Source organism: Geotrypetes seraphini, chromosome 15 (assembly GCF_902459505.1).
Source record: "Geotrypetes seraphini chromosome 15, aGeoSer1.1, whole genome shotgun sequence".
Taxonomy (NCBI): Eukaryota; Metazoa; Chordata; class Amphibia; order Gymnophiona; family Dermophiidae; genus Geotrypetes; species Geotrypetes seraphini.
The window spans coordinates 34,093,529-34,356,291 of NC_047098.1; the positions used below are offsets into that span (position 1 = coordinate 34,093,529).

Below are 262,763 nucleotides of genomic sequence, written 5' to 3' on the forward strand. Positions count from 1 at the left end.
GACACTGAACACTTTTTCACATACCACGGCACTTGTTTACAGTGGAGGTGTGTATATATATATACTGTATATATATTTAATTTATATATTTTATGAGTATTGCAGTATGATAAAAAGTCATGCTTAAATGAATGAAGTTTGAACTAAGTGCATGACCAATTGAAAGACACTGTACTCCGATAATATATTGAGAAAGAAATAAATGTAATATTTTACTTGCATGTTAAGCAACAGTAATGTTAATACATTAATAAATATACTAAATATGTGTTATTGTACTACTCTATCTGTAAAGAGGATTAACATTGGCCAAGGGTTCTTAAGCCCACAACAAATTCTGAAGAAAAAAAACAAACAATAATAATAATAACAGCTTATATACCGCAATACCGTGAAGTTCTATGCGGTTTACAAAGATTAAGCAAAGGTAGAAATTGAATGACTTTAAGAGGGGAGGAAAAAAGAGGGTTAATAGGACAGGAAATCCATTTTTGAGGAGAGAACGTTGCCAGATCTTTTCATGTCTGATCAGTTTATCCCCGATTGATCAGTTCCAACCACATGTATGTTCTTAACAGTGGTATTTACAAATACGATGACAAGTAATTGTATGTTTGCACTATGCTCAATGGTATTTCATGGATTTTAATGACATTTCTATCTGTACAGCTTGTCCACAAGGTGGCAGTGACCACAGTGTATAAGAAGCTGAGAGGTACAGAATTACCTTTCGAATCTTTGTGATATCTTTCCAAAACACCTAACAAAAACATTGCTACGGTACACGAGCTGTCAAGACGTTGCACGGCTCTTTTTCAAAAGTACCACATATTGTGCAGGAGTAGCTCTATCACCCTGCCAAGCTAGCTCTCCGAGTTTCCCATGGCAACAAAACCCCCAAACCGGCACCAGGAAGGCCTGCTTAGGCATCTTGGGAATCGTAGTCCCACCCTTTAAGACTGGGCTTCTAAGGAAGATCCACTGAAGGCTATGACTACAAAACATCGCAGCGCCTCCTCATAAAGTTCATGAGGAACAAGCAAAGAAAGCGACCCTATCATCCCCGTTGCACCTTTCACTCGCAAGAACGAAACGATATCTCGCGAGAACTCGGGTGTTAGCCGTGAAGTGTGGCATGCGCAAAACGCAGTGCATCTACGCGCGCGCGCGCGCTCCGACGTGCTGATTCGCGGGGTAAGGACGGCGCGCGCTCGCTGACTCGCGCGCAGTTTCGCGCGGGGAGAAGCTGCTGGCGGGCTGGCGCGCGCTCGTGGGCTCACCGTCTCGCGCAGAGGGCAAGGTAGCGCGTGCTCGCTGGTTCTCACTCTTGCGCGGGTGCACGCTGGCAGGCCGGCGCGCGGCCGACCGCTCGTTCGTTCGGACGGAACGCTGTGACTGACTGGGGTTGTGTGTGAGGAGGAGCAGGGAGGAGACGGAGAAACTGACGGAGCGAAGGACTGCATTGCCGCCTGGGACCGGGACTGCCAGTGCCTGTTTCTCTGTCTGGGTTGGAGCCGCGCGATCGGGATTTAATCTTATACCAGGGAGGCAAAAACTAAGGAAACACGTCCACACAGCCAGCGACCGCTGTCTTTCCGCCTCTGCCGGCGGGGACCGCCGGGGCCTGGGTGCGGCGGGGAAGGGGGGCCTTGCCTGGCCGGGGCCGGCCGAATCCCGGGCCTGCTCTCCTTCCCCTAAGTCCCGGCCCCTCTCTCCGCGCCATCTTGGCTGAGCCCGTGCTCCGAGGCACTTCCTCAGGGCCCCCGTCGCCGGCTTTGGCGCATTACTCTCCGGAGGTGGCTTTAGCTGGCCTTCACTCGTTTTATTTTGCGGAGCAGCTCCCTCCCTGAAACATCTCTTCCCGTATTCTCGAGAGTTTCTGTCCTAGCGGATCTCATTCCCCACGGGATCTTGGACTCGAGGGAAAGTGGCCTTTTACAAAAGGTGAGATTTGCTCTCCGAGCCGCTGTATTGTTATTTGCACTGCTGCAAGGGCGACATTTCTGTGGCTCTTTATAGATGCGATGTGTTTCTGTACAGCGTTATAAGGAGGGACTGGAGTATTGGGGATGGGAGGAGGCTTAATAAGAGGGTGGGTGGATGTATTTCCTGTGTGCCCCTCTCTCCTTGCGCGTTCACTGCTGCAGTGCTGCAGATCTTGGACGGACCCTGTGTGTGTTACTGTACACGGGAGGGAGGAGGGGGCAGTGGGAAGGTAATGAATGGATGCTTTTACGTCAGAAAGGTTGGCTAATTTTTCGAGGATATTTTTAATAACACTGCCCTGTCCAGATTAGTGATGTCATAGGCAATCAACGAATCCGTATAGAGAGCATTATATTTTTGTGTAAGATGTTTTCAGACGTAATGGATTAATAGATGCTGATGTACTAGTTTGTTTTGCTGTAAATATTCAGCTGACTTTACTTTTAAGTTGATTCCTGATTTATATTCAGCGGCCTTTAACAATGCCCTTTTAGTTTTGCTGTAAATGACCTAATCCCTGTACATTAAAAAAAAATGGTTTTATATTTATATTCATGAAACAAACGTTACAATCTAATTTGCTACAATGTATCTGCTAAACTTATTCTGTATTTCATTTGTTAAAATATACTGAATGTGGTATATAAGGAGTGTTTAGAATTGTCATGGTTTGTTGTCAAATCCTCCTCACTGTGCTCTCTCACAAGTCATTGAAGACTTTTCTTCAAGATATTATCTTGAAGGTATACGTCTATAAAGACTAGTTTTGTATATATATTTTTTTTCTTTAACGTGGTATCCTTGTTTTAAGAACAGGAGATATAAAATGTGTAACAATGTTTCTGGGCCGTCTGTCATAAAATATTTAATGTTTTGTTAAAGGGTCCTCTGTTTGCTGTCTGACTGACTGAGCTACAAATTGTTTTAGCTGGTTGGAAAAAAAATGATTGAACAAAAGAATGGATTTCTTCCATTTTAAAATAAGGCTCCTATGGCCCTGATATCACTTTCCCACAATTGTCAAAGCCAGATTAGAGAAAAGGCTGCGACAGCCATTACTTTTAGAAGTGGTTTGCTGCTGGTCATTCATTTACATTAATTTCACCTCATTTGAAGTTCAAGATAAATATACTCAAGATAGACATTTTATATATCTATGTTGTGATGACAAATGTTATTTTTCTCTTGCCATTTTAATGTGCAGTAATAATGTTTGAGGCATAAGTCTTTCTCTGTGATGAAAGTTTTGAAATTAGTTGTCTCATAAATATGTTTGTTTTCAAAGTGAAGCAGTTATTCACTGCATTGACTGACAGGGTTTCTCTTTACATTTGTAAATCATAATCTTTTTCCCTACAATTTAAGGAATCTTTTTATTATAAAATAAATTCTTGTAAAATAAGGCTGGTCATTTTGGTTCATTTTAATTTGTTTAGATTCACAAGCACTCACATGGCTGAATCTCTCTGGAGGCTATTAAGGGGATAATAGTGGATGTTTGTGCAGTGGCCATGCTAGACGTCTTGAGGGCAGGTATAGGAAAGGTGAGTGCTGAAGGAAGTCATGCTCTGTGGCTGTACAAACAATAACTGGGTAGACCGGATTGTCCAGATGGCCTTTTTTGGATGTTGTTTATTGTATGACCATTCTGTAGACATTAAAAAAAAATTATACAACATAATAAGAAACTAACAATTCTTTCAGTAATTACACATTTTTCAGGTTCAGATTCATTTTATTTTGTATACCACTTAGACAAACTGTGTGAAAATTTTCTCGTATGTAACAAAGCTGGAAAATTAGGTTTTTTTTGTAAAAAAAATGGTTTTTGGTGACTGGTTTCATAACTTAAAGCATTTTTCCCTTGTTGTAGTTAATGTATTAAAAAATGCGATCAATGTAAACTTTTTAGATAAGAACGTAAGAATAGCCTTACTGGATCAGACTAGTGGGCCATCTAGCCAAAAGCCTGTCTTCATGATGGCCAATCCAGGTCATTAGTACCTGGCAAAAACCCAAATAGTATCAACATTCCAGGGCACAACCTTTGGCAATATGTTCTAGAACATAACTATTCTCTGAGTGAAAAAATATTTCCTCCTATTGGTTTTACTTTGTAACATTTTATTGAAGAAATGCAATAAATACATAATAATATAACACAGTAAAATAGTCATTACATTTAAATTGACCATATTAACTTCTAATAAATGTTTATCATTCCTTCAAAATAAATTTTTAAACAGGACTTTATTTTCCTGTAACTTCGAGTGTCCTCTAGTCTATGTAATTTTTTATGGAGTAAAAAAAAAAAATCAATCCTCTTGTACCCGTTCTATATACCACTCAGGATTTTGTAAACAATTCATATCTCCCTCAGCCATCTCTTTTCCAAGCTGAAGAGCCCTAACCTCTTTCTTCATATGAAAGGAGAAATAATGTCTTTAAAGGTGCATAAGAGAGGAGTTCTATTCCCTTTTTCATCTTGATTGCTCTTCTTTGAACCTTTTCTAGTTCTGCTATACCTTTTTTGAGATAAGGCAACCAGAATTGAATGGAATACTCAAGGTGAGGTCACACCATCAAGTGATACAGAGGTGTTATAACCAGTGTTCCCGCTAAGGTGCGTTGGCCTGCGCGCGCGCACAAAATATTACATCGCAGCGCAAAGTTTCTCTTCACAGCGCACACACGCGTCGCAAAGGTAAGGGGAGGTAAGGTAAGGGGACGCATTGGGGGGATTGCACTTCCCCACAATTGCCATGCTTCGGTTCCTCTTCTTCCTTCCTTCCTCCCCCCCCCCCCGCGGGACCCTGCGGCACCATCAACTCTTACTCCCTCTAATGTCGGCCCTGCAGCTCCAGACTTCCTCGCACCTTCTCCCCTCCCCCTTTGGATCGCTATTATTTTAAATGTTATAGCCGCGGAGCTGTATCCATCAGTGGAGATGTCTAACCTCGGCCTGCCCCGGAACTCTTACTGCAACAGTGACTTCCTGTTCCTGCCTAGACGGGCGGCTGCTGCAGTAAGAGTTCCGGGGCAGGCCGAGGTTAGACATCTCCACTGATGGATACAGCTCCGCGGCTATAACATTTAAAATAATAGCGATCCAAAGGGGGAGGGGAGAAGGTGCGAGGAAGTCTGGAGCTGCAGGGCCGACATTAGAGGGAGTAAGAGTTGATGGTGCCGCAGGGTCCCGCGGGGGGGGGGGGGAGGAAGGAAGGAAGAAGAGGAACCGAAGCATGGCAATTGTGGGGAAGTGCAGAGCTGCAGGGAAGAGTGTTGCGGTACCCAGCTGGAGGGAGAAGGAAGATGAGGGAGGGAATTAAAGGAGATGCCAGGGCTTGGAGCGTAGGAGGAAGGTATGCCAGTCTAAGGGAAAAGGAAGGGGGAGATGTGAGAGCATGGAGGGGGAACGAAAGATGGAAGAAAAGGAAAGGAGAGAGATGCCAGAGAATCAGGGAAGGGGAGATACCAGACTATGAGGAGAGGTGTGGGAGAGGGAAGGCGAGGAGAGAGATGCCAGACCAATGGGGTGAAAGGAGAGATGGAAGGGGGAGGCATACAGTTTCTGGAAGGGGCATAGAAGGAGAGAAGATGCCATATAGGGGAAGAGAGATGGCAGACAGTGAATGGAAGGAAGAGAGTTACAAGAAGATGAGGAAAGGAGAAACCACAGAAGACAAAGGTAGAAAAAAATTTCTATTTATTTATTGCTTTAGGAGACATGTGTCACTGTTTCTGTGAAGCATTGTATGCAGAGTCCAGCTTCTTGCTGGTTCAATTTAACCTTTGTCTATGTATTTTTATTTTATCCCCCCTTTTACAAAACTGTGAAGCGTTTTTAGCACCAGCCTTGGTGGTAGCAGCTCTGATGCTCAGAATTTTATGAGCATCAGAGCTGTTACCTCCGTAGCTAAAATCCACACTACAGTTTTGTAAAAGAGGGAGGGGTTAGTTTGTGATTACATATTCCTTACTAGGCGAAGGTGTTTTCTGTGTTCTGTGTGTTCGAAAGACATGGTTTTCTGTTAGGATTGACGGTGTAGGATTGATCTGTGCTGGTCTGGCTTGTTTAGTTTTACAATGGGTGTATTGATGTACTGCTCACTGCAATATGTAAGATGCTGCCTTTTCCTAGGTACTCATGTGTGACGTGTGGTTTGTTACTAAAAATCATGTTTTTCTTACAGATGGGGGGGGGGGTGCCAAAAAATGATGGGCCCCGGATGTTACATATGCTAGGTACGCCACTGTATGTAAAGATACCAGAAAGCTGGCGTAGCAAAAACTTCTAAGTTTTGAGTATTTAACCCTCCCACAATCTCACGGGCACTCGTTTCAAGTTTATTGAGATTTTGATTTAAACGCAATATCAAATATTTTCAATGCGTATAACAAAAATAAATTTGGGGAAATAAATAAAACCATTTGAACCAGTGTTCCCGCTAAGCTGCGCTGGCGTGCGCTGGCGCACAAAATATTACATCGCAGCGCACACGTTTCTCGTCACAGCGCACGATCGGAAGAGGCGTACGGCAGATGGCAGGGCGGCGAGAGGAGAATCGGGCGAGTTGGCTCATAACTTGCTGGCGCCCGATATTTTTGGCTCACGGTGAAAAAAGTTTGCTCACAACACCCGCCCGCTTAGAGGGAACACTGGTTATAACATTCTTAGGCCTAGATTCACTAACCTCACGGATCCGATCCTATCCATGAGGCGTCCGGAGTCAAATTAGGCTGATCGGTGGCAAGCCCCTAACCGACCACATGGATCGCTGAAGAGCGATCGTGACACATGCGCAGACCATCTTCTTTGCTTGTAGATGGTCTGCGCATGCGATTTTTCTCCGTACTTTTTTTTTCTCCCGGTGCAATTTTTAAAAACTTTTTTACTTGCCAGCCCATAGTTTTAACCTGCGGGTTTAAAGCGGGGCTGCACTGCGACTTGTTCTGGAACTTAATAGAACATGCCATAATTCAGCCCCCGCTTTAAACCCATGGGTTAAAACCATGGAGTCTTGGTGGCAAAGGCAGGAGAGTTGGGGCAGAGAGCAGGGTGGCAAGAGCTGGAGAGTCAGGGCAGAGAGCAGGGTTTTTGCACAAGCGACTGGTCCTCAGCAGTCGCTTGTTTTTGGATCAGCCAGCTCAGTTGGTGTGCCTGAATTTGTTTAGTGAATTGAGGACCTTCCTACTTTGCATTCTGTTTCCCCTCATTTGCATGTGTGGATCGGATCAGGTGTGGATACACTCAGTAGGAAAGTTAGTGACTCGGGTCGGGACATGATTTTTTTTTTTTTTTTGGGGGGGGGGGTTAAAAAATATGTGCAAAGATCTGCAGTGCATCTTACCTCGCGGACCTCACAGATCTGAACTGCACATCCTTAAAAATCTGAGGTCCGCGCCACTTTTAGTCTCAGCATAGGTTAGGATCCATCAGAGCTAAATTGTCTTAGAGGTCTGTCAGAGCTAGAGACTACAAGTGGCATGGACCTCAGATTTTTAAGGATGTGTGGTTTTAGATCCACAAGGTCCGTGAGGTTCGCGTTTTACCCCTTCACTTTTCTAAAGTCGTCATACTTGCTGACATGACTACCCCTTCCTGGGAACTTGATACAATCATATAGCCTCCCAGTGCAAGCATACTCTGTTGGTTACTCATTTTGGTGCTGGTTAGATGATATGTGCAGTTCTATTCCTAAATTAAAATTGTGCCCCCATTTTTATAAAACCTTTGGAGACTATACTTACATTCAGGTACTTGCCTTGAATTGCTGCTGAAAAGATGTGAGCTAAATCCAATTGTCTGTATCCATACCTCTTCTTCTTGCTTGCCTTTACCATCATTCTGTACCTGTTCTAAGCTTGCTTGAACTCTGTCAATATTTTGATTAATAATATCTTTTGATGACAAGATATCCTGGACATCCACCACCAACTCAGAGAAATATTTCCTCATGTTTCTCCTGATCCTCCTTCATTGTACTTTCATATCTTGACTAGAGAGCTGGACGGGGATCCCGCGGGTTCCCCCTTTGGGTCACGGGGATCCCATGGGGACGCCCCTAGGGTCACGGGGATCCCGTGGGGACGCCCCCTAAGGTCACGGGGATCCCGTGGGGACGCCTCAGAGGGTTGCAGGGTTCCTGCGGGGTTGGATGGCACTCGAGCAGCGAGGCTAGTCTCCTTCTCCTTACCTGCCCTGCCGCAGCACACAGCCGAACGGAAGTTTTCCCGATGTCAGAACTGACGTCGGAGGGAGGGCTTAAGCAAAGCCCTCCCTTCCTCCGACGTCAGCGCTGACATCGGGAAGACTTCCTGTCGGCTGAGTGCGGCAGGGCAGGTAGGGAGAAGGCAATGGCATACCAAATGGTTGCAGCCATGGGGGGGAGTGTGCACAGCCGGTCAGGTCCCCTTACCTTTGTGGCGTTTCCCCCGACTGACCGAGAACAGGCCCGGCCGACAAACCTCCCTGCCCTTTAGCCACGAATCTAAATTACCTTCTTACAGCAGCTTCAATACTCCAGCTGCTGTAAGAAGGTAATTTTAGATTCGCGGCTACAGGGCAGGGAGGTTTGTCCGACCGGGCCTGTTCTGTTGTCAGTCGGGTGGGGATGCGCCACAAAGGTAAGGGGCAGGGAGGGAGAAAGGGAGGAAAGGTGGAGTGGAGAAGAAAAGATGCTTAAGGGAAATGAGTAAAACTGAGGAGGGAGAAGGCCGCTGAAAGCACTGGGGAAGACAAAGGGGTGGAGAAGGACGCTGAAAGGACATGGGGAAGACGGGAGGGGGGGAGAAGGACGCTGAAAGCATATGGGGAAGACAAAGGGGTGGAGAAGGACGCTGAAAGCACATGGGGAAGACAAAGGGGTGGAGAAGGATGCTGAAAGCACATGGGAAGACGGGGGGGGGGGGAGAAGGACGCTGAAAGAACATCGGGAAGACGGGGGGGAGAAGGATGCTGAAAGGACATGGGGAAGACAGAGGGGGGAGAAGGACACTGAAAGGACATGGGGAAGACAGAGGGGGGAGAAGGACACGGAAAGCACATGTGGAAGGCAGAGGGGGGAGAAGGATGCTGACAAGGACATGGGGAAGATGGGGGGAGAAGGATGCTGAAAGGAAATGGGGAAGAGAAAGTGGGGAGAAGACGCTGGCAGGGAAGAAGACAGAGATGCCAGACTATGGGGGGAGCGGAGGGAAGAAGATGGGTGCCAGACCAATTTGGGAGGGGGGAGAAAGGGAGAGGCACAGTAACAGAGCAAACGGAAGACGCAGAGAGAAGAGAGACAATGGATGGAAGGAATTGAATGAGAACATGAGGAAAGCAGAAACCAGGCAACAAAGGTAGGAAAAAAATTCTTTTTTTTTTTTTTGCTTCAGGATAAAGTAGTATATTAGTTGTGTCGATAAAAATTTATAAACATTTGAGGCTCTGGTAGAAACCCATTTACAAAGTATGTATTCTTCCCAATTAATATTTCCAAATTAATAAAGTCTTTTTGCTTATTTTTAAATGGGTTTCTACCAGAGCCTTTAATTCAGTAGCATAATTAAATGAAATAACTATTTCTGTAGTTTATAGGGACGGGCGGGGACGTAGGGGATTCCTCGCGGGGACGGGTAGGAGTCCTCACGGGGACGGGTGGGACTTTGGCGGGGACGGGTGGGATTTCTGTCCCCATGCAACTCTCTAATCTTGACTGCTTATGCTTTGCTTTTCCTATGGAAAATCCTGTATTCTTATTAATGGGGGATATGAGACCAGCACCCATCTGGCTGTTTACCCTTTATTAGATTACCGTATTTTTTGCTGTATAAGATGCACCACCTGTAGAGGAGGAAAAACCAAGAAAAAAAAATTCTGAACCAAATGGTGTACCCTGTCCCTCCTCTGGTAGTCTAGTGGTAGGCTGGGACAGGGTACAGGGCACGTCTAGTGGTAGGCACGTGTAGTGGCAGCCAGCCAGCCCCAGTACCTTTTTTTTATCCCGGCGGTCCAGCGCACTTTCTGCGCTCCTGCCTCGCTGGACGGCTGCCTCCCGCTCCCTTTCTCCGTTGGCATGCTCCCCTCCGCCGAGGAACCTTCATATCCATGCACTCGGGAAGGTCCTGTCGGCTCCACCCACTTTGACATGGTTGCGTCAGAGGGGTAGTACCAACATGGTCTCACGAGCAATAGATTCTAAGGCTCTGCATCAGTTAAGCTAGCACTAGTGCTGGGCCTTGTATAGACGGAGGGCTCTTCATTGCTGGAGTTAGCTTGGTGTTGCCCGGACTGTGGGGCCAGCCCGGATGACAAGGAGAAGCTCTTGAATTTTATGAGGAACTTTGATTTCTCTAAGATGGTGCAAATGCCAGCACATGAAAGGGGTAATATATTCCTATTTCTTAGACTGATCTTGATTGATCTTTGTCAACCTGGGGAGAGGAAGTAGGATGCATTCTCTTTTTCCCTTTGGATTAAGGAGATTACTGTTTTTTCTGATGTCTTAGCTTGCTTTCATCTAATAACCAGATTGTCATGTTGAAATGGCTTATGTAGTGATTTTCTTGGTAGGCCGGCCTTAGTGAAGGAAGTCCAAATTAACCCTCAATGCCAGGAAGTGGGTTGGTACCATGAGGGTTTGCTGTCCCTAAAGTCTTTTAGATGAATCCTCATTGTTCTATTCATTGTCGCTCCTCTTGTGCCTTGGTGTGTAGTCTTGTGAATTCAGCTGATACTTGTTGACTTAACTATTTGTCATCATCTCTGATTACAATTTTTTTTTGTAAACTACTGATATAAATTTAAAGGATTGTATAACAAATTAATCTCAATAAATAAAATAAATAAATAATGTCTTTAAAATTGCATATATCAAGTCACAAAGGAAGTTAATATAATTAGAGGTAGGAGTTGTTTCGATATGTGATCAATGCGGTAGGCTTTGGTAAGGAAAGATTGATGTCTGTATAATATTTGTTGTTATGCCTTTATTTTTATGTTCTATGACTATGTAGAACTTTTAATTGTTGTATGATTATTTTATTATGTATGTTATGTTGTGCTCCGCTTTGTGAAGGGCTGATGATTATAAAACAAACAAAGGTCTACTCAATTTTATATATTTCTCTCGTAGGTCTATATTCTAACAAATTAACAATGGAAACCCTCCTTATCTAAGATATATGTTAGAACCATTACTCTGTATAATACAAATTGTTCCATTCATAAAAACTGTACTGAAAAAATGTGTCATCTTCCTTAATCTCCATATAAAACAATCCTTTTTTTGTTCATATGGATACCAGTTGTATAGTAGCTAACCATCTTTGTCTTAATTTGAAGGCAACTAGAAAGTGTTGCTAGATTAAAATAAAACATGAATAATCCTTAATCTTTAAAAAAAAAAAAAACCCCTAAGACAATGAAGATCAATGATATTTTGTTTTATTCTTAATTACATAGTAGAAGAGATCACTAGAGTTAGATACTCCCACTAGTCATCTATGCCTGTTAATACAACATTCCTTTCTGAAAAACACATGTAGGGAAAAAAAGGGTGGAGCATACAATCACTCAATATGGAATGTAGAGGAATCTGAGTATAATGGTTTTAAACACAAGGAACCTTGACTGGATAACAGATACTTTCTTCAAAATAAGTATATCATTATTAGAAGGTGGTGATACATAGAAACAAGAGCCTTGAAATGAGTCTTGTGAGCAAAGAAAGTAAAGATTAGTATAGTGTTTGCTACTTTAATTTCTGAGAAGATATGGAAAACACATATATTGGACACATTGTAGCATCTGCAAAAATATTTTGATTTAGGATAAATTTGAAACTTGTAAACAGCACAGTCATCAGGCTCAAACCCTCATTACCAGCCAAGGAACCACCCCATAAACTAAAGCATTCTGCTCCCACATTTATGACCTTACTTGTTTTTAACTTGCAAATGTAACATTTTCTAAATGTGAATTTATCTATTTATTCAGATTTTGCTATATCACATTAACAGAATCAGTACCAAGGCGAAGATTATCATACATTAAAATAAGGTTGCAGATTTAAACAACAATAGAATAGACAAGCCATGACCTGTAAGTGTTCCCTACCTAAACTAAAACGTCCATACCCTGTTCGCTTAATGTTCTGTAAGGTAAACCTCTATCTGTACCCTGTTATCCCCTTCGCTTCCAGGAAGTCATCCAGTCCCTTTTTGAACCCCAGAGGTGATAAGACAGAGTACAATTCTGGGGTTCAAAAAGGGACTGGATGACTTCCTGGAAGCGAAGGGGATAACAGGGTACAGATAGAGGTTTACCTTATAGAACATTAAGCGAACAGGGTATGGACGTTTTGGGTTAGGTAGGGAACACTTACAGGTCATGGACTTGGGGGGCCGCCGCGGGAGCGGACTGCCAGGCTCGATGGACCCCTGGTCTGACCCGGCAGAGGCAATTCTTATGTTCTTATGTTCAAATACCACACAGGAAACACGGATGGCGCTCTAAATGCTGGCGTAAATACAAAGCTGAGACACAACAAGGATTATAGAAAGATTATAAAAGACTTTTTTTTAAACTAAACTTTGTAAATGAATCTTTAACAGGTGGCAATGAATACTTTTCAGTCAAGGAAACTGCCTTCAGTCAAAAATTATGTCACTTAGTATGTGCTGATCTCAGTGTCTCTTACTAAGGAAGTACAAAAGTATGTATCTTTTGAACGAGCAACACATTCTAAATTATGCACACTACCACGGATTAAGTACATAGAAGTGTTTATGATAAAACCAAGATACTTACCTCTAGCAGGTTTATTCTCTGTGGACATTCTTTTCCTCCTTGGCCACTGTATCAAACCACATCCCTAAAACTGCTGGTGGTTCAGGTGAGCTCCTACCCAGTCACTTGAGATACTATTTCTGTTTGATTGGGGTCTACCAGAACTAGGGAGATCCTGGATTCTCTACAAGGAAAATTGTTCTAGCAGTTAGTAATGAAACCATATGGGATGGGGCCATACTGGACTTAGTGTTTATGAATGGGGAAAGTGTTTCTGATATTATAGTGGTTATTTGGCATCCAGTGATCACCATATGGTGTGGTTTAATATTAAGACAGGTGTAGAAAGAGCTCATTCAAAAGCGAAGTTTCTAGTCTTTAAAAGAACTAACTTTGTTCAGATGGGGGATTACCTCAAGGAATTGTTTGGATGGGAACATCTGGAAGTAGTAGGAAAGCAGCAGAGAAAACTGAAATCAACTATTTTAAGGGCAACAAACCATTTTGTAAGGAAATTAAGTAAAGGTACGAGGAAAAGAAGGCTACTTTGGTTCTCAAATGTAGTACAAGGGTGGTTTGAAAAGCCTGGTAAAAAAGCAAGTTAAACAGCGTAGTTTCCATCGAAGGCTATACACTTAGGACCTGTTTTACAAAGCCGCGCTAGTGGCTGCTGTACGGTAATGGCCCCGAAGCACATAGAGATTTAAAAAGCTTCATGACTGTTGCCGCACGGCAGCTGCTAGCGCGGCTTTCTAAAACAGGCCCTTAATCCAGCGAGTTCCATTTTTTTTTTGTATCAGGAAAAATAGCTTACAAAAAAACTGGAAACTTGGTGGACTAAGTGTATAGCCCTTGATGGAGACTGTTTTTTTTTAACTTGCTTTTTACCAAACTTTTCAAACTACCTTCATAGCTGAGAAGGTAAGGAAAAAAAGATTAGCTTTCACAATCTACAAAAGATCACAGAAAGAAAAGACAGGCAAAAATATCTGGAAAAGTTAACAGAGGCTGGTCATGTAATCAGGAAAGCAAAAATACCTATGGAAGAAAAAAAAAAGCAAACATGGTAAAATGAGGGAGAGGGGACATTTTTAAATATATGTTAGTGATAGGAGGAAATACAAAGGTCGCACTGTAAGATTCAAAAGTGAAAGGGAGGAACATATAAAACCTGATAAAGATAAGACTGAAATGCTTAACAAATACTGTATTTCTGTTCTATGTTCACAGTAGAGAATAACACAGGGACAAGTGCCCACAGGGACAAACTCTGTTCCAGTGTCATTATCTAAAATCTTGAGACTAGTATCAATATGCAAAAATTTAACACATCTTAGACCACTGGCAATTGAATTCAATTATTTAAAAAAAATGTAGAAGCTGCTTTTGGATTTCATTGAACTACTGTTAAATCATTTGTGTCTTGTCTGCCGTCTGCAATGTCCTTCCATCATGTACCCAGTATCCCATCGGATCCATCTCTTCCACCGCTGTGATGCAGTTCTCCTCCAGAAGGACTTACTTTCACTAAATTTATCAGGCAGATGGGAAAACTTTGCCTATTAAACTGGAGTCAGACATTGAACCAAAAACAGAATTCCTGGAGGAATTAGATTTTGAAAGAACTTCTCAAATTGCTTCTTTATAATCTACTTAAGGAAGCCCTGTTTAAGAATTGGGAGACTCCTCTCACCCTTACCATTGCTACTAGAAAGATTGAGTCTCTACAGAATACAATCTTGTCCTGGCTTTGATAAGCCGCAGTTACCACATCAGTCTTTGCTGGTTGAATCCACTCTTAAAAAAATCCTCCAGAACAAGAGTATATGCTACTGCACCACCAAGACGTGAAGGCCGTACTACGGATAAGTTTGTGCGCCGCCTCTTCCAGAACTATGTTGACCAGCAGAGTTCTTGGTTACAACCTCTATATGTCTTAAATAACTCATAAAGAAGTTGGCTGATTTTGAACAATATATCCCATCTGAGCATTCAGAATTCTAGGAGACTATTCATGGCCTACTCCAGATCACAAAGTTTCTAGTCATATCAGCTTTCGATGCATTTGATGTGACATCCAGAGCATTGGCTGTGTCTATTGCTATGAGACATCTTGCATGGTTGTGAGTCTCTGACATGGATATCAATATTTAACATTGTCCAGTGAATATTCCCTGTCTTGGTGAAGAACTCTTTGGGGACAAAGTTGAGGATGCCACTCAAAGACTTATGTGACATGAATAAAGCTAGAAAACCTTAACGGGCTCCAAGACTAAGATTTAGCCCTCTAAGTCTTCCCAGAGACTTGCTTCCTCTTCCTATAAGAGGCACCACCTCGTCCTCTTCCACACCTCAACCACAGAAGAGGCAGAAATCGCAAAAGCCTGACTTCAGCTCCTCAAAAACCAGCTCAGTCTTTTTGACATGCTTCTAGAGAGCGTAGCCACAATACCCCTATCTCATCCACCTCTCCAGCCCATTGGAGGCTGACTTCTTTTATATCAACAATGTTGGACTCTCATTACCACAGACACCTGGGTTCTCAAAGTCATACAGGAGGGATATTCTCTTAATTTTATCACCATTCCTCCAAACAACCCTCCAAGAGAGTCCTCTTTGACATCTCAACAGACATCCCCCCTTCTTCAGGAAATCAAATCTCTTCTTCATCTAAATGCCATAGAGTCAGTGCCCTCTTCTCAGAAAAATCAGGGGTTCTGCTTTAGGTATTTCCTAATTTCAAAGGTCTTTGTCTCATTCTCGACCTCCGAGCTCTCAACAAATATTTAGTCAAAGAGAAGTTGAGATTGATACAGGGACAAATTTGTCTCCGTCCCTGCAGGAACTCAGTTTCTCTGTCCCTTCCCTGTGAGTTTTGTCGCTGTCACTGTCCCTGCCCCATTTCTGTAAGCTCTGCCTTAACCACACAAGCCTCGAACACTTATCATTTTAAATTGTTTGAGGTTTGTGCAGATGAGGATGGAGCTTGCTGTAATGGGGCAGGGACAGGAAAAGAACTCGTGGGGATGGGAAATTGTGTTCCCATGGGGATGGGGAAAAATTTGTCCACGTGTCATTTTCTACCTGGGGTCTCTATACCTACTTCTAGAACAAAATGATTGCCTGAAAGTATGATCTGAGTTTTTAGAATTTATCAAGCCCCACCTTAGAGAGCTGCATTCTGATCATTCTTCACCTCTGCCCCAAACGTCATGCTTGTACCCAAAACTGAAAACAAGATCTGCACTTCCTGTTTGGAACTCATTTTTTATTATTCTAAATGAATGAAATTCTAAAAAATGGAGGGCAGATCGTGTTGAAAGTTTCACTTAAAATCTATTAAAACTTTTGTGATACGATTTCTTATATTATGGGGAAATGGCTTGCACTGCCATGATATTATATTATTATCCTCAATTTGTGTATAAAATTAGAAATAAAGTATACTTTAAAAAACATACTTGAACCCTCATATCATTTCAGTGCTGAAAATCTAATTATTTAAGAGAATGTTCTTCTCTGTGCCTTAAGCATCCATTTAGATTATAAACACCATATACTCTGTTTGAATTTAGGGTGTCATAAGAATGCCAAAACAATGTTGCCAGTTGTACAAATTTGAGTGGAATAGCAGCATTGTCAACACAGCATTTTAAAGAGACTGGTATTTAACACTTTCAGACTTTCATTTCCTTCCAGTGTATCTATAGCTAGATAACAGTTTTTGTGTTCAAAAGCAACAAGCTTTGTGTAGCCTGATCGTTTGAAGGAGTTGTGTAAAATTAGCAACCCAAAAATAGATGTTAATGTGGTTGTCCTCTTTCAGTGTTTTATCCTTGTAGTTAATTCTGTGTGTAGTTTGCAGTTGACACATCATTACTGTTCATCTGTGGTTGCATGGAAGCAAACAAAATAAAAGTACTATAAATAAATAAAAAAATTTTATTCACTAAGGACTGGATTCTCTAAACATGCATTAGTCGGTCCTCGAGGGCGGCAATCCAGTTGGGTTTTCAGGATTTCCCCAATGAATATGCATGATATCTATTTGCATGCACTGCTTTCATTGTATGCTAATAGATCTCATGCATATTCATTGGGGAAATCCTGAAAATCCGTCGGGATTGTGGCCCTCGAGGACCGACTTTGACACCCCTACTCTAAACGGTGTTGTTATTGGCGACCACCAATTGCATGTGAAACAGCAATATTTAGAGAATCACTTCTCTGGAAAAGGTAGGCACCAGGAATGTATGCCAGGGTTTTCAAGGCCTACATTTCCAGTGCCTATGTTTGATGTGAATTGTGCCTAACGCCAGTTCCGGTGTTAGCCATACCTACAGTGGTGTTAAGCACTGGTAGGCACTTCTGGAGGCATGATTCCAGTGCCGTATGCTTAGGCACCAGTAGGCACCTTGAAATTTTAATTAAGTAGCATTTGAAATGGCATTTCCCTCTTAACCTAGGCGCAGGTAGGGTGCATACTTGTGCCTACGTTAAGGTGCCGTTTATAGAATTTTCCTCTAACTTAATATGTTTCTTGACTAGATTTCAGGAACTGTCACTTCCTCCTTTAGGTCAGAACAAAATTTCATAATAAATATTGAATAAGGTTTTCGTTCTCTGTGTTGGAAACCAACAAAGTTAGCATTGTATTTTAAGGGATGTTCTTTAAAATCTCCATACCAACTTGATTAAGAAATATGATGCCTATTTCAATGAGTTTGTGTACACTCATCACTCATAATGGAGTTACTGCCAGCATAACCTTATGAGTTAAAAACAAAACAACAATACTGCATGGTACAAATTGTAAATTTTACAGAAATGTTTAAAGCATGGTTTTTGTTTCCCATTATTTTGAGCTGAAACAAATGGAGGAAAGCACAGCTCACAGAATTCTTTCCAACCCATCTGTCTCCCCCCTCAAATGCAAGTAGCACGGGGGATTTTTTTCATATGGCTAGCCCAGGGCAACTTGGAGCCAACTTCATCGTCAGCAGGACCAGCATCTTGAATAGTGTTTAGGTCACAGCTGTGAGCTTTCATAGTAGTGTGGTCTACATGCCCGAAGAGATCCTAGAGGTGCATTTTGGAGGGAGTCCTCAGCAGACTGTGCTTAGCATTGTCCTGCTATCTCTGTTCAAATACCAACAGTGAAAAACCCCAGATCCTGATGTACCAGCTACCTTTTTGAGCACCTCCCCCCCCCCAAAAAAAAAGACATTAAGTGGTGCCTAGCAAACCCCCTAGATTACAGATATGAATGCTGGAAGAATGACCATCTTGTTCAGCCTTCTGAAGTAATAACGTTGGTCTCTGAATCTTTACTAGAGCAGACCAGCTGTCTACCTTTATTGCTTATTCTTAAAAGGGAGGTCATGTCAGTAGAATGGAGTCTCTCCATAATTTATTAGTAGAATATCTGGGAGCAGGGATTTCATTTCTCTTTATGGTTTGGGAAAGCTTTCTCAAGTACTTTCTATTTTAACATTTACTGTAGCATGTCCTGTTTCTCTTTCTTTTTGATGGCCTTGACCTGTTTTTGGCCACCGCGGGAGCGGACTGCTGGGCAGGATGGACCTGTGGTCTGACCCGGCAGAGGCACTGCTTATGTTCTTATGTTCTTAGTTGTTTATATAATGTTTCCCTGGCATCACCAGCAGACCAAATGGGTTGTGTCCATCTACCAGCAGGCAGAGATAGCACGGAGCTGTCTTCTGTGATAAAGGATGGTACACTCTGACTGCTCAGAATTCTTTATCTCTAGCAGGTGGATGGATGGGTATCTCCCGGGCTCTTGGCTTCATTCTGGTGGTGGCCTTCCTCCTGTCTTAGAATACTAATTTAGTTAGCCGAGGGTCCAAGTTTGAGGTTTCTGGCCTTGGGGTACTCCTGGTGGTGCTAGATCAATACCTGCCCCCCTCCCCAGGACCCTTTGAGGTAGCTGGGTCCTTTCTCTCTTTTTAAAAAAAACCCACACAGGAGAGATTCAGTGCCCTTGCTTAGGCTGCTAAACAAGGACTGAGAGCTAGAAGTGGATTGAGTTGCAGCAAACTCCAGGGGAGCCAGTATTTGCTTCTGTCAGCAGCCCTTACCTCAGAGTCTTGGGGACGGTGCCTGAAGCAGCCAGTGGGGTAAGTACAGTGGTGTAGTAAGGGGGCGAACTGCCTCGGGCACGGTCTTGGTGGGGGCGCTGATACCTCTCCTCCTCTCTGCCTCCCCTGATGCGCGTGCGCCTTCACTTCTCCTCCCCCCCCCACTGTACCTATAGCTCTTTGCCGGCTCAAGCAGCAGCTCCAATCTGCTGTTTGCACCTGCCTCGGTGCTCCCCTCTGACATTACTTTTGGGTTCCACGACTAGGAAGTGACATTAGAAGGAGATCCAGTGCGGGCAGCAAGTTGGAGATACTTCTCGCGCCAGGGAATCTAAACAGATATGGGGGAAGAGAAGGGGCGCGCAGGGAAGGAGCAAGTGTGGTGGAGAAGAGGGGGGTGCCTCCCACCTTCGCAACACCAGTGGGTAAGTACCTCAGCCTTGCTTTCTCTGTTTCTGTGTCAACTCTGTAGTTCCCTATCACCCTGTGGGTTGTAGCTTTGGTTGCCACTGTGGTTTCCCATGGGATGGTTGGCACTTCCTCAGGTTCACATATTGTAGCCAACTCCTAGAATAAAATAAAATAAAAACAAGAACCGCAATCTGGTATTGGGTCCACATCATTAACAAAAAATGGCACGAACTGTGTGGCTGGCAATCAAGTGGTAGTTTTAGCGGGAAATCTTAATTAATGGTGGCAGAGCCTGTAAAACACTTCCCACTGTGCGAAGCGGAGAGCAGCTTTGTGCACACTGGTATCGGGGACCTCTGGAATTTCCTAGTTCCTTTCAGAAGACTCTTAGGTCAGTGTGTGTGTGTGTGGGGGGGGGGGGAATTCCTTGGTTAGGGAGGAGTCTAGGAGGCCTGCACTCTCTCCTGGAGCTTCAGATGCCTCCTCATCTCACATGGTTCTTCAGACTAAGGGCCAACACAGTGTAGACCTCTCTATAGTGACAGGTTAAGAGTCCTTTGGGCAAGGGGCCACAGCTAATCCTGGCTCTGTGTCTCAAGTGGGTTCTGAGAGCGCCCAACACTTCTCCACAGAATTTGTGCTTCTGTTTCATCAGGCCTTTCTCTCAAGCAATCTAATTCTTCTATTGTGTTTTTTTTTCTATATAATCCGCTTGGGGGACCCAGCATCTGAGAGGCACAAGTTGGAGGGGGCCTTTACCTGCTTGCCAGTAAGACTCTCCCTTTTCTGAGACTGGTGTAGCCTATTTGGCTGATTCCCTCTATGACTTTGTTCGGATGTCCTCTAAGCAAATGGCTTTGGCCTTTACAGGACATTGGATTTTGTGGTTGCAGCACTGTGCTGCTGATCCTGTCTCCAAGTTGCATTTGATCAACCTTCCATTTCGGGGGCAACTTCTTTTCATGGAAGACCTGAAAAAGCTGGTCAAGGAGCTGGGGGACTCCAAAACCCAGTAACTTTCTGAGGACTGTCCCTGAGTGTCAGGGAAGTAGTCATAAGAGAGGATGTGCCTACGATATTCCAAGAGGTATCATCCTAGACACTTTCAGAATTTTCAGCGATTACGTTTTTCTCAGCACCAGTCCTTTCATTCGGACAAACGGGGCTCTTCTCAGTCCAGCCGTCCCAGTCCTGCCCCCCAGAGCTTCTCAATGATGGATTGCTAGCCCATTATCTGGACTCTCCACTCTATCCCTTTTTTTATGGAGAGTGGGTCTTAGAGATCATCAGAGATAGTTGCAAATTAGAACTCGCCTCTCTGGTCATCAATTCCTTTTTGATCTCCCCTTGTCATGCCCTATGAAAAAGGGATGCCATTCTAACCACTCTGGGAGGATTGCAATGCTTGGAAGCTCTCACTCCTGTTCTGTGGAACCAGTAGGGGTTGGGCAGGTAGTCCCTTTTATTTTGTGGCACCCAAGAATGAGGGCTTCTTTCTGCCATTCCTGGACCTCAAGGGGGACAACTGATTTTTGTCGGTGAAACAGTTTCATCTAGTGATGGTGGCAGTTCAGCCGGGGGAATTTTTAATAACTCTGGATCTCAAGTAAGCATACCTTCCTGTTTCAATCTGGTCCCCCCTCATCAGCGTTATTTATGCTTCGTAGTCCTGAGCCAACATTTGGGCCAAGCCATTTGACTTGGTGACAGCTTCCAGGACATTCTCCAAAATAATGGTGGTGGTGGCTGCCTTTCTCAGGAAGGAGGATATCAGGGTTCACCCATGTCTAGACAACTGGTTGATCTGGATGTCCTCAGTGGCAGAGAGTCAAGCTGCAATGTCCCAGATCATAGCACTTCTCTGGTCACTCAGCTGCGTGATCAATCTTTCCAAGAGCCATCTATTTCCCTCTCAGAGACTGAAGTATCTGGGAGTTCACTTCAACATGAGTCGGGGACAGTTTTTCTTCTGGAGCCTCGTCTCAAGTTGCAGTCCCAAATACACTCTTCGTTGTAGGATCCAAAGCCAAGAATTTGGGACTATGCTCAGGTTCCATGGTGGTGACCCTGGAGGTAGTATTGTGGGCCAAGGTACACATGAAGCCTCTACAACAATCTGTTCTGTCTCAGTGGTCTTCAATATCCCAGGATTACTCTCTTTATTTGAGATTACTCTCTTTATGGAGAAGCAGAGACTTAGAGGGGATATGATAGAGACTGAAGGGCATGAGATCATGAAGGGCATAGAGAAAGTGGAGAGGGACAGATTCGTCAAACTTTCGAAAACTACAAGAACGAGAGGACATTCGGAAAAATTAAAAGGGGACAGATTCAGAACCAATGCTAGGAAGTTCTTCTTCACCCAGAGGGTGGTGGATACCTGGAATGCGCTTCCAGAGGGCGTGATAGGACAGAGTACGGTTTTGGGGTTCAAGAAGGGATTGGATGATTTCCTGAAGAAAAAGGGGATAGAGGGGTATAGATAGAGGATTACTATACAGGTCCTGGACCTGAAGGGCCGCCGCGCAAGCAGACTGCTGGGCATGATGGATCTCTGGTCTGACCCATCAGAGGCATTACTTTTTTCTTATGAAAGCAGTCAAGGCCATCATGAGTTGGTAGCTTCATACAGCCAACTTCAGCCAGGAGATGCCTTTGGGTTGTCACAGTCACGAAAGCCAGTCCATTGGGCTGGGGTGCCCACTCTGAATCACAATACCCAAGGCTGTTGTACTCCTGTGGAGGTTCTTAGGTCGATCAACTGGCTAGAGCTCCGGATGATACACCTGGCACTGTTGGCATTTCAATCCCTGCTGACAGGCAAGCCAGCCAGGATTCTGTCAGACAATGTCACCACTGCGAAGTCTATCAACAGAGCTTATGCGAAGTGCACAGTGGGCGGAGAGCAATGTTTTTCTCCTGTCTACAGCTCATATCAAGGGGACTGTGAATGTCTTGGCATATTTTCTCAGCCACAACTCCCTGGACTCTGCGGAGTGGACTGCGGAGTGGGCATTGTCCTCTGCCTTTCATTTGGTGATACAGAAATGGGGGTATCTGATCCTGGATCTTGAGGCCTCTTACTACAATGCCAAAGTTCTGTGATTTTTCATCAGGGGAAGTGAGTCCGGGTCAAAGTGCCTGGATACTTTGTTGCAGATGATATTCTCTGTCTTTCCGCTGTGACAGCTCATCAACAGGGTGCTCCACAAAATCTGTTGGCACGGGAGACTGGTAGTCCTCAATGCGACAAATTGGCTTCATTGCCCATGGTAAACTGATCTCATGGTGGACGAACTCCTTCCCCTGCCTCTTTCAGAGGACCTTCTGTCTCAGGGTCTGATCAACATGAACAATCCATCCCACTTTGGTCTTACGACCTGGTTCTTGAAAGGGCATAGTTGAGAAAGAAGGGTTATGTGGAGGAGGTAATTACTACCTTACTCCTCAACAACAAGTGTTCTACTACTTTGGCTTATACAAGGATTTGGTGAACATTTGAGCTCACCTATGTCCTCATTCTTGGCTCAGATCCTGGCCTTCCTACAGGAGGGCTGTGCTAAGTATTTGACTCTTTCTTCGATCCAAATTCAGGTGGCAGCATTAGTCTGCTTTTGTGGTTGACTGCTGGACTCATCTCTGGCGGCTTATCCTGATGTTATGCATTTTATTAAGGACATAGTTTGATTTGATCTCCAGTTCGCGCTCCTTGCCCAACATGGAGCCTCAATCTAGTTCTCCAGTTGCTTCAGAAGGCTTTGTTTGAACCTCTGTATGCAGCCAAACTGAAGGATCTCACCCTGAAAGTGGTGTTTTTAGTGGCCATTACTTCAGCACGTAGGATTTCTTAGTTATAAGGGCTGTCCTGTATCTCAAGGAAGATGTAGCGGAACTTGAAGAGGTTCAAAGAAGAGAGACTCAAGATGATAAAGGTTAGGGCTCTTTAGCTTGGAAAAGAGACAGCTGAGGGAGATATAATTTGTCTACAAAATCCTGAGGGGTGTAAAATGGGTACAAGTGGATCAATATTTTTTTTTTTTATTCCGTCAAAAATTACAAAGACTAGGAGGGGACACTCGAAGTTACAGGGAAATACTTTTAAAACCAATAGGAGGAAATATTTTTTCATGCAAGAGAATAGTTAAGCTCTGGAGAGCAGTTAACATAGCTGGTTTTAAGAAAGGTTTGAATATTTTCCTAGAGGAAAAGTCCATAGTTTGCTATTAAGACAGACATGGGGAAAGCCACTGCCTGCCCTGAATCGGTAGCATGGAATGCTTTTGTTTGGGTTTTTGCCAGGTACTAGTGACCTGGATTGGCAACCATGAAAGCAGGCTACTGGGCTAGATTGGTCTGACTCAATAAGGCTATTCTTGTGATCCCTTACTCATGTTCTCAGAGGGGAGAGTTTCCATACGTATGGTGCCTTCCTTTTTGTCAAAGGTAGTATCTTCCTTTTACATTAAGCAGCCTCTGTTTCTGCCCTCCTTTCTGGAGGAGGATAATCCAGACCAGTTTCACCACCTCCTGTTCCTGGATGTTAGGAATGTGCTGCTGCAGTACCTACAGGAAACAAATGAGTTTTGCTGGTCAGACCATCTCTTCTTGCTTTTTGGTGGTCATGCTTGTGGTTCTGCTGCATCGAAGGCCACAATTACTAGGTGAATTAAGGAGGCCATTTTGTCAACTTATATCAGGGGTCTCAAAGTCCCTCCTTGAGGGCCGCAATCCAGTCGGGTTTTCAGGATTTCCCCAATGAATATGCATGAGATCTATGTGCATGCACTGCTTTCAATGCATATTCATTGGGGAAATCCTGAAAACCCAACTGGATTGCGGCCCTCGAGGAGGGACTTTGAGACCCTGCTATTGGGGAGGCGTTCTCTGATCTCCTTGAAAGCCCACTCGACCAGGACTTTGGCGACTTCATGGTCAGAGTCGACATTTGTGGTGCAGCTATGTGGTCCACTTTCACCAGGTACTATATGTGGATGTGGCAGTACGTGTCATGGCTTCCTTAGTTTAGGGCATCTGTTCCGTTGGAGTCGCTGGCTGATTCTCACCCTCATTGAATAGAGACTGCTTTACTACATCCTATTTGTCTGGATTCATCTGCTGGTAATGCTAGGGAAGGTAAAATTGTCTTACCTGATAATTTTTTCCCTTAGTCACAGCAGACAAATCCAGAGACCACTCTCTGTGGAGGGGCGCTGCCATTTGTTTTTATTGCTGATATTGCTTTCACTGGCTGTGTTATGCAGGCTGTTCTTTCTTCTTCCTTTGTATATAGTTTGAGTTTTCAGTGGTGTTACTGTGGAGGGAGAACTTGTGTTGTTAGGGCCGGATTAAAATGTAGGCCCAGTAGGCATGTGCCTGGGACTCGATGAGGTCAAGGGAGCCTGATGAGCTTGGCGCCCGCATGTCTTCCTCCCTCCTTCCTTCTCCCACATGTGCAGCAGCCACCATTTTGCTTTCCTCTCTTCCCCGCCCAGTTGAATAGCAGTAGCTCTATTCCCAGCCTCCAGACTAACAGTGGCTTCCTCCTCTCCCTTCATTAAAGCTCTGTGTTCTAACTTGCCTGCATTAGTGCCAGTAGCATCAGTGCATTGATTCACTTAGGCAGCCTTTGGGCCTTTGCTGGGTCATGGCCCCCCTCTGATGATGCAGCTTCATCTTTCTTCAAAGGCGGGTGCAACCCAGCAAAGGCCCCAAGGCTGCCGTTATGAATTGTTGTGCTGATGCTATTGACACTGCTGCAGGCAAGTTAAAACACTTGAGTTGCTGCAGCTAGTCCAGGTAAGGGAAGGTGCTGTTGCCACTGGTTTGAGGTGGAAAGGGGAGCTGTTGATGGTAGGGGTGAAAGGGGAAAGGAGAGTTAGAGCTGGTAGTGGGGAAAGGGAGCTGCTTTTACTTGCCGGGAGTGGGATAAAGAGATGCCATACTGGACTGTAAATAGAGGATGATGAAGGGAAAGCTACTGATGGTTAGGGGTGAAAGGAGAAGGTGAGCTAGAGCTGGTTGGGGGAAGGGGCACTGCATCTGCTGGTCAGGGGAGAAAGAGAGTTGCCACACTGGACTGGAAATGGAGGATGGTGAAGGGGGAGCTGCTGCTGGACAGGGGCAAAGAAAGAGAGAGCTGCTACTGGACCTGGAGGGAGGATGAATCAAGGTTGCAAGAAATGGAGAGCTGCTGCTGGACCTGGATGGATGATGAATCAAGTTTGCAGTACACTTTTGTATACGTATGGAAAAGGTTCAGAATTTAAGTCCTGGGCAAGTAGGTGGGAGGAAGAGGGATTTGTTCAGAGATGTTTGGGAGTTGTATAGAAGAAAAACTGTACACTGGCTCTGGTATGGTAATCTTTCTTTCAAATTTTAAAATAAAAATAAATAAATCAAGTGGAAATAAAGAAGTAAATAAGAAAACAGATAAAAACAATACAATCCATTTTGTATACCACCAATACCTCCATGAAGCTCAGAGCGGCTTATATAATTAAGGTGATACAAATTAAAAACAAGTATTACAATATTTAGGAATCATTCATAAAAAATTCTTGAAAAAGATAGGTCTTTTTTTGAAACATTTAAAATTAGATTGCTGGTTATTGTTAGCTGGTAAAGCTTTCCACAGTTTTGCTGCTTGATATGCCCATGTGGAGTTAAACGTTCTATTGTATCTAATGTTCCTAATAACTGGATACTGAAAATTGTCCTAGGACAAGCAGGCAGCATATTCTCACATGTGGGTGACATCATCCATGGAAACCAGTATGGACAGTGTAAAAATGCATTGGCACTTTAAGAGCTTAAAAGCTTTCAGACTTCCCATACTGTGCATGCGCAAGTGCCTTCCCACCCAACGAGGGCGTGAGTTACCTCAGTTCTTCATTTTCCATGGAGTGAAGAAGTTGTGTTTTCTAGTGCTGCGTTGCCTTCCTTCAGCATGTCTGCTTGTGAGATTTAATTTCACAACTATTTTCCTTCGGGTTTTTTAATTCTTTCTACAGTATTCGTGAGTTAAAAAAAAAAAGACTTAATTTTATTTTGTGTTGTCTCAGTCCTCTTTTGAGGTCTGGGGTCTTGATTTTGAGTTGGGCGGATTTTCTTTCTCTATAAAAATTGAGTTCGATTTTGCCGCTTAAATATTTCCCGTCCATGTCTTAGACTCTAAGCATGTTTAAATAGTTCTGTCGGTGTCAGTGCCATATTTCTATCACCTACTCACACAGCTAGTGTATCCAGTATTTGGAGCCTGAACATCAGCTGGACTCTTGCATTTGTTGTTCTAAAGGCCCGATGACTTCAGCAGGATTGATCCAGTTATGGAGGAAAAATCTTAATCCTCTGTATCTCTGTACCTACATCGACATCAGCATTGGACATCTCTGCATCTGGGAAGCCTGCTAAGAAGCTGATTACTTTGCATCTGGTGTCACAGGCCTCTTCAGCATCAAGTCTCTCGATGCAGGCCAAACATTGACACTGGCATTCTGCTTCTGTGCAGTCTGTATCTCCTACTGGGTGTGCATCTTCTTCAAGGTCTCCCACCCCTTGACACTCTGTTGCACCATTGATACCCACCCAGTCTCATGTATCGGTGCAGGATATTCAATCCAAGGTCAATGACTATCTGCAAATTGGAGATAGATTCAAACTAATCTCCATGCCAGTGTCTATACCGACTTCATTGGTACCAGCCCAGCTTGAGTATAGCTCTTACAGGCCGCAAGGTACCATCTGGGTATCTGCTCCTAAGCATCGCTATGCGAAGGCTATGCTTCACATCAACGTTCCTTAAGTTGACATCGACGCTTGTCCTTGGAGCATTCTTCTGCTTCCACAAGGCATTGACACTCTCAATCCCGGCGCCGGCAATCTTCTTCATCGGAGCATTGATCACATTACAAAAATCCAGTTTACTGATAACAAGACTTTGGATCACAGTCTGAAAATCTAAATCTAACATTGGTAGCATAGGTCTGACTCTTGACAGATCCCTCATTTGCATAAAAGCTTTATCAATTTTTTCTATACAGAATTAATTCCTGATTCCACAGGAAAGAAAAATCAGATATCATCTGCATAAATATGGTATTGAACATTCAGTTCCATCAAGACCTTTCCCAATGATGCAATGTACACATTAAACAGCAAAGCTGAAAGAGCTGAACCCTGTGGCACACCCATCTTTACTAGAAATGTTGCAGACGTCCTTCCACCATTCTTCACCACAAACCTATGATCTGTTAACAGTGATAGGAACCATTTTGACATTAATCCTCCAATACCACTCCTCTGCAATTTACTCAACAGGACCAAAGAATCAACTGTATCAAACGTTGAGGAGATGTCTAGTGAAACCACATAGAATGTTTTACCCCTATCTACACCTCTCCAGAGAGCATCAAAGGTCGACAATAATAAGGTTTCTACCCCATGGCCTTTCCTAAAACCATACTGATGGACATCCAGAATTCTATTTTCTTCTACAAATTCCTCCAATTTCTCCAATACAACCCTTTCAATAGTTTTTAATATAACCAGCATCATAGAAATAGGTCTATAATTTGCCATATTCTTTTGATCCATATTCTGCCTTTTAAAAACTGGTTTTATTGTTGCAGTCTTGCAACAATATGGTACTATTCCTAATTGCAAAGATTTATTAACAATCTTGGTCAACAGTATTGTCACTTCAATTACTATTTTTATCAATGCTGATGAATTGGATGTTGAATCAACTTAAATTGAAAAAGGATAAAACTAAATCATCCTAATATGGATTGTGAAACTAAAGTATTAACCATAAATAAGATGGATTATCCACTGGCTAAAATGATAAGAATATTAGGAGTTCATTTTGATCATAACCTTTCACTATTACTCAGGTCAACTTGTTAATAAAAAAGCCTTTTGGTCTTTTCTGGAAACTTAGAAGAATTAGAACGTACTTAGATAATCCAATTCCTCCTACTGGTACAATCTTTAGTTGTGTCTCAACTGGACTATTGCAATGTCACCTTTTTAGATTGCACTAAATTTATAATAAAAAAAATCTACAAACTACAGAATACATCTATTAGATTAATCTTCAGATTGAAGAAAAGTGATATGATTACACCTTATTTACGTGAATCACACTGGCTTCCTATAGAAGGGAAAATACTTTATAAATTTTATTGTATTCTATTAAAAATACGGTTTGAAGAAACTCCTGATTATATGCCATATCTCATTAAATTTTCTAATCCATCTTTGAACCTAAGAAACAATGATACAGCAGAGTTACTTACCATAGCAGGTGTTATCCGAAGACAGCAGGCAGATATTCTCACATGTGGGTGACGTCATCCACAGAGTCCGGTACGGACAGTGTAAAAGTGCACTGGCACTTTAAAAGATTAAAAGCTTTCAGACTGCCTGCACCGCACATGTGCAAGTGTCTTCCCACCTGACGAGGACTTGCGTTACCTCAGTTCAATAAGAAAGCTAAGAAGCCAACCAGGTGAGGTGGGTAGGGTGTGAGAATATCTGCCTGCTGTCTCCGGATAACACCTGTTAGGTAAAAAAAACTGCTTTATCCTAGGACAAGCAGGCAGCATATTCTCAAATGTGGGACTCCCTAGCTTACTGCAATGGGATGGAGAGAGAGTTATTTTATTTACTTGATTTTGTATGTTTTTATTGTAACACCTAAAATTCGAGATAGGGTGGGCTAAAAAATCTTAAATAGACAGACAGGAAGGGCTGTACAGCTCCTTTTAACCAGGAGCCAGTTACCTATTCTATCAAACCCGCGGAGGATCACGCGCTATGTGCTGTTAGCCTCATCCCTGAAGCTCTCATTAGCGATGTGAGCTTTGTCTGATACCTGTAAGGATGCTGTTGTTTTCCATGGGGCGGTAGATGCAGCATCTTGATTGAGTCTAGTACGTATTCACTTTAAAGGACATACGTATTTCGCTCATGTTGCATGGAGTTAGTACTGTTTTCATGGTTCCAGTATATTCCTCTTTACATTGTGAAACTTGATTTTTCCTAGGAGAATCTTCTTGTAGATCCTACAGTTCTCATCCTGCCATTCCCTGACCTTCTGCACTTCATTCTGAGGGGATCTTGACTTCTTCCACTGACTCTTCAAGCTTTCTCATGAGGGAGAAGACGCTATAATGTCAGGTCAGGGGGCTGTGAAGATTTTTCAGGATGCTTGCAACTTTGCATCCTCCTCTGGTTTCTGGTTCGTTCTTGGGGTCTCTATGTTTGGTGTTTCCCTTTTAAGTGTTACTGGTCCTCAGGGCAGTTCTTGTAGTTCTTCAGGACCTAAGGGACGTTGTTCCACTTACTGCATGGTGCCCAAGACAGGGGCATTGGGCAGGCTGGATCCCATTCTGCTGAATTATTTTCTCAGGGTTACACATTTCTGCAGAAAAACTGGGAGAATATTTACATTTTCACTATGGACTCCGAATCTGCATTAGGTTTGCTTGCCTGTCTTGGAGCAGCGCTTTCGGTTTTGGCACATGCCCTTTCGCCTGCCCAAGGCTTCACGAACATTTTAGAAACTGTGGGCAGTGGTACCGTTTTGGCGCTACCAGGCGATTCACCTAATTTCTTCTTGACTGACTGCTTGATTTGGATGTCTTCCAGTCAGGCCATTTGACTGACCCGAAAAGGGTGGTTTCTTTTCCTCAGTTCTTTGGACGTGAATCTTTGAATTTGCACAGCGCTCTTTTCTCCTGTACTATTTATAGGTATATCAGGGAGATGTTTTTATTCATATAGGAGAGAAATGTGTTTCTTCCCAGAGACTAGGGCGGTGGGTCACAGTCTCAGGTTTGCGTTCTTCTTCGGTCCCCTTGACCAAGACTATGGGATTCTGTACAGGTTCTAGGATCCATGTTGCTGACTCCACTGGCTTGCTTTCCCGTTATAACGCAACGGCAGTCGCTTTTGTTCTGGTGGTTGCCAGTATCTCAGGGCTCCAATTATTTGGTAGGCTCATCAAGCATCGCTCTGGGTGATTTGGTGGCTCAGTGAGATTTCTCTTTTCAAAGGCATGCCTCGGTCTTTGCTGGACTAGCTCATGGCCGCCAATAATCCCGGGCTGTCGGGTTGGGGGGCTCGGTGCCTTCCATCCTCAGCTCCAGGAGTCTGGTCTTAAGAGGCGACTCGGTACTTGTTCATTCTTCTACTCTTGAGCATGGTCAGGCTACCGTTTCTGGAGCTTCCGACCATTATTCAGGAATGACGCTGAAGATCTTTTCAGTCAGGATTATGACGGGGGTATTTCTCTTCAGCCTGGGCAGTAGGTGATGTACTCAGTTGGCAGGTAAAGTTGTGGTTCTACTTCAATGGGTGGACCCTCGTCTTCCTCTTCGGTTGGCAGATCATTTTATGGGTCAGGACAAGAGTTTTGGATAGACTTTCTCTCCGCGAATTCTGTGCATGGCCCATTTATTGTATGTTACAGTGTATGCTCTAGAAAGTGTAAAGGTTAGTGCTAGTGAAAACTTCTACATCCTGGATATTGAGAATTTTGGCTCAGGCGTTCCAGCTCGTTTTATGGACGTGAGATCTCCTGGAACTAGACCTCATGGCCTCGTCTCAATATTCTAGGCTTCCTAGCTTCTTCGGCGGACACAGGGAGTGTGAGTCTGAGGGGGAAGCAGCGTGGCTTCTTTCTCGTCTCTGGTTTCTCCTTTTTCAGTGTTTTCCCCTGGCTGATGATGGCTTGGATTTGCCATCTCAAGTTCACTTTCAGGGCACAGTATTTGTAGAATCTCTGGATTGGCTGTGCCATCCTTGCTATGCGAATCTGATGAGTCTTTCGACAGCCGGACTGTTGAGTTTCCTGGTATCTCAGGATTTGCTCGCCTGGGGTCCGATCAACATGGATATTCGTACTACTTTGGTCTTGCGAAGCAGGTTGTTTCTTCTCTTATCCAGGCGATACAGACGTTTTCACCTGTGGCTTCTGCTTCCTTTTGGAGGTTTTTTCCTTTCTTGGGTACTTCTCAACATTTGCACCCTTCCAAAGTTCTTTTTTGGCACAAGTGTATTGCCAAGGGCTTAGCGTTCAATCCCCTTCAGCTTCAAATGCCATTCTTAGCTTGTTACAAGGATTGGGTATCTTGCTCTTTGATTACTTCTCAGCTTCATGTAGTTCAGTTCTTAAACGGAGTATTGTATATTTGTTCGCCTCTTAGAAAGCCCTGTCCGGAGTACCGTCTTAAGTACTTCTTCACAGTTTATCGATGGCTTCATTTCATCCTTGGCGGGTGTGACTCTAGGGGGCTGTGCCGTTGAACACGGGGTTTCTTGTGGCCATGGCTTCAGCTTGGCGGTTTTCTGAGTTGCAGGCCTTGTTTGGTGGGGATTCCTAGTTCTGATTTACCAGCTCTGGGGCGTCAGTTCGGACGGTACCACAATTTCTTTCTAAGGAGGAATCATCCTTTCTTTTATGACTCTCTCTCTTTTCCTTCCTTCCTCCTGGGAGGAGGAATGGAGAGACGTGCTTTTATTCACTGCATTTTTTGAAAATGCGTAGCGTTCTCCACGATCTAGGTTTCTAACGACTTTTAGTTGTTTAGATCACCTTTTTGTATTCTTCACGGGACGCCTCAAACGTATGGCGGCGTCCAAAGACTCCGTCACTCGATGGGTCCAGGAGACATTCTTTACGCTTGCTTGCTGGCAGGGAAGCGGTTGCTGATAGAACTTCATGTCCATTCCGCCAGCCCAATGGCTACTTCTTGGACTCGGTCCTGGGGTTTTTTCCTTGGAGGAGTTTTGTCTCATGGCTACTTGGTCTTCTGAGAGTGCTTTCTCTCAGCATTACTGGATGGATGTGGGGGCGTATGCGGTAGATGCGTTTAGTGCTTCGGTTGTTGCGGAGGCGGCATTTGCTTCCCACCCAGATTGAGGATTGCTTTGCTACATCCCATTGGTCTCTGGATTCATCTGCTGCTGTTGCTAAGGAAGGAAAAATTATGTTCTTACCTGTTAATTTTCTTTCCTTTAGACGCAGCAGATGAATCCAGAGCCCCACCCTTTCTGGATATTGTCTTGTTGGTTTTTTCTTTTGCAACTTTCGAAGTTTGTTATTATTGATGATTGTATTCTCTATTATAGCGTTTTGAGATTTGTTATGGGAAAGAAGATTTTTACATGCTATGCCTATTGATGGTTACGGATGTTTGGGCAAGGAGCTATACTGGATATACAGAAGGAGTGCCAGCCAATAGGACCATCTGTTAATCAGTTTCTCTATCTCCGCCTGCTGGTAGATGTGGGCTATCCCATTGGTCTCTGGATTCATCTGCTGCGTCTAAAGGAAAGAAAATTAACAGGTAAGAACATAATTTTTCCATCCTTGTTCCTCTCTTGGCTGATAGTAAAACTATAGCCATCTCCCAGGTCTAAACTCAGCTCCCTGAGCCGGATGCTTTTTTATTGTCTACTACAGCAATATCTTGCAGTTAGCCCAGAACATAGTGGCTTAGTATGAGTGGAAGCCCTAGGCTTCTGGCATATGTTTTCTCACATAGCCTTTCTTGAGTTACTTATGAAACAACAGCCATGCTGCCAACAAGGTCCAGAATCCTCTCTCTGACAGTGGTCCAGCTGGGTCACAAATACTCAGCAAACCCCCAAATAAGGAGCTATATCTCACAGCTCATTTCCAGTGTTGAGAGTGATGGCTATCCCAACACTTCCTGGCTAATAATATTTCATGAGCTTTTCCTCCAGGATCTTGTCTAATCCTCTTTTGAATCCTGCTATGTTGGTCGCATTAGATACTTCTTCTGGTAACAAGAGATTCTACAGCTTAATAATGTGCTGGTCAAGGTTTCAACTTATCATCAACAATAACATCTAAATCCTTTTCCTGAAAGGTAATATGGAACCTTGCATGATATAACTGCAGTATGCATGATATAACTGGTATTCCACTTACCAAGTCTCATGACAACCACTCACTTCCTTAAATACAAGAACATAAGAATAGCCTTATTGGGTCAGACCAATGGTCCATCTAGCCCAGTAGCCTGTCCTCATAGTGACCAATCCAGGTCACTAGTACCTGGTAAAAACCCAAAGAGTACCAACATTCCATGCTATCGATCCAGGCATATAGAAGATAATGTGGCCTTTCTGTAGTTTTCTGCAGTTTGACTGCTTCAGGGCTTTCGTCTTCCTCTTCATGGAAGAACACTGAAGGTATACTCTTCCCATGAGCTTACTGCAATAATTTAAGTTAACAGATAAGAAGGTATGAGAAGCATTTTCTTCTACAGTATGTGCAGTGTTTATTGCCAGAATCTAAATTATTCAGGCAGAATTTGTTCCAGCACACACATTCTCAATCTGGATGAGTGACTCCTGTCTCTTGCTGCCATTGCACTCATAACAATTGGTTGAGCCTGTTTCATTTTAGATCCCAACAGCAAAGTTCTGCATTTTTACCCACTGGCAATAGATTGGTTCCAAAGGTCTAGAACTGTTTCTGCATCTTTGGCCGCATGGAAACTGCAATATGTATTCCCTTTGTCTCTGATGTTAGGATGAGTGCTCTAAAAGTTTCTCTCACTGTGTATATAGTTCAGGTTAGAGGTTAATTGTGGAATTTAATTATGCTGCATTGGCAAATGGGGTTTTGAGTTGACTCGCAGGATCTTGTGCTACTTTGAAAGTGGCGTACTAGAAAGTTCCAGCAGAGCACCAGCCTATATCCTGGAGATGTCTCTGAAAACTTCAGCTTTCTACCTCCATCTGCTGATAGGAAAGGGCACACAATCCCACTTATCCAAACTTGTGTGGCCGGACTAAAGGAAAAGAAATTAACAGATGTGCCTAAATGTCACCTAGAAAAATGTTTTAAGATCATGGAGTAAGATAGAAACCATTATCAGATGGCAATTCGCACATACTCACACATGTTTGAAATTGTAAACTGGAGATACAAACAATTTGTGTAGAAAATACAGTAGTTGGGATTTTTTTTTTCTTGATTCTGCCTTTATTATATAGGATCATTTAACTAAAATAATTGTACAGGTTTTCTTCAAGCTGAAAGTTGACTGGCACTTACTGTTCAACAACTTTCTTATGGTAGTGCAAAGCATTATAATACTCTACTTTGATTACTGTAGCAGCTTGCTGATAGTTATCCTCAAGTTGTATTTAAAATCTCTACAGTTTGCACAGAACACTATAGCATTTGGAGGACTATCAAGGTATGATCATATGAGTCAAATTCTGGCGTAATGGTTAGAGCTAAAGCCTCAGCACCCTGAGGTTGTGGGTTCAAATCCCTCGCTGCTCCTTGTGACCCTGTGCAAGTCACTTAATCCCCTCATTGCCACCAGGTACACTAGATAGAGTTTGAGCCCTTTGGGACAGATAGGGAAATATGATAACATAAGAACATAAGCAATGCCTCTGCCGGGTCAGACCAGGGGTCCATCGTGCCCAAATGTCCGCTCCCATGGCGGTCCCCAGGTTCGTGACCTATAAGTCCTTACCTAAATTCTTTATTCCCTATTCATTAGTACCTGTATAGTTACCCTCTATCTGTACCCTTCAATCCCCTTCTCCTTCAGGAAGTCATCCAATCCCTTTTTGAAGCCCAATATTGTACTCTGCCCTATCACCTCCACTGGGAGTGCATTCCAGGTGTCCACCACCCTCTGAGTGAAGAAGAACTTCCTAGCATTCGTTTTGAATCTGTCTCCCTTCAATTTTCTGATTGCCCTCTTGTTTTTGTTGGTCCTGTTAGCCTGAAGAATCTGTCCTTCTCTATGCCTTTCATGATTTTATAAGTCTCTATCATGTCCCCTCTCAGTCTAAAGTACCTGAATATAAGGATATAAGTGGTATATAAATAATAAAATAATAATAATAAAGTGTTGAATTCAAAAATCTTGATGCTTGTTTTTAAAGTTTTAGTTAGAAAACGTTCTCCAATGATCTCTTCTTTCCTTATTTGTCACACTACCTTTTTCTGCTGCTAATTTACTGGACACCTGCTCTTACTCTACCTCTTAAGATAAGACTGGAGAAATACAGCAGCTTCATATTTCACATTGCTAGTCCAAAACTATGGAATGAATTTCCACCTAATATGCACTCTTTGACAGACTTGCAAAGCTTGCCGCAGGATCTCACGGCAGTCATTTTTTCACTATAGAGACTGCCGGACAGGAGTGTATAGGGATCGCTCCTGCCCTGCCTCACCGCTGGACCACCAGGGACCTAAGGGGAGAGAAGGGGAAGAGGTGGGGGCAGACTGGTTACCATAGCTAGCTGTACAAAGTAATGGGAGGGAGGAATTGACACACACTGCCGGGCAGGAGCGTAGAGGGTTCGCTCCTGCCCCGCTTCTCCGCTGGACCACCAGGGACTTAAGGTAAGCCTGCAGGGGGACTGGGAGGGAAGAGAAGGGGAGGGCCGTTTACTGTCGCTAGTTGCTAGTGGTTTACATTCAAGTACTTTATCATATTTCCCTATCTGTCCCGAAGAGCTCAAACTCTATCTAGTGTACCTGGGGGCAATGAGGGGATTAAGTGACTTGCACAGGGTCATAAGGAGCAGCGAGGGATTTGAACCCACAACCTCAGGATGCTGCGGCTGTAGCTCTAACCACTGTGCCAGCATTTGACTCCGTCGCTAGTTGCACAAAGTTGCGGGAGGGAGGGATTGATGGCAGCTCCAGCTCCCTGCACCACTGGACCACGAGGGCAGTACTAGAGGCCTGCGGTGGGCCGGAAGGGGGATTGGCTCAAATATAAACCAAGATCCCCATTTTTGAGCCATTTGTTGGCCCCAAAATCTCAGTTTATATTCAAGTGTAAATGGTAACCCCTTAGAATTTTTTTTGCTGTTTTCTCAGTAAAGAGCCGAGCCTAAGTTTTGAGTAAAAGTAGAGTAAAATAAATGGTGAAAGCACATGTTTTCAGTTGATTCAGTCTCTGTGGCAGGCAGTCCCAGATCAACATCAGCGCTTCCCTGAGTTGGGCAATTGTATGGCAGCTTTACAGTGCAAACATTTTTGAATGCGTGAAAATTGCTAGATGGTCACACTAAAAACTGTAACTTTGCAGTATTCCACTTGGCACATAAACATAGATAGTAACAATAAATAAAGCTGTAAAATTTCACATTCAAATTCTACGTGATTGCTGAGAAAACAGCACTAAAACTCTAGGGGGTAGAGAGTTGCATGTGCTAGGCTGTAACTATTAGAGGGGATGTGTTTCTTACAAGAATTCTTTTATCTGATAAATTAGTGTGGTTGCTATATTGGTTTATCTGAAGGTATGGAAATAAAGGATGTTAAAACAAATATGACGTGACATCTCTTTATTGGACTAGCAATTGCCTTTCTTGATGAGCTATTGAGAGCTAAAATTGTCTTAATGTCAGACTGTAATAGATGGCCTTGACTTGTGCTTTTTTGCCACAGGAAAGAAATCATAGCAAAAGAGTGATACCAGCACTGATGGGTTTAACAATACACATAAAAAGGTTATGCTCGATATTACTTACAAATACAAACACCACATGACTGGTTTAATTACACCTCCCCTCGCCATACCAACAATTTCATTTGAGTCCCTTTTAGAAGAGGGCATATGTAATTTTTTTTTTTACTGCGTGGGCAGGTTCCAAGCCCAAACCAATATGTAAGAAGCAGTGTATTGTGGGATTGCAGCAGTTGCTTCTAAGCAACAATGTCCTGTTTGTAAGAATATGTTGATGCCACTTGAAAGACTGAACATGACATCATCAATGTTGATTTAGGGAACATTCCTTCAGCAGCATAGTGTGCTGTGATCATCAGTTCCATTTCACTGTCCCCTTTTCTCCCCCTTTTTTTTCTTTTCTGACTGATGTTATTGTCTATTGTTCTGTGCTGATGCTGGAAATGTGAAACAGCTGTCTTTTAGTGGTCATTCCTAATCAAGACTACTGTTAGAAGCAAATGGGGAAAGCATGCAGAGCATGGCTTATGAAATTCTTTCCAACCCCTCTGCTTGTTTGTATCTCTGTTTTTATGTTTATCCATTTTGTGCATTTGTGTACATCAGGAGTGTCAAACTCAATCACAAAAGGAGCTGAAATCTAAAACAGGCTAAGTCACGGGCCAAATTTTTTATTAAGATACTTAGGGGGGTCCTTTTATTAAGGTATACTAACTGATTTAGCGCGCATTAAATGCACACCTTAATAAAAGGATCCCTTAGTCTTAGTAGAAGTATAGGGTTACAACCTCTCCAACGCCACACATGACTTTTCCTCTCTCTTTTAGGTCCTAGTTCACGCTTGCTGTCTAACACCAGCTCAGGCAGGATACACGTTTCAAATCTGACATATTGTAATCACAAAGCAGAAAATAAAATTATTTATTCTACCTTTTGTTGTCGGATCATTATTCAAATCATGTTGTGGTCCCAGGCTATGATTATCTTCTGATAACTCGCTTGCCAGGGTCTTCTTCTTTCTTCCCTTCTGTTTCCCGTCCTTCCCCCGGAGGTCTGGCATCTTTCCTTTTGGCCCGAGATTTAGCCCTCTGTTCCTTCTCTTCCTCCATCCTGATGGCTTCCTGGTCTCACATTAAAGCAGCCTGCAGAGGATCGCTGGTTGGCTGTAGCGATCCTAGCAGGCTGCCGTTGGCCTCTGCAGCACGTTCCCTCTGCCGCGGTTCCGCCCCTCACGTCGATGTCTGCGCACTTCTGGATGCCCTCGAGCCACAGCTGCTGGTTTAGTGTGCCATGGCTTGCAAAGTTTGCAAGACACTGCCCTAGACACAGAAGGGAGTATTTGAGATCTATTGATTTTTATTGTTTTTTTAAATTTGAATGTCAATTTAAGGGGGGGGTTATTATTTTGGGGAAATTATTTCTTTAGAAAATCAACAAGAGAGTAAGCCCCTTCCTTAGTGCCAGCAGCAGATGAATCCAGAGACTAGTTGTTGTGCCCATCTGCCTTGAGGTGGAGATAGTACCAAGTTGAATTTGGTACTATCTCCTTTGACGTACGAGACCACGGCAGAGGGAACATGCTGTTGAGGCTAAGGCAGCCTGCTAGGATCGCTACAGTTGACCAGTGATCCCTCTGCAGGCTGCTTTAATGTGAGACCGGGAAGCTGCGTGAACCTAAAGCTGATGTGGCGCTTGTACCTGTCTGCTGGTGGGCCAGCTAAGTGAAATTTTGTAATTGTTTGACGAGCCAAATTTTATTACACGTGGGACAGAGTTTGACATGTCTGGTGTATGTGTTTATTTTTTCAAGGCTCATGTTTGTGTGTGTGAGAGAGAGAGTGGGCATTTTAGTGTGTGTGTATGTATGTTCTTATCTGTGTATGTTTTTTATATTTCTGTGATGATGAGATGAGAGGGGAGGACTGTTTCTGCTAATAAACATAAACAAAGCTGAGATTATTTAATTGCTATGTTACTGTGAATCAGTGTATGCTGCAGCTCTTAAGAGTTGCTTTTCCTATTCGGGAGACTCTTTGATTTATTTTCCATCTTCCACCACTTGCAGATACCACATGCTTACCACCCCTCTTTCTGTGACTAGAACTGCCTTTAAGTGCTTTGTCCCCTCAGCATTCTTACTGGCTAGATTCTGCTCACATGCTACCCTAGACCAGTGTATCGCAAACTGTATGCTGCTTGAGATTTCAAGGGCCAAGTTTATAATTAAATCTTAACTGTTATTAATAATTTTTTACCTAACCTATTGTTTTAGCCATTTATGTTTTGCCTATCCTATATCAATTGTAGTTCTTCCCCATCCGTCCCTTTGTTGCCGTATGTCTGTGCAAGTCACGTGTTTTCCCTGTTTTAATATACGTCTCAATATAACTGTTTCACTTGTTTTTATGTAATTTTATTATGTTAACCGCTTAGAAATTAGATTAAGCGGTCAAACAAATATTTTAATAAACTTGAAACTTAATAAACTAAGAACATAAGAATTGCCGCTGCTGGGTCAAACCAGTGGTCCATCATGCCCAGCGGCCCTCTGGTCAAAGCCCAGCACCCTAACCGAGACTAGCCCTATCAGCGCACGTTCTTGTTCAGCAGGAACTTGTCTAACTTTGTCTTGAATCCCTGGAGGGTGTTTTCCCCTATAAGAGTCTCCGGAAGAGCGTTCCAGCTTTCTACCACTCTTTGGGTGAAGAAGAACTTCCTTACGTTAGTATGGAATCTATCCCCTTTCAACTTTAGAGAGTGCCCTCTCGTTCTTCCTACCTTGGAGAGGGTAAACATCCTGTCCTTATCTACTAAGTCTATCCCCTTCAGTACCTTGAATGTTTCGATCATGTCCCCTCTCAATATCCTCTGTTCGAGGGAGAAGAGGCCCAGTTTCTCTAATCTTTCGCTGTACAGCAGCTCCTTCAACCCCTTAACCATCTTAGTTGCTCTTCTCTGGACCCTTTCGAGTAGTACCGTGTCCTTCTTCATGTACGGCAACCAGTGCTGGATGCAGTACTCCAGGTGAGGGCGCACCATGGCCCGGTACAGCGGCATGATAACTTTCTCCGATCTGTTTGTGATCCCCTTCTTTATCATTCCTAGCATTCTGTTTGCCCTTTTTGCCGCCGTCCCACATTGTGTGGACGGCTTCATAGACTTGGACGGCTTCATAGACTTGGACAGCTTCATCGACTTGTGCTGTGAGACGCCGGGGAGGAGGAGAGGCATCAGCGGCAGCTGACTGCCTACAGGATGTACCTCTCACGATGAGAAGCACAACTTGTAGGCAGTCAGCTGATGTCTTTCCTCTCAGCACATCTTCTTTTGCAGCACCCCCCACTGGTGGCTCAGGCCCATTTGGAGGGCCTCTGCGCATGCACAGACATCGACATGATGACATCATGTCGATGTCTGCGCACTTCTGGATGCCCTCGAGCCACAGCTGCTGGTTTAGTGTGCCATGGCTTGCAAAGTTTGCAAGACACTGCCCTAGACACAGAAGGGAGTATTTGAGATCTATTGAATTTTAGTGTTTTTTTAAATTTGAATGTCAATTTAGGGGGGGGTTATTATTTTGGGGAAATTATTTCTTTAGAAAATCAACAAGAGAGTAAGCCCCTTCCTTAGTGCCAGCAGCAGATGAATCCAGAGACTAGTTGTTGTACCCATCTGCCTTGAGGTGGAGATAGTACCAAGTTGAATTCTGTCTTATTGGATGGAAAGCCTCATGGCCACTATCTCCAGCTGGCAGATAGATTGGTGTCTTCTAGTTCCTGGTCTCTGCTTGCAAGCTCCTGAGCTAAGGGGTTGTCTGAGCAGTGCCAGCTTTGAGGGATATTCCTGGGCCCTCCCAGGACCCTTCCCCACCCTCCTTCCTATTTTGGGGGGTTTCTGTGCCATTATTTTTTCCTTTCCCATAAAGAAAAGAGAGAGGAACAATTTAATTCCAGGGCTTCTCTGGCTGTTGGCTCTGACAGGAACACACTTTCCTCTTCCCCTGGAGACTGGCTTGATCAGCTTTGGCCTCATTCACTTTCTGTCAGTTAATTGGGTGCATGGCATTTTAACCCTTTAATTGGCAGTTGATGAAACCTCTGCTTTACTTAACTTGATGTTGAATGAGAGCAACAGTGCCAAGTAACAGGCATTTGGAAATGCAGATCTCCCATAAGAGCCATAGAAGAAACATGTTGCTTCTGAGCAACAATGCCAAATAAAGGGTTAAATTTTTAATTACTGTCAGCTTTAGCGGTTTCACGATTTAGTTTGTGTATGGTGGCAGAGTGTGTTAAATGATGTTCATACTGGGAAGTGGTGAACACTGTCAGCGGTGTGCTTGGACACCTGTACAGGGGATAGCGCCAAGGCAGTGGATGCATCTTTGTTTTCCTGCACAGGGAAGGGCGGCGGCCTTTTTTTCTAGTTAGGATTCCTCCTCTGCGGCCAAAGAAATGGCAGGACAAGGAGTTAGTCAAGCCGCTTCGTCTTCAGTTGCTATCTTGGTGGCTCAATCATTGTGCAGGGGAAAAGGTACAGGACAAGCTTAGTCTGTGTTTACAACAGAGCCATTTTCCCCTGAGTTTATCCTGTTGCTTCATAAGGCCTGTTTGTTGAAGGTGTCTGTCCATGGATCTTCTGCCTGCTTTTATATGAGGGGGTTTCCTAGCAATCTGGTCCAGATCCTCCTCCTACCCCAGTGCCATAACAGGGGCAAAAGGTATTTAAGTGCAGGAGTTTACTTGCAGCTTCTGAGCTGGACTTTTTGTCTTCTCCTGCTCATTCTCAATCTGTTTCTGAACTTCCAGCATTACTCACATAATTTTTTGTCCTGGGTGAGTTGGAGAATGAGGAGATGCCGCTTGTTGAGTCAGATGATCCATCTTTTTGAAGGTGCTACCAGTGATGCATTAGTCACAATAAAAATTGAAGAAGACAGACAATTTTTAATCATGCAGAGGCAAGATGTTTTGTCACACAGCATAGCCAGCCATTGACACTGTACTTGCAAAGAAAGAGGATAGCAAAAGAGCATGGGAAGAATGATTTAGTAAGTTTGCAGCCAAAGTAGAAGCAGAAAATGTTCTAACCTCCCTCCTCCTCTTCTGACCTCTCCCCCCTAGACCCTACCGCCTCATGTAACATTGCTATTTGTAATGCCGCTGTATCGAACTTATAGCAAATGTAACTATGAACATATAACCTAGCTGCCAAAATAACTTCACCGTATATTTATTGTCGAGAATGTAAAGGTAACTTGACCAAATATGTATCGTCTAAAATGTAAATGTAACATTAACGAAATTGTAACTTCGCTGTAAATGTACAGTCTCTTCATCTGTTAACCACATAGAACTTCCATGGTAATGCGGTATACAAGAATAAAGTTATTATTATTATTAAAATGTCATTGTCAGTATTGCTATACAACCAACTGCTACTTCTCTCCTTCTGACTAGTGGATTATCTGATTCAAAGAATATTGCTGAAATTGTCTCTGACAGTTGTTCAAATTCAGAAGCTCATTTTGAAGTCAGCAGAACCCCTTGTTCTAGTTCTCAGTCAAAACGGCCAAAGGTGAACATCCTTGCACATCCTGAAGTTGCCAAAGTGATAGATCATGTTAATTTGTCAGACAGGGGTGTCATGTTTGTCACTGAGGTAAATGAAATGACATTGTCAAGAAGCTCACTCTAACATTCATGGTGCAAGAACCATGAGGAGGCAGCCACTCTGAAGAATAACTTCCCTGACGAAACAATAGACACTCCATTACTGCTGCATTGGATTGGCAAACTCCTAGACATTACTGGAAGTAAAGAAATGGTCAACAGAATTGCAGTATTTGTCACTGGCAATGGAGGTTACTCAGAATTCCAAAAATTAGCTGTAGAACAGCAAGCTGAAGCCTGTCTCACAGTACTGGATAAGTGGAGTCTTTGGAGACGAGTCTAATGTTTGATAGTACTATGTTTGATAGTACTGTGAGTAATATAGGCCTGAAGAATGGTGCATGCACGTTCATTGAATCACCAGTAAGATAAGAGTTAGCATGTCTCTACTGTTGACATCATATGATGGAACTGGTGCTTTGAAGTGTCTTCACTCTACTGTTTGGAGTTAGTGGAGGACTAAATGACGTGGTATTCAAAAGATTTCAGCAAAATTGGCCATACATGGACCAGGATTCATATGAGGCTGCTGCAGACGATATATTTGCTGCAGACTCATCAGTCCTTCAAAATGAAATTGCAACTTTCTGCAGAACAGCCTTGAATGCATCACATACAAGGGAAGACTGTTTAATTTTTCTTGGCAGATGCCCGAATACAGATAAAATGAAGCCATCGTTTCGAGCATGCACAGTGCAGCATGCACAGTGGATGGTGAAGGCCATCTACAGTATTAAGATATTTCTGTTCCAGCAGCAGTTCTCTCTTACTGCCAAAGACAGGGCATCAAAGAACTGGGTTTCTTTGTTAGCCTCATCTACATTCACTACTGGCATGAAGCACTTCTTCCTGTTAAAGCAGCACTAAAAGACTTGCTTATGCTATCAAAACTTCAGAAATATCTGAACAAGGCTGTTGCCAAGGCTGTGTTAACAACTTTCACCAGATATCTGTGGTACTTATCAGAGATTTTGGTTGGTCTGGCCTTTTTTATGATGGTCTAAGCAATGAAGTAAAGTCAAAGTTGATAACAAACCTTTAGCTTTCACAATCCACAAGTTCAGTAAAACATCTTGACTGCCCTCCCAAGTCATTTGGTCTCATTGACTTGCCATTATGTATACCAAAGAGAACTTATGTCTTTGATGTTCTTGACACAAATGGACAAGAAAAGGTTAAAGATCCTGCAAATTGGAGGGATTATCCAAACTACCAGTATTTGTAGCATTTAGCATCATCAATGACAGTGGTCAGTGACTCCGCTGAAAGAACAATTGCCTTAATGCAGCAGTAACATAGTAGATGACAGCAGATAAAGACCTGAATGGTTCATCTAGTCTGCCCAACCTGATTCAATCTAAAAATTTGTTGGGTTTTTTTTTTCTTATCTATTTCTGGGCTAGAATCTAAAGTTCTTAGGTTCTTAGGTACTGTTCTTAGGTTCAACTACTGAAGTCTCCGTCAAAGCTCACCCCAGTCCATCTACACACTCCCAGCCATTGAAGCCCTCCCCAGCCCATCTTCCACCAAATGGCCATATACAGATACAGACCGTGCAAGTCTGCCCAGTACTGGCCTTAGTTCTTCAATATTTACCATTATTTTCTGATTCTAGATCCTCTGTGTTCATCCCACGTTTTTTTAAACTCAGTCACCATTTTCATCTCCACCACCTCTCTCGGGAGAGCATTCCAGGCATCTACCACCCTCTTTGTAAAGAATAATTTCCTTACATTGCTCTTGAGTCTACCACTCCTCAAACTCAAATTATGTCTTCTAGTTTTACCATTTTGCTTTCTCTGGAAAAGATTTTGTTCTACATTAATACCTTTCAAGTATTTGAACGTCTGAATCATATCTCCCCTGCCCCTCCTTTCCTCAAAGGTATAAATATTCAGGGATTCCAGTCTCCCCTCATATGTCTTTTGACACAAACCTCCTATCATTTTTCTTGCCCTCCTCTGGACTACTTCAAGCCTTTTTGTGTCCTTCGCCAGATACTGTCTCCAAAATTGAACACAATACTCCAAGTGGGGTCTTGCCAACGACCTGTACAGGGGCATCAACATCTTCATTCTTCTACTGGTTACGCCTCTCTTTATACAGCATCCTTCTGGCAGCAGCCACCGCTTTGTCGCATTGTTTTTTCGCCTTTAGATCTTCGGACACTATCACCCCAAGGTCTCTCTCCCCATCTGTGCATATCAGCCTCTCACCTCCCAGGATATACAGCTCCTTCCGATTATTAATCCCCAAATGCATTACTCTGCATTTCTTTGCATTGAACTTTAGTTGCCAGATATTAGACCATTCCTCTAACTTTTGTAGATCCTTTTTCATGTTTTCCACTCCCTCCTCGGTGTCTACTCTGTTACAAATCTTGGTATCATCCGCAAAAAGGCAAATCTTTCCTTCTAACTCTTCAGCAATGTCACTTACAAACATATTGAACAGGATCAGCCCCAGCACCGAACTCCACTACTCACCTTTCCTTCCTTCGAGCGACTTCCATTAACCACCACCCTCTGGTGTCTGTCCGTCAACCAGTTTCTAATCCAGTTCTCCACTTTGGTTCCTAACTTCATCCCTTCAAGTATGTTCAAGAGCCTCCTATGAGGAACCGTGTCAAAGGCTTTGCTGAAATCTAAGTAAATTACATCTGGCATATGTCCTCGATCCAGCTCTCCAATCCAATCAAAAAATAAAATCAGGTTCATTTGACAAGATTTACCTTTAGTAAAGCCATGTTGCCTTAGATCCTGTAACCCATTAGATTCTAGGAAATTCACTATCCTTTCTTTCAGCAACACTTCTATTATTTTTTCACAACCAAAGTGAGGCTCACCGACCTGTAGTTTCCCGCTTCTTCCCTGTGACCACTTTTGTGAATAGGGACCACATCCGCTTTCCTCCAATCCCCAGGAACCACTCCTGTCTCCAGAGATTTGTTGAATAAGTCTTTAATAGGACCCGTCAGAACCTCTCTAAGCTCCCTCAGTATCCTGTCCGGTCCCATCGCTTTATCCACCTTCCATTTTTCAAGTTGTTCATAAACACTTTCCTCTGTGAACGGTGCACATTCTACTCTATTTTCCCGTGTAACTTTGCCAGACAGTCTTGGTCCTTCTCCAGGATTGTCTTCCGTGAACACAGAGAAGAAGTATTTGTTTAGCATGTTTGCTTTTTCCTCATCACTCTCCACATATCGGCTCCTAGCATCTTTTAGTTTAGCAATTCCATTTTTCATCTTCCTCCTTTCACTGATATATCTGAAATATTTGTCTCCCTTTTTTATATTTTTTGCCATTTGCTCTTCCACCTGCACTTTCGCCAGACGCATCTCCCTCTTGGCTTCCTTCAGTTTCACTCGGTAGTCCTTTCTGTACTCTTCTTCATGGGTTTTTTAATATTTCAGGAACGCCAACTCTTTGCCTTTATTTTCTCCACTACTAGTTTGGACAACTATGTCAATTTCCTTTTTCTCTTGTTTTTATTTATTTTCTTCACATAAAGTTCCGTAGTCATTTTTATAGCTCCTTTCAGCTTAGACCACCGTTTTTCCACTTCTCTTATGTCCTCCCATCCTAACAGTTCTTTCTTCAGGTACTCTCCCATTTTATTAAAGTCCGTACGTTTGAAATCTAGGACTTTTAGTATTGTGCGGCGCCCTCCATTTTAGCCGTTATATTAAACCAAACCGTTTGATGATCGCTACTTCCCAGTTGAGCACCCACTCGTACATTAGATATACACTCTCCATTTGTGAGGATCAGAACCAATATCGCTTTTTCCCTTGTGGGTTCCGTCACCATTTGTCTGAGCAGAGCCTCTTGAAAGGCATCCACAATCTCCCTACTTCTTTCCAATTCCGCAGATGGAACTTTCCAGTCCGCATCCAGCAGGTTGAAATCTACCAACAGCACCTCCTCTTTCTTTCCAAACTTCTGGATATCCACAATCAGATCTTTATCAATTTGCTGCGATTGAGTCGGAAGTCTATAGACTACACCCATGTAGATAGAAGTTCCATCTTCTCTTTTCAGAGCGATCCATATGGCTTCTTCCTCTCCCCAGGTCCCTTGCATTTCAGTCGCTTGGATATCGATCTTTACTTTGAGAGCTACTCCTCCACCTTTTTGACCATCTCTGTCCTTTCTAAAAAGATTATATCCCGGTATGTTTGCATTCCATCCATGGGATTCACTGAGCCATGTCTCTGTGATAGCAACAATATCCAGTCTCCCTCTAACATCAGGGCTTGCAGTTCATGAACGTTATTTCTTAGACTGCGAGCATTTGTGGTCATTGCTTTCCAGCTATTTTTCAGCAGTAATCTTTTTTGTATAATTCAAGTCTCTTAAAGAATGAGGAGCAGAAGAAGCTCATTTGCCTTGTTGCTAAGAACAGAAAGACCTATCCAAGTTGATCAAAAGCCACATGTACTACTATTAAGCGTTCGCACATAACATTTTGTATTTTCTGTGGAATAATGACATTAGTTACCAGTCATCACTGAACATTGAAGAATGCATAATAAATTAGGCCAACAAGCCTATCTTCAGCTGTAATCCTGTATGTGTTTTAACTTCTTTCCATGTTCATTTGCTCACAATTCAGGTTTAGATTGAAAACTAGTATAAATTATGTACTTGCATTTTATGTATTAAATTAAAAATTGTTGAGCAACCTCTAAATGTTCACCAAAAGGCTTATAATTTGACATAATTAACGGTGACCAGACATAGAGCAAAAATAGTTTTGTGGAGGTTATATTTCATGAACTTGAATTTTTTTTTGGGGGGGGACACCATCCTAGTGAAGCAGTTTGTAGGGTGGTGGGACATTTGATATTTGTGGAACTGGGCAGCTTGTGGGATAGTGGAACAATTACAGGGATAGTTTTCAGGAGCATGGGTAGTTTCCTATAACCCTTCATTGTAGCTCCTTTTCAACCTAACCCTGTAAACCGTGCCGAGCTCTACGCTTGTGGAGATGGCGCGGTATACAAACCTAAGGTTTAGTTTAGTTTATAAGGTGGAGACAGTTTTTTGAGTGGGACAATTGCAGGGCTAGCTTTTGAGAGTTGGGCAGTTTGCAGGGGGGTGGAGCAGTTTGTGTTGAGTTAGTTTTTGTAATGGGGCATTTTTTTTGAGGGGGGGGAGAGTGGGTTGCAAACAGAAGTAGTGTGAAAGGAGGAATTCCCTAACTTCAGTGTTTCACTGTTTATAAGCTTCCCAGTTATTCCTATTTGCCAAGTTTCATCCTATTCTATTTTCAGTTATTTGACACCTCTTCCCCAGATGTTTTCAACCCCTTTTGTGTAATTCTTTTGAACCTCTGTTAGGTTGGAAGGAATACAAACTAATATAAAAGAATGCAGAAATAACTAAACGTACTTCTACTTGTCATCAAAAACAAAACAGGTACATATGTGTGTCAGAAACACCAATACAGGGGCACTACAACAAGTGCCCAGAGAAGCAGAGCAATCAATGAAATGAGGAAGAAAAAACCTCAGATCCCAACCTCAATCGTACAGAGACAGGTGATGGGTATGGCAGGATAAAATACCTCCTCATATACAAATTAAATTGGTGCTCTGTGCAATGCAAATAAATCCACTGAAATTTCAAAAATTAACAAATAAAGGCTCATCTCCATTAGAAAAGGTCTGTCACACCAACGATGGCCAGCATGTCATATGGCTGCTTCAGGGTGTGAACATACTGCACAGACCTGTATTGTCAGAAACCACCTCACTGGTGTCTTGCTGTTTCACAGGAATAAACATACTACAGACCTTCCCTTTTTCATTTTGTTCCAGATTCATTCTAGATTAAGAGCTCTATTTATTAAGGTGCTCCTAGCTATTAACACAACAATTGGAATGTACTAACAGTGTGGCATCTTGACGTTGTGAGCTAATTTTCATGTTAACTGCTGAACTTGGAATGGGAGTGGACTATGCCTTAACTATTAATGTGTACTGATTGTGTGTTAACTGTATGCTAAGATGCTGTGAATTCTCAGAACAGTTAATTCACAGACAGTAGTTTGCAATTGTCTCGCATTTGGTTCTTAACACATAGTAACTGCAAGCAAAACCTTATGCAATTTGACAAATGAAGCCTACATCTTGGCCCAAGTTATAGAATTGCACTCTTTATTTTTCCATACATAGTTTTTATTAGATTATATTATTGCAGCATCATTGAAATTACATCATATGATGACAGCCCCAGTACGTTTCTGAGGCTTTTTCAGATGATATTACATATTATTTTTTGGCGGTAAATTATTCCATTGCTCTCAACAAAATGTGAGCTTCTTTTTAGAAAATTGTAACACCTGTTTGCTATATACCAAAGTTAATAGTCCATATGTGATCTTCTGAGTGATCTTATTTGAGGCTGCCAGTCTGCTACTGGGAGAATTACACTGGTCACATATTTGAGTTACAAACTCCTTTCTTAAATTGAGACCAACACAGTGCCTCAATCTGACCTTCTCTTCTCCCCAACATGTTCAGTGGAAAAAGTTATTTGAATATAGCTTCGAATTTCAGGGTCCAAAAGTATGAAACAGCCTACCTGTATATTTTCCTTGGAGCTTCTTGAGCCATTGATCCCTTTGACGTTGCATTGGCCATTTTTCTCTCAATATCTAAGAGGGTACTTAGTGGCTTTAATAAATGTGCTCAATGCAGTAGAACCATTTCAGTCTTTGAGCCTCATAATTGGTATGTTCAGTGTCTGGACTCTGAGCATTGGGGTAGTCATTGTGACCTTTGCATAAGCAAAAGAGATCACTTTAAGCCCGTAGAATCTAGTGAGATAAACTTTTTGGATCTGCATTAGCATGGACATCAAGCATGGCGGGGGATTCAGGATCTGACTCAAAGTCTACATCAGCAGAAGCATTGACACTGAGTGCACTGATGCAACATCTGGAGCACCAACCATCTGGCTCACTTCACCAGAAAACCATTGTTCATCAAGAACTCTCAACCCTTCTCCAACAAAATACAATAGAACCTGTTCTGTTACAGGAGAGAGGTCAAGAGTTTTACTCAAAGTATTTTCACATACCAAAAAAGACTTGAAGCATTCAACGAATTCTTGACTTCTGAAGTCTGAACAAGTACCTGATGAAGGTACTTGGTCTCCCTGGGAACACTTCTACCCTGCTAGAAATGGGAGGTTGGCTTTTCTCTCTAGATCTCAAAGAGGCATACACTCACATCTCCATCTTACCTGCTCACAGAAAGTATTTCAGCTTTCACATAGGAGCTTTTCACTTCCAATATAAGGTCTTACTATTCAGTCTGATTTTCACTCATTATATAGTCACAAAGTGCTTAGTGGTAGTAGTGGCAACCTTTCGCAAATGGGGGTTTCATGTCTTCTCCTACCTAGACCTTCTTCCCTTACCTAGACGACTGGTTGATCAAAGCATCATCATCACAAGCAGCTGAGAATACAATCAACTCAGCTTTCATCTCTTCGAGCTTCTCGGGTTTGCTATGAATTATCCAAAGTCTTTGCAACTGTTTCAGACCTTTGAATTCATAGGAGTTCAACTGGACACTATCCAGAATTGAGATTTTCTACTACAGCAGAGAGTGGAACATTTTATTCATCTGTACCACACAGTCTCCAAACTGAGGCATACTTCCACATGACAGAAGTTGTGTCTCCTCAGTCACATGACCCCTTTCGCACGCTTTCACTTCAGAATATCTCAGTGGACTGTCTCCTCACAATGATCTAAATCCATGGGACCCCTGTCTGCTTGCATTCAAGTGATCACAGAACTTCATCACTCTCTCCAGTGGTGGATGGCTTCCAACAATCTTACTTGAGACCTTCCATTTCAGCCCCATCAGTACCAGAATCTTCTAACCGCAGATGTTTCAATGCTGGGCTGGGAAGCTCACCTAGATGGTCTTCACACCCAGAGAGTATGGATTCTACAGGAGAAGAACTTTCATATAAATCTTCTTGAGTTGTGTGCAATAGGGAATGCCCTCAAAATATTCCAAGACTGTCTACCTCAGGCAGGATTCCTTCTTCTCCACTACAACTCAGCTCTGTAAGTTTGAGCCATTCAGTGCAGAAGTTTGTATTGGTATTGCAGTTTCATGTCTCGTAAGACTTGAAACTGTGAGACCAGTCCAAACTTCCAGCACTCCATGGCTTAAGCTTGCAGAGATTTGTAGCACAAAAAGACTCGGAAATGTGAAAACTTAATAATGTTGAAATAAACACTTTCACCAAAGTGATGGTAGCCATGGGGGCGACCATGGCCCCCTCAGTCGCCAACCTTTTCATGCAAAAATTTGAAAACATATGGATCAGTAATAATCCTTTTTCTGACAAAATTGCAACATGGCTACGGTTTATTGATGATGTTTTCGTAGCTTGGAAAGGCTCTAAAGAGGATTTGGAGGCTTTTTTTGCATGGTTAAATTCCAGACATCGGAATATTGAGTTCAGTATGACTTGCCACCCCAATTACATTTCCTTTCTTGATGTTCTTGTCATCAAAGAGAGTGGCTCCATTAAAACTACAGTATACAGGAAAAACACTGACAGAAACACTTTTCTTGACTTTTCAAGTAACCATCCGAATCCTTTAAAATGTAGTCTGCCCACTTCTCAGTTTTTCCGCTACCGTCGGTTATGCTCAGATATTAGCGATTATAAAACCAAGAGTAAACAACTGTATTCCCGACTAAAGGACAGGGGATACCCCCCAGCAGTTCTAAAGAAAGCCTATAAAAGAGCTAAGTTTATTAACAGGGATTTTCTTTTTTTACCGCGGGAAACTGAGTTAACGGAAAACATCGCTACATGTGTTTTGGAATATTCCCCAAACATCAACAACATCACAAAGATATTAAGACGCCATTGGAAAGTAATGGATCTCCACCCCACGTTCAAAGACATTCACTTCAGAATAGCCTACTCACGGCAAAAAAATCTTAAAGAACTTTTAAGTCCATCTGACATATTGGATCCTTGCCAGCCAGTGACACATTCTATAGGACATTTCAAATGCGGGAAATGTTCCACTTACACCATAACTTTGGAACTTTCAGATGTTTTCATTCATCCGTTGACAAGTCAAACTTTTAATTTGAAATACCTGACCACTTGTATGTCCACCTATGTAGTCTATGTTTTCATTTGCCCATGCCCGATGATCTACGTGGGACAGACCACTCGTCCTTTTAAGACACGGGTAACTGAACATAAGAGCTGCATACGCAACAATAGACTACAAGCACCCATGGTCACACACTGTCTGGAATATAATCACCAGTTCACAGATTTAAAATGTTGTGTGATCGATCATATCGGTGAGGGGTACACAGATAGACAGCGACGACTGGTGCGGACAGAGCAACAGTGGATTCACAGATTAAACAGTGAAGAACTGGATGGACTTAACTCTAAACTAGAGTGGAGTATATTTTATTAAAGATGACAATCAATTTCTGGGGCTAGAAAATTCTATTCAAATAGGAGTTAATCTGTTTTTCAACATTTTTTCATATATATTTTCTATATACTTTTTTCACACATATTTTTATGGTCAGTCAATTTGTATTGGAAATTCTGTATGAGTCGGTATTCATTAAACTCAGCAGTATTTTTTGCCACGTATTCACTTCCGGGTTTATCACCTGGGAGTGTTATATCAATCCCAGTACAGTCGCGGTGCAGCCATCTTTTGATCATGAGATGCGGTTTGCGTCCAATTTAAAGGTATGTCTTTGGCTTTTTCTTTAAATTCTTTCTTGGAAGCCGTGCAACTGTCCAGTCTATTAATTTAAGCTTTGTTCTGGTTTCAGTCTGATCGGATCGTTTTACACCCTGAGGCAGCAGATATGTGAAACGCTGGCCATCGTTGGTGTACCGATCGACTAATTAGATAAGTGGATTTTTCCTCTATCTTTTGCACAACAGCCCTGCTTCAAGTTTACAATTATTGGGAGTCGGTCTGGAGGTTTTTTGCCAGTGAGGTGTTCGCCCAACCACCTTGGACCACCATTGTGGTGGTGGAAGGGTTCCAATCTGAGGCTTTTTCCTCCAGTCATTTGAAACTCCCTATATAGAAACTGCAGCAGCACTGATTTTTGTGACATCTATTATATCGCTTTGGTGAAAGTGTTTATTTCAACATTAAGCTTGCAGAGAGCCATGTTGTAGGAAAGCAGGAATCCTACTATAAGCACCATAAGACTCAGCCAAGCTTCTGAGGGTAAGGATAAAGCTCTTGGTACCCTGGAGACTGAGTGTACATGAGAGAGAGTGAGACTGTGTGAAGGCTGGGGAGGGTCAGTGTATCATTATATTTTGCCACTGTTTGTGACTAAATACGACAGTGTGTTTTGGCCTCTGAATGTTATAGACTAGAGTATAAAATATGGTCCCTGATCTATTTCATCAGTTTGTACTCATCCATACAGACAATTGCCATGTAATATCTGAACAAGCTAGGGGGAACAGGGTCTTATTCCCTTTGCAAAGAACCAATCCAAGAAGTATCTGATAATGGAGTGGGGAAACAGAATGTTCTTGCAGGCATATTGAGCAGACTTTTTCAGCCTCATGAGTGGTCTCTTAGCACGTCTGTCTTAAGTCACCACCCCGAACAACAAACTTTTGCAGTTTTGCTCGACAAACTCTTTGCCCCCAATCACATGGTCCCTGATGTCTTCCTGTTATTTCCTCCAATCCCTCTCATAGAGAGGGCTCTACTTAAACTTTGCCAGGATCACGGCACTATAATTCTCATTCAGGTCCCACCAGGTCTGGTTTCCACTACTATTAGAGTTCTTGTCCAAGAAGCCATGGAAATTGCAACCCTTTCGAACTCTGTTAACTCAAAATGAGGGGTCCCTTCTTTATCCAAAACCCCGTTCTCTAGCTGTAACAGTGTGGTTTTCTCTCTGACCACATAGACTCCTTCCAAGTTTCGTCTGCAGTATCAGATTATTCAGGCTTCTAGTAAGCCCTCCATTCAAAGGTGTTACTGCTTTATGTGGATACACTTCTCTACCCGGTGTGCATTCTTTTGCACCTGTTGCCTGTCTGCTTCCATCCATTCTGGAGTACCTTCTCCATTTTTCAGCTCTGGTATAAAAACAAATTCAGTCAGAGTTCATTTAAGTGCTATTAGTGCTTTCCATTCACAGATAGAAAACCTTTATTAGTTCATCCTTTAATGGTTCGTTTCATTAAAGGTTGTTTCACACTAAACCATCTATAAAGCCTCCTCCAGTTGCTTGGGATCTCAGTGTGGTTCTTTCTGTTCTTATGAAGGCTCTTTTTGAACTGCTTCAATCTTTATCTTTAAACTTCTTACTTGGAAGATTATTTTCATTATAACTCTCATGTCCACTTGACGTGTTAGTGAACTTCAAGCCGTTGTTTCAGATACTTAACACCAGATTCTATCATGACGGGTAGTCCTACAGACACAAATTCACTCCTAAGGTAGTGTTGAAATTCCACCTCAATCAATCCATACTTCTACCTGTTTTCTTTCCAAAACCGCATACTCATCCTGGAGAAGCAGCCCTTTAAACCTTGGATTGTAAGCGCATTCTGGCATACTACCTAGACTGTTCCAAACTTGATCCTAATAGACTGGGTTTTGCTGATACAAAGCAAACCATTTCAAATTGGTGGATTATATCTCCTTCATGTATGCTCAGTATAGGCTGATACTTCATGGCCATGTGATAGCCTACAAGTGCGGGCTATGGCTGCCTCAGTAGCTCATTTTCACCCTGCTTCAGTTGAATGTAAAGTGGCTACCTTGTCTTCAGTACACACGTTTACCTCTCATTACTGTTTGGAACAAAATTCTAGAAGAGACAATTAGTTTAGACAAACGGATCTGCAAACTCTTTTCACTTCCTGAAAGCCACCTTTCCCTCCAGCCCTCTTTAATTATGTCAAGCTCATGTTTATTTAGCATTTATATTCTACTGGAGTCATGATCCCGGCAGCTAGGGAGTCCCATATGTGAGAATATAATGCCTGCTTGTCCTAGAAGAAAATGAAGATATCTCACAGCCCACCCACCTGTCCTAGTTGGCTTCTTAGCTTTTTTACTGTACCGATGGTCCCATGCACCGACATTGGGTGGGAAGTCACCTGCATATATACAGGGGGGGGGGGGGCACTGCCTCATATTTAAAGTGAAAATAGACTTGGCAGTGCCTGCACTGGTCTCCATAGATGTTGTCACCCACATGTGAGGATATATGCTCGGTATCCTCATCGAAAACCTACTGTAGGTAAGTATCTTCATTATCTTGTGGTATAAATAAGTCACATACCCTACTTATGAAACCTTTCCACTCAGCAGATCACATATGCTTTTGCATAGCAAATAGAGAAGTAGAAGTAGAATTGCAATGCCTGAGCAATGGCAGTCCATACTGCAGTCTATCATTTGTTATTAGAATGTCAAATAGTCTGTTATGGATCTATCCAGTCTAATACTAATCTGTGTTTTACTTGTTCCAGTTATAAAATATGTATGAATAGAAGAATACTGATGTTTACAAATGTAATACTACTTATCATTTCTATAGTACTACGAGACACATGCAGCACTGTACATCAAAACACAGAAGAGAGTCCCTGCGCAAAAGAGCTTACATTGTAGTCAAGACAGACAAACTGGTCAAGAAGGTTCATCGATACTGTGCTCAGATGGGGGAATTACAGAGGGGATGATAAGACAGATATTGGTGCTTAGAAAGTGGGTTGGAGTTTGGAATTGAAAGCAGTTTCAAAGAAGTGGGCTCTAACCAACTTATTTCTTTCTTTTTCTGTACTTAAGTATCCCACATATATATGTATATACATATTTCTTATAAGCATTGTTTCTCTATTGACACCAACTCAAATTATTTTCCTTTCTCTCTTGTTAATATCTTAACACTACTAATTTCTCTTTATCCCTTCTTGTCTTTCCAGCTCCATTTTCATATAATATCTATAATTCTCCATCTTGCTCCCCTCTGATATGTTTGCCAAAACAGAGAAGTAAAAACAACATGAAAAATGTATAATGTATGCTCACAATCTGTCCAGTATTGAAAATGCTAGATGTTCCAATCTTTCTATAACTCGGATTCTTTCTTATAGAAACAACCTCATGGCACATCAACTCCTATTACCTTCATAGCTAGATAAGTATCATACTTACAAACCACCAAATACATCAGGGCTGAATATCCCAAATTTTTTTTAAATACAGTATTATTATTATTTTGTTTGTAACATCACTGTTTTATTATTTACTATTAATATTTATTACTATTTATATTATATTTATTATATATATAATATTTATATTATATTCATTATTTATATTACCGTATTTTCACTCATATACCGCGCATCCGTGTAAAATGCGCGGGAAACTGTAATTTATGTAAATAAATTTTTATATATCGCGCACACCCGTATACCGCGCATGCCGCCCCGACTCTCCCGTCGCCGCCCGACTCTCCTCTGGCCACCCCGACTCTCCTTTAGCCCGCCCCGACTCTCCTCTCCCCCTTGAAGTCCTGTCCCCACCCTGAAAGCCTGATGCCCCCCCCCGATGTTCGATTCACCCCCCCCGCAGGACCGCTCGCACCCCCACCCCGAAGGACCGCTCGCACGCACCCGCACCCCCACCCCGAAGGACCGCTCGCACGCACCCGCACCCCGAAGGACTGCTCGCACCCCCACAGCCTCCCGACCCCCCCATCATGTAGAAGCTCCTACCGTTGTCCTGCTGCTTCCTCTGCCGGCGGTCCCGGCCCTTCTGTGAGCCCTGCGTCTGCGCTGCTTCCTCTTCCGGCGATCCCGCCCTTTCTCTGATGTCAGAGAAAGGGCGGGACCGCCGGAAGAGGAAGCAGCGCAGACGCAGGGCTCACAGAAGGGCCGGGACCGCCGGCAGAGGAAGCAGCAGGACAACGGTAGGAGCTTCTACATGATGGGGGGGGGGGGTCGGGAGGCTGTGGGGGTGCGAGCGGTCCTTCGGGGTGGGGGTGCGAGCGGTCCTGCGGGGTGAATCGGATGTCGGGGGGGGGGGGGGAACTATGTAAAAAAAAAGTTGTAAAATGCGCTCACGCGTATAACGCACATGGTTATGCACGGTTTGTAAAATCGTGTATAACACGTGTGTTATATGCGTGAAAATACGGTACTATTTATTTACTAACGTTAAAATTTTTTCCTGCTCTTGTGCATCTATAATTAATTTATATAGTTCCCTTTTCTCTTGACACTACTATACTTCCTCATTCTTCTCCACCCCTCTTGTTTCACTGTTAAAGTACAAAAGTGAAGATCAGGAAATATGAGTTCTGCTAGCAAGATTTCTATGCCTTTATGAAGTACATTTCAAAGAATTTCTGTGCCTCTCAACAACAATTTAAGCTTACACTATCCATTTACACAAAACCTGTGTTAAAATATCATCCGAGTCCCAATTTTAATAACTTCTAATAATATCTGTGCTGTAAACCCAAATTATTTTTATTAACATTTATTATTAACAATGCCTCTCTTTTACTGTCTAGGCGGGGAGCAACTATCTATTCGACTTCCTTCAGTAATGTAGGGCACATGAAATTTAGAGTACCCCTCTGGTCCCTACCATTGTTGTGGGGGACCATGGGGCCTAGTCTCAATCATTATACTCATTATTGTCTGCTGGGGACATGCTTCGGCCATGTCGTCCTACCCTTGTAGGTAAATCCTTTGTCTGTTTCCCGTCCTACACTGAGAGGCGTAATGTCCGAAAACTTGGCAAGCAAAACATTGAACTTCTGCTTTACTTTGATAAACCTCCATAGCCTCTACCTCTTGGACTTCTTCTCATCCATCTACTACCTCGCCCAAATCTTCTATTATTTTGTGCCCATTGGATCTGTGCAAGTTGTACAACTTCTTTCACCTGTGTGGCAATGTCAATAGGCTTTTCTTTTTTTTTTCTTTATTAATTTTCAAATTTTTTCCATTCCTTTTCCTGTATCATTTCCTTCTGATCCTTTCTTTCTTCTTCATCTTTGTGTAATGGATAATGTGCAAGATTATTTCTGACCATGGTTTGCCTTCCATCCCAATGACATTTTCTAATTTGTTCTGTATAGTTTTCGGCATAGTCCCCTTAAGTATCTGGAAGACTAAACCTCTCATGTTATCCTGTGTGCATGTGTCACCTAATTGAGCTTCCCATTTTTCCTCAAAGTCCTGAATAAAGTAGTAGATGTCTATCCCAGATTTATATTTTAAAGAGGTAAGCTATGACATATCTTTAACATCTGGGTAGCGTTTACGCAGGGCACCCCAGACGGCAAGCCTGTAATTATTGAATCATTCCCCATCGACTCGTTTGATGTCATAGGTGTAACCTGATATACCTGCATCATCAAAGGTATCCATGGTGATTTTCCCTACACATTCCACCAACCATGGCTCTGACATCCCCTACCGCTTATTCCCATTGTGCAGTGACTTGTTCAAATTTGGAGATCCAGGGAGAGGCGCCAGCTAGCAGGGGAGGGAGCTGTGCTCTAATGGAGAATTTGTCTGTGAAGTTCCAGGGGATGTAATCAGTTCTAATGCCTGCAGGTGTTTGTCTGGTGAAAAGTGGGGCTTGAATGACAGGGATAGGATTGTTTCTTTGGGACTCAGCGGGCTGGCCATTGATATCTGTATTACTCAAGACAGGGGTAAGGTCGACTGTCCCTTGGATTTTGAAGGCAAGAAACGGGCTAGAGAGTACAGTCGGGTGAGGGGTACGACGGGCTATTTTGGCATAAGGGGGTTCGGGATTTACCGGTAGATGCAGACTTGTAGCCAATAGCTGGAGGCAGCAAGGACGGATACAGGCTTGCAGCTGCTTTGTTGGGGAATCAGCAGAAACTTGAGAATAAGGAGTGGATTCATGCAAGGGGCCTTGTCAGACTGAGTTTTAATATCTGGGGAGTCTGGGACCAGCACTATCTTGTTAGGGTGGTCTGGCTCATTTGGTGCTTCACTGGAGTCTATAGTAGGTTCTGTAGTGTCGTGTATGCATTGTGTGGGCTCGTGATTGGGGGGATCATGACAACATTCCTGCCAGAGCTTCCACATGCCTAGATGTTCTTCCTGGGATTTACCTTTTTTGTCATTTAATAGGGTAACTAAGTCATGCCAGTAAAGAGAGCCACCTGCTGGCCATTCCCAGTCAGCTGACTTACTCTTATTCTTTTTGGAAGTGTTCTAACCCCACTTGTCGTGGAAGTGTTGGATAACTTTTGTTAACCTAGGATGGTTGGCAAGTTTAATAATTTCTAAAGGCAACATGCTAAACGCGTAATATCTAGCTATGCTAAACTAAACTAACTAAACTAAACCTTAAGTTTATATATCGCATCCTCCCCATGATTATAGAGCTCAGCACGATTTACAAGAGCTTAATAAAGGAGAAGGTACAGCTCAAACAAGTAAATTTTTAAGTAAATCTTAAAAATTGTGGGGCCCTTCCTAAACTGGGGTCCTTAACATAAACTAACTGATAACATAGTTCAAAACAATTGTGTTATCTACTTACAGTATTTGTATTTCCGTACGGTCACTGCCAGCTCCAGAGTCCCGGCAGGATACAGGATACTCCCTGTATTACTGAATTCCCGTTGGCTCCACAGTCCTAGTCTCATTGGGTCACTGCTGGCTGCTTAGTCTCAGCAGGATTTGAGTGCATTGTAAAAATAAATTTTTCCTTTCTCTAAAAAGGAAACTGAGGTGGGGGTCTTGAATACCCTTCCCCTCTTCAACGGCGGGTGTTACCAATAATAGAGGAGCTGCGGAGATCCTATTACTGTTGTACAGTGACACAGACCTAAAATAGGCGAATTTATTATAAAGAAAAGCAGCTTACAAGAATAATAATCAGATACAGCAATTTCTGTGAAGCAGAGAAAAATCTAACCACAGCTGCAGACTGTCTGCTCTGCCTAAATTTCTCTTTTTCAACTACTTTTATCTTTTACAAATCCATTACAATGTTGCTAAGCTAATATGATTGGCAGTTACCTTGGCATCTTAATCAATATTTTCATTGTTTTGCTGTATATACACTTCTTATTTTCTAATTGGCTATGTCCTTTATTAACGTATGTCATTACCAAAACTTGGGTGGTGCTCAAAAAGCACCCATCTTATCTGTCCCCAACAACCTGTCTCAGGGGCTGTCCTTAAAAGGTCATCTAAGATTGACCTCTGTCTTTCCCAAGTGGCCCCCCCCCACCCTCTCCTAGTTCCTCATTCTTCAGCAAAGTAACTGCTGTGGGTGAGTACATGCAGGCCAGCTAGTGCCCAAGTTTCCATAGGCCAAGGCAAATGCAGTTATTTCCGCTGTTCTCAAGTGTTATCTGATGTCCAGTGAGGTTGTAGAAATGTCCTAGTGCTTACTCTGAAATTGCCCCATCTGTGGCTTGGAAACTTAGAAGTTTGCAGATACACAGAGTCCATGTTGTGCATAATTTCCATCTCCTTATGCTTGGCCTGTTTTTGCTTTACCTGGCCTGATTCTTACAGAGAATTCAGGGTCCAATGGTGGAGGGTCTCACAGGGGTCTTCCTCAATACTGATGGTTACAAATTTAATACTACTGCTACTTATCATTTCTATAGTACTACTAGACCAGAGGTGCCAAATTCAATTACATAAGGGGCCGAAATCTGAAAAAAAGGCTAAGCCGCGGGCTGAATTTTAAATTAAGATAATTAGGGGTCCTTTAATTAAGGTATGCTAACCGATTTAGCGCACATTAAATGTGCACCTTAATAAAAGGACCCCTAAGGTACGAAGACTTACTTAGTCGAAGTATAGGGTTACAATAACTCCAATCCCACACCGGCTCTATGGTGCAAACAAAATAAATATTGTTATCACAAAACAGAAAATAAAATTAGTTTTTCTACCTTTTGTTGGTCCCAGGCTCTGGTTGTCTTATGATAACTTGCTTGCCAAGGTCTCCTGCCCATTTGTTGTTTTCTTTTTTCTCCGTGCTAACCATCCATCTTCCATCTCTGTCCTCTCCTTCCATTTCCCTTCCCTCCCCCGGAGGTCTGGCATCTTTCCTTTTTTTTGTGTCCATATCCGCAGCTGCAGCAATAGACCCCCACAATCCCCAGATCCACCATCTGTCCTTTTCTCTCTCATCCAGCATTTCTCCCTCCTTCCCCAACACCCAAGGGTCCACCATATCTCTGTTTCTCTTCCCAACTACTCTCCTATCCAGTATCTCTATCCCCCCTCCACACCATCCCTTGTGTCCAACTTCTCTCTCTTTCTGTTCCTTCCCTCTCTCCTCTGTTTTATTTCTTCCCCACCCCACCCTCCACTCAGTCTGGCATATGCACATCTGGACCCTTTCTTCTCTCCCTCCAGGTACTTGTACACCAGGGCCTGCCTGTATATTTTCCCCCCTTCTTCTTCCCGGTCTCACCTTCAGATTTGGCCTGCTGTTCCTACCATCCCGACTTCCTGGTCTCCTCTGGCCCACCGGAATGAACCGCTGCCACTGCTGCTGCTCTTCTCTCGCATCTGCCTTCACCTGGTCTTCTCTTCAAAGTAGCCTGCTGAGGATCATCTACCGGCTCTAGCAAACCTCGAAGGCCGCTGTCCACCTCGGTAGCACGTTCCCTCTGACGCGATTCCGTACGTCAGAGGAGGGGCGGTATCGCGTCAGATGGAACGTGCTGCCGAGGTGGATAGTGGCCTGCGAGGTTCGCTACAGCCAGCCGGCAATCCTCAGCAGGCTGCTTTGAAGAGGAGACCAGATGAAAGCAGACATGAGTGATGACCAGCAGCGGCGGCAGTGGTTCGTGCCGGTGGGCTAGATTTAGTATAAAATTTAAAATATCTGGTGGGCCAATTTTTAAGACACTGCGGGCCAGAGTTTGCCATGTCTGTACTAGACATATGCAGCACTGTACATCAAAACACAGAAGAGACAGTTCCTGTTCAAAAGAGCTTACAATCTAGTCAAGACAGACAAACTGGACAAGAAGGTGCATCAATACACTGTGCTCAGATGGGGGAATTACAGAGGGAAAGATAAGACAGATATTGGTGCTTAGAAGGTGGATTGGAGTTTGGAATTGAAAGCAGTTTCAAAGAAGTGGACTTTGAGTCTAGATTTGAATACTGCCAGAGATGGAGCATGACATATAATAAATGTGAATTATTTTTCCTTTGTGAAATTCTTATTTTTCTTTAGTCTCAAAATATAGATTTGTTTAAATTTGTACCCCTGTTTTACTAAAATGTTGCTAAAATGTTACAATTTGATAAATACCTCTCTTCTTTGATATAAACAATATAAGAATATTATGGGTAAAGTTGATCTAGTTTATTCCCAGTATGTATAAATACTAATGAGAGCTACATTGCACTATGCTCCTTCTCTAAAACAACTTTGACCATATATGTTTTCTCTTACAGTGCTCCATGCTGAAGAAGCTTCATTTATACAGATGAACCAAGGACTGAGGCAGCAGTTCAAACCCAGATAGACGGCTTTCTGCCTGGCAGGATGCCGTCAACCAGCCGAGCAGGAAGTTTGAAGGATCCAGAGATAGCAGAACTCTTCTTCAGGGAAGACCCTGAGAAACTCTTTACAGATCTCCGAGAGATCGGCCATGGAAGCTTTGGAGCGGTTTATTTTGTAAGTACAATATATAATTTGTAATGCCTGTTCTGTAGAATCTTGAGACTTATTTGATTGCTCTTATAAACTAGATTTTAGTGTTAACAGTAATGCTGCATCCTGAATAGGGTGGTACACACCATCTATAAATAGAAAAATCTGAAACCTATACCAATGTCAAATTTAACTACTTTGTAGTTAAAAACAAGAAAAGTTGTTTCTTATTCAAAACTCCTATCCAACTTATAATTTGTTTTGGATATTTTATTGCCAGTAATTACAGGAAAATGAATGATATTGGGAAACATAATGTGAAATACTTTTTATTTTTTGCTTTTGTTAAGTTTAAGCCAAGAGAAACAAATAAGTTTGAATTCCATTCACTAAGGATGTTATTATCATTAGCGGGGAATATGAGAGATACTTCCTTAATACAATTCTCAGTAAAAGTGATACATATGATATCATACTGGATTTTGAATGTAAAAGGACTGATACTCTGTCATAAGTCAACCTATTAAATAGTGCTATCTGTGTGGAATTCATAGCCTTAGAATGAAGACAAAAAGCATTTCTGCTACATTTCTGCAGTAATGTGGATGGAGCAGTGAGTTAATCATTCACTGCTTTGTCCTTAGCAAATTATATAGCCCCAGTTGTCATAGATGGGAGTGGTTGTTGCTCAGGAACTAAAGTAATTGCAAATTTCCCCTGTACAGAGAAAGCAGTTTGGCATGTCTCAGAGCAACAAGTAAGATTTAACCCATGATTTGCTCTTATAGTTCGTTTACTAGATTCCTGTTCCATTAAACCAACAGAAACCAGAAATGTTTTTCTATCAACAAGCAGGAATGAGTCAGGCATGCAAATGGGTGGCGTCATCACATGTCACTGGGATGAAACACCTCTTCCAGAGCTCAGAACTGAGTGTAAAACTTTAAGCATGTACAGCCCTTCCTGTACACAGCCTTTTCTACAATATCTCAGTTTTGTCTTTTATGCCCTGCTGAATGAATGTGAAAAAATGTTTTGCTGATCAGGCACCCGCTGACACACAATTCTTCTAGGCATTCATGACTCACTGCGAGTTCCGGATTATTTGTACGTTGTAGTGGCCTGTTAGGAACTCAACGGTGGATTACATTTCAACAACGTTTATTGATTGAAATAAAGACTTGTCATCAAGTGCATTCCTTAGCAACAGCAGTAGATGACTCCAGAGACCAATGGGATAGCACACATCTACCAGCACGTGGAGATAGAGAAACTGATTAACAGGTGGTCCTATTGTCTGGTACGTCTCCTGCATCTTCAGTATGCTCTATCTCCCAGCAGGTGATGGTTGCTATTCAACTAGCTCCTGGATTCTGGCTGTGACTGGGCAATTATTTTCTCCTGTTGAGGTTTCTCTTCAGTGAGACATGGGTGTACGGCTGAACAGCGCCGGCTTTGGGGTTCACCTGGGCCCCCCCCATGGCCCTGCCTCACCATCTCTCCAATGATAGAGGGTCTGACTGTGTCTCGATTTTTTTTTCTTCTTTCCCTTCACTGTAAAAAAAAAAAGAGACCACCATCTGCCGGCTCTATCAACAAAGTTGTGAGTATATGTTTTAGTTGAACTTCTTTTCTGGTTTCTGGTTGTGGTGGAGCTGCGAGTTCAGTGTGAGTCTACAGAAGGAATATTTTTTTAACATAATGCTATATTTTGTAGAGTTGTGGAAATGGTTTAGTATGAAGTTTATTCAGTAATGGCTTTGGGTGTATGGATAGAGCTTTGCTGATGGAACTGGTGCCTTCATGCATGTTGTAGGCACACGCTTGTTTTCATACTCTGGCAGTAGCGCCACAGCGGTACTGGGATTTCTCCCCGAGGCGGACTTTGCTTGGCAATTCCCACGGCTGGGTGGAGGTAAATATTTGGACAGCTCCTGGTGTGTTCTTCACTTAGCCGGTTCCTGACCAAGGTCAAGAGGTGCGCGCTTATTTTCCTAAGTTGAGGAAAACAAAGCAGCATTCATTTATTTCTCTCCAATGTTCATTTTGTGCCATGACAGTGGGAAAAATATTTTAATGGTTGGTTCTGGGTAGGTTTTTAATGTACTTTTGATAGAGCTGGCTCATTTCGGCATGAAACAGGCATGCGATTGGGTCTCTAGCGCTAGCGGGAGCATCGCAGCCTGCACCGCGCATGCGCGAGTGCCTTCCTGCCCAGACCAGGGCGCGTCTCCTCAGTTCTTACTTTCCGTCTTCGACTCTCTGCGTGATGAATAAGTTCTGGTGATCTTCTGATTAGCACCATGGATTAAGAAGATTATTTGTGTAAGATAAGTGCAGATATGGGTTATCCCTTCCTACCAGGAGGTGGAGGTAGAGAAAAGACTAAATTCTACCATTGACATCACTAGATAAGCTGTAGTGCCCCTGGAAGATTCCAGTATATCTCTCTACCTTCAGCAGGTGGTATGTTGTTGTTTGATGGCCCTCTGTCCCTGGCCTAGCTCCCTGCTTGACCACACACTGTTAGCTCCCTGCTTTGCTGGTCATGACCACACACTGTGTTTGAGCCTAATGGCCACTTCTAGGCTTATGTATTTGTTCCGTGAGCGCGAAGCTCAACTCTATAGCCCTCAGTTCACACTTGATAGTGCTACTTGCTGTGGCTTAGGGCTCGGTCCTCTGTAACATTGTTTGTGGGTGTGGGTCCCCATTTTCACCTTGCCCGGCACCCCTGTTGAGGTAGACATCTCGGGCTTCCTTGTAACCCTAGGTTTCATCTTTTTTTGAAGCCTGTTAGCTCTTCCCTGTGTTAGGGAATATATCTTATTTATACTGCTACTGAAGCTTTGAGAGCTCTGTAAAAAAACCCAAAAAACCCAAAGAAAGAGCCACACACAGTTTAATTAGGGAAATCCTTTTTACTTGTAAAGGAAGGATTTCATCAATAACACAATAGAAGAGCCCAGACAGCATTGGGGCTGCCCAGACATTGGGTCAAGGGAATCCTCTGACTCACAGCAGACTCCTCCTCCTCGTCTGCCCCCCACCACTTTGCAATATATGCCAGGGCAGTCTTAAGCCTTCATTCATCTTCCATGTGGTAGAGCATGCTAACTGGCACATGCTTTAGGGCCTTCAGAGTCAGCAGCTGAGCATGAATAATGGATTATCCTTTAGCATCTGCAGCAGATGAATCCAGATACTTGTGGGTTGTGACCATCTCCTAGCAAGTGAAAATAGAGATAATTGAACTGAACTCTGTCTTATAGAATGGGAAGCTTCATTGTCAGTTAGTAGTCTCTGTCTCCAGCAGGTGGATGGATGGTTTCTCACAATCTCCTGGTTTCTTTGTACAGCAGCTCCTGTTCTGGTAGCCCAGTTCAATTGAGCTTAGTGGGGTGCCCAGGCTGTGTGGTGCCAGCTTCAGAGGATTCATCTGGTGGTGCCAGATCCTTCCTCCCTCCCCCCCAGTTCCCTTCTGCCTTGCCTCTGTGTTTTGTGCTTTCTCACAGAAGTAAAAAAGCAAAACAACAAGCTAAGGTTTTTTGGAGCAGTATTAGCTGTTCTGGCTGCTATTTGGCTTTTCAGGCAGTAACAGTACTGAGAGCAGAGATTTTCCTTTTGAGTGAGTGTCCCTTTAAATTTGTAATTGATATTGAAAGACTCGTGGTTTTAGGGCTGATTCAAGTGCATGGCAGCAGAAGCGGTCAAACGCTGCTCCTTCTATAGGAAGCAGAGAGCAGCATCAGGGTTATGTCTGGGGGCTGTTCCAACCTTATTTCAGTGCTGAATGTTTCATCTGTGGGCGATTAGACTTTTTCCTGTGCAGCAGATTTGCGGCCCTATTTTCCTCACTGCAGTCCCTTCTCAGTTGCCCGCAGCCGTGTTCTATCAGGTCCAAACTCCTTCAGCACCCTCTCAGGAGTCATTGTAGCCTTAGATTCAGGTGATTATTTGACAGGTTAATTGTACTATTTAGGCTGGTGAGGCCTGGCTTTTTTGCAACCATTTTCTCCATATACATCAGATATTTTTCTTCTATACTGCAAGTTTGAACTGGGATTCAAGATTATTGATCAGAGGACGTGAGCACTGAATGAAAGTTAGGTAGGTAGAATGCTGAGTTTGTTATAGGTTTGAGGAAAAAAGATGAGTCTTTAGCCTTTTCCTGAAGATGTAGTACGTGCATGTTTGTCGCAGGTGAAGAGGGAGGTAATTCCACATCTTGGGTCCCAGGTACGCGAATGTGGAATCATGCATGTATATGAATGTGAATTCGTGCTACTGCTTCACAGGCTAACCTGCTCAAACATTCCCAGCAACAACCAGATCTGGGGGCTTTGGCTTACATTCAGTGCCAGATAGTGTGACTGGGATGGCTTTTAAGCCTCTGAATTCTGTACCTTTGTGAAAGAAACAGTGTTTGGATGCGGCAAATGAGGTGGGGGTCGTTGGACCCCTGTCTCCTTCTCAATCTGTAGTAGCAGTATCATAGTCCTTACTGCAGGCTCATCTTCAGGAAGGCATTGAGAATAGAGAAATTTTCCCTGATGAAGCTGATGACCCTACTGCACTTAGAATTTTTCACAAGAAAGAATTGCCTTCCTTTATCACGCAGGCCCTTAAAGTCCTCAATATTTCTTCTTCTGATTCAGAGTCCTTCCATATCCAATCTGAAAATGGCTAGTACCAAAAGGGTCTTAGCACTCCAGGCATTTTCATGTTGTAACCCTTATTTGTCGTTTTCTGAGGATTCTGTGTCCTTGTGGATGATTCCCTTCTTTCTACCGAAGGTTGTTTCTCCTTTCCATGTAAATCAGGAGATTTGCTTTCACTCCTTTGTGGAGGAGGATTTGGTGGCCCCCAGATCGGAGATATCACAAGCTAGATGTTCAGAGGACTCTTTTCTAGTACATGAAGAAGAATGAATTTCATCTCTCTGACCACCTTTTCATTCTTTTTCATGGTCCTGGGAAGGGTCAAGCGTCCTTGAAGGCCTCCATTGTGAGGTGGATTAGGGTAGCTATTGAATCCACCTAATCAGCAGGAATACCCAGTTCCTCAGTGGCTGAAGGCCCACCGTATCAGGGCTCAAGTTGCATCCAGGCAATGTCACCCGAGGAGATTTGTAGGGTGGTGATATAGTCATTGCTTCTTTCTAGAGCTGTACATTTAACGCATTATTTTATTTCTTTAAGTTATTTATATATCGCCTATCAATGAAGGTTGTCTAAGCAGTGTTTCTCAACTTGATCCTGGAGTTACCCACTTGCCAGTCAGGTTTTAGGATATCCACATTGAATTTGCATAAACTTGATTTGCATACATTGCCTACATTATATACAAATATCTTTCATGCATATTCATTGTGGATATCTTGACTGGCAAGGGACTGAGTTGCGAAACACTGGTCTAAGTGGTTTACATTCAGTTACTCAATCATTTTCCCTATCTATCCCAGAGGGCTCACAATCTGTCTATTGTACCTGGGGCAATAGAGGATTAAGAGACTTGCCCAGGGTCATAAAGAGCAGTGTGGGGCTTGAACCTACAACCTCAGGGTGCTGAGGCTGTAGCTCTAACCATCCACAACTATCCAGCATTGCTCTATCTCCCCTTCCCAGAATTCAACAGTACTGTGTCTTGTGTCCCTGTCCTCTCCCCCTCCTGCTGGTTCACACTCACTTTATCGTCTCTCAAGCTCTTGTGCCGATCCACTGCTTCTGTAATTACTATGGTTGTAGCAGGAGTAGGAATCAAAAGGCAGATGCAGGGTCGTTTCCCTCTGTGTACTGCCATTGGCTCTGCTGGATCCAGAAACAGGAAGTTACAGCCGGCAACAGCACACAGAGGGAAACATCCCTGCATCTGCCTTTTGCTTCCTTCTTCCGCTACAGCCGCAGTAATGACAGAAGCAGCAGATTGACACAGGAGCTTGAAAGAAGATAGAATGAACCAGTGGGAGGGGGTGAAAGCAGTGCAGTGCAGGATATAAGGGAAATCAAGGCGTAATACTAGATGATTGGGGATGGGGAGAGAGAGAGTAAGAAGAGGCAATGAGGTATAATGGTTTTGTTTTTGTGGTAGTGGTGGTGAGGAGAGGAGGACAGATGAAATGATGCTAGATGGGTGGGGGAGTTAGAAAAGAGACAGGTCATGGTGGATGGTGATGGTATTTGATAGGGAAGAGATGGGTGATACTAGATGGTGGAGGGTTAGACAGGTGTGATGTTTGATTGTAAGGGGCTGGAAAAGAGGAGCAATACTGGATGGTTGGAGAAAAGAGAGACACATGTTGGAAAAGGAAGTTGAAAAAGAAAAGAAAGATGAGAGATGTGGACTTGAAGAGGGTAGGTGTAGGGAAGAGAGGGGAAATGCACATAGACGGCAGGAAATAGAAGACGAGATAAAGGAGGAGGTACCAACCATTGATGCAGAGAGGGAAGAGCTGGAAACTAGATAGGTTTGAGAAGGAGGCAGAAAAATGGAAGAAAGTTTTATGTGAAAAATAGGGCATGGAGTAAAGAAGAAAGGAGGAGAAAAAAGAAATAATGAATTGACAGGAGGCCTTAGAAAGAGTTCAGAACACAGAGATGGAACAAAATGATTAGAAAAATAAAATCACCAGGCAACAAAGGTAGGAAAAATGATTTTATTTTCATTTTAGTAGTTGAAACATGTCTGTTCTGAGAATTTACGTTTGTTTCTATATTTGCAACTGTTAAGGAGGAAATGTGAGGGGAGATGCTTTAAGAGTTTAATTGTGTGATTAAAATTTTTAATTGTGATTAATCATGCGATTAAAATTTTTAATCAATGTTCAGTCCTACTTCATTCATTTGTCAGGCATTACAGGTTGATGTGCTTGCCAGAGCCCGGTTGAACTTTGGTAGGGCTGTCATCCAGAAGAGGCTTGGCTTCCCCCACCCACTAGAACTGCTTTAGTACATCCCATTTGTGCACAACAATGAGCTCACACTAAAACTGTTCTGCAATCCTGCCCTTGGAAGACCTCTGCCTGGGGTCTTGGGTGTGCTCTGTGTTCTTTCAATTGCTGGGGGAAAAAAATTCAGATTCATATCCAGGTTGACTTTTCCTTGGTATATTCAGAGTAGCGAGTGTCTCTCTGTAGTGTTTTACGTGCTTGCTGCTCATTTGGAGTGGTTGATAGGGCATGGGTGCATGCTGAAGGGACCTCCTTCTTGAGCAGATGCATACTGCAATCTTCCAGGGGCAACAGTATAATAATGGGTGATTTCAACTATGTGTTCTGAGTGTGACATTTAATATTTGATTATATGTTGCACACACTTGGGTCGCTTGAGGAATAGATAGTGATTTCAGCTACTTCAGTATTGACTGGACAAAGGTTACATCCTAAAGTGCTAGAGACTGTCAAGAAAGGGAGCTATTGTAGATCTAATCCATAGTTGACTACAAGGCAAAGTATGAAAGGTAATGGCGTTGGGTCCGCTGGGAAATGGTGATCATAACATGGTCAATTTGAGCTAATATCTGGAGTGAAGTCACAAAGGAAATCTACTGTAACAATATTTAATTTTTGGAATGGGCGACTGATAAAATAAGGAAAATTGTTAAAAAGAAGCTTAAAAAGATTGACTGCAAAGGTTTGGACTTTAAATCAAGCATTGATGTTTAAAAATACCATCTTGGAAGCCCAGACCAGATGTATTCCATTTATTAACAAAAGGTAGAAAGAAGAGCAAATGGGGAAAAGTCCATAGTCTGCTGTTGAGACAGACTTGGGGAAAGCCACTGCTTGCTCTCTATTGGTAGCCTGCAATTTTGCAACTATTTGGTTTTTTGCCAGGTACTTGTGACCTGGATTGGCCACTGTGAAGACAGGATACTGGGCTAGATGGACCATTAGTCTGATCCAGTAAGGCTATTCTTATGTTCTTATGGTTAAAAGGTGAAGTGAAACAGGCTATTAGAGCCAAAAGAACATCCATCAAAGAATGGAAAAAGAATCCCAGAGAAGAAAATAGGAAGCAGCGTAAGCACTGCCATGTTAGATGCAAAGCATTGATAAAGAAGGCTAAAAAAGAATATGAAGAGAAATTTGTCACAGAGGTAATAAACACTCACACTAACAACTTTTTCAGGTATATCAGAAGCAGAAAGCCTGTGAGGTAATCCATGAGACCATTAGATCATCAAAGAGCCAAAAATGGCACTATGGATGACAAGACCATAACAGAGAAACTGAATGAATTCTTTGCTTTGGTCTTTATGGAAGAAGATAGTGCCAGAAATGGTTTTCAAGAATGATGACTTAGAGGAACTGAAAGAAATCTCGGTGAACCTGGAAGACTTGCTAAGCCATGACGGCTTGGAGTTCCACACTTGACATGGTTCAATCAATGATCTGAACTAATGTCAAAACATAGCATTACAATTCTGCAAATTGGCACTTTGTAAAATAAAATAACACTCTTTTACAGTGCAATAGGTGTGTCATTTTGGACAAGTGAGTTATATCCCAGTGTCTTCGAGCCTTGCAGAAGGAATCCATTCTGGATTTTTTCTGAATCCCTCTTTCACAGAGGGCTCTGCTGTCCCCTACAGTTTTTTCCTTATGAGCCTGAAGGAGTGTTTCTGATCTACTCTACTTATTTCTTTATTTATGGTAGTATTTTATCTGGAATTTGTTAATTTTATTTGAAGAGCCTTCCAGGACTGCCACCCTTCTAGGGGAAAATTTGGCAGCGCTTCAGACAGTGCATGAGGAGGCAAGTAGCAGCTGCCTCGCTGGCTGAAGTGGGCCAGGCTCTAGGGCACCTTTCCGAGGGTGATGTGTCTTAAGATGCGCCTTTCCTGTCAGGGGATGCAGGATTGCAGTCAGGTGCATTAGACCCCATAATGGCTCTTGATCCTGGGGATGATCCCACGGTTCTCTGGTTATTTGAGCTATCAAGTCTGTTGGACCTGATTACTGATTCACTTTGGGAGTTACACTTGGACTTCCAGCAGGTCCCTTCTGCTTCTTCCTCTATCATGAGGAGTGAGAGCCCAGTCTTCTACGTTTCCCTGGCATCCTGGCGGTATAGAAGAATAAAGTTATTACTATTATTAATGTGTTGGTCACGGAGCATTGGGATTATCCAAAAGGATCCCTTAAAGTTGCCAGGACTATGGTTCGTTTATATCCCATGGTACCAGAGTGTCGCCAGCTGTTCACTCAGCCAAAGGTGGAATCTTTGGTAGCACAAGTTACAAAGTGCACCTCCCTGCTGGGCGAGGGAAACGTGGTGTTAAAAGGATATGCAGGATCACAGAGTGGATGTTTGAGAGGCTGTTTGAGACTTTGGCTTTAGGAATCAAAGCGACCACAGCAGCTTCCTTTGTGATTCGTGCCTGTCATACCAGGTTACAGAGTCTTGCGAACAATGGGCCTTTATCCTAGCTGCTCCTAGTAGGAGTGAATTATATAGCGGATGCTCTGTACGACATCAGAGTCATGAGCAAAGCTTTGGTTTATTCGATTTCAGCCCACAGGATGCTCTGGATCAGGCAGTGGGCTGGTGACTCCACCTCCAAAACTATTCTCAACACACTTCCCTTCAAGGGGCAAATGTTGTTTGGGAAAGTACTAGATGATCTCATGGCCAGCATAGCAGATCGTCATTCAAAATCATTGCCTGACAGGAGGCCCAGTGCTTATAGGCTCAGGGCGCTCTAATTTTCGTGGCTCCTGATAGTCTCAATCGTACTCAGGAGCCACTTCACAGAGATCCTTCCAGGGATACAGACAGAGGTCTTCCGGATCCAGATGCAACGAGGTCTCCGGTTCCTGTCCTGCATCATCTTCCAAAAAGACACAGTGACGCCAGGTAGAAAACCTTCCGGAGTCTGTTATAGGGGAAAACACTCTCCAGGGATTCAAGACAAAGTTAGACAAGTTCCTGGTGAACAAGAGTCTACACTGGTAGGGCTAGTCTCAGTTAGGGCTCTGGTCTTTGACCAGAGGCTACCGCGTGAGCGGACTGCTGGGCATAATGGACCACTGGTCTGACCCAGCAGCGGCAATTCTTATGTTCTAAGTCCGGAGTGGTCCCTCTCAAAATAGGAGGGTGGCTCTTGGACGTTCTGCAGAACTAGGCTCAGATATCTTCAGACCACTGCGTTCTGGAAATCATCCAGAACTGTTACAAGCTGAAATTCGCCTAGCTCTTAATGGATTGGTTGGTGGACTCTTCAGCGAGGTGACCAGAAAAAGCAGACAGAGTGGAGGCCACAATGAGAAGGTTGTTGGAGATTCAGGCTATAGAACTTGTGCCGCCCAAAGACTTGGGCTTGGGCAGATACTCCATATATTTCAATGTGCTAAAGAAAGACAGGCAATTGGAAACCCATTCTGGATCCTACTCATGTCAATGCAGCATTCAAGGTTCCACACTTTTGCATGGAGACAGTTTGTTCTGCATAGCAGTGGTAGGTCCAAGGGAATTCCTAGCCTCTCTCAATCTGACAGAGGCCTATTTGCATATTCTCGGGCCACATCAGGTGATCTAAGTTTTGGAGAACCTAGTTTGGATAGTAAATTTCCGAAAGAGCCAGTTAACTCTGACCCAGTCTCAAGAATTTCTAGATGTCTTATTCAACACAGCGAATGGCCTTGTCTGTCTTCCAGAGGCATGCAGACAGAATCTTTGATCTCAAATATCGAGCTTGTTTGCCAAACTAGTTTTGTTGACGTGGCACTATTCCCAAGTGCTGGGTTTCAGTGCTGAGTGGCCACAATAGATGTGGTTACCTGGGCGAAAGCCCACGTGTGCTCTCCAAAATGTGTTGCTATTGCATTGGTTTCCTTGAACACTAGAAGTATGGACTGGTGGCTCCGCCCTCAGCCATTAACCAAGGGCATACCCCTACGCTTAGCTTCCTGGAAAATTGTGATGACAGATGCCAGTCTCTTTGGCTGGGGAGCTCACTACAACCATAGTCCAATTCAGGGTCATTGGTCGACCACCCAGAGAAAGTAGTCGATCAACAGACTAGAACTTCAAATCATTCGGCTGAATTTACAGAAGCTGTAGAAGACTTTTGAAGGTCAGGCGGTCCGAGTCTTCTCAAATATTGCTACTGCGGTGGCCTATGTCAATTGCCAGGGAGGCACCAAGAGAGCCCAGCTGAATGTGGAATCCCACTTACTATTCAAATGGACAGAACTTCATCTTCAGGCACTCTCAGTGGTGTGTATAGTGGGAGTGGACAATGTCCAAGCTGATTTCCTCAACAGACAGACCTTGGATCCGGGCAAGTGGACGCTGTCTGCATCAACCTTCCAAACCATTGTTTGCCACTGGGGTCACCCAATGTTTGACCTTATGGCAACAGCACAAACAGGAAGGTGGACAGATTCTTCAGCTGAAGATCCGAGCCCAGAAGCACAGTTCTGGATGCTCTGATTTAGCCATAGTCGCAGAGCAAGCTGTTGTATGTGTTCATTCAATGGCCTATAATAGGAAGGATCCTCCAAAGGATCACAAGCCATTGGGAAAGGTCATTCTCTTAGCTCCAGTCTAGCCAAGCAGATCTGGTGCATCTTTGGACCAGTCCCGGTTTCCAGATAAAAGTGCAACCAGAGCTCCTTTCTCAAGGTCCCATGGTCATAGAAGATCTGGATTTATTTGCTCTTACAGCATGCTACTTAGCTTTTCTGAGTTTTCTTTAAAATAACTCCCTTTGTCGATGCGTTTCAAAATTCTTTATCAAGGGTGGGAGTTACAAACTCAAGAAGATTTGCCATGGCGGCCGTTACTAGATAGTCCAGCAAATCTTCTTGAGTTTGTCTGTTCTAGAAAGAATGCTTGCCTGCTTTGAAACTAACTGTAGGGGGCAGCAGAGCCCTTTGTGAAGTAGGAGAGATTCAGAAAAAAAATCCGGAGTAGATTCCTTCTACAAGGCTTACGGGCAATGGGATATAACCTGCTTGTCCAGAATGATACACCCATCTAGTAGAAAAGATATTAGTAAGGTAAGCACCTAATCTTTTTCAACTATAAAATAGCACTCGGAATTTAGGAAGTTGGTTGAGCTGAGAACTTTTCAGCACCCCTTCTTAGGCGTAGAGAATGTTTGTACTTAGCTTTATGTGATCTGTATAGGAATGTTGGGGGGAGAAGTTTGAGTGGAGCATAGGTGACTATGTTGTCTTTATAATTTCACCCAAAATAGACATCTATTTGTACGTGTAGCATTGGTGTCATAAGACTGCCCCCCACAGTGTAAGTTTTTCTTGTAGAATGTGTGGCTCTTGACATACTGATTCTTGGTTTTGTTTTGTTTTTTTGCTGTTCACAGGCACATGATGTGCGCACCAATGAAGTGGTGGCCATCAAAAAAATGTCATACAGTGGGAAGCAATCCAATGAGGTTTGTATAACTTAATTGTAAAGCAAAAGTCACCATTTTACTTGTTTATTTCCACTCATAGTAATGGCATTTTAATTGTAGTTATAGTATGAATATGAGAAAATCCTTATAGACAAATCTCTGGTAATACATCCACTGAGTCCACAGTTAGATATTTTTTTTCCATCTAAAAACACAACTTTTATTTTTAAGGTTCATTTGATTTTGAGCACGTTATAACTGATTTCACTGATGTGTGTGTTCCAACAGGGCACTCAGTGTTAGTTTGTAGAAATTTAATGTAATGCTAGCTTGTAGAAATTTATTAATGCATGGCATAACTATAAAGAAAAGAGTAAGGGAACTTCCTTAGGATATATTTGTCCTTTATAAAATCATTTTTGTGTTATAAATAGTAGGTGTGTGTTAATTGTAGTTAACATTATAGTTAGTATGTTACAGTATTTATTAGACATGATTTTAAAAATATTTTTCACAACTAATAAAATTTATCACACTGCAGCATCTCCTGTCTGTCCATTTCCAACATCTCTGCCTTTCTCTTCTATTCTCAACCTCTGTTCTTGGTGTGATCTGACATATTTTCCCTCAATTTCTGATTCCCCCAATATACTTTAAAGCTAGCCTTCTATGTGTCCGTAGCAATAACAGCAATGCTCATACTTTTATCTGTGACCTGCTGTGAAGCTTTTCCTCTGACTCGTCCTGTGTTACTCTGATGTAACTTCTTGTTTCCACTTGGGTGGGAGCAGATAAAAGGGAAAGCTTCAGAGCAGGCTCCAGGTAGCGTATATTCATTGCTGCAAGGGACCCATAGAACAACTTTAAGGTAGGTGACGGGAGAGATTGGGGGGATGCCAAACCCTTGACAGAGGGGAGGGAAGGGGAGTGGTGGGAAATCTGCTATACTGCACATCAGGAGAGGGGAAGGAGAGAGAGATTTGCAGGCCAGTTGGAGGAAGGATGGATGAGTGATTGTCTGACCTGGTAATGGGGGGGGAAGGGGAGGAAAGATAGAGGACAGGAGGGAGAAGGTTTTCAAGGTTTTATTAAAACTTGATTTAATCGCTTATCTAATTTCTAAGCGAGTTTACAATATAAAAAAAACCAGCATGAACATATTAAAAATACCATTAATACCATTAACACAAAAAGAAAACAATTACAAAGAAACATTGGAGATTGGACTGGAAAGAATGAGGGGGAAGAAAGAGAGATAATGGACATGGGGGTTGGCAGAGATGGAGAAGTGCTGGACATAGGGAGGAAGGAAAGGAAGAGGAGGGACCTGAGGAGAGGGGGATAAAGGAGAGAACATGGACTGGACTTGTGGGTGTAAGGGAGAGAAGGAGGAAATGAAGAAAGACCCGTGGGCAGGAGGGAGGGATCTGTCTTTTAATCAAATGATTAATTGCAATTAAAAAAATTTAATCTTTATTGTATTTATTTAAAAATCTTTTATCCCACATCTATAAATCTAGGTGGCATACAAGAAAACATTTATAATAAAATCACTGGCAAAATATAATTCAAAGAAAGATGATAATATAAAAACAGTATCAATCAATCTGTATCAGGCAAAATAACAAACACATTATTAGTCTCAAAAAGCTTCCTGGAAAAAAATGCTTTCAATTGTTTTCTAAAAGTAAACAAGGACTGTTTCTGCTCCAGATTCTGTGGTAATGTATTCCATAATCACAGGTTTGTGACCATAAAAACAGAATCCCTATATTGCTCCAACCTGATACATTTAAATGAAGGGACATCAAGTAAGCTTTTATCCATAGATCTTAGAGCTTGTATTGGTGTATAGTTCTTCAAGGTGGCAGTAAGACAGAGAGTAGACTCATCATACAATTCTTTAAAAACCAAGATCTTAAAACATATCTGCGATAAAATAGAAAGTCAATGTACCTGTATTAATATTGGGATAATATGATCACAGCAGGAAGCACCAGATCATACCGATGAGTTTCATAGAAACATGACGACAGATAAAGGCCAAATGGCCTATGCTCTTAGTGGGTACTCCCTAAATTGAATTAATTTCTCCTCATATTTCACAAAATGTGTTTCTTGGACAAAACATATATCATATTGTAAACACTTTATTTCTTTCAAAAATAATTAGCGTCTACAAGGCATATTGAGGCCTTTGACATTGACTGCCCACTCTCAATTTGCTAACCCCCATCTCCAATAGTGAATCTTATATCTGATATCCTTTCCCCTCCCTTCCTCCGCCATCTCCCCCCTCCTACCAGTTCCACAACCCCACCCTCTCCCTCTCCCCCCTCCTCTCCTTCACCCCTCCCCTACACTCCTGGTCTCCACCCTGACTTTGTGTGGCTCTGCCAGACCTCAATAGTCTCATCGTACTGCCCCCACTTCCACATCCCTTAAGACCACCACACACCTCATTCACCTCCCCTCAATAGATATTGCACCCCAAACATACAGACCCCCATTCACACCAAAATGTCCAACGTACTATCAACCCCCATGCTGGACCCAGGCACCTAAGTCCAAAATTAGAACCACACTACAATTTTCAGTTCAAGTAATGGGCAAAGCAGCATTTTTCTCTGGAGCAGTCTCTCCTCCAGAATTCTCTCATCTCTGCCTTCAGGAACGCGAAGATGCCAGCGATATTTCTCCAACTGTTTCACAGCGAGCTTGCCCAGTGTCAATTCATCCACAGCCAACAACCCTTCTTTGCGGAGGAAACCCCTCCTCCCCCGCCTCTGTCACTGTGGAAACACTTTTGTGATTCCCATTAACAGTAGACAACAGTCCAAATGGGAACAACCATCGGTATCTAATATTTTTCTGTCTCAGTACTGCCAGAATAGGACGGAACTCCCACCGTTTCTGCAACGTGATTGCTGACAAGTCTTGAAAGATTTCAATCCTATGTATATGTGACAGTCCCCATTTCATGAGCTTTTTGCAACAGCTTTTCTTTGTCAGTAAAATGATGAAAACATGCAGTGATGTCTCTGGGAAGATCACTCTTCCTTGGCCCCAGAGTTCTATGGGCTCTGTCCACCTTCAGCTTAAAATTAGTGTCCAAGGCTTCTTCACCAGAGGCAAAGAGAAAGCCATATATCTCTTGCACCACCCTCATGGTGTCGTTATATTCTTCCGTATCAGGAACTCCTCTATATGGACATTTTGCCTCCTTGTGTTTTCTAAGTCCTCTATTCTTATGAAGCAATCCTGTAGCTCTTTCTGCGCCTCATCCACTTGACCACTTACATCGTGCATCAATTCCTCCTGCTCTCTGATTCTTCTTTCGGTTTCTTCCACACGGCCCAGCAAGTCTGCCAAATCTTGTCTAATTTCTTTTACTGCGTCCTTAATTTTCCCTTTCACGCCTGCCCACTGTTGTAAATCAGTCTTCGTAACAGCCACTGCCGAATCCAAGTGCCACAATCTTGGAGAGGCTCCCCTCTCCGACTCCTCCTCTGATGCATTCTCTTCTGACTCGCACAAGGATGCACTGGAGGCTCCACCACATGGCGTAGGCCACATTTCTCCAAACCTTTCTCCTGCTGCCTCCCTTCATCAAATTTCTTCTTTGTTGGCATATTTGCTCCCTGCACGATATCCCTAGCTTCTGTAAGTATGCGTATGCTCTTTCACAACTACAGCATGTGGATGGGAAGAGGTAGTTATCAAGGGTCAGAGCTCTCGCACTAACCCTCCATCTTGGTCAGTGACATCACCGGAAGTCCACCTGTCTTAATATTAAACCACACCATGTGCCATTCTGAGCCACCTGTAAAGCTTGGAGTGATCAACATAGACAGTCCTAAAAGTAAGGCATTACGATAGTCAAACAGAGAAAATATTGAAAACCTGATCCATAATACTAATGTTACTAATGCTTAGAAAATCACTTAGATTTTAATTTGAAAAATTCTCACTGAACAATTTTTAAAATATGTGTTTTCAGGATAAAGAAATGTCCAGAATAATTTCTAAAATTTTCATCTTACTCATGATAGGAATATTGACGCCATCAATAGAGAGTCTACAGTTCAAGCTCCTGGTAGAAAAGAACTTGTGAATTTGAAATATGTAAACAAAGTTTATTTGCTGGCAACCTGGATTTCACTGTACTTAAACACAGACACTAAAAAACAAGATTTTCCAAAATCTTATTCTTAATAGGAAAATAAAAATTGTATATTATCAGCATACAAACTCTTTTTTTTAATATTCTTTATTCATTTTTAAAACTTACAGTAAGTGCAACAGCATATTACATCAATTTATATTTAAATACATCACTTAATATCCTATTAAAATCTAATTCAGATCCCATAACCCTCACTCCCCCATATTCAATGACTTTCATCAAACATAAGAAGACATATAATAACCCCCCTCTCCACATTATTTGCACTTATAAGAAAACCAAAATACCCCCCGACCTCCTCCCCCACCTTGATGTGCATATTTAAGGGGGAAAAATTATATTCATTCATTACAGTATTTTGTTAATGGTTCCCAAATATCCTGAAATTTCCCTGCTGCATGGCAATTACTCTTTCCATTTTAAATATATGACATAGGGAGTTCCACCAAAAGCTATAATTCAATCGATCCCAATTTTTCCAATTTCTCATAATCTGTTCTATGCAACCCTGTCATAATGAGTAATAGCTTGTTATTATTTGTAGATAATTGGTTCTTGGCCCTCATTGATGTGCCAAATAACACAGTATCATAAGTTAATGCAACCGGATTTTCCAGCAAATTATTTATTTGCCCCCAAATTAACTTCCAAAAAGGAAGTATCAATGGACAATAGAATAGCAAATGATATAATGTTCCAGCTTCAAGATGACAGTGCCAGCATCTATTCTCAGAGCATACAAACTCTTAAACATCCAAGTACTTTACAGAAAAGGGTAATGTAGATATTAAATAGTGCTGTATGAGATGAACCTTGAGGTACTTAGTCCAGAGTGAATTTCAGTCCAAGATAATGTGTGTCTGCCTACTCTCACTTGAAATTGTCATTCATTCAAAAATGAATCAACCATTTTAGTATTAGCCCAGAAACCCTAAGTTCCTGTAATTGATTTAATAGTAAATAATGATGATGATCTTCTAAATGTAGCTCTACTTATAAGGTGTTGAATGATTAAGCAATATGAATGTCCTTGATTAAAACAAGAAGCCCCATCTTTCTTTCACCACCAGTATTAATACATTTATACAAGGTCAACATATTTAACTCTGCTATAATTTTGCTTAAGTATGGCTTTTATGTTGAACTGTAACAAATGTGGCATCTCTGAGGAGGATAATAGAAATATCTTTTTCAGTTATAATGAAGCAGATGTGATAGTTCCTGTAGGATCTGTAGTTTCAATTCTGCATAATGAGAGAAGAAATAGTTGAGATCAGATTTAAAGTGATGGCAACAAGTGTACATTCATTGTTTTAAACAGAGTTTGATATTCAAAAGATTTTTCTGGCTAACTGGAAGTTAGCTAGACATATCTTCAAGGTTTGAACAGGCCATTGTCAGCATATTAAGTGAACCTTCATTCTCTGAGGACAAGCAGGATGAAGATATCCTCACTAATGGGTGTTCCCTAGCAACAGCAGCAGATGAATCCAGAGACCAATGGGATAGCTCACATCTACCAGCAGGCGGAGATAGAGAAACTGATTAACAGGTGGTCCTATTGGCTGGCACTCCTCCTGTTTATCTAGTATTCTCTATCTCCCAGCAGGAAAATGTCGCTATTCAACTAGCTCCTGAATTCTGGCTGTGGCTGGAACTTTATTTTCTCCTGTTGAGGTTTCTCTTCAGTGAGACTGCCATTCTGTTTCTCCTGTTGAGGTTTCTCTTCAGTGAGACTGCCATTCTGTTTCTCCTGTTGAGATTTTCTCTTCAGTAAGCTGGCAGTGCTATTTCTCCTGTTGAGATTTTTCTCTTCAGTGAGACAGGGGTGTCCGGCTGAACGGTGCCGGCTTTAGAGGTTACACTTGGGACCCCCCTTGTCCCTGCCTCACCCTCCCTCCATTGCTAGAGGGTCTGACTGGGTCTCAGTTTTTTTCTTCTTTCCCTTCTCTGTAAAAAAAAAAAAAAAAGAGACCACAGTTGTTATATTCTGCCATGCTTTTGCTGCAAACTGGCTTCAACTGGCCCTAACAACTAGCTTGTGAGTATGTCTGGCTTTTACGGTTGTTTGAACTTCAGGTTCTGTTTGGGAGTCTTAGTACTGTGGGTTCGGTCATCATACATTTAAGGTATGGATATTTTATTGAGGCTAAGTTTTATGACTAGAAATCCGTGGAGGGAGCCGGGACTTCCCGCCCTTTGCATGCACACGCTTTGTTTCCTTGTTGGTTACAGCGCAGCAGTAGCGATGCGATTTCATGCTCGTACTTGTTCTCATTGTTGGGTTTCAGTGCAGCAGTAGTCCTGTTTATTCTGAGGCTCTCTTTCATCAGTGTTTGTCACGGCCATGTGCAGCTGATTGTGCAGGTGCCGGTTTATAGCAGCGCGCATAAGATGGGATATGTTTTTTCCGGCGCTGTGGGCCGTTCTTCTGGTTATTCCCCGAGTCTGATTTTCTTTCTATGCAGGGTAAATTTTGTGGGGCTCGAATCCGACTATGTTTCTAGGAGCGTTGATGCAGCGGCCACGTGTCAGCGAGAATCCGGCGTGCGCATGGGTCTCCGGCGATGGCAGGAGAGCTGCAGCGTTCCGGTAGTTTGTTTCCAGCTGACTTTGGTCAGGGTATGCCGGGGCTTCTCTCCTTTCCGGTTCAGACAAGTTGTATGTGTTTCACCAGCATTGGGACAAGCTTGGGCAGCTTTATATGTCTATGTCTGTGTTCCTGCTGTACTCCCTTGAAGGAAGCTGCTTGTTTAATCGGACTCTGGGGTTAGCACTCAAGGGGTTTACCAGAGAGACTCTGACCTGTGCTAGGTCACCCAGTCTCGGTTTGTCTCCAGACTGGGGCGACATACGGCAACTCATGGCACAGTGAGATCAGCAGTAAGATAGTGCCCTGTATTTCATACAGGTATCTCATTGTCTCTCTTGAGGTCCCTGCAGGTTGAGCCTTTGTCTATTGGTAACTGTCCTTATTTGGGCCTCTGTGCTGAGCTGCATGTGTCTAGTAGTGGCACAGGATATTTATGCCTAAAGGTAGTACAAGCAGTTTCCAAGTTCGGGCTGTCTCTATGGGCATAATGACACTGCGCATATTACTGCGGCCAGGACTCTCTTTCTCTATTTCTGAGGGGGCCTGGACTTCAGATTTCCATGCTTATCACGCTGGTTTCTCCTGTCACCATTTTTTCATAGCACATGCTAGACAGGCCCCCCGACCAGACAGAAAGGGCTGTACAGCTCCTTTTAACCAGGAGCCAGTTACCTATTCTATCAAACCCGCGGAAGATCACGCACTATGTGGCTGTTAGCCTCATCCCTGAAACTCTCATTAACGATGTGAGCTTTGTCTGATACCTGTAAGGATGCTGTTGTTTTCCATGGGTTGGTAGATGCAGCATCTTGATTGAGTCTAGTACGTATTCACTTTAAAGGACATACGTATTTCGCTCATGTTGCATGGGGTTAATACTGTTTTCATGGTTCCAGTATATTCCTCTTTACATTGTGAACCTTGATTTTTCCTAGGAGAATCTTCTTGCAGATCCTACAGTCTCATTCTGCCATTCCCTGACCTTCTGCACTTCATTCTGAGGGGATCTTGACTTCTTCCAATGACTCTTCCGGCTTTCTCATGAGGGAGAAGACACTATAATGTCAGGTCAGAGGGCTGTGAAGATTTTTCAGGATGCTTGCATCTTTGCATTCTCCTCAGGTTTTCCAGTTCGTTCTTGGAGTCTCTATGTTTTGTGTTTCCCTTTTCAGTGTTACTGGTCCTCAGGACAGTTCTTCAGGAACTAAGGGACGTTGTTCCACTTACTGCATGGTGCCCGAGACAGGGGGCATTGGGCAGGCTGGATCCCATTCTGCTGAATTAGTTTCTCGGGGTTACACATTTCTGCAGACAACCTGGGAGTATATTTACATTTTCTCTATGGACTCCGAATCGGCACTTGGTTTGCCTGCCTCTCTTGGAGCAATGCTTTCGGTTTTGGCACATGCCATTTCGTCTACCAAAGGCTTCACGAACGTTTTAGGTGATGTGGGCGGTGGTACCGTTTTGGCGCTACCAGGCAATTCATCTAATTTCTTCTTGACTGCCTGCTTGATTCGGATGACTTCCAGTCGGGCCATTTGACTGACACGAAAAGGGTGGTATCTTTTCCTCAGTTCTTTACATGTGCATCTTCGAATTTGCACAGCGCTCTTTTCTCCTGTACTATTTATAGGTATATCGGGTAATGTTTTTATTCATATAGGAGAGACATGTGTTTCTTTCCAGAGACTAGGGCGTGGGGTCTCGGTCTCAGATTGGTATTCTTCTTCGCTTACCATGACCAAGAGTATGGGATTCTGTACAGTTTCTGGGATCCATATTGCTGACTCCACTGGGAACTGCAGCTTGCTTTCCCCTTCTTACGCTAAAGCAGTCGCTTTTGTTCCGGTGGTTCCCGGTATTTCAGGGCTCCAATTATTTGGTATGCTCCTCCTGCATCGCTCTGTATGATTTGGTGGCTCAGCGCGATTTCTCTTTTCAAGGCATGCCTCGGTCTTTGCTGGACTAGCTCATGACCACCGACCATCCCGGGCTGTCGGGTTGGGGGGGCTCGGTGGCTTCCATCCTCAGCTCCAGGATTCTGGTCTTCAGAGGCAACTCAGTACTTGTTCATTCTTCTACTCTTGAGCAGGGTCAGGCTACCTTTCTGGAGCTTCAGATCCTTCTTCTGGATTGCTGCTGAGGGTCCTTTTGGTCAGTATTAGGATGGGGGTATTTCTCTACAGCTTGGGCAGTAGGTGTTGTACTCAGTTGGCAGGTGAAGTTGGTCTGCTTCAATGGATGGACTCTCATCTTCGTCTTCTGTTGGCAGATCCTTTTATGGATCAGGATAAGAGATTGGATAGACTTTCTCTCGGCGAAATCTGAGCATGGCCCATTTCTTGTATGTTACAGTGTTCAGCGCTGTATACGCTCTGGAAAGGGTGCATGTTAGTAATAGTGTAATCTTCTGCATCCTGGATATTGAGATTTGTGGCTCAGGCGTTCTAGCTCCTTTTATGAACGTGAGATCTCCTTGGCCTAGACCTCATGGTCTCGTCTCTCAATTCTGAGCTTCCTAGCTTCTTCGGCGGGCCCAGGGTGCCTTCTCTTTTTCAGTGTTTTCCGCTGGCTGATGATGGCTTGGATTTGCCATCTCAAGCTTGCTTTCCGGGCACAGTATTTGTAGAATCGCTGGATTGGCGGCGCCATCCTTACTATGCGGATTTGATGAGCCTTTTGACAGCCGGACTAAGAAGTTTCCGGGTATCTCCGGCTTTGCTCGCCTAGGGTCCGATCAACATGGATATTTGTACTACTTTAGTATTACGACCTAGTTTTTTGAAAAATCTTGGCTGACATGTAAGGGTTATGCGAAGCAGGTTGTTTCTTCTCTTATCCAGGTGCTACGGACGTCTTCTCCTGTGGTTTCTGCTTCCTTTTGGAGGTTTTTCCTTTCTTGGGTGCTTCTTAACGTTTGAACCACTCCAGAGTTCCTTTTTGGCACAAGTGTATTGCCGAGGGCTTAGCGTTCAATTCCCTTCAGCTTCTGGTGCCATTCTTGGCTTGTTACAAGGGCTAGGTATATTGCTCTTCGCTTACTTCTCAGCTTCATGTAGTTCAGTTCCTAAACAGAGTGCAGTATATTCATGCGCCTCTTAGAAAGCCCGGTTTGGAGTACAATCTTCACGTACTTCTTCTAAGTTTACCGAAGGCTTCATTCATCCTTGTCTTTTGGGACTCTAAAGGGCTGTGCCGTTGAACATGGGGTTTCTTGTGGCCATGGCTTCAGCTCTGCAGTTTTCTATGTTGCAGGCCTTGTGCAACGGGGATTCCTATTTCTGATTTCCGAAATATGGGATATCAGTTCGGATGATACCACTATTTCTTTCTAGGGGGGTGTCATCCTTTCTTTTATGTCATGCTCACGTTTCCTTCCTTCTTCCTGGGAGGAGAAATTGGGAGCAGTGCTTTTATTCACTGCATTTTTTGATACGTACGTAGTGTTCTCCGCGAGCTCGGTTTCTAACGACTTTTAGTTGTTTATATCTCCTTTTTGAATTCTTCAAGGGACGCCTCAAACGTATGGCGGCGTCCGAAGTCTCCATCGCTCAATGGGTCCAGGAGGACATTCTTTATGCTTGCTTGCTGGCAGGGAAGCGGGTGGCGAAAGAACTTCATGACCATTCCGCCGGAGCGATGGCTACTTCTTGGGCTCGGCCCAGAGTTGGTTTTTTTTTCCCTTGGAGGAGATTTGTCTCGCGGCTATTTGGTCTTCCGAGAGTGCTTTCTCTCCGCATTTCTGCTTGGATGTGGGGGCGCATGCGGTAGGGGCATTTTGTGCTTCGGTTGTTGCAGAGGCGGCGTTTGCTTCCCACCCAGATTGAGGATTGCTTTGCTACATCCCATTGGTCTCTGGATTCATCTGCTGCTGTTGCTAGGGAAGGAAAAATTATGTTCTTACCTGTTAATTTTCTTTCCCTTAGACGCAGCAGATGAATCCAGAGCCCCACCCTTTCTGGATATTGTCTCTCGGTTTTTTCTTTGCAACTTTCGCAGTTTGTTACTATGGCAGGTTGTTTTCTGTATTATTGCATTTTGAGATTTGTTATGGGAAAGAAGTTTTTTACATGCTATGCCTATTGATGGTTACGGATGCTTGGGCAAGGAGCTATACTAGATAAACAGGAGGAGTGCCAGCCAATAGGACCACCTGTTAATCAGTTTCTCTATCTCCGCCTGCTGGTAGATGTGAGCTATCCCATTGGTCTCTGGATTCATCTGTTGCGTCTAAGGGAAAGAAAATTAACAGCTAAGAACATAATTTTTCCATATTACTGACAGAGCTCTAGGGTGGATATGCCCCCCAGTGTTTATTTTCAAGAAGCTTTTGTAAGTGTCTCACCAAGTATGTGTTTGTCACCTGCTTGCCATTGTTGTGCAGGACCAGTCAAGCTTCAGTTTTCTGCGGAGCAAGAACATAAGATCATAAGATTTGCCGCTGCTCGGTCAGACCTGTGGTCCATTGTGCCAAGCAGTCCGCTCACACGGCAGCCCTTAGATCAAAAACCAGTGCCTTATTTGAGTCTAGCCTTACCTGCGTATGTTCTTTTCCAGCAGGAACTTATCCAACCTTTTCTTGAATCCCTGAGGGTGCTTTCCCTTATAACAGCCTCTGGAAGAGCGTTCCAGATTTCAGCCACTCTCTGGGAGAAGAAGAACTTCCTTACGTTTGTACGGAATCTATTCCCTTTTAACTTTAGCGACTGCCCTCTCGTTCTCTTCATCTTGGAGAGGGTGAACAATCTCTCTTTCTGTACTAAGTCAGTTCCCTTCAATATCTTGAATATTTCAATCATGTCCCCTCTCAGTCTCCTCTTTTCAAGGGAGAAGAGGCCCAGTTTCTTTAGCCTCTCATTGTATGGCAACTCTCGCAGTCCCTTAACCATTTTTGTCGCTCTTCTCTGGACCCTTTCAAGTAAGTCCTTTTTCATGTACGGCGACCAGTGTTGGATGCAGTATTCCAGGTGGGGTGTACCATGGTCCGGTACAATGGCATGATAACCTTTTCAGATCTGCTTGTGATCCCCTTTTTAATCATTCCTAGCATTTTGTTCGCCCTTTTTGCCGCCGCCGCACATTGTGCGGACGGTTTCATTGACTTGGAAGTGGTGTGGGGGGGAGTGAAATGGAGGGGGAGGGAATGCTGCTGCTGTGGCTGCTGCACAGGGAAGTGGGGGGGGGGATTGAACTGCTGCTGCTGCACAGGGAAGTAGGGTGGGAAAATGCTGCTGCACAGGGAAATGGAGGGAGAGGGAATGCTGCTGTGGCTGCTGCACAGGGAAGTGGGGGGAGAGAAATGCTGCTGCATCGGAGGCAGGGAGAGAGACAGATAGAAAGAAAGACAGACAGCGAGAGGAAGGGAGACAGAATGAAAAGAAGAAAAACACGGGCAGGGAGAGACACAGACAAACAAAGGGGGCCAGGGAGAGAGACAGACAGAAAGAAAGACAGCGGGAGTGAGAGAGAGAGAGACAGAAATAAAGACAGACAGACATATATTCTAGCACCCGTTAATGTAACGGGCTAAAATAAGATTGTACAAATCAGCTACCTAAGTACTTCAGGAACAGATGTGTTTTTAGGTGTTTCCTAAATTCCCCATGTCCATTAAGGACATTCATAGTTAGTTGATGCCTGTAGTGCCTGGGACCTGACCTTAATTCCTCCCTTTATAAACTTTATTCATAGATGTGAAAAAGAGGAATTAAAGGTCGTCAGAAGCAGTGCAAACAAATTTTGGCTTCAAGACGTTTGATCCATCAACTTCAAGATCTGAGACTTTATTTCAGTGGCTATCGGAGCTACACTGGACACTGGGGAAGCATCAGTATCAGCATCAAGTGTCTGTAGCGCCCATCAGGATTGGGCATTCTCCCATCCCACTCTGAAATTGAGGAAGGATTTGTCTTCAACCTTGTTGAGGTTGAAGGACTCTGATTTGTCAGGCAGAGACCAAGAAGCATCAGCGTCAATCCCACTCAAAGTGCCCCTGACGTGAGGAGAGCTCATCCTCCCAGGATCCAAATGGGATGCAGCAGTCTCCTTCAAGCTTAGAAAAGGTCACTGATTGGCCTTAATTGCTTCCAAGGACATGACTGTACTGGCTGAGTACCAACCTTTACCAATTGCATCATTCAAGGAGCAGACTTGGGCCATGATGTAGGAAGAGATGGGGCATTTTCTGACCTTACACAATACTGCATCCTAAAGGGGAGCTCCAACTCATCCTCTAGGTCCATGCTCACATGTCGGGCATGCATTGACCCTGGTGCTTCAAAGACCAACAGAATTGGCGCACACCGAAACCATGTCATTCACCAGTTCCTTCGGTGAAAAAGTTTCCATTTGGCGCTGGAGGTAATTGGTTCTTTGGCACCCTTGCCTAGGGCCTGACCAGAGTGTTAGTAGACAGAGGCAAGCTCAGACTCAAATGCTCTTAGAGAAGTTTTTAGAGTTTGGGAAGTGTGAAAAATATTGCGATTTTGGTGCAAATTTTTTGACTGTGGCCATCATAGATTTTTAGCTATCTTTTTTCTAAAGCTTCCTGCTTCTTCAAAACTGCAAATTTTGCATAGAAACCTGCTGGGATGGAATCCTTGGGCTCTCCTCATTTGGATTCTGGCCAGGATTGCACATATTTAACATTTTTAGAGTGTTTTTGCACCACGTGGTACAGCTGGGGGGCCACAGTGTCCTGCTTAGCCTCTCCCCTGCTGAAGCAGGTGACCAAACGTTCAGATAGCTCAGTGGGGCAGCCTTCGTGACTTTCGGGGCTCAGCACAGCTGGCAATTCTGTCCACCAGACTGCAGACCCTATGCATCCTTGGAAATGCAAATATTAATCACTCGTATTCCAATTTACCCGGCTTCCAGGAACTATCTCAGATTTCAAGTGGCACTACCAATACAAGGTCCTACTATTTGGTCTAGCATCTTCTCCCAGAGTCTTCACAAAGTGCCTGGTTGTGGTGATGGCAGTGGCCTTGAGGTTTCAGGGTCTTCAAGTCTTTTCCTTTCTGGATGACTGGCTTATCAAAGATCCTTCATATCATGATATCATTCTAGTGACGAATTGCACCATCTTCTTCCTTCAGAACTTGGAATTTGAGATCAACTTCTCCAAGTCACATCTTTATCAGTCTCAAAGGCTTCAATTAATTGAGGCTCTTCTTGACACCACTCAGATAAGAACATAAGAACATAAGAAGTTGCCACCACTGGGTCAGACCATTGGTCCATCGCGCCCAGCGGTCCGCTCTCGCGGCGGCCCGTCAGGTCCATGACCTGTAATGTGGTTCCTGTCCGTTTCTGTAACCTACCTCTTCTTTTTTATCTGTAACCCTCAATCCCCTTTTCTTTTAGGAACTTGTCTAAACCTTCCTTGAAACCCTGCAATGTGCTCTGGGCTATCACAACCTCCAGAAGTGCGTTCCATGTGTCCACCACCCTCTGGGTAAAAAAGAACCTCCTAGCATTTGTTCTAAACCTGTCCCCTCTCAATTTTTCCGAGTGACCCCTTGTGTTAGTGGTTCCCCACAGTCTGAAAAATCTGTCCCTGTCCACTTTCTCTATGCCCCTCAGGATTTTGAAGGTTTCTATCATGTCTCCTCTAAGTCTCCGCTTTTCCAGGGAGAAGAGCCCCAGCATCTTCAACCTGTCAGCATACGAATAGTTTTCCATACCTTTTATCAATTTAGTTGCTCTCCTCTGGACCCCTTCGAGTACTGCCATGTCCTTCTTGAGGTACGGCGACCAGTATTGGACACAGTACTCCAGATGTGGGCGCACCATTGCACGATACAGCGGCATGATGACTTCCTTCGTCCTGGTTGAGATACCCTTTTTAATGATACCCAACATTCTGTTCGCTTTCTTTGAGGCCGTTGCGCACTGAGTTGATGCTTTCAATGTTGTGTCCACCATCACCCCCAGGTCTCTTTCAAGGTTGCTTACCCCTAGCAGTGATCCCCCCATTTTGTAGCTGAACATCGGGTTCTTCTTACCTACATGCATGACCTTACATTTCTCTATATTAAAACTCATTTGCCATTTTTTTGCCCACTCTTCCAGTCTTGTTAGGTCTCTTTGCAGGACCTCACAGTCTTCCGCGTTTCTAACCCTGCTGCAAAGCTTGGTGTCATCAGCAAATTTGATAACCTCACATGTCGTCCCCGTCTCCAGGTCGCTGATGAATATATTGAACAGGATTGGTCCCAGCACCGACCCTTGTGGAACTCCACTTGTGACCCATTGCCAGTCTGAGTAATGGCCCTTTACTCCAACCCTCTGCTTCCTGCCTGCCAGCCAGTGTTTGATCCATCGGTGGATATCCCCCTGCACCCCGTGGCTCCACAGCTTCTTAAGTAGTCTTTCGTGAGGTACCTTATCGAAGGCTTTTTGGAAGTCAAGGTAAATGATGTCTATGGATTCCCCTTTATCCACCTGGTTGTTTATTCCCTCAAAGAAATACAGTAAGTTCGTGAGGCACGATCTTCCCTTGCAGAAGCCGTGCTGGCTCGCCTTCAGTTGTCCATTGCCTTCTATGTATTCGCAGATTGCGTCCTTGATTAGTGCTTCCATCATCTTTCCCGGAACCGAGGTCAAGCTCACCGGCCTGTAGTTTCCCGGGTCACCCCTTGATCCCTTCTTAAAGATGGGCGTGACATTGGCTATTTTCCAGTCTTCTGGGATCTCCCCAGTTTTTAAGGATAGGTTACATATTTGGCTTAGTGTATCTGCTATTTCATTTCTCAGTTCTTTTAATACCCTTGGGTGGATGCCATCCGGACCTGGTGATTTGTCGCTCTTTAGTCTGTCTATCTTTCTGAGAACATCCTCTTTGTTTACCTCTAGTTGGACTAGCTTCTCATCAGGGTTTCCGTTTATGTGCTCCTCAGGTTCAGGGATGTTGGATGTGTCCTCTCTCGTGAAGACTGACGAGAAGAACTTGTTTAACCTGTCAGCTATCTCTTTTTCTTCCTTTACTACTCCCTTCCTGTCTCCATCGTCTAACGGTCCCACTTCCTCCCTGGCTGGTTGTTTCCCCTTCACATACCTGAAGAATGGTTTGAAGTTTTTTGCTTCCCCCGCCAGCCTCTCCTCATATTCTCTTTTTGCTTTCCTAACCTCTCGGTGACAGTCCTTTTGGTGCCTTTTGTGCTCCTTCTGGTTGTCCTTTGTTTGGTCCTTTTTCCATTTTCTAAATGATGTTTTCTTGTCTCTTATCGCCTTTTTCACCGCATTTGTTATCCACGCCGGGTTTTTGGTTCGATTTTTTTTTGCACCCTTTCCTGAACCTGGGGACATACAGGTTTTGTGCTTCGTGTACCGTGCCCTTAAGTAGGGCCCAGGTACCCTCTACGGTCTCCATCTTCCTTGATGAGGGTGTTCCTTCCGTAGGATCGTCACCTTTGTCATCAGGTGTGCCGACTCCAGTCAATCTTTGCCAGGTGAATGATGATTCTTCTAGGCCACGTGGCCTCTACAGTTCACATGACTCCTCTTGTGAGGCTGCATCTCATAACGCCTCAATGATCTCGGGCCTCGCAGTGGTCTCTGGCGACCGATCCTCTCTCGCAGCACATTTCTGTAACCTCGTTTCTTCAATGGTCGCTTCAGTGGTGGATGATATCTTCCAATCTCTCCAGAGGTCTTCTGTTTCCTCATCAAAAAGTTTTGACCACGGATGCATCAACTTATGCCTGGGAGCACATCTAGATGGTCTTCAAACTCAGGGTCATTGGTCTACCAAAGAGCAGAAGTTCCATATCAATCTTCTGGAACTCAGACTTTTCAGCATCTCATAGTCAACCAAGTCCTCTTGCGTCGCACAGACAATCAAGTAGCCATGTACTATATAAACAAGCAAGGAGGCACAGGGTCTCCTCTGTCAGGAGGCTTAAATGATCTGGATTTGGATGACTGCTTAAAACATCTATCTCAAAGCAGTCTACATTCAGGGGGAACAGAATTATTTAGCAGACAAGCTCAGCAGAATTCTTCAACCTCACGAATGGACACTGAACTCTGCAGCTCTCCATCCCATCTTTTCGCAATGGTGGATTTGTTTGCATCTCCCCACAACAACAAGTTGCTCCAATTCTGTTCCAGTCTCTAGTCGCCTCACCGTATGGAGGCAGATGCATTTCTACTGGACTGGACACACAAATTTCTCTACGCATTTCCACCCATTCCTCTCATTCTGAAGACACTTGTCAAAGCCAAGGAAGATTCAGCCACCATGATTCTCATAGCTCCTCGGTGGCCCAAGCAGCCTTGGTTCTCCCTTCTACTTCTACTCAGTATCAGAGAGCCAATACTTCTACCGATATTTCATAGAAACATAGAAAAGTGACGGCAGAAAAGGGCCAAGGCCCATCAAGTCTGCCCACTCTATTGACCCACCCACCCTCCTAACTACCCTGAGAGAGATCACACTCTGATGTCCCATTCCCTCTTAGAGATCCAACATGAGCATCCCATCTGTTCTTAAAATCTGGCACGCAGAATCACGGTATGCTTCTACACCCCAACCTTCAGTCTCTGCACCTGACAGCTTGGTATCTCTCGGGCTGAATGCAGCTGTACTTCATCTTTCTCAACCTGTAAGACTTAATTTAGAAGCCTCCAGGAAACCAGCCACTTAGCAATGTTATCAGCAAAAGTGGACACGTTTTTCTTCCTGGTGTCTTCTTCATCACTATAATCCAACATCCATCTCGGTTTCACTGCTCTTGGATTATCTTCTCCATTTGTTTGATTCGGGACTCAAGTCTACATCTATTAGAGTCCATCTCAGTGCTATCACAGCCTTTCATCAACCAATTGATGGTAAACATCTAACTGCTCATCCTCTGGTCTCTTTGAAATTTCAGGCTTCTCATATCCTTGAATGAATATATCTTTATTAGTTTATTTCTAATCCCAGTAGAGACAGTTGTAAAAAATAAATCAAAAAGCACCAAGCAGCTATAGTATCTTTTAGGAGATTAAGATTCTATTTGAGGCTAATTTTATTTAACAGTTGATGGAATTTTACTTTGTGTGTTATTTTTGGATCCTTGTAGTTGGATCCTTGTAAGAGCCCATCTAAGTGGGGGAAGTATTTTGACCTGCATAGTTACTCTCCCAATTTTTATACACCATCAACAATAAATACTCCCACAATACAAAACGAGAAATGCAAACCATAAAATACATAGGCGACCAGCACCTTATTATTATCTTCTCCCTTTCATAAATAAGAGTCTCAAACCCTATATTTTGTCTGACAAAATAGATGCTTCTTCAACAGTTTTTAAAAGTTCTGTATATTCTGCTGCCGTTGAATATACTCAGGAACATTATTCCATTCCCTAGGCCCTATACAATGGAATATACTGTCCCTAGACACTGTCAGTTTCAACTGCCTCACAGATGGCATTTGTAGCTCCAATTGTTCTGCAGTTATTGATTTTAATGTATTATATAACACCTGAAAGCTACTGAAACAATGTACATTCAGGTACGGTAGAACTCAGAATCTAAGTTTGTACCTGAAACAATGAAGACTTAAATGATTTGCCCAGATCACAAGGAGCTGCATTGGGATTTGAACTGGGTTCCCCTGGTTCTTGGACCTGCCTGCTGCTCTAACCATAAGGCTACTCCTCCACTCTAGTCTTCCCCTGTCCTCAAAAACACCTTTATTTACCTGCTAATTTCCTTTCTTGGAGACCTGTTTTGCCACTTATTTCTGTCAAATGGGATGATCAGTGACACTCAGAAAAGCACACAGACAATATAAAGCATAAACAATCACACTTTATTATACATATATATATAAGAATAAAATAGCATCACCGTATCTCAGGTAAACACTCCCTTCACAATTGGGAATCCCTCAATAGATAGGCGAGTAGACACGGGAGACTGCCCCTTTAGACATCTTGGATCCTGTTCCTGGAGACGTCTTGGAGCAGAATCCCGTCCTTTTAAAAGGGTGAACGCTGTTGAGTTCAAAAGCATAAACAGCTGGTCCTGCTATTACAATTAGAACAGCTGGTCCTGCTCTTTTGTTCTTTTGTTTTGACAACACCCAGGCCAGGATATCAGAAGGAGGTGTTGCAGAAACGGCTTCCCATCTGGTTCCCTTCGATGTTGTTTTGGGCAACACTCAGGTCAAGGAGGTCAGAATGTCAGATAAGCAGAGTATGCTGAGTTTCAGTTACCCCCCTGGCCAGTCCTTTTGATGTTATCGAGGAGGTGTTATAGAGACCGGTTTCCCATCTGTCCTTTTGATACTGTTTGGGCAACTCCCAGGTCACAAAGGTTGTGGAAACCTTTGATGTTGTCTTGGCAACACCCAGATCAGATAAGCAGACTTGAGGAGACATATCAGTAGTATACAGAGTTTCAGTTACCCCCCTGGCCATCTGCATAACAGTCCACCCCTGGATCCTTAAGTCTGCACCTCCGAATAAAAAGTCATCCAAATAAAGGGATAAAGTGTCCGTTTGTATTCACAATAGGTAAACCCACAATTAAGAAATGTTAACATAAGGATAGTTAAACAAAAATATAGAGTAAGGAATGAAGAAACACCTTTTGTGCTGTAGCCCTCCCTCTAGTAAAAGCATCCCACCAAGGGTGTGCAGTGGTAGCTTCAAAGTGATCTGATTGCTATATTTTGCATGGCTTTCTTTATAGATGGCAATAAAATACATCGGCAAAAGAAAAATTAATATTTACATTTGATATACACATACTGAAAAGGGAGCTTGAATAGCATGAATCACAAGTTTAACAGTACTGCTAGCAACAAATACATTTTTATGTGATATTTCTTGTATAAAGGTATAACCTTGCGGTGGAATGGTCCATTGGCACAAATAGTAGATATGTTGAAAAGAACATGGTTCATAGATGACACATTTGTTTTATTTTGTTCGTCTATTTGTTGCCCATGATAAGTGGGAAACCCTAATTGGGGTCCCAATGTCAAAGGCATCACCGTAAAAGGACACATTGTTTCATTTCAAAATTACACCATTTTCTATCTAAGGGTACAGAATGTGATGTGGTTATAAATCAATGAGATAAAGTTAATTCTTTGTGATATCATTGACGACATGTAACATTAACTGATCATATCGTAGTGTTAGTTCATAATTATGTACAGTATTTGGCACCCATTCACCTTCCCATCAAAATACATCTGCTACTCTGGAGCCAAAATATGCTTGTTTGCCAGCCAGTATTTCAGAAACAATAGTATTTACTAGACCTCAGGTTCTACATTTAGGTAAAGGTAAAATGGGAAAATTAATTTTCCCTTCATAAATTATTTCCTTATGTTCTAAACCTGGTATTCTTGCCTTCCCTAATATTTCTTGCTAATTAAGCATTTTACTTGAAAGTATCACGTATAGGGAATCATGGAAATTAATAATCTTATTAATATTATATTTGTGCTCTTACTCATGGCTTACATACATTTAGGGTAGCTTCATATTCACCATTGATCACTGCAGTTATCTGGTATCCCATTTTTCTTAGCAGCTTTGGTTAAGGTCTGGCTATGCTCCAGTTTCAATAGGCTTGCTATGCCACTCACATGCCTTCACTCACGTAAGAGTCAAGTGCACCACCCCCAGAGACCAGCCCTAATGTGAAGTGGCAGGATATAGGCTCACTTCTATTCCCAAGTCAGTGCCACATAATAGCGTCATGGCACGGCACTGTATGTCTGGTTGCGTGTCATCATCTTCTCGATCTGGTGAAATTTTCTCTTAACCCAGCATGTTAGCCAAATCATCAGAATAAGAGAGCAGAGCTGACCAATCTTATCACAAAAGGATGAAAGTCTATATAGAATAACATTTCCCAGTACGTGATTTTCCAAGGAAAATATTTCATCATGACTGTTTAGCTTCAGTGCTTTAGTTACAATAAACACCCCTAGTGGTAAAAAAGAAGATAAAAAAAAAAGAAAAAACACTTTATGTACAGAATGTGATAAGATGTGACACAATTCTGGTGTGTAAGGTAGTATTTGTTTGAGATAAAAGAAACAACACTAATGCACTTAAAGGTATTCTGTAGGACATTCAGAAAATACACCTTTTTATGTTCTGGACATAATTATTATGTCACTTAAAAGAGACCATAAACACGTACTGATGGTAATACCAAAATAACTTATGTCAGAGATGTGCACTGCACTGTTTATACCTGGTAAGTTAAATAAAGAGAGACCATTTTTTATTTTATTTAGCAAATATCAAATACCAATGAGCACCATTTTACCAGGTATAAAGCTTTCTAATTTTTTCTCTTCAGATATCCTCTTATAATATAACCCCTAACTAAAATATAATTGGGCTGTATGAGCTATAGCATAAAATCATTGTGAGCATGGTTTTCATAAGATACTTTCTTGTAAGTGGGGGAATCTTTTTTGGAAAGGGATATGGTACCATTTGGACTAATAGAAGGGGTGGAATAAACTCTGGAAATGGCCAATGTGCGATGTTTATTGGGGTACCCCATAAGCTAAAACAGACAACGCATAACAGAAACAGACAAACACAGAGCTCCTGCATGCTTTCTTCCATCGGCAATGATTCAGGGTTGAATTTAATCTGTAAATAAGCACACTATTAATCAAAAGAGTCATAAACAAATTTGGTATCCATTGGATTCCCACTATCAGGTCACAATGCTGGAAGTATTTTAAATATGGCACAGTGAAATTGGTTCTCCTGACCATGTCTGGATACTAAGCTTCTAAAAGAAAGAGAGATAGAAACTTAAGTTCTTGCTGGTCTCCTTTCTTTCTTCTTCCATTTCAAAGCTCTGTCACACAATCATAAGAGAATGCAAGCAGGGACGTTTTCATCTATAAAACATACAAGAGAAGTTTACGTGCAGGTACAGTGGTTCACAATGTTAGTGTTTGAGGTAAAAGACACATTTGCAAAATCACTTGGAGTGCAACTTCCTTATACTATCTAACAAAACTTTATACATTATAAAGGTCACTTAGCAATATTTCTACTTTTTTATTGTCCAACCTACCCCAGATGTGAAATATGTTGCCTCCAGAATCCAAAAAAGGCCCAAGTCTGGTTTTTACTTTGGAGAGAAGGGAAGTTTACAATTTTCTGTTTAACTTTCTCTATCACCTCTCGGCATCCTTTTGCCCACTTTCTGCTATAATCTTGTGATAGAAAGTGGGTAGGAATGTCTGGCAATTTACCAAAACTATAGATTCCATCGGAAAGCTGAAATGTTAACCCTTTTAGGATATCTAACCCTATTATATTTTAAGGAATCCCATAGATTAATACAGTATATTCCCAAATTGGTAATTGTCCAATTTTAAAATTTGTAATATTTTTTTTTTTCTTCCTGCTTGTATAATTTTCCCCCCAATCCTGATATTTATATTCCTCCACCCCAGTGTCCACTACAGCTTGTACCTTTTGCTCCCCAGATTTCTACGAAATATTTATCTCTACCTGCGGACGCTGTCCTAATTTGGTCCAGGCAAACACTGAGGCTCGGCATTCACATTATTGATCCTCCCAACATTTCCACCCTTTTAAATCAGGATAAAGAATGGAAGCAGTTTCCTCAGGGGGAGCCGTTGGCACCAAAATATCCTCCCTCTCTCCTTTGTTCATTTGTGCTTGGGACATAGATTTCTTTCCCAGTCCTCTACTTTTGTACATTTCCCATAATGTCCTTGTATTTTTCCCATCTATTTCTTCCCCCTTTACACCATCTTTTATTAATTTCAAAAACATATTCCTCCGAGACACCCGATTAGCCCTGTTTGAATTGGATTGTCCTTTTCTCTTTTTATCAAAAGTATTTTGAGGTCCCCAGTCCCCCCGATCTCCTAACTGTCGGACCGCTTCTAAGGCTTCCAAAATAGTCCTGTCTATTTGATTGATCAACAAAGTTATCATTACCTGTTTGTATGCCGGTGCAGCATACTTAATAATTTTATTTCTCATGGACACAGTAAAAGGTAATGACATATATGTGTCAGCGTGACCTATTACTAAGGCTACCTTCATAGCCTCCTCCGTAATTCTCATTTGAGCATCTTTTAATGTATACCAAATTTTATCATTTGAGGGCCAATCAGATTCAAGTGGATATCGCCTCGTGACACCCCTACTAATTATCTCTAATAAAGACCATTGGGCATATTTTGCAGGATAAGGATCCTCCCGCAACACATTTTGCACTGCTACTTCTTGACTAATTTGAATAAATTTAGGGGCATCTGTGGCATCCAACATAATCTCTGCGGCGCCCAGCTCCTGCACCCAAATTACCCATTGTATTAGTGGTTCCCCAGGCTGCTGTGTAAAGCGTGCCATCGTATCCATGATTTCATGTGGAGTAACATCCTCCATAACATTATTTCTAGTTAAATTTTCTCCTGTTAGCAGATTTCCCTGTAATCTTTGTTTCCTCATAGGCTTTGCTTCTAAACTTTCTGCCTGTTCTCCTTCAACACATATATCCTCCTCACTGTTATTAGAATTTGAATCCCAAATATCCCCATCCCGTTTGTTTGGATTCCAATCATCCGGCAGATGATAAATTAAGATTTTAACTTTTCTGTAACTCACTTTCCGCCTCCTTTTCTTATATGTATATTGTGCACATTGCACATCTGCCTTTTCTGTTACATTTTGATAGGTGTCTACCTTATCCATTAACAACTTATTCTGACATTGTAGCATTTTAATGGCATGCTGTTGATTATACCTTTTCTTTTCCAGCTCTCCTAATTTCAATAGTAATTCCTGTTTAACTTCATGCAAATTCCTCCAGTCTGACAAAATCATCCTTCCTTGTCTAGAAATTCCTTCTTGCTCTTCTCCTTTTGAGATTTTCACCTTTTGTAAGGAGGCACATAATTCATGTGGATCCCCACTTCCAAAAGTACAGGATTCACATAATCCTGCTTCTACAGACCACTCAGTGGCCATTAATTTACCTATACTGTCATTCCCATTCGGAATGGAGGGATTGGGAGCCTGCTCCTCAACCCCTTGTTTTCTAGGTAGCTTTTCTGACCACATTGATCAACCCCACTTCTGGTACCAATTTGTTCTGCCACTTATTTCTGTCAAATGGGATGATCAGTGACACTCAGAAAAGCACACAGACAATATAAAGCATAAACAATCACACTTTATTATACATATATATATATATATAAGAATAAAATAGCATCACCGTATCTCAGGTAAACACTCCCTTCACAATTGGGAATAGATAGGCGAGTAGACACGGGAGACTGCCCCTTTAGACATCTCGGATCCTGTTCCTGGAGACGTCTTGGATTCTGATGTTAGGAGCAGAATCCCGTCCTTTTAAAAGGGTGAACGCTGTTGAGTTCAAAAGCATAAACAGCTGGTCCTGCTATTACAATTAGAACAGCTGGTCCTGCTCTTTTGTTCTTTTGTTTTGACAACACCCAGGTCAGGATATCAGAAGGAGGTGTTGCAGAAACGGCTTCCCATCTGGTTCCCTTCGATGTTGTTTTGGGCAACACTCAGGTCAAGGAGGTCAGAATGTCAGATAAGCAGAGTATGCTGAGTTTCAGTTACCCCCCTGGCCAGTCCTTTTGATGTTATCGAGGAGGTGTTATAGAGACTGGTTTCCCATCTGTCCTTTTGATGCTGTTTGGGCAACTCCCAGGTCACAAAGGTTGTGGAAACCTTTGATGTTGTCTTGGCAACACCCAGATCAGATAAGCAGACTTGAGGAGACATATCGGTAGTATGGAGAATTTCAGTTACCCCCCTGGCCATCTGCATAACAAGACCTGATAAATTCAAAGCAGAAAAGTGAATATTTGCCGTCCTACCAGCAGATAGAACAAAGACCTTCAGTGACATCGTTCAATTAACCCAGCTGGGGATAAAATTATTCAGTTACGCTGATGACTTCACAATTATTATCCCATTTGCCAACTCCATCTCGGAAACAATTCCAAAAGCATCAGAAGCCATAAACTTGATGGAACATTGGATGACAGACTTCAAACTCAAGCTCAATACTGAGAAGACAAAATTCTTTATCGCTTCACCGCGCCCTCTTGACACCAAAACCCCACTAGACATCAACAAACATAACTACCCCATACAGCCCACCATTAAAATACTGGGTGTAACTCTGGACCAATGCCTCACCATGAAAGATCAGGTGGACTCCCTAATCAAAAATAGTTTTTTCACCCTCTGGAAACTTAAATACATTAAAGCATACTTTGATAACTCTGCCTTCAGAATCTTGGTACAATCCCTCGTATTAAGTCAACTCGACTACTGTAACATCGTCTACTTAGCAATCCCCCAAAATAATATGCGACGATTACAACTAATGCAAAACACTGTGGTCAGACTAATCTTTAGTCTAAAGAAGTTCGATCACGTGACACCATATTTCAAACGGCTACACTGGTTGCCGATGGAAGCTCGTGTAAAGTTTAAATTCGCCTGCCTCTGTTTTAAAGTTTTCTACGATCTAACCCCTAAATACATCACTGACCTATTCTCCTTCTCAGCCAACAAACACAAGAGAAGTTCCCACTCGCACTTCGTTTCTCCCCCGGTTAGAGGATGCAAACTAAAAAAAACACCATGAGCATCTTCTCTCACATCAGGATGCTCTATGGGGTAAAGACCTAGAACAACTCCTATTGCCCACCACTTATGAGGTATTCAGGAAACGCCTCAAAACCCACCTATTCCTGAAATACCTAGACAGTTGACCCACTTCTCTCTTTCCCCTCCCTTGCCCTTTCTGCCCATTGTTCCCCACATCCCTTAAGTTAATTCAACTTGTACGTCAACTCAACTTGTACTCCACTAATCTTTTGTAAACCGCATAGAACTTAACGGTATTGCGGTATATAAACTGTTATTATTATTATTATTATCACTTCTCCTTTAAGCAATGATATAAATAGATTGAAGAGCAGAAGTGTTGACCCTTGAACACATCAGCTTTCACCCTCCCAATGTATACTACTATATATATGACCTGTTCCACAAGTAATTAAACTACTACCTAAACCAATTTCACGCAAGTGTGAAAGAAGCAGCTCATGGTTCAGGGTATCCAACACAGTTAATTTGTCTAGCAAAATCAACAATGTGCTGCTCCCTTGTTCCATATATTTTTTCATTAATTCTATAAGTCTATACCAGGGATGGGCAACGAGACCCACAATCCAGTCGGGTGTTCAGGATTTCCCCAATGAATATGCATGAGATCTATTTGTATGCACTGCCTCCCATTGTATGCAAATGGATCTCATGCATATTCATTGGGGAAATCCTAAAAACCTGACTGGATTGCGGGCCTCGTTGCCCACCCCTGGTCTGTACTATAACCCAGTGTAAAACCTGTCAGGCATAGAGTGCTTCATGTTGTTTTTCTAAATGTTACTATCTGAGAATAGCAAACTTTATAAACTAAGTTCAACAGAAGAAAGAGATTTTGTATTGAAAGTTATGATGCTCTGTCTCAAGGATTATTGAAGTTCTGTCTACTTATGACATTATATGTTGCAGTGGAAAACACTTCAGTAATCCTATGATGAAATTAAACTCAGAAAAATTAGTCCTGTTCGAGTCAGATTAAATCTCAGGATATGTAAGTTATTTGAACACACTCCTGTGAAACTGCAGATATAGCGAGTATAACGTTAAACAGAAGACAGATAAATTACTTTTTTAACGTTGTTATGAATGTATAGGCAGCTGACTGATTTGTGTGTTTAAATTGGTTAAGTATATTTTATTTATTTAAAATTTATAGTGTGTCCATTTAAGCATGCAGTGCCAATTTGGCTGAATATTTGACACTGTGACTTAATATATCACATATATAAAGAAACAATAACATAATTGTGCCCTTCTTATCCAGCCTTTTTCTTCTTAAGTTAAAAAGGTCATGGGATTTTATATTGAAAAATGTATTTCAATAATGTGAGTTAGTTGACCATTGTGTAGCCATTTCATAATGCACTCTTGCTCTCCCTCTTCCCCCTCTCTTCTCCTCCTCTTTTCCTTTTCAAAAGAAATGGCAAGATATTATCAAAGAAGTCAAATTTTTGCAACGAATACAGCATCCAAACAGTATAGAGTATAAAGGCTGCTATTTACGTGAGCATACGGCATGGGTAAGTCTCTGATTTGCTGGTTCATTGACTTGTTTTCATTAAGAAAAAATAAAAAAACTAGTTTTGGCAAGATTGCACAAAACAATATTTCATATAAAAAAAGATGACCAGCCTCTTTAGGTCTGCTTGCAGATGGTGTGTATGTAGATATAGCTAATTTGTCCTTTGTTCATATTTTGTTTGGATTAATTCCTGTTAGGTTTGATGCTTACATGCTTTCATTGATTAATGATGTACCATGCCTTGAATACAGAAGTAGATTGGTGGGCAATACATTTGTTATAAAAGAAATCTATACTTTCTGTCTAGTGTTGCATATTTAAAATAGTGCAATAGGTGTGTCATTTTGGATGGATTGGGTATTATCCTAGGACAAGTAGGCAGCATATTTTCACAGATGAGTGACGTAATCCATGGAGCCCAGTACGGACAATATGAAAAGTGAATTTCACTTTAAAACTTTTAAAGTGCTCATGACTATTCACATTGCACATGTGCAACTGCATTACCTCAGTTCTTTGTTTTCCACTGAGCAAAGAAGTATCTTTTTGACTGAACTCCTTTCAGTCGACGATGCCTTCCCCCATTGCATAATTTTTTTCTCTTTTCATTTGTTCATGTTTGAGACAAGTGGGAAGAGAAACCTTTACAGGGGGTATCTTTTTTAGACCTTGCTGTTAAGACAGCTTTTTTAGTTGTTATCACATTCGCATGAAGAGTACCAGAGTTGAAGGATGCTTTCCTGCAGAGAACCATTCCTTAGATTCACAGATGAAGGCGTTTTCATATGCACGGTTCCGTCCTTTTTGCCAAAGGTAGTCTCGGGTTTTCATGTCTACCTGTGTTCCAGTGAACAGGATTGGAGGATAAGGACAAAGTCCTACAACTGCTGGATGTCAGCAGAGTGGTTCTACAGTATAGACTTGTTTCAACACGCTTGCTACTTTCTTTCATACTCAGGTAGATATATTATTGAACACCCCTCATAAGTGTGCCATTCAATCTTTCAATGAGTCTGCTTACTGTCTCAGACAAGAATGTCAGTTCTCAGAATGAGGTTTTTCAGTCTGTCTTTAGGAAAAGGAAGACGTGTAAGAACACAAAAAGTGCTGGGGTATGTAGAGCTCCATAAATGTTTTTTGCTGGTTGATATTCTCTTTTCATAAGTTGTTGCTCTATCGTACTGTAGTTTGTTAATAATAGTTTCCATATATAGTCTAATCTCGGTTTGCGAATAACGCGGTTTGCGAGTGTTTTACAAGACAAGCAAAACATTCTCGCAAATCTTGCCTCGCAAACCGAGTGTTGACTCGATATGCGAGCCCAACCCCCGAGAACCAGCATCGCCCCCGAGAACTGACATCAACCCCCACCCACTCAAACTGGCATGCAGCACCAACCCACAGGTTGTGCTGGTGCTGAAAGAGCCTGCCGGTGATCACTGCTGGGTCTTGAACTAGTGGCCTCGTCGGAGTGGCGCCCACATTTCCATTAACTCCTATGGGGAAAGTTGCATTGATATATGAGCACTTTGGTTTACGAGCATGCTTCTGGAACGAATTATGCTCGCAAACCAAGGTTTCATTGTACTTGTTACAGAACAGAACACATCTGTTATATTTATCTTATAGGGGCTATCACCTGCTTTGGTGCAAACTGAAGGGGGCAGCATAGTGCACTGGATGAGGAGGAGGAGTCTAAAACTGTGATTGATATCTTCTGCACAGCATGCAGGTTCAGATTGAATACCCATCCATCCTGAATTGCACACCTATTTACAAGAAAGAAGATTATCGAGATAAAAACCTAATCTTTCTTTAATGAAACTTTAGTGTGAAGAATAATTTGAGCCAGTCAATTGACTATAAAGGCTTTGGAAGCAAATTTAGAGCTCTGATTTAAAAGTTGATTGTGCTTGATGTATTGTATGAATTAAAAGCTTACATACCTTGCTTTTTAATTTAACTTGCTTGTAGGACAGAAGCTCCAGTATGAGACTGTCATAACTGAAGAGGTTTAAGAGTATGAAATCTATTGTTTTGTCTCATGCATCTGTTCCTAATATGTGACTATCTCAGGGAAAAGGCGACTACAGGCTCCAAACAAAAATGAGGTTATAATGAATTCTTTTAGAGCAAACAATTTGTAATACAACAGTCCAAGCCATATCCCTTTACAGAAGTTCAAACATGTTACTTTTTCATACTGCTTATGGACCCATGAAAAATCAGCCATTCTCAACATTTTGGATCTAAGGCTTTAGTAATCTTTTCCCAGAGATGCGAGTCTGTCCTTTTTGGTTTTGTGATAATGATATTTGAAAGGAGAGGAAGACTGCTTGAATTCTTCATTAAGTCTTGGAAGGGACTCAAGAGAAGTCTTCTGTAGAAGTGTATGCTCATAGATCCTCTCCTGAGGACCACATAAGCCCTGTGCAAGTCCCTAATGCTGCTAAGAACCAAAGGACCAGAGCCAGTGCAAGGATATCAAGCACCCAAGGTGGACTTGTGTTATCACTGTCCCAATCTACTTCCCAGCAACCTGACAAGATTCTAGAGGTGACAAAAAGACAGCACACAGTTGAACAAGTAGTTTAAATTGCCTCTCTACAACAGTGGTCCCCAACCACCAGGCCAATCGGGTTTTCAGGCTAGCCCTAATGAATATGCTTGAGAGAGATTTGCATATAATGGAAGTGACAGGCATGCAAATCTGCTCCATACAAATTCATTAGGACTATCCTGAAAACCCAGTTGGCCTGGTGATCCTCCAGGACAGGATTGGGAACCACTGCTCTACAGGATGCCTTACTCCATTGCTTGTGAAAACAAAAACTGTGGATACAAATGTTCTGGAGATAATTTATTAAACACTGACATATAAAACCATGAAAATTCAATTAAAAAAGTACAATGATAAAAAATACAGTGATAAAGATCCAACAAGACCCTACATGATCCATGTTTCGGCGAACACACCTTCCTCAGGGGTTCAATGGTTTGCAAACTCACATATAAAGAATTGGACTGAAAACAGTCTATTGTCTTTAAACCTGTGAGCAAAGAATACCGCAGACAAGATGAAATAGCAAAAAAATGCTTTTCTTTGTTGTTACTCCATTTCTTCCCTGAAAGCTTAACTCCTGCACTTAACAGCAAGACCATTAACAACAAGACCAGTATTACAAACCCTGAGATTCTGGGATCTTGAGAGAGAGGAAACTACTAGTACATGCTCTCCTACTTGGGGACTGAATTACTGGGGGAAATTTTGTGGTAAAGCCTTGAGGGATAAGAGGGAATTTAAACTACCTGCTCTACTGCCCACTCTCATTTTGCCACCTCTAGAATATCAGCAGTTTAGGAGATCACTTAGTTTGTGTAAAGTAGTTTTTATTAAGCCAGCATGAAACACACAGCATACAGCAGACGTAGATTTTCAACCACAATATAACATCAATCCCCTATCCCCCCCACCCCCCCCCCCCCCCACCCACCCCCTCCCAGGCAGCAGCAGCGGCAAATATTCCAAAAGAATATCACAGGTACAATGGGAGCAATAAACAAATCACATATCCCAAAGTTGTCGTTGAACATAAGAAGTAAAGGTCAAACTAAAAGAATACCAACATTGATGAAATAACCGACCTGCTTTAGCAGTCATGAGATCACTTAGTTTGACTAAGGAAAGTATTTTTTGGTACAGCAGTGGACCACAGCTTGGTTCTCTTGCATGATAATGCAACATGCAAAAATAAGAAATTGAGGTTGATAACTACTTCCTGATATCAGTCTAAGGTTAATGAGGGAAAATTATACAGACACAACACAAAGCTTGAAGCAATTCTTGCATACTGGTAGATTTTTTTGACTTTTTCACCTTAAAAATATACTGTATATCACTTTTTCCACTGTACCTCATTCAATCACCAAAATGTTATGCTTATCACAATGTATATCATGTATAACTCAGTTGTTTCTCTTCTCTGACAGCTTGTTATGGAATATTGTTTAGGATCTGCTTCAGACTTACTAGAAGGTACTTTTTATTATATTTCTTTAATTAGTTTTTGAAGGTGGTTATAAAACATCATGCAGGGAATCCAGATGAGGATCTAAACTTGGTTATACTTTCTTTGATGTTGCTCACTCTGGTGGCATTTTGAAGTGAGATTCGTAACTTTGGGGAAAAGAGAACAGTATAGTATTAATAAATTCTTCTCATTTATTGTTCTCATTATGAAATTCTGTATGTGGGCACCTCATAGAACACAATTATTTCTCTCTGGGAAATGTGCAGTAGGATTTGGAAGTACCAGGGTCTGTGAAATGTAAAATTGCTAAACCTGACACATGTGCAAGTTGCTTGAGTCTCATACACTAGGGGCTCCTTTTACGAAGCTGCGTAAGTGGTTTTAGCGCACGCAGTTTTTTAGCATGCACTAAACCAGCGCTACTAGGCTAGAACTAATGCCAGCTCAATGCTGGCATTAGCGTCTAGTAGGCCGGCAGTTTAGCGCATGCTATTAAGTACGTTAAACCGCTAACGCGGCTTCTTAAAAGGAGCCCTAGAACAGAAATTGGTTCTTAAGGGTCATCAACAGGCCTGTTTTTCAGGATATCCATAATGAATATTCATCAACTGTTTCATTGAGTTAGTCCAAGAATCAGATTAGTGTGCTTTTTTGGTTAACACAAAACCCAGATCTTTTGGCCAGTGAGATCTGAAGTTGAGGATACCTACAATAAAGATTGTTCTATAGAGTTTCTCCAAATGCGTCTAAATTCAAAATTCATTAGGGCCTGATTCAGATTTTGGGTTTCCACCCATAGATGGCAAGTATGCTTTCAGAAGGTTGAATTGGCCTTTTTGATAAAATAGCCTATGTCCATTATAATTTTTAGATGGTTAGGCATTTAAAACTCTCTTTGTTCCTTCTCAGTAGCAGTTTGACTGCCCTTACTACTCTCTGTGTAGGGGACTTCTCGAGTACATGCATGAAAAATGTGGTACTCATGGTCTCAGTTTATGAAGAAAGTAACTTTAAATGTTTTAATTAGGTTATTGTTACTGTCTCTTTACACCTTAACAAGACAGTGACACAACCCTTCATTAAAGAAATGCTGAAAAAATTAACATTAGTCACACTATATTCAAATATTGCAATTTTGCTATAACTATGCTTTTTATGTTTTAATTTGGAAGTTGCTTTCAGTTACATGTTTCACCAATTTATCACAATGTTTATTTTTAGTTCATAAAAAGCCATTGCAAGAAATTGAAATAGCAGCAATTACCCACGGTGCTCTGCAGGGATTAGCATATTTGCATTCTCACAACTTGATCCATAGGTGAGTGGATTGTGTACTTTGATGCAATAATCTTGTTATTTCATGTTTATTACAGAATATTGTGAGATTTTTAAGATGTCTCTTTCTTTTAAATTTCTGTTTTGTTCCTGAGGGAAGATAATATTTAAAGTTTTTGAAGCCTCTCATGCTTAGCCCTCCTGCCATTATTAATATAAACAAATGAGAATGCTACTGTGCTAATCTAGAATGTAACCTACTGAGAGATATAAACTATGAATACAACTGAAGCAAATGAATAATGGATTTACATTCTGGTTGCAATAAAAGGTGAATACTTTTTTAGAGAGTGCAAAAAAAAAAAAAAAAAATTACATAGGATCCTTTTGCATATTTTGTCACTTTTAAAGGGCAATTCTATAGCTGTCCACCCATATTTGTGTCCCTTGCACACATAGGACTAGATTCAGTAAATGGCACTGAGAAAATGATGCCCCTCAAAAATCCGCTTGAAGTGCTATTCTATAAATGGTGCTCTGAATTGTACACCTTATATAAAATATCGCTTAGAGCCAATTTCCATGCCAAAATTTGGGCATGAGGATTTACACCAACTGAATCCTGTTGTAAATCCTGACATGTAATTTAGGTGCATATCTCAGTATTCAGAAATACTAATCACATCTTTAGTAAATGCCCTTCCCTACCCATGCCCTTCCCATGGTCATGCCTACTTTTGAATTGGGCACTATAAGATTTGCACACAAACCTTTATAGAATAGCACCTAGCAAAAAAAAAAACAAAAACCAAAAACTCAACAGAATAGTGCCTAGCAAGATGCATGTGCAAATCCAAAATGTTGCCATTTCCAATAATTGATAGCATCCAATTATTGGTGCTAATTGACTCATTAGACAGTTTAGTAGCATGTGCATCTCTAGATAGTGTGCTATTTTGCAAGCAGAAATTTGCACACTATTTATTGAATCCAAGGAATATAGTAACTGTACAGAATACTAGCACTTATACATATGTGTATGCTTATCTGCAAAAGTGCTAGTAGGATTCCTAAATGGAGAAGAGACGGCTCAGTGGAGATATGATGCAAGTCTATAAAATACTGAGTGGAGTGGAATGGGTAGAAGTGAATCGCTTGTTTACTCTTTCCAAAAATACTAGGACTGGGGGGGGAGAGGGGGCTAAGTAGTAGCAGCAGAGTAGATTTATATAGCAACTTATTAACATAGTAAATGATAGCAGATAAAGACCTTAATAGTCCATCCAGTCTGCCCATTAGTTACACACCTTATAAATTCATGATTAAATTAAATTGTCTCTTTGATATTTCTGGGCCATAGACCGTAAAATCCAGCTAGTACTGTCCTTGGGTTCCAACTACTGGAGTTGCTGTCGAAGCTCACTTTGGCCTATACAACCATCTCATTGTTTGTGGGATACAGACCGTAAAGTCTACCCAGCAACGTCCTCATGTTCCAAGTTACTAGAGTTCCCATCAATGCCCTCCTTAGCCCATCTTACACCAAATCACCATATACAGGACACAAACCGTGAAAGTCTGCCCAGTACCAGCCTCAGTTCTTCAGTTTATACCATTTATTTTCTAATTAGAGATCCTCTGTGTTTATTCCACACTTTCTTGAATTCTGTCACAGTTTTCCTTTCCACCACCTCCCTCGGGAGGGCATTCCAGTCATCCATCTCTGTAAAAAAAGAATTTCCTAACATTACTCTTAAGTTTACCTCCCTTCAACCTCAGTTTATGCCCTCTAGTTTTACCATTTTTCTGTCTCTGGAAAATATTTGGTTCTATATTAATACTTTTCAAGTATTTAAACATGTGTATCATAACTTCTTTGCCTTTTCTCGCCTCCAAAATATATATATATTCAGGTCTTCCTGCCTCTTCTTGTACTTCTTTTGGCGCAAACCGCCTACCATTTTCTTTGCCTTCCTCTGGACCGCTTCAAGTCATCTTATATCCTTCGCTAGATATGGCCTCCAAAACTGAATACAGTATTCCCAAGTGTGGCCTCACCAACAAACCTATACAGGGGCATCAACACCTCCCTTCTTCTGCTGGTTACTCCTCTTTCTATACAGCCTAGCATCCTTCTGGCTACATCCACCACCTTATCTCACTGTTTTGCCACCTTCAGATCCTCAAGACACTATCACCCCATGGTCCCTCTCGTGGTACATGCATATCACCTCCCAGCACATATGGCTCTCTTGGATTTCTGCTTCCCAAATGCATTATTCTGCACTTCTTAGTTGTCAGACATTAGACTAAATTTTGCTGATCTTTTTTCATGTTTTCCACTCTCTCTGAGGTGTCCACTCTTACAGATATTTGTATCATCTGCAAAAAGTCAAACCTTACCTTATAACTCTTTGGCAATATTGCTCACAAACATATTGAACAGAAAATCTGCCTGGCACTGTCTTAATGTTCCAAATTACTGGAGTTTTTGTTTAAGCTCTCTCCAGCCAATCCTAAACTGAATTGCCATATGGGACATAGACCGTGCAAGTCTGCCTGGTACAGGCCTTAGTTCTTCACAGCCAGAGTTACCATCTAAGCACCATCCAACACATCAAACACATATGAAACTATTTGCATTTTGTTTTTTATACCATTCATTTTTTAATTAGAGATCTGTTTTTATCCCACGTCTTATTGAATTTTTTCACCATTTTTATTTCCATCACCTCCCCCAGGAGGCTTTCCAGGCATCAACCACCTTCTCCATAATAGCAAATAAAGACTAAATTGGTTCATTCATTCCACCCAATTGAGATTCCTCATCTTTGGATAGATAAGTATGTAAATTCTCTTACGCATCCCAACCCAGCCATCTTGTCTTTTCTTCATGGACAAACAAAATGTATCAATCACACATTGGTTATGTCATCCAACAGTTTCTTAGATGGATTAGAAACATGTAAGCTCTGTAAGCATTTATTTTACATTGCCATAGCTTGGATAGGTAGCAGATTAATTTTTGCAGCTGGTTTATTGAACATGAACTTGGAATATATATATCAGCTAGCCTACTTCCCACACATATTGACTGTAGTCAGGCTCTATTACAGTGTATAGAAAGTGTTTTAATAAAAAATTTACATTGAAGATAGGTTTCATTGCTAACACAGCTCACAAATCTCTGGTTTTGTTAGGCAGGAACTTGGTATATATACATTTATTGTGGATTTCTGTCTGGTACTTGTAGATATACTTTTATTGGAGATTTCTGGTTGAAGAGGGACAATTAGATTCCAGCTTGCCCTGCTCCCCCCCCCCACCCCAGTGCTGGGCTGGAGGGGAACTTGGTGATTATTGAAAAAAAATCATCTTCTCTGCAGGAGGTAGGTGGGGCTCTAAACAGTGAAAAATTTACCTGCAGGAATTCATTCATGTGCTGATATTGGAAGACCTGAACACAAGTCTGTGAAGTGTTTTTTTGATATTGTATTCTGCTTGGTGTACTCTAATTGTGGTATACTGTTCTGCTTTCTAACCTAGACCTCTCTATTCCTAAAAAAAACAAAAAAGACTTTTCCTTCCTTTTCTGGCTAACCTTGGTACAAGAGTCTTTCTTGAGTCTTTCTTGAGCTTTCAAGAGTCTTTAACTTTTTCTAAACTTTCCTAACTTGGGTTCTAGATAAGCTCTGTAAGCTTTAATCTTACATTGCCATAGTTTGGTTAGGTAGCAGATTAATTTTTGCAGCTGGTTTATTGGACAGGAACTTGTAATATATATATATATCAGCTAGCCTACTTCCCCCACTTCTTCACTATAGGCAGGCTCTGTTACAGTGTTTTAATAGAAAATTTACATTTGAAGATAGGTTTCATTGCTAACACAGCTTACAGATCTCTGGTGGCTTATCCCCTCCCACCCTCCCCTCAGCCCACCCATCCCTGTGCTTACACTACTCAAATACCTAATTCTCATTTGCTTGGTTCCCTGCTGAATTAAGGACAAATTGTTCCACCCACCCCTGGATAATCACTGATAAGTATTTTTCTTGTCTATAGATCAGTCACTTCCTATACCATCAAATCAATATGACCTTTATCCAGTGCAATCACTGTGGTGCTTTAGTTCCAAGGCACACCATCTGGAGACTTAGGGCTTGCCCCATCTGTCTTCAGCTTTCTAGTATTAAGTTGGAACTCAGAAATCTTAAGCAGGAATTGAATGCAATCAAAGCAACTTCCAACACTCTACTGAATTATACCAATTTGCCACCACTGCCTCAAAGAGTAATGCAATCAAGGAATAAATTGATTACAGTAGGGTCAGGCAGACACGTGACACAGAAACATACACCCTCACAATTGCACCTACAGAATTCCTTTGCTCCATTAGACCATTGCAGTGCTCAAGAAAGAACTGAACTGAAATCAAATTGGAACCAGTGAAGGTAACATGAAAAAAAGCACTCACAAAGGAAGAGTAAGAAACCTCAAGCCAATAAATTATTGCTTTTAGGGGATTCTATCATCAGAGGCATTAACAATGAAATGCAAGACAAGGAGCCTAAAATAGTGAAGTGTCTCTCAGGATCCTCGGCTACTAGGAGTACCCAACAAATACTATCTACAATTAAGGAAGAAACTAAAAAGTCTAAAGCTGATCTTGTTATCCATCTGGGAACAAATGATCTAGCCAACAACTCCACACTTGCAGCTCAGAAAGCCTTTCGGGAGCTTGGTGAGGGCTTGAAACCTTTTGTAAAGACTGTAGCTTTTTCCGAAGTACTGCCAGCATATGGAAAGGGAGGGCAAAGAGTTAAAAACACAGAGGGCTTCAATAGGTAGCTCAAAGCCTGGTGTCATCAAGAAGGCTTTAGGTACATAGGAGGATGGGGAAATAAATGGAAGGACAAGAAGCTATTTTGTACTGATGGGCTACATATTACTACACACAAGAACAGGGGAAACAAATCCACAAAATACAAAGGAACAAACCAAAGTGGAAATGTCCAATCAGAATGGTGCACAAAAAAGTGTCTTTCAACTCATCTAATATCTTTATTCATCCAAAATAACTCAATGACTCGACATGTACATGTTTCGGCCTCCCGGCCTGCATCAGGAGTCTTGGGAGTCTTTGGGTATACAAAGGGGTGTGAAAACTTATGCCGGCCACTCAAAATGCTACTTCTGCCAAATCTCAGTCACGCCACGGCTGTGGACATTTCCACTTTGGTTTGTTCCTACATATTACTACAGCAGGAAAAAGAATCCTTGCGGAGAAATTTAGACAATATGTTTCTAGGCATTTAAACTAGAAGGTAGGGGTGGCGTATGTATGATGGACAATTATAGAGACCACCCCCGGCAAAAGACAAGATGTGATGGTAGTAAAGATTGCAACACAAATAATATTAGCAACTCACTTTTTAGTGTTGCAATGGGAAGTGAAACGAAACAAAAAACTATACAAAAAAGATCACTGCTGAAAAATAGCTGGAAAGCGATGACCACAAATGCTCGCAGTCTAAGCAATAAAATTCATGATTTGCAAGCACTGATTTTAGAGGGAGACCTGGATATTATTGCTATCACAGAGACGTGGTTCAGGGAATCTAATGGATTGGATGCAAACATACTGGGATATAATCTTTTTAGAAAGGACAGAGATGGTCAAAAAGGTAGAGGAGTAGTTCTCTATGTAAGGATTGATATCCAAGCGACTGAAGTGCAAGGGACCTGGGGAGAGGAATAAGCGATATGGATCGCTCTGAAAAGAGAAGATGGAACTTCTTTCTACGTGGGTGTAGTCTGCAGACCTCTGACTCAATTGCAGCAAATTGATAAAGATGATGACAGATAAAGGCCTAATGGCCCATCTAGTCTGCCCATCCGCAGTAACCATTATCTCTTTCTTTTTCTGAGAGATCCTGTGTGCCTATCTCACACTTTCTTGAATTCAAACACAGTCTCTGTCTCCACCACTTCTTCTGGGAGACTGTTCCATGCATCTACCACCCTTTCTGTAAAAAAGTATTTCCTTAGATTATTCCAGAGCCTATCACCTCTTAACTTCATCCTATGCCCTCTTATTCCAGAGCTTCCTGTCAAGTGAAAGAGACTCAACTCGACTCATGTGCATTTACACCACGTAGGTATTTAAATGTCTCTAGCATATCTCCCCTCTCCCACCTTTCCTCTAAAGCAGTGGTTCCCAAACCTGTTTTGGGGGACCCCCAGCCAGTCAGGTTTTCAAGATATCCCTAAAGAATATGCATGAGAGAGATTTGCATATCTGTCACTTCCATTATATGCAAATCTCTCTCATGCATATTCATTAGGGATATCTTGAAAACCTGACTGGCTGGGGGTCCCCCAGGACAGGTGTGGGAACCACTGCTCTAAAGTATATATATTGAGATCTTTAAGTCTATCCTCATAAGCCTTATGACGAAGACCATGCACCATTTTAGTAGCCTTCCTCTGGACTGACTGCATCCTTTTTTATATCTTTTTGAAGATGCAGTCTCCAGAATTGTACACAATATTCTAAAGAGATCTCACCAGAGTCTTATATAGGGGCATCAATACCTCCTTCTTCCTAATGGCCATACATCTTCCTATGCACCCTAATATCCTTCTAGCTTTCACCATCACCTTTTCAACCTGTTTGGCCACTTTAAGATCATCACATACAATCATACCCAAGTCCTGCTCTTCTGTCATACACATAAGTTCTTCACCCCCTAAACTGTACTGTTCCTTCGGGTTTTTGCAACCCAAATGCACAACATTGCATTTCTTAGTATTAAATTTTAGCTGCCAAATTTCAGATCATTCTTCTAGTTTCACTAGGTCTTTCTTCATATTGTTAACACCATCCTGGGTATGTACTCTATTGCAGATTTTTATATCATCCACAAAGAGGCAAATCTTACCTGACAGCCCTTCAGCAATATTGCTTACAAAAATGTTAAAAAGAACAGGCCCAAGGCATACCACTTGTAACATCCCTTTCCTCAGAGCAATCTTCATTGACCACTTCCCTCTGTTGTCTTCCACTTAACTAGTTCCTGACCCAGCCTGTCACTTTGGGGTCCATCCCAGGAACACTCCGTTTATTTGTTTAGATGTCTGTGTGGTACACTGTCAAAAGCTTTACTTAAATCTAAATACACCACATCTAGCGCGCGCACTCCCTCTACCCAATTCTCTGGTCACCCAGTCAAAGAAATTGATCAGATTTGTCTGACAAGACCTAACTCTAGTGAATCCATGCTGTTTCTGGTCCTATAATCCACCGGATTCCAGAAACTTCACCATTCTCTGTTTTAAAATCGTTTTCATTAATTTGATTACCACATAAGTCAGACTTGCTGACTTGTAATTCTCTAATTCTTCCTTTCTTCTACTTTTATGTAGAAGGACCACATCCGCCCTTCTCTAGTCCTCCGGTACCACTCCCAACTCTAAAGAAGCATTGAAAAGGTCTGTCAGCAGAGCCACCAGAACTTCCCTGAGTTCCTTCAGCAACCTTTGATATACATCATCCGGCTCCATTGCTTTGTCTTCGTTTAATTTAGCTAGCTCCTCACCAACACAGCCCTCTGAAAATCGATCGGGGTCTACCATTCCACCATTCCTATTCGCATTTATCTTCTGCAATCCCACTTCCAGAACTTCAGCCATGAACACAGAACAGAAATATTTGTTAAGCAATTCAGCCTTTTCTTTTTCAACTTCTACATATTCCTCCTAATGTCTTATTACATTACATTACATTAGGGATTTCTGTTCCGCCATTACCTTGCGGTTCAAGGCAGCTTACAAAAGATTAATAAAATGGGGGTTAAAATGGGAGAATTATTGATTAACTAGAGAGGTAAGTAGTAGATCTTTTAACATTTCTCGGGTTGTTAAGGGTAAGGCGGCTTACAAAAGAATTAAAAGGGGGTAACAATGGAAGCACAATTGTTGTTACTAGTGAAGTAAAGAGTAGATCAATTGTCAATTCTAGAGTTATTAAGAGTACGTGATGTTATGGCTGCTTCAGGAATTTCTTGAAAAGTATTGTTTTTATGTCTTTTCTGTCTTTTCTTATTGTAAAATATGGGCAGAAACTTTAAACACTGCTCTTCTGCTTGCAGACATCATTAACAGAATTATACAAGTTTTCATTAGGCATGGTAAAAAAAAAAAATTGTTGGCTTAAATTATGTCATTCCAGGACTCTGTCCTCAAACATTCCAGGTCAAATTTATATTTTGTTCCTCTTTTCTGATTTTAGTACTGTAAAAGGAATAGCAGTTAATAATGATTATAAGGTAGTAAAAATAATGCCAAAGTGAGCTTCTACCTGAAATACGCTTTCAAGTACTATATAGTTTAGTCGGATAAGACTTGATGAATGAAGGAGGGTGGGGCCGATAATGCTTTCAAATGGAACCCAAGCCCATAAAGATTAGAGTAAGTATAGAGACGGGGAAGCTCATAGCTGGTGTACTACTTAGGGCCCAAGGCGCCCTTAAAGTATCCTTGTAATTTTCTACAAAATCAGGGTCGCAAGCAGCAACACAGAAATACCACTGCCGCTTGCACTCATCGTAGAATGCATCGGGCCCACCCTTTAATAAGAACATAAGAAGTTGCCTCCGCTAAGTCAGACCAGAGGTCCATCGCGCCCAGCAGTCCGCTCCTGCGGCGGCCCATCAGGTCCATGACCCGTAAGGTGATCCTTTGTCTAAAACCCTTCAGTCCCCTTTATCCTTCAATCTATACCCTTTCATAATCCTATCTCTACCTCTACCTATATCCCTCAATCCCCACATCCTTCAGGAATTTATCCAATCCTTCTTTGAAACCCTGTAATGTACTTTGTCCTATCACAATCTCCGGAAGCGCATGCCAGGTGCCCACCACTCTCTGAGTAAAAAAGAATTTCCTAGCATTGGTTCTAAACCTGTTCCCTTTCAATTTCTCTGAGTGTCCCCTTGTTCTTGTGGTTCCCAATAGGCTGAAGAATCTGTCCCTGTCCACCTTCTCTAGGCCCTTCATGATCTTGTAAGTCTCTATCATGTCTCCTCTGAATCTCCGCTTCTCCAGGGAAAAGAGTCCCAGCGGCATGATGACTTCCTTCGTTCTACCCTTCGTAATACCCTTCTTAATAATACCCAACATTCAGTTTGCTTTCTTTGAGGCTGCTGCGCATTGTGCCGTTGACTTCATTGTTGTTTCCACCAGCACACCCAAGTCTTTTTCAAGGTTACTTTCTCCTAGTAATAATCCCCCCATTTTGTAGCTGAACATCGGGTTCTTTTTACCTATATGCATGACCTTGCATTTCTCTACATTGAAGTTCATCTGCCATTTATTCGCCCATTCCTCCTGTTTGTTCAGGTCCCTTTGTAGGTTTTCACATTCCTCCACAGTTCTAACCCTGCTACAGAGTTTAGTGTCATCCGCAAATTTTATAACTTCACACTTTGTCCCTGTTTTTAGGTTATTAATAAATACATTGAACAGCAGCGGTCCGAGTACTGACCCCTGCGGAACACCGCTCGTGACCCTCCTCCAGTCTGAGTATTGGCCCTTTACTCCAACCCTTTGCTTTCTGCTTGCCAACCAGTGTTTAACCCATCTGTGTATGTCCCCTTTTACCCCATGGTTCCACAGCTTCCTAAGCAGCCACTCATGGGGTACCTTGTCAAAGGCTTTTTGGAAGTCGAGATAAATGATGTCTATGGGTTCCCCTTTGTCCATCTGGCTGTTTATCCCTTCAAAAAAGTGCAGTAAGTTCGTTTGGCACGATCTTCCCTTGCAGAAGCCATGTTGGCTCGCTTTCATTAGTCCATTTTTTTCTATGTGTTCACAGATGCTGTCTTTTATCAGCGCTTCTACCATTTTGCCCGGAACTGAAGTCAAGCTTACTGGCCTGTAGTTTTCCTCTTGATCCCTTTTTAAAGATAGGTGTAACATTTGCTATTTTCCAGTCCTCCGGGATCTCCCCAGTTTTCAAGGATAGGTTGCAAACTCGTTGGAGTATTTCCACCCTGGATGCGCGGGAGGCTAGGGGAGAAGCCGGAAACCAGCACTTCCCGACTGACCCTCCCCCTTTGCCCTCTAAAGCAAGCAGCGGCTGGCCAGCAAGAGGCAGCGTTGCCGCTCCTGCTTTAGGGGGCAAGGGAAGGAGGGTCAGTAAGCGAATCGGAAGGCCAATTTTTTTTTTGTTTGTTGTTGTTTTGTTTTGTTTTGAATCGAAGTGAATCGGTGAATCAGTGAATCGATTCGAATCGGGCAGCACTAGTACACACCCTTGATCTAATTCTCTGGTCACCTAGTCAAATAATTCAATCAGATTTATTTGTAATCCATGTACTCCATGAAATTTTAAGAAATTCACTATCCTTTCCTTCAGCAACACTTCCATTATTTTTTCAATAACTGGAGGCTCTGCCTATAGTTTCCTACTTCATCTCTGTGACCACTTTTGTCCTCTTCTCCTTGATCTCCTCTTCTCCATTCCTATGGAAAATCATGGTTTTCTACAGACTTATTCTTTCTGATATAATCTTAATATTTACAACCAGATGTCATCAGAATAGGCCAGTTCTTGATATACTGCTGAAAACAAGTCCACTACAGAGTTCCATCTGACATTTTGTGGGAGTGTTTGCTTGGTCCCACCCATTCTTTTCAGAGCTGCTGCAGCAGCAAAATGATTGTTACAGAAATATTTAGCAATTTCAACAACATTAGTCTTTGTTTCTGAGATACTGAAGTCTTTGGCTAGGAGGTGTAGCAAATGAGAACTGCAACCATATGGTGTTAACTTGGTGTTCTCTTCATGTTCTTCTAAATGTCTTCTCATTTTGGATACATTTGCAGCATTGTCCATGACTAAACTGTGTACTATGGGGAGAGGGATGCAAGAATAGCATTTCCTAATGAGGCTGGGAGCAGCTGGGGGAGAGATGCACATTCTACTGGTCTGGGGTGGCATTGGAAATTCTTACAAGCTTTTCTGTATCCAGAGATGAAGAGTCACTTCTTCGATATTGAAGTAAAGGCTGCTTTGTTTACCTCATTGGAATGACTACGAGACAGCATTGTATGTTCCAAAAACAGACAATATTTGTTTATTGTTAGTATAAAAACTTACAGCAGCAAAGGTATAGCAGAAAAATATATTGTCAGTTCAGAATATGCAATGGAGAGAAGAACTTGCACCCATATGCTTAGCAGGGGGCTAGCAGTTCCCCGTAGCACAAGTAAGTGAATCTCTCTGGCCCTATCTGTGATGCACGTGTTTTTTATACAGAGAAAATCTTTCTTTGTTCCAAAAAGTACATCCCTGAATTCTGGTCATATGACTCCCTATTGGTACAAAAAATGTATACCTAACTATTCCTCCTCTCAGACCACACCTCTCTCACTCTCCCCTCACGAGAGGAGCCCGAGCAGTCCAGAAACAGAGAATTCTTCATGAACTTTCTTCCCCCAACTTTGAGATCCTTATCACTTTGCAGATGCTAATTAGTGGTTTTACAATTCTGTGCATCTTCAGGATGGCATCCTTGTATGCTGAAAGTTGGCAAAGGTGACCTTTCAACAATCCAGCTGTTTGGTTCATATAACTCGGTTCAGAGACAGGGAGAAAATGTTTTGGTACCAAGTTCTCTCATCTCGCTACACCCACATCGTCCTGCAGGGATCCTTGCTCATTATAAATGTTTTATGGCTTTCCAAGGTGCCTGGCATATGAAGTCATACAGCACTGATAACAGTTCAGCAGAACCTTGGAGAAATATCCTCCCAGCAGGGAATGGAGACAAAAACTTTGTAGCAGAGGTCAGCTGGGTTAGCATTGCAAAGGATACATGTGTTCACAGACAGCAAGGTACAGGCTGGGCCTGGCTATGGGAAAATATAGGTCTGTAGTGTCCAGCATACACAAGTGAGGCCAGTACGTCCAGTTGATCCATCTGTATGTCCAGGTTATCCATCTCAATATGAATACAATGTAAAACTCATGGGCTCTGTCTGATTAGCAGATAAAACAGGGATGCATCCTAGATAAAGTGCATTCAGGAAGGTCAGGAAGTTGAGTGTTAATAAAACATGTGGAGGGGTAAGTTTATGTATTAGAGAAAAAATGAAAAAGCCATTGAGATACCAAGTTTGCATTAGCAGAACTGAGTTATATATTTTACATGCAAATTGATGATGTGAGGGTATCACCCTGATGGGTGGGGCATGGAAGATAGTAAAGTGTCTCCCAGGACTATTTGCATATAGTTAATATGTACATGGTGAAAAATAAGATGGTTTTGAACATCTCTGAGATGGAACTGTTATAGGTTAGAAGACGTCAGATTCTGTTACATCTCCTCAGGAGTCCGTACATTAGGTGTTCAATTCAAACCTGCGAACCAGGTCTTGCCAAAGTGTGGTACTCACAATTTTCAGCACCTTCCACATTGTCAGTGGAATATAGTGCCCCCTTCAGTTTTAAATTCTGCAAACTACCCGTGCAGAGGTATTTTTGATCTGTTCTGCTTAATTTTTCTTTTTTTCATCGAAAGTTTGCTTTTTTTGGTGGCTTTGGTGCCCTGAGACCCCTTATTTATGGATTCTCTGTCTGGGAAAGGATGCAAGATCTAAGAAGCTGGACTGCAGCTCTGCAGGGCAAGCCTTTGGGTGGTCCTAAGGAACTGCCCTTTTGTGAGACTTCAGGACTCAGGATCTATTTCCCTGGGAGCCAGCTAGCCTTCTGAGTTTATCAGTGGCTTGAGCACAGGCTGTGAATGCTCTAAGTAAGAACCCTTGGGGTATCAGGGTTCCGGCTGCGTAATTTCTCACCCCCATTGCATTTTGAGGTTACGGTGGGTGGAGGTCTCAGTCAGGGTCAGTAAAACTGGCAGACTGAAGATTTCAAGGTTTAGTCGTTTAGTGAAGTTTTCTGAGGCAGAAAGTCCTTTCCATCCACTTCAGCTGTAGAGAAAGCTGGCAGGCACTGCACTGCACAGAACTGTAAGTACAACCCCATTATTTCCTATGGAGGGTGTCTAAAAAAGTCAGTTTTGAGAGTTTCTCAGGGTAAAGTTCAGGTCTCCCACCTGCAAAACCCCTCTTTCCATATTTTCTGTTTTTCAGTAAAGTTTCCATGGGCTGTTTTTAGCATACTTTTTTCTGGTGGTGGCCATCTTGCATTTTAAACAATCTTTTTTTCTGATGCCTCTATCTGCCTCATGTTTCCGGGCACACAGTAGTGCGGTTTCGCTTATAGCTCCTCTGGACATAACCAGATTTTTACGAGGTGCTCTTTGATTAAGACCCTTACTTTGTCAACCCTTTCCGACATGGAACCTCAACACAGTTTGAAAGGACTTACTAAAGTTCCATATGAGCCTTTGGAAGACTTGTCCTTTTGGACCTCATAGTCAAGACAATGTTCCTGGTGGCTATAGTCTCTGCGAGACGTATTTTGGAATTACAAGCTCTCTTGTAGAGAAACTTTTTCTTAGTATCATGGAGGCAACTGTAACCCTCCTTGCTGTTCCCTTTTTTCTTCCAAAAGTTGTGTCTGATTTCCATGTCAACCAGGTGGTTTGTCTGTCTGCTTTTCAACACAGTTTAGAATAAGCAGGTTAAGGTATTATCCTAGAACAAGCAGGCAGCATTTTCTCACATGTGGGTGATATCATTCACAGAGCCCAGTAGATAGTTTGACAAGTGAACTGTCACTTTAAGCTGAAAATCTTTGTGACGGTCCGCACTGCTTCTACTTATGGATTTTATGGGCACTTCCCATCGACTAGACATTGATCTTATATCAACCTTATGGTTCTGTTCATCAACATTGCTCTTCTTCATTGCATCGTTTCTCATGTGTTTTAAGTGAATAAGAGATGATACTCGTTCCTCGTCATTGTCTTCATTGGATTGATACCGAGATCTTCCTACTTTTACACAAAGACTGGACTTTTTAACTTTCATTTATACTTTGCTTTGGCTTTACCTATGCCTTGTCTCTTCCAGCATTCCTTTAAAACTGTCTTTACAAGGAATTGCTTCCCAGGACCAGATTTTCTTCAATAGATCCTTTCTTTTCTGGATATATGAGTAGCTCAGCTTAGTTCTGCTATAGATTTAAAGCTCTTACTGACTCACTTGCTGGGTTCCTACATGTTTGAAACAGTGCTTCAATTTCTTTTTGCATAACAGGCAGATTCCTGCCTGTGGTCTGTGGATCCACATGCATTCTTGCAAGGAAGCACCTATGGCTCAGTAGTTAAAGACACTACTTCTCTCTTCCAAAGGTCATAGGTTCAAATCTACACAACCCCTAGTACCTTAATAACTTTGTCATTATCAAAAATTTATTCTGGCAAACAGGATTTTGTTTTTCCAATTTCTTCCTTTTTCTCTAAAGCAACTCATAAGGAAATTTATCTGTCTTTAACCAGTATATTTCTCCGGAGCACCTTTCTATAGTATCAAATTCATAGACTAGAATTTGCATATTAAGGTCAACCTCTGCTGCTTATCTATAGCATCTGCTATGTTGTGAGCTTTGAGATGTCTAGTTGCTGGGAGTCTCTTTTTCTCTCTCGGTGGCCACATTACATTTCAACATGGAAGGAGTTGGAATACTTTGAATAACACAGTTTCTTTTCTATTTGAATCATTGGCAAGACTGGGATCTTGCTGCAAAACCAGAAAATCTAGCAGCAGCCTCAGAATATTCATGTAGCAGCTTCTTTTAATATGCTCAGTCTTTTTTCTGATGAGCATAGTAAATTTCTCTCTGCCTCTTCCTCAACATCAAAGGTTCTAGATGTTTGGTCTCCGTTCACTGACTTTTGGCATTGGCAGATGAACCACCAAGAATTTTAATACACAGTTTAGCCCTTCAGCCTGACCTCCTCCAGGAGGCTTCATCAGAGTGGCGTTCTGATGGCAGCAAATTTAGTGCCAAGCCATTTTTTCCCTATCTCACCGATTGGTTACTATAGGATGCTCTCAGACATTCAAGTTTGCAGTTAACTTTTTGACATCTCAGCTTTAATCCTCTCAACCACTGCAATTCATAACAACCCTGTTCGACATAATTATACTTGGGGCCTTCCTACAGCAAAGACAGGGACCACTGTTTCAACTTTCCAGTCAAGTCTTTCATCTTCTGTCTATTTCAGCTAGACAACTGATAGAACTCTTGGATCTCATGGTGTCTTCAATCCATATTACTTTCTTCACGAGACTTCATTTTTGATCTGCCCAGTAGTCTTTGGCGTCTACATGGTCTCCAGTTTTCGTCCCTTTTTTCACAGCCACTTTCAGCCAATTCTGACCACATACTCCTCCAAGTATTCTTGTGAACCTAACCTGGACAATATAAACACACGAGCCTGTTCTGCCAAGAGCAGATGTTTATATATTTAAGTGAGTTGGAAAACTCCCAAGTCTTTTCATCACAGCATATTTAATCAACTCCTCTTACAATGCATGAGCAATCAACTTTCGTTCTGCTGCATAATCAGGCATAACAGTATCAGTTTTTCTACTTTTCTGTCAGAAGGCCAAGAGGATTTGGAACTACTCAATTGCTTGAAACATTATTCTAAACCTTGTCTATGTTCAAAAAGTAACAAATACTCTTGCTGACAACCTCAGCTGATTTCTTTGGCAACACGAGTGGACGCTCACCTCCTTGGTTTTGCGCCATATTTTCTCTCTTTCTGAGACTCCTCAAATAGTCCTATCCTGTTTCAGACACTATATCCTTCCAGATCTTGCCCTCTCTTCTCATGCAGAGCCAAAGTTTCTTTTACATCCCATTCTACAGTTGTCTCATCTGACACTTCTATTGATGCAGAGGCGTAGCCTGAAGTTGATTTGTTAAGGGGGGGGGAGCCGGGGTGGATTGGAAGGATCAAGCATTTCTTTTAGTTAACCCCTCTATTTCAGCCCCTCTCCCACTGCCATTGTTTCCCCCCCCCTTTTCATATGTTTGCTGGTGGAGATGCTCAAGCCCTGCCAGCAAAGTTTCACTGCAGGTACTGTCTAAGAAGTAGGAAACAGATCCCCTGTTTGGAGATTTTAATATCCAAAAATGACAATAGCATTTCTACATCAGTTGAGGTGAGGAGTGGCCTAGTGGTAGAGCTGCTGCCTCAGCAACCTGAGGTTGTAGGTTCGAATCCCACACTGCTTCTTGTGACCCTGGGTAAGTCACTTAATCCTCTTTTGCCCTGGGTACAAAATAAGTACCTGTAAATGTGTTAACATATAAAGGAGATATACAAGTCCCATTCTCCTTTCCCTTTATCACAAACCTATAGATAAAAAAATGAATGCTTCATGTCACAGATTTCCACAATAGGTTAGGTAGTTTATCAATAAAGTGTCTTCACCATACTGCTGCATGTTTTTAGTGTCCAGCTTTTTGTTTTGGCGAATTGGATAGTGTTAAAGGATGGGATGAATGACAGTAATGATCAGGCTTAGATAAGGTGGGGGTGAAGAGTGGTGGGATAGAATGGACGGGGAGGGAGGATGTGAGGGGGTTTAGAGTTCATCTGAGGTATTGGAGGTTATTGCTGTTAGGGGAGGAAGAACAGTGTGTTAGAGTTTGGTAGAGAAAGTGTAAGAGAGATGTGCTTAAGTATTATTATTATTATTATTATTAGGTTCTTATATCCCGCCATACCCAAAGAGTTCTAGGCGGTTTACATTCGTTACATTAGGATCCGGTCTGAACTCGGATTTACAAAAATTTTTTTTATCGGAATTGCAGGTAGCGCAGAAGGAGGCACAGGTTTATCATAGTTGGGTTGGACGATAAGATGGAGGGGAGTGGGAAACTAGAGGAGGGGGGGGAGAGGGAGGAGGGGGTGGGGGGGGTTGGAGTGTATGCGGGGAGTAAGGACTAAGGGTCTTGTTCGCGGAAGAGGTGTGTTTTGAGAAGCTTTCTGAAGTCTAGGTAGGTCGGGGCCTCTAGGATCATTTGGGCTAGCCAAGGGTTCAGCTTGGCCGCTTGGAAGGCGAAGGTTTTGTCGATGAATCTTTTGAGCTGGCATGATTTTATGGGGGGGAAGGTAAACAACTGGATTCTGCGGGGTTTCTTGTTGGTGGAATACATATTGAAATGTGGGGAGAGGTATTTTGGTGAGAGACCAAATACTGTCTTGTAACAGATGCAGGCGAACTTGAAGAGGACTCGGGATTCGAAGGGATTCGAAGTAGCTTCTATTGGAATTTTTGCAGCCTCTAGGATGGAAGGAGCTGAAGTCTGGTGTGAGAAGGGGTATCATTTAGTTTGGAAAAATGAACAGTTGATGGTATGTGTTTATGCCTGGTGTGTATAATTGCCCCCATGTGCCAGGAAGTTGTTTGTCCTGGTAGAAAATATAAAGAACACGTATATAAGAGAGTATGTTGTACCTTTTAATTTTGATGTTTAGTTGACATTCAGTAAACAGATTTAAATATATAGCTTGGGGGGGTGGGTTTCTGCCCTGTGTCCTGTCCATGCATAGTGAAGGCAATTTGGTGTCCCATGCTCTCTTGATGTGATTTCTGTAGGAGCTATGATGTTTTGCCTTCAGTGTTTGGACAGGCCCTCTACTAGAGAGTTGCGCGGGGATAGAAATCCCACCCGTTCCCACCCATCCCCTCGAGGAATCCCTCCGTCCCCACCTGTCCCTATAAACTACAGAAATAGTTATTTTATTTAATTATGCTACTGAATTAAAGGCTCTGGTAGAAACCCATTTACAAATAAGCAAAAAGACTTTATTAATTTGGAAATATTAATTGGGAAGAATACATACTTTGTAAACAGGTTTCTACCAGAGCCTCTAATGTTTATAAATTTTTATCAACACAACTACAGTGGTGCCTCGCATAACGGACGCCTCGCACAGCGAACGCTGCGCACAACGAACTTTATGTCTTGATCCGTACAACGAACTTTGTTTCACACAACGAAGTCGCCCGAGCTGCATCCTTCCGCGCAGGCACTGCGCTTAACTGCCCTCTCTCCGCCTGGTTCCCTCTTGCCCCCCCGACTCCCCGACACGATCGGGGCAAGAGGGAGCTCAAGCCCTCTTGCCCCCCCGACTCCCCGACACGATCGGGGCAAAAGGGAGCTCAAGCCCTCTTGCCCCCCCGACTCCCCGACACGATCGGGGCAAAAGGGAGCCCAAGCCCTCTTGCCCCGCCGATTCCCCAACTCCCCGACAATATCGGGCCAGGAGGGAGCCCAAGTCCTCCTGGCCACGGCGACCCCCTAACCCCACCCTGCACTACATTACGGGCAGGAGGGATCCCAGGCCCTCCTGCCCTCGACGCAAACCCCCCCTCCCCCCAACGACCGCCCCCCCCCAAGAACCTCCGACCGCCCCCCCCAGCCGACCCGCGACCCCCCTGGCCGACCCCCACGACACCCCCAACCCCCTTCCCCGTACCTTTCTGTAGTTGGCCGGACAGACGGGAGCCAAACCCGCCTGTCCGGCAGGCAGCCATCGACGGAATGAGGCCGGATTGGCCCATCCGTCCCAAAGCTCCGCCTACTGGTGGGGCCTAAGGCGCCTGGGCCAATCAGAATAGGCCCGGGAGCCTTAGGTCCCTCCTGGGGGCGGGGCCTGAGGCACATGGGCCCAACCTGACCATGTGCCTCAGGCCCTGCCCCCAGGAGGGACCTAAGGCTCCCGGGCCTATTCTGATTGGCCCAGGCGCCTTAGGCCCCACCAGTAGGCGGAGCTTTGGGACGGATGGGCCAATCCGGCCTCATTCCGTCGATGGCTGCCTGCCGGACAGGCGGGTTTGGCTCCCGTCTGTCCGGCCAACTACAGAAAGGTACGGGGAAGGGGGTTGGGGGTGTCGTGGGGGTCGGCCAGGGGGGTCGCGGGTCGGCTGGGGGGGCGGTCGGAGGTTCTTGGGGGGGGGCGGTCGTTGGGGGGAGGGGGGGTTTGCGTCGAGGGCAGGAGGGCCTGGGATCCCTCCTGCCCGTAATGTAGTGCAGGGTGGGGTTAGGGGGTCGCCGTGGCCAGGAGGACTTGGGCTCCCTCCTGGCCCGATATTGTCGGGGAGTTGGGGAATCGGCGGGGCAAGAGGGCTTGGGCTCCCTTTTGCCCCGATCGTGTCGGGGAGTCGGGGGGGGCAAGAGGGCTTGAGCTCCCTCTTGCCCCGATCGTGTCGGGGAGTCGGGGGGGCAAGAGGGCTTGAGCTCCCTCTTGCCCCGATCGTGTCGGGGAGTCGGGGGGGGCAAGAGGGCTTGAGCTCCCTCTTGCCCCGATCGTGTCGGGGAGTCGGGGGGGGGGCAAGAGGGCTTGAGCTCCCTCTTGCCCCGATCGTGTCGGGGAGTCGGGGGGGCCAGAGGGCTTGAGCTCCCTCTTGCCCCGATCGTGTCGGGGGTGCCAGGGACCACACGGAGTCACCCACCGTACCACCCGATTCGGGTAAGCGCAGGTATCGGTGGGTGGCTTATTTGCGGGGGGGGTGCCTTATTTTACATTTTTTTCTAAAAAGGGGGGGCTGTCTTATTTGATGGCCCTGCCTTATCATCGGGGAAACACGGTAGAAAAAAAAAAAAAAATGAACAGTTAAGTCCCAGTTTTTGCCGCTGAGACTCTGCCCTCTCACTGTAAAATTAGACTCTACTTAGTCTGTCTTTAAATTTAAAAAATGTGTGTTGTTTTAAAAAACAATTATGTTTTTAGATGTATCTAAATAAAAATAATAACCAAAAATTTATCTTTTTTTATGTCATCTTAGCATATTTTATGCTGCAGAACGAATTATTTTGTTTTACATGTATTCTTATGGGAAAACGCGTTTCACACAACGAACGTTTCACATAACAAACTTGCTCCTGGAACGGATTAAGTTCGTTGTGTGAGGCACCACTGTAATATACTACTTTATCCTAAAGCAAAAAAAAAAAAAAAAAAAAGAAATAGAATTTTTTTCCTACCTTTGTTGCCTAGTTTCTGCTTTCCTCATGTTCTCATTCAATTCCTTCCATCCACTATCTCTCTTCTCTCTGCCTCTTCCATTTGCTCTGTTATTGTGCCTCTCCCTTTCTCCCCCCTTCCAAATTGGTCTGGCACCCATCTTCTTCCCTCCGCTCCCCCCATAGTCTGGCATCTGTCTTCTTCCCTGCCAGCGTCTTCTCCCCACTCTCTCTTCCCCATTTCCTTTCAGCGTCCTTCTCCCCCCCATCTTCCCCATGTCCTGTCAGCGTCCTTCTCCCCCCTCTGTCTTCCCCATGTGCTTTCAGTGTCCTTCTCCCCCCTCTGTCTTCCCCATGTGCTTTGTGTCCTTTCCCCCCTCTGTCTTCCCCATGTCCTTTCAGCGTCCTTCTCCCCCGTCTTCCCCATGTTCTTTCAGCATCCTTTTCCCCCTCCTCCTTCCCCATGTCCTTTCAGCGTCCTTCTCCCCCCTCCCCGTCTTCCCCATGTCCTTTCAGCGTCCTTCTCCACCCCTTTGTCTTCCCCATGTGCTTTCAGCGTCCTTCTCCCCCCTCTGTCTTCCCCATGTCCTTTCAGCATCCTTCTTCCCCCCCCATCTTCCCTATGTCCTTTCAGCGTCCTTCTCCACCCCTTTCAAGTTTCAAGTTTTTATTAGTATTTGATGAATTGCTTATTCGGGTTGCTAAGCGATTTACAATTATATAAAATCATATTATATACTTTAAACAAGGTAACTTCAGACTTACAAATCAAAGACAGACACGAAACAAGTGGGAAAGAGGGGCAAAGTTACATGTTCATGGTTTAAGAAAAAAAGATTAAAGCTAGGAAAAAACAATAGGATGGGTAAAAGACTGAGCCAAAAATCTTCATCTAAAATTAGATATTAAATGTGTCTCTAAAAAGATAATTTTTAAGAAGTTTTTAAAAACGATTAAGATCTTTTTCCTCAGGGGCGCTAGTGAGCGAGAGCACGGATGGCAGCCTAGCGAAAAAGCTCCGGAGACCCGCGTGTTAGTGCCTCGAAAAAACCTTACTTATACTATTTGGTAAATATAAATACTTGGCTCTGCGTTTCGCTAACATGTCCGTGTCTAAACCGGGAAAGCGCAAGAACGCTGAACTGGCCTCGCTGCACAAGCAGGCTGCAGGGAAATCGGACGACGAGACGTCGGCCATATTGGCAGAGCTCCGCGGCATTAGAGAGCTCCTCACTGACACTAAACAAGACGTTTCAGAGATCAAAGAGGACCTTAATAATCTAAAGGGGGAATTTACCAAAGTACTCTCTCATATCGACACCCTGGAAGCGAAATCTGCTGCGGCTGATGAATCTTTAAAGTTACTCCGTCGGCAGTCAGCACGTGTTGCTTTATTAGAGCGTGCGTTGGAAGACGCTGAAAACAAGGCCCGGCGGAATGGCTTCCGTTTGCTTGGTCTGGCTGAAGGGAGGGAGGCTTGTGACACCGTGGAATTTCTGAGTGCTCTACTACCGCAGATCCTTAAGCTTAATGATGCTCCCAAGCTAGAGTTCGACAGCGCTTACCGTGTGCCTCATCAGCGTCATCAGTCATCCCGGTTTCCCAGGCCAATCGTGGTAACCATGCTGCGCCACAGCCAGACCATGCTGATCATGCAACATGCAAAAATACATGGCCCGATTCTTTTTGAAGGCACCAAACTACTTTTTGTTCCAGATTTGGCAAAGGAGACTGCTAAAAGACGCAAGCAATTTCTGGCATACAGGCCTAAATTGAAAGACATTGGTGCAAAATTTGGTGTTCTTTTTCCAGCTCGCATGAGGGTCACTTATAATAACAAAACCACGGACTACACCGATCCTGCCGTCCTGGCTGAGTTCCTCGAGACCGTGCAGCCTTCCTCCATTGATAAGACCTGAACTGTGATCCTGATGTAATGCTTATGGTATCTTTCAGATAGTTCAGTACCTGGTTTATGCCATTCCTAGCCAAGGTTTCACCTGGTTTTAAATAAGTGATGTTTACTTTCTCATGTCTGCTTCATATCTCTGGTAGCGGGTTCGCTGGTTTGCCCATGCCACTCACTTACCCATAGGCTATGTTAGCTCGTTTGCTAACTTTCTACATTGATACAGAATGTGTACAGTTTTTCATTTTATTTTCACAGGGTTTCATCTTTGGTGTTTTACATATGTGTACCAGTACCTATATTGCTATATGCACTGTATTTACTATGCCTGTTGAATCGGGATCCGGAAGGTTCGCCCCCCACATTTCGCCCCCAGCAATTCGCCCCTCACATTTCGCCCCCCACATTTCGCCCCCAGACACATTTCGCCCCCACACATTTCGCCCCCCGGATGTTTCGCCCCCACACATTTCGCCCCCACACATTTCGCCCCCACATTTCGCCCCCACACATTTCGCCCCCGTCTCGGAGCGCAAATCCTTACCTCGGAGCGCAAATCAGTCCAGCTACTGTTGTGAGCGCGAGAGAAGCCAAGGGGGATCGAGGCTTGGCCAAAGCGAGACAGCGTCCCGCGAGAGCTGTGCGCGAGCGAAGCCAAGGGGGGGAGGGAGTTGTGAGCGCGAGAGAAGCCAAGGGGGATCGAGGCTTGGCCAAAGCGAGACAGCGTCCCGCGAGAGCTGTGCGCGAGCGAAGCCAAGGGGGGGAGGGAGTCGAAGGCCAGAGCGAGACAGCGGAAAGGGATGAAGGGGGATCGGGGCTTGGGCCAGAGCGAGACAGCGGAAAGGGAACATGAGCTGTGCGCGAGCGAAGCCAAGGGGGGGTAGGGAGTCGAAGCCTGGGGATGAAGGGGGATCGGGGCTTGGGCCGAAAGGGAACATGAGCTGTGCGCGAGCGAAGCCAAGGGGGGGTAGGGAGTCGAAGCCTGGGGATGAAGGGGGATCGGGGCTTGGGCCGAAAGGGAACATGAGCTGTGCGCGAGCGAAGCCAAGGGGGGGTAGGGAGTCGAAGTCTGGGGATGAAGGGGGATCGGGCCCAAGGCCAGAGCGAGACAGCGGAAAGGGATGAAGGGGGATCGGGGCTTGGGCCGAAAGGGAACATGAGCTGTGCGCGAGCGAAGCCAAGGGGGGGTAGGGAGTCGAAGCCTGGGGATGAAGGGGGATCGGGCCCAAGGCCAGAGCGAGACAGCGGAAAGGGATGAAGGGGGATCGGGGCTTGGGCCGAAAGGGAACATGAGCTGTGCGCGAGCGAAGCCAAGGGGGGGTAGGGAGTCGAAGCCTGGGGATGAAGGGGGATCGGGGCTTGGGCCAGAGCGAGACAGCGTCCCGCGAGCGTACGCCGCGCGCCTCCGACGAGCCGCAGGTCCGCCGAAAGGGAACATGAGCTTATCCCGCTGGAGCGCGCTGATAAGTGCAGCAAGGCCTGAAGTAGGGGAAAACGCTCAGGGGCGAAAGGTGCGTGGGCGAAATGTATGTATAGTCGCCAGTGCTAAATTCGGCCAATCTGGCGCCAATGACTTTGCAAAATTCACCAGAGCTTCTATAAATATGACATGTTCTTGCCTCTTGGTCATTTAGTCCTTTCGATTTCCTGATTAACTGATCTGTGTAGTGATTTATTTAGTTATGGAATCAGTTCTTTCAAAGCGTGGCAAGAAGAAGCTAGTTTACGAAAATCATATTTATGTATTCTCTAAACGAACAGCAGATGACAGACATGCTATTTGGGTATGCGAAAAGCGGTCAAGGTGTAAAGGACGCGTTTGGACTGAAGGAATTGATGGCGAAGTTGTGAAAATCGTAAATATACATAATCATGCAGCACAGGCAGCAAGGCCTGAAGTAGTTCGATTAATCAATGAAGTTACTTCCAGGGCAAGGTCGACACAGGAGACGCCACAGCAGATTCTTAGTGAGGTCATTTCAGGCAGCCATGCAAACGTTGGAGCGCTTCTGCCTAGAAAAGATTCGCTAAAGAGATCAATTCGATCGTCAAGACAAGTCGAGGGTATGCCGCGGCTGCCTCAAACCATTGATCAACTCGTCATCCCGCCAGAATTTCAGGAGATCATTATCAATGGCGTCCAACAGCAATTTCTTTTGTGGGACTCGGGTAAACTTTTCTTTTCAAGCTATTAGCATTATGTACTCGTACATGTAGGCGTTATTTGCTCGCATTTTATATCACTTTGTGGCACATAAAATGGCCCAAAATTTCTTAATTTATTAGAATTGGTCAAACAAGTATGTCTGAGTCTTCTAAGCCGTTTTAAGCGTTATCTTGAATTATTGTTGCTATATAATCTTCCACATTTAATTTTACTAAATTACTTGGTACAATTTTTGGTAGAATTTTAGTAGAATTTGTGAAACATTCCATTAACGTAATAGCTCAAAAAAATGAAGAAAAAATATTTTTTTTGTCTTTCGGAATTTTTTGATGCCAGCGAATAGAGCTCGTCGAAAAATGGTGTTTTTTCTGCACCCCTGACTATTTCTGACCCTTTTTTGGACTTTGAAAAGCCCATGTATGTCCCGTCCCAACTGAGGGGTTTCCTCCATCCACCGCCTAAATTTATGCCTAAATTATTTTTATTTTTATTCAGGGACTGGAACCAGCCGAATATTGATATTTGGAACGAGGGATAATCTCCACTCGTTGGCACAGAGCAGTGAATGGTTCGCTGATGGCACGTTTTCTATTGCACCAGCTTTGTTCGAGCAGCTTTATACGATTCATGCAGTTCACGGTGGTGTCATCATTCCAGCATTGTACGCGCTGTTGCCGAACAAGACCCGAACAACCTATCGACAGATGCTGCAGCAGCTTAAGAATATGCAGCCAGGTCTCCAACCGCAGCAGTTGATGACCGATTTTGAACAAGCTGCAATTCAAGCGTTTGAAATCGAGTTTCCTAACATGGAGAAAACAGGCTGCTTCTTCCACTTGTCGCAGTCAATATGGCGAAGAGTTCAGAATGAAGGATTGAAAGTGCGCTACCAAAATGACCACGAATTTGCCCAGTGGATCCGCATGATACCAGCTCTTGCTTTTCTGCCTCCGGCCATTGTTGTGCAATCATTTGAAGAGCTGCTGGAAGATCCCAAATTTCCAGAAGAAGCACTACCCATTGCCAACTATTTCGAGGACACCTACATTGGTCGAATGAACCGAAGAGGACGCCAGAATCCATTGTTTCCAGTTGTGTTTTGGAATGTTCATCAACGAACGTTGAAAGGCCAACATCGGACGAACAATGACGTCGAGGGCTGGCATCGCAGCTTTCAAGAAACCTGCGGCTCACTTTTCCCCAATATATACCGCTTCATCAACTGCTTGAAAAGACAGCAAGGCCTTCACAATTTTGAAATCACGCAGATTATAGCAGGCAATCCTGTCAATGCGCGAAACAAGAAATACGCGGCTATTTCTGCAAGAATTCGGCGTATTGTGGAGGACTTGGACAATCGAAATTTGATCGACTATCTCAGAGGAATAGCATACAATTTTGAATTTTGATTGACGTTCACTGTATTTCATTTTACTTGTTATTTGACTGTGTTGTGTTTGGACTGTTATTTCATTTGACATGTTAGTTTTTGTTCACTTTATCACTTCATTTTACTTGTTATTTGACTGTGTTGTGTTTGGACTGTTATTTCATTTGACAGGTTAGTTTTTGTTCACTTTATCACTGTATTTCATTTTACTTGTTATTTGAATGTTATTTGACTGTTTTGTTTAGCACAGTAAAAAATTAAAAAAATTAAATCATAAACATCACAGAAATCAATGACTTCGCTCTGGGGATAAAGGAGACATCTCCACCAAATTTTCGATTTTTGAAACAAATCACCATTTTAACATGATAAAATGAAGCAAAAAAAGTTAATTATGTATTTTGGTCCTCTCAAATTCAGAAAAATCCTGTTTTAGCCCAGCCTCTTGTTTCCAACAGTGGCCAATCCAGGTCATGCCCAATATATGCTCTCTGCAAATGGTGTGCACTCTTCACAGGGAGCGCATATTCTTCATGGTGCATAAAAGAAGCCAAAATGTATACAAATTTCAAGTTTATTTAGCTTTGATATACTGCGTTAATTACCAAAGAGGTTTACATTGTACAAAATTTAAAATATAAGTAAAAATGGGGTAGTAAAAAGACAGACTGCATGGTATTAAAGACAAAACACGCTAAAAGGGGAAAATGGTTGGGACACATTGCATAAAAAGAAAGGGGCATGGGGAAAAGAAGAGGGAGAAATGGAATGTCTGATATGTGGCCATTGCCTGAGTCTCATGAGCAATTAAACCTAGGTATAGATCTTTAAAGAGAAAGGTTTTGAGGCTAGATTTGGAGTTGTTGCAGTTAGTTTCCTGCCTTGCTACAATCCCTCATGCCATGCTTGCCACACAATGTTTAACGTTCCATGTGTGCATGACACACATAGCACGGAGCTCTGGCCCAAGCCCCGATCCCCCTTCATCCCCAAACTTCGACTCCCTACCCCCCCTTGGCTTCTCTCGCGCTCACAACAGTAGCTGGACTGACCTACCCCCCCTTGGCTTCGCTCGCGCACAGCTCATGTTCCCTTTCGGCCCAAGCCCCGATCCCCCTTCATCCCCAGACTTCGACTCCCTACCCCCCCTTGGCTTCTCTCGCGCTCACAACAGTAGCTGGACTGACCTACCCCCCCTTGGCTTCGCTCGCGCACAGCTCATGTTCCCTTTCCGCTGTCTCGCTCTGGCCCAAGTGCGCGATCCCCCTTCATCCCCAGACTTCGACTCCCTACCCCCCCTTGGCTTCTCTCGCGCTCACAACAGTAGCTGGACTGACCTACCCCCCCTAGGCTTCGCTCGCGCACAGCTTTCGCGGGACGCTGTCTCGCTTTGGCCAGGTGCTCCTGCTTGGATAATCACTGGCGTGTATGGGGGGAGGGGAAAGTAGCCGTGTTCAGCACACACATCCCACCCTTCTCTAATACAGCTGTCTAATGCTGCAGTTGATTGCATCTCTCCAGAAGCCTCGATCCCCCTTGGCTTCTCTCGCGCTCACAACAGTAGCTGGACTGATTTGCGCTCCGAGGTAAGGATTTGCGCTCCGAGACGGGGGCGAAATGTGTGGGGGCGAAATGTGGGGGCGAAATGTGTGGGGGCGAAATGTGTGGGGGCGAAACATCCGGGGGGCGAAATGTGTGGGGGCGAAATGTGTGGGGGCGAAACATCCGGGGGGCGAAATGTGCGGGGGCGAAATGTGAGGGGCGAATTGCTGGGGGCGAAATGTGGGGGGCGAAACTTCCGTGAACCGTTGAATCTTATCCTGCTCTCTCATGTCTATAACCTGCATATCCCTCAATGTTAAAGGTCTTAACAACCCGGTAAAGAGAACCAAGATTTTGAAGTACATAGAAAAATTTTCTCCAGATATTATCCTACTGCAAGAGACTCATCTCTCTGCAACTGAGTCCACCAAACTGGTTTTGAAGGGATTTTACCCAGTACAATTCTCTGCTGCAGTACATAAAAAAGGTGGGGTAGTCACCTTTTTGAGGAGACGCTCTGATTTTGTTCTCACTTCTCATACTAGTGATACTGGGGGAAGATGGTTGGCTATTCATATGGATATTAATAATTTTCCGATAAGTGTTGTTAATATCTATGCACCAAATGTGGATCATCCGCCATTTTTTGATGATATTGCTGACATGATTACTTCTACTTGTGGCTCCCACTACATTCTGGGGTTCGATTTTAACATGATCTTGAACCCTCTCATTGATAGGAAATCGACTGTTCCTTATCGTAAATCAAGATCTTGGTTTAAGCTGCAAGAAATGATGGCACATCTGAAACTCGGCGACCCGTGGAGAACTCTACATTCCAACGATTTGGACTACACATTTTACTCTGCCCCACACGCCTCCTACTCGCGTATAGATTTCTTCCTACTCAGCTATAATCTGATGGCCAAAGTAGACTCTGCCAACATTGGAGAGATAACAGTGTCGGACCATGCTCCTATCATCTTGTCCTTTAATGATATGGGTGCCAGACCTAACAGGAGTGTTTGGCGTTTCAACTCCTGCTTACTGTCCGACGACCAATTCGTCCCTACCATGCAGAGCCACATTAAAGAATTCTTTGAGTTTAATCCTGTGGAAGAAACGAGTTGGACTACCACCTGGGACTGTTTTAAGGCCTATATTAGAGGTCTGATAATCTCGTATGCAGCGGCCAAGAAGAAGAAACTCCTGGAACACGAAACCGTCCTTCAGAAGAAATTACAGGATGCGGTAGAACTTCACAAATCCCGTCCGCATGACCAAACATTGTTGAATTCCTTGAGGGCCATGAGATTTGAGTACAACTTACTGCTCAGCTCTTCTGCTGCCAAAGACGTATTCATGAAGTCAGCTTACTATTATGCCAATATTAATAAATGTGGGCATCAATTAGCGGAATATGTTAAAATAAAATCGGAACGTACCATGATACCGGCTATACAGGATGACGCTGGATCGATGTGGCTTAACAATGCCGATATCTGTTCTCAGTTTCACCAATTTTACACTAAGCTCTACACATCTGAAGATCCGGATTCATCTTCCATAAAACCATTCTTAGATGCGCTACCCCACAATACCATTTCTGAAGAACAAAATACGAGCCTCTCATCTCCGCTGACTAATGATCATATTCTTGAGGCTTTACTCTCCATGGCCAAAAAGAAGGCACCGGGGCCTGATGGCCTCACAGTGGAATTTTATCTTGCTTTTCAGGAATTGCTTACTCCTATTCTACTACAATTATATACTCACCTAATTGACACTGGCTCGGTCCAAGGTACATTCACCGAAGCAACGATTATTGTTTTATTGAAACAAGATAAAAATCCTCTCAGTGTCAAAAGTTACCGCCTTCTTTCTCTGATCAACACTGATGCGAAGATCTTTGCAAAAATCCTAGCCATCAGATTACAATCAGCTCTCCCCTCAATCATTCACCCGGATCAAAGTGGCTTCATGCGTGGTCGTCTCTCATCGGATAACACTAGACTGTTTACACATATTATTCTTCAAGCTCAACAATCATCTTCTCCTCTTGTTGCAGTAGCCTTGGATGCGGAAAAGGCATTTGATCGTATAGAATGGCCTTTTGTTTTTGCAGTATTGAAATGGATCGGGTGTACGGACAAGTTCATCTCTATGGTGAAAGTTCTGTATACGAACCCTAACACCTCTATTCGTATCAACGACCACAATTCAACTACTTTTCAGCCTACTCGGGGAACAAGGCAGGGGTGCCCTTTATCTCCACTACTGTTCAACCTTGCACTAGAACCACTACTCATTGCTATTAGATCTGATCCCTCCATTCACGCATTCCGCCATGGTGACTTTCAAGCGAAGCTGTCCGCTTACGCAGACGACGTGTTGTTGTATGCGGACCCCATTTCCTTGCCACACATTTTCCTTTTGCTGGATAAATACTCCCGAGTATCTGGCTATAAGCTCAACATCTCCAAAACCGAGATCTTGCCCTTGAATGGCTTGGTGGATCCAGAATTTCTTCGGAATCTCGACTTGCAACCGGTATCACACAAACTGAGATATCTAGGTGTCTTCTTTGGTTCATCGTTGGAAGATATCCAGAAATACAATTCAGAATTGCTGTTCCAGATTGCTACTTCTATGACGGAACGCTGGTCCCCCCTTAAACTATCCTGGTGGGGGAGACTCGATACCATCAAAATGATTTTGACGCCCAAACTTAACTATATTCTCTCTATGATTCCATTCTTATTAGACACTAAGGTATATGTTAAGTTGGAATCCATATTGGTTTCGTTCTTGTGGCAGAAGAAACCTCCTCGCATTGCACTGAAAAAACTCAAGACTGCTAAGGAACATGGTGGGGTGAACTTCCCAAGTTATCTTGACTACCATTTGGCGTTCCTTGCTCGTCAAGGTTCAAAATGGCTACTTGAATCTCCTCCTGAATATCCGCCATCTTGGCTCTCACTTGAACTAAGCCTCTATTCAGCAAATCACTTGAAATATGTATCGTTTATGGCTTCTAATCATATCACGGATAACAACGCAATTTTTTCCTCTACCAGTGCTGCGCTACGTGCAGTCAACAATTGTGCTGATATATGCTGGAATTCGACTTCCCACTCTTCAATATGGAACAATCCACAGGTCAAGATCCAAGGTCGATACATGGAGTGGAAATCATGGATAAAGAAGGACATTTGGTCCTTTCAACATGTGATGGTGAACTCTAAACTGATGTCTTTTTCATGCCTCGCCTCTACTTATCAGCTGCCGATCACCCATAATTTCCGCTGGCTCCAGCTTTGTCACTGTTTATCGTCACACTTGAAGACCCATCTCTTGTCTCCACTGGCTCCTTCTATCTCACTTTGGTGTGTGAAATACAGCGGCGCCAAGAAAGAAGCATCTTCCTGGTACAGAATCCTTCGTGACTATAAATTTCCTGCATACTCACCTCTTCATACTACCTGGGAGGAGGCTGCCCATGTTTCATTCACTCCTACCGTATGGAAACTGATTTGGGTCTCTGCAAGAAAATCTCTCAAGTCTTCTGCCATGGCCCAACAAATGTTTTTTCTCCTTCATAGGGCCTATTGGACCCCCACATAAGCTCTCACTAACTGGTAACAAATTATCCAATAAATGCTGGTCTTGTGTTGCGGAGGTTGGAACCTTTGCTCATATGTTTTACTACTGCCCAAATGTCTATGAGTTTTGGTCCAAGGTGTGGGTGCTTATTTGTGAGTATTTACCTATTACATCTCCTCACTCTTATGCTGCAGTGTTTTTTGGTGCCTATGTCTTACCTGATGATTTAGATAAGTACCAATCTAGACTACTATGTAGTTTACTGCAACTAGCACACAAATCTATCCTGTCCAATTGGAAAGACACTGCTTCTCTCAATGTAGCTTTCTGGTGGAACCTGGTGTGTCTCTACGCTAAATTTGAAAAAGTAGCTGCTGAGAAAACTAATTCCTTAACCACCTTTAACAAGATCTGGGCTCCTATTGTAGACATGTATTAGATATCATTCTTGGTATAAGTTCTGCCTTGATTATATATTTCTGTTCCTTTCTGTATCATTAATATTCCCTGTGACATTCGCTGTTTCTTCCTAGACACTGTCTCAGTTCTGTATCATGGTGTATTTTGTTTTCTTGTTCTCTCTATTCATTGTTCTGGAAAACTTCAATAAAAATATTGAACATAAAAAAGATCTTTTTCCTCTCTAATATACTGCGGAAGTGAGTTCCACAGCTGGGGGGCCATTACTGAGAACATGTCTTGTCTTCTGATACCTATGATTTTCAATGAAGGTACCGCTAAGAGATTTTGTGACGTCGAACGAAGGGACCGGGAAGTATTATGGGGAATGAGCATTCTGTCGATGAATTGCGGTTCTTTAAAAGTTAAAGTTTTAAATACTAAAAGTAGTATTTTAAAAGTAATGCAATGACTAATTGGGAGCCAATGGGAGTTGATTAGTAGAGGGGTGACATGATTATATTTTTTTCGGTTGTGGATGAGTTTAATGGCTGTGCTTTGTATTATTTGTAAACATCTCTTTTCCTTTTGTGTAATATTGATTAAAAGAGAATTACAATAGTCAAGTCTAGCTATGATAAGAGAGTGAATTAATATATTAATCGATTTGTCTTCCCCAGTGCTTTCAGCATCCTTCTCCCCCCTCAGATTTACCTTAAGCGTCTTTTCCTCTCCACTCCACCTTTCCTCCCTTTCTCCCTCCCTGCCCCTTACCTTTGTGGCGCTTCCTCCGACCGACCGACAACAGGCCCGGTCCGATAAACCTCCCTGCCCTGTAGCCGCAAATCTAAACTATCTTCTTACAGAAGCTGGAGTATTGAAGCTACTGTAAGAAAATAATTTAGATTCGCGGCTACAGGACAGGGAGATTTATCGGACCGGGCCTGTTGTCAGTCGGTCGGAGGAAGCGCCACAAAGGTAAAGGGACCTGGCCGGCTGTGCACCCCCCCCCTATGGTTGCACCCAGGGCGGACCACCCCCCCCCCCCCCCCCCCCCCCTTGGTACGCCACTGCCAATCGCAGCACACAGCCGATCGGAACGGAAGTCTTCCCGATGTCAGCTTTGCTTAAGCCTTCCCTCCGACATCAGCGCTTACATCGTGGAAGACTTCCATTCCGATTGGATGTGTGCTGCGGCAGGGCAGGTAGGGAGAAGACGAGCCTTGCATCCAACCCCGCAGGAACCCCGCAACCCTCGGAGGCGTCCCCACGGGATCCCTGTGACCCTAGGGGGCATCCCCACGGGATCCCCGCGACCTGAAGGGGGAACCCGGGGGATCCCCGTCGTCCCTGTTCCCATGCAGCTCTCTGCCCTCTACTGTCTTTGTTTTAATAGTGCTGCTGCAGGTGGCAGCAGTATGAGAGAAAGGTTGCAGAAGCAGGAACAGTGCTGGGTGGTGGTTGCAAGGGTTTGGGGTGTCAGTACTGCCCTTGAGTTCATCAGTCAGTAAAAAACTGCATGTAAATCAGCTGGGTATTCTATTCTGTTAGCTTCCCATTTAGAAACTGACCAGCTGTATAATAGCTGCTCAAAGTCTCCATGCATTTCTTCATTTTAACGTCTTTCAGAAAATCTGCTGTTTGTGGTGCAGCATTAGAATATCTAGGTATTCTGCCACTGTAGAGCACAGCCTTGATTATCTCTCTCTGGCGCTTCTCCTGATAATACTGTATGATGTGGAATTGCTTAAGTTTATTTTGTAGTATCATGAAACTTCCCAATAAACACTACCTGATCCATATTTAAAATAAAATAATATGCACCATAAAAATAGATATGGATAAAGAAGAAAGGTATGTGAATAAAACAGGGAAAAGGACAAATTTTAAATCATTGAATAACCTAGATAATGTTGTTGATGTAGGCTGTAGCCTAATGTATAAAAGGGGTGCCTTAATAGTTTACTGTGGTTATACTCTGCTCAACCTTGGCAATTCAACTTTGGTGACTTGCTCTTATTTATTTGTCCACAGAAGTTACAGTGTTGTAAGTTGACATTGTGAGATTCTTTTAACTCTAGAAACTACTTTCTTGCAAGTCAAATTCCTATACTTTAATTTTTTTTCTTTCTTTCTAGAGATATCAAGGCAGGAAATATCCTGCTGACAGAGCCAGGTCAGGTTAAGCTTGCCGACTTTGGATCTGCTTCCATAGCATCTCCTGCCAATTCCTTTGTGGGGACACCATATTGGTAAGATGTGTTCCAAGTCAAGACTATAGATGTCTTTTGCAGGTCCTTATGATGGCTTCTGAGAATCTGTGTCTCATTTGCTTTGGCAAAGTGTCTTTCATTATTTTTTTCTGATCTGGCTTTTACCACTAGGTGACATTCCAGCATTTTGTTCAAATCTAAGTCTTCTTTCTTGTTGTTAGGAGACCAAGTTTTGACTTTCCAGAGACAAAGAAGTGGTAAAACTAGAGATTGTGGGATGGTAGACTTAGGAGTAACATCAGGAAATCATTTTGGGTGATGGATTCCTAGAACATCCTCGAGGGGTGGAGATAAAACAATGATTGAAATCAAAAATATGTGGGATAGAAACAAAAGACCCCTAAACAGAAAAAGAGTATTATCAACAAAATTTAACACATCAGCAGCTATAATGATGGTCAGGAATGGTGCTTAGATGGCTGTTCTACCAGTGCTGGATGAATTTCTATGATCTGTGACCTGTATATGGCAAGACAGATCAAGATGGGCTGGAGTGGGTTTCAACGGTTTTACAGTCTGAGCCCTGAAAATTGCAAGGAAGAATCAGGATCAAGAATGAGTATTTCATACAATATTCACTTGCAGTCACAGCATATCTCAGTGGGAGAGGGGAAAACATTGTAAAGTAGAACCTAGTGAGCAAAACTATTTAATAATACTATTGGATTGTTTGTTCAATAACTAATTGATAATGCTGGCCAACACTCATTTTGGTTCCTCAAATGTTAGACCTGTTTCTGGATATATTTGACCTGCTGATTCCCTATCATCTCTAGTTTTTTTAGATACAGAACATGTGTGATATACCACTCTTCACTTTGCTCGCCCATTAAAAAAATCTCTAAAGCTACTCTTAGCAGACTCCCATTTAAGGGGCAGTTGTTATTCGTTAAAAGTCTGGATGATCTCATGAATTGTGTGGTGGACCGTCATCCCAAGACTCTGCCTGACAGCAGATCCAGAGTCTCTAGAGCAGTGGTTCTTAACCTGGGTTCAACCAAACCCCAGGGGTTCGGTGAGTCAGTCTCGCGGGTTCGGCGGAGGTCAAAACACACCTCCGACTCATATAGCACTTCGGTCACGTTCAATCATCTATCAGTTATTCAGTGATTTTGATCAAGACTGATCGTGTACTCGGTTTCTTGATCTATCAATCAAGTTTCAAGTTTATTAGGATTTTATATACCACCTATCAAGGTTGTCTAAGCGGTTTTTACAATCAGGTACTCAAGCATTTTCCCTCTCTGTCCCGGTGGGCTCACAATCTATCTAACGTACCTGGGGCTATGGAGGATTAAGTGACTTGCCCAGAGTCACAAGGAGCAGCCCGGGGTTTGAACCCACAACCCCAGGGTGCTGAGGCTGTAGATCCAACCACTGCGCCACACACTCCTCCTGTAACTAACGCCTTGTATACATCAATCAATTCCTGATCAAAATTTGTGATTTAACTGATAGATGATTGAATGTGACCGAAGCACTTATGATTCGTGATGATACGCCCCACTTGTCCATAATTGGCTGCAGGTGATCACGCAACATCGCTTGGCCTATCTGTGCTGCAGGGGATTTGATGCGCACAGTAGTCGAATTGTAACTGTTGTGATGGTACGTCGTGTGATCCTATCTTAATATTTTAATCCCTAACTAACTATGTCGAGCAAAATACGAAAGTGGTCGGACGAATATGTACAATATGCATTCACATGTATAACGGAACATAGAAACATAGAAAGATGACGGCAGAAAAGGGCTATAGCCCACCGAGTCTGCCCACTCTACTGACCCTCCCTATCAAGTCTGAGTGTCTTATTAGGCCTCTGTAGGGATCCCACGTAGATGTCCCATTTATTCTTAAAGTCAAGCACGCTGTTGCTCCGGAAGCTTATTCCAGTGCCCCACCACTCTTTCCGTGAAGAAATACTTCCTAATGTCACCCCTAAATTTCCCTCCTCTGAGTTTGAGCGGATGCCCTCTTGTGGCCGAGGGTCCCCTGAGTAGGAAGATGTCATCTTCTACCTCAACACGACCCGTAATGTATTTAAACGCTTCAATCATGTCTCCCCTCTCCCTGCGTTCCTCCAGAGTGTAGAGCTGCAGTTTGTTCAGTCTCTCTTCGTACGAGAGACCCTTGAGCCCCGAGATATTCCTAGTGGCCATCCGCTGAACCGACTCGACTCCAAGCACATCTTTGCGGTAATGTGGCCTCCAGAACTGCAAACAGTACTCCAGGTGAGGTCTCACCATGGTTCTGTACAGTGGCATTATGACCTCAGGTTTCCTGCTTACAAAACTTCTATTGATACATCCCATCATTTGTCTTGCCTTGGATGATGCTTTTTCCACCTGATTTGCAACCTTCATGTCTGCACGGATGATCACTCCCAAGTCTCGCTCTACTGTCGTCCTAGCCAACGTTTCTCCATTTAAGGTGTAGGTTTTGCACGGATTCCTGCTACCGAGGTGCATGACCTTACATTTCTTGGCGTTGAAGCCCAGCTGCCATGTTGAGGACCAGCTCTCCAACGTAAGCAGGTCCTGCATCATACAATCCTGCAAATTATCTTCCCTTACTATATTGCATATTTTGGCGTCATCGGCGAATAATGTTACTTTACCCTGAAGCCCTCGTATCAAGTCCCTTATGAATATGTTAAAAAGGAGTGGACCCAGGACTGAGCCCTGCGGGACTCCGCTGGTCACTTCCGATGTTTCAGAGAAGGTGCCATTGACCACCACCCTTTGAAGTCTACCACTCAGCCTGCGGTGTGGGACACTGTCAAAAGCTTTACTAAAATCCAAGTACACTATGTCCAGAGACTCCCCGGAGTCCAGCTTCATTGTTACCCAATCAAAGAAGCTGATGAGATTAGATTGGCATGACCTGCCCCTAGTGAATCCATGTTGATTGGGATCCCTCAGATTCCCCTCCTCCAAGATCATGTCTAACTTGCGTTTAAGTAGTGTTTCCATGAATTTACACACTATCGATGTGAGACTCACTGGTCTGTAATTGGCAGCCTCTGCTCTGCAACCTTTTTTGTGCAGAGGCACGACGTTAGCTGTTTTCCAGTCCAGTGGGACTCTCCCCGTCCGTAGGGAAAGATTGAAGAGCATGGCTAATGGCTCTGCCAGGACTCCGCACAGCTCTCTGAGCACTCTTGGGTGCACTTTGTCTGGTCCCATGGCTTTGCTCACCTTGAGTCTTGCCAGTTCGCTGTAAATGTCAGCTGGTGTGAACTCAAAGTTCTGAAATGGGTCTTCCATGCTTGGTTTTGCTACCAGCTGAGGTCCGTGTCCAGATGCCTCGCAGGTAAAGACTGAGCAGAAGTATTCATTCAGTAGATTGGCTTTGTCGGAGTCTGCTTCTGCGTAATTCCCATCCGGGGTTCTAAGGCGTACTATTCCGCTGGTGTTCTTTTTCCTATCGTTAATATACCTGAAGAAGGATTTGTCCCCCTTTTTAATGTTCTTTGCTAGGTTTTCTTCCACTCGTAGTTTGGCCTCCCTAACTGCTGTTTTGACCGCTGCAGACTGTTAGCTTCTCCTTTCCCCTTACGTTTGTATGTAAGAAATGCTCTTTTTTTCTCCTTGATGAGGTACAAGATTTCATCCGTGAACCATTGAGGTTTCTTGTTTCTTTGTTGTTTATTTACCGATTTTATGTAACGGACAGTTGCCTCCTGTAGGGTCAGTTTCAGGGTTGACCACATAGCTTCCGCATTATCAGTTTCCTCCTGATCCTGTAGCGTTTGCTGGACGAAATCTCCCATGCGTGTGAAGTCCGTACCCCGGAATTTGAGTACCCTCGTTTTTGTTTGCGATTTAGGGAAGCCTTTCCTAAGGTTGAACCATACCATGTTATGGTCACTGGAGGCTAGCGTTTCTCCCACCGAGACCTCCGAGACGCTTTCCCTGTTAGTAAGTACCAGATCTAGGATGGCCTGGGTCCTAGTGGGCTCATGTACCATTTGTTTAAGCCGTACTCCCTTCATGCACGTTAATATCCTCCTGCTCCCACAAGTTGTTGCTGAGAGTGTATTCCAGTCTACATCAGGCATGTTGAAGTCCCCTAACAGAACAGCGTCCCCCGTAAAGTGATATTTTCAAAGTCTTCAATTAATTCTGCGTCCTTGTCCTCCGATTGTCTTGGAGGTCTGTATACCACACCAAGGTATAAACATTTTTCTCTGCCTCTGGCCAGGTTTACCCAGATGGATTCCCCGGTGTACTTGACATCGGTGATCCTGGTTGTTTTGATGTTTTCTTTGATGTAAAGTGCAACCCCCCCCCCCTCCTAACTTACCCTCTCTGTCTTGGCGGAGCAGGTTGTACCCTAGTATAGTTATATCCCACCCATGAGAGTCTGTGATGGGAGTCAGCGTCCTAATTGCATGATTTGCAATGCCAAGTTGAGTAATTCTAGTCTAGCTCCGGCAAAACTAAGGGAACACTTCCTTAAGCTGCATGGAGATGGAAAATACAAGAACACAATGCTCGCTGAATTCAAGGTGAAGAGAGCAAGATTCGATGAAAAGGCTACTCTGCCTGTTCTCGGCTTTGTACCCATCAACAAACCAATCCTCACAACATCGTACGAAGTTGCTTATCTGATCGCAAAGCAGGGCAAACTACACACCATTGGTGAAACACTCATAAAACCAGCTGTGTTGAAGATGGCGAATATCATGCTGGGAAAAGCGGCTGAAGTTCAGTTATCTGAAATTCCTCTTTCAAATGACATCATCAGCAACAGAATAGAGGACATGAGCAAAGACATCTTGGCTCAAGTAGTTGCAGATCTGATTTCAAGCCTGCAAAATTCAGCCTTCAACTCGACGAGACCACAGACGTTTCCAATCTAAGCCAGCTTGCAGTATTCGTGCGCTATGTGAAAGATGACGTGATAAAGGAAGATTTTTTATTTTGTAAGCCTCTTACAACAACAACTAAGGTAACTGATGTGAAGAAACTTGTGGATGACTTCTTCAAAGACAACAATCTTTCGTGGGATATGGTTTCTGCAGTTTGTTCGGACGGAGCTCCAGCCATGCTCGGAAGAAAGTCCGGTTTTGGTGCACTAGTGAATGCCGATGCACTACACATCATTATTACGCATTGCATTCTGCCCAGGCATGCGTTGGCAACAAAAACCTTGCCTCCAAAACTGACAGAAGTTTTAAAAATTGTTGTGGAATGCGTGAACTATGTGCGAAATAATGCTCTGAAGCACCACATCTTAAAGGAGCTGTGTAAAGAAATGGGATCTGAATTCGAGGTACTTCTGTACCATTCTAATATTTGGTGGTTATCCCGGGGACAGGTGCTGAATCGTGTTTTTGCCATACGTGTGGAATTAGCTCTGTTTTTGCAAGAGCAGCAACATTGTCATGCAGATTGCTTCAAAAATTCTGAGTTCATTCTCATTTTAGCGTACATGGCTGATATCTTTGCAGCTCTCAATCATCTCAATAAGCAGATGCAGGGTGGTGGAGTCAACATCATCGAAGCGGAAGAAAACCTGAAAGCTTTTCAAAAAAAGCTACCATTATGGAAACGACGAACAGAAAACAATAACTTCGCAAACTTTCCCCTGCTAGACAACTGTGTAAGTAAGATCGAAGATGTATCTGGAATCGGAGACATTTCTGTACCCGCGGAACTGAAGCAAACTATTGCCACACACTTAGATGAGCTTGCAAAGTCTCTCGACGGATACTTCCCTACAAGAGAGTCATATCCAGCATGGGTGAGACAGCCGTTCATGTTTAGTGTTGAGACAACAGATGTCAATGATGAATACCTCGATGAAATCATTGAAATTCAGCAGAGCCAGGTTCAACAGCAACTTTTCAGAACAACAACGCTCTCAACGTTTTGGTGTCAACAATTGGTAACGTGCCCTGTTATTGCTAAGAAAGCTCTGGAAATTTTCATACCGTTTGTTACAACATATCTTTGCGAGCAATCCTTTTCGAGGATGCTGGACATAAAAACGAAGAAAAGGAACAGACTTTGTTGCGAAAATGACATGAGAGTGGCACTTGCCAAGGTAAAGCCGCGCATTTCTGAACTGGTCTCTGAGAGGCAACAGCAGAAGTCACACTGATTTGCAATAAATTTCATTATTATGTTATTATTATTCAAAATATAGGAGTAACCCGAATAACATGGATCCCCTGAAGTAGCCTTTTTTTTGGCGAAACAGAAAGTTTTTTCTGTCGGGACTAGGAAGTTTCACATCTCCAGATGAGTGATATCTTTTCTGATACATATGATACTTCGGTTTCACAAGTCACGCAGTTTAACGATTTTTGTATGCTTATAGCTGAGCTGATTGCCATACATAGTGTAGGTGTTTGGGAATGATTCCCCCCCCCCTTTTTCTGGACAGGTGACACTTTGAAAATATTAAAAATATCGAATAAGAGAGATTGAAAAATTGAAAAAATATAACACTTCGATGTATGAAAGTTATGTATAATTGTACGGAGTTTTTTTATAAACCTGTGATGATGAGGGCGGCTTAGGGCACTTGTGTAGTCCCGGCTGCTCTCAATTGAGGTTCATTTTTCTCCGTTTCGTTTTATGATTTTGTCAACAGTCTTTTCTGTCTTTTTGGTATGAATGAATCCCTTCTGCCTAACATCATTTACAATACGTGTTGAATTTAAATTTTTGTGATTAAATACGATTGTACCTCTTGATTTATTTAGCCATAATAGGCAGTATCATTCAGAGGATTGCAGGAAATATTCTGGTGGCTCCAGATTGGCCCTGCAAACTATGGTATGCAGATATGATGCATCTTCAAATGGGTCCCAGTATCCAATTATTCCAGACCTTCTCTCTCAGGGTCCAGTGTGCATAGAGGATCCGGATTGCTTTGCACTTACGGCATGGCTCTTGAACGCAAAGCATTAGAACAGAAAGGGTATTCGGAGGTGGTCATTACCACCCTTCTCAAGTCTAAGAAGCTGACTATAGTTTCTGCCTACGCTAAAAGACTTTTCAGCACTGGTGTGCTCAAGATCTTGTGGAGCTGTTTTCAGCTATGGTTTCTGTGGGGTAGGCTTTCCTCCAAGCTGGCTTGGACAAGGGACTTACTTTGGCTTCAAGTTGCAGGGCTTTCTTGTTTCAAGACTCGGGATCGCAGACCTACGCTAGTGTCTCATCCAGACATAGCTAGATTTTTGAAGGGTGCCTCCGTTTCCATTTGTTGGATCTTAACATGGTTCTGTATGGTCTCACCAAAGCTACATTCGAGCCACTGGAAGAAGCATCATTACTGAATTTAACGCTTAAGTTAGTCTTGCTGGATGCTGTGACCTCAGCAAGAAGAGTCTCTGAGTGTAATACTAAATAATCAATAAAGGACAGAAACCTCAAAATTTCAAATAGAAAGACAGCTGCTAGCTATCAAAACACAACTTACACTGTCATATCTGTATAGAGAGGAAAAGATCTCAGATGCCTGCACTGATTAATGTCAGTGACGACAATCAGCTTAACAGCAGGTCAAGCTCCCTTTCGTAGATCAAAAACCTCTCGTGGAGAAAATTTTTTAGTACTAATGTACAAACTTTTAACTCGTATGTGATTGTAAAAAAAAAAATTTAAGAGTGCATTTAAACACCCACACTTATCTTAAAGTAGCCTGATGGGGCCCGTTTCTTCAGGGGTTTTTGAATGTGTGAGCAGCTTTTCTGCTGGTACTATTCAGTTCAAAGATGGTACCATCTGTTAAGCTGATTGTTGCTAAAAGACGTTGGGGTCGAGTCCTGTGAGAACTGACAACAGCCATTCAGGGAGCAGCACGGGGCCAGGCAGGAGCACGAAAAGCTTGTGCCTGCCTTGTGTGCCACTCTGCCGCAAGAGATGAGGCAGCCATCCAGCGAGTGAGGGCCAGGGGCACGGAAAGCTCCTGCCGATACAGCGCTGAACTACCAGAATTTAAAAAAAGGTACTGGAGGGAGGGTGTTTAAAAAATTGTTATATTCGCTCCATAAGATGCACCTACATTTCCACCCACTCTTTTGAGGGGAAAAAGTGCATCTTATGGAGCGAAAAATACGGTAATCGTCTTGGACATTTTACATTAACAGAAGTAAAAGAGTCAACTAAATAGTTAGGAATAAGACCGAAGAATAGTTTATAGCAGATGCAATCGAACTTAAACTTCACCTGAGCCTCCACTGGCAGCCAATGCAGCTCACAAATAAATGGAGTAATGTGATCATCCTTTTTTAAACCAAAGATCAAGCGTACAGCTGCATTCTGAATTATACGTAAACTCTGAAAGTTTTTTTGAGTACTGGCCAAGTAAACTGTTACAATAATCTAATTGACTCAAAATCAGGGATTGGACCAGCAGTCTGAATGATGAAACGTCAAAATATGATCTTATGGTGCGCAGTTTCCTTAAAGTATGGAAACATTTGCACACCAGGGCGTTTTACCTGATTTTTTATTGTTAAATTATAATTCAGAATAATACCTAAGATTTTAATAATAGAGAGAACTTGGTAAGTTACAGCATTCGCGGTCAATGTTGTTTCAGTGGTGGTTTGGCATGGGGAAATATAGAAGAATTTTGTCTTTTCTTGATTAAGTTGTAATTTAAATTTGGCCTTCCACTGTTCATTTATTGCAAGTACTTCAGATATTATATGCCTGATCTGAGAGAGTGATGTTGAAACTGGGATCAAAACAGTTATGTCATCGGCATAACTGAACAACTTAATCCCTAGATGAGAAAGTTTAATTCCCAAGGAAGATAGGTAAACATTAAAGAGAAGAGGAGACAAAGGGGAACCTTGCAGGACACCACATTGATTACTCCAACTGTGAGAATAGTCATTGTTCTGGATGCTGATAGCATCCAGGCTTTCCAACAGTTTTTTATGATCTACAACAGTGGTTCTTAACCTTGTCGGAGGTACTGAACCCCACCAGTTTCATATGCGTGTTCACCGAACCCTTCTTTATTCCCTTAGTTTTGCCGGAGCTAGACTAGAATTACTCAACTTGGCATTGCAAATCATGCAATTAGGACGCTGATTCCCATCACGTTCCGTTATACATGTGAATCCATATTGTACATATTCGTCCGACCACTTTCGTATTTTGCTTGACATAATTAGTAAGGGATTAAAATATTAAGATAGGTATCACACGACATACCATCACAACAGTTACAATTTGACTACTGTGTGCATCAAATCCCCTGCAGCACAGATAGGCCAAGCGATGTTGCGTGATCACCTGCAGCCAATTATGGACAAGCGGGGTGTATCATCACGAATCATAAGCGCTTCGGTCACGTTCAATCATCTATCAGTTAAATCACAAATTTTGATCAGGAATTGATTGATGTATATAAGGCGTTAGTTACAGATTGATAGATCAAGAAACCGAGTACACGATCAGTCTTGATCAAAATCACTGAATAACTGATAGATGATTGAACATGACCGAAGCGCTATATGAGTCGGAGGTGTGTTTTGACCTCCGCCGAACCCACGAGACTGACTCACCGAACCCCTGGGGTTCGGTCGAACCCAGGTTAAGAACCACTGATCTACAAGGTCAAAGGCACTACTCAGGTTGAACTACATTATCAGTGTACTATTTCCTTTACTGAACAGATTATGTAGATCATCAAGAATAGAGGCCAGAACTGTTTCAGTACTATATAAAGGCCTAAAACTGGATTGAGAGTCATGCAAGAGTGAGTGTCTGTCAAGCAATTAAAAATAGACCAATGGGATGGATGCGATTGGTCTGTAATTGGTCATTGTTAATTTAGATTGTTTAGAATTTTTAGGTATTGGAGTAATCAATATGTGTCCCTGAGTAGATGGAAAGATACCCTTTTCGAGCATATGAGATATCCAATCCAGATCTAGCTGGAAATTAACTGGAGCTACTTTCATGATTGCAGAGGAGCAAGAGTCCAAAGGGCAACATGATTTTACATACTTGCTATAGAGTCTATTAAAAGTGTCCCAGTCCGGTTTGCTAAAAGAGCCCCAGTGTAAAGCAACATGACTGAAAGAGCGTGAGGATGTCTGCAATGAAAAATTTGCCTCTTCGTGAGAGGGACAGGCTTCTCTAAGCATTTTAATTTTGGAACTAAAGTAACTAGCTAGATCATCTGGGCTAGAGAACAATCTGTGATGATGTAGACTAATGAGATATGTCGAAGATGGAATTAACCAGCCTAAACAGTTCTTTACTGTTGGAAAGAGAAAAATCTATCTGAGCTGAACATTCAGACAAGCTGAGACTGCAGAGGTTCCTTCAAAAGAAGTTGATATTCTGTGTTTAATGTATGTTCATGCTAGATTTTTTTTTTTCAGTGAAAAAAAAATCTAGCATGAATGACTGAAATTGTGTGTGAATAAAAGAAAGTTTTTGAGCACTGGAGTTTGCGATTTTATTAAAGCAGCAGTTATTGGTGTCTATCATAGTGCACGAGTATATTATTGTTCAGATTTATTTCTAAGAGACATTACTATGGATTTAGTAGCAAATCATAGGTGACCAGTACTGTAAAAATGTAATCTCTCTTTAATTTTAGGATGGCCCCAGAAGTGATTTTAGCCATGGATGAAGGGCAGTATGATGGCAAAGTAGACATATGGTCTCTTGGTATAACTTGTATTGAATTAGGTGAGCCACACTCATATTTACAATGCAAAACAACTAGTAACATTTACATGCTGCTGATAACAATATATCTCTGATGTTTCAAATAACCAGCTTAACAGGGATGATTGCTGTAGTTCTCCAAGACCAACCTTAATTCTTGAAAATCCTTGTTTATATTTTATGCTGTTATTTTAGGTAAAAGAATTATCCAAGGACAAATAGGATAGCAAGTCCGCACAAATTAGCGATGTTAAGCAACAGACTTCATGGAAAATCCTTTCCAGCTTAGATAACATCTAAAACATTTTAAGAACCTCCACTGCACATGCATGTAGTTTCTTGCTTATTGCTGTCATATAGGACCTCTTCACTCTGTTTTTCTCTAGACCGTAATGGAGCCATTCCCAACCCAGTCCTCGGATTACACCTAGTTTGATCGGGTTTTCAGGATATCGACAATGAATATTCATGATTAAATCTGTATGCACTTGAGGCAGTGCATGAAAATCTATTTCATGCATATTTATTGTGAATATCCTGATGGGACTATGTGTGCCCAAGGACTAGTTTGGGAACAGCTGCCCTAATGGATGTCTCCTGCTGCACTTTAATATGGAAAACTTAAATTTAAATCCTTGCTATTGAATGAGCTCAGTTGATGTTTTTTTCCCTGTTAATCACCTTAGCTTAGGTTTTTAGATCATGAGATGACACAAAAATATTCAAAGTTGTCAAAACACAAGGATTGTGAAAAATTGCAGGAAGACCTTAGAAAATTGGAAGATGGCAGATGAAAATTTAATGTGGACAAATGCAAAGTAATGCACATTGGGAAGAATAATTCAAATCATAGTTATCTTATGCTAGGGTCCACTTTAGGAGTTAGCACCCAAAAAAAAGATCTGGATGTCATTGTAGACACCACTCTGAAATCTTTTACCCAGTGTGCGGCTGTGATAAAAACAAACAAACAAGATGCTAGGAATTATTAGGAAAGGGATGGTAAATAAGACCAAGAATATTATAATGCCTCTGTATCGCTCCTTGGTTCTTCCTCACCTTCAGTATTGCTGACAGTTCTGGTCGCCATATCTCAAAAAAGATGTAGCAGAAAGATAAGGTTCAAAGAAGAGCAACCAAAATGATAATGGGGATGGAACTCCTATTTGTAGACTAAAGAGGTTAGGGCTCTTCAGTTTGTAAAAGAGATGGCTGGGGTGGGTAGATATGATTGAGGTCTATAAAATCCTGAGTGATGTAGAGTGAAATGATTTATATACCGTATTTTCACATAGATAACGCACACCCGTGTAAAACGCGCACACGGGTATAGCGCGCAAAAAACACAAATTTATGTACAGAAATTTTTATATACCGCGCACACCCGTATACCGCGCATGCTGCCTGACTCTCCCGTCGCCGCCTAACTCTCCTTTCGCCCGCCCCGACTCTCCTCTCCCCCTTGAAGTCCTGTCCCCACCCTGAAAGCCTGATCCCCCCCCCCCCGACGTCCGATTCACCCCCCCAGGACCGCTCGCACCCCCACCCCGAAGGACCGCTCGCAGGCACCCGCACCCCCACCCCGAAGGACCGCTCGCACGCACTCCCACCCGCACCCCCACCCTGAAGGACCGCTCACACCTCCACAGCCTCCCGAGCCCCCCATCATGTAGAAGCTCCTACCAGTGTCCTGCTGCTTCCTCTTAGCGGTCCCGATTCCCCGACACGATCGGGGCAAGAGAGAGCTCAAGCCCTCTTGCCCCAGCCAACCACGGCACCCCTGACACGATCGGGGCAAGAGGGAGCTCAAGCCCTCTTGCCCCCCCCGACTCCCCGACACGATCGGGGCAAAAGGGAGCCCAAGCCCTCTTGCCCCGCCGACTCCCCAACTCCCCGACAATATCGGGCCAGGAGGGAGCCCAAGTCCTCCTGGCTCTTGCGAACCCTCCCCCCCCGCTAGTTGTTCGGGCCAGGAGGGAGCCCAAACCCTCCTGGCCACGGCGACCCCCTACCCCCACCCCGCACTACATTACGGGCAGGAGGGATCCCAGGCCCTCCTGCCCTCGACGCAAACCCCCTCCCCCCAACGACCGCCCCCCCAGCCGACCCGCGACCCCCCTGGCCGACCCCCACGACACCCCCACCCCCCTTCCCTGTACCTTTGTATAGTTGGCCGGACAGACGGGAGCCAAACCCGCCTGTCCGGCAGGCAGCCAATGACGGAATGAGGCCGGATTGGCCCATCCGTCCCAAAGCTCCGCCTACTGGTGGGGCCTAAGGCGCCTGGGCCAATCAGAATAGGCCCGGGAGCCTTAGGTCCCTCCTGGGGGCGGGGCCTTGGGCACATGGTCGGGTTGAGCCCATGTGCCTCAGGCCCCGCCCCCAGGTGGGACCTAAGGCTCCCGGGTCTATTCTGATTGGCCCAGGCGCCTTAGGCCCCACCAGTAGGTGGAGCTTTGGGACGGATGGGCCAATCCGCCCTCATTCCGTCATTGGCTGCCTGCCGGACAGGCGGGTTTGGCTCCCGTCTGTCCGGCCAACTATACAAAGGTACGGGGAAAGGGGGTGGGGGGGTCGTGGGGGTCGGCCAGGGGGGTCGCGGGTCGGCTGGGGGGGCGGTCGGAGATTCTTGGGGGGGGGCGGTCGTTGGGGGAGGGGGGTTTGCGTCGAGGGCAGGAGGGCCTGGGATCCCTCCTGCCCGTAATGTAGTGCGGGGTGGGGGTAGGGGGGTCACCGTGGCCAGGAGGGTTTGGGCTCCCTCCTGGCCCGAACAACTAGCGGGGGGGGGTCGCCAGGGCCAGGAGGACTTGGGCTCCCTCCTGGCCCGATATTGTCGGGGAGTTGGGGAGTCGGCGGGGAAAGAGGGCTTGGGCTCCCTTTTGCCCCGATCGTGTCGGGGAGTCAGGGGGGCAAGAGGGCTTGAGCTCCCTCTTGCCCCGATCGTGTCGGGGGTGCCGCGGTTGGCTGGGGCAAGAGGGCTTGAGCTCCCTCTTGCCCCGATCGTGTCGGGACCGCCAAGAGGAAGCAGCAGGACACCGGTAGGAGCTTCTACATGATGGTGGGGGGGTCGGGAGGCTGTGGGGGTGCGAGCGGTCCTTCAGGGTGGGGGTGTGGGTGCGGGTGGGAGTGCGTGCGAGCGGTCCTTCGGGGTGGGGGTGCGGGTGCGTGCGAGCGGTCCTTCGGGGTGGGGGTGCGAACGGTCCTGCGGGGGGGGGGCTGTGAATCAGACGTGGGGGGGGAACTATGTAAAAAAATTTTGTAAAACGCGCAAGGGTGTGCGCGGTACGTAAAAACCACGTATAGCGCGCGCGTTATATGCGAGAAAATACGGTACTTTCAACAAGTAAAAAAATCAGGAAACAATGAAATTACATGGGAATTCTTTTAAAACAAATAGAACATAAGAACATAAGCAGTGCCTTCATGCCCAGCAGTCCACTCACGTGGTGGCCCATCAGGTCCAGGACCCTTTATAGTAACCCTCTATCTATACCCTTCTATCCCCTTTTCCTTCAGGAAATTGTCCAATCCCTTCTTGAACTCCAAAACCCTGTCCTATCACGCCCTCTGAAAGCGCATTCTAGGTGTCCACCACCCATTGGGTGAAGAAGAACTTCCTAGTATTGGTTGTGAATCTGTCCCCTTTTAATTTATCTGAATGCCCTCTCGTTCTTGTAGTTTTCGAAAGCTTGAAGAATCTGTCCCTCTCCACTTTCTCAATGCCCTTCTTGATTTTGTAAGTCTCTATCATATCCCCTCTAAGTCTCCGCTTCTCCAGGGAAAAGAGCCCCAGTTTCTCCAATCTTTCAGCGTATGAAAGGTTTTCCATACCTTTTATCAAACGTGTCACTCTCTTCTGAACTCTCTCGAGTATCGCCATATCCTTCTTTAGGTACGGCGACCAATATTGGACGCAGTACTCCAGATGCGGGCGCACCATCACCTGATACAATGGCAGAATAACTTTTCTATTCTATTCGCTTTCTTAGCGGCCGCTGCGCACTGTGCTGACGGCTTCATGGTCTTGTCCACTATTACCCCCAAGTCCCTTTCTTGGGTACTCTCACTCATTAACAGCCCTCCCATCGTGTAGCTGTACCTTGGGTTTCTGTTCCCTATGTGCAAGACTTTACATTTCTCTACATTAAACTTCATCTGCCATCTCGTTGCCCACTCCACTGGGTCCCTTTGTAAATCTTTGCAGTCTTCATTAGTCCTAGCCCCATTAAATAGTTTGGTGTTCTGCAAATTTTATTACTTCGCACTTCGTCCCTGTTTCTAGATCATTTTTAAATACATTGAACAGCAGCGGTCCAAGCACCGACCCCTGCGGAACACCACTCGTGACCCTCCTCCAGTCCGAGTAGTGGCCCTTCACTCCTACCCTCTGTTTCCTACCCGCCAACCAATTCCTGATCCATCTGTGTACGTCTCCTTCTACCCCATGGTACTTCAGTTTCCAAAGTAGGTGTTCATGGGATACCTTGTCAAAGGCTTTTTGGAAGTCTAAATATACGATGTCTATGGGGTCCCCTATGTCCATCCGTTTGTTAATTTCTTCGAAGAAGTGCAATAAGTTCGTCAGGCATGATCTTCCCTTGCAGAAGCCATGTTGGCTTGTTATCATAAGTTTATTCCTTTCTAGATGCTTTTCGATGCTTTCTTTTATCAGTGCTTCTGCCATTATCCCTGGAATTGAGGAAGAAATATTTTTTGTACTCAAAGAATAGTTAGGCTCTGGAACTCATTGCCAGCAGATGTGGTTACAGGTTTTATCCTAGGACAAACAGGCAACATATTCTCACATATGGGTGACATCATCCACGGAGCCTGATACAGACAGTTTGACAAGTGAACTGTCACTTTAAATTGAAAAACTTTTGCTACTGCCCGCACAGCGCATGTGCAAGTGCCTTCCCACCCGACGCCAGCCCGAGGCCCCAAGTTCTTTGTTTTCCACGAAGTGAAGAAGTTTGTTTCCACTGAACTCCGTTCAGTTTTTGTTGCCTTCCCGCTTCGCATCTTTTTTCTATTCTATGTTTTTTCTTTCAAGTTTAGTAATTTGGTTTTATTTTTGATGGGTTTTCAAAAAAATAAAAAATAGAGAACTTTTCCATCAAAGACCTCTTCCATCCATGGCGACAGCTTGTGCAGCAGTAGTTACGTTTTTTTGGTTGCTGGCCTTTTTCAAAGATTGGTGGCTTTCTTCTGTAACACCTCTTTAATTTACTTCTTTAAAATAATTCCTTTCTTCAATGTCATTTTTTTCTGTCAAGAATAGTTGTTTATTTATTTATTTATTTATTTCGATTTCTAGCCTGTCCTCCCCGAAGCTCAGCCATTTTTTTCCCTATATCAACGATTGGTACTATAGGATGCCTCTCTTCTTGAATGCTCTCAGACATTCAAGTTTGCAGTTAGCTTTTTGACATCTCAGCTTTAATCCTCTCAACCACTGCAAATCATAACAGCCCTGCTTGACATAATTATACTTTGGGCCTTCCTACTTCAGCGAAGACAGGGACCACCTGTTTCAACTTTCCAGTCAAGTCTTTCATCTTCTGTTTATTTCAGCTAGACAACTGATAGGACTCTTGGTTCACACAGCCACTTTCATTGCTGTGTTACTCTCTTCAGTGGGGGTTGACTTCATCCAATCTTTCCAAATGGCTGCTGCTTCAGATCATACAATTCTGACCACATACTCCTCCGAGTATTCTTGTGAACCTCACCTGGATAGTATTAATACATGAACCTGTTCTTCCAAGAGAAGACGTTTATATGCATACTAGCAGATTACCTAGCATTGCCCAGATATTTATTTATCCCAAAATGTCCCACAGAAATGCTTCTCTCTTTGGGGCTGAAGTTGGACTTAAACGGCAGTATTCATCCCAGCGAGTCTTGGATATTTATTTATCCCAGAATGTCCCACCCCCACATATCCTTCCTTCCCTCATGTCCCACCCCCCACATGTCCCACAGGAATTTCCCTCTCTATGGGGCTGAACTTGAACTTAAACGGCATCACGAGTGTCATTATTCATTCCAGCAAGCCCGAAAACTTTTGGGTAGCCACTAATATCTGTCGTTTTTGATCATTTTTAAATGTCACCCCCCTTCCCACTTCCACAGTATTTTTCCCCAGATGTCACCAGCAGCAGATCCACAGCTCCCCCTTAAAAGGGGAGGAGCCAACGGCGCTCAGCCATTCAGCGCACGTTGAAGGCGAGCGTTAAAGGTGCTCGCCTTAACGAGAGCGCCTTTGCGAAGGGCCTCGAGAAGGGACGAGCTACCACTAAAGAAGAGCAGAGGGAGACCACAGCAGGCGCTGAGGACACACAGCCAGGCAAACACAGAAGACACAGCAGGCACAGAAGACATCCACAGCAGACACAGAAGACATCCACAGGAGCCCGGCAAGCAGGCATGAGCATTCAACTTGTGTTCTACTGCGTAATCAAGCATGAAAGTATCAGTTTTTCTATTTTTCTGTCAGAAGGCCAAGAGGATTTGGAACTACTCAATTGCTTGAAACATATTTCTAAAACTTTGTCTATGTTCAAACAACAATAAATACTCTTGCTGACAACTTCAGATGATTTCTTTGGCAACACGAGTGGACGCTCACCTCTTTGGTTTTGCGCCACATATTCTCTCTTTCTGATAGTCCTATCCTGTTTCAGACACTATGTTAAGGATCCAATATCCTTCTAGATCTTGCCATCTCTTCTCATGCCGAGTCAAAGTTTCTTTTACATCCCATTCTACAGTTGTCTCAACTGACACTTCTATTTGGGATTACCTCATCTGATGCTGATCTTCTGCTCTTTTCATAATCTTTTTGGATGTCTCAGGAATCCCTTCTTCATGGCAGTGTTTTCCACAAAATATGGTTTTCAGTGTAGTATGGTATTCATCATCAAGATGCTTTATCATCCTCCATATCTTCAGTGTTGGAATAATTTTTTTTTTCTGCTTCTCCAACTCATGGCTTAAAATCACTTTAGTCAGACTTCACCACACAGTTTTTATTGTTTTCCATGCTTATTTTACTGTTCAAGTTCTGACTATTCATCTTCTGGTTGACTGTTTATGAAAGCACTTGTCAACATCGGACCATTTCTCAAATCTCCTCTATGGGTTTGGAATCTTACTGTGGTTCTCTCCAGTCTTCTACAGCCTCTATTTCAACCAATGGCACATGCTCTTTTTAACTTCCTCTCTTAGAAAGGGTAATTTTCTTTTTATCTCCACCACTTCTAACTTACCTCTGTGATAGTTTCATACCTTGATGTCAGACACACCTTTTTCAGTTTTTTTACCATGATAAGGTGTTTCTCCAATACCATGCCACATCTCTCCCTCCATCACTATGCCCAACATTCCTCCCCCTTGCATCCCCTTCAATCTGTCCCTCTGGTCCCTCTCCACTACCATATCCAACATTTCTCCCTCTTATCCTTCTATTCCCCATGCATCTCTACCTCATTCCTCTCTCTCTCTCCATGCCCAGTTTTCCTTTCTTCTTTTCCCCATGTTGCACTATCTTTCACTCACACTGTTGCCCAACAATTCTCCCTTTCTTTTCCCTCTCCCCCATGTCCCAAATTAGTGCCCCTTTTCTCTCTCCATTCTGTGTTCCATGTTCATGCCCCTCTTTCTGTCAAGTTCATGACCCCTCCCCTCACTGCCTTTCAGCCTTTGTCCCACCCCTTCCTCCCTCCCCCGAAGGTAACCCCGCATCGAAGCCTGCCTGCCCCCCGCTGAAGCCACTGCCAATTCCTCCCTGCCACTCAACACACTCCATCCACCCCCTCCTCCGTCGCCGCTGCTGCCACCCAACATGCTCCATCCATTCATCCCCCGCCTCCGCCACAACTCCGAGCAGGGAAGGGCCAAGTACATGCAGTGGCTGCACATGTCGGCCCACAAACCTTCCCCCGCCCGACTTTAATTCTGACTTTGGAGAAAAGGTTCCAGGCCAGCTAAGCAGCGATTGGCTGGCCTGTAACCTTTTCTCCAACGTTGGGGGGGAAGGCTTGTGGGCCGGCTTGTGCAGTCGCTGCATGCGCCTGGCCCGTTTGTGCACAGAGTTGCAGGGGATGGATGGATGGAGCATGTTGGGTGGCAGTGGCGACTGCAGCAGCGGGTATGGGGGGGGGATGGAGCATAGCAGGTGGCAGGGAGGAATTAGCGGCGGTGGCTTCAGCGGGGGGCAGGCAGGGAGAGATCCTGGACAGCAGTCAGCCCACATTGCTTTGTACCCCCAACAGGCAGCCCGCATACCGCGGGTTGAGAAACACTGCTCTAGTCTACTCCTAGGTCATCTTCTTATGTTCTTATAGTATATTTGTTCCTGCTAAGGTTGTACAGTCACGTCTTTGTAAGACTCATTCCTGTTTTTCGATTTTCTCTATTCCTCATGAGAAGACTCAGAACCCCTCCATGGTGGCACCGAAAGCCTGTAATCTTGATCCACCATCTGAATCATTTTAAGTGACCTGGATATCATTATTTTAAAAAAAAAAAAAAAATTGGTTGATAACCTTGTGTGATCTCTTGATACAACCATTTCTTAATGATCTCGCAGAGTTATTTTATTTCTTGTTTTTACCTAGAGAAGAAGAGTTTGGGACTGCTGCAGAAGAGCAGAGTGGTGCTCTGTTTGACTTTTTTCTGCCATTATGCTTCTAAACTAAACCTTAAGCTTATATACCGCATCTTCTCTATAAATATAGAGCTTGACATGGTTTACAAAAATTAAAAGTGAAGTACAGTGGGAGTTGGTGGTAGGGGGAAGTGGAAATTTACATTTTTGAAAATAGCCAAGTTTCAGGTGTCTTTGGAATAGTTGGAAAGAATCCAGGTTACGCAGCTCAGCAGGGAAATTATTCCAAATCTCTGAAGTGATTTCCCTAATGCTTCTATATTTCTGTAGGAAATATTTTGCTATGTATTTCATCCTACTCATAGTTCCTTCAATGAGTTTGGGTCCAGGAAATGTTCTCGTACATTTCTCTGGTTTCTATTTCTAAATTTTACACACACGACATTATTTTTAGTCTGCATTGGTTTCTTGCTGGACCTTTGGTATTACGCTTCTGATACAGCAATTCTAGTTTTCCTCATTTTGGTTTTCTTGATTGCGTACTTCTCTGTGCAACATTGAAATTTTCACCTGGTTGCTATTTCCTCTCGTGTTTTCTACTGTTGGTGACCATTTTTCTTGAAGTACCTCTTGCTTCCTAAGAAGATTCTATTCAGCACCTTAACTCTGCAGGCACATTGCCTTTTTTAGTTTGTTTAGGTCTATTTATTTAAAAATTTTTAAACCGCTTAAAATCAAAGCGATGTACAAAAAAAACATACATATTATAAAGACAAACCAAATGTACATCAAACAAAATTAACATTAACATATCAATCTTTATCAAGCTGGAGTTCTTACTTCATCTTGCGACATCATTAAATTAACCCATAGGGACAATGCAACGCCAGATTTATTCAGTATTCAGTCTATACATATTACATAAATGCATCGACAAACAGTTGAGTTTTCTACTGTTTCCTGAAACATGTACGATCTTTACATTGTCTCATAACTCCGGGAAGTGAGTTGCAGAGCTGTACTCCCACTACTGAAAACATCATATCTCTTATTTTCTTGTGGTAGATCTTAGTTTCCTTATCATTTACAAGCCTCAGATTGTAACCTACAATTAGGATGGTAAACTTTGCAAAGATTTTGGAAACATGCCAGAGCAGAAAAATATACCACTTGTTGCATGTATGAAAGTACCTTGTGGTATATTCGCTGAGGGAATGGAAGCCAATTAGATTTTCTTAGAACTGGAATAATATGTTCAAACCTTGGAGTACCAGATATTAATCTGGCTTCTGAATTCATCAGCTGCTGGAGTGATCTAAGTTTAATCTTAGATAATCCAAGGTACAACATGTTATAATAATCAAGTCGAGTTAATATCAGCGCTTGTACTACTGATTGAAAATCAAATTGTGAAAGCATTGGTTTCAACCTATGCAATATGTGTAATTGCGCATACTCTCCCTATATCACCTTAGCAATCTGCTTTCCCACTGAAAGGGCAGAGTCCAGGCTAACACCTATATCAGCTCTTTCTTAACTAACAACTCTACGATATCTCTTTACCTTCAGTTGATGCCACTGGCTTAGGAGTAATTTCCTCAATTTTTTTTGTGGCAAAACAAAGCTAAGCCCAGGTTACCCATGTCCTCTTGCCTATATTAAAGTAAGAGGGTATTGGCGTTCAGTGTCATGGTACTTGTGTTTCACGTGGCACTTATATTAGGGGCCACATTTATCATGACTCACTTTTCTGTTCCTTATTTTACTTTGGTAAAATTTTGTATATTTTGATTCCCAAGTTTCTAATGAGCCGTTACCAGGGGACAGTAGTTTTAAAAGTTCAGCTACTTTCCTTATAGACATATGCTTTCATGGGTTCAGATCCCACTTTAGTAGTGCTCTATCTTTACTAAGTTCCTCTTTTTTCAGTACATGACGAGACTTAAAAAACCAAAAACACTTAACCAACTATTAAACAAATCCGTTCACACTTTCCTTGTTAAATCTTTGAGGGGATTTCATGCTTACTGGCGTATTGTTTCGGTAATATGCTTCCCCTTATTGTTTTCTACTGATAATCTAATTTAAGGCTTATTACATTCATTTCTCAGCCTTCGTGAGAAGTTACAGAATAATAATATTAATACAAATATTTTTATCAGGAGGTTGTTTTTCTACACAGTAAGCCACTATGTTCTAATTTTATACTCCATAGTATCGGCTTTTCTTTCTTTCTAGGATAGTTCCTCCTTTTTATCCTCTAAAGCTATTCTTTTCAAGAAAATCATGCCTTTTTATTACAAAATTCCTTTCCTTTTTCATTCGTATCTACTCGGGGACATGACTGGTTTCAACTGCTCATTTGGTCAGCTGTTCCACATGGGTGCATTAGTCAGTAGTCCTCCTTTATTTGGTTCTTAAATCTTTTTGGCATCTCCATCGTCTATACTTAGATTCACCTGCCTCTAGGAGGTCGTATATTATTTTTTTCAGCCTGCATGTATTTAGGTTTTTTCGGAATCCTCCTTTTACCTCTAGTAAAGCATGGAATTCCTCTAGTCATTTTTTCCATTAGGTTCCTTCCCTTGCCTCCGCACTCTCGTATCAGACAATAGGTCTAGGTTTTTGCAAGGCAACTCAAATTTTTCTGAGTTTCTTGGAACCCAACTCTCCCTCCATCCCTTTTATTGAAGCTAGGGAGTCCCACACATGAGAATATGCTGCCTGCTTGTCCTAGGATAAAGCACAGTTACTTACCGTAACAGGTGTTATCTGGAGACAGCAGTTAGATATTCTCACATCTCACTCACCTCCCCTAGTTGGCTTCTTCGCTTGGGCATAGAACTGACGACCTCGCAAGCTGGTGTCGGGCAGGAAGGCACATGTGTGGTGCGGGCAGTCTTAAAGCTTGCAAAAACTTAAAGTGATACTATGTGTTTCACTGTCTGTACCGAGGCTCTGTGGATGATGTCACCCATATGTGAGAATATCTGCCTGCTGTCTCAGGAGAACACCTGTATAACATTCAAATGTATGAAACTCAAGAGTGATTTTACTGTTTTAATAGATTTTCTAAAACAAGAGTTCTCAACCCGGTCCTTGGAACACACCCAGTCTATTAAGTTTTCAGTGTATTCACAATGAATATGCATGTGTTAGATTTGCATACAATACAGGTAGTTAATACAAATCTATCTCATGCATATTCATTGTAAATACACTGAAAGCCTGATTGACAGGGTGTGTTCCAAGGAGTGGGTTGAGAACCCCTGTTTTAAGGTGATGCCAAAAATCATGCATTTTGCTAGAAATGTAAATGCAAACTAGAAGAAAAAAGTTTGTAAATACATTTTGTCTGTCATCTTGAAGATGATTGTTTTGTATATCACTTCCTTATTATTTTTGTTCATTTTTAAGTATGCTTATGCTTTGCTGGGTTTGTTTATATCTGATTGCCCACCAATACCCAGAGACATCCTAGGATGGTACAATAAATAGAACTGGGAAAATGCAAAGACATATAAAATACACAAAGTATTAGCCCCCTTGAGAAACTTCAAATACTCTCCTCAGAGTTCCAAACGGATGGATTTGCCTTACTAAATTCACACGTATTTCTAGCTAAGTGAGCCTGAACTAACAATTATGCTAAGAGGTAAAATCATAGAGGGCTAGATAACACATAATGCTGGATTCTCTCTCTCAAATATTATGGAGCCAATCCATGCAAACATATAAAAAACAGACATGCAATCTTGTGAGATTGGAAGGCAGTGGTAACCAAACTAAATGGGGATAATATTTCCCTGTGGTTTTATCATGCTGCAACACAGAATGAGAACATATTTGGAGTTCCTACTAACAGGCCTAGAGAAAATCAGTGTCTAGACCTCTGACTATACCTGCAAGATTGTAAAAATCCCAGGCCTGCTTAATAAGACATAAAGCAGTAAAACACTGCTCATGTAGGTTTGGAATGAAAGATACAAAGAAACAGAGGTATCTAACATAATATCCAAAGTGTGTTATACTGGCTTTTACTCATATTTTTATGCATTTGATATTCTTCTGTTGGTCATGACTGTCTATGTAAATGTGAGTTCACATGTTTAGAAGCATATGGCATTTTGCTTCCTTTTATTGGTTTGTTGCACTTGCTGGATATTTTTAAGAGTAATTTCATACAAACAAGTTAATTTTTAGCATTTCAGGCCTCATAACTATTACTAGCAGAAAATATGACAGATATGGTCACTGCCTTTAAATATTTTCTATCATCGAAATTGGTCATAGAGTGAGGTCATCCAGCAATAGTTACTTGATTACCCCAAGTGTATTCCAAGCATTTGGCTAGATCCCAGTGTATGTAGTTATTTCATTGTGGTAAACACACCCCATTTTTTAACCTTTGTACTCAGATTAAATTTTGGATGCTGAACTGCTGGGTGTTGAAATACTTACCCTACTGTGTGGGGAAGTTTGCTACATCCTCTCAAGTTGTATTTGCTCTTTATCATTAAAGGGATTTAATTTTAGTTTCAGTCTGGTACTGTTTAGAACTAAAAATCCATCTGTAAAATTAAAAGAAGAGCAATAAACATATAATACACTTGATTTTGTTTTTTTTGTACAGCGGAAAGGAAGCCTCCTTTGTTTAATATGAATGCAATGAGTGCCTTATATCACATAGCGCAGAATGACTCCCCAACACTACAGTCTAATGAATGGTGAGTACTATGAAAGGATAAACTTGCCTTGTTACACCGAGGACATTATATGAGAGGATTCATACTGAGAAGCTTTGTTCCTGTACCTTTCGAGTCAGTTGTCATAAGGAAAATTCCTTGTAGAATAAGTTACCTGAAACTTGCCAGACCTTGTAACTGAGTAGTACTTCAACCCAAAAGGTTTCTTGAAAATGTTAAATGCAGTATATCATTTTGTTTCTATTTTAGTTTGATATTTTGTTTTTCTGTTTTTCATGTGTCTCTAGCACTGTGAGCATTATAAGGAAGGTTTGGGGTTGAGAACACAGTAACACTGTTCTTCTCCCTTGGCTCTGTTGCTTCATTTGCTCTTCTGTGCAGTTTTCTTTTCTCTGAGGAGAAGCGGGCATAATAATCTCACATTAGGGGTTGTCATCCATGGAACCCAGTACAGACAGACTACTAAGTGCACTGTCACTTTAAATTTTTTAAGTCAATACCTGTACCACACATGTGCCAGTGCCTTTCTGGTCGATGTTGGCTCGCGAGACCCGCAGTTCTTTGTTTTCCTGCGGAGCTAAGAAACTCTCTCTTCAGTATTGTCTTCAGCACAGTTAAATTTTTTATTTTTTAGTGCCTTCCTATCTTTAATTTTTATAGTTTTCATCATAATTCTTTGTTTTTATTGTGTTCCTGTATTCCTACTGGCTTTAATTTAATTTTGTCAACTTTTTCATTTTTGGCCTTAGGACCACTTCAAGCCCTTCTATCTTCCTGGGAGCATCGATCATTTTCAGGATACTGTTTACTCGAGCTCTCCAGGCTATTGAACCCTTTGACTTTGAGTTGGCTGTTTTCCCCTGTATGTCAAAGGTGGTACCAAGTGGCTTTTAGAAATGCTCTCAATTTAATTGGACCATTTCAGGCTCTGACCTGTATAATTGGTGCATCCAGTGTCTGGATCCTGATCATCAGGACATTAACTATGTCCTGTCTTCATATGTAAGAGGCCACTCAGAGCTGCAAAGTTCAATTCAGAAAACATTTTTGGTACTGCACTGACATTGAGCATGGCAGGGAACTTGAAACTTGACCCTCGGCCTTCTGTGACCCCAGCATTGACATTGGTGTGGAATGCGTCTATACCTCCTTAGAAGCATTGGGCATCGGGCTCCTTACAGCGCTGGAACTCTACATCATATTTATCAATGCCTGGAGTATCAAAGGATGTAGCATATAAGAAAGCTAAGAAGCGCAAACATTCTTCTCCTTCTAGGCATACCACTGCATCCTCTCAAGCATCGACTTCATTGACGTATAGTAAGCATTGACAACAGTATGACTGTTCTTCCATTTCAGGTTTTTCACTCTTACTCTAGTGTACTTTACAGGCTAGTTTAGCGCCCTCTAGCAGTCTTTTCTTATGCAAGCATGACTGCAGCTGTGCTGTGTGGATTCTGCTCCCCCCATTTTATTATTTTAATTTGATGTTTCATCCCTTTCGTGGGTATTTTCGCGTTTGAAATGGATTTGAAGCTCTGCTTGCTTGAGAGTTCATAGACTTTGGTCTGTAGCTGACTGGCCGATCCCTTCAGGGTACCTATTAGCAAGTCTGCTTAGTCTTCCTTGGAGCTCAGGCCCATCCCTGACCTAGTTTCACTCCCTGTTGAAGAGCACGGGCCCGAGCACTGAACCCTGCAGCACTCCACTCGTGACACTTTTCCAGTCTGAGTATTGTCCATGTACCCCCACTCTCTGTTTCCTATCCGCCAACCAGTTTTTAATCCACCCTTGATTCCATGGCTCGCAATTTTTCGAAGTAGTCGTTCATGCGGGACCTTGTCGAACACCTTCTGAAAATCTAGATATACAATGTCGACTGGGTCACCTTTGTCTATTTGCCTGTTTACTCCCTCAAAGAAGTGCAGTAAGTTTGTCAGACAAGATCTTCCTTTGCTGAAGCCATGCTGGCTGGTCCTCATCAGATTGTGTCCGTCAAAGTGATCAATGATATGGTCCTATATCAGCGCCTCTACCATCTCTCCTGATACTAAAGTCAGACTCACTGGTCTGTAGTTTCCCAGATCTCCCTTCAAAACTTTCTTGAAGATTGGTGTAACATTCGCCACTTTCCAGTCTTCTGGAATCCTTCCTGATTTGATCGACAGATTGGCTATTAGTTGGAGTAGTTCAGCTATAATCCCTTTCAGTTCCATGATTACCCTCGGGTAGATGCCGTCCGGTTCCAGGGATTTATTGTTTTTGAGCCTATCAATTTGCCTGCATACTTCTTCTAGACGGACCAGTTTCCCATCTTTGTTTCCTGTGTATAGCCTGTTGACTTCTGGTATATTGGATATATCCTCTTCAGAAAATGCAGACACAAAAAATGTGTTCAGTTTGTCGGCGATGGCTTTGTCCTCCTTCAGTACTCCCTTTATTCCCTGGTCAGGTCTGGAGAATTTGGAGGAAGGAAAGGAGGCTGCTGCTGCCATGGTGACCTCTAAAGTCAAAAGGTTATATTATACCAAGAGTTAGTGCTGGATTAAAGGGTAGGCCCAGTGGGCACGTGCCTCGAGCCCAAAAATATCAGGGGGGGGCCCCAGGGCTGGCATTAGGGGGGCCCCCCAACTGCCTGGTGAGGTGAGGTCAGTTTCCCTCCCTTCCACTCCCTTGCTGCCCTCTCGCCTGCAAGCGAACTGAAAACTGCGTGCTCCTACTTCCCTTCTCTGAAACAGGAGGTTACGTCATGAGAAGGGAAGCAGTGTTAAAACGAAATGAACCCAGGCCATGGGGCTCTGACACTGTGTGCGCTGGCTTCCCTTCTCCTCCCACCCCCTCATGACATAACTTCCTATTTCGGAGCAGAAGAGAAGCCAACATGTGCAGTGTTAGATCCCCGCGGCTTGGATTCAGTTGGCTTATGGGTGGTAAGCAAGCGGGCAGCGAGGGAGTGGAAGGGAGGGCAGTGAGGGAGTGGAAGCAAAGGAAGCTGACCTGACCTCACCGGAGGGGGGAGGGGAAAAATGCTGTTGCAACCAATTGGGGGAGAGAGGCAAAGAGGGAGAAGGAAAACCAGGGAAGATGGAGGAGAAGAAAGAGAGATGCTAAAACCATGGGAGGGAGGGGAAGGAATGAAGATACCAGACCATGAAAGGGGCTAGGACGGAGGGAGGGAGAGAAATCAGATAATGGAGGGGGAGTGAGAGATAGAAGAGAAGGAGAGCAGAAAGATGCCAGGGCATGGGGGAAGGGAAGGGAAACTAAGAAGACAGATGCCAGACCAGAGGGAAAGGAAGGAGAGGAGATGCCAGAGCATGGAGGGGGAGGGAGAGATAGGAGAGAGATGTCAGGCCATGGGGTTGAGTGGGAAGGAAGGAAAGGAGATGCCAGAGCATAGGGGAAGGGGTGGAGACAGAAAAATGAAGAAGGGGTGAAGCTGAAATGAATCATGTGCAAAGGAGAGAAGGGGCACAAGACAGACAGTTTATTGAAGGGACATAGAAAGAGGGAAGATGCCATATGGAAGAGAGAGACAGGGCGGACACTGGATGGAAAGGGCAGAGAGAGCAGTGGATAGAAGGGAGGGTGAACAGTAGATGGAAGGGGTAGAGAGAGGGGAGGCAGACATTGAATGGAAGTGTGGGGGTGAGAGAGGGGGACAGACACTGAATGGAAATGTGGGGAGAAGGGGGGCAGACACTGAATGGAAGGGGGTGAGAGAAAGGAGCAGACGCTGGAAGAAAGTGTAGCAGAAAGGAAAAAGGGCACATGCTGGATTGGGGGAAGAGGATAGAGTTAGATATGGAAGGGGTGAGGGAAAGAGTTGGCAATGGTAGACACAAGGAAAGAGGAAAATTGAGGACTGAATAGTAAGAAAGAATTTAGACAGAGGCAGACAATAAATTGAGGAGGAAGACCAGGGAAGAACAGGAGGAAGGGAGCGAAGAGAGAGATGCCATAGCAGGGGGGAAAGGGAGGAGACAGATACCAGACCTGGGAGGAGGAAGGAGACAGATACCAGATCTGAGGGGAGGAAAGGAGGAGAGAGAGAGATGCTAAAATCTGGAAAAGAGGGAGAGATGGAAGGGAAGAAGACAGATGTCACACCATCGGGGGAAGCAGAGAGAAGTGGATGGATACCAGACAAATGGGGGGAGGGGGAGGGAGAGATGGAAGGGAGAAGCAGACAGTTTCTGGAAGAGGCATAGAAAGAGAGCAGATGCCATATGGAAGAGGCAAAGAGAGGGCAGACAGTGGATGGAAGGAAGAGAGTGATGAGAAGATGAGGAAAGCAGAAACCAGACAACAAAGGTAGAAAAAAAATTATATTTGTTTTATTTTTATGTTTTGTAGTTGTGTTGATAATCGTTTATTAATATAAAATGGAAATAAGGTGATCCTGTTTATTGGACTAATTTTAATATGTTTTTTTACTAATTCAAAGACCATAACTCCTTTCCTCAGGTCAGGACAGGGATACTGTAACAGAAGTATAGTTTACTGACCTGAAGAAAGAGGTTTTAACCTCTGAAAGCTAATTGAGAAATGTATTAATCCAATAAAATGATGGGCACTAAATTTTCTTCCCGCCATGCCCCATGCCTCCTACCCAAATACAAAATATAAATTGGTGGGCTTCCCAAAGCCCTGCCAGCTGAAGATCTCTTCCTCTAGGAAGGAAGGGGAGTTTTGTTCAGAGGTGTTTGGAGGTTGCATAGAAGAAAAACTGTACCCTGGCACTGGTATGGTAATCTTTGTTGTTTTGAATTTTAAAATAAAAGAAAAAAAAGAAATAAAGTGGAAATAAAGAAGTAAATAAGAAAATGCGTAAATAAATGGGGTGGAGCATGGTGGGCTGGGTAGGGCAGGGGACCCAATAGACTTGAGTGCCTAGGGGCCCTTGACGAATTAATCCTGCCCTGCCAAGAGTGCACCTCCAGCCTTTAGACAAGCAAGATTCTTTGAAGTCACCCAGATGTGTCTTCTGGGAAGGAGGGTTCAAAGAGTGAAACTGCAAACAAATGCTATTTGAAAAATTGTTTTGACTAGTAACTTAAGTGTCCCAAACTGGGCGAGCTGAATTTAGTTGATGTCCTTTGTTTTAGGTAATGTTTTGGAATGTTGGTACTTTTATGAAGCTATCATGTCCTGCTTAAACTAGGTCCCCTTTTTCTTTCAACAGGTCTGACTATTTCCGAAATTTTGTAGATTCTTGCCTCCAGAAAATTCCTCAAGACAGACCAACTTCAGAGGAACTTCTGAAGGTCAGCATGGGATTGTATGTTGTTTTTCAGATAGTATTTGTCAAACACAAATTCCAGTGAGTAAAGATAGTGGTATGGAACAAGTTAATGTTGTTCCTCCATCTGTGTCACTCTGACCCTCAAATACAAAATAGTTAAAATTAGGACTGCATTTTGATTAAAATTTTAATTACAATCATGTGATTAATTACATTACAGTACATTAGTGACTTCTATTCTGCCTGTACCTTGCAGTTCTAGGCGGATTACATTTGAAGATAACTGGACATTACCAGGAAGTTACAAATTAGCAATTGGATACATAGGAGAGGTTTTAGAATAAAAGAGGATAGGTAGAAATTTGAGGAATACCTTTAGGGGAGTTGCAGTTGAGGGGGAAGGATGCAGGTTAAAGTCATTGAAGAGGAGTTACAAGAAGGCAGGAGGTCAATAGGAGAATTGCAAGGAGAGAGGGTTGAGAAGGCTGGATATATTTTTTGAATAGCAGAGTTTTGATTTCTTTTCGAAAAGCTTTAAAGTCAATTGTTGCTGTCAACAGGTTGGAGATGGAGGGGTCCAGTTTTGCTGCCTGCGTTGCTAGGAGGCCATCATACATCTTCTTGCGCTGAGTGCCCTTGAGTGGTGGGTAGGAGAATAGGATCTGGGATCTTCTAGGTCTGGGAGAAAGGTTTCTAATTAGGCGTTTGGTTAGGTAGGTGGGAGCAGTTCCGTTTATCGCTTTGAATAATAGACAATATAATTTGAATTGAATTCGTGCTCGTAACGGTAGCCAGTGGGAGTCAAGGTAGGCATTGGTGATATGGTCAAATTTTCCAAGAGAATAGATCAGCCTGAGAGCTGTATTTTGAATGGACTGTAATTGATTTAACGAATTTGTGGGGCAAGGTAGGTAGAGGATATTACAGTAATCCACTAGTCCTAGGACAAGTGATTGAACTATGATTCTGTAGTGCTGTTTGTCGAAGATTAAAAGTATACTTTGTCTTTTTCTCCCCATTGCAGCTCATTGTGACTCTGAGAAGTCACATAACTCTCCATTGCCCAGAGTCACAAGGAGCTTCAGTGAGAAAAATTAATAAATTTATTTATTTAATTTTCTATACCATTCTCCTCGGGGAGTTCAGAATGGTTTACATGAATTTATTCAGGTAGTCGAGCATTTTTCCCTGTCTGTCCCGGCAGGCTCACAATCTGGGGCAATGGGGGGATTAAGTGACTTCCCTAGGGTCACAAGACGCAGCGTGGGTTTAAACCCACAACCTCAGGATGCTGAGACTGTAGCTTTAACAACTGCACTGGCGACTATACATACATTTCGCCCACGCACCTTTCGCCCCTGAGCGTTTTCCCCTACTTCAGGCCTTGCTGCACTTATCAGCGCGCTCCAGCGGGATAAGCTCATGTTCCCTTTCGGCGGACCTGCGGCTCGTCGGAGGCGCACGGCGTACGCTCGCGGGACGCTGTCTCGCTCTGGCCCAAGCCCCGATCCCCCTTCATCCCCAGGCTTCGACTCCCTACCCCCCCTTGGCTTTGCTCGCGCACAGCTCATGTTCCCTTTCGGCCCAAGCCCCGATCCCCCTTCATCCCTTTCCGCTGTCTCGCTCTGGCCTTGGGCCCGATCCCCCTTCATCCCCAGGCTTCGACTCCCTACCCCCCCTTGGCTTCGCTCGCGCACAGCTCATGTTCCCTTTCGGCCCAAGCCCCGATCCCCCTTCATCCCTTTCCGCTGTCTCGCTCTGGCCTTGGGCCCGATCCCCCTTCATCCCCAGACTTCGACTCCCTACCCCCCCTTGGCTTCGCTCGCACACAGCTCATGTTCCCTTTCCGCTGTCTCGCTCTGGCCCAAGCCCCGATCCCCCTTCATCCCTTTCCGCTGTCTCGCTCTGGCCTTCGACTCCCTCCCCTCCTTGGCTTCGCTCGCGCACAGCTCTCGCGGGACGCTGTCTCGCTTTGGCCAAGCCTCGATCCCCCTTGGCTTCTCTCGCGCTCACAACAGTAGCTGGACTGATTTGCGCTCCGAGGTAAGGATTTGCGCTCCGAGACGGGGGCGAAATGTGTGGGGGCGAAATGTGGGGGCGAAATGTGTGGGGGCGAAATGTGTGGGGGCGAAACATCCGGGGGGCGAAATGTGTGGGGGCGAAATGTGTCTGGGGGCGAAATGTGGGGGGCGAAATGTGAGGGGCGAAATGTGGGGGGCGAACCTTCCGGATCCCGATTCAACAGGCATAGTAAATACAGTGCATATAGCAATATAGGTACTGGTACACATATGTAAAACACCAAAGATGAAACCCTGTGAAAATAAAATGAAAAACTGTACACATTCTGTATCAATGTAGAAAGTTAGCAAACGAGCTAACATAGCCTATGGGTAAGTGAGTGGCATGGGCAAACCAGCGAACCCGCTACCAGAGATATGAAGCAGACATGAGAAAGTAAACATCACTTATTTAAAACCAGGTGAAACCTTGGCTAGGAATGGCATAAACCAGGTACTGAACTATCTGAAAGATACCATAAGCATTACATCAGGATCACAGTTCAGGTCTTATCAATGGAGGAAGGCTGCACGGTCTCGAGGAACTCAGCCAGGACGGCAGGATCGGTGTAGTCCGTGGTTTTGTTATTATAAGTGACCCTCATGCGAGCTGGAAAAAGAACACCAAATTTTGCACCAATGTCTTTCAATTTAGGCCTGTATGCCAGAAATTGCTTGCGTCTTTTAGCAGTCTCCTTTGCCAAATCTGGAACAAAAAGTAGTTTGGTGCCTTCAAAAAGAATCGGGCCATGTATTTTTGCATGTTGCATGATCAGCATGGTCTGGCTGTGGCGCAGCATGGTTACCACGATTGGCCTGGGAAACCGGGATGACTGATGACGCTGATGAGGCACACGGTAAGCGCTGTCGAACTCTAGCTTGGGAGCATCATTAAGCTTAAGGATCTGCGGTAGTAGAGCACTCAGAAATTCCACGGTGTCACAAGCCTCCCTCCCTTCAGCCAGACCAAGCAAACGGAAGCCATTCCGCCGGGCCTTGTTTTCAGCGTCTTCCAACGCACGCTCTAATAAAGCAACACGTGCTGACTGCCGACGGAGTAACTTTAAAGATTCATCAGCCGCAGCAGATTTCGCTTCCAGGGTGTCGATATGAGAGAGTACTTTGGTAAATTCCCCCTTTAGATTATTAAGGTCCTCTTTGATCTCTGAAACGTCTTGTTTAGTGTCAGTGAGGAGCTCTCTAATGCCGCGGAGCTCTGCCAATATGGCCGACGTCTCGTCGTCCGATTTCCCTGCAGCCTGCTTGTGCAGCGAGGCCGGTTCAGCGTTCTTGCGCTTTCCCGGTTTAGACACGGACATGTTAGCGAAACGCAGAGCCAAGTATTTATATTTACCAAATAGTATAAGTAAGGTTTTTTCGAGGCACTAACACGCGGGTCTCCGGAGCTTTTTCGCTAGGCTGCCATCCGTGCTCTCGCTCACTAGCGCCCCTGAGGAAAAAGATCTTAATCGTTTTTAAAAACTTCTTAAAAATTATCTTTTTAGAGACACATTTAATATCTAATTTTAGATGAAGATTTTTGGCTCAGTCTTTTACCCATCCTATTGTTTTTTCCTAGCTTTAATCTTTTTTTCTTAAACCATGAACATGTAACTTTGCCCCTCTTTCCCACTTGTTTCGTGTCTGTCTTTGATTTGTAAGTCTGAAGTTACCTTGTTTAAAGTATATAATATGATTTTATATAATTGTAAATCGCTTAGCAACCCGAATAAGCAATTCATCAAATACTAATAAAAACTTGAAACTTGAAAGGGGTGGAGAAGGACGCTGAAAGGACATAGGGAAGATGGGGGGGGGAAGAAGGATGCTGAAAGGACATGGGGAAGACAGAGGGGGGAGAAGGACGCTGAAAGCACATGGGGAAGACAAAGGGGTGGAGAAGGACGCTGAAAGGACATGGGGAAGACGGGGAGGGGGGGGAGAAGGACGCTGAAAGGACATGGGGAAGGAGGAGGGGGAAAAGGATGCTGAAAGAACATGGGGAAGACGGGGGAGAAGGACGCTGAAAGGACATGGGGAAGACAGAGGGGGGAAAGGACACAAAGCACATGGGGAAGACAGAGGGGGGAGAAGGACACTGAAAGCACATGGGGAAGACAGAGGGGGGAGAAGGATGCTGACAGGACATGGGGAAGACGGGGGGGAGAAGGATGCTGAAAGGAAATGGGGAAGAGAGAGTGGGGAGAAGATGCTGAAGGGAAGTGGGGAGAAGATGCTGAAGGGAAATGGGGAAGAGAAAGTGGGGAGAAGACGCTGAAGGGAAATGGAGAAGAGAGAGTGGGGAGAAGATACTGGCAGGAAAAAAGACAGAGATGCCAGACTATGGGAGGAGCGGAGGGAAGAAGATGGGTGCTAGACCAATTTGGAAGGGGGGAGAAAGAGAGAGGCACAGTAACAGAGCAAATGGAAGGCGCAGAGAGAAGAGAGACAGTGGATGGAAGGAATTGAATGAGAATATGAGGAAAGCAGAAACCAGGCAACAAAGGTAGAAAAAAAATTATATTTCTTTTTTTTTTTTTTTTGCTTCAGGATAAAGTAGTATATTAGTTGTGTTGATAAAAATTTATAAACAAAGCCCTGCCAGCTGAACATCTCTTTCTCCAGTTCAGCAGCCAGAACTTTGATTTATAAGGAAGGAATAAGCTAAATATTGCAGTACTGAGGCTTGTATGGATGCTGCTGGGATGGTGACGGGGCAGTGAATGGGATGGCGGTGAATGGGACGGTGCAGTGACGGGACAGATTTTTTTCCCCATATCATTCCTAATGCTCACGTCAAAAGCTTCCCTCTGATTCAGCTTCCTGTTTCCGCTTTTGACTGAGCACCCTGTTGCCGATCTGAAGTTCTGTTGATGCCAGGAGTAGAAGGAGGCCCGTTGCCGATCTTAAGTATCATTGTGGGGGGGGGAGGGGTTGCAGATCTTGTTGCCAAAATCGGAAAGGTGAAAAAGGGAGAAAGATGGGCCTGTGGTGGATGGAGAGATTGAGAGAAGGGGCAGATGATGGAAGTGGGGAGAAAGGGGAGAGAGAAGAGGGCAGATGATGGAAGTAGGGTGAAGGGGCTGATGATGAAAGTGGGGAGAGAGAAGAGGGCAGATGATGGGGGAAAGGATTGAATTAGGGAAATACTGGAGGGGTGAGGGAAAGAGGTGGTGAGCTGTAGGTAGACAGTAAAAAAGGAAATTGATGAGAGGGTAGTAAGAACGTAATCTAGATGGATGCAGAAAATCAAGTTTCAAGTTTATTAAAAGATTTTTTAAACTGCTTAATCAGGTTTCTAAATGGTGTACAATATAAAATTATATAAAAACATATAAAAACAAGGGATACTGGATAAAATCCAAGTGTCATAATAAAGCACAGATAAAGCGTTTGGACCTACTTCAAACAATAGGAAAGTGGGGAAGAACTACAATCGTTATAGAAAAGTGCAACATAAAAGGAAAGTACAATAGGTTAAGGTAAAAAGTAACAGTTTACTTTCATTTTGTCCTTAAAAGGACAGTTGTTATCCAAAGGCGTCCTGGAACAAGAATGTTTTTAGTTTTACTTTAAATTGGTTTAAATCGGATTCACCACACAAGTGGTTAGGCAGCAAATTCCAGAGAGTAGGGGCAGTGACGGCAAAATTATTGTAGCGCAACGTATTAATCAATTTTAAAGAAGGCATAACGAGAAGATTCTGAGACGTTGAATGAAGAGATTTTAATGTATTATAGGGAATTAAAAGTCTGTTGATAAAATCTGGTTGGTTGTTTGATTTTGTTGTGAATATTAAAAGTAGAATTTTATAACTGATTCTGTGTTCAACTGGTAACCAATGTGCGCTAATCAAAAGGGGTGAAACGTGATCGTATTTCTTTGCGCCACAAATGATCTTAATAGCTGTGTTTTGTACAATCTGAAGCCATCTAATTTCCTTTTTTGTAATGCCCTTATACAGGGCATTGCAGTAGTCTATACAAGAGATTACTAGAGAGTGGATCAATGTGTTCAAGGAGGCCGGTTCAAGTAACTTAGCAAGGGAACGTATCATTCTGAGTCGATAGAAGCATTTCTGAATGACTGTGCTAATGTGAAAATGATAAGAAAATTTATTGTAAAAAGTAACTCCTAGTAGTTTTAAAGTAGGAACAATTTTGATGGGGAGCGATTCAAGGGACGAAAGTGATTGCAGAAGAGAGGTGTGGGAGAGGGAAGGAGAGGAGAGAGATGCCAGACCAATGGGGGTGAAAGGAGAGATGGAAGGGGGAGGCATACAGTATCTGGAAGGAGCATAGAAGGAGAGAAGATGCCATATAGGGAGGGGCAGAGAGATGGCAGACAGTGGATGAAAGGAAGACAGTAACAAGAAGATGAGGAAAGCAGAAACCAGAGAAGAGAAAAGTAGAACAAAATTTTCTATTTATTTATTGCTTTAGGAGACATGTGTCACTGTTTCTGTGGTGTTGCATTTTATGCAGAGTCCAGCTTCTTGCTGGTTCAATTTAACCTTTGTCTATATATTTCTATTTAATCCCCCCTTTTACATAACTGTGGAGCGTTTTTTAGCGCCAGCCATGATGGTAGCAGCTCTGATGCTCAGAATTTTATGAGCGTCAGAGCTGTTACCACCGTGGCTAAAATCCACACTACAGTTTTGTAAAAGAGGGAGGGGTTAGTTTGTGATGACATATTCCATACTAGGCGAAGGTGTTTTCTGTGTTCTGTGTGTTCGAAAGACATGGTTTTCTGTTAGGATTGACGGTGTAGGATTGATCTGTATTAGTCTGGCTTGTTTAGTTTTACAATGGGTGTATTGATGTACTGCTCACTGCATATGTAAGATGCTGCCTTTTCTTAGGTACTCATGTGTGACATGTGGCTTGTTACTAAAAATTATGGACCGGTGGTTGAAGAACACTGGGCTAAGTCGTGGGCCAGACCCTACCCATCTCTACTAATTGTAACACTATTTTTTCCATTCATTTTTCATAGATACACACAATATAATCTTATTAATAACACATACTGGTTAACCACAAAATTAAACTACACAAAGCACACTGACAGCAGATGTAAATTCTCAAAATTGACCTAATTCAATCACTAAATTCAAAAATAAAATCATTTCCCCCTACCTTTGTTGTCTCCCTCCCTCCATGCTATGCCTTACCTTTTGGCCTGCTTACGCCTGGCCATTTTATGCCGCCCCTGGTGTTATCTTCAGGCCCCTGGTGTTATCTTCCTCACTGATGTAGTGCACAAAGCTGTGGGCAGCAGCTCCTTGCGCGTCCCGCGCCTCATCTGGAAGCCAAGGCTTCCGGTCCAGGCACAGGATGCTCGTAGGAGCCACTGCCTGTGGCTTTGTGCACTGAATCAGTGAGGAAGAGGGAGCTGGCTCGAAGATAATGCTGCATCGATCACACCGTGGACCGGCGGTTGAAAAACACTGTTTTGGGCCTGATGCACATGTTGGCCCTGTGGACCGGCAGGAAATTTCTGTGGACCGGCTGTTGAAGAACACTGTGCTAGATGACCAAGTGATAAAGAGTAAATCTGAACTGAATTAGAAACTAGAGTTTCCACGGTGGAAGACGAGGCGACCTTGATGGCGACGGATGTGGCAGCCTTAACAACTCAGCTGCGTCAATGCCAAGATAAAGTTAGAGGACTTGGAAAATCAATCGCATCGAGGAAATTTAAGATTTATTGGATTACCTGAAACAATCGCGGATTCAGTTCTTCTTTCCGTGGTAGCAAATTGCCCGTGCCATCATCCTTGGGCCCGGCACTCTTTGAGCGGGTACATCATGTGGACCCCTGTTCCAGTACAGACTAACAACCTTGGGTGGTGATTGGCAAACTCCATAACTATCACCACAAAGTAGAACTACTCGGGGCCTATCGCGCAAAACGGGATTCACTGGTTTATGAGTCTACCCCGGTGAGGATTGGACAGGATTATTCAACGGCTTTAACAGACAAGCAGCGGGTCTTTCATCTTATCTGTGCTAAATTGGTGGAGCAGAAACGTCAATTTATGTTTCTGTACCCAGCCATTTTAAAAATCCAGCAAGATGGCAAGTGGCACGTTTTTGACTCTTCGGATAAGGTGGGAGACTTTATTAATTATTTTGAGCCATCATCCTCACCTCCCCTTTGAACACTTTCTTTCTGTTTGTTTTTCTTGATAAACTCATCATCCCCTTTTGCCCTCCCCGGACCCTTAGATCAGCTGATCAGAATTTACTGACCATACCTTCCATCAAAGAATTCTACTACACTAGAAAAACTAACTTTTCCATTGTAGCTCCAACTTTATGAAACGCCATGCTACCTCAACTCCGCCTCGAAAATTCACTCGACAAATTCAAGACTAAACTAAAATCGTTCTTATTCCAAGATGCATACCATGGCGTCTAAATATTTCCTTTCCAACAGCCTGCAAAATAAACACGAACCGCTTTTAAGAAGCGATCCCCATTTCTGGTGTTTTATCCTCCATCCCTCTTCCCTTTAATTAATTTGTTTTTAATGATGTAATTATTAACTTTCCCCTCAAGCTCATATTCGTATTTGTAATTTATCTATTTAATGTTCACATTCCCCCCCTCCCCCTACAGAAATTTATTTTAACCTTTCATTTTTAGTATTGCAAACCGTCCAGGGAGAAGAGAGTTCAGAACCTGGAAGGGAGGGAGTGGGGATGGGTGCAGGACCTAGCTGGCAGGGCATATGAATATAAACCATCCATTTTATATTCGAGTCAACCTTTTTTCCTCTTTTTTGAGGGAAAAATATTATCTTGGTTTATATTCTGGTCGGTTTATAGTCGCGTATGTATGGTACTTCTTTTGTTCACATCCTGTCTTCTTTTTAGATGCTGAGCAGAATAAATTTTTCACATAGGAAGGACTAGGCACTTAACTCTGAAGTTGGGTGCTTAGAACTTTTTAATATTTGGCTCTAAACCATTGGTACTGGTATTGTAAGAGGAATCTTAAGCTTTCCCAGAGTCCTGAACTACAGATTTCAGGTCTACCAGAAAGGCTAAAGCAGAATCTCTTGTTTGGTTCATTGTATTAATACTAACATCTACATTTGAGTCTTCTTTCCCTAGATGGGAGGTTTATTTTCTTTTTGTCATGCCAGGAATCATACATGCTGTCCATTAGATACTGTACCTACATATAATAAAGGTAAACCTCTTTGGTTGTACCATAGAAAGAAAGTACCGTATATACTCTAATATAAACCGGGATTTTTGGGTCAAAAAATTGGCCCAAAAATGGGGCTACTAGTTTATTTTTGGGCCAGCGCCCCCTCATAGATTTGTTGCAGGCTGCTGCCAGGCTCTGCACTCAGCCCTCCTCCTTGCCCTGTCAGTCGTATCTCCTCTGCCGATCCCTGGTAGTCCAGAAGTGCAGTGGGCAGGAGCACTTTGGCACTGCTGCCCGGCGCTGAGCGGCTTCTGTGAATTCTTGTGAGAATTTGCAGGAGCCAATCTGGAAGCTGCTCAGCGCCGAGCAGCACCACCAAAGTGCACTCCTGCTTAGTGCCGCTCAGCAGCTGAAGAAAGTGGAGCTTGTGTTGCAGCAGCCATCCACCGACCGACCGGGTTAGCAGTGGAGCAGGAGTGTGGAAAGCTCGCTCCTGCCCACTGCACCTCTGGAGCACCAAGGATTGGCAGAGGAGGTACGACGGACAGGGCAGGAAGAGGGGCTAGATGCAGAGCCTGACAGGGGAAGGAAGAAAGGAAGGAGGGGGGTGGGTGCAGAGCCAGACAGGGGAGGGTGTGCAGTGTCTGACAGGGGGAGAGTGGGAAGGGGGCTGGGTGTAGAGTCTGGCAGAGGAGGGTGGAAAGAGGGCTGGGTGGAGAGCCTGACATGGCAGGGCACTTGAATATTAAGCCGTCTGACTTATATTTGAGTCAACCATTTTTCCTCCTTTTTTGGAGGAAAACGAAGGTCTCAATTTATATTCGGATTGACTTATATTCGAGTATATATGGTATATCAAATCCATGGGCCTTAAACTAGTATAACTTTTTGTCTTTTTTTCCTCTCTTTTTGAAAGAGGAAACTTTTCTTTTTAACTTTGTAGTCACTATTTTCATTTTTTTATTTTAATATGTTATTTGTAAACTGCTAAGATGGATTACCTAACAGCAGTATATCAAGCCATAATAAACTGAACTGTGCTCATTCTATGCACATGTATTTAAGGAAAAGCAGTGATTCTAGGTTTTTCCTTTCAGAATCATCTTTTAGGACTATCTTAGAGCTGGTAGGTGAGAATGAAAGGTGTGACTGGAAGTTTGAGAATTTTTGGATTATATATTGTTCTGATGTATATATTATGCTAATGTTATACTGTTTCATATGTTAACTGCATTAGGACTCCTATGGTGTAGGATGGCAGTATATAAGCATAAATTAGAAACTGAAAGTGCTGAAACAAACTATTTTTTCTGCCATGCAGCACATGTTTGTTCTCCGGGAACGGCCTGAAACAGTGTTAATTGATTTGATCCAGAGAACAAAAGATGCAGTGCGAGAACTTGACAATCTGCAATATCGCAAAATGAAGAAGCTTCTATTTCAAGAAGCTCACAATGGGCCAACTGTGGAAGCACAGGAAGAGGAAGAGGTATACAAAGGGAACAGAGTTTGTCGCGCCATCTAGCAACTTTATCCTCTTTTCTTACTGTAAAGCATTTTGGCCTTACACTAGAATTTTGCTCTTCAAATTGTCATAAATATTCACATAGAGAATATAAATTTCTTACATCACTTTCTTTGACAGAAACCCTTTCTTTGACAATTTAAATCCTATTTCAAGCAATAGTATCCTATTTTCCAATATACAGGGGGCCCTGTAACCGCAGTTTCAATTATAGTATACTGCCACTCGAGTGCCAAGCACTCCCTCCCCATGCTCTACCCAACGTCACCCCAGCATATCTCAAAAAAACCCCGGTAGTGAGAAGCATCTCCTGCCTGCTGCTTACGCTGGACTCAGCTCTCCTCTGACATCTCTTCCTAGTCCTGCAAACCGGAAGTTATGTCAAAAGGAGGAACTCAGGCCGCATGAATGACTTCTCAGATCATCTTGAAGACCTAGTTGCTGCTGGCTTCTAGCATTTTCGCTGTTTGTAGTGTTCAGCAGTCAGTGGTGGAAGCAGCAGCCTGACTATGTGTCTTAATGCCCCTTGCTATTTTTAGTTTTTATATTTTCTTTTAGATTTTATAGTAAATTATAATTTAAAAGCTGGCTTCAGAATGCCCTTCAGAATGGTCCCAAAGTGTAAGAATACAGATGCTGGTAGTGCTTCTAAGCCTAAGAGAAGCCGTGATGTCCTTTCCATTAGTGAGAGAGTGAAAATTCTGAATATGATTGTATGCAGAGATTTCCAGGTTATATGGCAAGAATGAATTTTCCATTCACGAAGTGATGAAGAACAAAGAAAAAAATTTGTGCTAGTTTTTCTGTGGCACCGCAAACAGCAAGAAACATAGAAGCATAGAAACATAGAAAATGACGGCAGAAAAGGGCCACGGCCCATCTAGTCTGCCCACACTAATAGCCCACCTCCTAACTACCTCCATGAAGAGATCCCACATGCCAATCCCATCTTTTCTTAAAATCTGGCACGCTGCTGGCCTCAATTACCTGTTGTGGAAGATTATTCCAGAGTTATTGTTGTAGTGTGTAATAGTGTGTTAATGAAGGTGGAAAAAGCCTTAAATTTCTGGTTGGAAGATATGTTTATGTTTATTAAAATTTGATATCCCGCTAAAGCTTACAACAGTTCTCATTGGCATTACAATAATATAAGAGTAATAGAAAGAAAGAAAAGAATGTCATAACTGATAGGAAAGACCTAAAAACAATCAGACTTGCATACTTAAATATAAAACTTTAAACAAATTTATACAAAATTAAAAAGAAAAGATGAAACAAATAAACAAAAAATACTGTTATGAGGAAAAACCAAATTGCCTCTCAACTAATAAATATGATCAATCGAAGTAGAATCTACACTAAAAGCTAACTGAAAAAAATGGCATTTTAAAAGCTACAAAATTAGTTTCAAAATGGATATAATTTGGAGTTGGTTCCAAAGAGTAGTGCTAAAAATGAAAAAGCCTTACATTTTGTACATTCACATCTCATTTTAAGTACTGCAGGTAAAGCAAGTCTATTGTCTTGTAAGGATCTCAGGGTACATCCTGGAGTATACGGGAAGGTCAAAGAACTCAAATAACTAGGTTTGAGAGTATAAAATATCTTAAATGTAAGCATTAATATTTTAAATTGATATGAATAGAAAAAGGGTGTCTGTTGATGGCAATACACAATGGCAAAAAACCTTAAAAGTCTTTATAAGGACTTTCAAAAGAAAGATGGAACTGAAGAGGAAACCAAGCCTTTTACAGCAAGCAGAAGATGGTTGCATAGGTTTAGGAACAGACTTAATCTCAAAAACATTAAAATCTTAGGAGAAGCTGTGTTGGCCAATGAGGAAGCAGCTATCACATTTCCAGGATGAAATTAATCTAGAGGGTGGCTACTAAAGTGGTCAGTGGTCTTGGTCATAAACTATGTGGGAACAGACAAGATTTCAATGTGTATATTTTGGAAGAAAGGCAAGAGAGGGGGAAATATAGAAACATTTAAATATCTCTGTGACATAAATGCACAGGAGGCAAGCCCCTACTGAAAGTAAACTTTAGATTGAGGGGGATGAAAGGGAATAGGCTCAGGAGTAATCTAAAGAAATACTTTTTTTATACAAAGGGCGGTGAATTCATGGAACTACCTCCTGCTAGAAGTGTTGAAGACAGACTGTATCTGAATTCAAGAAAGTATGGCATAAGCATGTAGGATCTCTAAGAGAAGGAAGAAATAATAGTAACATAAGATGGTATGAATGAGCAGACTAGATAGGCTATATAGTCTTTATCTGCAGGCATTTTCTATATTTCTGTGTTTCTAAACTTGTATTTTGGGAAGAGAGATGTCATATTTTAGAAGATGGTACTAAAATGTTAATCATGGCCTCTTATTGAACTAACCTTCCCTTGCAAAACAAACTGAATCCTATTGTATTTTCTTCCTATAGGAGCAAGACCAAGGCGTTGGCCGAACAGGGACAGTGAACAGTGTGGGGAGTAATCAGTCTATTCCCAGTATGTCCATCAGTGCCAGTAGCCAAAGCAGTAGTGTTAACAGTCTTCCAGATGCCTCTGATGACAAGAGTGAACTGGACATGATGGATGGTGACCACACTGTGATGTCAAATAGCTCTGTCATACACTTAAAACCTGTAAGTACTTGAATTTTTGTGATCATGGGAAGACATATAGTTGAAGAATATTTGAATGAAGAACATTGATGGAGCAGTATTTCTTGCAACAGAAATTGTATTGGCAGAGGTATCGGGTTTTCTTTTAGTTAGCTGCTCAGAAGTTGATTTGCATGGAGACTCAGTTGATTTGCATGGAGACTCAGAGGAGATATGATAGAGACCTTCAAGATCCTGAGGGGCATCGAAAAGGTTGACAAAGACAGATTTTTCAATTTGAAAGAAACCACAAGAACAAGGGGTCACTCGATGAAATTGAAGGGGGACAGGTTTAAAACAAACGCAAGGAAGTACTTTTTCACACAGAGGGTGGTGGACACATGGAACACCCTTCCGGAGGCCGTGATAAGAAATAGCACAGTACAGGGTTTCAAGGATGACCTGGATAGGTTCCTGGAAGACAAAGGGATTGAGGGGTACAGATAAGAGCAGTGGAAGGGATTGAGGGGTACAGATAAGAGCAGTGGAAGGTTTAGAGATAACTGTAGAGGTAGGTAATAAAATTAGTCAGGGACCGCTGACCAGGCAATATGCCTGATGGGCCGCCGCGTGAGCGGACCGCTGGGCTGGATGGACCTCTGGTCTGCCCCGGCGGAGGCGACTACTTATGTACTTATGTACTTATATGATATATTTTCTTTCCAGATTTCATGAAATTACATTACATTACATTACATTAGGGATTTCTATTCCGCCATTACCTTGCAGATCAAGGCGGAAATTTATAGTTGAAGGATTGAAAACCATTTTTTTGTATTTTTTCAGAGGTATTTATTGAAAAACAAACAATATTATAACATCAACAATTCAGTATCATCCACAGAATACAATTATATACTGTGCTAGAAAGAAATCATTATAATAGAGTATCTATTGTACACCCATAATAATAAAAAATCATTACCAGATCAATATAATAACAGGAGACGCCCCAGATTTTATTTTTAAATTAAGTTATATCAAATCAGGGATCCCAAGTTAACCCTCCCAATCATAGATGGTTTAAGTCTTATCCAGAGCTTATGTGGATAGTTCTGGAACCTTTTATTTATTTATTTATTTATTTATTTATTTATTTATATCCCGCCTAAAAATTAGGTGGTTTCCAAAAGACATTACATATACACATATAATAAAAAGGCTCAATATCTGCACAACTGATCAACCCTTCGCTTGCTCACATAAATGCACTTACATTCAATTTTGGCTTTAGATTAAGTACTCCTAAGCTACCTTTTTTTCTGATCCCTATAAAGCACTGCACAAGATAACCTAGGCCTCTTATGCTAGAAAAGACTTGACCAACCTATCCTGAAGCCCAGACAGAAAATATACTGGCAAGTGGAAGGGAAGAACCTGAAACAAATGCGTTGGACATGGTAAAATGTTCATTTTCAAAGTGACTGTCCTACCATACCAGGACAGGGATAATAAGTCCCAAAGTTCTAAGTCAATCTTAACCCTTTAATTGGCAGAAGGTGAAACAGCTGCTTTACGTAACTTGATGTTGAGCAAGAGTAACAGTGCCGAGTAACAGGCATTTGGAGATGCAGATCTCCCATAAGAACATCAATGCCACATAAAGGGTTAATTTCACTGACAGGTTGGGAATAATTGACCTGAATGAGATCCTGAAAACTGGTAGTCAACTCAACTTCCAAGTATCCAGTACTTCTAGGTACCCACCTAAAAGGGAAGGACAAGGTATGATCCAACATCTCCCCTGACATACTGAACACCAAGACTTCCATTTTAGACATATTAACTTTGAAACCAGAAGCCTTAGCATGTTTTATTTTGGAAAATGGCTGTTCATTTTGGAAATTCTCATTTATTTTCAAACAGGAAACACCAATGTTTTTCCTGTTTGAAAATGAGTGTGAGGTGGACTTTTTTTTTGACATGAGCATCTTGTCCCAATTCTGACTTTGGCATTCTTTCAAAAATGCCCCTCCACATTAATTGGTTCAGCTTTCATGTCTTAAATATATATATATATATATTTAGATTAGCAAGTCAAGACTTTCCTTGAAATCCATGTTGACCATGTCCCATTAATGACCTTACTGAAATGACCAGGACGAAACCTAACCACACCATATTATGGAAGAAACTGAAAACTCATCTATTTGACACTTAATCACCTGTATCCTTTCCTTCCTCCTCCACCCCTCTCCTTACACCTTCCACCCCTCCCTTACCCCTTCCTATCCACCTCTTCTCTTCTCCCACCCCTCCACTCCCTTCTCCTTCCTCGCCCCCCTCTTTAAGTCGCCTTGAGCCTACCTAGGTATGAGCGACGCAAAAATAGAAGATTAGATTAGATTAAACCTTGTCTGTGTGTTCAGTAATTTTATATTTTCAGCAAATTGAATAGGATGAGCTTGGTACATAATGATTGCTTAATGTTGTACTGAAAGTTGCCATTTTAGGTTCAATGTACTGTTCTTATTTTCTTTTATTCAGGAAGAAGAAAATTACAGAGAAGAACTGGAGCCGAGAACTCGACCATCAGAACCACAGTCGCCACCCCAAGTATCTCGGCACAAGTCACACTATCGCAACAGAGAGCACTTTGCCACCATACGCACAGCCTCACTGGTAGGTCTGCTTTCTTTTCCTTTCCATTTTCTTTGTTATAAAGACATTGCAAACTTTTTGTGAGTGTAAAGATTTACCAAGGGTATCTCTCTTCACCTGGTAAATGAATCTTCACCTTTTTCTTACTCTAAAAGGTGGTTCCTCATCCATGATTTATGTTTACATGGCAGTACTGTCACTGTTACTGCACTGAAATGTAGAGGCTGACCAAATTTCAATTTTGGTTTGGGTTATTGTACTGAAACTAGCCCAAAATACTTTCTCTGCCTGGTTTTGGTTTCAGCCCAAAAAGCTATGGCTTGGTTTTGGCTTAGGTTGAAACCCTTGTATTTTCTGGAAGAAGTTGAAAATTTGTGCTTTGTCCTGTTTGTCTCCCTCACTTCTCATCCCCTCTGAATGGGAATTGCCTTCACCCCTGCCCACCTGTAGGTGCTCCCCTCAGGCCTATCTTACACTTCCTGGCATTCTAGAGGTCTAGTCAGGACAGAAGTGATCCCCAGGTGCTCTTGCCCATGCTTGCTGACTCTTACTTTCAAAAATGGCTGGCCTTACCTCTAGTGGCCAACTGACTAGACTGCTGCAAGAGGTCACAGCAGCCATTTTGAGACGAGAGCTGACATGGACAAGAGTGATTTGGAGATCACTCCTGCCCTGACTGCATCACTGAACCACAAGGAATTGTAAGGTGGTCTGGGGTAGAGGGCAGTGAAGTTACTCTATGCATTCCTTTGCGTTAGAGAGCTGCATGGGAACGGGGATGATGGGAATCCCGCAGGGATCCCGCAGGTTCTCCCTTCGGGTCGCAGGGATCCCGTGGGGACGCCCCCTAGGGTCGCAGGGATCCTGTGGGGTTCCGATGCACTGAGCCGCGAGGCGTGTCTTCTTTTCCCTACCTGTCCTGCCCCAGCACACAGCCGACTGGAAGTCTTCCACGATGTCAGCGCTGATGTTGGAGGGAGGGCTTAAGCAAAGCCCTCCCTCCCTCCGACGTCAGCACTGACATCGGGAAGACTTCCGGTCCGCTGTGTGCTGCGGCAGGGCAGGTAGGAAAAAGAAGACACGCCTTGCGGCTCAGCTTTCACTCCAAATGTGGCGCAAAGTCAGCCATTGTAAAAATACTGTAGCTTTTAGTTTGTTTTTATTCGCTGAGGTCCATGTGTGCTGCAGCTATTTTGCTTGGAGGTAAAATATATAATTTCATTATTTCTGTCTAGGATGCTACAGTATTTAGGTAATTCTAAAGAATTTCTGCACTCAGTTGGGTATAATGAAGATTCAGTGTTTGGGGTTTTTTTCTCTTTTTATTTATTTATACTTTTATATTGTTAAACAACAATTTAACTAGAAATAAACAATTGAAATAAGAAACAAGTAAAACAAATTATAAAATAATTCCACATTAGTAACCAATATTAAAGTCCACAATATGGGAAGAGAGAATCCATCACCTCCAAGAGAAGTTGTTTTTCAGGAATAGTTCAAAATTAAATCACATTACCGAGTACAATTGGATTCTTCTAACTAACGGCCTGGTTGAGAGACGCCATGGAAGCCTCTGAAGGTCTTCCAGCTGCCTTACCCTCAAGAAAAAAATTCAACTGATCGGGTTTATAAAATATATATCTAATACCTTGATAGATAATGCAGCATTTACAAGGAAAACGTAACTGGAAAGTTGCTCCCCTATTCAGAGTTAACTGGCGATAGGCCAGGAATTTCTTCCATCTGACTTGCGTCCATTTTGAAACATCAGGAAAATTTGAAATTTTGAATCTATGAAATTCCACATTATCAGTCTGAATAGATGAAGAATTGCCTCCTTATCCTGGAGAAAATCGAAGGTTACCAATAAAGTAGCTCTAGTTAGTATTTCTTCTTGTTGAGATGTATCCAACATACCAGTGAGATCCAAATCTCCTGGTGCTGTTCCTTTGCCTTTTTCCTCTTTAGGAATATTCAAATAATATAACTTTTGTAATGGTGGCATATTATTTTCAGGAAATTTCAATATTGATGTAAGAAGGAATGAAATAAATGTCTTGATGTTTGAAATTTGGAGACAGGAAAGTTTAAAAGTCTAAGATTCAAATTTCTATTTGCATTCTCCAAATTTTCCATTTTCCTAAGAAGCAGACATTTTTCCTTCAATTGTAAATTAGTGGAAACCTTCACTTCTGCGATTTTTCTAACTTGTCCATTCTGTCGGACTGTTTTTGTAATTTCTCTTCAAAAGTTTTAAATTGAGTGTTAGTATTCTGAACTGAGGCAACAAATTGGGAGCATACCTTATGTAGAGATTCCAAACCACTCCATAACGCTTCCATGTCGATCACCTTGGGTCTTGTTAAAGGAGCAGGAAAAGATATTCCGGGCACTTCCCTCTTGGGTTCCACCTACTCCTTCCCTGATTCAATACAGGCTTCAGTTCCTCCGACCTCCAATGTCGACTGTAAAGAAGTCAGCAAGCCATGAACCATTTCCGGGGTCAGGGGTGAGATCTGCAACGCCGACGGAGACATCAGCTCTGGGGCTTCCTGCACTGCCGATGGCGTCCCCAACATCCTCCCGGGACGCGGAGGGACTCCAGGCCCCAATGGGCTAAGCGACACCTCGCCCTCCAAGACCGAAGTCTGCCCACCTCAGTCCGCGGATATGTCCACTCCAACCGGGGCGGCGTAGGATGTAATTGCTGCTTGCCGCGTCAACGAGGTTGCAGAGGGAGCTGGAAAAACGCCCCTCTATTTGCCCCTGCGCTTAGGTATAGCCAGTGGAAAAAGTATTTAGTAGAAATATAAAAACGCCAAAGATGCATGAGCCTTTTGCAGACACGACTTACTCGGTCGCCATCTTGATTCTTCTCCGAAGATTCAGTGTTTTAATCAAACTTGTGTCATGCAGAAGCTAAATTTTATGAGAAAGAAACCTGCAGTGTTCGTTTTAAAGCACATGTGCTCGTTCGCTTTTAGTGTTAGATAACATTTCATTGTAATATTATTATTTAATATATATTAGAAAATAATTTGAGAAATGTATTGTTACAAGATCTGATTATACTTTATTAGACAGTATCTGTATACCTTCGTAGTGCTATGTTTTATTTATATGAGTGTAGCTAAGTCTTTTATTTAGCTCAATTAATAGTAACAGATTAATTTAACAGTTTTAATTAGTCAGATTAAAGAAGAATTAAGAAATTTATAATCTGTACTAGTGTTTAAGCCCGTTATATTAACGGGTGCAAGAATATGTCTGTCTTTCTTTCTGTCTCTCCCTGCCCCTGTCTCTTTCTTCCTTTCTTTCTGTCTCTCTCCCTCACACTAACTGTCTTTCTGTCTGTCTCTCTCTCTGGCCCCCTGTCTGTCTTTCTTTCTCCCTACCTGCTATCTTTCTGTGTGTCTGTCTTTCGTTCTCGTGCACTGCCTGCCTGTATTTCTTTCTGTCTCTCTCCATGCCCCCCTTCTGTCTCCCCCCCCCACAAAGCAAACCAAGATTGTTCCCTGGCCCCCTTTCCCTCCCCCCCACACTTTCCTGTGCAGCAGCAGCATTCCCCCCCTTCCCTGGGCAGCAGGGTAGCAGCATGTCTCTTCCTCGTTCCTGGCCAGCTCCCATGCCAAAGTTATTTTGAGTTCAAAGCCACCACCGCGGCTCCTCTCACTATCCGCACCTGCGTCAGAATCCTTCTCTCTGATGTGACGCTAGAGAGGCTTCTGACGCAGGTGCAGCTCGTGAGATGAGCCGCGGCGGCGGCGGCAACGGACTGAAGAATAACTTCAGTAAGGGAGCCGGCCAGCCCGCGGGCCGCAAATTAGTACCTGGGGGATCTGTGTTAGACAGAGTGAAGGCGGGAGGGGGGGATTCGCCGCCGTGGTCGCTACCTCCTTGTGTGTGTATAAAACCTATTACCGAACATGCGCAGTTCAAATGCTGTGATTTCTGCGTCCGTGATGTGTGCCTCCGTGTCAGACATGCACAGTAGAAGGAACCAGCGTCGCCGAGGGAGGGCGATGGGGAAACCACCGCTGGCTCCTTCTACTGTGCATGTCTGACACGGAGACACACATCATGGAAGCAGAAATCACAGCATTTGAACTGCGCATGTCCGGTAATGGTTTTATTATAGCGGATGTCTCAGTAAAATGTTATGTTTAATGTTTCCAATCTCACTGGAATAACTTAAGTGGAGTCCCACAAGGTTCTCCACTTTCTCCTTCATTATTTAATGTTTATTTGGTAACTCTGGGCAATAAATTGACAACCTTAGGCCTAAAATTATATTGTTATGCAGACGATATAACTATAGTCCCAGTTTCCTCCTTAACATCTGATACTCAACATTTTATGTTAGTTGAGCAGTGGGCAAAGGAATTCAGACTAAAATTAAATTCTAATAAAACTAAATTTTTCTTGGCTAGTCCAGCTAACAAGATTAAAGAGAGTTATCCCAGGACAAGCGGGCAGCATATTCTCACATTTCGGTGACATCGTCCACGGAACCCCAGTACGGAAAGCTTTAAAAGTATATCACCACTTTAAGTTTTTAGAAATTTACGACTGCCCGCACTGTGCATGTGCGAGTGTCTTCTTGTCCAATGTAGGCTTTCGGTTCCTCAGTTCGTCATTTTCCACAGAACGAAGAAGTTGTTTTTTGACTGAACTCTGTTCAGTTTGCTTTGCCTTCCTGCTTCGTGGTTTTTTTTTCTCTTTAAATTTTCTGTCTACTTTTCTAGTCTTTTAATTTTACTTTCTTCAGTAAAAAAAGCAAAACACACGATAGAGTTTAACTCTTTTTCTTTTCTCGTCGGCTTTGGCCTTCCCCCCTTGAGCAACATTGAGTTTAATTTTGCTGAAGCCATATTCCCATTCATGTTGAAACCATTAACGGGCTTTAAAAAGTGCTGTAGGTGTCAGAGGCCTGTTTCCCTCACCGACCCTCATAGTTGATGTCCATAGTATTTAGGCTCTGAATACCGGATGGAGACTTGCACCCAGTGTTCCACCCTACAGAAGCACTGTATTAAAGCCCATCAACTGCAGCAGGAGAAGTTGTTCGGTCTGGCCATGGACATTGAAAAGATCTCACAACCATCGCTATTGAAGATTCCTGTATCGATATCAGTATCGGGTGATATTGCACCATCAGGGAAGCCAGCTAAGAAGCCACCAACTTCCCAAACAGCATCACAGGTTGCAACAGCATCGGGTCCCATGCTGCAGACCAAGCAGTGATGCCCACGTTCTCCACTATTGTGGCTTGTCTCTCCTTCAAGGTGTGCAGCCTTGTCAAGGTCACCCTCTCTGAGACAAGCTGCTGCACCGATGGTACCGGCAGATAAGCCAACGGTACCGGTTCTTTCATTTCGGGAGAAGCTCAGTGAGTTCTTCCAAAGTGAGCTTGGTTATATTTTCAAACACCATGCACCAGTGTTTACATCGACTCCCTCGGTACCAGCCCAGTCTGAGCATCCTGCCACAAGGCCCTACAGTACTGTTGTCAACTATCCTTCAGAATATCGACATGGATCTTCATCGAGTCATCATTGATCCTCAACTCAATGTTCTGCTCCTCAGCTTCGATCATCGCATCACCTGTCCAGTTCTCCATCAGTGCATCAATCCACTACTTCGACATCGACATCATTTTTCTACTTGACGTTCGAAGTCAAGGAAGCATCGATCTTCATCACATGCTTCAAAGTGCAAAAGAGCTTCTCGCTGATCCTCATCTTCCTCGGATTGATACCGAAGTCATCAAAAGCATCGATCCCCTCGATGCACAACTTCTCTACGATTCTGATTTACAGTCTGAATCAGAAGGTGACCTCTCTGGTTCTGCAACTGATGCTTATGATACTCCCTCGAAACTATCTCCTCAGAAATCTCCTCCAAAGACTAGATTTCCTACAGAAAGACTGTCTTTTACTAAATATATTAGGCAGCTATGCAAAGACCTGCCTGTCAAATTGGAAGCTGAAGCTAGTCAAGCTCAAATGAGAATCGGCCACCATGATCTTGATAGCCCCTTGGTGGCCCAGACAACTGTGGTTCTCCCTTCTACTTCAGCTCAATGTCAAGGAACCAGTACCCCTGCAGGTCTTTCCATCTTTTCTCACACAGAGTCAAGGATCTCTTTTACATCCCAATCTACAGTCCTTGCACCTGACATCTTGGTACCTCTTGGGAAGACCTCAGCTGACGCTGATCTTTCTGATCCTGCCTGGGTCATTTTGGATGCATCCAGGAAACCTTCTACACAGTAGTGCTACCAACAGAAGTGATCATGGTTTTCTAAGTGGTGTTCTCTTCATCACCATGATGCGTCATCCTCCTCTATATCTTCAGTATTGGATTATATTCTACATTTATCCAACTCAGGTCTTAAAACCACTTCATTAAGAGTTCATCTTAGTGCTATCAATACTTTTCATGGACCAGTCAATGGTAAACCTTTGACTGCTCATCCTCTTGTTTTCAGATTCACAAAAGGACTTTTCAATATCAAACCGCCTCCAGTGATTTGGGACCTTAATATTGTTCTTTCTAGACTGATGAGCCTCCTTTTGAACCAATGTCTTTGGCTCATCTTAAATATCTCACCTGGAAAGTGGTATTTCTAATCTCCATTACATCTGCTCGTTGAGTTAGTGAGCTTCAAGTGCTAGTGGACCCACCTTTTACAGTATTCCACCATGATAAAGTAGTGCTTCGCACTCATCCAAAATTCCTTCCAAAAGTAGTCACGGAATTTCATTTGAATCAATCCATTGTTCTTCCATTGGTTTTTCCCAAACCTCACTCTCACCCTGGAGAAATGGCTCTTCATACTTTGGACAGCAAATGAGCTTTGGCTTATTACTTACAGTGGACTAAGCCACATAGAACATCTCCTCAACTGTTCATTTTCTTTGATCCTAGCAGGTTGGGCCAGCTTGTATCCAAGAGAACTATCTCTACATGGTTGGCAGCCTATATTGCCTTCAAGTTTAATAAAATTTGTTTAATCACTTTACATAAAATTCTAAGCGATTTACAATAAAACGGGGATCAAATAATCAAATAAAAACAAGACAAAAGACATGGGCACAAATCTGTTATGCACAGACTGGACTGCAACTCGGGGGTCATGTGACAACACACAAAGTCTGAGCTATGGCAACTTTAGTTGCTTTCTTACATTCTACTCCTATTGATGAGATCTGTAAAATTGCTACTTGGTCCTCAGTTCATACATTCATGTCTCACTACTGTCTGGAATCTTATTCCAGATGGGATGGTCACTTTGGCCAAGCAGAATTGCAAAATTTATTTTCTTAATGGCCAACACTCCCTCCATCCCATTGTAGTAAGCTAGGGAGTCCCACATGTGAGAATATGGCAGCTTGTCCTGGGATAAAGCACAGTTACTTACCGTAATAGGTGTTATCCAGGGACAGCAGGCAGATATTCTTACAATCCACCCTCCTCCCCTGGTTGACTTCTTAGCTTGCTTACGGAACTGAGGAACCGTGAGCCTACATCGGGCAGGAAGGCACTCGCGCATGCGTGGTACGGGCAGTCGCAAAGATTCTAAAAACTTAGTGGCGATACACTTTTAAAGTTGTCTGTACTGAGGCACCATGGATGATGTCACCCAGATGTGAGAATATCTGCCTGTTGTCCCTGGATAGCATCTCTTACAGTAAGTAGCTGTGCTTTCTCTGATGTTGAATGGAATTCAATTAGTCCAGTGATTAGAATCTTAGGAGTTTATTTAAACCAAAATTTGTCATTTGATGTTAAACTCAATGCTTTGATAAAGAAAAAATTTTCATATTGTTGAAGCTTCACACAATTAAATCTTATTTTGATTTCTCGTCTTTTAGACTGATAGTGCAGTCTCTGGTTTTAAGCACTTTAGACTATTCTAACATCATTTATTTAGGTTTTTATCAAAAAATTATTAAGAGAATATGAATCATTCAAAATATAGCAGTGCATCTAATTTTTAACTTGAAAAAATCAGAACACGCAACACCATATTATTTCAAACTACACTGGCTCCCAGTTGAAGCGAGAGTGATTTTTAAGTTTGCTTGTATTTGTTATAAAATATTACATGGTCTTATACCAAGTTATCTTTTAGATCAGTTTGAATTAGTTGAAAATAGACGTTCCCCACGCAATATAACTCTATTTTCGCTCCCTTCAATAAAGGGTTGTGTATATAAAAGGTTTTTTAATAGAACCTTATCATTCCAGGCAGTATATGGAATAAAAGTTTTAGTAGTTTGATTTTAAATCCTTCATCTTATCAGGCTTTTAGAAGATCATTAAAAACTATCTTGTTTGATAAATATGTGTAACTTAGATACAATTCTTAATGTTATATCTTTTAAATTGCACAGAATGTTTTGAATTTGTAATGTAAATTCGCTGAGTTGTACAATTTTCATTCCTTGTTGTAAACCGCATTGAACCGTGAGGTATTGCGGTATACTGTATAAACAAATTTATTATTATTATTCTGCTCTTGTCCAAAATCATAGTGCATCAACTTCAAATTCTCCATTACCAATATTCAATTCTACAACAGCTTGAAGGAGCACCTCCAGAAGTGGCAGTGAATTTCTTCACTGCTCTTCATGAATCTACATACCATCTTATTAAAATTAGCTGAGATGCGTACGATATGATTTCCAGAATGGCAGCAGTAGCTATTGGGGCCTGTTACACAGCTTGATTTAAAGCCTCGGAACTCAGGGATGATTTGCATGACCATTTGGCCGATACTCCCTTTCTGTGAGATAGTTTATTTGGTGCAAAGGTTAAAGATACAGTCTCACAAATAAAGAAGGATTCCACAGCCATGCGCATGAACTCTCAGCTCGACCTTCAGACCAAATCCAACAATATCACAAATCATCATCTTCCTCCAATTTCCGCAGATCATACCACCAGTAATTTTTAAAATAATATTACCCTAGAAGATGCTTCCTCCCATACAATAGGCCTAATGTCCAGCAAGCTCAGCCTTCTTCCTGTGCTCAAAAGCAACGACAGAGAAATCGAAAGCAAGCTCCCAGCACTCAGGTGCCTGCTCTCAAGAACATTCCTAACTTTTGACAATTTCCCAGTTGAAATAAATTTGACCATTTGAGGAATATCTAAGGACTGTAAAGTAGCTGGGCAGTGAACCAGTATTTTTATCATACGATTATTTTACCAGGTTTAGATTAGGTATAATATGGCAGTTATTGTAATCTTATGTTTATACTGATTTTGTGGAATACACTTTACTTTCATCCTTAGCAGCATACCAGATTGAACTGATATATGCAGATGACCCTTTCAGTGTCTGAAATAAACTCTAGTTGGGAATCACAATTTACATATCATGATTTTATTTATTGATTCAGTGGAGTCTGCCACATATTCCTCAATACATGAGTTACCAGTCTAGTCATACTGGACAATAGCACAATTTTATTTTTTATGCTTTAACCATACTGTAAGCAAATTGACAAATGCCAATTAGGAATGAAATTATGAAAACTGGTGCTCTTTCTCTCAGATACATTTTCTTATAAGGAGAGCTTATCAAAGATGCAATTTACTGGTGAAATCATATGATCATATTTTAGTTTTGCAGTATGAAACATTTAATTTATCTGATGCTTTTTCTTGTGTTTTGCTGTCCAGGTCACAAGGCAAATTCAGGAACATGAGCAGGACTCAGAGCTGCGAGAGCAGATGTCTGGCTATAAACGCATGAGGCGTCAACACCAGAAGCAGCTGATGGCATTAGAGAACAAGCTGAAGGCTGAGATGGATGAGCACCGCCTTCGGCTGGACAAAGATCTGGAAACTCAGCGTAACAATTTTGCTGCTGAAATGGAGAAGCTTATTAAAAAACACCAAGTAGCCATGGAAAAGGAGGTAGGAATGAAAAGGTTTAATATGAGATTGTGTAGTTTTCTAATGTTTCTGTACAGATGAAGTTAATCGCCTAGTCCCAGTGATGGGTAGCATTATGTGATGGTGTTGACACTGAAACATGTTTCCAAAGATTTCTAAGACCCAAAAGTCCCTCTAATTATGATTCTTAGTTTCCACGTATGTGCAACTGCACAACGTGCCGCACTTCGCAAGTTTCTTCCAAGAGCAGCAGCAGCAGTCTCCTCATGAAGGAGACTATGCTTAAGAATAGGGAAGTACTACTTTTGGATCCTGTTGCCCCCCCCCCCCCCAATAATAGACTCCTTGTACAGAGTACAATCATGTCCGGTTTTTAATAAATCACAACTCCAGCATCAGTCATTTGTAGTGGCAGCTCTAGAACTTAGTCTAGCACCCCTCCAGGCAGAGAAAGGAGGACCTTAGACAAGTTCAGTTGGAGACTCTTTCAGAACTCAATGCTTACCTGCTAGATTTTGAATTATGATTTTTACATGGCTTTTTATATGAAGTCATTAACTCAACAACTTGTATAGCTTGAGTGATACTTCCCAGATGATCAGCTACAGAATTTCTAACATCTCACAAATGACCTGCTGGAAACAAGAAAATTTATGGCCAGATCTGTATTTGATGCTTTTAACATCACCTCGAGAGTGTCTGCATTATCCATTGCCATGAGAAGACAGGCCTGGCTGCGAGTGTCTAATTTGGATTCTAAAGTACAGAAACGTTTGGCTAACATTTCTTGCCTAGGAGAGATGAGCTTTTAGAGGGCAAAATAGAAGAAGCCATCCAAAAAATCACTAGATATCAACAATTTTTTGTCCACATCAGTGGCAAAATCTTCCAAAACTCAGGCTATGAAGTGCTCTTACAGTTCTAAGCGCTCTGCTTTTTACTCTTGATGAAGATGTGTGCAATCATCTACCTCATCCAGAACTCCAGTGCAAAGATGACTCAGGCAGTAAAGGCCTCAAAAGTCCCAAACCCAACTGCAGAAAGGACTCAGAAGCCTTCTCCGTACCAGACCTCCAATTAAACCTCCTCCAGAGGCTTGGAACCTTAATGTTGTACTTTCAACTCTGATGAAGCCTCCATTTGAACCTCTTTCGATTTAATCTCTGAAACATCTGACTTGGAAAGTGATATTCCTTGTAGCTATCATGTTGGCTCGTCGAGTCAGGGAACTTCAAGTGCTTGTATCAGATCCACCTTATACAAGATTCTACCATGAAAGGGTAGTTCTTCGAACTCATCCAAAATTCCTGCCGAAGATTGTTCCAGAATTTTATCTAAACCAGTCTGTCCTATCTGTCTTGTTTCCAAAACCACATTCTCACCCTGATGAAGCTGTGTTCCACACATTGGACTGTAAACATGCTCTTGCCTATTACTTGGATCATATCAAACCACGCAGGACTTCAACTCAACTGTTCCTGTCATTCGATCTTAACAGACTAGGAGCTCCTGTCACTAAGAGAACCATCTCCTCAATGTTAATGGACTGTATCTCCTTTTGTTATGCTCGGACTGGTCTGACGCTTGAAGGCCATATAACTGCACATAAAGTTTGAGCATTGGCAACTTCAATAGCTCATCTATGTTACACTCCCATTGAGGACAACTGTAAAGCAGCTGCTTGGTTCTCAATTCATACTTTCACATCCCACTATTGCCTGGACATTCATTCCAGAAGAGATAGTTGATTCGGCCAAACAGTTCTACAAAAATTTATTTTCCACTTAGAAGCTAACTTCCTTCCAGCTCTGTTATTTATGCCAGGCTCATGGTAATTATTAAAAATCCTCTTCTCAGAGGCATGGGCCTGGCAGCTAGGGAGTCCCACATGTGAGAATATGCTGCCTGCTTGTTCTCAGATAAAGCTAAGTTACTTACCTGTAACAAGTGTTATCCGAGGACAGCAGACAGATATTCTCACAACCCATCCACTGCCCTTGTTTGGCTTCTTAGCTTTGTAACTGAACTGATGGTCCCGCAAGCCGGTGGGAAAGCACTCGTGAATGCGTGGTATGGGCAATTTGAGATTTTTTTTTTTCATTTTAAAAGTGGCAGTATACTTTTGCACTGTCCATACCAGGCTCCATGGATGACGTCGCCCACAAGTGAGATAATCTGCCTGCTGTCCATGGATAACACTTGCTAAAGGTAAATAACTTTGTTGTTTCTGCACATCCAAAACACAAGGTTTCTAAAATGAACATCAGTATGAACATCAGTGCTTTCCAGAAATTTCTTAATCTGTAATAATATCTTCAGATATTTGCTAAAACATTCTTTGTTTTCAAATTAAATTTTCTTTCTTTTCTGAATTGATTTTCAACAGTCTGTGCAACAGCAGTACTTAATTATATAAAATGATGTTTCTGATGTATGCTGCTCATGCTGAGTACACAGGTTGACTGCTGCTTTTTAATCAAACCCATCTAAAAAGGTTTAAAGTGTTTTTCATCACATTTGTTTACATCTGAGGGCATGTACAGAGAGAATCCATTTATAATATATTTTTTAAGCATGAAATCATAATTTAGGTTAAAGTACTGGCTGCATATTATGATTAAATTGTCCATTAGATAAATTTCCAAAAAAAGAGTAAGGGCCTTTTCTATCAAACTGCATTAGCAGTTTTTAGCACAGAGAGCCGCGCTGAATGGCCTGCGCTGCTCCCGACACTCATAGGAACTCTATGAGCGTCGGGAGCAGCACAGGCCATTCAGCGCGGCTCACCACACTACATACTGCTAGCACAGTTTGATAGAAGAGGCCCTAAAGAGTTTCACATTTATTTGAATTAGAAACTGTTTCTTGGTTGACAAATTTTGACTTGGATATCTTGAGCTGCTTTTGAGTAATTCATACTAAAAATCTTAATTTTAGTGAAGTAAATGAAGTCCACAAACTGATATATTTTTATCTTTTTTTTATTTTTGTTTAAAGACAAAAGTGATGGCAAATGAAGAGAAGAAATTTCAGCAGCATATCCAGGCACAGCAGAAAAAAGAGTTGAGCAGTTTTCTGGAATCCCAAAAACGAGAATATAAACTTCGAAAAGAACAGCTTAAAGAGGTGCAAGAACCTTCTGTGAAGGGGCACATGGTGTGCTGGCATATGTGTACAGACTAACTGTCACTGCAGTGTAGTAATCTGTCTTATGAAAGGGGGAGGGGAGGGAGGTGAGCAACTGAGCTGTCATGTTGATTTCTTCAGCCTTCATCCTATAGCATTCGCATTATTAGCCCCAGTGTAATGTAGTAAGTTTGGAAAACATGTCTTTTTGTGTAAAAGCTGATTTGAAAAATACTTACAAATGTAAAATCTTTAGTTTTTTCATAACTAATATTAGAGAATGACCTGGGGAAAAAATTTGTCCCCATACCTGTGAGCTCGGTCCCCGTCCCCACAAACCATCTGATCCCATCTGTATGTTCAAATATATTTTATTGAGCTCATCAAGAAAATCAAACAAATACACAAAAGGAACCACAAACAAGCTCAAATTTTGTTGTACAATACCCCCCACACAACTCCCCCCCTATCTCCCCATACCCTCCCACCACCCCCCGGGTCCTCCTCCCAAGTACAACTCCAAAATATGCAATGAGATAATACAAACAATACAGGCATACCAACGGTAACATAGCGATACAGAGAGACATAGAATCAACAGTTAAGCAATTGGCTGCGAGACAAGGGAGTCATGGTAGTCCAAAAGGGTTCCCAGGTGCATTGAAAAACGTGCCCTGAGAGAGAGGAAAAGTCTGATCCCATCTGTATAAGCCAAAAATAGTTTTATACTGAACTTAATTTATTAAAGTATAAAAAAAAACAATATTCTGTACAATTGTCATTTTATAAATCAAAGTTCTGGTTGCTAAACTAGAGGAGGAGATAAATGTTTATCAACACAACTAATATACTACTTTATCCTAAGGGAAAAAAAAAAGAAAAAAAATAGAAACTTTTTTTTCTACCTTTGTTGTCTGATTTTTTTCTTTCCTCATCTCATCATTCTGTTCCTTCCATCCACTATCTGCCTTCTCTCTGCCTCTTCCATATTGAATCTGCTCTATTTATATGCTTCTACCTGAAACTGTGCCTCTCCCTTCCATTTCTTCCTCCCCACTCCCATTGGTCTGGCACCCATCTGCTTCCCTCTGCTCCTCCCATAGTCTGGCATCTCTGTTTTCTTCCCTTCCATCTTTCCTTCCCTCCCCCAGATTGTTTTTAATATCTCTCTCCTCAGATCTGGTATCTGTCTCCCCAATCTAGCATGTGCCCTTATTTCTTTATCCCCTCCTTCCATCCAGTATGTGCTCCCCTCTCTCCTCCCCACTTCTTTTCAGCATCTGTTCCACTCTCTCCCCTCCCCACTTTCCTTCAGCGTTTTATCCCCTCTCTCTCCTACCCACTAATATGCACCATCTGCTCCCTACTCTCTCCTCCCTATTTCCCTTTAGCATCTGTTCCTCTCTCCCCTCCCCCTCTCTCCACTTCATGCAGTCCAGCAGCCCCCTCCCTCCCAATCACCGCGGACCAGGCATCTCCCTCCATCCCTTCCATAAGAGTGTAAGAATAACCTTACTGGGTCAGACCAATGGTCCATCAAGCCCAGTAGCCCATCCTCACAGTGGCCAATCCAGGTCACTAGTCAAAACCCAAGGAGTAGCAATATTCCATGCTACTGATCAGGGCAAGCAGTGACTTCCCCCATGTCTTTCTCAATAACAGACTATGGACTTTTCCTCCAGGAACTTGTCCAAACCTTTCTTAAAACCAACTATGCTATCTGCTCTTACCACATCTTCTGGCAATTCTTTCCAGAGCTTAACTATTCTCTGAGTGAAAAAAAATTTCCTCCTATTGGTTTTAAAAGTATTTTCCTGTAACTTCATCAAGTGTCCCCTAGTCTTTGTAATTTTTGACGGATTTTGTAGACTTCAATCATATCTCCCCTCATCCGTCTCTTTTCCAAACTGCAGAGCCCTAACCATTTTAATCTTTCCTCATACGAGAGGAGTTCCATCCCCTTTACCATCTTGGTTGCTCTTCTTTGAACCTTTTCTAGCGCCACTATATCTTTCTTGAGATAAGGAGACCAGAATTGAACGCAATACTCCAGATGAGGTAGTACCATGTAGCAATACAGGGGCATTATAACATTCTTAGTCTTTTTTTTTTTTTATATTTAAATGTCTTGTTAACCATCCCTTTTTTAATAATTCCTAGCATCCTATTTGCTTTTTTGGCCACTGTCACACATTGGGCAGAAGGTTTCATCATATTGTCTATGATGATACCCAAATCCTTTTCTTGGGCGCTAATCCACAAGGTGGACCCTAGCATCCAGTAACTGTGATTCAGGTTATTCTTCCCAATCTGTATCACTTTGCATTTGTCCACATTAAATTTCATCTGCCATTTGGACGCCCAGTCTTCCAATTTCCTACGGTCTGCCTGCAGTTTTTTACAATCCGCATGTGTTTTAACAACTTTGAACAGTTTAGTGTCATCTGCAAATTTAATCACCTCACTCGCTCCAATTTCCAGATCATTTATAAATAAGTTAAATAGCACTGGTCCCAGTACAGACCCCTACAGTACTCCACTGTTTACTGTCCTCCATTGAGAAAAATGACCATTTAACCCTACCCTCTGTTTTCTATCCGATAATCAATTCCTAATCCACAACTGAACTTTGCCATGACACTTTAATTTTCTTAGGAGCCTCTTGGGAGGAACTTTATCTAAAAGCTTTCTGAAAATCTAGATACACTATATCAACCGGCTCACCTTTATCCACATGTTTATTCACACCTTCAAAGAAGTCAAGCAAATTTGTGAGGCAAGATCTTCCTCGGCTGAACCCATGCTAACTCCGCCTCATTAAATCATGTTTGTCTATGTATTCCACAATTTTATTTTTTATAATCATTTCTACCATTTTCCCGGCACTGAAGTGAGGCTTACCGTCTGTAATTTCCCGGATCTCCCCTGGAGCCCTTTTAAAAATCTGAGTAGCATTAGCTACCCTCCAATCTTCAGGTACTACAGATGGTTTTAGCAACAGGTTACTTATCACTAACAACAGGTCAGCAATTTCATGTTTGAGTTCTTTTAGAACCCTGGGATGTATATCATACGGTTCTGGCTTAGTTCATCTTCCAGATTCACCGAGATTTCTTTCAGTTCCTCCTCATCATCATCCTTGAAAACCATTTCCAGTTCAGATAGATCTTTTACATCTTCTTCTGTAAAGGCCAAAGCAAAGAATTCATTCAGTCTTTCTGCGATGGCCTTATCCTCCCTGAGCAACCCTTTTCTCAAGTCATGTGCGGCTGCACTGAAATTTCTCCTCTGATGCAACTTCATGTTTCCGGTTGTGTCAGGAGAGAAGTTTCAGGCAGCCGCACACAACTTGTTTAAAGGCTCGTGCCACTCGGAGACAGAAAAATGAAATAGTCAGCGAAGGTGAGGGGAAGGGAGGGAGGGAGATGCCTGTACCACGGCAATCAGGAGGAATGAGATAGGGGGCTGCTGGACCACGTGATCGTGAGAGGTGATAAGTGAGGCAACGCACGCAAAATGCTTAACTGCAGGAATAAGGCCATTCACCATTTCAGCGAGTTACCAGCAGCTACCTGCGGTTAGCCGCGGGTAACTGTCACCATGTCATTCTCTAATGAATATACATAGGAGTAAACTCAGAATTTCAGGTTAATTAAGTTGTTGGGTTTTTTTTAAATTATATACTGTCATTCAAATTTAGGCATACACTATGGTGTTTCAGAAGCTTCAAACATTAACTTTAATCTGTACACCATAAGACTGATGTTGAAAAAGGAACATGCTTATTTTCCTTGGAGATAGGTGGTTTATTAGCTGAGGAAATGAGTAATTACCAATATTAAGGCTGTAGGAAGACAACCCATGTAGGTAATTTCATCATGGGTGTGCCGTGACTCAGGATTAGCTTTTCTGGTTCATGATGCTGTCCGATAGCATTCTCTCCTTTGTACTGCAAGTCTGTGAGGTTGGGGAGGAGAGGAAACAGAAGTTTTAAAGAACACAAAGATTTACGTACCAAATTAAATTTTTTTGAACATAGTAGTCCACCATTCTACTCACTTTATACAATTAGAAGTAACCTAATGGAGCCAGGGGAACTGGGTTTGATTCCCACTGCAGCTTCTTGTGACTCTGGATAAGTCATTTTACCCTCCTTTGCCCTAGGTTTAAAATAAGTACCTGTATATAAGATGTAAACCACTTTGATTGTAACTACAGAAAAGGCGGTATATCAAGTCTCATCTCCTTTCCCTGTTGTGTTGCATCCTGGTTCTTTGTAATATTCATTGTTTAAATTATAATCATATGCATTCTTATTTTGGTACAGGGCAATGTTGCAAATGTTTATACATTTTCTTATACTCAAATTTTTATTGGAAGCATTTTAACAACCTGATAATCATTGTTCCTTTGATGCATTGGCCCTTCATAACATAGAATACATACATTTTTATTTTTAGTATAATATGCTCCTTTAACCCCAACTCATCCTGCCCTCTTCCCAACAAAAAGTGATTACCTCCAAATCTGAAGGATACATTAAATCAGGGGTGTCAAAGTTGGTCCGCGAGGGCCACAATCCAGTCAGGTTTTCAGGATTTCTCCAATAAATATGCATGAGATCTATTTGCATGCACTGCTTTCATTGTATGCTAATAGATCTTATGCATATTCATTGGGGAAATCCTGACAACCCGACTGGATTGCGGCCCTTGAAGACCGACTTTGACACCTGTGCATTAAATGAATGTGCAGTTAGACACCATGCTAAGAGACTGGGATGTAGGCTTCCCACACCACCATGAAACGTGCATATATAGATAGAGAATTTTGGATTTTCAGAACATAAAGCAAGTCCTACCAGCTCCAAAAAGACAGATATTCTGGCCCCTTTCACACCTGGAGTACTCCTGCTTCCTAGTAGGCATGTTTTGTGCACAAAATTCTTTACTCCTGATCCCTTGATCCCTTTTACATCATCCATCAGAATTCCTGCTTAACCTCCTAAGACACCACATTCCCAAAGTACTCCTAGATCTTTACCCTAAATTCTTGCATTCTAGGATATTATGTGGCTCAACATACCCTTTTCCACCATATGCTTGACACAGAAATCTGACTCTGTGTAGGCTGCCCAGAATCCCAATAGAGAGCTATATAAGCCATCAACATCACCTTGCAGTGGGGTTCTCACAGCTGGGTATTAACTACTCCTGGGGCAGGGCCCCCATCAGAAATTTCTGGGCCCCTTACTGAGCAATCCTATTGGGCCCCCCATGCACCCCTACCCCCCCGCCCCCCCTTCTTCCATGGGCCGAATACACACATACTTTTCTCTGTCGCCACACTCTTTGACCAAAAGATTTGTAAGCCTGCAACCACGTCAAGGTAGACTCTTTCAACAGCTCCCCTCCCTCCCCCTTACCTTTGTGGCCAAGTCAAAATGATCTACCAACAATAAAATTTTAAAAACACAAAGCACGCTGTACGCAGAGAAAATGTTAATTAACCTTTATATTCCGTGGGTTTTCAAAGAGGTCAAGGCAGATGACTTTATGCAATGTCACCTCAGAAACAACTATATAAAAATAGACAAATATTCCCCCTCCCTTTTTACTAAACCGCGATAGCGGTTTTTAGCGCAGGGACCTGCGCTGAATGCCCCACGCTGCTCTTGAAGCTCATAGGCTCCCTGCGCTAAAAAACGCTATTGTGGTTTAGTAAAAGGGGGCCATAGTGCAAAATATAGACAGCATATATAAATTCTCAAAACGGACACATTTTGATCACTAAATTGAAAATAAAATCATTTTCCTACCTTTGGTAATTTCATCAGTCTCTGGTTGCACTTTATTCTTCTGAATGTGCATCCAATATTTCTTCCCTTCTTTCAGCCTCCTGTATGCTTCCTCTCCTCCAGACCTCATTCCCTCCCCAAACTTTTTCTTTGTTTCACCCTGCCCCCTTCTTTCTTTTTCTCTCTCTCCATACCCCCTTTCATTCTGTATGTCTGTCTTTCTCTCTCTCTCGGTGCCCCATTTTTCTTTGTTTCACCCAGCCCCCTTTCTTTTTTTTTTTTTTTCTGGCTTCCTGTCCCCCCTTGCTTTCTTTCTCCTTGCCCTCCCCTATGCCACCACCATTGAGAAAATGCTGCCAGCGCCACTGGGGAATAGGCTGCCATTGCTGCTATCGGGAACAGGCCGGCGCCGAGTTCACCCTGCTTCTCTTCCCCGCGGGGCCAACCAACTCTCGCCACTCAACGTCAATTCTAAAGTTGGAGAGGACGTTCTGGGCCAGCCAGGCAGCGATTGGCTGGCCCAGAACGTCCTCTCCGACGTCAGAAATGACGCGGGTGGCGAGAGTTGGTCGGCCCCACAGGGAAAAGCAGGGAGAACTTGGCACCGGCCTGTTCCCAATGGCGGCGGTGGCACTCAAGTGGCTAAAGAGATGCAGTTTGCCAGCCTAGGGAGAACACTGGAGGGTGGCCAGCTATGCACCCCCTTGGGGCATAAACCCGGGGCAGACCGCCCCCACCCCCACCTTGGTATGCCACTGTCTGTACCTCACTCCCTCCCTATGACCAAAAATTCTCCTTTCTTCTTTCCTCGTGTACACAACCATCTCTTTCCCTCCCTTCCTCTCTCCCAAGTCCTTGCCTTCTGTGTCCAAAAACACATTCCCTCCCCCACCTCAGCATCTCTTTCCCTCCCTTCCTCTCTCCCAAGTCCATGCCTTCTGTGTCCAAAAACCCATTCCATCCCCCACCTCAGCATCTCTTTCCCTCCCTTTCTGTCTCCCAAGTTCATGCCTTGTGTCCAAAACGCACTCCCTCCCCCTTTTGTGTTCCCCGTTTGCCTCCCAACCCATCTTAGCAACTTTCTCAGCAAAATGTAGCTCGAGCCGCGTAGGCTTGTCTTCTATTTCCTGCCTGTCCCGCCGCGCACACATAGCCGACCAGAAGTCTTCCCCGACTTCAGCGCTGACGTCGGGGAAGATTTCCGATCGGCTATGTGAGCGGCAGGGCAGTCGGAGTAGAAGATGAGCCTCGCGGCTCGAGTTATATTTAACCCTGCGGGTCCCCCATCGTCCCCGTTCAGCTCTCTCTCCCGGAGCGCACTGCCCCCCCTAGGTACGCTACTGGCCCGGGCCCCCTGTCAGCTCCAGGCCCCTGAATGCAGGACTGGTAGTACTGCCCTGATGGTGGCCCTGTCCTGGGGAATTCTGGAAATACTAGCTACAATATCCCCTCTAGTCCACTGGACTCCCATCTCCCTATTCAACTTCACCACTGGGTTCCTTATCCAACCCTTCTGATGCTCTTGGATAGAAACAAGGTATCTTGCAATCAGGCATGTCTGAGACAGAAAGCAGCCTAATGGACATCTGACAGTGCAGGCTTCAAGAATGATGTGCCTATTTACTAAACCTAATATTCTCTTCTAGTGCAATAAATATTCTCTTCTAGTGCAATAGACACATCATTCTGGAACACTTGGGATGTATTAAAGCAGTCTCCAGAATCAAGGTTGGGACATATGAGCCTGCGGAAATTACTGAAGACCCAAACGTGGAATCCAATTTGGCTCTACATCCACCCTTTAAAACTTCGTAAAAGTATGGAGGGAGAACCATGTAGCCGCTATGCAAATTTCATCTGGGGAAAATGCTATAGCCTTCGCCCAAGAGGATGCTAGACTAATTTGCACAAGAGGATGCTACTCCCCTATGGAATGCACCTTTAAGGATGCGGGCGGTTGCTTTCCGCTCTTGATATAGACTGAAGAAATGGCATACAAATCCATCTCAAAATGGTTGCTTTTGAAGCCGTGCTGCCCCAAGGGGAAGATCCTGCTAGCACAAAGAGATGATGCAAAGACAGAACTCATTTGTGACTTCCAGATTCAGAAACAACACTCTGCGAGCAGCAATTTCAGGACTTGGTCACTCTTCTTGGATCTGGAGGGCATGGAGACAGGTAGCTGTATTTCCTGATAGATGTGGAAACGCGAGACTACCTTGGGCAAGAAAGAGGAGAATCTCAAAGGTTGCCAGCTTTTGCACTAGTGCTACAAAAAAGACAGCATCTATCATGTTGGGGGAGTAAATCTTACAAAAAGTGACCCATTACTCATATGTTTTTCCTTCAGTTATTAGAAAGGGGCCTTATAATAATACACACAACCTGATGGGAGCCAGTCAACACGGCTTCAAGAAAGGGAAATCATGTTTGACGAATTTACTCCAATTTTTCAAAACCATGAACAAACATATTGATATAATATACTTGGACTTCCAAAAAGCGTTTGACAAGGTTCCACATGAAAGACTTCTTAGGAAATTACAAAGCCATGGAGTAGAGGGAGATATACTAAGATGGATAGGCAAATGGCTGGAGAACAGAAAGCAGAGGGTGGGACTGGGAGAAAGTGACTAGCGGGGTGCCCCAGGGCTTGGTACTTGGGCCCATCTTATTTAATGTTTTCATAAATGACCTAGAAGAAGGAACATCCAGTGGGATCATCAAGTTTGCTGACAACACAAAGCTATGCCGGACAATCAGATCGCGGAAGGACAGCGAGGCACTCCAGAGTGACTTGTGTCAGTTAGAGAAATGGGCAGAGAAATGGCAGATGAAGTTTAATGTAGAAAAGTGCAAAGTAATGCATTTAGGCAGCAAGAACGAGGAATACGAGTATAAAATGTCAGGTGCAACTCTGGGTAAGAGCAAACAAGAAATGGACCTGGGTGTACTGATAGATAGGACCCTGAAACCGTCGGCACAATGCGCGGCAGCGGCAAAGAAAGCAAATAGAATGTTAGGCATGATAAAGAAAGGAATCCCGAGTAGATCGGAGAAAGTTATAATGCCGCTTTATAGGGCAATGGTCAGACCACACTTGGAATACTGTGTCCAACATTGGTCTCCCAACCTAAAGAAGGATATAAAAATGCTGGAGAGGGTGCATAGATGAGCAACGAAGCTAATAAATGGTATGGAGAACTTGGAATATGAGGAACGACTCAAGAAACTAGGACTGTTCTCCCTTGAGAAGAGGAGACTGCAAGGGGACATGATTGAAACTTTCAAAATACTGAAAGGCATCGACAAGATAGAACAGGAAAATAAATTATTCACATTGTCCAACGTGACATGGACTGAAGCTAAGGGGTGACAAGTCCAGGACAAATGTCAGGAAGTTCTGCTTCACGCAGCGAGTGGTGGACACCTGGAATGCTCTCCCAGAGGAGGTTATTACGGAATCCACAGTTCTAGGATTCAAAAGTAAATTAGATGCACATCTCCTTACAAGAGGCATAGAGGGATATGGGTGACGGAAACTACATCAGGTGTACACCTGACTGGGCCTCCGCGTGTGCGGATCACCGGACTCGATGGACCATGGGTCTGATCCGGAGAAGGCAGTTCTTATGTAATAATAATAACAATTTATATACCACAGGACCGTGAAGTTCTATGCGGTTTACAATGATTAGAAATGTTACACATTGAATGGAATAAACAAAGTACAGACTTAGTGATTGATAGTTCTAGAGTTCTTTTGTTGAGGACTAAGATTGTATAGGTTGGTTTCCTAAGTATTTCAAGAACAGATGTGTTTTTAGGTGTTTCCTGAATTCCCTGTAGGCAGTAGGCATGAGTAATTGTTCTAGGTCTTTACCCCATAGTGCTGCTTGATGCGAGAAAAGATATTGGTTATGACTTTTAAATTTACAACCTCTAACCGGTGGGGAAACAAAGTTCGATGGAGAGCTTCGCTTGTGTCTGTTGGCTGTGAAAGAGAAAAGGTTTGTTATATATTTAGGGGCTAAGCCTTATATTCTCTAATAAGCTCAAAGACCACCCCATTCTATATCAAATTAATCACTCCTGATTCCTTGAACCCCAAATCTGCCTCATACACTTGCCCTACCCACACTTTTTTTTTCTGTGTTTGAAGAACTCCACAACATAGATAAGTGTTTCTTGCAATATTATAATATCTGCTGTCTAGTCCCAAAGGGCTCTCAGAATTTTTTGCCTCTTCATCAGCAAATCCAACCCACATATATTTCAAGTTACACATGAATCACCCTACTTCCCACACACTTATAATCTCAAACAACAGAACCACCCCACTCCCTAGAGTAGAGTTCCTCCCAACTTAGGAACCTTACTCCTCTTTATCCTCACATCATGCATCCACAATATATTTACTGACTGCCCTCTCTCCCTTACCACCTGTGTGTATGCACTGCCTTCTTCATCTGTCCTTTCCACCACCAGGATCACCTCCAGCATGACAGAGCCTCCTCATCCCTACCAAATACACACTCTTGCTCCCCCATCAGTCTCAGGTACTGGTTCCAAATCTCCACACATACCTCATGTTCTAAAATCCTGCCCTCTTCAGATGTGCTACACTTACCCACTCGCACATACACACACTCTAAACAACCCTTTATCGATGTATTGGCTCTTCTTCACTTTGTTTTTACCACCAGTCACACCCTCTAGCAATCCCTGCACCTCCCCTTTCTTCACTTGTCAAACTTGCTTCCCACTCGCACCCTTGGGCACCTCTCACCTCCCAGAATTCATCTCAATCAGCTCCACAGCTTATTATTTCATTCTCTGCTCCTGCTCCAGCACTGACCCTAAACCTACCCTCCCCCCACCCCATCTCTTCCATTGATGAAAGAAAGAAAAGAAAGAAAAATACAAACAGTAATCTGGCTGTACTCTCCACCCTTATGCAATTGGTCATATAGAAGTCATACATACACCCCCTCCAGTCTCTTAATCTCTCCCCTCTTCTATTATTACGCAATCCATTTTCATCCACTAGACTCCAAACAGTCTTACCTCCCACATAGCACCCCTTCCTAGTCCATGTGACCTCCAGTGAAAGGAGAACCCTGTATTTTGCCAACAGCTTCAAAACTCATTAACTTGTAGGCATTCATAGCCATAGAAAAGGGAAAGAGTCCAAAGCAGTAAGTCCTTCATTCAGCTGTTATCTCTAGATCCTCCACTGCTCCCCACCATCACCTTATTCTCCAAACTAGCAAGAAACTTTGCACTTTCGGCATCATCATGAAGACTTTGTTTCTCCTTTCTCACTGCCCTTCTTACTAGGCAGGATATAGCAGGTAGAGAATGACATGGGGACAAAATTGACCCCATATCCGCAAGGCTCCATCTCAGTCCCCATGAGCTCTGTTCCTGTCCCGTCCCAGTGGACTCTATTCTCATTTGCACAAGCTTCAAACACTTATGATATTTAAATCTTTTTATTAAAATACTAGTCTTTAAGCCCGTTACATTAACGGGTGCTAGAACATATGTGTGTGTGTCTGTCTTTATTTCTTTCTCTCTCTCTCCTTAGCCGCTTTTTTTCTTTCTGCCTTTCTTTTTCCTTGGCTGTCCATCACCACCCCTTGCCTGCTCCCCCTGTCCATTTTCCCTTCCTTTTACCTCCCCTGTGTCCACCACCACCCCTTCACTGCTCTCCTTATGCAGCAGCAGCCCTTCTCCCTTTGTTTTACCTCCCCCCTGTCCAGCAGCACCTGTTTCCTTCTCCCCCTGTCCAACATTAGTCCTCCGTTCCTTTTTTCTTCACCCCCCCCTGTCCATCAGCATCTCTTTCGTTCTCCCCCCTGTCCAACGGGTGCTAGAGTAGACTGTTTTTTTTTCCTTTCTCTCTCTGTGCTAGGATGCTGTCTGTCTGTCTGTCATTCTTTCTGTCTGTGTCTCTGCCTTGTGCCCTGACTTCCTGTATTTCTCCATTGCGCCATGCCTGCCTATCTCTTGGTGTGTGCCCCAGCACACCCTTCCCCCCAAAAGAGCCCTGTTTTCCAATGCCCCTGCCCCCTTTTGTGCCATGCCTGCCTGCTCCGTGGCCCCCTTCTGTTTCCCCCCTATGATTGCTGCTGGCCCAGCAAACCCCTCACCTCAAAGCAGCCCCCTTTCCCTCTCCCCTTGTTGAGCCATGCCTGCCTGCTCTGTGATCCCCTGCCCATGATTGCTGTGTGCCCCCAACACACCCCTACCCCCAAAGCAGCCCCTTTCCCTCTCCCCCTGTTTGCCTGCCATGCCTGCCTGCTCCCTGTGCATCAGCATCAGCATTTCCCTCCCCTTCACCTGTTCCTTCGTAGCAGCATGCAGATAAAACGGCTCCCTTAGTTATTTGCTGGATTTTTTTTTTTTTTAAGTTTAAAGATGCCGACGCGGCTCCTCTCACGATCCCGCCTGCGTCGGAAGCCTTCTCTGACACAGGCCGGGATCGTGAGAGGAGCCACGGCGGCAGCGTTAAACTTTAAAAAAAAATCGAACAAAGAACTAAGGGAGCCGTTTTAAAAGCCGCCGCCGCAGCTTAAGGGACAGGATTGTACAGCTGGACTTGCTCCTGGGCCCGCGTCTGCCCTCCTCCGACAGCCGGCTCCCTCGAAGCCCTCCTCCCCTCCCCCTTTCCCTTCCTGCGGTCCGTCTGGCTGCGGTCCGGCCTGTGGAGGTGATTGGCTGGTGACGTGCAACCCGCGCATGCGCACTAAAAAAAACGGGACAGCTCAGGGAACACGATTTTTTTAGTGCGCATGCGCGTTCTACCATTTTATTATATTAGATGAAAAGAGACGGTATTCTGTGTAACTATTTATAAATCACAAATAGATCTTCTATTTCTATCTGGTTTTGGTTCTGCCTTCCCAAAGATTTAGTTGCCTATGTTTTTACATCATCTGGGAAAGTAATTGGATTTTCTTTCAGACTTGGGTGTAGAAGAGAACCTAAACTGTGTAGTGAATGAACAGGAAAATAAGTGTCTATTAAATGCTAGAAATGTTCCTTAATGCCAGAAATGATCAGTGAATCTGTTACAGTAACAGTAAGATGCTTTAGCAGCTGGATACATGATGGAAGGACGTTTCAAATGGCAGACAAGACTCAAATGATGTCGTTTAACAGTAGTTCATTGAAATCCAAAAGCAGCTTTTGCAGTTGTGTTTTTTTAATCATTGAATTTGGTTGCCAGTTGTCTAAGATATGTTGAGACTAGTCTCAAATTTTTAGAGAATGACACGGGGACAAAGTTTGTTCCTGTCCCCATCCCTGCCCCATAGGTACCCATCCCCATATCATTCTCTTAATAGCAGGGCAGATGATACCCACTTGTACAGCTTGGAGCAAATGGGAGCAAATTATTTTGCTGTGCTGTGAATTTTCTGAAGTAACCTTGAAAAATCAACGCTCAGCCTGTCTCACAGCTCTCAAAATCCTCCTTATTCACAAAGCTCTGAGCTTACCAGCCTCCATCCACTTGTTTCCAACCAGTGCACTCTTTCTTTGACCAACAATCTCAGAGTCTACAAGTTTAAAACTCTGCAATTTGGCATCCACCATAGACTTTGAGAAGCCTACCAATTATAGGTTGTTGCAAAGTGTTCAGGTTTCATAATTGTCAAGTCTTTCCTGATGCTGTTCTAGTTTCTGTTTAAGATGTGTGATCTCATTTGCTGCTGTGTGTGTCAAATCTTTGACAGGGGAAGCTCTCTTTCACATCTATGGGCTGTTGATTATAGGCATCTAAAATATTGGTCCATCCATTTGCCTGGACTGTTGACTCTGTGACTTCTGCTAGCACCCTTCATTGCACATCAGATCACATCTTCACAGCTTTGAGTTGTCATGATATGGCTTGTCACTGTCATTCTAAACCCCAAATCAATCATGAGAGGGTCCCAGTATTATTATCACTGTTGCCTTAGATTTGGGGGAGAGGTTCTTCCAGGAACAGGAGACCACCCACTATACCTGAATATAACTTGCCTTGAGCTACATCTGAAAAAGGCATGAGCTAAATCCAAAATCACATCAAAGCAAATAGGTTGTGGAGCTCAGAGAGGTTGCATCCTTTCAATTTCACCATACCAAAAGATACTCTTATGATCTTAAAATAATAATCAATATTCGGGCATGAATTGAAGGATTCATTAGTAAACATGCTCACCAGAGTACAGTATAACATAAGTAATAAGATGGTGGTCTTCAGTTTGGTGTCCACATCTTCTCTGTGTTGCTGTTTATTTCTACTAGTTACAGCCCTAGGTGCTTTCCCAGTAATTTGTTCATGTGCTCACATACTGATTTTGTGTTGTCAGGAGCTGAATGAAAATCAGAGCACTCCAAAAAAGGAAAAACAAGAATGGTTGTCCAAACAGAAGGAGAATTTTCAGCACTTCCAGGCAGAAGAGGAGGCTAACTTGTTGCGTCGCCAGAGGCAGTACCTAGATCTAGAGTGTCGCCGCTTCAAGAGACGAATGTTGCTTGGACGTCATAACTTGGAGCAGGACCTAGTTAGGGAGGTGAGCCTAGGAGAAGATGGATTGTAAAAAGAGGGAAAAGTTAGTTATCTTGTGTTTATCAAGTTTATCAAAAGTAAGATTAGTGATGGGATGGAAATCTTATACTTATTGCTCTTTCTATACTGTTGCTTTTACTTTTGTTCTGTTCTTTGAGCACATTAGCAGTTGTCTTAAAAATGCTGCAGTGCTTAGAAGGCTTCATTGTATTTGAGGGGGCAAACAGCTTGCAGTGCAGGATGGTCAGAAGGCAGCAATGCAAGCCAGTTGAAATATTTGCCCCTTTTATCCTGTCTGTAATTAATGCTCATTTTACCTTTTTTACCAGATTTAGTGTAATTTTTCATGGTACAGCCAAAGTAATAATATACAAATTGCTGTATTATCTAACCAAAGTGACTACAATTGTTTTCTTCCCATATACTTTGTGGCATAGGAACTGAATAAGAGGCAGACACAGAAGGATTTAGAACATGCCATGTTGCTACGGCAGCATGAATCTATGCAGGAGTTGGAATTTCGGCATCTTAATATGATCCAGAGAATGCGTTGTGAGCTGATCAAATTGCAGCACCAAACTGAGCTCAGCAATCAGCTGGAATACAACAAACGGAGGGAGCGGGAGCTGAGACGCAAGCATGTTATGGAAGTCCGACAGCAGCCCAAAAGTCTGAAGGTATCTGATGTACAATATGGGTCCCAGTGGAGGGCGGTGGGATGCAAATTAATACACCTTGCAAGTGAAAGATGGAAACCAACACAGCTAGAAATTGACTCTTAAGTTGTTTATAACCTTTTGATGAACTCTTTTTGGAAATGTTAACAGAGTTAACATTGAAGTAAAAGGCAGTATGTTTGTGTTAGTGTGTGCTAAATTTTTGAGAGAGAGGAAAGTAACCCTATGTATGTGTTCTGCTGAAGAAGTATGAAATGTTTCTTAAGAGTTTCATTTACTGTAACCGCATGGCTCTTTTCAGCTATATCATCACACTGAGGATAACCCACAAAAATAAAATTAATAAAAAAATAAAATTAAAAATCATTGTTGTGCATTGACACCTCTCCTTTGTTTATATTTACACTTTTTCTAGTATTTCTTTGAAAAAGAACAGAAGTTGTAGCATGCCAGTTTTTAGATATAAGTAATTTAATAATAACTTTATTTTTATATACCGCAATACCACAAACAGTTCAGAGCGGTTTATGTCCTGCTCCCTGAGTATATCATGAATTTTCTTCTGCTATGACATATTAGTAGGGTCTAGTTGGAAAGTAAATTTCATATTATTCTAGGTATAACATGATTTGACTAGTGCTAAAGCACTGTTCTTCAACCGCCGGTCCGCAGGAAATTTCTGCTGGTCCGTGCAGGGCCAGCAAGATTAAGGTGACCGTTTTCAGACCTCCTGTCCCATTGTCCACACATAGAGCTTTGGGACAGCGTCCCAAAGCTGTGCTCAGGGACAATGGTAGAGGCGATCGTTTCCTGTCCCTACCTGTCGCGCAAAAAAAAAAAAAGCCTCCCTCCTTCCTTTCCCCGGTCCCCTGCTCTTACCGCCCTGCTGCTGCTGCTGCTAAAGCCAACAGGAAGTTTTCTTTCCAAATTCATTCACACATACTTTTTTTGACTATAGCTGCATTCACTCTGGGTTGGGTATGTCATTCAGATAGATATCACACTTGGACTTTCTGGTTCCTCCAGGAAAAATAAATGCTATACATTAGCCTTCTAAAGCTAAAGCTAGTTCACAAGGTTCTTTCAGAAATCAGGTAAATTGTCCTGGTTCAGACAGACAATCAGGAATGTACTGGGTGGTTCATCCTTTGTCAAGAAGCTGCCAAAATATGGAGCTGGGCCATCTGAAAAGGGACAACTCTGAAACATTTATTTGGCAAATAAAGATAATGTTCTGTCAGACTGACCTGTACTTACACTACTACAGATGCAAACTGCAGAAAACATTGGGCTGTTAAAAAAAAAAATAGAAGTGGTGGCTCATTAGTCCATCATGGGTCAGAAAACCACCTCCTTTTATCAATAAAACATTGTTCAAATTAGAATTTATCTGATAGATGTTCCAAGTAACACAAGTGAAACAGAGGAAATGCACTATATCTTTTTCCTTCTCAAAGATAAGTTTTATGTAAAAAAGCTGCATCTCAAGTTTTTTAATCAGTCATTCATGCTGATAAAAAGTCTTCAGAAGAAATCATATAGGTTGTCCCTTGATCATATCACCATTTGGTCTATTTGCTCTGGGAATGTCCTGCTCTCCTTCTCGATTCTTCTGGTCTTTACCCCATATTATCTCAGAACTTGTATAATCTCTTTTTTTTCTCCTCCTATGAATCGTTCCCTTCTGATTTCTGTTTATTTCCTCTGCCTAACCAGGATCTTTGGTAATTACATCCTACATTCAGCCCTTGACAAAGCTTTCCTTAGGTCTCTAAATCCTAAAAAGACAAATTTGCCACACTGAGAGGCTCTGCCACAAACTACTTTCTGCTGCATACCTTCCCTCGTACCATAGCATATGTAGATTCTACAAAGCAGGGCTTATCTCAGCTTTAAAAAAAAAAACCTCTCTTCTTCATTGTGACACACATACTTTGGTTGTTTAAGATATTAAACCACATGAATAATCTATTTCCACACCATCATCTTCACCTACTTCTAGCGAATTTTCTAGTAATTTCACTGATAAAATAACCAAGCTTTGCACCACATTTCTCAAAGGACCATTCTTGAATATATTTTTGACTCTTATACGAGGGGGTGCTGAAAGGTTCTCAGCCCAACCAAGAAGAGAATGACATGAATATAGTTCAATCAGAGATCTGAAACAATGTCAAAGCATAGAATTTTATTTCTGCAAATTGGCACTTAATGAAATAAGATAACACTCTTTTCAGCTAGTGGCAGAATAATGCTCAGAATTTAGGAAATCGGTTGGTTGATCTGAGACCTTTTCAGCACCCTGTTGTACTTAAACATTCTTTTTTCCACTGCTTTCTCATCATGGCCCCTACTTCTTTCCTAATCCCTAAAACAATGTTTATCCCAGGACAAGCAGGCAGCATATTCTCTACATGTGGGTGACGTCACCGACGGAACCCCCCAGCGGACATTCTCGCAAGCAAACTTGCTTGAAGACCTTCAAGCTTATGATTGGCCCGCGCATGCCCTTCCCGCCCAACCTAGGGCATGCGTCTCCTCAGCGTGGCCTCAGTTCTCTGTTTTCCACGGAGCCAGAAGCACTGCTCGCTTACTTCGCGCGATATTGTTGTCCCTCTTGCATCGCGGCTTGTTTGGTTAGTTTCAATTGAGTCGCTGTGCCTGCGTCTTTGTTTTCTTTTTCTTTTTTTTTCAGTTCTTATATTTTTGACCGGGTTCCCGGTCTTACTCTGGCCGCTTGGCCTCATGGGACCGCAGCTGTATTTTCTTCTTATGTCATGGCCTCATTCCGGGTTTAAAAACTGTACTAAGTGCAACCGGGTTATCTCTATCACCCACCCTCATCATTGGTGTGTGGAGTGCCTGGGTGCAGAGCACCGCGCTGAGTCGTGTCCCCGTTGTGCGACTTTGCAACCGCGGACTCTTCGTAGGAGGGTGGCCAATATTCTCCAACTTTTTGGCCCCATGGTTCCTGCGGGACAGGCCTCGAGCTCGGCCTCGTCACCCTCGTTGGATGCCTCAGCCTCAAAGTCCCCGTCGGCCTCAAAGGCTCCGGCCTCGGCTCCTCCTGCTACTCCGGCCTCAGGTAAGTCTCCTCTTTCCTCCTCAGGTGTGCTAGCAAAGAAGCCTACCTTGGAGTCTCATGTCAGTGCTGCCTCGTCAGCGTCTTCAAGACATCACTCTAAGCGTGCCTCCTAACATAGGGAATACTCTTCCTCGAGGTCGCCCCCTAAGGAGCACACTGCTGCACCTAAGACCCAACCATTTTTGGTCTCGGTGCCTATGTTCGAGGACATGCTTAAGGTTATACTTACCACGCAGCTTTCCTCGGTGGTGAGCCAACTGGTCCTGACTTCGACACCTCTGACCTCGGTCTTGACCCAGTCTCGGTCTGACCAGCCTGAGCGTCCCCTCATATCTCGAGACCATGCCCGCAAGACTCGTCAGGTTCCCTCGAGTGATTCTTCATCCCCCGAGTCACCTGTGACTTTTCGGGGGTCCAGGCCAGGGGGCCGTTTTTCCCCCACTACTATGTTGCGGCTTGCCCCTCCTAAAAAGCCCCAGTCTTCTCCGCTACTTTGGGGAAGGTCTCTGACTGCAAAACCTTCCAGGCACATGCTTGTCCTTGAGTTGGACTCTAGTGTATGTTCCCCATCGAGGCGACTGCCAGCCCCTAAGGGGTCTTCTTCGAAACTGGTGGAGGAATTTTCCTTTGCCCTGTCTTCTCCGAGGCTTCGCCAGCTGTTTCCTCGGACCCCGGGGTCTTCCCCGGTCCATCTGGCACGGGGTCGTTCCTTGACGCCACCCAGACACTTTAGTTGAGCCTCTTCAGTCTCCCATTCGTGGGACTCCGAGGCCCCGACTTACTATTCGAGGGAAATTTCTCTCTCTTTCTCGGCTGCCCCCAGATTTCGCTTGGGGTCTCCTCAAGAGGATGTGTCTTCTCGAAACTCCTCCTTTACTCGTTTCATCTCTGACATGGGTAGGGCCTTGAACATGGATCTCCAGTCTGAGTCTGTTATACCCAGGAATACCTGGCGGAAATGGGTGTTGATCATCCGCCCCGTGAGGCGCTACAGTTGCCATTGCACCAGGTTCTCCAGCAGACTTTTCTCCGGAACCTGGAGACCCCATATGCGGTTACAGTCATTCCCTCCAAGATGGAATCCCGTTACCGAACAATCCCAGTTAAGGGGTTTGAAAGCTCTCAGCTTTCTCACCAATCCTTGGTGGTTGAGTCTTCCTTGAAGAGGTCTAACCCCTCAAAGGTTTACGCTGCCGTCCCTCCGGGCAGAGAGGGCCGTACGATGGACAAATTTGGTCGCCGTCTTTATCAAAACTCAATGATGGCGAATCGTGTCCTCAACTATAATTTTATCTTCACGTCCTACCTCCGGTTCTGTGTGGATGCCCTCTGCTCGTTCTGGGAAGCTGTGCCAGATTCTCGGCGTCAGGAGTTTAGTCTCCTTGAGGAGACCCTCTCCCAGCTCCGCCTTTATATGTTTCAGGCGACCTACGACACCTTCGAGTTGTCATCGAGGGTCATGGCCTTTACGATCGCCATGCATCGCCTCACTTGGCTTCGCATTGTGGATATGGATCTGAATCTACAAGATCGTCTTGCCAATCTCCCGTGTGTGGGTCATGAGCTCTTCGATGATTCCATCGAAGCGGCCACCAAGCATCTCTCGGACCATGAACGGTCCTTCTCCTCCCTGGTGAAACTTAAACCGAAGGCCCCCCGGCTTGGCAATACAAAATTCCTCTCTGGAGGTACCCACAGAAATCTACTCCTGCCTTCTCTCCTTCAAAGCCGCAGCAACAGCAGCAGCGTCAAACTAAGGCCCAGCCACCGGCTCCGGTGAAGCCTGGGCCGTCTTTTTGACAATTCCGGTCCGAGCCTTCGGGCTCCCTTTCTCCTAGAGCCTTCCCCCCTTCCCATCGGAGGTCGTCTCCATCATTTCTATGCCCAGTGGGAAAGTCTTACCACCGACAGTTGGGTGCTTTCTATCATCCGAGAAGGGTACTCCCTTCACTTCAGTAATGTACACCCAGACCTGCCTCCAAGAGAGTTTCCTTCTGCTTGGCTTCAGCTGCCTCTCCTTCTGCAGGAAGCTCAGGCCCTTCTTCGCCTTTGGGCGGTCGAGGAGGTTCCCCCGGACCAGTGGAACACCGTATTTTATTACCACTACTTTCTGGTACCCAAGAAGAAAGGGGATCTGCGTCTGATCCTGGACCTCCGTGCTCTGAACAAGTTTCTGGTCTTGGACGAGGGGGACTGGCTGTGCTCGCTGGACCTCAAAGAGGTGTACACGCACATTCCGATACACCCGGCCTCTCGCCAGTATCTGAGATTCCAGGTGCGGGATCTCCATCTCCAGTATCATGTTCTTCCATTCGGCCTGGCGGCCTCGCCAAGGGTCTTCGCGAAATGTCTAGTGGTGGTTGTACCGGCCCTGCGTCTCCACGGCCTGCAGGTGTTTCCCTACCTCGACGACTGGTTGATCAAGGCGTCCTCTCGCCATGAAGTGCTGCAAGCGACGAATCAAACCATCTTGCTCCTTCAGAGTCTCAGCTTTGAGGTGAACTTCTCCAAGTCTCAGCTCTGCCCGTCCCAGTCTCTGGAATTTATCGGAGCGATCCTGTACACAGCCGTCTCCGCTCCTTCTTGCCCCGGCCTCAACAGGAGGCCCTTGTTCGCTTATGCCGGAGGGTTGCCCATCTGTCCTCGGCCCCGGCTCGGCTCATGATGGTCCTCCTAGGTCACGTGTCCTCCATGGTTCACGGGACTCCTTTTGACAGACTTCACCTCCGTATTCCTCAATGGACTCTAGCGTCCCAATGGAACCAGGATCGGGATCCTGTCTCTCGACTCATTGTCGTGACTCCTTTGTTGAAGCAGTCTCTCCGTTGGTGGATGCACTCTTCCAAACTTTCCAGAGGTTTTCTGTTTCATGCTCCTCCTCCGTAGAAGGTCCCCACGACGGATTCGTCGACCTATGCTTGGGGGGGCTCATCTGGACGGTCTTCGCACTCAGGGTCTTTGGTCCAGTGCCGACCACCTTTGTCACATCAATCTACTGGAGCTTTGAGCGATTTTCCTCTCCCTGAAGGCTTTTTGTCACCTGCTTCGCGACCGAGTGGTACTGGTCCACACGGACAACCAGGTCGCCATGTATTATATCAACAAACAGGGGGGAACGGGGTCCCGGTCCCTGTGCCAGGAGGCGATGCGGCTCTGGGATTGGGCCATCCACCACAACATATTCCTTCGAGCGGTCTACATTCAGGGCCAGCACAATTGTCTGGCGGACAAGTTGAGTCGTCTTCTGCAGCCTCATGAGTGGTCCATCCATTCCTTGACCCTGCATCAGGTGTTTGCTCATTGGGGGACTCCGGACATCGATCTGTTCGTGTTCCCCCTCAATCACAAGTTGCCCTGCTTCTGCTCCAGGGTTTACACCCTTCTCAGACTCGAGGCGGATGCTTTCCTGCTGGATTGGATGAACCTGTTTCTGTATGCGTTCCCTCCATTCCCTCTGATTCTGAAAACTCTCGTCAGACTCAAGTCCTCGCGTGCCACCATGATTCTGATAGCTCCTCGGTGGCCCCGGCAGCCGTGGTTCTCCCTTCTTTTGCAACTCAGTTCCAGGGAGTCTCTTCTTCTGCCTGTTTTTCCTTCCCTGCTTACGCAGAGTCAAGGTTCTCTTCATCCCAACCTACAGTCTCTACACTTCACAGCTTGGTTCCTCGAGACTTAATGCCCTCATTCCAGTTCTCACAACCTGTTCTGGACGTCCTGGAGGTGTCTCGGAAGGAGTCCACTCGACAGTGTTACCATCAGAAGTGGACCCGCTTTGCTTCCTGGTGTGCTACTCGACAGCAGGAGCCGCTGTCTCCCCCCTTATCTGCTGTCCTGGATTATCTTTTACACTTGTCTGGCACTGGACTCAAGTCCTCTTCGGTTCGAGTCCACCTCAGTGCCATTGCTGCTTTTCATCAGCCAATTGACGGAAAGCCTATCTCTGTTCATCCTGTGGTTTCCCGCTTAATTAAAAGCCTTTTCCATGTTCATCCGCCCCTTAAATCTCCTGTGGTTTGGGATCTTAACGTGGTCCTTGCTCGATTGATGAAACCCCTGTTCAAGCCGCTAGCGCGGGTTCACTTGAAGTATCTTACTTAGAAGGTTGTGTTTCTTATTGCTCTCACTTCTGCCCGTCGGGTCAGTGAGCTTCAAGCCTTGGTGGCGGACCCACCTTTCACTGTCTTCCAAGGGCACGGTGCACGAAGCACAGAACCTGTACGTCCCTAGGTTCAGGAAGGGGTGCAAAAAGAATCGAACCAAAAACCCAGTGTGGATGACAAATGCAGTGAAAAAGGCGATAAGTGACAAGAAAACATCGTTCAGAAAATGGAAAAAGGACCAAACAAAGGACAAACAGAAGGAGCACAAAAGACACCAAAGGGAATGTCACCAAGTGGTTAGGAAAGCAAAAAGAGAATATGAGGAGAGACTGGCGGTGGAAGCAACAAACTTCAAATCATTCTTCAGGTACGTGAAGGGAAAGCAACCGGCCAGGGAGGAAATGGGACCATTGGACGATGGAGACAAGAAGGGAGTGGTAAAGGAGGAAAAAAAGATAGCTGACAGGTTAAATAAGTTCTTCTGGTCAGTCTTCACGAGAGAGGACACATCCTATATTCCAGAACCTGAGGAGATCATAAATGGGGATCAGGATGAAAAGCTGGTCCAACTAGACGTAAGCCAAGAGGATGTCCTCCGACAGATAGACAGACTAAAGAGCGACAAATCACCGGGTCCGGACGGCATCCACCCAAGGGTACTCAAAGAGCTAAAGAACGAAATAGCAGAACCACTTCGCCAAATATACAACCTATCCTTAAAAACTGGGGAGATCCCGGAGGACTGGAAAATAGCAAATGTCAGCCCATCTTCAAGAAGAGTTCAAGGGGTGACCCGGGAAACTACAGGCCGGTGAGCTTGACCTCGGTTTTGGGAAAGATGATGAAAGCACTGGTCAAGGACAGAATATGTGACCATATAGAAAACAATGGACTGCTGAAGGCGAGCCAGCACGGCTTCTGCAAGGGAAGGTCATGCCTCACAAACTGACTGTGCTTCTTTGAGGGGATAAACAGCCAGATAGATAAAGGGGAATCCATAGACATCATTTACCTTGACTTCCAAAAAGCCTTCGACAAGGTACCACACGAATGGCTGCTTAAGAAGCTGTGGAATCACAGGGTGCAAGGGGATGTCCACCGATGGATCAAAAACTGGCTGGCAGGCAGGAAACAGAGGGTTGGAGTAAAGGGCCATTACTCAGACTGGCTATGGGTCACGAGCAGAGTTCCGCAGGGGTCGGTGCTGGGACCGCTCCTGTTCAATATATTTATTAACGACCTGGAGGCGCGAACTAAATGTGAGGTTATCAAATTTGTGGATGACACCAAACTCTGCAGCAGGGTTAAAACCACAGAAGACTGCGAAGACCTGCAAAAGGACCTAACGATACTGGAAGAGTGGGCAAAAAAGTGGCAAATGAGCTTTAACATAGAGAAATGCAAGGTCATGCATGTAGGGAAAAAGAACCTGATGTTTAACTACAAAATGGGGGGATCACTGCTAGGGGCAAGTAACCTTGAAAGAGACCTGGGGGTGATGGTAGACAAAACATTGAAGGCGTCGGCACAGTGCGCGACGGCCTCAAGGAAAGCAAACAAAATGTTGGGTATCATTAAGAAGGGTATCACGGCCAGGACGAAGGAAGTCATCATGCCACTGTATCGTGCAATGGTGCGCCCACATCTGGAGTACTGTGTCCAGTACTGGTCGCCGTACCTCAAGAAGGACATGGCAGTACTTGAGGGAGTCCAGAGAAGAACGACTAAACTGATAAAGGGTATAGAAAACTTCTCATATGCTGACAGGTTGAAATAGCTGGGGCTATTCTCCCTAGAAAAGCGGAGACTTAGGGGAGACATGATAGAAACCTTCAAAATCCTGAGGGGCATAGACAGGGACAGATTCTTCACACTGTGGGGAACCACAAGTACAAGGGGCACTCGGAAAAATTAAAAGGGGGCAGGTTTAGAACAAACACTAGGAAGTTCTTTTTTACCCAGAGAGTGGTGGACACATGGAACGCGCTTCCGGAGGCGGTGATAGGCCAAAGCACGTTACAAGGCTTCAACGAAGGTTTGGATAGGTTCCTAGAGGATAAGGGAATTGAGGGGTACAGATAGGAGTAGAGGTAGGTTATAGGAATAGTCAGGGACCACTGCACAGGTGATAGGCCTGATGGGCCGCCGCGGGAGCAGACTGCTGGGCGGGATGTACCTCTGGTCTGACCCAGCGGAGGCAACTTCTTATGTTCTTATGATAAGGTGGTTCTCCGTACCCATCCTAAGTTCTTGCCTAAGATTGTTTCTGAGTTTCGCATCAACCAATCCATTGTTCTTCCTGTGTTTTTCCCAAAGCCCCATTCTCACCCTGGAGAAGCGGCTCTGCATTCTCTTGATTGTAAGCGTGCGCTGGCCATCTACTTGAAGCGCACAGCTCCTCACCGTTCTGCTCCCCAGCTGTTCCTCTCTTTCGATCCTAATCGCTTGGGTCGCTCTGTTTCTAAGTGGACCATTTCTAACTGGTTGGCCGCTTGTATCTCTTTCTGTTATGCTCAGGCTGGTCTCTCCCTGCCAGGTCGAGTCACAGGCCAAAAGGTCAGAGCGATGGCGGCATTTGTTGCTTTCCTCCGCTTGACTCCGATTGAGGAAATCTGTAAGGCTGCCACTTGGTCCTCGGTTCATACGTTTACCTCGCACTACTGTCTGGATGCTTTCACCAGGCGTGACGGCCATTTTGGTCAGTCCGTTTTGCAAAATCTGTTCTCCTAAATTGCCAACTCTCCCTTCATCCCATTCTGGTTAGCTTGTAGGTCTCCCACATGTAGAGAATATTCTGCCTGCTTGTCCTGGGATAAAGCACAGTTACTTACCGTAACAGGGACAGCAGGCAGATATTCTCGCAACCCACCCACCTCCCCATTGATGGCTTCTTTGCTAGCTATCTGAACTAAGGCCACGCTGAAGAGACGCATGCCCTAGGTCAGGTGGGAGGGGTGCGCACGCATGCGCGGGCCAGTCGCAAGCTTGAAGGTCTTCAAGCAAGTTTGCTTGCGAGAACATCTGCTGGGGGGCTCCATCGGTGACATCACCCACATGTAGAGAATATATGCCTGCTGTCCCTGGATAACACCTGTTACGGTAAGTAACTGTGCTATGTTTCACTTTTTTGAAATATATTTTGGTTTTAGCAATTGTATAAAATCCTCTTATGATTTTATCCTTCCTCCTAGATCCCTGTCCTCCCTTTCTCTTTTCCCTCCTTTCTCCTGCCTTCATCTTTTCTTACATTCAAATATTATTCTTCTGTGAACCGCTTAGATAGCAGTATATCAAATAAATATGAACTATGATTAAATGCAATCATTTTGCCTTGGTAACCATTATAATAGAGAGCATATGGGATACAAGCCCTGCTGTTAGTAAAGGAGGAAAAGTTTCTCAATCTCTTAATGACAGAACATTCAGTAATAATAAACTGAAGCTTGCTTTCTTGTTTTTTCCTCCCCTGTAGTCAAAAGAGTTACAGATAAAGAAGCAGTTCCAGGACACTTGTAAAATCCAGACCCGACAATACAAGGCACTGCGAAACCATCTGTTGGAAACTACTCAGAAGAGTGAACACAAAGCAGTACTGAAACGGCTGAAGGAAGAGCAGACCCGTAAACTCGCCATTCTAGCTGAGCAATATGATCACAGCATTAATGAGATGCTCTCCACACAAGCAGTGAGTTTTTAAGCAGTAACCTTGAGTGGTTCAGCTTTACAAAAGACAAATAGCTAGTGGCTTTTGTTGAGTATGATATATTCTCTAGACTTAGATGTTTATGGTTAGTAAATCTATGGTTTTGATGTCCAGGAGTTACAGATGACTCTAACATTTATACTGGAAAGAGGAAGAAATTTTGAAAGTGAAATCGCCATAATTAGAAAAATCTGAATTATGTTGCTGCGCACTTAGACTTAACATGTTATTTTAGCAGAATTTTCATTTAACCCTCACCAGGAAGGTTGGAAAAACTGTCTGGATTTAAGCCAATTGTGCAACCAGAACCATCTAATTTTATGTATATAAAGTAAAGAGAGGCCAAATATTATTAACTTGCTGCCATATTTAGTCATACAGTCATGATAGCCTCTCTTTATATACATAAAGGATTTTTTTTGCTTTTCTGATTTTTGTATTCCTTTGTTGTGGGTTTTTACTTGAAATATATGTAACAGTAACATGTTTTGTCTTCCCTTTTACAGCTGCGCTTGGATGAGGCACAAGAAGCTGAATGTCAGGTTTTGAAGATGCAGCTGCAGCAGGAACTGGAGCTGCTGAATGCCTATCAAAGCAAGATCAAGATGCAGGCTGAGGCACAGCATGAGCGAGAGTTGCGAGAACTAGAGCAAAGAGTGTCCCTTCGCCGTGCTCTTCTGGAACAGAAGGTACAGGTCATTCTGTATTCTCTAAGACCATACTAACATGGAATACTCAGAGGCAACAGGAAAGATCTGGAACACAGAGATAGGTGAAAAATCACCACCATTTATAAATTCCACATCCAAGTACACAAAGGAAAATATTTAATTTCTATCAATTTATATTCTGATTATATTTCTCTTGCACCCAGCACATAAGTGTGGCCACTTTATAGAATTGAATGTTAGGGGGTACTTATACCCTGTTCTCTTTATCCTGAATTAATTTAGCCAAGCTTATTTGCACATTTTTTCTTCTCCACAAGAATCGTCACATTATGCTTTTAAGCCATTTCTCATCCTTTCTTTTAATCCTAAATGAAGAGGGTACAAAAGTTTGAGAAGAGCCATCATTTTGAATAATATATTGCACTCTAATAATGATAATGGTAGGTCCTTCCATCAATGGCATACTGTAACTTTCTTAAAGTGTCTAAGTGAACACTAATGTTATATTTATATAATATCTCTGCATTGCTACTTAACCCTTTCAGGACCATATTTGTCCCATAACTTTAAAATCCTATAAATTTTGATTGGGATAGTCTACAGTTCTAAATTTGATATGTACGGATTCCATATGATACTGCCTTTATGTAAACAAACTGGTTCCGACATTCATTCATTAGCGTCGTTGCCAGATTGACGAGAAGATTCACTTGCCACACTGTCCATAAGCCAAAAGTGTGATTTTTTTTAAAAAAAAAATAATGATATTTCACAAAAAAAATCAATTTTTTGGCATCTGCAAGCCCTTTTTACCATAAAAATGTCATCAAAACCACAAAAATTGGCCTACGATCCTTATGGTCCTGAAAGGGTTAAGTAAATAACCAAGTATTTTAAACTTCCTGTGGTCTATTTTAGAGGAATGTTCCCCTTTTACTCTGTGTGACCTATACTCATTGCTTCAAAATTATCAGAATTTATATTTAACCTGGTAAAACTCCCAGAGCTATGTATTAGTCATTAAAGGCTGAAGATCCTGAGAAGGCCTTCTCAGGAACAACTTGTCATCTGCAAATAAATTAATATTTTACTTGGTGTCCCCCAACTAAATATCTTAAATGTTTAATTAATTTTTATTGAGCAACCTTTACACAAAAGGTATCAGGTCTAAATTCTAATATCCATCTTTTGGATGTAGACACCCTTATGAAATCGATGTTGGATGCCCATATTTTGTCCCCTCCATTAAAATGGCTGAGGAGAGACTAGGAGATTGAGCTTCTAAATGGCAGATGCAATTTAATGACAAGGGCAAAATGATACACTTAGGGAAAAATAATTCCAATTTCAGATACAAAATGTTGGATTCTGAGTCATGAGCCTGCATCCAAGAAAAAGATCTTAGAGTCAATCTGAATAATTAAGATAACAATTTTCAATCTAGTGTGCTGCAACTGCTAAAAGAAAGCAAGAGAGTATTAAATAACATCAAATATATCATTATGCTTCTGTTTAGGTCCCTGGTACATCTACATCTTGAGTTTTTTTTACAGTTCTAGTTGATCCTGCCCTAAATAAATGAGTCCTTATTATCGGGTGTGATTCCATGGAGTTGGAAATCCACAATAGTCAGACCACTTCTAAAGAAACCTACCTTACATCCAGACAAACCAAGTAACTTCAGACCAGTCTCAAATCTCCTATTCATGTCCAAAATCCTGGAAAAGGCAGTGCATATACAACCCTATCCTAAGGGACCCCCCAGCCAGTCGGGTTTTCAAGATATCCCAATGAATATGCATGAGATAGATTTGCATATAATGGAAGTGACAGGTATGCAGATCTCTCTCATGCATATTCATTAGGGATATCTTGAAAACCCGACTGGCTGGGGGGTCCCCTAAGACAGGGTTGAGAACCACTGAACTACAGGATTTCATAGAAAAAAACAGATTCCCTCTCTACCTACCAATCAGGTTTTAGGAAATATAACACGGAAACAGCCATTAGATATCATAGATGACTGCTGAAAATTTCTTGATAAAGGAGACAATGTACTGCTGATTCTGTTGGACCTAAGAGCCGCATTTGACATCTTAGACCATCCCCTTCTCTTGTCAAGACTGAAGCACATTGGAATCCGTGATGTTGCACTAGGGTATTTCTCCTCCTTCCTAAGTGAAAGATCTCAGAAAGTACTGTTAGGCCAGACCACATCTGTTCCAAAACCACTTAATTATGGAGTACCACAGGGTGCCTTACTGTCTCCGCTACTTTACAACATATATGTCAGACCAGTAATCGACATTGCAGAAAAACACCCTATCCAAATCCATTCATTCGCCGATGATATCCAACTCTACTTCCCCTGGGCCCAAATCAAACCAAGCAAATCAAGAAACTACAGTGCTGTTTATCCAAAATAAAGGATTGGATGGCCATAAACAAACCACAGCTAAATGCATCAAAGACGGAGCTCCTGTAATCCATTCTGGACTCTTTTGGGAGAACGGGCTAAATGAATGAATAAATAAGTAAATAGGCTAATTTTGCAGCAATGTACAATTATTTTCACTGTTTGCCCATGTACTTGGAAATGCTCCAGAATAGGCCCCTTCATGTCCCAAAAGAAAGTTAACGTGATTTTCACTCCCTCTGCCCAAAGAAAGCGCAGTACTACATGTTCTTTGATGGTGCAATCTTGCAATGGAGCGTCCATGTTTATGACCTCGTCGCTGCCACACTACTGAAGGTCAAGTGCTGCACTTTGCATGGATGAATGTATGAGTACCTATGGCATTTCGCTAGCTCTGTTCTGGTTAGCGTGTAATTTTAAAAATTACCTTTAATTTTTGATTCACTCTCATATAAAAGGTTCAGAGAAGGGCAACAAAAATGATAAAGGAAAGAATACCTCCTTTACTAAGAGAGACTAAAGATAGTAGGGCCTTTTAGCTTGGAAAAAGATGACTGAGAAAGAGTATGCTAGAAATTTATAAAATTATGAATGGGCTGCAACAGTTAAATAGGGAATATTTATTTATTACCAACTTACTATACCGCCTTTAAATGCATCAAGCAGAGCAAGGCAGTGTACAATTTAAAATATTGTGATAAGACAACATTGTTCAAATTGAAAATAATTCCAGCAGGCATGATTTATACAAGAAAAGAGGGGAAGAGGGAATACGGGAGACGAGAGGGATCTTGCCAGGTACTTGTAACATAGTAAATGTTGACAGATAAAGACCTGAATGGACCATCCAGTCTGCCCAATCGTTACTCATTGTAAAAATTCATACTTAAATTGAATCGTCTTTTTTCTTTGATATTACTGGATGCTAGACTATAGAAGTCTGCCCGGAGCTACTGTCAAACCTTTGATACCTTGGGTTCCAAATACTGGAGCTGCAATCGAAGCTCACTCCAGCCTGTCCAAATCATCACATCATTTGCGGGATACAGACTGTAAAATTTCACCCAGTACCTTCCTTGTGGTCTGAATTACTCGAGTTTCCGTCAAAGCCCTCCCCAGTCCATCCTAAAGTCAATTGCCATATGTAGGGCACAGACTGGGTAAGTCTGTCCTAGTACCAGCCCTTGTCCTTCAATTAATGCCATTCATTTTCTAATTAGATAGCCACTGTGTTCATCCTGCACTTTTTTTAAAATTTCATCACCGTTTTCCTCTCCACCAGCTCCCTCGGGAGGGCATTCCTTGTATTAACCACTCTCTCTGTGAAAAAGTATTTCCTAACATTACTCCTAAGTCTACTACCTCGCATCCTCAATTTATGTCCTCTAGTTTTACCATTTTCCTTTTTCTGAAAAAGATTTGGTTGTATATTAATACCATTCAATTATTTAAACATCTGTATCATATCACCCCTATCCCTCCTCTCCTCTACTGGGCTTGATGGACCTTCGGTCTGTATGACAGCTCATATGTTCTTAAGGAGGGAATGAGCGAAAAGAGGAATAGTTATTTAATCTGTCAAACAACACAAAAACTAGAGGACACTCCATGAAATTAAGAACCAGCAGATTGAAAACAAATTGTAGAAAGGATTTTTTTCACATAAGTTATGAAATCTGTTGCCAGAGGATGTGGTCAAAGCAATTAACAAAGTGGAATTTAAAAGAGGATTGGACAAGTTCTTGGTGGAAGAGTCCATAAAATATTATAACTAAGTAGATTTGGGTGAGGCCTTATTCATCCCTGGAAAAGAGCTATGGGAAATAGATCTACTTTTGGGGATCTGCCAGTTACATAACATAACATCGTACTTATAAACCGCATAACCGTAAGTTCAATGCAGTGAACAAAAGATTAAAAATAACATAACCTAAGGATGATTTTAAATTAGTTCACTAAATGTTTTGAAAAAAAGATGAGTTTTCAATTGAGTTCTAAAGTGCTTGTAAGAGCAAGCACTACGCAACAGTGGCCTAAATTCCCTGTCATAGAAAACAGCCTGAAATGCTAATGTATGTTCCAAGGATTTCTTGCTCTTACAACCTTGAGCAGACAGAGAATTAAACAATGCATGTGATTCTCTCTTATGTTTATGGAATGCTATGAGAAATCTATCGGTCATATAGTTTGGAGCAATACCATACGCAATTTTGTAACAAAGACAACCCAGCTTAAACAAAATGTGCGCCAGTGCAGGCGCACATTTTGTTTAAGCTGGGTTGTCTTTGTTACAAAATTGCGTATGGTATTGCTCCAAACTATATGACCGATAGATTTCTCATAGCATTTCAGTGCAGGAAGCCAATGCAACTCATGTAGAAAGGAGTCACATGATTATATTTCTTTAGACCATAAATTAATTTGACCACCACCCCCCTCCATATTTTGAATCAGTCTAAGGCTAGCCATCTCTATCTTGGTACATGTCAAATAGACACTGTTACAATAGTCGAAAAGACTTAGAAGTAACGATTGAACTAAAAGTTTAAAGGCCGGAATCTCAAAATATGATTTTATGGTACGCAGCTTCCACAATGTGTAATAACCCTTTTGCACCACAGCATCTACTTGCTTTTTCATGGTCAAGTGTTGATCTATAACAACTCCCAATATTTTAATCGTTGGATTGATCTTATAGAGTATTGAGTCTATAGTAATTGATGGTTCATGTAAAATTCTAGATGGAGACGCAACAAAGAATTTGGTCTTATCTTGATTTAATTTGAATTTAAATTCTTGTATCCATGATTCCATCAGTTTCAGTATAGACTCAATTATTTGGGTAATATGAGATATAGCTGTGTTAAAAGGAATGTGTTAATGATCGTAATGTCAATGGCATAACTAAACAGTCTAGAGCCCAGTTTGTTCAAATGAAACCCCAGAGAAGATAGATACACATTAAATAATGTGGGGGAGAGTGGGGAACCCTGAGGGACCCCGCAAGGGTTTTTTCAAGCTATAGAAAGCTGATTGTTAGACTTAACCTGATAAAGTCTCGATCCAAGGAACCCTTTGAGCCACGAGAGAACATTACCTTGCAACCCTAGGGCATCAACTTGTGCTATCTTCTGTCAGAATCAGGATGGCTTAGCATAGCTTTTTTTTAATCTTATGGTCACAAATAGTGGGCAACCCATTGACTCTTTGGCAGTGCTGAGCACCAGCATGGTTCAGTTCTTTGGAAGGAGGGAGAGAATCAGGCATCAAACAATAGTAACATCTAGTGGCTAGATTTAGGACTCATGATGGCAGCATTCCAGAAGATACATGACTCTACTTGAGAGCTGTCACTGCAATGCTGAGATTGGGTGAAAAAGGAGGAAAATTCTGAACAGTTGTGAATGAAGACTTGTGGCTAAGGTTTCTAGCTCTAATGACAGTTTTGTGAGCACCTTTACATCACCATTGCTGAATTTGGGGGAAAAAAGCCTCAGGTGAACACTGTTATAAGCTCAAGTGAAGCAGATTGTAGTGGAATAAAAATTGATGGTAGCAGAATCCTTTCACTGCTGACTATGATTTGGTTGAATAGAAAAGGAACTTTGCTAATTCCTAAGTATACTAATTCTTCTCACCTACTTTTAAATTCCCCATAATAGTACTGTAGGGGATCCTCCTAGTTTAACTTCCTACGTCTTGCACAGCTATATGAAGCAATTTTGAAGATAAATTGGCCAAGGCTTATGTACCTGGTGTAATTTTGTAGTACCACCTAGTGCCACCAGACTGGCATTGCCGTCTTTGTGAGAAGAGGATTTATATGCTTTCAATTTAATGCAAAACTGGTTGTCAAAACTATAGTAACAACATATCCACTTGGTTTCATCAAGAATGTCTTGAAAGCCATTTATGTGGTTAAATAAAAAATTTAACCTTCTAAATTAACTGTCTGAAAATTGTGTCATCTTCGAGATGGCCTAAGTTTATACGCACTGCTAGATAATTCTTGTATGTTTTTGCTATATTTAAAAGCAGTGGTTGGGGGGGGGCAAGGGGTAAATGGGAGCTGTTTAGATCAGAGGAGGAACTAGCATGCATGCTGTATTTTTTATATTGTATGTAGTGCTTCCAATGAAAAAGTACCAGCAAAATAGACAATATGGCAAATTTCAGAATGATACTTGCACACATTACAGCATTATGCTAGTAGTTAAACAAGAAGTAAAACCTCCTATTTTGCAGTGTTCCAAAATTAATTACTTCAGTATCATGTGGAGACTGTACCTTTTAAAAATGATATCACTCTTAAGATTTCCTGTTTGTCATTTAATCTGTTTGTTTTGTAGATTGAGGAGGAGATGCTGACATTGCAGAATGAGCGCACTGAGAGGATACGAAGCCTGCTGGAGCGGCAAGCCCGGGAAATTGAAGCATTTGACTCAGAAAGCATGAGGCTAGGATTTAGTAACATGATCCTTTGTAATCTCTCCCCTGAGGCGTTCAGCCACAGCTACCCGGGAGCTTCTGGTTGGTCTCACAATCCTACCGGGGGCCCAGGACCTCACTGGGGTCATCCCATGGGTGGCCCACCACAAGCATGGGGCCATCCTATGCAAGGTGGTCCCCAGCCATGGGGTCATCCCTCAGGATCCATGCAAGGGGTACCTCGTGGTAGTGCTATGGTGGCCCGCAATAGCCCCCAGGCGCTGAGGCGGACAGCTTCTGGTGGACGGACAGAGCAGGGCATGAGCAGGAGCACAAGTGTTACGTCACAAATCTCCAATGGTTCACATATGTCTTACACATAAACCAACAGAAGCAAGGGTGGCAATTCCACTAGAGCTATTTGCCAGCAGAAACTACCTAGGTTAACCATCGTCACAGCAGCCTCCTTGTATTGGTACTGTGACAAGAAAGCTTCTCGTGTGCACATGGTGTATCCTAGTTGTTCTCTCAGGCATTCTGTTTTGTCTTTACTAACTGGGATGTCTGATGTTTTGAGAGTTAATTAGAGAACCTATACCATTCTGTTTGGCACATGTGGAGAACTGCCAGAAAGGGAATTTCCTGGAAGGCCACAGAGGGGTGTGTCATGCAAAACTGGATTTCTCCCACCCCAAGAGATAAAAAGTGAAAAATTAGGAAATGTACAGCCCGAGGAGACCCAGAGTAAGCTAGGCAACTCCACATCCCTAGAACCCTTCACTTCTCTCCCTGTTCATATCTATACTTTTAGTTAGATTTTTAAAATTGCAGCCTTGAGCAGGAGGGAGCAGGAGGAGGACAAGTGAGAAGTGGCCTTGCGCATGTGCAGTTCGTGTCAGCTGGCCTTGTTCTCTGGTTACCAATCTTTTTTTCCTGAAGATCTGACCAGTAGAAACTGGATGAGATTTTCTTGAATGGGGATCAGACAGTGAAAAAGATGCAGAATTCAAGATGCAGCATGAGAAGCTGAGAGGAAAGATGCTGGCACTAGCTTGAGATGTGTTGGAGTGATATTTATTTTTCTCTTTAATACTGCAACAACTTATGTTAGCCAAATATTATTTGAGTTCTACATACGCCATGCCTGAAAACTCCAAATAAAAGAGCAGAGTCTGATGTTGCCAGCAGTATTCTGAAGGACGCCGTTCTCACATACTGTCGCATCTCACCTCGCACCCCTTCGACATGTTGCCATTTTCTAGTTAGTTAAATATTCTGGTAATGCTTTAGTCTAGTTGCCATAGAATCACAGGAAGAGCTGAGCCAATCACATTGCTGCATAACCCATCTTATCACTGTGTGAAAAGTTGGGCGTATTTCTCTTTTCTGTTGCTGAAACATTTACCACATGTCCAGATTAGGTGACTGATTGCAGGCAACACCACCTTTAGGAGCCAGTACTGGCAAACATTAGGCATTTGGTAAAATCAAGTGTGTATGAGAGGGAGTCTGTACTACTGGAAAGTCTAGTGCTGGTAGTCACAATTAGGTGTGACTTGAAAGGTCCCTGCAGGAGATCTGAAAAATAGAATATAGGTATTTCTTGGTTTTCATGGAAACAGCTTCTATCCAGGTTTTGATTATTTTATTCTGATTTGATTTTGCAAGTGAACTCTTAAATTTACAAATCTTCACAGACCATCGATGTCTAAGCAGAGAGTTTCAGTACCTATAAAACCAGCTATTTAATCATACCTGTGTGAACCCTGTGTGTATATATATGGCAGAGGGTTGAGTATATGTTTATAGTGAATGCACATGAGGGATGTGCTGTGATGTGAGGAATTGGAGGCCTTGTGATCAGATTCTGTTCAGTTGCAAGGATTCAAGACTGTCATACGCTGCTCACGTTCAGCACTGGGATATCGCCTACTTCTGCTCTGTCCCTGGTCTTTATAAATATCCCGGGAATGCTTATTTACACAGACAAGAAAAGTGGGTTCAATAATATCATCAGCTACGGTAGGTGGTAATTTAATACTGCAGTGTGTAGCACATTACTTTTCTTGTGACCTGAAAAGATTAGAAATGTGCTAGTTTACTTTCTAGACTCTGGCATTTATTGTAACCTTTGCCTGCAGTTTCCATCTCCTATCATCAGTTCTTTATTTGCATATATATGCACTCTGTCTTCCTTGCCCCTTTATTCTCCCCATCTTACACATACATATACACACTCTACCACTCAGGGTTATTGTTCATGTCCCCACAAATTCAGCCTCAGGAGGAACATTTGTCCCTTTTTTGTGGAGCATCAGTTTTGTATATTAAAAAAAAATCTGGATAGAATAGTAGAATGCAAATTATTAGCTATGGTGGTAATTAAATGATAGCTCTGGATATTTGTACTGGTGCTAATTTTTGTTACCACTGATAAATATTAATGCTGTCATTATTGCGGCTGTATGCATTAATAATGTTTAATGCTAATAAAGGCTGCCCAGGAAAGTACATTCATTATTTTAAGACTAGTATTTTGCATTTTATTTCCAGGATGGATTGTGTGACTCATTCCTTATATGAAGCATATACCCTGAGATTTACAACTTTTTGTTTTGTTTTCCATTTAGCAGTAAATGTTCAGTTTGGCACACAAGTAAGCAGAGGCTGTATGTAGTAAAAAATTTTAGGCTACATCATACCATAAAACATGCAAGAAAATGTTAAAAATTAGATATAATGAATCTTTTGAGAAGGAAAGTCTGTTATATGGAAACACCAGCTGTGTACTCTTTGACACTTAGCTCCCATTGAATCCAATTCTCATATCTTTTCTATCAGAATCTGGTCTAAGAATCCTGAATCCAGGATGCTCTAAAAAGAATGGTCATTGGTCCTATACAGTGTATTCTCATACTGTAGACTGAGCCTTGGAAATTACTTGAAGTTCTGCTTCCTTTGAATTATGTGCCATTCAGATGTGGAAATAAATCTTGTATTCTACCACTGACTGCTGTGATGTGCTGGTCATGTACAGATATGTGCATAGCTAATGTATATTCAGCAGGTGTGTCCCATTCCCCGCTAATGTACATATACTTTTGTTCACAAGCCATAAATGAAACATCTTACTGTTAATTATGCTAATGGGATCCGGGTTTCAGCTTTTTTTGTGCCCTTTAGTAAAACCTCTCTACATGGCTTTTTGATCATGCACTCATCATTATTGCTAGCCTGTTCCCTACCCACAGTTGTGCACACTTTGCTGAGTGCACCCTCCAAAGTTACCATTGTTATTTGCCTTTTTGCAGCAGTATAAGTTACATGAAAAGATGGAATTGGCAGCTGCTAGGAAAAGAGGCATTGAGGGGAAAATTTTTGGCTACTTGTATGTTTCTTAGGGATAACCCTATGTAAGTCATGAATGAACAACTGTCAGACCTCTAACCTAGAACAGAATATGTGTGTGGCTTTTGCAATACATTGAGTATTGTGTAATACAGAAGGCAGCCTGGGTGCATGAGATGCCATCTGATCTTCAAGGATATACAGGAAGATAAAGAGGGCTGGAAGACAAGGCTAAGGTTAGAAGAATGTGAAAGAGGTAGAAAGTGTGGAGTATATGTAATAAGGAAGAAAGCTAGTACTGTTTGCTGGTCTTTTGTTTGTAAGCTTATATCAATGACAATGAAAAGATAGACATAAAACCTGCTTCATATAATATCACAAACATTTTGTTTGAATTTCCATGTCAACTAAAATGCATCACTACAAATGTCTGACAACACTACGATCACTAACACTTGTTTCTGCTATGAGGTGTGCATTGAGAATATTTCAGATTTTCTAAATTTAATATTGTCACTCTCTCTTCATTACCTGTCCCATATTAATGAGTTGCACTGAGGAAGAGAGAGCAGCATTCAGAGTCCCTGCATAAGCCAGAAAACCCAAGCAGTTGGCAGGAACACCTCATAGCATACAACACTTCTTTGCTTTCCTATCTGAAAATCTTGGACAGAGACCTGCAGTTTTGTTCTCATTTTTATGCCATGGAGGGAAAGATTTTTATCTTTAGACACCCATGGAAATGAAGTGTCAACTAGGTTCTTTGTGAACAGAATTGCAGGCTTGTAATGTATCATGCTTGTATTTATATCCATGAAGTCTCTAAGGGACATGATCATTTTGTTAAATATGATCAGACTAAAGGGCAAAAAAGGGCTTACTGGGTGTCCTTTAAGTGCAATCATGAGGCAGGCTGGAGAGCACTGAGCTGCCCCTGCTGATCAAAGAGGCTTCTTTGAACCATAGAAAACCAGAGCACTGCGTATACATGCCCAGCACTACTATGTGGTGCTAAAGGAGAAGCACTTTACTATTTTACTTTGCCTTACTTCCTCCAAAGAAGCTTTAACAGATTCTGGTCCTCGCTAAAATTTATCCATTACCAATTCAGCAACAGTGTAAAAAAGGAGTTTTCCACATTCCAGAAACAACAAATCTCCATTTTCCCCACACTTTTAGGACTGTAATAAAGCAGACCTTTTTACCAAAAGACCAGCTTGAAAATTAAAAGGTAGAAAGGGAACAGAGAGGCACCGAGCCAAAGGATTCCGTTTCCCTAGGTCACTTTTGGAAAATGGGCCCTTTGGAGCAACTGCACTGCAGTCCTTTGTTAGAACTGACAAATTACATAAGGCTGGTTGAATTTAATGTACTTAGCTGTAAATATTTACTCATACAAAACTGACCTCCAGTTTGCTTTTTATTTCATTTTTTGCTAACATTTATAGATGTGCCAACCCAGGGAGGAATAGGTGGAGGAACCTACTTTTAGCCTAAGCTATCAGAAGCATGAAAATGGTACACACTCAAGATGCTGAAATATGTTATCACTGTTTTCACCTGGCTCAGTTCACTACCACCGTTGGCGCCGACACTGAGTTTCAGAAGAAAGCAGGTTGGTGATATCCCATCACTACACATACATCTTTGTTTGATTTGCTTGTGCTCATATATTCCCCCTAAAATAAACCCTTTTCGTATGGAGCCAACCAGGAGTCAGTGATTTAGATCTTTCATAACTTGAGAAGCACATGTATCCTCCTTTTATAATACCTTACTGTCAACCCCCTAAATGTGTAATAAAAGGGACCTCTAGAGCAATCTGACTTTATTGGAACTGATCATTCCCTTTTATTTCACAGCAGGAGGGAGAAGATGTTTTAGACTATATTTTGAGGGACAGATTTACTTGGATATGAAATGAATACAGATGCATTTGGATACACTGTCACTCTTTTCCCAATTAATTCCTTCTAATACTAGAGCAACTGCTCTATTCTTAGTTTGTAGACTTTAATGGCTTATTTGGTCTATGGCTCTCCGGGTATCTTCTTTCTTTTGGGCTTCTAGCTCAGTTGGATCTGAAGTTGGCTACATGGCCAGCCCTTCCCTACACTAGGACTCCATTCAAGACTACAGTCGTAGGCCCCAAACTGAGGTGAGGCTTTGGTTTTAATTATTTCCTTTTTCAATCCCAATTCATGGCTTCAGAGAGCTTACCTTCTAATTTTGTACATTCAGCAGTGAAAGATGAAGCAATTTTTCACAAAGAGTGGCAATGGTAGAAGCAGGATTTTAACCCTGGTTCCAGGCCTATAATACTGACCATTAAGCTATTTACCCATTTTGTAATAACTGCAACTCCCTCGTCCCCAAGCTTTGTAAGTTCTGCCTCTGTGGTATCTTCTGCCATAGTTATTCCTTAGCCTTTATTCATACCCAAGTTTTTGTGTGCATGACTGTGTCCCACCCTGTCCTCGCAATAGCTTATTATCAGTGTGCATCAGAAAATGTTTGTTTCCAAACCTTGCATTTAGAAAGTACCACTTTTTATTTAAACTTAATTTATATATTTTATGTTTAGCCAGAAGCTAATGCCAGGCCAGCAACCTGAAATCATGTTAAAGAAAGATATTAATAATTTTAAAATGAAGCATATTCTACAAGGCCAGAACTAGAATTAATTTTGAAGGTTCAGACATCTGGTGGAGAAAAAGCTGTCCCTGCCATGATTTTACATGTCTGTGCTCTTACCTCTTCCCTTTATACATAATCTCTGTTATCCAGCATCCAAAGCAAAAATAAAAAAGAGAGGGGAGAAATAAACAATGTGAAAATAAACCATAAAGCTAAAATATAGTGCATATAACAGAAAAAAATATATCAACTAAAAAGATTGTAAATGCTTTTTTATTAACATGCACTGCTTTAAAAATTATAAAATTCCTATTTGTCTAATTTCCACTAACATTAAAAAGGTTTATAAGATAAACCTTTTAGAGACTTATGGTTTCCATACTGTAATGTTAGTTTCCTCTTCGTAATGTATCAGCAAATTGGTTGAATATGCATTATTAAGAGTGGGACAAGAAATGTCTATAATGTATATTTTATAAATCATGTTTGAAAACAGACTTGAGATTTCTTAAATAACTATTAGAACATTTTAACAGAAGTTGTCCTGTTTTAAGCGAATCCTGAGTGTACAAGTGCTTGTCTAACACAGGTTGGCCTGACTGGTAAAAGCAAAGCAGACCATCAAACCAGACAACCTATGTATATTTTAACTATATTATTTTTTCCTGTTTGTTGCCCTTCTAATTTTCCACAATTGAAATTGTTTTTTTAACTTGCACTTGTATTGGAGAAGTTGCAAGCAATTTTTAACATGCTATCTTTAATCATGCCTATTTTCTCTTACATTTCTCCTGCTCCCTTTTGCATTTTCAACTCCTTAACAGCTGGCAGGGGGAGGGATGTAAGGTTGCAGTTAACTTGACAGCAATGTGCTTTTCACAGTTGTTTTTTTTCCCCTACCCCAATTAAAAAAAACAATCTATTTTCAGGTTTGTCTCCACGGCAAGGACTGTTGTTGCACAGCTGGAGCAGCATCAGCCCAGATTAGGGAGTTTAAATGCATATGCAGAGCAGGATTAGTGTACTTGGAAGTGAGATCAGTCAAGGAAGCGGATGTTTGTAAAGGAACCCCTGGAGCCATGTCAGCCAGTAGGTAGCAGTGCCATCTGACACTGGTGACGTAAAAGTACACCTGGGAAAGCATTTGTTAAATGCGGTCAGCTAATGGAGATGTGTAAATGCACAGGTTGTGAAAGGTGTAAGTGCTTGGCTCAGAGAATATCGGCACATCAACAGCATTGAGAATTTGTGGAGAGATTACTTTTGCCTTGTTGAACTTCATTTCATAATGTTCTGATGAAGAGAGTACAGTCTCGCATTTGAAAAGCATTAGGCTTAGTACTTGCAAACTCATTCACTATCCACTGACCTTTTTTTGTATAGATGGTTGTATAGGTGTTGTACTAGGCAGAACTACTATATAGAGATCCCGATATCTATATCAGTGGCAGCACAGCCTTCATAATTCATGGCATCCTGATGTTTCAGCCTATTTCTGGGTTTGAGACTCATTAAAGCATTTTGGGTTTGTCTTCCTTTAGAAAATAAAACATTGAAATGAGAGGTAGAAGTCGGGAAAGGAGGCATTTGGAAGGGGATTTGGCAAACCAGAAATAGACTAATGTCTCATGGTGATGTGAAATTGTTTTGACCATGCTGTGCCTAATGCATGTGGGACCTGTTGGAGTTCTTTAAGATCAAACTTTTTTTCACCTGCATGCTTCCCTATGTAAACCAAAAAATGAAATTTACATAAGTAAATTTTTCTATATGCGTGTGGCATTAGGGCCCTCTAATAACTCCCATCTCATAAAGATCCCCATTGGACGTGAACCTCCCTCTACAGAAATTCTGCCATGTGCAAGAGTGATCAGCAATAGATTTAGGGTGCTGTTCACCAAAGATTTAAAGCATCCTTGTGTTTAAAAAATCCTTTCTGAACAGGACCCTTGCCCATGGCAAGAGGAGAGAGAATATAGCAGTGCTTCAAATGGCACAGATACAGCCATATTTCATTCACTGTGGCGCATTAAATGAGTTGCAGCAATGAAGCCTGCATGCTCCATGAGTGCGCTTCCTGTCCGCATCAGCTGGTAGAGCTGAATCTGCAGGTGTGCATTTTGCAATGTTTGTATTTTGAGGCTAGAAGATCCTCAAACACTAACTGGTAAGGTTTATAATGTACAGTATATTGTCAGTATTCTGGTTCAGCATACATTATAGCTCCTATATAACCTGTATTAATTGTATAGATTGTGCATTTAAAGCTGTTACCAAGTTGTCAAAATAAAGAGAAGAAACTGAGGTCCTATGTAATATTTTGTTTGTAAGTATCCTTTGTATCATAGCAAAGGAAATGTTTAAAAAATCAACTGTAATAAAGTAATTTTAGTACACATTGCAGGTCTGTTTCTTTCAAGAGGTGTGGCAAGTCTGTGTTCTGCTAATCACTGAGGGGAACATTCACTTCTAAAGCATCAGGATTGATGATGCTTTTCAGCTAATAAGACTTTGTACAAGTGCACTCCTGCACACGTGGTTTTGACTATTTTTGTGGATTTTTACCTTTTTTTGAATTTTGTGGCCTTTTTCTGCTGACAGTTCAATCCGAACTGTTTCATATTATAACTTTTAACCCTTTTCTCCATTCCACCTTGCTAATCCATTTTAGTGACACTCAGCCAGTGATCACAGATCATGGCACTCTGAATCTGGCCTCTATTTGCCAGTGCTCTGTGTTTACTCACTTCTTCATTCATTCTTTCTTTTTTTTGGGGGGGGGGAGGGGCAGGAGTATGCTGTCTCTACAGTATCCAAATCTCAGGCTGGCCTAAGATGCAGAAGCTAGGCTTGAGATAATTTCCATTTATCTGGTATCATAATGCATAGCACTGCTTATCAATTTACAGACTGGCTAAAGGTACATAATCCCATACTCCTTGGATTCAATTTAGGAATCACGTCTGACTAGGCATGGTCTTATGTCACACCAGTTATTTGACATATATAGGCAATTTTATGAATAATCTGTCTGGGTTCTTAAAAAAAAAAAAAAATGGCGGGGAAACCCCTATTTAAGAACATTAATTCTGTACCAGAAACTTCAGTTTTCAGAGGAGGGAGTTGACCTGTTTATTTCCCTTTCTCAATTTAATCTGAACTGGAATTAGAATTTAGCACAAGGACCTTTCATTAACAAAGCTTTTTTTCCCTTTTGTAAAATCATCTACTACCTTACTTAGTGTAGGAATCATTAGCTGGGGATCACACACCAGAACCCCACAATCAAGGGCCTTAATCTCAACCACTATCTATTGACATTATATAATGACTATGACTCCCTCCTGGCCAGAGGTTATGAGCAGTGCTTCTGCGGCATGCATAGCTTTGGCCAATCCAGAGAATGAAAGACAAGCCATGAATCAAACCCAGGCTCCTCAGCAAAGTAGTGAATTGCACTATCTCAATTTCAAGTTTTTAATAAAACTGTTGTGCCAAGCATAGTTTACAGACTCAAAATTTGATGATACAAGAATTTTAAGGACACTTGAACAGTGATTTTCAACCTTTTCCATCTCACAGAATATTGTCAAGGCACACCATTCCAAATACCCCTCCCACCTACCCACACACACACAATATCTTCCCTCTCTCCACCTCTTCTAGCATCTCCCCTCTTTCTCTCTACACCCACTCTTGTAGCAAAACATCTTCCCTCTCAACATTTGTAGCCTAGCATCTCCAAATTCCATTCCTTCCCTACTCCCTATCCTTTTCTTCTCCATCCCTTCATAGTAGGCATCTCTCCCAGTAAAGGTGGTGGAGACAGAGACTGTGTCTGAGTTCAAGAAAGTGTGGAACAGACACATGGGATCTTTTAGGGAGAGGGGGAGATAATGCCTTCATGTTTCTCTGTTTCCATTTCCTCTCTCTCCCATAGCTTGTGTAATAGTGAAAAGAAGATCCCACATTAAGCAAAAATGCCTGTGGTTGACAGTATGTGCGCATTGGGAATTTAGAAAATGCCACACTAATTTGACTGAAATTTGGTACAGGGGGCTGGGACTATAAGTAGTTTGGGGAATCACCATTTTTGTTCAGGTTTTTGCTAACTTGCAATTTTCCTACACTTTTATTCTCCATCCCCATCCTCATTTCAAGAAAGATTTCAGATGTTTTGCCTCACTGCACCAATTAAGATACCTGTGTAGCAATTTTGACCTTCAGTTTCTTCACACTCTCACCCAAGCTCTTCTTTTTCAAGGCTTGACTACTGTAATCCATTCTATGCATATCTACCTCTTGTCACAATTTAAACATCAAACATTACAAAACTCTGCAGCTAGACTACTTAACGTACAAAGGTCACAACACATCAAACCTCTCAATCCAATTGCATTGATTCCCTGTGTATTTTCACATTTTTTGCAAAATACTTTGCCGTACACATAAGGCATATTATTTAGGCTTGCCGTACACATAAGGCATATTATTTAGGCCTTCCAGTATATGTATCGCCCCTAACCATTACCCTACACACCAATATACTAAGAATATAAGAATAGCCTTACTGGGTCAGACCAATAGTCCTTCTAGTCCAGTATCCTGTCTTCACGGAGGCAAATTCAAGTCACAAGTACCTGACAAAAACCCAAATAGTAGCAGCATTTCATGCCACCTATCCAGGGCACACTACTTGGTTCTTCTAAATCCAAAGCAGACTCATTACAAATCAACTGGGTTTTTTTTTTTGCCTAGTTCCAAAGTTCTGAAACGACCTCATGCAAACAATTCACAACCCTTTTGAAAACCTATTTTTTTGTTATAGCCTATGGCAGCTTAGGGCTCCTTTTATGAAGCTTTGTGTGACTTTTCATCACGCACTAACCCCCGTGCTGGGCGAAAAACTACCACCTGCTCAAGAGAAGGCGGTAGCGGCTAGCGTGTGCTATTACGCGCGTTAAACTGCTGACGTGCCTTCGTAAAAGGAGCCCTTAGTGGATCATCGAGTCCTTAGCGGATAACCAAGAGTAACCCCTAGAGGGTTGGGGGTTTTTTATAACTGGTTTTCTCAGCAGCAACTTTGAATTTCAATTAGAAATTTAATGCGTATATTTAATCATCATACTTATGTACTACTATTAAGCAACATTTAATTATCTTAAGCTATGTTGATGTTGCTGTCAATTTAGTATTACTAACTAGCAATTTTTGTGCGTTATAAATGTTCAAGCTAAAACACAACATCATAACATCATTCAAATGATACAATTAAAAATGTTTCAGAATTTTGCAATCACTGTTAATGAATGCTCAGTGTTCAGGCCTTCCGTAGCTTTGAGAAGTTCTTAACAGCAGGCTGTCCCAGATCATCTACAGTTCTTCCTTGAATTAAGAAGTTGTTTGCAGATTTGGGTGCTTGTAATAGGCCATCAACACTGAACCCCAGACAAACGTCTACATTACTGTAACATCATTAATAGTAAGCTAATATCTTTTTTTTTCTTCAAATAATGGTAGCTTTAAGGTGCAAATGTTTAGGAATGTGCAAAATTTGCTAAAAAGTCTGTAACTTCCTTTTTTTAAAGATAATCTCATTCCACTTGGCACTGGAAGTGTATGACATTGCTCCTTGTGACCCTGAGCAATTCAGAACCCCCTTTTATAAAGCCATGCTAGTGGCTGCCACTGCGGTAACTGCACCGAAGCCCATAGAGATTTAAAGGGCTTTGGGCTTTTGTCACATGGCTTTGTAAAAAAAAAAAAAAAAGGGGGGGGGGAGTTAATTCCCCCATTGCTCCAGGTACATTCAGACTTGAGTACCTGAATGTAAACCACTTAGACTATAAGTGATATATAAATACTAAAAATTAAATTAAAAAAAATTAAGCTGTAAAATTTTACATTGACATTCCAAACTTACTGAAAAACCAGTTTTGTTTTTTTTTTGCCTCATTCTGTATTTATGAATATTGTTTTTCTATATGCATTTGAGTTCTTTTCCTATTTCACTGAAATATTTTACTCTGTATACTGCTGTGATCTGCTCATCAGCCCAAGCAGTATATCAAGATTTTAAACAAGTATAAACATACTAACTTTCACTTCATGCATCTGTGTCATGCTTCTAGTATGCACTTTCAAGCTTATTTGATTTTAAAATGTTTCCCTGCACTTGGCACCTCCTCAACCTTCCAGCGTACTCAAATTCTGCCCCTTAATGGAGCAATGGTGCCATTAGTCTCTAGATAAAAACAGGATGTGGATGTTCTGAAAGATGATTTTTATTTGCTCTTCATACGTGTATCATTAATTCAGACTTGTATTTGTATTTTTATTGTGAAGAGCGACTAAAAATCAACTTTCCGATCATCCACATTGTTTTCCTATGGATCATTGGGTCTCCCTTTTTGGTTTTTTTTGTGTTGCCATTAGTCTCTATGCAGAACTAAGTGGAGTTTTACTCCCTCTGCTGTCCCTCTTTTTAATAACCCAGCCCTCCTGGAGAATGGTCACAAACAGGGTAATGCCAAGGAAGAGTCTCCACCTTTCTTTTTTTTTAATCTTTATTCATTTTCAAATGACAATTGCCCTTCCTGAATCCAGCTAATAGTATGTGTGACTGTTTCGTGACATGTATATTTATTTCCAAAATTTTGTATTGGTTTTTAGAATAGGTACAAGTATGAATAATAATAATAACTTTATTCTTGTATACCGCATTACCATGGAAGTTCTAGATGAAGTTAACAGATGAAGAGACTGTACATTTACAGCGAAGTTACAATTTCGTTGATGTTACATTTACATTTTAGACGATATATATTCGGTCAAGTTACCTTTACATTCTAGACAATAAATATACGGTGAAGTTATTTTGGCAGCTAGGTTATATGTTCAGAGTAGTTACATTTGCAATAAGTTCGATACAGCGGCGTTACAGATGGCGGTGTTACATGAGGCAGTAAGGGTCTAGGGGGGAGAGGTCAGAAGGGAGGAGGAGGGAGGATAAATCAGAGGGATTTGTCAAAGAGGTAGGTTTTAGTTAACTTCCTGAATGTTTGATAGTGGGGGGAATTGGAGATGAGAATAGAGAGGCATTTGTTCCATTTGCCCGCTTGGAATGCTAGGGATCGGTCAAGGAATTTTTTGTAGAGGCAGCCCTTCAGGGAGGGAAAGGAGAACAGGTAGGTATTTCGAGTACGAGAGGGGCCAGTAATTTCAAGGTGCTCAGATAGGTAGATTGGTGAAGAGCCTGCTAAGGTTTTGAAGCAGAGGCAAGCGAATTTAAAGGTGATTCTTGCCTCCACCGGCAGCCAGTGGAGTTTGGCGTAATAGGGGCTAACGTAGTCGTATTTTTTGAGGCCGAAGATGAGGCGGACGGCAGCATTTTGTACTATTCTTAGATGTTTGATGGTGTTTTTATATGCTCCTAGATATATGATATTACAGTAGTCCAGTATGCTTAAGATTAATGATTGGACCAGTAAATGGAAGGAGAGGTGGTCGAAGTGGTGTTTGATGGTGCGAAGTTATAAGCTATAAACAAATAGCAGATAAACCTAAAAATGTTGTGAGTTGAAATGCAATTGCAAAATAGTATAATGATTGTCAAATGCTATTACAAAAGTTATATAATGGTGCTCAAGTCTTCAAGACATAAGAAGTGTTGGCTGCAGCTTCTTCATATCTCCTTATTAAGCTTTGTGCTCTCTTTCCAGTAGCATACAATTAGGTGGGTAGCTATGCTGGGGTGGAAGACGCAGTATACTATGAAATAATCACAGCTTCCCCAGCAGTGAAACGCTTTGCTAGACACCGTAGGGGTATCAAACACAAATCGCATAAGGGGCCGAAATCTAAAACACAGGCTAAGTCGCGGGCCAAATTTTTTATTAAGATACTTACCCCCTCTTCTACAAAGCTGCGCTAGCAGCTGCTATGCGGCAACAGCCCTGAAGCCCTTCAAATCTCTATGGGCTTCGGGGCCATTACCATGCAGCAGCCGCTAGCGCGGCTTTGTAGAAGAGGCCCTTAGTCTTAGTAGAAGTATAGAATCTTGCTCACCCTGAGACACCATACCACATGCCATCCTCATGCATTAACTGTTTCCCTCTTAGGGGGCTGACACTCTCCCTCCTCAGGCTGAAAATCTGGACCTGCAGAGCCGGGACTGGGGAGGGAAAAGAGCAGAATGGGGCAGCTATACCCGATATTATGCAGCAAAGGGAGCCACGAAAGCAGCCTGTCTGTGCACCTCTAATATTCTTCCTCCTCCAAAGTGGCAAAGCGATGACTCCAGCTACCCTCTGCCCAGAATCAACCTTACCCTTCCTTACTCCCCCTTCCCTGTAGCAAAGCATCAGCTTAGCTCTACCTTTCTTTACCTCCTCCCCATGGCATTAGCACCTCCCAACAGAAACATACCAGCATAAAACAAACCACCCCAGAAACCCAGCGACATAAACATAAAACTTAAAAAAAAAAATTAAAACCATTCTGGGTACTATATGACTGGGATAGCCATGCAAATGATTACCCGCAATTGGAAAAATTGGGATCACCTTAGTTTTCCTTTTTGGTGGGCAAGCTTATGTTAAATTTATAAATATGAGAAAATGAATGCTGACATGCTGGGGCATAATAAGATATTCAAATTAGTTTGGGGTTCGTTGACGTCTTTTGTAGATTTGCTATTGTTGTCCTTTATCTTTATTTTCTGTTATTTTTCACCCACACATCCAAGGGGGTGGGAATGGGAAGGGGGGGGGATATCTTTTGTTTTGGTATTATTCCTGGTGGTAATGATGGATGGGGGAGGGAATTTTTATCTTTTGTATAGATACTGATCGATTATAAGTGCTTGGTTGATTATCATTATTTGTATATAAATTGTATTGCACTTTTTGTTGGCATTAAAAACTAAATAAAGTTTAAAAAAAACCAACAACAAACCATACTGGGTACTGTAGAGCCCACCGCCACCCTGAAACCCACCAACATTAAATATAAAACATCTTTTTAAAAAATTAAAACCATCCTGGACTGACCAGGATGGTTTTAATAAAAAAAATTTTTAAAAACATATATATTTAGCGCTCCTTTTACTAAGGTACGCTAGCGTTTTTAGCATGTGCTGAAGATTAGCGCACACTAACCCTGCGCTACATGAAAAATACTAACGCAAGCTCTATGGAGCGCAGCTTAGTAAAAGGAGCCCTTAATGTTGGTGGGTTTCAGGTTGGCAGTGGGCTCTTTCGCACCCCTACGTAGCAACCCACCAACATTAAATATAAAACATTATTTTAGATTCTTTTCAGACTCAGAGCCCATCCCCACCAAAAGCTCACCTGCATTACATTTTCTTACCTGATATGGCCTGTGGCCCATCCTGGAGGAAAGTGATGAGGGAAGACTCCTGCTGTGCTGTCACAAACAAGGGAGAAATTAAGGCTCCAGTCCATCCCGATGCCCAGCTCTCACTGCAGTACCTCGTACCTCCATTTTGCCTCAAGCTTGCCTAATCTCTCCCACCACTTCTGCTGTGCAGAATATTACAGGAGGCAGGAGAGGTGCTCATGCTCCCCCCCACCCCCACGCACATTGTACCACTGGACCAGACCAGTAGGGAGGTGAAGCTGGAGGAGGAAATCAAGAGGGCAAGCCTACGGTCACAATCAGCGCCCCCCCCCCCCCAACTCGCCTCAATCTTCTCTTGTGGCATGGCTTCCTCCTCTCTACAGCAGTAATTTTAATTATGCCGGCTAATAGTTCACACCACCAGTGTGGTGGTCAGCTTGCACGTGCCAACAGCACACCAAAAATGAATTTAACTGCGCTGGCCCCATCCTGGTGCCAACACCGGGATTCATCGCAGGGGCCAGCACAGTTAAATTCATTTCTGTTGTGTTACCAACACGCATAAGCTGATGATCACCGTGGCCCATGGGTGCTATTGTTGCCGTCAGGTGAGGGCCCAAAACAGAAAGCAAGGGTATGCCTTGAAGCCGTTTACTCCCCTTTAATGCCAGCCCTGGTCTGCGGGCCACATAAAATGGCCAGGCAGGCCTTATGTTTGACACGTGCCATAGACCATAGTTCAGGCAAAATTTATTAACCACCATTTCAGGGACCCCTGATGAAAATGTGTTGATTGAAACACGGACTGTGTTGGGTCCCTTTACCTGTTAAAAGATGGTCTGTTTGTGTGCAACAAATTGTTTAGTTATTGAAATAAACACTTCCTGCATCTTGTACAATGATCTGCAGTTTCCTTTTTTTGTCTCGAATTTGCTATGGGCCTCTTTTACAAAGCTGCGCTAGCGGCCCTGAAACCCATAGAGATTTAAAGGGCTGACACTAGTGCTGCCTGATTTGCTGAAAACATTGGACTCATCGATTCAGCAACCCCTACCCCTGCTGCTTTAAGAGGCCTCAGAGTGGTGGGAAGGTCGGTGGGGTTCTGCTGCAAAGGGATATTGTCTTACTTTCAGGGAAACACGGTAATAGTTTCTCTCATTTTGTCCAGCACCAGCACTGGGCTTACCGATCTGTAAATTTCCTGGATTACCACGTGAACCCTTATTTCCCACAGACATTCAGAGGGGTGGTTGTACTAATCTGGAATAGCAAAATTGACAGAGGCTGGTGGTATCTTACAGATGAATCTGTTTATTGAGATATAAACTTTTCAGGACTTCTACCTACCTAAGAAGCAAATGCAAAAGTCATCTCGTACTTTGCACCTTTAGCCATTTCTGTTATAAATTGGGGGTTCGTCAACCTAGCTTCTTTCTACAGCAATACAATAGCATCTTGCCTGACCAATAGAAAGGGCTCATGCATGTGTATCTTCCTCTGAATGCTAATGCAAAGGAGGTGGGTAAGAATCTGTCTGTTGACTTTTAATTTAAATTTTTTTTTAAATTGTCCCCAGTACAATGATTTGCAACTAAAGCTTCAAAAACAAATTCCCTTACTGATAATACAGTACATATCTCTTTAACAGCATCATAACTCAGCACTGTAGCAGTTAATCTACAAAGTTAGAACCAGAGAGTCCACAGTTGTAAGTTTGCCTTCAAAGAGGTGAAGTGACTTTTCCAAGGTCACATAGTGAGTGTTGAACGGATGAACTGAGTGATGTCTGTCTATGTTCTAACCATTAGCTTTTACTGCTAACCCATGTGATGTCATCTGCTTTGTATGCTTCACTTGAAAAGGTGGTATATAAGTTCTCTTTACGATTGAACAGATATCTCGGCTTTAGTAAAATGCTCACTGGGTGTACCACACTAAAATATACTGCTTCGCATACTCAACTTGTTTATTCTAAGATCCAGGATTTTGCATAAGGCAAGAGCAGCTCAGTTGACTTTTTAACCTCTGTGAAACTCATCGGGGAGCTGAGTGCAGACATTTAAAAGTTGGTGAAATAGAAATGGATGCTGCCATTAAGCAACATTGTGATGTACAGTAGTTTCTGGTATTCAGAATCTGGTTCAAATCCTATTTTAAGATTCCTAGTCCATGCATTGCAGTAGGATGATTGTCCACAAATGTCTGGGTTCTGCAACTTAGCTTCTTTCTACATCAATACAATAGCATCTTGCCTGACCAATAGAAATTTACTACTTCACTCTTGTCTGGGCGTGTACTTGCTGGTGAAGGCAGCCTTGTGAATGCCTTTGTGGTTCTGGATAGCATCCCCAATTTAGAGCTAGCTGTACGTACTTGAAATATGTTATCTATCGTTTTCTGCTGTGTTTTAGCGAGTGTAAGACCTTTTCCAGCTGAACATCTCCTGCATATCATAGGATGGAGAGGGCTCATGTTTCTGCAATGTGCCCCTTCGACGCCGATGAAGCATGACAGAGCTTCTACGTTGCGGAAACCTATTTATCTTCTCCTCTGTGCGCAAAAACTCAGTGACAGCTCTAAAGTATTCTAGGGTCACTTCATGGCTCCACGAAATGGGGCCATTGTTCAAGAAGCCACAGTGACCCCCATGCTGGGTCAAGAGAAGAAAGAAATAAGGATTGGTTTTGAAAAGTTCTGTAGGCAAAGTGGTCTGGGGAGGTCCCCGCAAGGGATCATCTGCACTGCAGATACATAAAACAGGGATGGCAACTTCATCCACATCACGAAGAGGGTCATTCTTCTCCCAGTACACATTCCAGCTGGTGCTATTTTTCCTTGTCAAGCAGAAGAGTGTCTCCACAAGCTCTCGAAGAGATCTGCTTTCAAAAACCTTCTTCATTTCCACTGCATCTTCTAAGGCTGTAGTGTACCTAAAAGGTACAAGAGAAGGAGAAGGCTTCTGTCATACAGTGCATTTGGGAGTCCTGTTATAAATTGCATTGTTGCAAATGAGAGGAGTTGGGGAGAGGTGCTGGTACAAAGAAATGCTGGACTCTTCTGTATTGACACCCAGAGTTACATGTGCAGACATGATGGAATGCCACTCTGCATAGACAACAGCATTTCATAAACTGTTGTACAGTATGTGCAGAATAACATAAGCAGGAGCAAATTGTGTGTGATTTTTAGCAAACGCTATGCAATCTTTCGCTACAGATGGGACTTGATAGTTCATATTGATCTGTTAGATCAGGGGTGTCCAACCTGTGGCCTGAGGGCCGCATGCGGCCCCCATGAAGTATTTTGTGCGAGAGCAACGAGAGCAATGCAGTGTTTTCCTCTGCTGCCCCCGGGTGTTTACCGTCTTGCTGGCTCCCTCCTCTGTCTTGTGTGGCCCCAGAAACATTTTTTTTCGGCCAATGTGGCCCAGTGAAGCCAAAAGGTTGGACACCCCTGTGTTAGATCATGTGATTTGTGCTGTTGCAACAGAGAAAATCAACCGAAAGAGGTTGCCATAAAGTATATATCTGTAGATGAATAGTGATTTTTTTTACCCTCAACACAGGTGTATGCCAAAACATGGCCATTTTGGGTTCATTAGTTATTGTTTTAATAAAAATCGTTATCTCTTAGTTTTTGTTTTGTTCCTGCATTTGCACCTGCCTCTGAAGCTGATGTTCAAAGACTGATGCAGATGGGCCCACAATGCTTAACCCTTCCCCCCTCCAATACTCATTGAGTTCCTATGAGCGGCTGGAACAGCGCAGAGCATTCAGCATGCTGGCCTGCACTATAAACCGCTTCTGCAGTTTTGTAAAAGGGGGTGGAAATTAGCTCAGCGATGCTTGAAGCAAATTATATTGAATGGGCTGCGAAATGGCAAATGAAGTTCAATGTGAATAAGTGGAAGGTGATGGATGTTGGTAACAAAAATCATATGCATGAATACTGGATGTCCGGTGCTGTACTCGGAGAGAGCCCCCAGGAAAGAGACTTAGGAGTACTTGTAGACAAGTCAATGTCAATGCATGGCGGCAGTGAAAAGGGCACACAGAATGCTAGGAATTATTAAGAAGGGGATCACAAACAGATCTGAAAAGGTTATCATGCCATTATACCGGGCAATGGTACGCCCCCACCTGGAATACTGCGTCCAACACTGGTCGCCGTACATGAAAAAGGACATAGAACTACTTGAAAGGGTCCAGACCAGAGAAGAGTGACAAAAATGGTTAAGGGACTGGGGGAGTTGCCATACAACGAGAGGCTAGAGAAACTGGGCCTCTTCTCCCTTGAAAAGAGGAGGCTGAGAGGGGACATGATCGAAACATTCAAGATATTGAAGGGAATTGACTTAGTAGAGAAAGAGAGACTGTTCACCCTCTCCAAGGTGAAGAGAACGAGAGAGCACTCGCTAAAGTTAGAAGGGAAAAGATTCTGTACAAACATAAGGAAGTTCTTCTTCACCCAGAGAGTGGTAGAAATCTGGAATGCTCTTCCAGAGGCTGTTATAGGGGAAAGCACCTTCTAGGGATTCAAGAAAGGGTTAGATAAGTTCCTGCTGGAACAGAACATACACAGGTAAGGCTAGACTCTAGTAGGGCACTGGTCTTTGGCTTAAGGGCCACCACATGAGTGGACTACTGGGCACAATGGACCACTGGTCTGACCCAGCAGCAGCAAATCTTATGTTCTTAAATTATATGTGTGGCTAAATTCTGCTATTAAAAAAGAAGTGGATGGAGGAAAGCGCCCGACACATACAAAGGTTTTGCAGCAAGTGTGTGGCTCTTGTGCACATGCCCAGACCAAAATGGAAGTGCCAGGGCATAGCATTACTTTTTCTTTGGTGCTTAAGTATGAGCCTCACAAATATTACTAGTGCATGGAATTTTTGCAAGTCTCATATTTAGCACAGAAGAACAGGCGCAGCTGTGTACTTTTACGTTCAAAACCAGAAACTCAATGTAAAAATTGACAAGAAATTCTGTACTCAAAGCCTTCTATGATGCCCCTGAACTGGCAATAATTTTTCAGCATTATGGGCCATCTTTTCTCTCTGTGCATTGCAAATGAATACTTACTGGCCTCATTACCATCCATTTTTAATACATTTCAATAGAATTTGCAGCCATCTGTAATGCATACATTAACCCCAACGCTCACCACTTATTAATGCTGATGGTAGCTTTGTGCATTGGTTCCTGTTTATAATTCTTCCACAGAATAGCATTCCAGTACAAGCGAGGATGCACAGGTAGTCTGCTGCTCCTGGCACGGATAGATTTCTTGTGTGCTAACTATGGCTGCCATTAATGCAGACCCATGTGTCTATGCATCTGTCACATTTTCTCATATTAACGCAGAGCTTATTAGCATACAACTAGCTTATTGTATTGGGGAGCACATTTTTTTAATGCATGTGTTCTGCATTGGCTCCTTTCTATTTAAGCTCATTGCTCCTTCCTATCTGAACTGTTCGTGGTATTGCGGTATATAAAAATTAAGTTATTATTATTATTATCTGCAATAGTGCTGCCCAATTCACTTCAGTGAATTGATTCTAATTGATTTGTTGTCTGAGAAGATCAAACTCACCGATTCAGCTACCAACACCTCCTACCCACAACACCCCGGTGAGACCTGACATACTTCTGAGGCCTCATAAACAGCAGGAGTGGCAGTGTTCTGAACGGGCGGCTTCGCTGGGGCCTTCCCTCTGCTGTATCACTGATAACATCATTAGTGATGTGGCAGAGGGAAACCCTAGTGGGGCATGCTGCAAAGCAGCCCGTTCAGAGTGTTGCCGCTGCTGCTTTAGGAGGCCTCGGAGGTATGTCAGGTCTCACTGTGGAAGGATTGGTATGGGGTGCTGCTGACAGGGGGATGGGAGGGAGGGGAGGAAAGATGCTGTACATGGAAGGAGAGAGGAAGACTTGGGGCAGAGGAGAGGAAGGGGAGATGAAACAAAGAGGTAGAAAGGGGGTGAGAGGGAGAAATCCAGCATATGGTGGAGGGGAGGGAGATATGCATGGAGAACAGAGAGGGAGAAGTTGGACATCCAGGGTGGAGGGCAGGGAGAAATGGTGCATGTAGAGAGAGAAAGAAATGATGCACATGATAATTTATTTATTCATTGATTTAGCCCGTACTCTCAAAGGAGCCCAGAACGGATTACAAAGGTATAGAAGGACAAAATTATTGAAAGACATTTTTGGCAGACATAGCTTGAAGTATTTGTGGCATTTGTAGAAGATATTACATGGCATCGTATAGATTTAGGACAGCATTCAATGTACTAACAGAACATTATTGTACTAAACTTTTAATATTGTAAGCAAGTACATGACTGGTGGTCGGCAGTTTAGGTCCCGTGAGTAGAATTGGTCATTATGGAGCTCGTGAGTAGCGTTGGACATTAAGGAGCTGGATTTGTGAAGAGGAAGGTTTTCATGGCCTTCCTGCCATTGTTTTGGCATCTTTTTCTTTTGCTAATTTCTCAAAGAGTGATTTTACGCCAAAGTGCCATATCTGTGCCGCCTTGTCTAATGAATTGACTATGGAACCTGTATTTAGTTCTAGTTTGGAAATGCCAAGGGACAAAGCGTGAAAGTTTACTGACTTTGGGTCGAGTGTGGTTGTTTTTGTGATGAAGGATTTTCTGCTGGGTTTTTTTGCTCTTAATTTGTAGTTTGAAGGTGATTATGTAGTAGTCAGTCCAAGGGACTTGAAGGATGGTTAATGGGGTAGATTTATTATCATTTTGTGGGCCTTTTAAGATGAAGATCAAGTCTAAGTCAAGTCATTCTAGAAGAATGAGTGGGGGAGTGGACTTGTTGGATGAATCCCAGATCTGACAGCGATTTGGCAAATTCTTTTTGCGTCCCAGTGAGTTTTGGATAATCTGCAAAGTTAAAGTCTCCTAAGATAATGATTTGCTTGTGGTTTACTGATAGGTTGCTTATTATAGCTAGTAGATCATCCAGAGCAGACATTGGGGAGGAGGGGGGGCTCTGTAGCTTAGGATGAATACGTTTTTTCTGTCTTGACCTATTGAGAAGATGAGACCATCTAGGTCTTTTAATGAGATGGAATTTATATGGCGTGGGTTTAATTTGGATTTTGTGATAGCTGCCACCCCTCCTCCTCTTCTTTCTGGGCGGGAGCATGCCGGTGCTTGTTAACCTGGAGGACAGAGTGCACCCAGGGTGGCTCCGTCGTTGTCTTTTAGCCATGTTTCTGTCACTAACAGGAGGTTCCATCTATTATCTGCTATGGCATCTAATAGGATAAGGTCTTTGCCATTTATTAGAGCTGTCATAATGGAGTTTGTTTTGCGTATGTCAGTATTTGTTGGAATTTTTATGAGGTTAGAGGTTCTGGCTTGAATTTCCTTAGTGTTTAGGCAGTTTTTGGGATGTGGAGTGCCATTATGGGAAGTATGAGAGTGACAGCTGTGAGAGGGCTCGGTATGCTTGACTGACCGAGGTTTCTATGGTGGGAATAGGCATGGTTCGAGCCTGGTTCTGCTTTGCCTGTCCAAAGGGCCCTTTGGCATGGCCCACCTATGGGACAAGCCCAATCTGTTTGGCAGCTCTTAAATAGTGGGAAGGAAAGGAGATATGGTGCATGGATATGGCAGTGGAAAGTAGAAAAAAAAATTGTATCTTCTATTTTGTGATTACAATATGTTAGATTTGAAATGTGTATCCTGACAGAGCTGGTGCTAGACAGCGAGTGTGAGCTAGGACCAAAAGAGAGAGGAAAAGTATTTTTTTTTTATTTTGTTTACACCACAGCACCGGTGTGAGGTTGAAGAGAGCAAAGAGGGGTGGGTGGGTGGAAAGAGTACAAAATAAACCCACCAGGACATTTAAAAAAAAAAAATGCCCGATAGCGCAGGAAAAAGAATTAAATCATAAGAACATAAGATTTGCCGATGCTGGATCAGACCAGTGGTCCATCATGCCCAGCAGTTCGCTCAAGCAGCGGCCCTTAGGTCAAAGACCAGTGCCCTATTTGAATCTAGCCTTACTTGCGTATGTTCTGTTCCGGTAGGAACTTATCCAACCTTGTCAATAGGCCGAATCAAATCGAATTGAAAATTATTTCCCTAAATTGGGCAACACTAATCTGCAGTCTTTGATAAGCAACCACGTACCTGCTGAGGCTCATCTTTTGATATAGCAGGAAACTCCACTCATAGAGCCAAGGCAGACCGACCTCAAAGCACTCTTGGCAGCGAAACACAGGGGAGAGGCAGCCAGCAGCAGTCAGGTAGCTGGAGGAGCCACATTCCCCCAGGTATGATAGCAGAGAGCCCGAGCCTGTCCCCTCACTCACAGCAAAAAGGAGGGAGGAAGGATGCCGAAACTTGATGTAAGTCACTGCCTCCTTTAGATCTGCTGGGTCCCCAAATTGCTGTAGCTTCAGGGTAGTGAGAGGACAACCATTCTGCCCCCTCCTGCTGAAGATGACAGGGTAAAATCCTTGTTCTAGAGCTAACAGACACAGCTGTTGCACATTCCTGCTGAGCCATCCAAGGAGGTTGGGAATGACCAGCAGCACTGGTACAGAATTAAAGGTGCCGGCACCTCCTTTGCTTTTTACAGTCTTCCACGGACCCACTACCCAGTCCAACGCAACAATGCCACCATCGAGGAGTTGCAAGTGGTCCCGGGCAAATTCCAGCTCCCCGTTAGCTGGAAGCATGTACTGAAGAAGAGTCTGAACATGGGGCCATCTTCTCCAGAACCAGCTTCCTTTCTCCAAATCCAAGAACCTCTGGAAAACTCTCAGCAAACAGTTGGCAAGGGCAGAGGATTTGCAGATCAGCTGGCAGCCACCGTGGAAGTCTTTCCATACTGGAATAAATACATCTTTGTCATCTTCCTCCTCTCCCCTGCCACCCTCCTCTTGCCATCTCTGGGGCAGTAACTTTGTAATGTAACTGTTCCCCCACAGTAACAGTTTTGCCAATAAACCCAAGAGAGCTAAAGGAAGAACCCAAGCAGAGAGGACCCAGAAGCACATCGCAGCTCCCTTGTTGGAACTTTGAGAAACTAAACACCACACTTCTGGCTTAGTTCCCCCTCACCTATTTATCAACACAATCTTTTTCTTGCTCTGTCACTTAGCAAATAATTTATTTGTTTAAAGGCTCAGCTTCTTGTTCATTGGTTGTGAGGTTTAGAAAAGGTTTAACTCTCTGACTGCCAAAATGTTTGAAAAGTAATAATAAGCAAGGCAGCAGAAGGGCAGGAAGAGGCAGACAGGGGCAGAGATTCCTGGCAGTTTCTCCTTTTAATTTATGGAAACACTTTGATTATTGAACCGTAAGGTAACGGCAGAATAGAAATCACTAATGTAATGTAATGTATTTCTTCATTCGTAGTTTCCCTTTTCCTCAGATTTACTGCAGCTTCTTATCACTAAAGTAAATAGATGGTGGAGGGAATGGGGAGGAAGAGGGAAGGGGCAGCACTCAACTCCACTCCCCCCCCCCCCCCCCCCACCAATGTACACAGCATGGGCATTCCCCAATGGGTGGCAGCAGATGATGTTAAATTTTACTTCCAGTCCAAAATTAAAGTACAGTGCTAGACATATTCCAGGAGAATGTATCAGTAAATCGATGAAGCAGAATATTCGGGAGCTTTGACTGGGGGGGGCACATATTTAAAGTCACATAGGACCCCCAGCTATATTATTTCTTGATAAGGTGCCAAGACTGCTATAATCCACATGAAGGAGCAGAAGGCGATATTTACCAGGGTCCTGAATGAACATGCTATTTCATGAAACCCATCTTACTGTGCCCACCGTTACTCACATCACAGCTCTAGGACTTTACAATACAAGGGGCCGCTGAAAAGTTCTCAGCCCAACCGAGGTTGGGGCAGTCCCCATCGAGGGCTATACACTTAGTCCAGCGATTTTCCACTTTTTTTCATTCTGCATTTTTCCAACAGAATGAAAAAGTGGGAAATCACTGAACTAAGGGCCTCTTCTATCAAGCAGCGCGGGCCATTCAGCACAGCTCTCGACGCTAAAAACTGCTAGCGCAGTTTGATAGAAGAGGCCGTAAATGTTTAGCCCTTGATGGAGACTGCCCCAACTTTATTGGTTGGGCTGAGAACTTTTCAGCAGCCCCTCATAGACTGGACCAGACAGAACCTTCAACTACTATTCTTTCCGATTGATCAATGAATCTAGGCCAGATTTTCTTAAAGCTGCAGTACCAGTTAGCTGCTTTCCCTGAGCTTATGGTTTTATCCTAGTCTGATCTCTTTTCCTTTTGATTATGTGTTTTATTTTGTTAACTTTTAAATGGTTTGGAACTACAATGTTAGCACCTTCAGCCTTGACAGTTGGCACCACTGCTCACAAATTTCAAGCTTATTATACTTGTTTGCTTTGGATGCTCAGTGAGCCATTTAATCCTAACACAGGTTGCACAGTAAAGCTGTAGATTTTACAAAGGCCTCAATTGTCACAGTAAGCTTATGTATAGGAAACAATCTCCACTTTCTCCTTTAAGATTTACTATGACCACACACACACACAACCCATGGGATTGTTGAGGATTTGCTACAAAAATAAATACAGGGATTTGATTTCTTTTGCCATTAGACTTTGATAGAAAAAACCCCCAGAAATGTAGAAAAATGAAGGCAGATAAAGACCATATGGCTTATCTAGTCTGGCTACTCTTTCTCTCCCTGATAGAGATCCAAGGTACTTATCTTAAGTTGTTGTGAATTCCGATACATTTTTCATCCCACCATCTTACACAACTTTTTTTGCTGTATGTATTCCTGTGTGCCTAAACTCTGCTTATGAATGTGTAGTTTTCCCAGAATTTCCATTTTGATATTATCTTGAATCAGGGGTGCACAGCTCTGGTCCTTGATGCCAGCAAACCCTCAGTGTGTGGCCACAGACTCTCTTACACACCCATAGCATAGTTATTAAAAGACTCACTTTGATGATGTCATAATGCTTGACGAAAGCTGCAGTGCTTCTACCAAACTCCATGACATCATCGTGAAATGATTATGAGTCTCTAACACTCACTCCTAATGCACACTGTTGGAAAACACCATTAGGATGCAAGAGAGAAAACGAAGACAAGACTCTAATCGAATGATAATGAGAAGATTGGTTGACAGCACTGGGAAGAATATCAGACTCTAACACACTATTTCTTAGCAGGACACTGATGATGCCACTTCCAGAATATAACAAAAAGTGGAACATTATCTGGCTGTATGCTACAATATAGAAGTATTGTTACTTCACTTTGGGATGTGCAAGCAATAGAGTGATGTTACATTTCCTACTGTGATGTGCAGTGAGCCAGTGATCTAGCATGGCAAGCTGAAAGGAATACTTACATGATCCTTAGGATTAATTGGCACAGTGGTTAGAGCTACAGCCTCAGCACCCTGAGGTTGTGGGTTTGAATCCCACACTGCTCCTTGTGACCCTGGGCAAGTCACTTAATCCCCATTGCCCCAGGTACATTAGATCAGTGTTCCTCAACCACCGGTCCACAGAAATTTCCTGCCGGTTTACAGGGCCGGCACCTGCATCAGACCCTAAACAGTATTCTTCAACCACCAGTCCATAGTGAGGTGTTATCTTCGAGTCGGCTCCCTCTTCCTCACTGATTCAGTGCACAAAGCCACGGGCAGTGGCTCCTACATGCGTCCTGCGCCTGAACCGGAAGCCTTCTCTCTAATGTCGCATCAGAGAGAAGGCTTCCAGATGAGGCGCGGGACGTGCAAGGAGCCCCTGCCTACAGCTTTGTATACTGCATCAGTGAGGCAGAGGGAGCCGGCCTGTAGATAACACCGGGGGTGGCATAAAATGGCCCGGCGGGAGCAGGTCAGAAGGTAAGGCAATACATAGAGGGAGGAAGACAACAAAGGTAGTATAGCCCTTGATGGGGACTGCAATAGGGAGGGAGTCTAGGATCTACCAAAAACTTAATGCTGCCCTATCTGGGGATATGACAAAATCACAAGTTTGTAATTTTGGGCCCTTGCCCTGGCTAGATATAAGAGCATCAGGCAGATAGGCTATGGAGAGAATCCCTTTTCCCTACTCAATTACTTCGGGCCATATGCAGCTGAGGGAAAGGCCAGGGAATCTAGCACAAAATTGTCACAATAAGGGGTCTGTGCTGATAACCAGAACATGAAGTTATAAAGCAAGAATGCTGATGCTTGTGAAAGAATGCCAGATATTTGAGGCCAATGCTGAGAAAAACATAGCACTCTCCCTCAGTGACTGAAACATTGACAGCCTCAGGAAAATAATCACCCTCTAAAAACCCTTCTAACCCTGCCAATCACCTCAAAAATTTTCAATGGTGTTGTTCTCATAACTACATAATTTTTTTTCTAGAAACTTCAATGGCATCATCATTGTAATCACTAACTCTAACTCTAATGAGCTAACTCTATTAATGAGTAGAATTATCCCAGGGAAAAATGCTTGAGTACCTGAATAAATTCATGTAAACCGTTCTGAAATCCCTTGGGAGAACAGTATAGAAAATTGAATACATAAATAAATAAATATTTCAGTGATTACAAATAACAAACCGTTAATTCGGTACTTCAAGTTCAGAGGAAGTGGGAGGTCTTTTTAAAAAAATGGGAAGTTCAGGCAATGCTATGCAGATCCTCCCTTAGGATGGGTAGAAGGGCACAAGGGGGGGGGAGGGGAAATCTATTTATATTTATTCCTCCATTGTATAATAAAATTCACATGCAAATGGGTGAATGCATTCTGCTCTTTGCCAGAGTGGTTATAGAGGCAAGGCCTGAAATGAATTAGTACAGATTCTCCATTAACAGGAAATATTTTCAATGTGTAGCGATCCACTAACACTGAATCATTTCCACCCTCCCCTGTACCCTTTAAACACATAGAAACAGTACTTTTAGAAAAACAGCAGCTGTGCAAAGGTCCAGCTAAGGTCCTGTTCAAAAGTCCAACAACGGTTTGCAATCATTGATCTGCAAACAGAATAAATGTTGTCTTCTAATTTGCTATGTACAGTATTCCTCTGTTTCTAAGGCTCAATATCATATCATACAGTATTTGAGTAACTCTATAAAGATTCAATAGGGATGTACACTTTTTGTTTGGTTTTGTTTAAGGGAGTGCTTTTTTTCATTTTGTTTTATATTCTTAAGAGGCCACTATTCGAAAATGAAACAAAAAAGCAGAGCTTCTAGTAATGTTTGGATTTTTTGGGGGGTGGAGGGGAGTGGAGGCTTTTCACACAAAGGAGCGAGTTTATTACAGGTGTATCACTTGTAGAAGTGCGGAGATAATGAAGGGGGTGGGGTGGGGACGTAGCTGGTTTTAAGAAAGGTTTGGACAGATTCTTGGAGGAAAAGTCCATAGTCTATTATTAGGACATGGGGAGGCCACTGCTTGCCCTGGATCAGTAGCATGGAATGTTGCTACTCTTTGGGTTTTGTGCAGGTACTAGTGACCTGGATTGGCCACTGTGAGAATGGGCTACTGGGCTAGATGGACCATTGGTCTGACCCAGTATGGCTGTTCTTATGTGTGCCAAGTATAGAACAATCAAGCCATTGTAACTTCACTGATGAGGTTGGCTCTGAGACACTGTGGAATGAGGCATTATGACATCACAATCTCAGTTGTAGAATGTTGCTCTCACTGAGGTTCCGGAATCTTGCTATTCTTTGAGATGCTGGAATGTTGCTACTCTTTGGGTTTTGGCCAGGTACTTGTGACCTGGATTGGCCACCGTGAGAACGGGCTACTGGACTTGATGGACCATTGGTCTGACCCAGTAAGGCTATTCTTATGTTCTTACTTGTCCGCAGCTCCTCCCTCCTCTTCTCCCCAGTACTCACAACATCTTGACTATACAATGGAATTGACCATCTGGAACATTAAATCAGTCTTTCTCCATGATTAATTCATCCAGAGCAGATTTTCTTAAAACAGCACTTCCAGTTGTCTGTGACAGCGTAATGCAGGTATAGCGTGGGTGTGTAATGGTTGTTAACCTAGAATATTTCTTCCTTCTGCTAGGTGCACTGTTGATTAGGTGGAGTGCATGGGGTAGAAACCTGTATTAATTGCCTTATGGCCTTGATCTTCACTCCCAGACCTGGGGGGCTGCCAACAGGTTGAGTTTTAAGGATACCCTTAAAAAATATGTATGAGAGGGTTGATCAGTGAGATTTGAAATGGGCTTCTTTGATTCTGACCATTAGGCTATTCCTCCACTCATTAGAGTGGATGACCGGCAGACTGAAAACAAATCAGATTTGTTTCACACAGTGCATAATCAAAGTATGGAATCAGTTGCCAGAAGATGTGGTCAAGGCAATTAACAAAGCAGAGTTCAAAAAAGTCTGGATAAGTCCATAGAAAATTACTAACCAGATAGATTTGGAAGAAACATTGCTCTTCACTGGAAATTAACTAGGAGAAATAGATCTACTTTTTGGGATCTGCCAAACTGTCAGAGAGAAGAAAACGGGCTGAATGGACCTTGGTCTGATTCAGCATGGCATGGTATGATGGAGAAATTAACATAACGTAACACAAGAATAACCATACTGGGTCAGACTGATGATCCATTTAGACCAGTATCCTGTTTCTATCGTGGCCACTGGTTACAAGTACCTGGCAGAAACAGTAGCAACATTCCATGCAAGGGATAGGGCAAGTTATCACAATTCCTGAGCATCCCAATTTATGGATTATAAGAACTGAGATAAGAACATAAGAATAGCCATACTGGGTCAGACCAATGGTCCATCAAGCCCAGTAGCCCGTCCTCACGGTGGCCAATCCAGGTCACTAGTATCTGGCAAAAACCCAATGTATAGAGATGATAGAAAGGATGGGAAGAGAGTGAAGTGAATGGTGTTATAAGGTTCAAGGTAGTAGTTTTGGGTACATTGGAGATGACATTCTCAAAGGAAGGAGGTTGGGTTGAAGATCGGAATAGGGGATAAAACTAATTATAATGTTTGGATGTCAATCCTTTAAGTATGTTATGTCAAATAGCTTTGATATGTGGCAGAAATGTTCCTAACTATTTTATTATGTAAATGTAAAAAAGGAAGAAAAAGAATAAATCTGCTAACTTGGTTGTCACTCAGGGCAGAACACCCCCTTCCAGTACGGGAGTACATTGAACAGTCATGGAACCGCAGGCTTGTAGCTCTGCGACTGCTCAATGCACCCCATACTACCTGCAGCTGAGGCAGATCATACACCCAACCCCACCTATTGTACACCACTGTAAATTTAACACCAGAAATAGCAATATCCAAAACCCATTAGAACATCAGCCTTCTGGCATTAAGATTGCTCTACAGTTAGGAAGGAATGCCAAAGGGTTTCGATGCAACAGTGTTGCTTTAAAATGCTGCCTGTGTGCCACAGGGTTCTAATACATGCATTGAAACAACAGTTCTCAAACGTGTCCTAGGGTTTTTAGACTATCCCAGCCAGTCATGTTTTCAGGATATCCCTAATGAATATGCATACGTTCAAGATTTAACACTGAGACTAACTAAGAGATTAACTAGTGGGTTAAGTTTTTTTTATTGTGAAAAAAATTATAGCTTCATTGGTATGAGATAGATTTGCATCCCTATCACCTCCATTATATTC

General features: G+C 42.9%; 2 protein-coding genes across 3 annotated transcripts; one reads left to right on the forward strand and one right to left on the reverse strand.

Annotated features, from left to right (window-relative positions):
- The first annotated feature begins 1,183 nt into the window (after positions 1-1,183).
- On the forward strand, positions 1,184-240,117 carry TAOK1 (TAO kinase 1). 2 transcript variants are annotated; one of them, XM_033921264.1, is made up of 21 exons: positions 1,184-1,944; positions 3,423-3,530; positions 61,942-62,164; positions 74,471-74,542; positions 101,384-101,485; positions 105,478-105,523; positions 106,740-106,836; positions 139,899-140,012; positions 150,616-150,707; positions 163,931-164,024; positions 169,189-169,270; positions 179,793-179,960; positions 182,437-182,640; positions 185,146-185,280; positions 194,956-195,192; positions 198,169-198,297; positions 212,455-212,658; positions 213,092-213,331; positions 223,989-224,201; positions 224,726-224,908; positions 231,656-240,117. In XM_033921264.1, exons 3-21 carry the CDS (start codon positions 62,033-62,035, stop codon positions 232,115-232,117), a joined length of 3,006 nt encoding a protein of 1,001 aa, XP_033777155.1. In that variant the 5' UTR covers positions 1,184-1,944; positions 3,423-3,530; positions 61,942-62,032; the 3' UTR covers positions 232,118-240,117. The 2 variants fall into 2 exon arrangements, with proteins under 2 accessions (XP_033777155.1, XP_033777154.1); XM_033921263.1 differs by lacking the exon at positions 3,423-3,530.
- Positions 240,118-248,370: 8,253 nt separating this feature from the next.
- ABHD15 (abhydrolase domain containing 15) lies at positions 248,371-256,156 on the reverse strand. Its single transcript, XM_033921266.1, has 2 exons — positions 255,241-256,156; positions 248,371-250,009 (listed from the first exon to the last, which is right to left on the reverse strand). Exons 1-2 carry the CDS (start codon positions 256,110-256,112, stop codon positions 249,487-249,489), a joined length of 1,395 nt encoding a protein of 464 aa, XP_033777157.1. The 5' UTR covers positions 256,113-256,156; the 3' UTR covers positions 248,371-249,486.
- Between the last annotated feature and the right edge of the window lie 6,607 nt (positions 256,157-262,763).

Bases quoted from the DNA above. Each gene is read 5' to 3' on its own strand.
- TAOK1 (XM_033921264.1), top strand. From the start codon at position 62,033: ATGCCGTCAACCAGCCGAGCAGGAAGTTTGAAGGATCCAGAGATAGCA. The intron at 101,486-105,477 runs GTAAGTCTCTGA...CTTCTCTGACAG, and splicing joins TACGTGAGCATACGGCATGG to CTTGTTATGGAATATTGTTT. The intron at 140,013-150,615 runs GTAAGATGTGTT...CTTTAATTTTAG, and splicing joins TTTGTGGGGACACCATATTG to GATGGCCCCAGAAGTGATTT.
- ABHD15 (XM_033921266.1), bottom strand. From the start codon at position 256,112: ATGTGCTTCTGGGTCCTCTCTGCTTGGGTTCTTCCTTTAGCTCTCTTG. The intron at 250,010-255,240 runs GTACGTGGTTGC...TGTACCTTTTAG, and splicing joins CAAAAGATGAGCCTCAGCAG to GTACACTACAGCCTTAGAAG.